The sequence below is a fragment of the Zalophus californianus genome, chromosome 1 (assembly GCF_009762305.2).
Source record: "Zalophus californianus isolate mZalCal1 chromosome 1, mZalCal1.pri.v2, whole genome shotgun sequence".
In the NCBI taxonomy this organism is placed as follows: domain Eukaryota; kingdom Metazoa; phylum Chordata; class Mammalia; order Carnivora; family Otariidae; genus Zalophus; species Zalophus californianus.
In genome coordinates, this window is record NC_045595.1 from 189,831,247 (window position 1) to 190,119,604 (window position 288,358).

General features: G+C 39.0%; 3 protein-coding genes and 1 long non-coding RNA gene across 6 annotated transcripts; 2 read left to right on the forward strand and 2 right to left on the reverse strand.

Moving 5' to 3' along the window:
* The first annotated feature begins 590 nt into the window (after positions 1-590).
* On the forward strand, positions 591-5,085 carry LOC113915860 (acylpyruvase FAHD1, mitochondrial-like). Its single transcript, XM_027581782.1, has 3 exons — positions 591-638; positions 3,116-3,238; positions 4,615-5,085. The coding sequence occupies exons 1-3, from the start codon at positions 591-593 to the stop codon at positions 5,083-5,085; spliced, it is 642 nt and encodes a 213-aa protein (XP_027437583.1).
* A 76,047-nt stretch (positions 5,086-81,132) lies between these two features.
* Positions 81,133-179,300, reverse strand: LOC113916504. 2 transcript variants are annotated; one of them, XR_003517958.1, is made up of 6 exons: positions 179,208-179,300; positions 178,187-178,278; positions 93,255-93,400; positions 90,929-91,006; positions 81,815-81,936; positions 81,133-81,192 (listed from the first exon to the last, which is right to left on the reverse strand). It is a non-coding gene; the product is annotated as an uncharacterized LOC113916504 (long non-coding RNA). The 2 variants fall into 2 exon arrangements; XR_003517959.1 differs by lacking the exons at positions 81,133-81,192; positions 81,815-81,936 and adding an exon at positions 90,416-90,461.
* CXADR (CXADR Ig-like cell adhesion molecule) lies at positions 179,217-219,325 on the forward strand. The gene is given in 10 exon segments (XM_027582941.1): positions 179,217-179,539; positions 200,380-200,546; positions 205,158-205,362; positions 211,551-211,706; positions 213,211-213,333; positions 213,849-213,987; positions 215,064-215,085; positions 215,087-215,110; positions 215,112-215,249; positions 218,059-219,325. Coding segments are annotated over 10 exon segments (1,389 nt in total). The 5' UTR covers positions 179,217-179,280; the 3' UTR covers positions 218,215-219,325.
* Positions 219,326-233,580: 14,255 nt separating this feature from the next.
* Positions 233,581-253,719, reverse strand: BTG3 (BTG anti-proliferation factor 3). 2 transcript variants are annotated; one of them, XM_027582959.2, is made up of 5 exons: positions 253,447-253,719; positions 249,350-249,528; positions 245,326-245,463; positions 239,470-239,677; positions 233,581-234,259 (listed from the first exon to the last, which is right to left on the reverse strand). In XM_027582959.2, exons 1-5 carry the CDS (start codon positions 253,459-253,461, stop codon positions 234,020-234,022), a joined length of 780 nt encoding a protein of 259 aa, XP_027438760.1. In that variant the 5' UTR covers positions 253,462-253,719; the 3' UTR covers positions 233,581-234,019. The 2 variants fall into 2 exon arrangements, with proteins under 2 accessions (XP_027438760.1, XP_027438761.1); XM_027582960.2 differs by lacking the exon at positions 253,447-253,719 and adding an exon at positions 252,947-253,173.
* Positions 253,720-288,358: the final 34,639 nt, after the last annotated feature.

Genomic DNA, 288,358 nt, shown 5'->3' on the forward strand with positions numbered 1-288,358 from the left:
AACAGGCTGACATGGAAAATGTGAAGAGGGTTCCCAGGATGGCCGCCAAGATCAGCAGAGGTTAGAAGACAAAGCCTGATCATGGAGATTATCTCCAAGGATGACTAGAGAATCACATCATGTGGCTGTTTCTAAAGACAGAAAAGGATGAGCAGAAGCAGTGTCACTGTTCATTTAAGTTAGCTGGGCAGAGCTCTGGAAACAGGAGGGGAAGAAAAATTTTAAAACAATTTTTTTGTTTGTAAAAAAAAAGTTGTAAATAGACAAATTCTGCTAAAGAAAGAACAAAGAAAAGGCACATTTTAGGCAACAATCTGAAGACACTCTTCTTTGACTAAATAAGCAATCAGGTTATTTGAGCAAGAATAATCACTGCCAAAAGAGGAATTCCAATAGCCATCAGTCCAATTTAGAGAACACTCAACTAACTAAACTGTGCATTGGACTTCTCCACAGAAATAGTACCAATAGGATACAAAGAGATAGACACAGGAGAAGATTTATTACAGCAATTAACAGGGACAATTATGAAAGTCTAGAAGTCCCATGATCTGCCATCCTTAAGCTGGAGAAGCAAGAAAGTCAATATAATGCAGTCCAAGGACAAAGGCCTGAGGGGCAGGAGAAGAGATGCTGGTGTAAGTCCCATTGTCAGAAGGCCTAAGAACCAGGAGCTCCCATGACAGTGGGCAGGAGAAGATGGAAGTCTCAGCTCAAGAAGAGAGAGATTTCACCCTTCTGCCTCTCTCTGCCCTCAACAGAATGGGTCCTGACCATTAGTGCGTGAGGGCAAATCTTTACTCAATCTACTGATTCAAATGCTAATCTCTTCCAAAAACACAGACACAGCTAGAAATGTTTTGCCAGGTATTTGGACATCCTTTAGCCAATCAGGATGACACATAAAATTAACGATCACACTGTGTAAACACATCCTGACTTCGGATTTGTTTCCCTACTACAAAAAGACATTAATAAATACTTACTGAATATTTCCTCTGTGCTAGCTACCAGAACTGGTGGTGAGCAAAAGAACTACAAAGGACAAGCTATAGTCCCACACTGCTATATGATCCTGTGTAACGGCCTCAGACTTTTCTTTCTTACAACGTATAACTTACATGTAAAACAACTGCTCCATCAGTAACATTTCTTTACAGTCAATAATTTCTGTGAGCATTCCTCTACTCTCTCTCTCTCTCTCTCTCTCTCTCTCACACACACACACACACACACACACACACACACATACAGAATTTTCTCTGTACCTCCAGGAAGCTGAGTCAGCTGGGTATATTCCACTTGCCCTTTCAGATCCATTCTCCACCTGCTCCATGGCCCAGGAGACTGGCTGAATTCTATCAAGGGATGGGCTGCATTAACAGGCTCCCCTCCCTCTGGCTTCTTACTGAATTCAGCCAATGAGGAGCATCTAGAAAAGATGAGAAGAAGAAAAGGGAGTTAGGATACTTACTATTCCTTCCATGTGGGATTGACACAGGCTGTCTGCATCCACCAAGGATCCCCAACTTCTGCCTGGCCATCCTTCTATTTCTAGCCTGAGTCCTGTACTGTCTGTGGTTTCCTCACACCCTAGTAAATAGTCCCTCTATTAAACTCTTCTGAAATTGCCCAACTTCAGTATGCCATCTCTAGATCTTCCAATACCCTGACTGACACACGGAGACTGAAGTGTCCTGGAATTAAGACCTCCAGGGGGAACAGACCTGATAGAAACACACTTGGGTACATTGGAGGGAGGGAAAAGATAGATCTAAAAATTTTTTAACGATTTTATTTATTTATTTGAGAGAGAGAGAATGAGAGATAGAGAGCACAAGAGGGAAGAGGGTCAGAGGGAGAAGCAGACTCCCTGCGGAGCAGGGAGCCCGATGTGGGACTCGATCCTGGGACTCCAGGATCATGACCTGAGCTGAAGGCAGTCGCTTAACCAACTGAGCCACCCAGGCGCCCATAGATCTAAAATTCTTGAAGCTGATTCTTCCCTGGGCCTAGTCTGGGGAATCATCAGTCAGTTAAAGAAACTCAATAGAGAGAGTAGTACACTATCCAGCATGGCCTGAGTATTGCAAAGCAGCAATTAGTGAGGGAGATGCCTAAGCAGAAAAGCCTCTGAAGGCAACCATACAAGGCGACTATGCCTCTGTATGACAGGTACAGAAAGGGTGGGCTACAGAAGAGGCCAGGAATTTTGCCACGAGCAACCCCACGTTAGAGGTAGTGGTGAGGAAAGAAATCATCAAGAGAACACACCTCAAAACCACAGTGGGGGGCGCCTGGCTGGCTCAGTCATTAAGCGTCTGCCTTCGGCTCAGGTCATGATCCCAGGGTCCTGGGATCGAGCCCCACATCAGGCTCCCTGCTCTGTGGGAAGCCTGCTTCTCCCTCTCCCTCTCCCCCTGCTTGTGTTCCCTCTTTTGCTGTCTCTCTCTATCAAATAAATAAATAAAATCTTTAAAAAAAAAACAAAAAAAAAAAAACAGTGGGACAATTCAATTCACACCTCAGTGGAGACCGGCTCAGGACAGTTGATAAACCAGGTGAGCCAGTCTACCTGCAAAGACAGAGACTGGCAGGGCGCCTGGGTGGCCCAGATGGTTAAGCTTCTGCCTTCCGCTCAGGTCATGATCTCCAAGGTCCTGGGTTCGAGCCCCACATCAGGCTCCCCGCTCAGGGGGGAGTCTGCTTCTCCCTCTCCCCCTGCTTGTGCTCTGTCTCTCTCTCTCAAATGAATAAACAAAATCATAAAAAAAAAAAAGAAAAAAGAAAAGGACAGAGACTGGCACCACAGATGTGGTAGCAAGCGAGACATCAATGAGAGTGAGTGGAGAAGAGCTATAGTCCGGATGCCCCTTCCCCACTACTCCCAGGATGTAAAGGCTTCCTTCTGCACCCAAGTGCACTCTTGGGAAGGAGTAGAGGGAAAAGAGAATCCTTAAGAGTAGGAGGAAAATTTGAGAGATTGAGAAATTACCAGAAAAAAAAAAAAAATGAGACTGATACTTATATTTAAAAAGCATGAGAACATAACACCCATCCTCCAACCTGAGAACAAACAGAGATATTATAGAACTGCACCCCTCCCTCTCTCCAGGGACCAGGCCGGAGTGCTGAGGCCGCTGCAGCGTGGCTCCCAGAAGGCCGAGCACCACGACGCTACTCGCCCGCGAAACGCCACGTGAGACGTCCTAAGGTAGTTCCTCCTCTCCTGGTAGCCGTAGGCGTTCGTGTCACGTGACCCGGCCTGGCAAAATCCGCTGACTTCAGGGGCAACGGCCAGAGCACTGGCAGCCTATGGGCCGCAGTCCGGCTTCCAGGAGTTGGGGAAGAATACAGCGTCTGTGGGCAGGAACTACGTGAACCAGACCTTGGAGCTGCAGGGAGCAGTTCAGAGCCGGGCGGGTGCTCTTTTTTTTTTTATTATTGTTATGTTAATCACCATATATTACATCATTAGTTCTTGATGTAGTGTTCCATGATTCATTGTTTGTGCATAACACCCAGTGCTCCACGCAGAATGTGCCCTCTTTAATACCCATCACCAGACTAACCCATCCCACCACCCCCTCCCCCTCTAGAACCCTCAGTTTGTTTTTTAGAGTCCATCGTCTCTCATGGTTCGTCTCCCCCTCCGACTTACTCCCCTTCATTCTTACCCTCCTGCTATCTTCTTTTTCTTTTTTTTTTCTTAACATATCTTGCATTATTTACAGATCTGTGATTCAACAGTCTTGCACAATTCACAGTGCTCACCATAGCACATACCCTCCCCAATGTCTATCACCCAGCCACCCCATCCCTCCCACCCCCCACCACTCCAGCAACCCAGTTTGTTTCCTGAGATTAAGAATTCCTCATATCAGTGAGGTCATATGATACATGTCTTTCTCTGATTGACTTATTTCACTCAGCATAATACCCTCCAGTTCCATCCACGTCGTTGCAAATGGCAAGATCTCATTCCTTTTGATGGCTGCATAATATTCCATTGTGTATATATACCACCTCTTCTTTATCCATTCATCTGTCGATGGACATCTTGGCTCTTTCCACAGTTTAGCTATTGTGGACATTGCTGCTATAAACATTGGGGTGCACGTACCCCTTCGGATCCCTACATTTGTATCTTTGTGGTAAATAGCCAGTAGTGCAATTGCTGGATCGTATGGTAGCTCTATTTTCAACTGTTTGAGGAACCTCCATACTGTTTTCCAGAGTGGCTGCACCAGCTTGCATTCCCACCAACAGTGTAGGAGGGTTCCCCTTTCTCCACATCCCCGCCAACATCTGTCATTTCCTGACTTGTTAATTTTAACCATTCTGACTGGTGTGAGGTGATCTCATTGAGGTTTTGATTTGGATTTCCCTGATGCCGAGCGATGTTGAGCACTTTTTCATGTGTCTGTTGGCCATTTGGATGTCTTCTTTGGAAAAATGTCTGTTTATGTCTTCTGCCCATTTCTTGATTGGATTATTTGTTCTTTGGGTGTTGAGTTTGATAAGTTCTTTATAGATTTTGGATACTAGCCCTTTATCTGATATGTCATTTGCAAATATTTTCTCCCATTCTGTCGGTTGTCTTTTGGTTTTCAGGCGGGTGCTCTTCCTGAAGCTGCGCACCACCTACGGCCCCGCGAGGGCTTGGCCATCCTCCAGCCTGCCTGTAGCCTCTGCATGCCCCTGGAGCTCGAGCTGGTGTGGTGGTGGGCAAGCGTGGCTGCATCTTCCCAGAGGCCACAGCCACAGACCATATGGCCAGCTTTGCCTGGATGTGACCACCAGCAAAGTGCAGGACGAGTGCAAGAAGGGGCTGACCTGGCTCTGGCCACGAGCTTCACGGTTTTCAGCCCCATCAGCACGTTTGTGCCCAAAGAGAAGATCCCTGGCCCTCACAACCTGAAGCTCTGGCCGAAGGTCAATGGCAAACTCAGGCAGGAGGTTATGAAATCCTCCATGATTTTTCCAATCCTCTACATCCAAGAAGGAGGCATTATCTGGACCAGGACGCCCAAGGAATGGGACCTGTTTAAAAAGAAAAAAAAATTGAAATTCAGGCCAACATAAACAGGGTTGGTAATATGAGATTTAAGGTGGAAAGGCCAAAATATTGAGTCCATACAAAGCACCCTAACTTCCCAAGTTTTAGGAGCGAAGGGAGAAGACAGAAGGAGGCAAAGGTTACTTGAGGTGACAGTCCTTTAATAAGAAACCAATTTTTAACAGCGATTTAATTGGATTGCTATGTCTCAACTCAAGGAAGATGGATCTCCAAGGAAAATGTGATCTAGAAGACACTGGGCTAGAAATGGAAATGAGAAACAGTATCTTCTAGGAAACAACCAGAATAAAGTATTTGTGATGCTTCCAAAGAGAATTTATCAAACCAAATGTTCGGAAAACTTGCTTTCCTTTCCTAAAGTGGACTGGATAAGACTTTTCCACGGGTCATTCAGGGATTTGTAGTTCAAGACTTAAAATCTAAAGGAAGCTGAAAAGCATGTTTCAAGTCAGCATTTCCCAAATTTTCTTGGATCATAATAATCATCTGGGGATATTTGTAAATATAAAAATTTCCAAGTTACTGGCACATACCAGGCCCTGTTTTAATTAGTGGAATTAATCTCCAGTTCTCTAAATGATTCTTATCACAAAAATGTGGGAAAACATTACATAATCAGTTAACTTAAAATTTATTTAATAAGTGAACAATTAATGAAGATCTCACTCATTTACTTAGGGTGTGTACCATGGCCCATAGATTCTGAGTTTGGGAGATAATTTTGAAACTACTGTCTTCCAAATAAATATGCTATAACCTGGGGGGGACATGAAATATTGTAGAACATAAAGTTACATTTCTGCTTCCCAGTTTGTGACTGTTCAAATTGAACTTCACCATGTGTGCAGTGATTCAATTTGGGGTAGAATATGAGAAGCCTGTAGGACATCTTTGTGAAGTTGGCCCTCTATGTCTGAAGAGAGATTTGGAAGTCATTGGCATGTAGGTCATGCTGGAGTAATGGACACAGATGAAGCAGAAAAGACAGAAAGTGGAGAATAACCTAGAAGGAAAAGGCAGAACCATGGGTAACATCCATATTTAAAGAATACAGGGGGAGAAATTACTAGAAGAAACAAAGAAGGAACAAGCAGATTGGAAAGTAATCCTGAGACCAGGAAAATTAAGAGAAGAGGAACTCATTCTAAAGAGAGAACAATCAACACTCCCAAATTCTTCAGAGGAAAACAGGATAAAGACAGAAAAGAGGCCATTAGAGTATTTTCCCTAAAGGGGAAGGAGGGAAGGAAGGGAGGGAGGGAGGGGGAAAGTCCTAAATCAACAAGTCTGTTGTGCTGTGAATGACTGGGACCTTGCTTAATACTGGCTAAGGAGATAATTGTGTCTAACATCCTAGGAACTTAATATAGAGCTTATTCTATGTTATGCATATTTTGAATAACATCAAATGTATTTATTCAGCTGTTTAAAAATATGGGACAGCTATATAGTATGTTAACATTAGCATTTTATGAACAGAACTATCTCTGAGTTTTTTGTTTTGTTTTGTTTTTTGAGAGAGAGAGAGAGAGAAAGAGCATGCGAGCAGGGGAGGGGCAGAGGGAGAGAGAGAGAATCCCAAGCAGGCTCCACATTCAGTGCAGAGCCCGATGCAGGGCTCAATCCCACGACCCTGAGATCATGACCCTGAAATCATGACCTAAGTGGAAATCAGAGTCAGACACTTAACCAACTGACCCACCCAGGCATCCCTCTATCTGGGTTTAAATGGATGGCTCTTCATTGTTTATTTCTTCACTTTTATGAAAAAGTTACAAATAGGACAGTGCCTGTTTGTGTCACAGTTGATTGTGCACAAGTCCATGCTCTCCAATATCTATTTGCTCTCAATAAATGAGACAGCAAGAAAGGAGAGAAGTAACTGATGTGGAAAAAAAAAATGAAACACTGTGGTACTGAGATTTTATATCAAATAATTACTTGTTTGTAATATTGAAATTTCTTACTGTCAGCAAAACTTCATCAGAAATTTCAAAACTTTATGGTTAATATGGCCTCATGCCTAAAAGAAATTGTGCTTAAGTTATATAAATGACTAAAATCTATGACAGACAATTACAGCTAAGTATATCACAAAATGAGAGAGCAATATTAATCATACAATAAATGGAATCATTTGGTCTCATATATGACCTAGCCCATCATCTAATTTTTCTTTGAACCTAAGGAATTAATCATTTGTATAGAGAGATAGTGTGTTTGCAGGGATAGTCTAATGGGCATGCAAGGTTATCTATTTCTGTAAATTCACTATGTGTTTGATTAAGTCCTTTATGTACAACTCTTAATGAATAGGATGCCTTGTCTAAGATTTCTATTTTCAGGGTGATGACCCCACTGTAAATTTTGCACATATGTTTGAATACTTAGTCTCCGCTGAGATATTTTCACCATTTATTTACAGAAATATGTCAGTGACTGCCCACATGCTCAGCATGAACTATGCCAGCCTTCAAGTATGGTAATGGGAAGAAAGGGCCTTCAGGTCATGAAAGTGCAAATTTGCAGAAACATAACTTCCCCTGTGATTAGAAGAGAATTTTAGTAATTATTAGGGAATTTCACTCTTAACATCCAGGTTGAGGAAAGGGGTGCAAGATGCAAAGTCTGGATCTTAACTTTACAGATGTTGCCTCCAATAGGAGTTCCTGCCCCCTACCTTGAGAACAAGGGCTGAGTATTGTTCTGGGCACTCTAATGTTTTATGTATTGGTGTTTTACATAGAAGCTGATCACCCTATGCCTAGGATCTAATGGAGTAGATGTGGGGTGTGCCACCCACAAGCAGCCTTCTGGACGAAGGCACCCACACCCCAGCTTCCAGGAGATAGACTACTAACAGCCCATAGCTGAGATCCTCTCCTGGAATCAGAGCCACATACCCCAAGATTGTGCCTCTCCCCAGGAGCAGTGCAGTGGACACCCAATGACTAGTTAACTGGGATGGGGGCGGGGAGGAGGGAGTAAAAGGGCCAGTCCCTCATGCCTTAATTAGGGACAATCCTAAGAGCCATATAAACTCCACAGTTGCTGTATTGCAACTACAAGACAGTGTCAATCTCTCCTGCTTAATCCTACCTCTTTCAAGGCCTTCAAATCCACTTCAGCAGTATTGGACTTGAGAGCATTCACCAGTGAAATTCTCACATGCAAATCTACATCTCAAAGTCTGTTTCCGGGAATATTGACCTGAAGCAGAAGTCAGGAGGGGTCCTAGAAGGATATTCTAAAATGGGACTTTGGGGTGCCTGGGTGGCTCAGTCGTTAAGCATCTGCCTTTGGCTCAGGTCATGATCCCGGGGTCCTGGGATCGAGCCCTGTGTTGGGCTCCCTGCTCAGCGGGAAGCCTGTTTCTCCCTCTCCCAGTCCTCCTGCTTGTGATCCCACTCTCCCTGTCTCTCTCTCTCTCCGAAAGAAAAAAGAAAGAAAGAAAGAAAGAAAGAAAGAAAGAAAGAAAGAAAGAAAGAAAGAAAGAAAGAAAGAAAGAAAGAAAGAAAGAAAGAAAGAAAGAAAGAAGGAAAGAAGGAAGGAAGGAAGGAAGGAAGGAAGGAAGGAAGGAAGGAAGGAAGGAAGGAAGAAAGAAAGAAAGAGAAAGAAAGAAAGAAAGAAAAAGAAAGAAAGAAAGAAAGAAAGAAAGAGAAAGAAAGAAAGAAAGAAAGAAAGAAAGAAAGAAAGAAAGAAAGAAAGAAAGAAAGAAAGAAAGAAAGAAAGAAAGAAAAGAAAGAAAGAAAGAAAGGAAGAAAGAAAAGAAAGAAAGAAAGGAAGAAAAAGAAAAGAGAGAGAGAAAACGGGACTTTGATGCTGTATCACCTGCAGATGGCTAGCAGTGAAGACTCCATCACTGGTGGTAGGTGGTGTACTAACAGCTCCAGGCATACTGTAGCAATGCAATTGTTAAGACTTTTCACCTGGGGTGAACCGAATGGAAGAGAAAGAACTGGCTGCAGGCAACATCTCAAGCATTTGAGAGATTTGGGGGAACTAGTAATTATAGGGACTGTGGAAGGAGTGGCTGTTGCTGAGGGCTATCAATTCACCTGAGAAAAACAATGAAAAACTAGGGATAATTAATCACCAATTTAAGGTAAAGTGTGAATGCCAGAGGGATTCCTTGGCAGCACATAAAGAATCTCCACTCTACTGTAGCTCAAAGGGAAAGAAAGCTGAGGGTTTTTTTCCCAGAACTGAATTATAAAGTTAGCAGAACTCCGGAGAAGGTTAAATTCTAAAATAGGCAATTCAACAATGCCAAGATCAGGACCTGGATTAGTAAACCTGGAATGGGAATATCTAGGTCTTTGCACCCAAAAATCCTGAATACTCAGATTCTCTTGACACTTTGGAGCCCATCAGAAGTGATCCATTCCTCCTTGCTAAAAAGAAGCATTCCTCCCACCCCCTTACTTAAAGACAATGCAGAGACTTCTCCCTTTCAAGACCATACATATCCCTCTCAAGATCTACCCCAAACGCCCTTTGGGCCTCCAGTAACTGAAGAGGAGGTCAAGAATCTATGAGAAATCACCATGCAATACAACGGCAAGAGTATATGGTAATAATTCAACCAGTTCTTCACAGAAACCGATGCCCATTTTCTCAGGTAATTATACATTGGAGAAAGAGAATTCCTGGAAATGTCAAGGTAATATTTATTATTCAGGAATGCAAATTCATCCAAGACTCCATGTTAGAGTGAGTGCACATGGTAATAAATAAATTCCCTAGGTGCAGTTTACAATGGGTACAACAGAACCCTCAAGCAACCCAATAACCATTTCCTCTATCCCTCATTTTATATTGGAATAGACATACTTGGTATTTAGCAAACACCTCTACCCCTACCCCAGGTTGGTGGCTTGGACTTTGGAGGTAAGAGTCAGTGGGAAAGACCAAGTGGATGCCTCTGTCCAGATTTCACAGTAGGGATTTAGGTTGCTGCATGTCCTAAGAAGGATGTGGTCAGGATCACCCATTAGGTAAACAATCTAGACTAGCAAAAAGTGTTTCACCAAGGGTGAAGAGAATCTATAATGGGTAGAAGAAGAGTAGAACAATAAGTACCAGTTGTAGTCTCAAGACCAGCTGCAGCATTGAGGCTGTTTTTGATTACATATTTAAATAATAATACTTTGGGGTACCTATCTGGCTCAGTCGGTAGAGCATGATCTCAGGATCGTGAGTTTGAGCCCCATCTTGAAAAAAAATGACAATACTTTGGATATATTTCATTAATTTTAAACTTTTTTAAGGTAGCTACTTGAAAATTTAAGATAACATGTGACTCATATTTGTGGCTTGCATTACATTTCTGTTTGACAGGTTTGCTTAGGCAACAAAAATTGCATCTAAAATATCTTACCAATGGGAAGCCATCAGTTGCTAAATACATGTAATTTAGCCAATAGAGTAAGAGTTAGTTAGGTAGCCATGGTGTTCAGGGGGAAAAGCATAATCTAATGCAAAACTGAAAAAGGAAAATATCCTTCCAGCTGACTCCTTCCTCCCTCTTTATAGGCATGGCATAAATACCACCCATGAAACTAGGATAGAATACTGCAGAGATCTGATTATTTCATAATTTTAAAACATCAAGGAAATCTTCCCAAAATGCTTTGTCTGAACTCAAAATCTATATCCATATCACTTCAACAAATATCTCCGCAGCAGTTTGACCTGTCTAGATTATAGAGGATCCTACAGATCTGCATGTAGGGAGGAAATGCATCTTAGAAATGAAAACTCTAAATAAGATATAGTCATTGCATTTTAGAAACAAAGTTTAAAATAAGGCAGTAACCACGATATTCATCATCCACCATAAAATTATATACTGTAATCTCCACTTCCGGATATGGATAGCTAAATAGCAATATATAAACAAACAACATCAAAGTGCCTTTTTGGCTAACTGCCACCCTGCCACTTCTGAACTATAGCCAATTATAATGACATCACTCTAGCTTTGTATCCTTTACTGACCTTCCTACTTATGTTGCCAAAATGTATTAAATTTCTCCTCTACAATCTGTCTTTTTCCCTTTGCCTTTGTTTCTTTAAATAATGACTTGACATCACTTGACCTCAACCTACAATTTTGGCTGATAATATCACTGAGCAATTCACTTACATAAATGGCCTTGCATAATCATCTGTTGTGGCACAGAAAAATCTGTGCAAGAAAAGATTGAATTTGTATGACATAAACTGAAGAAAACTCTTTTAAATATTCTAAAAAACTGTACCTCCATTAAGCAGTTAAAATGAGATCTTCTATCAAGCTGTAAAAATCCAGTTTCCATAGCACTATAGTTATAAAAATACATGTTTAGTAAACCCACCTGCACCTGTTTATTTTAGCATTCTTTAATAAAAGTCATTCTGGCCGCTAAATTAAAAATGAAAGTGATATTGCATTAGCTGAGGTCTTGAAATATGACTGAAGTCTTGAATGTATTTGAAAATCCACAAATACTAAGAAAGAAAACTAAAACAATTGTTTATCTATTTGAAATAAAATTAGCCTCTCTGGAATGTTAAGACAAAGATATTTTCTGAAAAAAACAATATGGTCTAGTTAATAAAGAATATTTACTAGTGGGAGGATTATGTTAAAAAGTGTGTGCTAGTCTATGTTGACTCATTATCTATTAATTTACACATACTAACTAAGTAAAGGACCATTATTATTGTTCCAAGAGGAGGGGTGTTTTTTATTTTAAAGAAAAACAATTCTTCACTTGGACAGATATTTAAAAAGCTATGACTGACCCTGCCTTTTCCTTACTGTACCCTCTGTGTTTAGCACAATGCCTGGCATACATTTTGTATCAATACATGTACTTTGAATATTTTAATAATGTCAACTTTACAGAGTACTCACAGAGCATAGTGGTTAAAAGCAGGGACTATATAGTCAAATTATCCTGGCTCTGTCATTTAGTGGGTGTGTGACCTTCAAGTTATTTAATCTCTCCTCCATTTTTTCATCTGAAGTAATAGTCCTTGCCTCACAAGAGTGTCATGAGGAATAAGTCGATCCATGTGCAACTTTAACAGTTATCTGAAGCAGAGTTAAGAGCTCAATCAACTATAGCTTTTATTAAATAGTAGCGCTTACATGTACTTTAGAGTTCACAAGTTCTTTTCACATATAACATACAGAATCTCACGAAGTCTTGTGACGTAGGTAAGACAAGTACCTATTATTAGTCTGGTTTACAGTCGAAGCAACAAAGGCCCAGGGTCACACTACGAGAAAGGAAAAAGCCAAAACTTGAATCCAAGGTCTCTGAATCTGAATTCCAAATCTTTTCCACTATATATATAGATGGAAGGTATTCTTTGGATTCTCTCCCTAATATTATCTGTGAATAATCACAGTAAAACTGTTGGCATTCAGTACTCTCAGTGACCACAAATTGTAGTATAAAAATAAACATAATGAATGATTGATTTCTTTTTTTTCAGTGATTTGATCATGCGATTGTGGGTAAGTCATAAGCACCAGTCTTGCTGAGCACTGTAATACAGGTTGACAGGTTCTACCTTCCCTCAGAGTCCATCATCTAAAAGAAGAAATAGAATACATAACACGCATACATACATGGAGAGGTGCTGCAGAGAAGTGTCAGACAAAAGAACATACAGAGCAGAGAAGAGAAATGCTGAGAAACACTGTGGTCTCTAATAGTTTACCATAACCTGGCAGATGCCTAGGGTTCCTTCCTAGGAAAGAAATATGTCATTTTGAACAAATGCATGTCAGATGAGTGGGTCTTGTTTTCATCTTATGTGAAACTGAATTGTGGATCTCTAAACAACGTCGAGCTTTACATTATTATAATACACTCTCACACACCATGTGAGGAGTGTAAATTAGTAAAAATCTTTTTGGGGAACTTGCAAAATGGAAAAAACCACATACACATTGACCCAGCAGTCTTGCTCCTATTAGCACTGATCAAAGCTGCCATCATGTCTTGCCCCAACTATTCCAGTAACCTTCTTACTGAGCCCCCTACTTCCACTCTGGCACTGCTACAACCCATTCTTCGTGAAGCAACCAGAGCAATCATCCTAAAACATACATCAGATTGCCCCACTACCCTCCTTAAAATCCCCCAGTGGCTTTTCATCCTACTTGGGAAAAAAGCTAAATTCCTTCCACAGCTTACAAAATGCTAGGCATTTGCCTGTATTTCTGATCTCAATCATACCACTTTCTTGCATACCACACTTCGACCACTCTGGTCTTCTTTCTGTTCCAAAGACGCAAGTTGTTTGCCAAAGTTGTTACATATGCCTCAAATACTCTTTCTCTGCTTATCCATTTAAATTTCAACTTAAGGGGCACCTGGGTGGCTCAGTTGGTTAAGCGACTGCCTTCAGCTCAGGTCATGATCCTGGAGTCCCAGGATCGAGTCCCGCATCAGGCTCCCTGCTCCGCGGGGAGTCTGCTTCTCCCTCCGACCCTCCCCCCTCTCATGTGCTTTCTCTCTCTCGTTCTCTCTCTCTCTCTCAAATAAATAAATAAAATCTTTAAAAAAAATAAAAATAAATTTCAACTTAAATGTCACCTCCAAATTGACATACCTAACAACCCAGGCTAAAGTGTCTGCCTAACCAATCTCTAGCACATCACTGTTATTTTAATTCTCTGCACAGCACTATGCTTTCTTATTTACTTATTCAATTATTTTTTCATACATCTATTTTTCAATATATGCATGCATGTTGGTACATATTTAGTATTTATTTATTTTCCCCTCCCTCTACTTACTCCAGAGAATTTAAGTTTATAAGAAAAGAGAGCTTGCCTATTCTATTCACCAGTGTATCTCCAGCTCCAATAACAATGCCTGGCATGTAATACGCACTTAGTCAATGAATATTTAATTCTAGTAATACAACCTATGAGCATTTTTCCATGCACTATGTTTCCAAATATGGACATAGAGTAAGTTTCCAGTTTAATTAACTCATTCATTAAGTTTCTACTAGTTCTGCTGTTTGAGGTACTAGGAATAAAATGGGGATGGGATGAATATCAGATGATCTAAAAGAAAATTTGAGTTCACGTTCAAGAACACAAAAGGTAAAAAAAAAAAATAGAGGGCGCCTGGGTGGCTCAGTTGGTTAAGCAACTGCCTTCGGCTCAGGTCATGATCCTGGAGTCCGGGGATTGAGTCCCACATCAGGCTCCCTGCTTGGCGGGGAGTCTGCTTCTCCCTCTGACACTCTTCCCTCTCGTGCTCTCTATCTCTCATTCTCTCTCTCTCGAATAAATAAATAAAATCTTTAAAAAAATAGATAAGAAAAGGACATTTAATAAGAAAAAAATGTAGGGGTGCCTAGCCGGCTCAGTTGGTAGAGCACGTGACATTTGATCTTGGAGTCATGAGTTCAAACCCCACATTAAAAAAAAAAAAAAAAAGAGGGACACCTGGGTGGCTCAGTGGGTCAAGCATCTGTCTTCAGCTCAGGTCCTGATACCAGGGTGCTGGGATAGAGCCCCATATCGGGCTCCTTGCTCGGTGGGAAGAGTCCCTTCCCCGCCCTGTTCCTTTCCCTGAGCATTCTCTCTCTCTCTGTCAAATAAATAAATAAAATCTTAAAAAAAAGAAAGAAAATTTAAATATTATATAGTTTTTGTCATTGCTATTTTAAGATGAGTGACACTTAAGCCCATTTAAATGTAGATGTGAAGGGTTAAGTAGAGATGGCAGGGTAAGCCAATTCTTTATAATAAATCCCCTTTTATGTATATATTCTGTTTCTCTGAAGAACTCTGACTAATACAAAAGGCTAGAAGGAATATGATTAGAAACTAAGAGGTGGAGGTCTGAACCTCAGCTAGGAAGGGACAATTCATCCTCTTATAGGAGACCATGAAGAGAGAATGAATACAGATGTGTCAGTGTATGGATAAGTACATAGATTCAATGATGAAAGGTGAGGAAATTCATCTACTGGTTTCTATATATTCTATGAAAAAATGTAACAAAGTTGCATCCAGAAGTTTAAGGAGAGTAGAAAAGTTTTGAAATCATTTCTGTCCTGAGTGAAAGAGAGTTGGCCAGTAAAATATAGCAGGCTTGCTGGGCAGTCTTAGAGTCCAAGTAAGGAACTGATGACTTTATGTGGGAAGCAATCTGCTGAATCCATGATACTCTTTAGTAGCGTTCATTTGTGCACTCACATGCTTAGAGAAAACCGATATTTGGGCTGATGCAGAGTTGGTGCATTGTCAGAAAGATGGAATGACAAAAGGAAGAACAAGGTAATTCTGCTCTCTTTAGAGAAGTATTAAAATTGGTATAGGTAGGTTATTTGTGAAAAGTGATATAACATTCTATTCTTCTCTAACCAAACTTGATTCTATTCTCCATCTTCATTTAGCCCAGAGGCAGAAAAAATATTTTAAACAATTATTAATACATTGAATCTAAGCTGGAGAGGAAGAAAAGTGAAGACTGGAGACAGATAATGATTAGGAAAGTGACACAAGACAGCTGGGCTTAAGTAATTCCCACCTATGGATGATTATGAGCCATAGATGTTCACCCAACCTAGTATAGAATTGGCTCCAAAACTGGATAACGCTGGACCTGAAGGTGTTGGAACCCACTCTGACTTTAGATGATCAATCCTGGGGAAGGGCTGCCAGATGCAAAAGCTGACCAGAATATTAAGAAGCCCATGTCTTGGCAGTTTGAATACCCACAGCCTTTCCATCCATTTTTTTTTCCATCCCAGTTTTGTCATATGATTTTTATTTAGATGGAGAGTAAAGATACTTGATCGCTGAACTAGTTTTATTGGCTGCTTTAAAGCTGATGCCATTTCCAATTATTGTTTAGAAGAAAAGTGAAATTATTTCTGACTGCATAAAAGCAAGGTGCTATTTAGTAGGCTAAATCCCTCTCCTGTATTTAAAATTATTCTCTGTCTCTAGCTTTAGTTATACAACTATCTACCCTTTGCATTTTAAGTGGATTGGAGCCACAAAAGCTTACTCAGCTGGGTTGTTTCTTAATCCTATCAATTCAAGTCAGAATCATCCTTTTCCACCCACATACACTTAGCTTTCAAGTCTAAAATCCAAAGAAACATTTAAATTATTAAAGTCAATCTTGTGAGACAGGATTTGTCACACTGTAGGCAAGTAATTTAAAGAAATTCCAATGTAAATTTGAACTTACATTGACCAGCCAAGGCTCATTCCCATATCAAATCCATAAACTAATATTTGTTCTTTGATGCTTTGTTTTCAGGACCAAGTTTGGGTGTTATTTTCATGTTTTATTATTTTTTTATTAATTCTATAATACAGAGTTCATAATAATAAAATAATTAATAAGATAAATATCTTAGTGAGTATCTACTAGGCTTAAGACTCTATCCTATTGTGCCCCAAGCTTAAAAAACAAGAAGTCAAAATTCTTACTGTGTAGTGCCAAAATTCTTAATTGGGAAACCCCCCCAAAATGGAGTCAGGACGTTTCAGGAGGAGGAGCTCTTGCAACTTACCACTTGTAGTCATTCGCAGACCCAACAGGAAGAGACAGACTGGACCTTACGCAGACTTGACCTTGCATGGATACTACTCTTCTACTCTGGGCAAGGGAAGAGACACCTTCTTCCTCTTCCCTCCACCCCCAAACAGCTCAGCCAATGAAAAGCCACCATACTTTGGACTCCCAGTTTACTCCAAAGCACTTTTAGATCATAACAGCCTTCCCAACGTACCCCTTTTCTCTTTAAAAAAAGTGTACCTCTCCTTTGTTCCCGGACCTGCCTACAGTTTTGCTCTAGTTTATTTGTCTCAGATTGCAATTTTCTTATTCCTGAATAAACCCACCTCTTGCTAGTAAAATCACCATCAGTTTTACTTTTTAACAATAGGTTCTAAATCTCCTGATGTGGGTAAATTAAGTGTACAAGTAGACCTTAACTCAAGTGGGGAAGGAATATGAAGCTGTAAACTAAAGCAATGATAGGCAGTGTAGAGGAGAAAAAATATATTTCATTCTACTCATCATTGTTCTTGGCTGAGACTTTTTGTAATAAAGATTAACAAGGGAAAAAAACAAACGGAAGTTTAATAACATGGATGCCTCCTGTATACAAGGGAGATAGCATCAAAATGTTCTAGGGTGCCTGGGGGACTCATTTGGTTGCTTCAGACTCTTGATTTTGGCTCAAGTCATGATCTCAGGGTTGTGAGATCAAGCCCCATGTCGGGCTCCATGCTGAGCTTAAGATTCTCACTCTCCCTCTCCCTCTGCCCCTCCCTCCACTCCACTAGCATATGTACCCTCTCTCTCTCAAAAAACAAAAACCAACCTCAAAATGGCCCAAGCCACCACCTTAAATACCATTTTCAGCTAAAGACAAAAAGGATGTTGGGGATTGAGGGGATAGAAGCCCCCTCAATGTGAAGTTACCAGGAGAAGCACAGTAACAAAGGTAACAAGGGTTAGGTTGTGCTGCAGATTTAAGCCAGTGCCTTCTCCATTGATGAAGAGTTTCTTGTGATTTAGTCATCCTTCTCTTCCTCGTACTGAGAGGGAGCTACCCTTACAAATGGAGATTTCTCTTAAAAATGTTAATTTCCCTTACAAACAGCTAAATTCTAATCTGTAGAACTTCTTCCTGTGTCTGCTTCTTCTCAAAAATAATCAATTCAAAATAATTCTTACATCAAAGAGCCATGTTTCGGAGTGGCACATTCTGCTACAATTCAGCCGAATTAAAAAATGGGAAGGAAGAAGGAGATGTCTGACTAGACAGAGATGAAGGACTCCAATGAAACTTCATATTTTTCTGGCTGAGTCAATGGGAGAAAAGTAGTATAATTGGCAGAAATTGGAAATTTAGTAACAATGAGTTGTTTTGTGGAGAAAGGTGATAAAGCTGGCCTGAGAAATTTTTAGTTTACAGAAACTGTAGAACATGCAAATAATGATGTCTAGCAGGCAGCTGGAAATGTGTAGCTAGAGTTTTGTAGCAAAGTCAGGGAGCAGGGTGGTAGGACTGGGAGTGATTTACATGAAGCAATAAAAAGCTGCTATGATCTTGAATGGTGAGAATTGGATAAAAACAAATTATGTATGGGGGATGGTGTGAGGAAAGAAATTTGGTACTGTAAGAAGAAGAAAAAGACCCAGCAAGGGCAGACAGCAAAACGGTAAACACAACATTAGTATTCAGAGATAGCCAGAGAGCCAAGATAATATCAAAAAAATCAGAAGAGAAAAAGTTCTCATTATGAAGAGTGTGATCAACTCTGTCAAATGCCACAGAGATTTTGGAAATAAATCATTTCCAAAATCACTCAGTATTGTTAATCTTGGGAATACAGAGCATGTTACTCCTAATAAGAACTACCAACATTAATTAATTTTCAAACTAACAATTATATTTTAATTCTCTCTTCAAATTTGAGAAGGAACATACCCCTAAGAATGACGTCTCTGAACTTGTCTGAGTTGAGTTTCTCCTTGTACTAAGCAAGGATTTGCAGGTATTTCCAGAGGTGATGCCTCCTTTTGCCATCAGAATTATACACCCTCTCCTAGCCATCATTTCCAAACAGATGTCACTGGTCTCAGAGCAGGAAGGCTCCTTCTCTGCCCTGTTCTTCAGCTTTAGCCACTTAATGCCCCGGAACAGTTGGAGAGATGGGTGAGAGCCAGAGTTGTGGGTCATAGCTGCTAATGTTCTGAGGAGCATTTTCACTGAACATTCCAACAAACCAGAAAAGAAAATAAGAATCAAAGGGAATATAAGTTTCGAAAAATCATGACATTTGAGGAGATATAGGGAGAAGCACCCCTTCAATGACATCACGTAGGCAACCTCTAATTTAACTTACCCTGAAACTGACATTATAAGCGGACAGGTTTGACTGAGATCACTCTGAGAATTTTTTAAAGCCATACCAGGCTACTATTAACTTCCGTGCCCGAATCACCTCTCTCAAGAGGGCATCAAAGATCCGGAAGGTGGGGGAGTAGTTTCTCCAAGTCTTTTTCCTTTGCATTTCAAAGAGCTTTTCATTTGAGACACACAAGGAAATTTCTGTGGCCACTGTTTTCTACTGGTCTACTTTCATTGATGGTGGCAGTCAAAAAGAAACCTTGCCATTGGGGCACCTGGGTGCCTCAGTCAGTTAAGTGTTTGCCTTTGGCTCAGGTCATGATCCCAGGGTCCTGGGATCAAGCCCCCTGCTCAGCAGGGAATTTGCTTCTCCCTCTCCCTCTGCCCCTCGCCCTGGCTCATGCTTTCTCTCTCCCTCTCTCTCCAATAAATAAAACCTAAAAAAAAAAAAAAAAAATTACCATCATGGACATAGCCAGCTAACTTACATTTGCTTTTATATATGCATTATATTTTCTTCTTTAAAAGTGCTCAACCATCATTTCTGTTCTCAGATGCTGGGTTTTTTTTTTTTTCTAAAATATAAAGACAGATGTTATTTAAATTGAGAAAATTCAAAGGTATATTTAAAAATAATAGTTAAATAACGAGGACCTGGGAAAGAAGCCAAGGCAGTCACGGACATAGGAAAGCAGGACTCAAAAGATGGACATTCAATAATGGAGAGAAGGGACGTATTTCAGTACTTTTTTTTTTTAACAACTAGTGTGGTCAAATGGGTTCCTACTACCTGAATTTCCACCCTGAGCAAACTTTTCCTTTAAAAATTATTTCTCTTGGAGGCACCTGGGTGGCTCAGTCATTGGGCTTCTGCCTTTGGCTCGGGTCATGGTCCCAGGGTCCTGGGATCAAGCCCCTGTCGGGCTCCCTGCTCAGCGGGAAGCCTGCTTCTCCCTCTCCCACTCCCCTGCTTGTGTCCCTCTCTCGCTGTGTCTCTCTCTGTCAAATAAATAAATAAACTCTTTAAAAAAATGATTTCTCTTGCATAGAATTGTTGAACTGCTATATTGTACACCTGAAACTAATACAACATTGTATGCTAACTATACTGGAATTAAAAGTAAAAATAAATAAATAAAATAAAGAATAAAAATTATTTCTCTTAAATCCCAATTCTTTTCTGTTAAAACACAAGAAAAGCTCTTCATATGCTCTTCTCTAGTTGTCAGGCTAAGCCTAAAGATGGAGTATCCATAGTCCATGGTTCAGCTCTGGCCAGTTAGAGACAGGAGACTGGAGTGAGCTGCATGGTGTTAATTTCCATTGCTGATTACTTTGCCTTCCCAAATGCTTTTCCCTCCCTCACTATTCACCCCGTGAATGCATCCACACAGAAAAAGCCAGAAAATTTGTCCTCAGAAGCTCTCGAGTTTAATAACTCAGAAATTTCTTGTAAACATAAGTTGAAGGTATAGAGATACACAGATACAGTATAGAGTTGGTATGGAAATGAAGAATAATTTATTTTTAGTTATGGTAAGCATGAACATACATCCTGGATATTATTATTTCAAATAGCTTGTGCCATTTTTTTATATGTTCACCACGTTTTTGTTTAGTCACTACAGTGCATATGACAAACCTTACATAAAGCATAAAAGTACTTAATGCTCTTGTTTAAGCCCAAATATAAGAAATAAAAACATGCGGAGTAGAGAAATCTGGTATCTAATGGGTTAAGATACTTCCTTTGTGCTTTGTAAATTAATCAGGGAAGATTAATTGAAATAAAGGGCTTGGAGACCATCTTTCAGCTTTTAGCAACTTTGTCCCTTAAGTAGGCCACACAAAGAGAATATATATTGTTTGTGAGGTAAGTCAGTTTAGACAAAGCCAGTATATGTGTGGTCACTCCTCAGAACTTTGGGGACTGAATCACTGAGACAGCACTGTCACTTAAAAATATAATTTTAATACTTTACCACCCAAATTGTTTCTCTTCATCTGCTGTGTACAAGCTCAACCTAGTGGTTTTTAAACCCAAATACAATTAATTACTTTTTATTAATAATATCCAGACCTAAATTTCATTTTTTTCAAGGAAAGGACCCCACCCTTGATTTATAAAATCACAAATCATCAAGCTGCAACTCATTCTTCTATTCCTACAGTAAATATCTTTGCATACCTGCTTGAGGCTCAGCCTCTTATCCCACACCTTCCTTTCACAGAGGAGAAAACTCAAACCCACAGATTTAAAATGTCTCAACCAAGTTCACAAATCAGGACAAATTTGTTTTAAAAGACAGAAGTAGGCTGAGTCTGTGAACACTAATTCAGTTTAAATCCAGTTATTAATAGAGTTGGTTTCCTTCTGCTGAGCCTTTCAGGAAATATTAATGTAGAAAAGAATCTGCTAGAGTAGTCATGCAGCGTGTATCTTGATGCAATAAAGAACCTCATAAAGCAAGCAGATCACCCCAAGAATCACTGCATTTAGAAAGACGTTTTAGATCCTTAAAACTCCAAGTGTGGTCCTTGGATTGGCCCTGGGGGCTTGTTAGAAATGCAGGATCTCAGGCCCCATACCAGAGTACTGAAACATTTCTGCATTTTAACAAGATCCCCAGATAATGTGTATATGCATTAAAGTTTGAAAAGGACTATTTTAGATGATCTTGGAAATAGCTTCTAATCTTAAAAATGTAGGAGTTAAAATGTGTGTGTTTAAATGACATCAAGAGTATCTTATTATTCAAAGTAATTCTGTTGTGAATATTTTCATAAAGTGAAGAATCTCTTCTAAAATAAATTATCTCCAATTTACCTTAGGTGTCAATGGGGAATTCTCATACATGGATTTCAGATTATATAAAATAAGGTCAATCTAGAAATCATAGAAGTAGAAGCATGAAGAAATAAAATGTTCTCAAAAGAAAATATTAGATAAGCAATACATAAGTTGCTCTTCTTTGAAAATGCACTTGCTCTATGGTTCATTAGTTCAAAACTGATTTATATAGAATTTATTGTAATTCAGTCTGAAGTTGGGTGAAATTACTTTTGTACTATAGACAAAGAAGTCTCATAAGTTAATTCCAAAAAAAATAATTTTCTTCTTGAAGAAAAACATTATTTTTCAAATTTACAAGTCTCTATTTTCATGTATGTAATTGCTATATAAGCAAGGGCACGTATTGTTTGTACACTCGACTAATTACAAATGATTCTTAGCTAGTAATTAAAGTAACTTTAAAAAGGCGACATTTGGTTTATTTGGTTTGCCTGGCTGTGCACATAAAAATAATAAAACTTTTAAAACCTGTAAACTATCCATGAGTTTAAACAAATCCAAATTAGGCAGCATTGCTGAATTTTAATGGATTACTCACTTAATATCTGAATCTTTTCTTCTCCTAAGATCCTTTGAAAGTGCTTAAGGACAATGTTACCATTTCTATTTTATGAGCTTCTAAATACCTAAACTAAAAGACAATATGATATTTCTTTCAAAACTAAATTAATCTGCGTGTAAGACCAATGTCTTAACCCATACTTTCAACGTTTTATGTTGTAAAGCAAAGATCTTCGTAGTTTTAAACATACAATTTTATTACTTTTAAGTACATGTTGCCCTGGAGGTGTTTTTCAATAATAACCCCATTTTTAGTGGCTGTTTGCTCTCTACAATGATGGGCTTTGGTGAATATTTTGAGGAATTTGCATAAAACAGAACTGTTGCTTATAAAGTAAATAATAAAAATAATTTTATAGAATTATTCATATAATAATAAATAATGACTGCACTAGTTTTTAAAATATGATACAGATCATTTGTGAGCATAAGAAAAGTGCTGGGTTACATGCCTACAACTTCCATTTATCTGTATCCAATATCTTTCTTTCCAAAAGACATTAATTTACAAAATGCATGTATTTTTATCGTTACTACTGTTGGATCACTGTGAAGCCTGTATTTTGCCGATTTCTATTGGCCTGTGTCATTTTATCATTTTAAAAATCTATAACCACCCTAGCAGCTATAATTTCACCTGACTTTTTATACTGCCTCTGAACTTTAAGGTTTTCAAACAGTGTGACACATAACTTTAGTGGAGCATACAGCACACGCTCTTATTGCATTTAAGCCTTTGGAATTTTTATATTTATTTCATGTATTTAAACTTTCACTAAATAGAGAGTCCTAAAGTCATTCATAACAAACATTCTGGCCATTTTCTTCCATCTGCCAGATAGCTAATAAAAAGTATAGAATATCATTTATTTAGTGGCCTTATGTAAAATCAACTTTCTAAGTTCCTGAAAGTTATGACCAGACTTACACACTAAAAAGAGTTAAAGAATGAATTACTCAATTCTATAAATATATTGTTTATAATAATCTAAATGAAAATAGAGCAAAATATTTTCTGACCTTCTCTGGAGTATAAGCAGCGTTAAGGAGTGAGTTAAGAAGGAAGAAAGTTAAAAGTAAACAGCACTTATACATGGTTTAATAGTTGTCTCTTAGCACACTATTTTATGATGATCCTACGGAAAAGAAATTTTCTCCTGACTGCCTGTCCTGGGTAAATATTACCTCAGATAAATGTCGTATTTTGACTAAATAAGTCTGTATAAACATAAGACTGTTTTATGTTGGTTTCCTTAGTTTTTCTGCATTAATTCAAAATTCAAGCCACGATTCCCCTTAAAACACTCTATAAAATAGTATTCATGACTTCATACAGTGAGGATGATATTTTCCTTTATAAATGCCACATAAAATCTGTGGTAAATTTTTAAATAGAAAAATTGTGAAAATTCAAACATAACCACAGATTGCCCTCCATCCCCTGTCCAATAAATTCTAACTTTAGGTTTTTACTATCTGACAGAAATCCTTTACAGTCTTGGGGGGAAAGAGCAGCCTTTTGTTTCTTGTGCTTTTGTCTGGGTGACTTTCTCTTTTCCAGTTGAGAATGAATTGAGGATAAACATTATAATTCGTATCTGCATAGGGAAAATTTGAGGAGTATATTTCCTCCAGAAATAAAACTCAGAAAACTTAAAAGAGAATTTTACCATTGAGGAAGAAAAGAAACAAATGAGAAAATGTTTTTTAAATATACATGTAGTTACCAAAAATATACTAAAGCCTAAAACAATTAATCTTCTACTAAAAAAAAATGTTTATTTTAAATTGACTTTGAATGTTATAGTCATGAGTGAGAGTTTATTAAACCTACCGGGTTAAAGCTTGACTTATATATGTTTTTCTGTTAGAATATAAGTTTAACTTTTTTCAGTCAATTACTAATATTAGCAGTTGCCAGATGTAGGAATTTATTTAAATGAGCTATAAAAATCTTACATTTAATTTCATATTAAAGTCTAGAAACAGCAGATATTCATGCTTGGGACTTTTTAATAAGAGGAAAATCCTGTTGTCATATATTACATAATTGACAACATATCAGTGGAAAATTTTCTGCCTAGAAAACAATACAAGGAATAGATAGCTAATACTGTGTTGTCTATTCTAAGTAAATACAGGTTAACTGACTTACATACTGAAATACATTCATCCGAGAGGGACCAGTCTCTCTGTTGCATATAAAATGAAATTTTGGTTTCTTCTTTATTAACTAAAGTGAATTATCATGTTGGCACCCCATGATATCATTTCTTCTCATGTAGGAGGCTTCTAGACCTTTCCATTCCATGTACTCAGTGCTCTCTCTCCCATTTTCTTATTTTTGCAATTATTTTGGAGAAAGATTTTTAGAGGCAGAAATATTTTATGCACATGCAGTATTTCCTATTCAAGTTTGAGAGATTAGTCTGGGGTTTTCAAGTTCCAAAGATGAGAGCTGGAAAAATTAATACAAATTAAATCAATGTCCTGTCCAGTAGACTATTAGAAGCTCCTTCTTACTGCTGTGTCCTAGATCAAACATATACTCCAGACTGTGAGGACAGAAAATACAGGAAAGCAAAATATTGTGTTCAATAGTGAAAGAGAAGATTTGTCACCTATCAGGTAGTTCCCCGTTGACCAAGTAAAATAAAAAACCCCGTCTTCTCTTCTTTAACTGGAGGATGGTCACAACAAAGCATTTTTGAGCTGAGGTTAAAATAGAGATACACTGGGGGGGGGTGGGAAGATGGGTTACCCAGGTGATGGGTATTAAAGAGGGCACGTTCTACATGGAGCACTGGGTGTTATACACAAATAATGAATCATGGAACACTAAATCAAAAACTAATGATGTAATGTATGGTGATTAACATAACATAATAATAATTTAAAAAAGTAAAATCTACTTAGAAAAAAAAAATAGAGATACACTGATGAGCATCTTCAAGGCTTCTCAGGGACATTAAATGGCCCCCTACCAAAGACCAGACAGAAGAAACACACTGATATGCTTTGGGTACTTTTGGAATATTTGGGCATCTTAGGGAGGAACTAGCAATTTGCCCTTTGAAGTCACAGTAAAAGCTATATATTCAACTATTTCAAACCCACTTCAGGAAAGAAAAAAAAAAAAGCCTATAAAATGTGTAGCCAATTAAAGCTGTCATTTCCCTTCCTTGATATATGTCACATGACCCCAATGTTAAAAATTAATTATGAAAGCAATATTTACAGCTAAAAATGAATATGGATTATATTTGGACTCATGATTTTGGTGTTTTCAGAGCTCACTGTCTCTCAGACTCACCCTTTAATTTACTGTTGAGTTATAGAGTTTATCTGGCTTTTCAGATGCAATTTATTCCTTCTTTATTTGCACATTAATTATTAAAAACCAAAAGAAAACCAACAGACATGAAGAAATATTCTGAGATACAATACTTTCTCTGCCCCAATGATTAAAATGTTAATAAAGTGGACAAGAAACATTTTCAAGAATATGAGACAATAAACATGAGGAAAGAAGGTAAAAAATATAGAATGGTGTGACCTGTCAATGTCAAATAGTGAGCACTCATTACCAAAACTAAAGATTATTCACTGCAGGTGTAGTATAGCACATACCTCAGATAAATGTCAATTACCCCCTCACCCTGAGTCAGCCTAAGGACAGATTGGAAACTGCTTTGAGGATACTTCTCTTAGAAAATGGTTTCCCTGAATCAGCTAATAGTTACCATGATCTAGTTAGTAGTTAGGAAGTATGTTCTCAAAAATTATCCACAATATTTGCTTGTTAAAAAAGTGAGGGTTTACTGACAACATGGATCCTATGGGGTAAGCCAGCAACCATAAAGATGCTGCAGGATGCCTAATACCAAAAATTGTCATCTATTTATCAATTAGTAGCTTCATTAAATAATTTTCTATACAGATCATCAAATGTTCCATTTCTTTTCTAATGTAGGTAAACTTGAACTCAGAGAATTGGAATAAAAAATCTGGGGAAGGGAAATTAAATTATAAGCCATTCTTTACTGATTCCATGAATCACCCTTGCCAAAGTTAAGCCCATCCTCCTACCACAGGACATAAGAAAATTATTTGTAATGTGCAGGTATTAGTGATTTTATACAGCATATATTCTCCTTGGGCGTTTGCATTTTAAAAGGACAAAAAAGTTAATGCAAAGTAATAAACTGTTAATAAGAAAATCCTATTCTGTACTCTTTTAGAACACAATAAGAGAAAATTATTTGCTTCTCCTGAGAAACTGGTATAATTTCTCTGTGGATAATGAAAACGACTTGCTTTGACTACCAAGAAATATAGAGCCAAATTTACAGACCACCTTTATTAATTTTTTCAGATTCTAGGCCTATGTATTTCCCATTCCTGATCTTCTATTACAACTTTTATTTTCTCTGGTCCTACATTTTTATAAACTGCCTTGCTCTCCAGGGAATAGCTATGTGCAGGATCGCTTGTGTCTTTCAAGATTGGTCCCCACCATCACCATCACCCAAGCCCACAGCTCGCATACCGTGTGAAAGCTTCCTCGTTTCTGCTCTCCACTTTCCATACTTAAGCTTCCAGATATGCAGTATTGTTCTTCTCCAACTTAAAGAAATATTAATTCAGAATTAATGAATTAATTTGACTCTCATAAAATTGTGAAGGAAGATCGGTCTTTGCCTCTATCTTCCTTAGAGTCTTCCTGGTGTCGGGCTTCCAGGACCCCCGCCATAAAGACCTCGAGCCTCTACTCAATCTCTGCCCTCCCTCAGCTCCACTGCCTTCATTTTACCCAACTTCTCCATTCCTGCTCCAAAACTTGTTTGGAATTGTTCATGTCAACAATAGCTTTGTAGCAAAGCCTGAAGTGGCTTTATGTAGTTAGTGTTGGTCTCTCAGTATGACCTTGACATTGAACGAAGCCCAATTTCTCTTCGAATGCAGATGGCTAGTGTTTTCTAATTTACATGGGATTTGCACCCTTATTTCATTAATTCAAGCAAATATATATATATGTACGCATATATATATTAAATTTACTTTAATACATGCACATATTTCTCAAAAAGCATTATGTATAGAATTCATATCAGTTGTGCTTATTTCTCAGAAAGCATGTTGAGGGAACATTCTAGTCTCATTTCTTGTCAAATAGGAAATATGGTGGTTTTAAGGAAATGTTTTTTCATATTAAATGTAGGGTATTAATTGGTCTAAATATTCCTGGCAGAATTTCTGCCCCCCTAATTAAATTCCAAACAGGCCTCACTTCTCAGAAAACACAGGTATTAATGCCCTAAATCTAAACCAAAGCAAATGAAATGCTGTATCTTAAGGAGTCAAGCACCATTAACACGCCTTCCTACATTTTGGATTGAGTCAATCCACCCTCAGGCTGCACCGTGCCTTCCATTCAGCCAGCAGTTACCACTATTCCACATGCTGAAGATTCTCATTTTGCCCTTTCTATCATTTTAACAAGTAATTAGTGTGTTCAGATACCTTTTCTGCACCATCCTAATTTTCTCTCATTAGCTTTTGGCTCTGTGGTATTCAAAGGTCATTCCTCTTTGTTTTTAGGAAGTATTTTTAAACAACTTGAAGTTAACATCAGCCTAAAGAGTTCTATTTGTTTTATATTTGTTACATTGAAGAATAATTTCTCTAAGTTTCTATGTTGGGAAACATACTACTCCTCTCTATCTCTAGATATATTCAAAATCGGCTCAATGAATCTTATTCCCTTATTTAAAGTTTTAGGAAATAGTAATTAATCACCATGATTTAGCAGTTAATAATTATGGAGACAATTATTTCAATAAATCAACACAAAAGATCTCACAGATGAAAGGGTTTTCTGGGTTAACGTTGTAAAAACTTTATAGTCCTGAATTGTTTCCTGATTATTCTACTATTAATTATTTAAACAATGTATCTCTGCTTAAGTACAGATGTCATTTTACATTTGTCCAACTCATTAACTTAATAACCAGATGAGAAAGCAGAATGACAAAACCAATGTCATTTTCTTTAATACTCACATGAAATTTTTTAGAAGTCCTCTATATACCTAAAAATTTACTTACTTGAGTCTGCATTTTACCATTATTTTGAAAATCCATCAAAACAAAAGGAGACTTACCATAGCCAGAAAGACTTTTTTTTTTATCAAAAAGATTTTTTAAATACTATGAAATTTGGTCTGGGTATAGAAGGCAACATTTTATGATAATATTAACTATGGAGTTAGAACCATAGTTTTTATCTATGAAGAGATATTATTTTGGTGCAAAGCTTTCAGTTCAGTCCAAAAAATGTTGTTATTTTTAAAACAACTTATAACTAAGCAGTTAGTTATCAATTGATTCCCAGCTGATTAACTGAATATAAAGTACTCTTTGCCTACACAAATAAACCATGCCAAATATTTAAGATTAATTGCTATAGTATGTGAAATTTTCTTTAAGGTTAAGTTAGAGCTGACATTCTAAAATTATTAAAATGGCCATTGATCACAATGATCAGTCAATATAATCTAAATTATAAAACTAAATGATGGAAGTCGATAAGCTGCTGAAGCTAACAATAACAACTGGTTTGGAGTTGAGAAAGTACAAATTGCCTTTTTAATGAAACCGCTGTAAGATAAAACAAAACAGCTCCAAAGCACATTCCAAACAGAATTATATGACCAAAAGAAGTTCTTTGCCTATATAAAAGTGCTTCCAGATTGAAGTGTAGAACCTTCCATGTAGAACCCATACATAATTGGTTTATGGGAAAAACTGGCATAGTCTCCTGACCAAACTCCAGAGACTACCATTAAATTAACAGCTATATGGAAGGCCTTAACAAGATAGCTAAATTTCTGATTAGCAATTTTAAGACTTGGAAAAAATTAAGCTCAGTACTGCAAATAAAAGGAATCATTTTTTTCTTTCTACCCAAAAAAAGTTTTTGCTATGCTTCCGACTCTGTGCCACTTCCTGCCTAAAATACTTATTTGGAACTGCTCTTTTGTGTTAATTTTTTTTTTCAAATTTCATTAGATGATCTCAGAAACCAATAGGGATTTAAATCATCATGAATAATAATAGAGTCAGATGGATATGCTATTAAAGCAAAAATAACTTACATTTATAACACTAGTTATAAATAATAATAGGATATTAAAGAGTTTTATTAGAAGAAAAATTGCCCAAAAAACTCCCTTCTCTTAAGTTAACCTTCTAGAATTTCTCAGACAAATCAAATTATTCTACAAAATCAAAGCCAATATCCAAGTCTGTTTATAAAAATCACCAACTCAAAATGCAACTATTTGTCCTTCTCATTTACAATTTAAAAACGGTTTCTTGGTCTCTTTGTGTTTTCCGCTGAATTCGTGCACAGCACATTGTTGTTCCAAGCTCAAAAACCTCCTGTGTGGCAGAGGGCTTGGCAGCCTGGAGAAAGGCAGTGAACACTGCTGAATTCAGTGTAGTGCATTTGCTAACACAAGGAGAGTATGAATAATATTTGGAGATCTAGCACACCTTAGTGGAAACAATTATAACTACAACTGCTTTGAAGACATTTAAATTTTAAATTCCATTGTTTTAGTGAAATTCCATTTTACCCAAATAGAGGGGCTGTGTTTAGACGTTTTTTCTTAAATTGATGTGTTTCTTCCCCAAACTCACCACAGATAAAAAAATAATAATAATTTTGGTAATAAACTTCTAAAATTAAAAATCATAATTTCTTTTCAGAATATCTGTACAACCCCCTTAAAGCTATTAAATTAGGGGCAACGCCATCATGGTTTAATGTAAACTGTCAGATTCTTCTTGTTAAATGATTGCTGTGGTTTGGACCTGCAAGAGCTTGTCAAGTCAGCTCTCCGGATACTTCAAAGACTTGGTTTCAAATAGGTTGTACATGTTCTACAATTAATGGCTGACTCCCCTTTACTTCATACTACTCATATGCCACCAAGAAAAAGAGTAGAGGGGCACCTGGGTGGCTCAGTTGGTTAAGCGACTGCCTGCAGCTCAGGTCATGATCCCAGGGTCCTGGGATCAAGTCCTGCATTGGGCTCCCTGCTCGGCGGGAAGCCTGCTTCTCCCTCTGACCCTCCCCCTGCTTGTGTTCCCTCTCTCGCTGTCTCTCTCTCTCTGTCAATTAAATAAGTAAATAAAACCTGAAAGAAAGAAAGAAAGAAAGAAAGAAAGAAAGAAAGAAAGAAAGAAAGAAAGAAAGAAAGAAAGAAAGAAAGAAAGAAAGAAAGAAAGAAAAGAAAGAAAGAAAAGACATCATAACTATCCATCCTAGACAATTTCAAAAGTTTCAATTTTATCTTCTGTTCCCTCGTCCTCCATCTTAGAGTTGAGATAGATAAAGCATTCAAAAATAAATAGAAAACATTCATTCTAAAACATGAAGAAAATTAGCCCCATTCACATATAGCTCCACTGACACATCTATTTCTAAAAATCAGGATATAATATTTATGGAGTCGTAAAATACACTTGCTTATTATCCAGGCATCACAACTATCTGCTACATGACTGAAAACTAGAAAGGAAGCAGATATGCTTTACAATCATTGAATATTTTAGAGCAAGTGACTTCCAAAATGGCAGAATAAGCAAATGTTCTCCCCCCAAAAAGACAGGGATATAACTAAAGAAAATTGTAAAAACAAACAAACCAACCAAGACAAAACAACTAATTTAGAACTATGGAAATTAGCCAAAGGCATTCAACACATTGAGATGCATTTATTCAGGGAAAACCTCCAGAAAGAACAGTGGGCGTCTATATCACTTTTGTCTGGGCTGCCCCTTTCCTCAATGTCCTCCAGCTTAGTTGTCATGGTAGACATACAAGGGCATGCAAGCTGTGAGAAACAGCTGCTTTGTTGTTGGAGGGGGCTCACTTGGTTTGGAGTAGAACACTGATCAATTCCATGCCTGTGGGAATTGTCCAAAATAGTAGCCATCTCTGTAGCAAACAAACAGGAAGGCCAATGACAAAGCTGTCCTGAGATTGTAGTCCTGGTCAGAGCAAGCAACAAAATAGCAAACTAGCTAAAATAATAATAATAATAACAACAAGAAGATTGAGGGATGAGACAACCATAGTCCCACAGTCTCATTCAAGTGAGATTGATAAATTCTGACAAGTCTCTGGAAATTTGGAAGCCTGTAGAGGCTGCGCTTCTACAGGTGAGACCAGAAAGGACCCGAGCTATCCACTCATTCCTGGCTGAACATGAGGCCTTGTGTATGCACCTAAGAGAACTGAGAGGGCCTGGAAGAAAGCAAAAGCTGGGAACAGACTTGTAAACTGCCTGAATTTTGATATGTTTCTGAACACACAGATTGATGTGAAGCAAGTTTGGGTCTTACTGGGTCAAGGTGTTTGAACACAATTTCTAAGCAATCACTGGCTGACCACTAAGCTATGTTATCACAGGGCCACCTAGGGAGGAGGCCAGGATTAAGAATATGAACAAGAATTTTTCTTAACTGTGCATACTGTAGAAGAAAACAGATTCCAGGATAGCTGGATGGCTCAGTCATTAAGCAGCTGCCTTCAGCTCAGATCATGATCTCAGGGTCCTGGGATCAAGCCCCATGTCGGGCTCCTTGCTCAGTGGGGAGTCTGCTTCTCCCTCTCCCTCTGCCTCTCCCTCCCCACCCCTACCCCTGCTCTCGCTCTCAAATAAATAAATAAAATCTTTAAGATAAAAAAAAGAAAAAGAAAATAGACTCCATATATTTAGTCCAGGCAAGTTGCTAAACAGACACACACACACAACACATACTCACATCACTACCACCACCACCAACAGCAATAGTCCACAGGGGAAAACCTCAGAATTCAGAGTTGCTACAATATGTTATCTAAAATGATTAGTTATCAGTAACAACAAAAATATCAAGATATGATATTTACATGTTTAAGGAACTATAGGAAAACATGCTAACAATGAAGTATCTAAAATAGAGTCTCGGGCACCTGGGTGGCTCAGTGGGTTGAGTGTCCGACTGTATTTCAGATTCTCTCTCTCTCCCTCCCCCTCTCCCTCTGCCCCTCCCCACCCCCACACGTGCATGGGACTGTGCACTCTCTCTCTCTCTCTCTCAAAAACAAAACAAAACAAAACAAAAAAAACAAAAAAAAAGTAGAGTCTCAATTTAAAAAACTGCAATTATAAAAACAAACCACATAGAAATTTTGGAGTTAAAAAGTACAATAACTAGAGTGAGAAATTCACTAAAGTGATTCAACAGTAGATTTGATATGACAGCAAAAATAATTAGAAAACTTGAAAATGGATCAATAGAAATGATCTAATCCAAAGAACTGAGGGTAAAAAAGATAAAGAAAATGAACAGAGCTTCAGAGACCTGTGGGACATCATCAAGACTCTAAACATATGCATGATTAGAGTCCCAGAAGGAGAGGAGAGAAAGGTTCAGAAAAATATTTGAAGAAATGATAGCCAAAAAATTCATGATTTTAATGAAAAATATTAGTATACAGATACAAGTTCAGTGCACTTCAAGTAAAATAAATAAAAAGTGATCCATAGTTAGGCACATCATAGTCAAAATGTTGAATGCCAAAAGACAAAAATGAAGTTTTGAAATCAGCAAGAAAAATTCAAATATTCATGTACAAATTTACAGCTAACATCTCATAAGAAACAGAAAAAGCCAAAAGAGAGTGGGATGCTATATTTAAACTACTGAAAGAAAGAGAAACAAACAAACAAGCAAGCAAAGATGGGCCTGTAACCAGAAAAATAATCCTTCAAAAATAAAGTTGAAATAAAGATAGTCCCAGACTTAAAAAAAAAAAAAAAAATTAAGCCAGTGTGCTACTAGCAGACCTAACACAGAACAAATAAGAAAGTCCTTCAAGCTGAAATACAATATTATTCAGTAACACCTGAATCCACATTAAAAAAATTAAAGAGTACCAAAAAAGATAAATGTGTGGAAATTATAAGAGACTATATATTTTCTTCATTTCTTCTCTCAAATGATCCAAAAAAGTAAGACTGCATAAAACAATCTTTATAAAACTGTCTTTCTTAGAATTCTGGGAAGATTGCAGAGTAGGAAACACCAGGAATCTATCTTGCCACCTACACAACACTAGCAGTGTTTGGGCAGAATCTCTCTCACGTAACTGTTTAGGAGCTCTGGAGAGTATTGGAGACTTCTAACTTCCAGGGAACGGGGTAAATCATAGTTAATTTCAGTCGATTTCAGCTCTTAACACAATAGCAGCTACCCATCTTCCACCCCTCAGCCCCATGGCAGTTTGGAGCAGCTTGCAAGCAGCTTGAGAGAACCAGGATGGACTATGGGATTTTGTCCTGCAAATATCAGGCATTGGTGCTTCGATCACTGATTGCTGCTTCTAATCCTAAGAGTGCAGAAGTGGGTCCCTCTTTTCAATAATTACTTTAAATATAAATGGATTAAACTCTCCAATCAAAAGAAAGAAATTGGAAGAGCAAATTAAAAACACATGATCCAACTACATGCTGTCCAGAAGACACTCACTTTAGATTAAAAGATAAAAATAGACTAAAATCAAAAGGATGGGAAAAGACAGTCCATGCAAATAGTAACCAAAAGACAGCAGGGGTGGCATACAAATATCAGACAAAATAGACTTTAAATTAAAAAAGTTTACAAAAAAGCAAAGGGAGCACATTACATATTAATAAAAGATTCAATATAGCAAGAAACAACAATTATATATATTTACACATATAATAACAGACCATCAAAATATATGAAGCAAACATTGGCCGAAATTAAGAAATTGACAGTTTTATAATGACAGTTGGAGACTTTAGTACCCCACTCCTTGATAAGAGTTAAAACGACCAGACAAAAGGTAAGTAAGGAATGGAGGACCTGAAGAACATAATAAACCAACCAGATCTGAAAGACATGAGCAGAACACTCTACCTAACAACAGAATACACATTCTTCTGAAGTATACATGGAGCATTCTTCAGGATAAGACATATGTTGGGTCACAAATCAAGTCTCAAAAGATTTGAAAAGTGGAGCCAGGGTGGCTCGGTTGGTTGAACATCTGCCTTCAGCTCAGGTCATGATCTCAGGGTCCTGGGATCTGCCCTCCTTGGGCTCCCTGCTCGGCAGGGAGCTCGCTTCTCCTTCTCCCCTTGCCTCCCTACCTCATGCTCTCTCTCTCTCTGTCTCAAATAACTAGATAAAATCTTTAAAAAAAAAAAAAAAGATTTAAAAAGATAGTTATCACACAAAGTATCTTCTCTAACCCCAAGAGGTGAAGTTAGAATGCAGAATAAACTTTACATTTATGGTCAATTGATTTTTTACGAAGATACCATGGTAATTCCATGGGTTAAAGACATTCTTTCTGGGTGTCTGGGTGGCTCAGCTGGTTAAACGACTGCCTTAGGTTCAGGTCATGATCCTGGAGTCCCGGGATCAAGTCCCACATCAGGCTCCCAGCTCAGCGAGGAGCCTGCTTCTCCCTCTGACCCTCTCCCCTCTCATGCTGTTTCTCACTCTCTCTCTCAAATAAATAAATAAATAAATAAATAATCTTTTTTAAAAAAAGTCTTTTCAAGAAATGATGCTGGGAAAATTGAATATCCATATGCAAAAAGATTAATTTAGATTCCTACCTCACACAATATTTTAAAAATGGAATACACACTTAAATGTAAGAGTGAAACCTATAAAACTTCTAGAAAAAAGCATATGAGAATATCTTTAGGATCTTGGATCAGGCAAAAGTTCTTAGATATAATTCCAAAAGCACAATCTACATAAGAGGAAAAAAGTAATAAATTGGACTACATCCAAGTTAAAAAATTTGTACTTCAAAGTCACCATTTTTAAAAACAATGAAAAAACAATCACAGACAGGGAGATAATATTTGCAAACACGTATCTGATACAGGAATATATCCAAAATATACAAAGAACATAACTCAGTAAGAAGACAAAAAAACATTTTTTTTGATGGGCAAAGGATTTGAACAAACACTACACCGAAGAAGATATATGAATGACAAATAGACAGATGAAAAGATGCTCAACATTATCTCCATTACAAAAGTACAAATTAAACCCAAAACAAGATATTACTTCACACCCACTGGACGATTTATAACAAAAAAGACAGACAATAACAAATATTGGTAAGAATATAGAGATATCAGAAACCTTATTTATTGCTGGTGGGAATATAAAATGGTACAGCCACTTTGAAAAGATTTTGGCCATTTTTTAAAAAATTTAAATATAAACATATTATACAATCCAGCAATTCTCTTTTAGGAAATTACTCAAGAAAGAGGAAAAACGTCCAAAGACTTATATGTGAAAGTCCACAGCAGCATTATTTGTAGTAGTCAAAAACTAGAAACAGTCTAATGACCATTTACTGGTGACTAAATAAAACAATACTATTCAGCAATCAAAAGAATAAACTATTAAAATAATGCTATAACAGGGGCGCCTGGGTGGCTCAGTCAGTTAAGCGGCTGCTTTTGGCTCAGGTCATGATCCCAAGGTCCTGGGATCGAGCCCCTGAGCAGGGAGCCTGCTTCTCCATCTCCCTCTGCCCCTCCTCCTGCTTGTGCTTATGCTTATGCTCTCTCTTTCTGTCAAATAAATAAAAATTAAAAAATAAAAACTTTAAAAAATATGCTCTAACAAGAATAAGCCTTACAAGTGTTATGCTAAATGAAAGAAGCCAGAGACAAAAGAATAAAGGATACTGTGTGGTTCAATTTATTTAAAATGCCCAGAAAAGGGGCACCCGGGTGGTTCAGTCGGTTAAGCACTGGACTCTTGATTTCAGCTCAGGTCATGATCTCAGGGTCGAGAGATGGAGCCTGTGTCAGGCTCTGCACTGGGCACGGTACCTACCTAAGATTCTCTCTCTCCCTCTGCAACTCCTCTCTCCCGCTCGTGCATGTGCATGCGTCCTCTCGATCTAAGAAAAATAAAATTAAAAAAAAAAAAGCCCAGAAAAAACAAATCAATAGAATAGAAGGAGAACAGTGATTTCCTGAGGTTGACAGTGAAGGTTGAGCTTGGCTCCAAAAGAACACAAGGACTTTTTTGAGGTAGTGCAAATGGTGTAAACCTGGATTGTGAATAATGTGGGAAATCTCTATAAATTTACTAAAAATCATTAAAGTTTACATTTATAATTGGTGAACTTTAGAGAGAGTAAGCTTCAATAAAGTTAAAAATACAGCACTGGAAAATCCGTATGCTATCATAAATTTTATTTAAAGGCCTGTATTGCATGGAGCACTGGGTGTTATACACAAGCAATGAATCACGGAACACTACATTAAAAACTAATGATGTACAGTATGGTGACTAACATAACAATAAAAATAATAAATAAATAATAAAATAATAAATAAATAAAGGACTCCATGGACTCTCATATAAAAATTGACTCATTTTTTTCTCTAGAATTCTAACAAATCTTAATTCCTAGCCATTTCTTGACTAAGAAGAAAACTGAATGATGATTACTATGGTATATGGGAACCCAGAGAACAAAAATGACAATTGATAAATGGAAGAGAAAATAAGGAAGCCTGTACATGATCTTTAAAAGTGCGATCCCAGGGCACCTGGGTGGCTCAGTCGGTTGAGTGTCTGCCTTCGGCTCAGGTCATGATCTTGGGGTCCTGGGATCGAGCCCTGGGATAGGGCTCCCTGCTCAATGGGGAGCCTGCTTCTCCCTCTCCCTCTGCCCCTCCCTGCCACTCATGCTTTCTCTCTGTGTCAAATAAATTAATAAAATCTTTTTTAAAATAAATAAATAAATAAAAATTAAAAATTAAAGTGCGATCCTCTGTGGTTATTTAGTTCAGGTATAAACAATACTATCTTCTTCAATTTATTTGTCCTTGGTGGTATCCTTGCATTTCAGAACAGTACAATAATTGGATTTCATAATGCATAAATCCCCCCAAAATCTAACAATTTTAAAAATTCAAATAATTAATATGTATTTATATGACAACTTTCTCACTTTTTTAAAGATTTTATTCATTTATTTGACAGAGAGAGCAAGAGAGCACAAGTAGGGGAAGCGGGAGGGAGAGAGGGAGAAGCCCCAACCTTTTCACTTCTAAATTACTTTTTAAAGTGGGCAGACAGGGGGCGCCTGGGTGGCTCAGTCGTTAAGCGTCTGCCTTTGGCTCAGGTCATGATCCCAGGGTCCTGGAATTGAGCCCCACATTGGGCTCCCTGCTCAACAGGAAGCCTGCTTCTCCCTCTCCCACTCCCCCTGCTTGTGTTCCTGCTCTCGCTATCTCTCTCTCTATCAAATAAATAAATAAAATCTTAAAAAAAAAAAATAGTGGACAGACAGGAAAAGAGATAAGCAGAGGCAAAGAACTGTGTCTTGGGTTTGGATCCAAAATTAAGTATGTCACCACCACTGCCTTCAATATTTCATATGGAAACTTTTTGCTTTGTTCTCCCTCAGGAGGCATACCTTCTCAAACAATTCCATTAATGGTGTTCAGAGGTAGGGGCGCCTAGGTGGCTCAGTGGGTTGAGCATCTGACTCTTGGTTTTAGCTCAGGTCATGATGATCTAGCAGTCTTGGGCTCGAGACCCACGTCGGGCTCTGTGCTCAGTGTGGAGTCTGCTTCAGATTCTCTCTCCTGCTCTCTCTCTCAAATAAATAGATAAAATCTTTTTTTAAAAATGGTGTCCAGAGGCTTCTGCAACTGTAATTCACTCTAATACAACTTTAAAAGAATGAGAGGTCTGTCATTCTGTTATAAGGTAAAAGAAAGAAGACCGTGAGAAGGAAGTAAGAAAGCAACTGGAAGACCACAGAGAGGCTCTCGGGCAGATTAATTGCATAAGAGTGTTTATGGAAGTTGTAGATACAACAATTAATTTCCTTACAATGATCCATGATGACAGATCCTCTAGAAAACCTTCACAGACTCCAGGAATGTGCATACTTCAGTTTAAATTATGGCATTTGAAAACTCTAGATATAAAGATTGGTATTTTATTTTACTAGATATATATTTAGTTCAAATTGATATTTCTCCATTCTTACTCTAGAGACAAATTGCTAAATGGTGGCAAATATTAAATTCATATTTAAAAATGCTTAACTGATGCAAAAAAAAAAGGTATTGGGGAACTGCTATGTAATACATTATAAAACCAGTAACTACTCAGCTTTTGTTTAAATCTATGGCAGTTTCTCAACCTTGGCACTTGGAAGTTCTAGTCCAGAAAAACCTTTGTTGTGGGGCACTGGCTTGTGCACTGTAAGATGTGTGGAAGCATCCCGGACCTCTACCCACTAGATGCCATTAGCAACCCACTCACACTCTATCCCACCTCACCCTCACCCCCCAATTGTGACAACCAAAAATATCTCCAAACATTGCCAAATGTTCCTGTCAGGCAAAATAACCTCCAGATGAGAACCACTGGACTAGACTATCTTGCATAGTCTTTTTTTTTTTTTTTTTTTTTGAGAGAGAGAGAGAGAATGCAAGCTGGGGGAGGGGCAGAGGGAGAAGGAGAGAGAGAATCTTAAGCAGGCTCCCTGCCTAGCATGGAGCCCCATGCGGGGCTCGATCTCTCTCTAACTCTATCTTCTCTGAAACCTACGTAACTACTTGAACATTCTGTACCTCTGGATGAAAGTTCTCTTCATTTCTGTGATTTGAATGAAAGTCCCAACTTTCTTAAGACCATACTTCTATAAGCCTCTTAAACCAAGGTTGCTTATTCAGTATTGGGAGGTGAAGCCAACAAGCTCCTCACTTTTCCCTCCTGTTTTTACACCATTCCTTTTCCATCTCTTTTGTTTTTAACAGAATAAAAACACTACTGCCTTGAGGTTCATGCAATTTGGCCATTACATTGGTTACAGCCCACCATTTGGCTATAAAATCAATTCCCCATCCTCTTTATCATCACCTATGACCTCATATTCTCTTACCCTGCATGAATCCTTGACCTTCTTTCCAGGCTGAGTTTTATCATCCATCCAATCCATCCTTCCCAATAAAGCCAAAACAATCCATGCACAAATGGAGGTCTCTCCAGTCCTCTGCCCACAATTCATCAGCAACTCCTCATTGACCTTAAGATAATATTAAAATCTCTTCATGTGGTTTACAAATCCCTTTATAGTCTGGCTCATTCTAATTTCTTCTACCATGATCTCATAAACACACACACATACAAATGCAATGCTCAGCTCCAGGTATGCCGAAATTCCTTCAGTTCCCTAAATGCACCGCATTCTTTCTTGCATCTAGACTATTGCATGCAGCATTCTTATCACTTGAATACTTCTCCCTTTCATCATCTAGCCAATGTCTATTCATCCTTAAGGTCTCAGCTCTGAACTCACTCTCACCCAGCTTCCCCCAATCATCCTGCCATCCCAAATCATATATCCACCAAAGTACTTTCGTATCCCCTAGCACTTCTCCACAAACGAGTAAGGGCTCATTTACTTCTCTTTACCATTAAAATGTAAACAAAGAAATTTGGGACTCTGTTCATCACTAAATTCCCAGGGCTTATTGAGAATCTATCCCATAGTCAAAACTAAAAATATATTTGTTGAGTGAATGAAAGGATGTTATTGTGCTATCATCTGAATAATTTATGGCAAGCTCAAATTTAATTTGGATTCATTTGGAGGTTATAAAATGTTTTAAATATATTTATTTTCCTATCTATTCTTCCATTGCCTCCAGTGTATGGAAACTTCAGAGAGCACTTCATACTTGTGAAAACTCTCTAGGCCATTACTCTCCTATCCAGGAGTTCCTGGTATACAATATAATGACTTCACAATTCTATACATTACTCAGTGCTCATTAAGATAAATGTACTCTTGGGGCACTGGGGTGGCTCAAGAGGTTAAATGTCTGCCTTCGGCTCAGGTCGGGATCCAGATCGTGCCCCACGTCGGGCTCCCTGCTCAGCGGGGAGTCTGCTTATCCCTCTCCCTCTCCCTCTGTGTGTGCTCTCTCTCTCTAGCTCTCACTCTCTCTCAAATAAATAAATAAAATCTTAAAAAAAAAGATAAATGTACTCTTGATCCACTTTATTTATTCCCCACCCACCCACCACCCCTCTGACAACTACCTGCTTGTTCTCTATATTTAAGAATCTGTTTTTTGTTGTTGTTTTGGTCTTTTTTTTCCTTTGTTCATTTGTTTTGTTTCTTAAATTCCATGTATGAGTGAAATCATATGGTATTTGTCTTTCTTTGATTTATTTCACATAGCATTATACTCTCTAGGTCCATCCATGTTGTTGCAAATGACAAGATCTCATTCTTTTCTATGGCTGAGTAATATTCCATTATATATATATATATATATATATATATATATATATATATATACCACTTCTTCTTTATCCATTCATCAGTTGATAGACACTTGAGTTGCTTCCTTACCTTGACGATTGTAAATAATGCTTCAATAAACATAGGGGTGCATATATCTTTTCAAATTGATGTTTTCTATTTTCTTTGGATATATACCCAGTAGTGGAATTACTGGATCATACAGTAATTCTATTTTTAATTTTTTGAGGAACCTCCATATTGTTTTCCACAGTGGCTGAACCAGTTTGCATTCCCACCAGCAGTGCACAAGAGTTCCTTTTTCTCCACATCCTTGCCAACACTTGTTATTTCTTGTGTTTTTTATCTTGGCCATTCTGACAAGTGTAAGGTGATATCTCATTGGGGTTTTGATTTGCATTTCCCTGATGATGAGTGATGCTGAGCATCTTTTCATGTGTCTTTTGGCCATCTGAATGTCTTCTTTGGAAAAATGTCTATTCAGGTCCTCTGCCCATTTGTCAATCAGATTATTGGCTTTTGGGTGCTGAACTGTACAAGTTCTTTATATATATATTAGATATTAACCTCTTATCAGATATATCATTTGCAAATATCTTCTCCCATTCATTATGTTGTCTTTTTGTTTTGTTGATGGTTTTCTTTGCTGTGCAAAAGCTTTTTATTTTGGTATAGTCCCAATAGTTTAACTTTGCTTTTGTTTCCCTTGCTTGAGGAAACATATGTAGAAAAATGTTTCTATGGCCAATATCAAAGAATTTACTGCCTATGTTTTCTTGTAGGAGTTTTATGGTTTTAGGTCTCACATTTAGGTCTTTAATCCATTTTAAATTTATTTTCATGTATGGTGTAAGAAAGTGGTCCAGTTTCATTCTTTTACATGTAGTTGTCCATTTTTCCCAGCACCATTTGTTGAAGAGACTGTCTCTACACCATTATATATTCTTCCTCCTTTGCCATAGATTATTTGACCATATAATTTTGACTATTTCTAGGCTCTTTTTTCTGTTCACATTGATCTCTGTGTCATCTTTGTGCCAGTATCATACTGTTTTGATTACTACAGCTTTGTAGTATATCTTGAAATCTGGGACTGTGATACTAGAAGTTCTTTTAAAGGCTATATTGTTTACTATGGATGGATACCATATAGCCAAATTATTCCTGCTAGTTTGCCTATTGTATGATAGGTTCCTTCAAATTAACATAACAAGTGGATCATTGATCAAAATTGTCTTGTTTAGAACAATGTCTTGCAGGAAGTTCTATAAAAGAGGAAAATGAAAATTCTTCTATTTCTTTTTAAAAATTATGTTACTATAATCAGTTATAGCAGCTCTTTGTAGTATAGAGCTATCTATCTATCCCATTATAATATTTTATTCTTTCCTTTTATTGAATGATGGACACATTCATCCTCTTGTTCTTTTTCCTCCAATGAAAAAAGTAACTGTTTTTACTGCTAGAAACACGAAAAGCAGCAAAGTCCCCCATACCTGCAATTTGTCGAAAGAAGAATTCTATCCTGCTCCATGAGATTCTGTTCTCATACAATAACTACAGGAGTGTTGCTATTTACATCTTCCTCATTAAGTTAGTCAGCTTCAAGTTGTAAATAGAGGATATCCAAAACTGTCTTTTTATACAATGAAAGACACTTCAAATAGCTAATCCTGTTTTCTTTTCCTATTTGCATGCTATGCTTTCCTCTGAATTTAGGGAAAGAAAAAAATGGTTAATATATACACATAAAATATTTATATCAAAATTAAGGAAAAAATTAACTATTACAGTCTTTGTTTTTGAAACTGTTAATGTGGTCAAAGTTAGTATTCATAACTAACTGCCTTCTTCTACTACCCATTCCATAGCCCCTTTGCCTTCGGTAAGCTCCTCAACTGGTAGTGGTTCTTTGCCTGGAAGGGTGACCCAAATCCTAAGGGATCTGGATCATTTTAGGTTGTAGTTTCCCACTGACTTAAATCAGAGGATAAGAGAGTGATAAGTGGCACCTCTAGAGATCTCCTGCATTCCAGAGATACTCATCCTTACCCCATTAGATAGAAACAACCTAATTACCTCTTTTTAGTCAGGATCAATCACCCCAGCCAGTAGAGTGATGCTTTTCTTTGTTTATTGATTTACTGGTCTGAAGAGTAGCCAAGTGGCAGACTCAACTTCCAATTTAGTGGAACCATTCCTGTATTCACTGGTGAAGGTGTTCTTCCCCTGGTAACTAAAACTTGTAGACCAGTAGAGCTTCAAATTGTGGGAAAGAGAAACAAAAAATATTGCTAGTCCATCTCTACAGTTAACAGTGTGAGGTTCTAGTCCCATTTCTACCCTTTGATTCCCAGAACTCTGAATATTGGCTGTGGGAGAAATAACACCCTATATTGGTCTGATTTAGAACATATACTGCATCCTAGAGAAAATTATCATAGACCTGCAAGGTATTGCCACCTAGCTGGTACCATAACAGAGCTTGAAAAAGCCATTCCACTATTCTATCAAGCTAACTGCTTCAGGATAAGGGGAATTTGGTAAGAATAATGAATTACATGAGCATGAGCCCATCACTGAATTTCATTTGCTGTAAAGTAAGTTTAAAATGGTTAATATATACACATAGCATATTCATATAAAAATTAAGAAAAAAATAACTTAATTATTACAATCTTAATTGTAACGTCCAGGAGCAATATTGTATGGAATGCCATGACTATTAACAAGATATTCAGTAAGTTCATAGATGGTAGTTTTGGCAAAAGTATTGCAGGAAAAAGTTAAATTGATGTCCACCGTAAAGGTCTATTCCAATGAGAACAACCCCACCTCTTCGATGATACAAATGGTTCTATGTAATCCAACCTGCAGCCAGGTAACTGTTATTGGCAAGTTGGATACTCAATGGTGTCTGAAGCCAGATGCGCCTTCGTGAGTGGAAATCAGTGTTGCTGAGCCCATGAATAATCTCTAGTCATGTCACCATAGTAACTTTTTCCATGAGCTCATTGAATAAGAGCAGGGTGTTTGGTTTAAGAGGCTGACTTATATCCAGAGAGCAGGTCATCTTGTCCACCTATTATTATTGTTTTTCTCTGCAAAAATTGCTCTTTGGTGATCATTCACATGGGACATAAATATAAACATTTTTGTCCATTCTAAGAGATCTGTTGATATACTTTTTTCCCCTAATCTTTGTGTTACTGATTTTCCAATCATGTGCCTTCCAAGCCTCTAACCCCATCAAGCCAAGTTATTAGCTTTCCATGAAAGGAAATGGACTTGTACCTCCAATAATCTCTCTAGGTACAATGAACAAGGTCCACAGAACTGCTTGAAGATCTGCCAGCTGGGAATATTTTCCAACTCCACTGACATTCAAGGCCACCCCAAAGTTGGTTATAGTCTGTAGCCTTCCACTTTTGGGTGGTGTCAGCATAACATGAAAAACTGTTTTCATCAGTTAACCGGTCATGGGAAAATTCCCATTAGATCATCAACACAGACTGAGAAGAAGGAAGCAATGTAGGAGGAATTTGGGCCATGGCCATCTGATCCATTTGCATATGCAGTTTACCTTTGTCTTTACTACCTGCTTAAGCCTAATCTCAATATACACAACTTCACTGACAGTGAGTATCACAAACTTAATGAGGTGGTGATTTCAGTTGCTGCTACTGTTCTAAATATGGTTTCTGGAACAAATCAACCCATATCCTGACACCATAATGGCAAAGGATTATTTCTCTACACCTATTATTAAAGACCATCAGAACCAGTTTGCTTTTGGCTGACAGAGTAGCAATGCACCTTCACTGTCTTTTTTTGAAGTCTATTTCAGCTCTCCAGCCTTATGTCATAATCTAGTCTGCAGGGACTTGATCACCTCTCCATTCCATGGAGAATCACACTGAATCATTACATGATAGTATGCTGATTGGATAAGGTGATGATCCTTACCAGGATACCTGCCGGAGGGTGGGAGAAATATCCCACAAAATTCAGTGAGTTGAACAGTGAAATTTCTAGAGGTCCAGTGTGTGAGGTACCTCCAGATAGCATCTCTTGCCTAAGGTCAAGTTTCTGCATTTTTCCCCTTCTACCGTGAAGAAAGAGGTACAAAGCCTAATAAGCCTCTTTAGGACTTCAGAAGTGACATATACTGTTTTCAGGTGGGTGATTCTTATCCATTTACCAAGTGACTTGAAAAACTCCCAGTATTGAAAGATGCCAAGAATAAAAGAAAGCCCTATCACAAGTCCAGACTTGTCTGCAAGCTGTTGTGCCACTTGGGCAAATCTAGGACATGTGATGGTACTGCAAGTGTCAGCAGTGGATAAGGCTGCTATATGGGGACTTTGGCAAATCCTATAGGTAAACCATAGCGCAGTGACACTTAGGATTTTTGGAGCAAAGCTATGCTATCCTCTGTACATAACTGTTTCATTTAAAATTGGGGATCACTATATTGTACACCTGAAACTAATATAACACTGTATGTTGACTATACTGGAATGAAAATTTAAAAACTTAAAGAAATAAGGGGCACTTGGCTGGCTCAGTTGGTGGAGCATGCAACTTTTGTTCTCAGGGTCCTGAGTTTGAGCCCTGCATTGGGCATAGAGCCTATTTAAAAAAATAAAGATAAAATAATAATAATAAAATAAAATTGGGGAGATTTTAATAAAGACCCAGATATCTTGCCCATCTTGTAAAATGTGGCAATGGTGGGCATGTATTTCCCTAGCTACAATCAGATAGGCAGCATACGCATTTTTTTCCAATTTTTTCCTTGTACCCATTATGCTTTATTTATTCATCCTTAATTTATTTATAGGATGAGTAATATTCATAGTAATTTTAGAATAGGTGTTTAGATCTCCACATATATAGAGAAGGATCTAAGTTTATCCAGATCCTGAGCGGCAGGGAGGCTTCATGTGACATCTGGGTTATAACACAAAGGAGACATTTATTGGGAGGATAGAGTTGTTCTGTGGACTCCAAGAGAGGTGGGCCAGTGGGTTCTGTAAGAACCTTAAAACAAGAGAGAAGTCAGGCAGCAAAGCAGACCCCACCCTACCACAGTATGACCTCATCTTCACTAATTACATCTACAACAGCCTTATTTCCAAATAAACTCACAGTATGAGGTACTGGGGGTTAGGTTCAACATAGCTTTTAGGGGGACACAAATCTACCCATAACAAATGGGTGAACCCCTGACAAAAACAAATCTGCTTCGGCATGGCTTCCCCAAAAAGCAGAGCCTGGGACAAGATTTGTGAGCAGGCTGGATTAAGTACATCAGAAGGGATGGCTTTTTTTCAGGAAGTGAGCCCAGTGAGCAGGACTAAGGAGACAAGAAGAGTGAGACAGGGAAGGAGGAAAAGCCAATCTAAGTATACATTACCGAGGTTGCCACTGTAGACACAAGCAGCTTGATTCTGCTTGAACTTCCAGAAAAGGGTACAGAACGCTTCCCAGAATCATGTGCCAGAAGGATGGAAAGCAAGAGCATTTATGCATCACCTCTGATTCCTCCTAATTTGAGGGGATGTTAACTCCCAGAGATGTTGACTTCCTCACACTTAACAAGCCAATGTATATAGACAAAGTGAGCTCTCAGGGGCATTACTAGCATCAGAGGAGTTCCAGGGCAAAAAGCAAAGATCCGTAACTGTCAACCTGAAGTGAGTGAAAGCCTGCCTGGAACTCTCTGCTCCAGTGACAGTTAAATCAGAGCTATGGCTGAGAGGACATGACTAGGCTACCAGATTCTCCCTCCAGGGGACATGGAATTGAGATGACATGGAATTGGGATTCAGGATCTATCATCAGTTGGTTGGTGACCAACCAACAGGCAGGAATTGTAGGCACCTACAAGAGCCAAATTAGGAACATGATTTTGTCCTGAAGAAACATAGCACACAGACAGTAACATGAATATGAATAAAGCAGAATAAAGCAGACATACAGAAGTTGCAAAGAACAGAGAGCATGCTTCCCCAGACAAATGGAGCTAGACAAGCGGCCTGCTTTGCAGCTGACTTCTCTCCAGTTTCAAGGTTCTGCTGATCTTCCTCCCTTGGGGTCCACAGGACAACTCTATATCCTCCCAATAAATGCCTCTTTTTGGTTTATAGCCCAGATGTCATAGGAAGTTTCCCTGCCACAAGATCTGGATAAACTTGGATCCATCTCTATACATATGGAGAGCCAAACACCTATTCCAAAATCGCTGTGAATACTCAGATTACTATGAATATTATTCATCCTGTGAATACATTAAGGATGAATTAAATAAAGCATTACGAGTATAAGGAAAAACTAGAGTATGCATACACTGCCTATCTGATTGTTAGCTAAGGAAATGAATGCCCATTATTGCCAAATTTTACAAGATGGGCAAGATACCTGGATCTCTATTAAAATCTCCCCAATTTTAAGTGATGTCATATAATTAAAATATTTTGAAGTCTCTGCAGACTATTCACAGTTTTGTGCCGATCCAGCCTTCGGGCTGTAGTTTCAACATCTGTCACAAACCTGAAGACACCTCTGCCTCCAGTCTCCTGTGCTTTCTTCAGAATGTTCTGACCCAACCATCTTGTCCTTCATGTGCAAGTCGCCCCTTTTACTGATTTCCACAGCACAAACAATCTCAAGAAGAATTACTCACAAAAGAACAAATATTGCATTATTCCACTTATTTGAGGTACCTGAGTAATCAAATTCATACCGGCAGAAAGTAGAATGGTGGTTGCCAAGGACTGGGGGGAAAAGGGAATGAGGATTTAGTGTTTAATGAGGACAGACTTTCAGTCTGGGATGATGAAAACATTCGGGGAGATGAACGAGGGTGACGGTTGCTCAACAATGTGAATGTACTTAATGCCACTGAACTATATGCTTTAAAATCGCTAAAATGGTAAATTTTATGTTATGTATATTTTACTGCAATTTTTAAAAATAAAGTTCTAAAAATTGTGAGTTTAGTGGTCTTCATTAAAGATTTGGGGAGGTTTGAAGGAGGATTTACATTATGCAAAAGTGGTCTTCTCCCCTCCGCCCTCTCCTCCCATTGCCCTGGGCATACCAAGTTCCACCTCCTCTAGCACAAAGATCATTACTTTTCTAAATAAAGATACTTCTATGCATAAATTATCCTGGTGATTGCTATTTGAAAAATAAAATTGTCACATTAAACATACGTTAGACTGATGGACTCTGATTTTGGGGGGAAAAAATTATCTCTGACTAAAGCACAAGTGCTTACATACATACTTTCCAGAAAGAGTGAGATGATCTTTCTGAAGACAGTCTTTAATCTACGCATGTGTGATATTATCCTAAGAAAGTTGTAGAATAATGAATAGGACCTATCACCCGTTAGTATTTCCATACCTCTGAACTATGTTACAGCAGAGATAGAAAAGAGGAGGTGTTGGAGAAATGTTAAAATCGAACCTTAATCCTCCGCCTTCTAAATTAGCAGTATATTAGAAAGCAATGCCTGGATATCTGAAAACAGCAGAAAGGAGAGTTGCCGTCTCTCTAATTTAATACCAAACTCCCGGGAGGAGTTTGCTGTCAGAGTTTTATCATGTATTATGGGGACAAGTATTGGCAGGCTTCCATGAGATACATATAAGCTTTTATCTCGTCCCTAGATCAGGTCATGTGACTGATAGCTGGATCCTTACATAGGCTTTTACCATCCTTTTAGTAATACACTTGGTAATTGAGTGGAGTCCCATAAATCTAGTCCAGAGTTACGACCCTACTGGGGTTTATCCTGTTGATCTTCATCCATCTACCACACATGTGCATTAACATTTCATAAAAGCTCTACTTACGGGGCTCCTAAAAAGCTTTCTCATACAGAGACTAGAGTCTTCAAAGCTTTTTCTGTTTCTCAGTAACTGAAAATAGTTGTTATACCTTAATGATAATGCAAAAACAGAAAATGACTAACTTCCATTCTGCACTAAAATTCCACAACATGTTATTCAGGCAGCAACAATATATAGTTATTGGTAGGTGGCTCTGACTTGCTATTCTTAATTCTTACCCAGTCCTTCCCTTCTACAGAATCAAAAAAATATCAGTAATTGAGGTTTGGTCAAAAGTCAGCTAATCCAAGGGTTACAAATTGCTCCTCTCTGGGGTGAATCTGGTTTACAGAGATGGGTTGTTTAGCAATGCAATCTTTTTAAACCTTTCTAATTATTTGCCACATTTTAAAAGGTAGAGACTGCACATCCATATTAAAGATCTAGCCACACTAGCCTGGCTGTTCCCATGTAGCCATGATGGGCTGGAGCCCAGATGCTGCTGACGTCTGTGGACAGGACATGCGTCCTCCACTTTGCCATAGGTCTCACCATGCTGGGTTGGCTGTCGCCACATGCTCTACTCAGCTAAGTATGCTGCCTGGATTTTGTAGGCATGTGAAATTTTAACTGGTGTCATTTTAGAAATCATAAAATATGAGATTAAACGATGCTGAAATAACTTACTCAAAAGTGAACAGACAAAAAATGACAAAGGTACCTGATGCCAAATCCTGTGTCTATACAAATTTCTTGTGAACCCTAGAATTTATTCTTTGGGAAATGATACAGTGTTCTAAGGGGGCCAGTTTGAGGAAATCTGCACTACACCATTTCTTTTTTTTTCCCACTATTTCTTCTTTTAAAGTTTAAAAAAAAGCAATTTCTCGTCTCTGTTCCTAACACAAGCTTTAATTTAAGCAATAAATGAAAAAATAATTAGTTCTGACTATTGAAAATAAAGACTGTCTAATTCTTATTCAATATTATATTGCAGCAGTCTTATAGGCTTTATTTATGGTTTCTATGGTTTCTAATTCTAAGTGACAATCTTGGTTAGAATTTTTTAGTCTGACAAACTTAACACTAAAAAAGAAAACAGGGCGCCTGGGTGGCTCAGTTGGTTAAGCAACTGCCTTCGGCTCAGGTCATGATCCTGGAGTCCCGGGATCGAGTCCCACATCGGGCTCCCTGCTCAGCAGGGAGTCTGCTTCTCCCTCCGACCCTCTTCCCTCTCGTGCTTTCTATCTCTCATTCTCTCTCTTTCTCAAATAAATAAAATCTTTAAAAAAAATAAAATAAAATAAAAAAGAAAACATTAATGAACAGATGAAATGCATTTTTTTCTGTATCTTGAACCACCTCAAATAATGACTATATTTTTATAATGTCGAATGTGTGTCTATTTGTTCCCTTATGTTAGAAACAAGCTTACCACTCAGACGAAAGAGAGGGAAGGAGGGAGGAAGGAGAAGGAGGGAGGGAGGAGAAGGAGGGAGGGAGAGAGGGAGGGAGGGAAGGAAGGGAGGGAGGGAAGGATTGCACTATACCAAAATCCTCCCTTTTCCCCTGTAGATCTATTCCCCCACTCCTCTCTCTCTGTCCCAGGGAGCTGATCTATATCAAGATTCCCATGCCTTCTCTCTTCTAGTTGGCTTCTACCAATGGAAAACCTTGATAGGAGAGTTTATGGAGGCAAGAGAATAAAACCTAGTATATTTATTCCTCAAAATATCTCCTTGCAAGGCCACCCTCAGCAGGCCGTATCCTCCATCAGAAAGTCAATACCCCATTTGTTGTGATACTCCATCCAACTTTTTCCTTCCAAGTTCTAAAACCCATTCTCTCTCCTTGTTGCTTTAGACCTAGGGGGGTGATGACATGTTGGTTGCTACTAAGCTCCGGGTCAATGAACCATTCCTTATGATTTCCCTTCCTGCACCTTTGTAAATAAACCCTCCTTGAATTTCCTATTGAATGTACTGTTCTTATTGCGACCCAGACTGATCACAAGGGGCACATTTCACTTGCATAATATTTTTAAAATTAAAATAAACAAAGTGAAATACTAGATGGATGTAAATAGTACGCACAATTACTAGAAGCCAAAAGGAACTTCAGCTGTAAGCAATTTATCAAGTTTTCTAAATAGTTTCCTCTCCCAGATGAATTATAGTAAGATCTATTAATATAATTCTTTCACCTCCACCAAATTTTTTTTTAAAGATTTTATTTATTTACTTGACAGAGAGAGACACAGCGAGAGAGAGAGAGAGCACAAGCAGGGGGAGTGGGAGAGGGAGAAGCAGGCTTCCTGCTGAGCAGGGAACCCAATGTGGGGCTCGATCCCAGGACCCTGGGATCATGACCTGAGCTGAAGGCAGACGCTTAAAGACTGAGCCACCCAGGCGCCCCTCCACCAAATATTTTTGCTATTTCATCATCTCTTTAAAGATGTTTCCCCTTTATTAATTTAATACACACACTGTTCCATCTTTTCCAATCTATAAGCCCCATTTCCTAGAAAAAATTATTCTACCCTTATATCATTTTTGCTTTTTCCTCCCATATCTTTTAATAATATACCTCTCATTCTATTTCCTGATTTATAAATTTTAGACATAATCTATTATAATAAATGAGGAATGAGCTGGCTTACCACCAACCCCCTTCCAAGCAGTTGTTATATTTCTATTTTTTGTTCCTCATGTAGCTACACTATATCTTTCGTAAAATTAGTAATATCTCCATTCCTTATTTCACCAGCTGTGAACAGTATATTTTATAGCAATAAACCAAATGCATACTTTGGCCAAATACCAAGGCAAACCCAAACATGCTGCATCCATAATTTTTCTGCCCAGTTTTTAAAATATATTGATGACCATAGTTTTCATTTCAGCATTACTCCGTTCTTTTCACCTGTGTCTTCTATCACCTGCACAACAACTTTTGCAATGTTAAGATTAATAGTATTTATATATGATTAATTCTTCCATGCTTTATCTGTAGGTGGATATAAAAGATGAAAGTCAATAAGAGTATTACGAATACAAATACGGTTTCCTACGGACCCAAGCAGTGTCGATTGATTATTGTGTTATGTTTTCAACAGCCTTTGTCTTCAATTTTCTAATTGTAGTGAATTTTTCTTGCCTTTATCTCAGCACCAATGTGTATAAAATTATAAATGTTCTGTTGAATCACCATCCCTCCCGCTGTCTTGGTTTGGACTGGCTGAACTCCAGGCCTGCTGCCTCTGCTGTGCTGGGGTTTCCCTTCCCTGCCCTTCTAGAGACAAATTGGCTCCACTATTTCAAAGGATGCCAAGACAGTTTTTGTCTTAATTTTCTTCCTTGTTTGGATATAATCCAAACTCAAACAACTTTCCTTTCAGGTATAGGAAGTATTTTATGAATCTTGTGACGTTATTCATTTGAACTTTAAAGCTATCTATTCACTGTCTGGTAACATTCAACATTGTCAGTGTGATACCAGACTTGTCATTTTTCTGTAGGTCATTTTTTTTTTCTCAAGAAAAATTTTAGAGTCTTCTCTTTATCCTTAGTAATTTGAATTTTCACAGTGATGTGTCTAGGGATGTGTCCTTATTCATGTGCCAAGAACTCAATGCAATCTTTATTTTTTTTTAAGTTTTCATTTAAATTCCAGTTAGTTACCATACAGTGTAATATTAGTTTCAGGTGTACAATATAGTGATTCAGCATTTCCATACATCACCCGGTGTTCATCACAAGTGCACTCCTTTACCCCCATCATCATGTCACCCACCCACTGCCACCCACCTCCCCTCCGGTAACCATCAGTTCTCCATAGATAAGAGTCTGTTTCTTGGCTTACCTCTCTCTTTTTTTTCCCCTTCGCTCATTTGTTTTGTTTCTTAAATTCCACATATGAATGAAATCATATGATATTTTTCTTTCTCTGACTGACTTCATTTAGCATAATACTCTCTACCTCCATCCATGTTACTGCAATGGCAAGATTTCATTCCCTTTATGATTGAGTGATATTCCATTGTATAAATATACCACTTCTTGGGGTGCCTGGGTGGCTCATTCGTTCAGCGTCTGCCTTCAGCTCAGGTCGTGATCCCAGGGTCCTGGGATGGAGCCCTGCCATCAGGCTCTCTGCTCGGCAGGAAGCCTGCTTCTCCCTCTCCCACTCCCCCTGCTTGTGTTCCCTCTCTTGCTGTGTCTCTCTCCGTCAAATAAAGAAAATTTTTTAAAAATAAAAATAAAAAATAAATATACCACTTCTTTATCCACTCATCAGTCGATGGACACTTAGGCTGTTTTCATGATCTAGCTATTGTAGATAACGCTGCTATAAACATCGAGATGCATATAACCCTTTCAATTAGTATTTTTGTATTCTTTGGGTAAATACCTAGTACTGCAGTTGCTGAATTGTAGGGTAGTTCTATTTTTAACTTTCTGAGGAATCTCCATACTGTTTTCCACAGTGACTGCACCAGTTTGCATTCCCACCAACAGTGCAAGAAGATTCCTTTTTCTCCACGGGCTTGCCAAAACCTGTTGTTTTTTGTGTTGTTGATTTTAGCCGTTCTGACAGGTGTGAGGTGATACCTCATTGTAGTTTGGATTTGCATTTCCCTGATAAATGATGTTGTTGTTCATGTGTCTGTTGGCCATCTGTATGTCTTCTTTCGAAAAACACCTATTCGTGTTTTCTGCCCATTTTTAATTGGATTATTCATTTTTTGGGTGTTGAGTTTTATTAGTTCTTTATATATCTTGGATACTTTATCAGATATGTTATTTGCAAATATCTTCTCCCATTTGCAGGTTGTCTTTTTGTTTTGTTGATTGTTTCCTTTGTTGTGCAGAGTGTTTTATTTTGATGCAGTCCCAATAGTTTATTTTTGCTTTTGTTTCCCTTGCCTCAGAAGACATATCTAGAAAGAAATTGCTATGGCTGATGTCAAAGAAGTTACTGTGTTCTTTGCTAGGATTTTTATGGTTTCAGGTTTCACATTTAGGTCTTTAATCCATTTTGAATTTATTTTCATATATGATATAAGAAAGTGATCCAGTTTCATTCTTCTGCTTGTTGCTGTCCTGTTTTCCCAGCACCATTTGTTGAAGAGATTGTCTTTTTCCCATTGCATATTCTTTCCTGCTTTGTTGAAGATTAATTGAGCTTACAGTTGTGGATTCATTTCTGAGTTTTCTTTTCTATTCCATGGATCTAAGTGTCTGTTTTTGGGCTAGAACCATACCATCTTGATCACTACAGCTTTGTAATATAAATTGAAGTCCAGAATTGTGATGCCTCCAGCTTTGTTTTTCTTTTTCAAGATTGCTTTGGCTATTCAGGGTCTTTTGTGGTTCCATACAAATTTTAGGATTATTTGTTCTAGCTCCGTGAAAAATGCTGTTGGTATTTTGATAGGGATTGCATTACATGTGTAGATTGCTTTGAGTAGTATAGACATTTTTTTTAGATTTTTTATTGTTATGTTAATCACCATATATTACATAATTTGTTTTGGTGTACTGTTCCATGATTCATTGTTTGTTCATAACACCCAGTGCTCCATGCAGAATGTGTAGTATAGACATTTTAACAATATTTGTTTTTCCAATCAATGTCTTTCCATTTCTTTGTGTCATCTTTAATTTCTTTCATTAGTATTTTATAGTTTTCAGAGTACAGGTCTTTCACCTCTTTGGTTAGGTTTATTCCTAGGTATCTTACTGTTCTGGGTGCAATTATAAATGGATTGACTCCTTGATTTCTTTTTCTGCTACTTCATTATTGGTGTATACAAATGCAAGAGATTTTTGTATGTTGATTTTGTATAATGCAACTTTACTGAATTTGTCTATCAGTTCTAACAGTTTTGGGGGGGAGTTCTTTCTATATAGAGTATTATATAATCTGCCAGTAGAGAATATTTTACTTCCTCATTGCCAATTTGGATGCCTTTTATTTCTTTTTGTTGTCTGATTGCTGTGGCTAGGACTTCCAGTACTATGTTAAAGTAAAAGTGGTGAGAGCGGACATCCTTGTCTTGTTCCTGATCTTAGAAGAAAATCTGTCAGTTTTTTACCTTTGAGTATGATGTTAGCTGTGGGTTTTTATATACGGCCTTTATTATGTTGAGGTATGTTCCCTCTAAACCTACTTTGTTGAGGATTTTTATCATGAATGGATGCTGTACTTTGTCAAATGCTTTTTCTGCACCTATCGAAATTATCATATGGTTCTTATCCTTTCTTTTATTAATGTGATGTATCACGTGGACTGATTTGAGAATACTGAACCATGCTTGCAACCAAGGAATAAATCCCACTTGATCGTGTTGAGTGATTTTTTTAAATGTATTATTGGATTCAGTTTGCTACTATTTTATCAAGGATTTTTGCATCTATGTTCATGAGAGATACTGGCCTGTAGTTCTCTTTTTTTTGTGGTGTCTTTAATTGGTTTTGGTATCAGGGTAATGTTAGCCTTGTAGAATAAATTTGGAAGCTTTCCTTCCTCTTCTATTTTTTGGAATAGTTTGAGAAGAATAGGTATTAACTTTTCTTTAAATGTTTGGTAGGGTTCTCCTGTGAAGCCACTTGGTTCTAGACTTTTGTTTTGGGGAGTTTTTTGATTATTGATTTAATTTCTTTGCTGGTAATCAGTCTGTTCAAGTTTTCTATTTCTTCCTGTTTCAGTTTTGGTAATTTTTGTTTCTAGAAATTTATCCATTTCTTCTAGATTGTCCAATTTTTTATCATATAATTTTTTATAATATTATAATTGCATTCCTGTGGTGTTGGTTGTTACTTTCCCTCTCTTATTTGTGATTTTATGTATTTGGGTCCTTTCTCTTTTTTTTTTTTTGTCCTTTTTTAAAATTTTTTTATTAACGTATAATGTATTATTTGTTTCAGGGGTACAGGTCTGTGATTCATCAGTCTTACACAATTCACAGCACTCACCATAGTACATACCCTCCCCAATGTCCATCACCCAGCTACCCCTTCCCTTCCACCCCCTCCACTCCAGCAACCCTCAGTTTGTTTCCTGAGATTAAGAGTCTCTTATGGTTTGTCTCCTTCTCTGGTTTCATCTTGTTTCCTTTTTCCCTCCATTCCCCTATGATCTTCTGTCTTGTTTCTCAAACTCCTCATATCAGTGAGATCCTATAATACTTATCTTTCTCTGATTGACTTATTTCGCTTAGCATAATACCCTCTAGTTCCATCCACGTTGTTGCAAATGGCAAGATTTCATTTTTTTGATGGCTGCGTGATATTTCATTGTATATATATACACCACATCTTCTTTATCCATTCATCTATTGATGGACACCTAGGTATTTTCTTTTTGATAAGTCTTGCTAGAGGTTTATCAATTTTACTAAATTTTTTCAAAGAACCAGCTACTAGTTTCATTGATCCATTCTTTTTTTTTTTTTTTTAGCTTCTATATCATTTATTTCTGCTATAATCTTTACTATGTCCTTTGTTCTTCTGGCCTTAGGCTTTGTTTGTTCTTTTCCTAGCTGTTGTAGGTGTAAGGTTAGGTTTTTATTTGAGATTTTTCTTTAGGTAGGCCTGTATTGCTACAGACTTCCCTCTTAGGACTGCTTTTGCTGCAACCCAAAGGTTTTGGACCATTGTATTTTCATTTTCATTTGTTTCCATGTGTTTTTCATTTCTTCTTTGATTTCCTTGTTGAATATTCATCGTTTAGCAGCATGTTGGTTAACCTCCATGTATTTGTGGTCTTTCCAGATTTTTTCTGGTGGCTGACTTTCTCTGTTTTTGTGTTATCTGCCTTTATACTGTCACTTTTGGTCTCTCCTTTCCGCTCAAAGAGTCCCCTTTAATATTTCTTGCAGGGTTGGCTTAGTGGTCATGAACTTTATTTTTTGTTTGTCTGGGAAACAAACTCTGCTTCTATGATCTCTGCTTCTATTCTGAATGGTAGCCTTTCTGGATAGAGTATTCTTGGTTGCAGATTTTTCCCATTCAGCACTTTGAAAATATCATGCCACTCTCTTGACTTGTCAAGTTTCTGTTGAAAAATCTCCAGCTAGCCTTATGGGTCTTTCCTTGTAAGTTAATGACTTCTTTTGTCTTCCTTCAAAATTTTTTTATTTCTCACTGTATTTTGCAAGTTTAATTACAGTATGTTATGGTGTTGGCCTACCTTTGTTGATTTTGTTGGGAGTTCTCCATGCCTCCCAGATCTGGTTATCTATTTCCTTCCCCAGATTAGGGAAGTGTTCAGCTATTATTTCTTCAAATAAATTTTTTGTCTCCTTTTCTCTTTCTTCCTCTTTTAGGACTCCTATAATGAAAATGTGTTAACTTTTGATGGAGTCACTGAGTTCCCGAAGTCTATTCATACTTTGCATAATAATTCTTTTTTCTCTCCTTGTTCAGCTTCATTGCTTGCCATTACTTTGTTTTCTAGGTCATTAATTCATTCTTCTGCTTCTTCCAGCCTGTTGTTCATTGTATCAAGTGTGTTTCTAATCTCATTTATTGTACTGTTCATCTCTGATTCTTTTTTAGCTCTTTTATCTCTGTGGTAAGGGTCTCACTGATGTCTTCTATTCTTTTCTCAAGCTCAGTGACTATCCTTATGATCATTGCTTTAAATTCTCCAGCAGGCATGTTACTTATATCTGTTTCACTTAGATCTCTGGCTGTAGCCTTATATTGTTCTTTCATTTGGGATAAATTCCTCCATCTTGGCTTTTTGTCTAAGTCTGTGCTTTCTTCTGTTTGTTAGAAAAGCTAGTTATGTCTCTTGCTCCTGAAAGTAGTGGTCTTATGAAGAAGAGGTCATGAAGTACCCAGGACCTGGTGCTTCAGGGAGTGTCTCCTGTTTGTGCCACATGTGCTCTGCTGTTGCATTGTGGCTGCTTATCCTTCAGGCCAGTCATCTGCAGAGGCTCTCCTTGCCTGCTGGGGGCAGTGTTTGAACCATGGCCCAAATGTGGCAAATTTTAACTAGGTGTGTTTTGGTCTGCTTGTGAAATGAGACCTGTCACCACTTCTACCAGAACTGAGGCCCTACAAAACTGTCTGGTTGGGAGACATGGTGTAGGCAGGGGTTTGTGAAGGTCTTCTGGGAGAAGGCCCACTACACTGGGACTGAGGCAAGTATAACTGAGAAAGGCAGTTCCAGCAGAGCACAGGGGGGTGGGCTTGGTGTAAGCAAGTTAGGTAGCCAGCGTTCACACTGAACTGTTTCCCTCAGGTGGCTCTGTGTTTATGCTGAGGGGTAGGGGAGGGAAATGGCAATGGCCAGCTCCCTTCTTCCCAGAGAGGCATCTCTGTGAAGGTTGTCTCTCAGGGATGCGCTTCAAAAAGAGCAAATAATCTCCCCTCTGTGTGCCCCAGGCATTTTTCAGATCACTGTTTCCATGCTGTCTGCCCCCAGGGTTGTTTGCTTGCCTTCTCTCCAGCAGCAGCACAGAACCCTCCTGGCTCTATCCCAGCCAAGCCCACTGACCTTTAAAACTCCAGGCATTAAGCGCCACTGGTTGCAAGGACTCATGAAATTCAGCCCTTCTTGTTTTCCAAGCCAAGGTCTTTGGGGAAACCTCCTTGTGTATTCCCCTGTGTATTCCTCTCTCTCTCATCCTTCTCCGTGACAATGGTTCCCTTCTCTTTGCAACACCCACAATCTGTTTCTCTCCTAAATCACATCTCCACACTTCCTGCCTTCTTAAATGTGGCCCCTTCTGTCCCTTTAGTTGTGGAGTTTGATCTGTCAGTCTTCAGGTCGATTTCTGGGGTATTTAGGATGATCCGATAGTTATCTACTTGTGTTCTTGGGATGAGGCAAGCCTAAGGTCCTTCTACTCCGTTGCCATCTTCCTGCCTCTCAGTGCAATCTTTAATTGCAAATTTTAGTACTGGGAAATCATTTTGTGTTTTTTATTTGACAATATTCTTTGTTCCATTTTCTTTGTTCTTTCTTTCTGGAATTTCAGGTCTCTTACCTTTTGTCTCTCAAATTATGCATCTTTTTTTAGCTTTGTTCTATTTTCTGTTTGATTTCTTATCTATCTTCCAAAGTTTCTATGAAGTTTTATTCTAGCAGTATTTTAGTACCCTTGGGGTCAGTGCCTTGGACAATTCCCTTGGCAGTGATATCATGGAGGGCACCAGGGACACTGGCATAGTAAGAACAACAGACATCAACCTAGTGTGGGAGAAAAGAGGGAGCTGGAATTGAAAATTAAACGACTATTTGTGAAATCATAAGAGATTCCTACAGACTTCCAAAATAATCAGGCAAAGTACAATGTGTAAGCAAGAATATCAAATTTATGGGATATCTATTAAATTATCTGCCCAGCATCACACACACACACACACACACACACACACACACACACACACACACACACACACTCATACACCTCAACTTGACTATGGCTACAATAAGTTGCCATGTTCTGGAGTTTGGCTTTCATCACTGTTAAGCATAGTTGACTGGTTCAAGTTGGATATCTGAGCCAAGATGAGTTCAGTCTCTTCTCCAGAACTTTTTTATTTTATTTTTTCCAAGGACTTTTTTAAACAAACTTTTTATTTTAGAAAAGTTTTATATTTACAGAAGAGTTCTGAAGATAGTGTACCCCACACCCACACCCTGTTTCCCCTATTGTTAATGCCTTACATTAGTATGGTACATTTTTTTACAAATAATAAACCAATATTGATATGTTACAATAAGGCTTACTTTATTTTTGATGACTTTGACAGTTTTGAGGACTACTGGTCAGGTATTTTGTAAAATGTCCCTCAATTGAAATTGATCTATTTTTTTCATGATATGATTTGGGTTGTGGGTTCTGAGAGAAAGACCACAGAGATAAATTGCCATTCCTATCATATCAAGTCAAGGGTGTCTATCTTACTATCAGCATTACTTATCACCACTGTTGATGTTAATCTTGATCACTGAAAAGTGATTTGTCAGTTTTCTCCACTGCTAAGTTACTCTTTCCCCCCCTTTCCATCCTGTAGTATTTAAAAAGAAATTGCTATGCAAAATCCACACTTAAGGAATAAGGAGTTATGTTCCAGCTACTTAAGTATCTACATAAATTATGTGAAATTTTTCTACAGAGGAGATCTTTCTTTCTTTCTTTCTTTCATCATTTATTTATATTAGTACTTTGAGTTATAATTCAACACTACATTCTTGGTTGCTCAAATTATTCTAGCTTTGGCTATCAGCAGCTCTTGCCCCAGGGATTTTTGAACTGGTAATAGGAGAATTTCTGAGAAGCCAAATTTTTCTGCCAGAATAGAGAAGTGATGGAATTAAGTGTGCAGAAAGGAAAGAATAAGAAACCACCTAAAAAGGCAAAAGCAGATACCTTTATGCCCTCACTCCATTGTTAGACCTTCATCCTGAGGCCCTATTATCCCATCCTGAGGTTTTGTGTGCCATTCCAGTTTCTGCAAACAAAATCCCTCTTTTTGCTTAAATTAGATCTATTTCTTCATCCTAAAGAGTTAAAGCTGCAGAAAGGTCCTGCATTATTCAGGTGAGGGCACAGGTAAAGAAATTCCACATAATGGCCCTTGATACATAGAGGTTGAGGGTTCATTTGTGTTTTCCTCAGTTACTGTCCCATTCTGCCCCCCTCAGTCCTGCCCTGGAGGCTCTGATGATAACTGCTACCAAAATGCTCAGCTCTCCCATCTCTGGAATCAATAAGATGCAGACCAGGTACGTCAGGAGTCCTTACCCTCTAAACTGAATTTAGATACCTTGGAGTCTGAATAAGCCCTTGACAGAAGCTTCCCAAGCTGACACTGAAAACCAGCACTGTCCAAAGGACTCAAATCATGAGTCCCTTTCCTCTAGTTATCTCAGGAAATTTGATGCTAGTCTGGTAGATCTTGAAATTCCCTTTTTATTTTGATCTTAATCTCCTGGCCCACCAGCATTTCTTCTGCTGCTCTGGTCAGTTTTCCAATTTAATGAGAAACATTCCTACTACCTCCACCATGCTTCTCTGACTCCACCTAACTTTTTTTTTTTTTCTATATTTTTGGTACCATTTTCTCCAGTCCCTGGTGGTAAGTCCCAAAATATCTCATCAGTACTCAGTGTTTGCATATAATACTATACATTATGATGACAGTACAAGATTTAAAGAGAAATTTCATTCTATTTCAAGAACAAACTTTTAAGGTAGATACTATTCCCATATCACAAATTAGGAAACTGTAATTCAGGGAGATTCATTGACTTGTCTGTCACATTATATGGTGAAGGTGGGATTCAACCAATGACTTCTGATTCCAAGAGCAATGCTCATTCTACAGTACCATACTGCATGCATTAAAAATTATTGAGTTAAGCTGAATTCCTATTCTCTGGTTGAAGGGAATATATAGTGATCTTATGTATCAGACTTCTTAGCACGGTCAAGAAAACTATCAGATATGCATATATTACCAACAGAGTGTCCATCTATATCATCATTTTACAGAAATTCTTACAGAGTGAATTTTTCCTTTCACAAATATATTGTAGTAGGTATGAGAAAGAGAAGAAAACTGATTTGTAATCATTAATGATTAGTAATAATAACTGAAAACATGATTTCAACATTATCTTCTTTCGTTAAACTATAATTCAAAACAATGATAGACATTTTAGGAAATGGATTGTATTTTGTTTTAATTGGAAGCTAAAAGTCAGCTCCACTAAAAGGTATATAGAGGGCTTTAGTACAACTTGTCTAGACTGGGTAATTTACTGAAGGACATTTGTTTAATAGTTATGCATATTTCCAATAAAGTTGTTGTGTTAGTTTTCCATTGCTGCTCTAACAAATTACTATATATCTAGTGGCTTAAAACACCACAAATGTACTATCTTACAGTCAGAAGTCTGACAAGGTTCTCACTGGCCTAAATTCAAATGCTATGTTTCTTTCTGGAGTCTTGAGGGCAGGACCCATTTCCTTGCTCATTCAGGTTGTTAGCAGAATTCAGTTCCCTATAGTTGTAGGACTGAAGTCTCCATGTCCTTACTGGCTGTCAGCTGAGGACTATTTCCAGCTTCTAGAAACCATTGTATTTCTTGGCTCTTGGTCCCCTTCCTCCATCTTCAAACCTGGCAATTGGGGGTCAAGTCCTTCCCTCACTTCAAATCTCTCCTCTTTCTTCTTTCTCTTCTCTTTGACCCAGCCAGGAAAATCTCTCTACTTTCATCTTTAGATAAAGTGCACACAAGTGATCCAGCATAATCTCCCCATTTGAAGGTCTGTTCCTTTAATCACATCCACAAAGTTCCTTTTGCCAAGTAACATATTCCAGGCATTAGAGCAGGGGCATATTTGGCGGGGGCGGGGGGGGGGGGGGGGCTATTATTCTACCTACCACAGCTGCCAAATCACTGTAATTTTTAACCTCATAGACCTTTACAGTAATTTAGCTCATATTCATTTGCTTCATTAGAATAAACAAAAATATTTTAAACATTTTTCTTCATTTTGATTTTTTAAGTTTTTCTTCCACCAAAAACCTTGTCCTCTGCCCACAAAATTTATCAAATGAATTTAGTGTTTTTTTTAATTTTACTTATTTATTTAGAGAAAGAGAAAGCACACAAGTGGGGGAAGGGGCAGAGGGAGAGGGAAAGAGAAAAATCTCAAGCATGGACCCCAAAGCAGCGCTCGATTGCACGATCCTGAGATTATGGCCTAAGCTGAAATCAAGAATCAGATGGTTAACCAATGGAGCTACCCAAGCGCCCCTCAAATGAATTTATTTATTTATTTATTTATTTTTAAAGATTTTATTTATTTATTTGACAGAGAGAGACACAGCGAGAGAGGGAACACAAGCAGGGGGAGTGGGAGAGGGAGAAGCAGGCTTCCCGCTGAGCAGGGAGCCCGATGCGGGGCTCGATCCCAGGACCCTGGGATCATGACCTGAGCCGAAGGCAGACGCTTAACGACTGAGCCACCCAGGCGCCCCCTTCTCAAATGAATTTATACAAAAATTTCATTTTATATTAATTTTTCTTTTTTTTTTTTTTTACTATTTTATTTATTTATTTGTCAGAGAGAGAGCACAAACAGGGGGAACAGCAAGCAGAGGGAGAAGCAGTCTTCCCGCAAAGCAGGGAGCCAGATGTGGGACTCGAACCCAGGATTTGGGGATCATGACCTGAGCTGAAGGCAGATGCTTAATGACTGAGCCACCCAGGCACCCCTGTATTAATTTTCTAAACCATTTTCATGAACAACACATTTGACAATTCTGTTGGCCTTGTTTTCATTTCATCATATAATCCACTCCCTGACTTAATTTAATCTGAAAGGGATTTAGGACTGCCTTGTCTCTTTTTTTTTTTTTTTTTTTTTAAGATTTTATTTATTTAACAGAGAGCGACACAGCGAGAGAGGGAACACAAGCAGGGGGAGTGGGAGAGGGAGAAGCAGGCTTCCCGCGGAGCAGGGAGCCCTGTGCGGGGCTCGATCCCAGGACCCTAGGATCGTGACCTGAGCCAAAGGCAGATGCTTACCGACTGAGCCACCCAGGCACCCCTGCCTTGTCTCTTCTTGAATGTTGAAATTATGCTTTCACAGCAGACAGATTTCCTGAGGAACAGGGATCACTTCTGCTTTTTTCTATATAAGGAAATTAAAATTTTCAGTTTTACCAGAGATTATTCCATCTTTGAACAATGGCTAGTTAGCTTTTAAATAAGGATCTAACTCCTACTCACCCATACTAAAACATTCAAAATACTGCTTAATTAACATAAACTGACATTTTTCCAATGACCAGTTGCCCAGCAAATACATTATACAAATCTCTAGTTCTCTTTTTCTCTGTCAATACTTAGCAACTTAGTTTCTATATTAGGAAGGTAAGAAGAAATAAGAAGTACAATTGAAAATCAACTGCAATTATTGTAATTATTTTTTAGTAGCTCTGGTAAAGGACAGATATTCGGTTATAATTATAATGAAATGAAACTTATCTATTTTTTCCTAGCTTTTTCTTCAACTCCCTGAAAAGGTGTGCTAAGTCTAATTCTCTGTGCCTTTTTTTCTTTCCATCCTCTTCCCCATGATCTTATATACAATCAGCTTCACATATCATGTCTATGCAGATAAATCTCAAGTCTGTATTGCCAGACTATCCAATGGCCCATTTTCCCATTCCTAACAAAGCTGTATTTGAACACCCCTTATTTTTTTCCAAAGATTTTTTCTAAAGAGAGCGTGTGCACAAGCATGGCGGAGAAGGGCAGAGGAAGAGGGAGAGAGAGTCCCAAGCATACTATACGCTGAGCACAGAGCCTGACATGGGGCTAGATCTCACAACCCTGAGATCACAACCTGAGCAAAAACCAAGAGTTGAATGCTTAACCGACTGCGCCCCTAACACTCCTTACTAACTCAAAATATCGAAAACATTAGTCATCAATTTTACTATGATTATAATTATTGTACTTAAAGAGTTGAAGACGGAGAACACAAAGAAGTCAGGACAAGAACTTGCTGGTGGAATGTCTCAGAAATCAACAGAGATGAGGAATTTGATCATGTGGTATTGGAAAGTGAACCAACTCATTCACCAGGGCTGAATTCTACACACAACTCAAGGTGAAAGAGAACTGAGACAAGGTCATTGGTAAATTGACTAATGGCTCTTCTAAAGGTAATGACAATTTAAGGTGCCAAAACAGTATATGAGGGAGTCTGTTTTCTGGACTATTTGGCAAAAGATGGAAAGAAATGGGGTGTGAGGAACAGATAATGCATCCATCAGTGGATGTTTTCAAGGCATAAAGATGATACCTCCACTTTCCTTCTCCTGAGATAGGACTTAGTTCACAAGGCAGTCTGCTTCCATTGAGGCTTCCATGTCCTGGGCAAATGCTCAATACCCTTAGCTTTACAAAAACATGGAACAATGCCTTTGTTCTTTTTTTCTTTTTCTTTTTTTGAGAGAGTGTAAAATCAGGCAAGAGGGGCAGAGGGAGAGAGAGAATCTTAAGCAGGCTCCATGTTTAGCATGGAGCCTGACATGGGGCTCCGTCTCATGACCCTGAGATCATGACCTCAGCTGAATTCAAGACTTGGATGCTTAACCAACTGAGCCACCCAGGCACCCCAACACCTTTGCTCTTGATGGTGTTTTAAGTTCCTTGTATACCACAAGCTCTATAGGCTTCCAGGCATGTAGTAGTGCCTGAGGGTCCAGCATATGCAATGTCAGAGTAGACTGCCTTGCTAGAGTGCAGCATACACAGCTGCTCTGCCTCTGAGCTCCCTAGGGAAGCATATACATAAAACCAACTTCATGGATTCTGCTTCCCTGGTGCTGGCATTGAATCCAGGCAGCAGAAAAGAGATATACCTAAGTAGTAAATCAGGCATCACATGAACTTGGGAATTCAGCCATTCTAGCAATCTTTTCAACCATGCCTCCTTAATTATCCTGGAATTTCTCATTTCATTATATCTGCTTGTATTTATTATCTGTTGCTGTAAAACAAATTACCTGAAAATTTAATTTCTTAAAACAACAAGCATTCATTATCTCAGTGTCTGTGGGTCAGGAATTTGGGAGCAGCTTAATCAGATGATTCTGGTACAGGATCACTCATGTGGTTTATAATCAAGATGTTGGCCAGACCTGCAGTCATTTGAAGGCTTGACTGGGGCTGGTGTATTCACTTCCAAGCTCATTCATCACTCATGTATCTGTTAGCCAGAAGCCTCAAATCTATGCCATGTGGTCCTTTCTGTACAATAACATGGCAGTTGGCCCAGTGTAAGTGATCTGAGAGAGAGCAAATACCAAAAAAAAAAAAAAAAGTGTAAAAATATATTATGTGGCTCCCATAATCTCTAGGAGGACCAGATGGTCAGTCTTGAGGATTCTGCAGGCAAAAACAGCACCCAAACTAGTAGGACTGTCTCCGGGGAGATATCTCCGATGACATTATTGGGAACACACACTGTAGTTCAAACCACTGATACTAAACATTAAAAAACACAATCTGCACCAGTGATTCCCCTAAAAGCCATATTTTCCTTGCCAGAAAAGAATGGATTCTGTATGGCACATGATCCTCAAGCTGACTCTTCCATATCAAAATCCTAAGCACTTCACTGGTAAAACCAATGTCTATGCCCTAAATACAAAAGGAGACTGACAAAATTGATTTCTGATTTCTATCTTGGGGAAGATAACTTCCCAATATGGAAAATTTCCCAAACTAAAGTATGGTATTCCAAAGATGCTGGACAATTACAAAGACTAAAAGGGTCCACTCCACAAAATCACAAAATCAACAAACATCCCCTTCTATATTTAAATTTGTAACAAACCATGATCTATAATATAATCTAACATATTATAATTTATATTATAACTTATTATAATATTTTATAATAATATAAACCATGACCTATCTATAATATCCATAACCTATAGATATTACCCTTAGATCTGTTTCATGAAAGTGTCACCATCATGCCATCTTATAATCTGTGGACTAAGTTGTAAAGTTAAACACTACCAGTACACTCTATATATAAGGACAGAATATTTGTTAAAATAAATAATTGAGAGAGCAAGGGTGAAAACAGAAATAGATAATACAGTGATGCCTGGGTGGCTCAGTTGGTTGAGTGTCTGCCTTCGGCTGAAGTCATGATCTCAGGGTCCTGGGATTGAGCCCTACATCAGGCTCCTTGCTCCAAGGGGAGCCTGCTTCTCCCTCTCCCTCTGCCTGCCACTCCTCCTGCTTGTGCTCTCTCTCTCTGACAAATAAATAAAATCTTAAAAAAAAAGAAATAGATAATACAGTTCTGCAAGTGGTCATAAGACCATAGTTGACAAGACTTACTTCTTCCACCACATCTTCCATGTTCCTTTGTTCTAAGTCAGCAGCTCAGCTATTTGGGGCTATCTACCTAGTAAAATGACCCAACTGTTATTCCTAATGGATCAGAGGGCTTAGTGCCTGAGTGTATGGAATTACAGCAGTCTACCATTAATTTTTTACCAATGTCAGTGATGATAAGAGAAAGTCTAATTTGTTGAAGCTGTACATAATCTGAGTGTTGGTTATAGTCATTATGCTACCTTGTTTATGAACCCATTAAGCAAGTACTACAGTAACTAGAAAAATAAACTAGAATGACAAGTCCTCTTGTCTACTTGATCTTTGACATCCTCTCTGCAGTGGGTCACCTCTCATGGGCATATACATAAGGCATATATATTCTCACATCCCAAAAGATGCATCTACCTACCTCAAGTGTCCTTGTTACCAAAACTCCCATATTATTCCATACAATTCTCTGAAAATATTCTGTGTATAGATCCATTTCCTCAGGCCATCTCTCTTTCCAGGCAAATTAGGTAATGAAATGTTCTGATCCAAGCTTTGCCAACAGAGAGGACTTCTCTTCCCCACTTTCCTTCAAGACCACCTATAAGTCTATAATTGGACCAGAATTCAGTTCTGGATGGTGCATAGCCATTAGTAAACAAGCTTATTCTTCTTCCCCCAATCAACTCATCTTAGGGAGATTCCCTGTACAATCAGAAGCAAGAATTAAGGGGAGATGTGGTCATGCAGCAAGAGGAAGCTTATTGGGAGCATAAATCACTTGCTTTTCAATTTAATTTGATCTTTTGGAACTGAAATCCAGCATTTTAACTTAATGTTAAAGGGCTGCTATGCAGGGGCACCTGGGTGGCTCAGTAGTTAAGCGTCTGCCTTCAGCTCAGGTCATGATCTCAGAGTCCTGGGATTGAGTCCTGCATCGGGCTCCCTGCTCCGCAAGAGGCCTGCTTCTTCCCTCTCCCACTCCCCCTGCATGTGTTCCCTCTCTCACTGTGTCTCTCTCTGTCACATAAATAAAATCTTTAAAAAAAAAACAGGGTGGGGGGCTGCTACGCAACCTAAATGTATGGCTTAGGTTCAGATATCATCTAGTCCTTGATGTACAGTGCAGGTCCTAGGAACACTTAGGGTGCCATGACCAAAAATTTAATCTCTATAAGGAGTGAGAAGAAAACTAAGAGCTGCTTCTCATAAAGAATAGTTATCTGTCAAAGAGAGCATTGCAATTTCCTTAGTAGGGACTGCCATAGCCTTCATTCATGCAGATCTGCCATGGATATTTGGATCCCTTGGGTCTTTGTTTTGAGAGAGTGTGAGTTGGGGGTGGGGGCAGAGGGAGAGAGAGGGAGAGAGAATCTTAAGCAGTCTCCACACCTGGTGCCTGACATGGGGTTCGATCTCATGACCCTGAGATTGTGACCTGAGCCAAAATCAAGAGTCAGATGCTTAACCAACTGAGCCACCCAGGCACCATTGGATCTCTTCAGTCTTAAAAGATATACAGCAGATCTGCTGGCCCAGCTTTAGAGACTTCTCTTGCTCTGAAACCCACTCCAAGCTGGAAGACAGCCTTTTAGGCCACTCAGTTAAGGTTTGGAGTAAATGTATATACCCCTTCCAAATTACAAAGAAGACCACCCAGCATTGTGCTGCTTTTTTTGGTAGTAAAGGAAACGAATCTCACAAATATTGAAAAACAGAACCAGATGTTTTGTTCATATCTATACTCCATCTAGGAAAGATTTCCATTTCACAGATCTGAGAAAAAAAAAATATCAAAAAGTACCCTAGGAGTGCCTGGGTGGTTCAGTTGGTTGAGCATCCAACTCTTGATTTCAGCTCGGGTCATGATCTCAGGGTCATGAGATTGAGCCTGGTGTCAGGCTCTGTGCTGAGCACAGGGTCTGCTTGAGAGCCTCTCCCTCTGCCCCTCCCCCTGCCTCACACGTGCTCGCTCTCTAAAATAAATAAATCTTTAAAAAAAAACAACAGGTTCCCTATCTGAAACTTTTACCTAGTGTTAATCTCTGGAAGATAGAAATAAGTAAAGAAATATTGTAATGTAAAAAAGTAGAGCTTAATAATACCTATTCTGAAAGGTATTTTATCTTATTTATTAATTACTTAAGTATATTAATCTTTAATCTCTTGAACTTTTGAAAACTACAGAGATTAATAAAACACCTGCACAAAGATGATTCTCACTTATAAAGCATTTCGTATTTTTCCAGTACCTACCACAGGCACTGTATGGCTCTTCTTACAATCTCAGTCAATGTTTCTTTGAATGGCTGATGGGATCATCACTAATGTGGTAGAGCAGAAATAGTGTGAACTTTGGAGCCTAAAAACATCTAGATTCAATTTTAATCTCTAATACATACCAACTCTGTAACCTGGGGGAAATTAGTTAGGCTGAATCATGGTCCCTCTAAAGATATCCATGTCCTAGCCAAGGGGACCTGTGAATATGTCACCTTACATGGCAAAAGGGACAGATGTGATTACATTAAGGATCTTGAGATGGAGAGATTATCTAGGATTATCCTGGTGGGCCCAGTGTAATTACAAAGGCCCTTATAAGAGGAAGGTAGGAAGGTCAGAGTCAGAGCTGTGATGATGGAAGCAGAGACTTGAGGAACACAGACCTGCTGCAACCTTGACTGACTTCTGACCTCCAGAACTGTAACTATATGTTTGTGTTGTTTTTAATGACTAAAATTGTGGGAATTTGTACAACGGAAAACCAATCCGTTTCTGAGCCTTAGCTTCCTTGTGGGAAAATTGAAGTAATATATTTATACCATGAGGATTAAAAATAATTTTAAAGCACTCAGCACATAGTAAGGACTCAGTGAGTGGCAACTATTATGATAGATGCTGTATTGTTAGAGGTGAAGCTCAGTGTAGTGATTAAAAGCTTAAATGCTAAAGTCAGTCTGAGGGTATTTCTTTCCAGGCTCTACCACTGGCCAATTCCAGGTTCATTTGTAAAATGAAATTAAGGATAGGTCATCTCATAAGACTGTTGTGAGGATTAATTAAAATATTTCATGTAAAATACTGAGCCCCATGTCTGACGCAAGGTTAGCACATAATAAGTATTGGCTCCAACTACTACTGCTATTCCAACTCCTGCTGTTTGTTTTTGCAGTTTCACCACTGAATCATCCAAAAACTATCTCTGTAATTTAAAAAGATGTCCCTGTAATTTCCTGCCACCAGATGACTGCATTTTGCTGTGGCCACTCACTCTGAACTTCAAAGAATGAAGTTGGCCTGGGGCTGAAAATGGTAGCTCTATCCTGGACTCACCCAGATTTAACCTTAACTACTAATTCCCCCCAATTCCATTCCAAAAAGAAGAAAAAAAAAATCTCTTTATTAAAATAACTAAACGAGGCTTCAGTAAACTATAATAAATACTAAAACCAATAATGTTTTTGCTTTAGTAAACCAAATCCTTAAGATACAATTACATTTCTTCTTTCTTGTCCTAAGTATGTCTTTAACCAGCTTATTCTCAGCTGGTGTTTACACACAAGCATTTCTTCCTGACCATTACATAATTAAAAATATATATTCTAGTATTCACATTTTGATAAATTATGACGGGTGTTTTAAACAGTCCCTGTTTCAGTACCTTTCTTACACTTAATGAATTTTGTTACAAATTAGAGATAAAATATAATAGGGAATATAAATCAAAATGTTGAACATGCATAGACATGACTTATTCCCAGTCTAAAAGCACTTAGGAGGCACCTGGCTGACTCATTCGGTAGAGCATACAACTCTCAAACTCAGGGTCATAAGTTCAAGCCCCACGTTGGGCATGGAGCCTACTTTAAAGAAAAAGGCACTTACAAAGTGAGAAACTGAGAAAAATAGAGGGATTTAATTTCTAATTTTCATGAGGTTTTCTTCTTTTTTTTTAAGATTTTATTTATTCATTTGAGAGAGAGCACAAGCAGGGGGAGAGGCAGAGGGAGAGGGAGAAGCAGACTCCCTGCTAAACAGGGAGCCCGATGTGGGGCTCAATCCCGGGACTCTGACATCATGACCTGAGCTGAAGGGAGATGCCTAACCATCAGAGCCACCCAGGCACCCCTTTCAGGTTTCCTTCTGACAGTACGTTCCTTAACATCACCGTCATTGTCACCATGAAAAACCACAAAGAGAAAAAGAACATTCAGCTTACACGGAAACAATTCATTTTCTATTTTAGGTGGAAGGCTAATGTATGTGTATTCACAATATTTGTATTTGTACTCATTCACATCAAATGAGTCAGTCAACATAAGAAATTTCTTGTCAATGGACTAAATTTGAATTAGAGTGCATATATAATTTGTCCCCAAAACTAAGACACTTTTGAGAGTAAAAGGGGGGCACTGTTAGTAATTATGTCAGAAAATAGATGTAAACTGGGACTGTCCTGGAGAACCTGGGCACGTGGTCAACGCGGTTGTCGTTGTTTGAATGGATTGACATCACCCTGGGGGGAGGCATCTAGAGGGAAAAGCAGAGATGTACTAGCACTACCCCACCTGTTTTTTTTTGTGTGTTTTTTTTTTTTTTAAGATTTATTTACTTTAGAGAGAGAGAGAGAGAGAGCAGGAGGAAGGGCAGAGAGAGAGAGAAAATCTCCAGCGAACTTCCCACTGAGCAAGGAGCCCCACGCGGGGTTTCAATTCCACAACACTGAGATGGCAGCCTGAGCCAAAATCAAGAGTCAGGTGCTTAACCAACTGAGCCAGCCAGGCACCCTTGTACTACACCATCTTAAAGCTGACTCCACCTGTATGTTTACCATTCCCCTTAGCTGGTTTCAAAGTATCCTTTATGTCAACTGAAAGAAAACCAACTTCAAAATAGGTTAGTAAATGCTTTATTCATTGTCTTACTGAGAACTACAGCCCAGGAAACAGTATTTCAGATTGCTCTGAAGAACTCCAAAGCTTGTCAGCTACAGGAGGTTATATATACAAGGGGAAGGAGTATAAGTGATTCTAAGCAAGTCTCCAAATTTTTGCATGTCACAAGGTATAATTTGTTACAGTTGTAAAAATTAAGGATTATTGATTTCCACATAGACATGAGAAAGACCCTTAGGCCATCTTAGTACATTATGTATCTATCATCTGATTGTTTAAAAACATTGTTTGCATGCCTCTGCCGAACTGGTTTTCCAGTTCTTGTTTTTGATTTTTTTTTTTTTTTTAAAGATTTTATTTATTTATTTGGCAGAGAGAGACACAGTGAGAGAGGGAACACAAGCAGGGGGAGTGGGAGAGGGAGAAGCAGGCTTCCCGCCGAGCAGGGAGCCCGATGCGGGGCTTGATCCCAGGACCCTGGGATCATGACCTGAGCCGAAGGCAGACGCTTAACCGACTGAGCCACCCAGGTGTTTTTGATTCCTCCTTGAGGTCACTTGAGATAGTCACTGAAGTCTTACATCATTCGCCTAGTGTAGCTTTAGCACACATTTACAGCTCTGCTTGGCTGAGGTTCACGCTTAGAATAGTGAACCAAAGAAACGAGAAGCTCTGGATACTCACTCTCGTCCTCCCCATTCCCATAATTATCTTCTTTCACGCTCTATTTCTGATGTAATTCTATGCACATTTATTATTAAAAAAAACTTGAGTATCCTTATGTGTGTGGTACATTTAGAGATGAATAAGAATTCTTAAGGAGCAGCAAATCATATAGAAAGGCAGATTAGAACAGGAGCATTCATCAGTTCTCATCAGTGTTGACCTTGCTATGCAATGTAAGCAGAGGTTTGGAAATGTATGTACAAAGAAGTGATAGCATGAGGGGAGGAGTGCCTAAGAAAATCTGAGGGAATAAGAGATGCATTTATAGAGGGTGTAACTCCTAAAATAAGAACCAACACTCTGGACATTCCAAGCAGAGGAAACAAAATAAAAAGGACTAGAAACTTGAAACCTTGGTGCTGAGGGAAACTAGAGCATTTTGAAGCAACAGTATACTGAGCTATTGATGGAGTAGTGAGGGTGGCTTTGAGAGCATCATGAAGGATTCTGTTTGCCAACCTAAGGAGCTCAGAGTTTAATTCATCTGTCGGGGTGAGCCCAGAAATCTTTATGTATTTTTAGGTTCAGAAAGATTCTAATGTACTTCTGAAGTTGAGAGCCACTGAGATAGGAAAGTTTTTAAACTAGAATTAGGAGAAGGGGGTAGGTGCTACAGCTGAGAGGTAAAAACCATGTGGTGATAGAACGGATGATAAAGAGGCGATGTTCAGGGATGCATGTAGAATGTAGGTATGCTCCAGCTCTCTGGCTTGGGCTACTGGACCAAGTTTGATCACATTAAACTGTACCAGACAATGTTCCAGAAGATTTCACCCAGGGAACAAGATGTTACTCAAAAATAAATAAATAAATAAGTACTAATTTCACAACATATCCAATGCATCTGAACTTTATTTGCTGGTGGAACAGGAATTTGGAAGATGCTGGCATTTTCAAATTTTGATGCTAAAAATTCATTACCTTCATAGTCTCTTTTTTGGGAAGGCAAGAGGACAGAGATATCCCTTCGGTGATACACAGATAAAGCAATTCCCAAACACCTGAAGAAGATGCTCCAGACTGATAGGTTAAGCCTTTAACAGAATGTTTTGGTTTTCATTTAGTAATAAGCTGTAGGAGGAGGACGCAGGATGCTAAGTGCTATCTTTCCTGTTTCCCAGAGTTGACAACTCAAGGCCACAGCTGAACACAATAGGTCCGATATTGAAAGGACACACACACCCGTCTCTTCTACTTATTCCCAAATGGCTAACCATTTCTTTGACAAGCTGAACAGTACTCTGACACGTCCCTCATGTGAAGGAAGAGGAAGGAGAGAGAGTGGAGCTGGGGGAGGACAGGGTAATAATTAGAGACACTCAGATAGTGCTTACTGTAGGCCACAAACCATGCTACACATATTTAATTTTCTTTCCTCCCAGCCCTTTGAAGTAGGTACTATTATTATCTTAGGATAAGAAATTATTATCATAAGAAAACAGTGGCCTAGAGAAGTTAAGAAACTTGCTCCCGGCCACACAGCAGGTAAACAGCAGAGCTGGAATCAGGAAAAACCATCTGGGGCCAGGGTCAACACTCAACCAGAGCTGAGGAGTAGCTGCATCCACACTCTTGGGCCCAGCAAGGACTTGTTTCCATGGGATGGATGGACACTGTGGAAGTTGTCTGGGAGTTAAACACATTTACCAGTGCCAGGGGAGAGGGCTGTTCACAAAGCATATGTTCATAGGTTTTGGAAGAGGAACCAATGAAGAGAGAAAGGCTAAAGACCTAGGGGAGAATTAGAATTGCCGGGATGGACTCTGGAAAACAGTATGGCGGTTCCTCAAAAAGTTGAAAATAGAGCTACCCTATAACCCAGCAACTGCACTACTCGGTATTGACCCCAAAAACACAAATGAAGTGATCCGAAGGGGTACGTTGTGCCCCAATGTTTATAGCAGCAATGTCCACAATAGCCAAACTATGGAAAGAGCCTAGACGTCCATCAACAGATGAATGGATAAAACAGATGTGGTATACATATATACAATGGAATATTATGCAGCCATCAAAAGGAATGAAATCTTGCCATTTGCAATGATGTGGATGGAACTAGAGGGATTTTGCTAAGTGAAATAAGTCAATCAGAGAAAGATAAGTATCATATGATCTCACTGATATGAGGAATTTGAGAAACAAGACAGAGGATCATAGGGGAAGGGAGGGAAAAATGAAACAAGACAAAACCAGAGAGGGAGACAAACCATAAGAGACTCTTAATCTCAGGAAACAAACTGAGGGTTGCTGGAGTGGTGGGGGGTGGGAGGGATGGGGTGGCTGGGTGATGGACATTGGGGAGGGTAAGTGCCATGGTGAGCGCTGTGAATTGTGTAAGACTGATGAATCACAGACCTGTACCCCTGAAACAAATAATACATTATATGTTAATTAAAAAAAAGAATTGCCAGAACGGGTTCTGGAGGAGCGGGGACAGATTGGGACTTCCACAGACCAGAGGACTACCTTTCACCAGGAGAAAGGACAAGTAAAGATGCAGGTGACTTTTTAGCAACATGTTGGAAACTGAGGCATTTCACAGCTCATGAAGCAGGAAGAAAACCGGTGCTGGGTGTGAAAAGCCGGGAGTGTTTGGGGAGCTGACAGTTTGGAGTTCGCACTGAGAGGCTGCTGGACAGGTTTAGCAGCTTCTGAGGCAGGACCAGCCCCGTGGCTCGTGGCTCCATGGGGTAGGGCCCCATGTGAAATGAAAAGCAGGGTTCCCTGTCCAAAACTTGTTAAGAATCTCAAGACAACAATAGCATAGCGCTGAAACAAGCACAAGCACGAGGTTCTCCTGAGTCTGGGGCCTTAGGAGACTCAAAGGTCACATGCCTTGGGCCACGGCTGAGGGAGGAATGATTCTATAGACCTGTGTTGCCATCAGCCTGACTGCCCACAAACCGGATTTCCAATTCACTCTGCTGTTTCTAACCAAAACCTCTCTCCATGAGGAAGAAGAAAATCAGGTGGTGAGTCAGTTCCCTGTGATCACAGGCAGCTTTCCACCTCTTGATTTTGTAGCTGAGTGAGACCATTACTCTTTCCTTTCTGTAACAGAGGGTGTTGATTTTTATTTGTGAGCAAGTCTTGCTTATTATCCCTAAGTCTTTGGCCAGATTGTTCCATAGGACAGATAAATTACAAGCTTAAAACATGATTGTATTTCTTAAAACAGAGATCACATCTTTAACAACACAAAATTATTTCATTTTAAGAGATTAGAGAACATCTTCATGGGGCTCTGGCGGGGGGGGAGCGTGGGGGAGGGAGGTGTTTCTATGAAACAATTTTGAGACTAGCCAATTTCCTATACCCATGTAGAGGTTAAATGAGTTACAAGTCCTATTCTATAAACATTACATAGCAGGTTTCAAATTATATTTAATTTCAGAAAATTGACATTTTATCAGGGTATTTTCTTCCAACATAAATCTCACCTTCTCACCAAAAAAAAAAAAAAAGTGTTTTTCCAAATAGAAAATCTTTTAAATTATTAGTTGGAAATACTTGCTTTAGAGCTAATGAGATAATCAAATATTTGTTTAAATACTTGAATAACCTGGCTTGTGTATATAACTCCTATAATAATTTTCGTTGCCATGAACTCTCAAAGATACTGAGCATTCCTGGTGGTTATGTTTTCAAAAATATTTATATTATCAGATTAGCTGAAACTATTTTAACTATGTTTGTAGAGATTTTGTAGCAGCCAAAATGCACATGAAGAAACATTTTCAAAATAAATAAAGTGATAAAGATAAAATGAAGCAGGTAGTATTTTCTAGTCCTCCCTCCTGTCTTAAGAACATTTGTTAGGGGATACCTGGGTGGCTCAGCCCTTAAGTGTCTGCCTTCGGCTCAGGTCATGATCCCAGGGTCCTGGGATCAAGCCCCGCATTGGGCTTCCTGCTCTGTGGGAAGCCTGCTTCTCCCTCTCCCTCTGCCCCTGCTTGTGTTCCCTCTTTCGCTGTGTCTCTCTCTGTCAAATAAATAAATAAAATCTTTAAAAAAAGAACATTTATTAGTTTAAATATGCCATTTTTGAAAACCTGTAGGAATGTAAACTACAACCATTTGATTATATATGTAGCTCAATTTTTTTTCATTTTTTACTACCACTACAGCCACATTCATGCAGTCAGGCTCACATCAAACTTTGAACCTGCTAATTATTATGTCTATACTTTGAGTGGTCTGTCAAAATCTGTTTTTTCATCTGTGTAATGGAAGTTTTCATTCTTGAAATGATTATGGAAGCACCTTAGAAAATGTAATGCATATATAGGGAGGAAATATTCACATCACCCCTGGGTTTCAACCCTAACGTCATTACAGTGAAAGACTTGGACATGAGATGCCTTCGAAACCACAGTCCTTCAGCAATAATAAGTATATAACAACAACAACAGCAACAATAATAATAAACAGCGGCAGCAAAAGCAGCAATACTTACAGGCTTAGATGAGGATTAAATGAGACTATGTTATTAAAAACATGCTGCTCAACTATAAATAGGTAGATACCTAGATAGATGACGGACAGATAGATGAAAACATACATACACAGATGACAGAGGATATCATGCTGCAGGAACACGATTTGTACTCCAGAAATTCCCAACGTAATATAAGACATAATATGGATTCACAAATAATTACAGCACTTTGGATGATTATAACTGCCACAAAAGTAGTATACAGGAACAATGCTGACTGACACTTCTCTTTCTAGAAGACAAGTTAGTCAGATCAAGATGCCTACACGGGCTAAGAAGATATTAGGAGCAAAGTGATCCGACTAACTTGTGTTTTAGAAAAAGCAGCATTATTAGTCAGCATTATTAGGTCCAAGAAGGATCAGCCACACAATTTGTGAGACCCATGACAAAAGAAAAACGCAGGTCTCTTTGTTAAACTTTTCCTGGGAATTTCAGAACAGTAGCGGCTGAACAATAAGCAGAGGGCAGGACAGTTCTAAGTTCAGAACCGCCTGAGTGGCATCTCCCTCATACAGCAGAAGGTGACCCCTGCCTCCCAGAAGGTCACATAAAATAGGGAATTCCTAAAACATAAGGAGGGGTCATGTGCTAGGCAGCCAATAAAGATGACAGAAGTCCATTATAGAAATAAGATATTTTTCTCAGGCAGATAATCAAAGTTATAAAGTTTGGCTTACTTGTTTTCCTCTGAGACTCATAAGTTTATCTCATAAAGAAGACTCTGATACTAACACATATGTACAACATATAAAACATATACACAGCCACTCTCTTCTTTCCAGCTTCTTTCCATCAGAAACCATCTTAGAAGTCCCCAACTTTTTTTCAAAATTAAGATTGATCTTAAACCATTCTCTTCTTCCGGCCAAAATCATCACTTTTCTGTTGCACTGATAATGCACTATTTTTCACTGTCCATCCATACATTTCTGGATTACATTCTCTCAGTCCAGTCATGTGATTCTGGGGGAGCTGAGCTGCCCTCCCACACCCCTATTCTTTTTTTTTTTTTTTAAGAGTGACAGAGAGAGAGAAGAGCTCACTAGAGAGCATCAGGGGGAGGGCGGTGGAGGGGGTGGAGGGGGTCCTCAATCTCACCCTGAGATCATAACCTGAGCCTAAATCAAGAGGAGGATACTTAAGCGACTGAGCCACCCCGGTACCCCACCCCTATTCCTTTTAATGCTAATAGGACCCAGGCCCAGCCAGGTTTAAAAACCCCTTTTTCTAGCCACAGTGGTCTGATATGGACACTCTCAAACTTCAATATGCACACCAATCAACTAGGGATCTTTTAATATGCAGATTCTGATTCAGCAGGATGAGGGCCTGAGAATCTGCTTTTCTAAGAAGCTCCCAGAAGAAGCCTCTGCTGGTGATCTGTGGACAACACTGGGAGTAGCAAGGACCTAGATGTGTCCACAGGACCTAGGGTTGTGCACTCTAACCAAACCAGATCAGTCAACACATAGAAAGCCCAGGGGTGGCTGAGCAGAGATGGAAAGAGAAGGAATGACCATTTTGTTTCTTCTTCCAGCTAGTTGTACCTGATGCCAGTTCCTCCTCACTTGTCACACAGGCCAATAAATCTACCTTTTGTTTAAATAAGGCTGGATCAGATTTCTTCACTTGCAACCAAAAGAATACTTAGAATATAAACTTTCTTTAGATCTGACAGTGCCCACACTGTCCCGAACACAAGGCTATTCCTTATTTGCTACCTTTGCAATCCACCTACCTTAAAGAATTTTGAATTCTGACTCAAGATTAAAAGAAATAACTAGGAACAAATATATAATTGCCAAATTACTTGTTACATGTTTGAAATTCACTTATTTTTCTGTTATATTAAATTAAGTAAAACTAACAATACTTTTAAGGCTTCTCTTCGGTCAACTGAGTAAAAATATGGTATTCATTAAAAATTTTTATTTCTAATCTGCTAGCTTCCTGTGTTTCCTATTAACTTCTCTATGGGTAACTATAACCTCTGGAACCAGGACAAGGGGTAAAATACAGATCCAGTCTGTTGCAGGGAGCAGACATTTGTAGAACTAGATTGGTATTCTAAATAGGATGCTGTTGGGTCCTAAAATTACACCAAGTTCATATGTGTCTACAAACTATACTTACCTATAAAAGTGTAAACTAATTGTTATTAATTCTTGTTAAAAATACACTGAGATGATTTTGCATTTTTAAAATTAGGCTCTCTGTTAAAGGCATTGTGGACTAAATTAATCATCATCTATTCACATGGCATAAATGATTAATCACCCTTGGAGAACAGATGGGTGGCAATTCTGAAGACAAGGTTAAGTAAACACTTGGAGAAGTCTTCCTAGTGAAAATGACTCTTGGTTCTGAGAGGTGATAATGTCATCGTTCTCAGAACAAATAGAACAGATATTCCCATTACAAGTACAAATAGAAGGAATTAGCAAATTCACAACGCATGGTTGTTATCCTTTTGTTAGAGCAATTTATACTGAGTCCAAGTAACAGTTTATTAAAACTGTCATTTTGTAAAACTACGATAAATCAAAAAGCAAAACAACTTTACCAGGTCAGTTCTTGCTCACAGCCTTTATATGCTTCTTTCTTTAGAGGCCTTGTCTGTTTCCTTGGGCCAGGTGAGGTGCTTTGCGTGGGCTCCTATGGCATCCGCAGAACTCCCGTCATCTGCAGAACCACACTACACCTGTTTGCTTTTCTGAATAGCTCGCTTCCTCTTCCCACAACCCTCTGCATAGTTAAACATTTAGCACAAAGTGTTTTAAATATCTGTTTACTACATGGACAAGAAAGTTGGCAGATGCTATATTACAACCGATTCAATTCAAATGTGAAGAGTACCTTATGCTTGTAAGTTGCTTGCATAATGCTGATGTAATCTGCTTTGAAAAAAATTCATACAGCATCAAGTTTGAATTTTGCTTTACAGTGTATTAGCATGAAAAGATTTTGTTTTTCTTATATAAAATAAAGCTACCCGATGCTGTTGAGTTTGGCTAAAAAAAAAATGGGTGCTCTGCTTGCCTTTAAAAACCTTCAAATGCAAAGTCATAACCAAGGATTTAATACTGTTAATGAAATAAAACAAAACAAAACAAAAAAACAGGTAAGTACCTTACAACTGTCCCAAGGTAAAGGAAGGAACTTATGTTTTTTCTGCCATGAATTATATCAACAAGTACCACTAGGGGGAGCTTCATATCTTCTTATTCACAGTAAACAGACCGCTACACTGGAAGCATATATTGCTATATCCATAAGCCAGTATTTTACATGCTTCATTGTATGTGCAAGTTAATTTATCCCTAAATTTTATCTTAGCCCAAATATAGATATATTGATATCTATAAAATAATTTCATTTATATTCATTGAATAGTAATCAATTTACTCTCAAATGATCACTTTTCTTGAGGGACATTAACACCACATGTAATTTTTTCTCCATTTTCATGGCTCTACAGACATGATAAGTAAAAAACGTATTCAGAATCAAAAATACTAAACTTTTCCATTCCAAAAATAGGTAACAATTATGTATTTGCCTAAAGAAATTAAAGGAAAAAAAAGATTTAGCAACTATCTTTAATTTAATGATGAGTTTCTCAAACTTTCTCAGTGAATAGCACACTTAGTGTCTCGGCAATTTTTTCATGCTGTTCCAGGACAAAATAACACCCAAAGTTCTGTTCATTAAGTAGTTAGATTTATCAACTTAAGAAGTATTGAGCTTCTAAAAAAAAGTAGTTTCTAACAACTTCACAGCTATTTGAAAGAAAATACACATAAACAGAAAGAAAAAATAGTATTTTATTTCATCATTCCACACTAACCTATTATCAATTGTTGTTTAACAAATTACCCCCAAAATTTAATGGCTTAAAAAACAAATAGAATTGACCCTTGAACAATTAGTACTATTAGTACTATTAGTACTTAACTACTATTAGTAGTTAAGTTTTGGAGGAGTTAAAAGTTAATATGCGGTACCCCTGGCCCCTTCAAAACTTAACTACTAATAGCCTACTGCTGACCAGAAGCCTTACAGATAAAATAGTTTATTATATGTTATTTACTTATTTCCTTACTTACATATATTATATGAAATATATACTGTATTCTTACAGTGAAGTAAGCTAGAGAAAAGAAAACGTTATTAAGAAAGCCATAAGTAGGGGCGCCTGGGTGGCTCAGTCAGTTAAGCATCTGCCTTCAGCTCAGGTCATGATCCCAGGGTCCTGGGCTCGAGCCCCATGTCTGGCTCCCTGCTCAGAGGGGAATCTGCTTCTCCCTCTTCCTCTGCCCCGTCCCCTGCTTTTGCTCTCTTTCTCTGTGTGTCAGATAAATAAATAAAATCTCAAAAAAAAAAAAAAAAAGTCATAAGTAGGGGCGCCTGGGGTGGCTCAGTTGGTTAAGCATCCGACTCTTTATCTCAGTTCAAGTCTTGATCTCAAGGTTGTGAGTTCAAGCCCTGAATTGGGCTCCATGCTGGGCTGGCACCTATTTAAAAAAAAAAAAAGAAAGAAAGAAAAGAAAAGAAAGTCATAAGGAAAATACATTTATAGTGCTGTACTGTATCAAAAAAAAAAAAAAACCCGTGTACAAGTGGACCCATGCTGTTCAAATCTGAGTTGTTCAAGAGTCAGCTGTATTTATCATCTCTTCTGTGGATCAGGAATTTGGGAGGGGCTTAACTGGGTGTCTGTGTCTCGGAATCTCTCTTGAGGTTGCAGTCAGGACGTCAAGGAGGGCTGGAAGGCCCACTTCCAAGATGGCTCATTCATGTGACTATTGGCAGAAAGCTTCAGTTTCCTGTTGGCTGTTGGAAAACAGGCTCAGTTCCTTGTCACATGGTCACTTCCATAGGGCTGCCTGAGTGTCTTCACAACATGGCAGCTGGCTTGCTCAAAAATGAGCAATCCAAGGGGGAAAGCAAGGAATTGCTTCAATGCCTTTTATGAAACAGACTTGGAAGCTACACAATCACTTCTGCCATGTTTGACTTTTTAAGAAGCTAGTTACTGAGTTCAGCCCATACTCAAGATAAGAAAAATTAGGCTCTGTCTCTTAGAAGAAAAATTATCAAATAATTTTGGACACATTTTATAATCACTACACTTACCAGTGAGGTCCATGCACCTGTCGGGCACTGTACTGGTTAACTTCTGTGTCAACTTGACAGGGCTAAAGGATGCCAAGAGAGCTGGTAACACATTGTTTCTGGGTGTGTCTCTGACAGCATTTCTGGAAGAGATTAGCATTTGAATCTGTAGACTGAGTAAAGAAGACTGCCCTCTCCAATTCAGGTGGGCATCATCCAATCTGTTGAGGGCTTGAATAGAACAAAAAGGCAGAGGAAGGGCAAATGTGCTCTCTGTTCTCTGCCTGAGCTGGGATATCTATCTTCTCCTGCCTTCGGGTTCTTGGGTCTTCAGGCTCAAAGTGTGATTTACACCATCAGCTCCCCTCGTTCTCAGGCCTTCAGGTTTGGATTCAATCTACAACACCAGCTTTCCTGGGCTTCCAGCTAACAGACCGGCAGATCACAGAACTCCTCAGCCTCCATAATCACATGAGCCAATCCCTTGTTAATTATCTCTTTCTCTATATCCATGCATCTATGTATGTCTGTGTATATGTATGTATTTTTGAATATCCTACTGGATCTGTTTCTCTGGAGAACCTGACTAATATAGGCCCTATACACTCAAACTTTGGAATCAGATTAGAAACGGGACCCTCATTTTCTGTTCCACATTGATTTTCATGTGCTATCTGCTTTTTATCATAGCAACCACTGAACTCTCAGCTTCACAAAGATATGTCTGTTATAAAAGCAATGTAGCACAATCCAGGTTGAAATTGTAGGCTACCTGATGCTCGTAGTTCACTTAGCAGCCAACAGATGTATTTCCCTTTAAAGTTTTAAATATGTCATTTGGCCCCTGTGAGTTCATTGCAGCCCCGCCAGACTTCCCCAGTGCACAATTAGACTTAATGACCTTTTTCTCAGAGGTAAAAATTAAGGTTGAATGTATGTTTTAAAAAGCCCTTCTAAACATGTCAATAGTTTCTCTATTTGTATTTCTTTTTTTTTTTTTTTTTAAAGATTTTATTTATTTATTTGCCAGAGAGAGAGAGACAGCAAGAGAGGGAACACCAGCAGGGGGAGTGGGAGAGGGAGAAGCAGACTTCCCGCTGAGCAGGGAGCCTAATGCAGGGCTCCATCCCAGGACCCCGGGATCATGACCTGAGCCGAAGGCAGATGCTTAACCGATTGAGCCACCCAGGCGCCCCACTACTTGTATTTCAAACAAATTATAAGAGAAAACTGGGGAGGCTATTTCTAGCCATGGTCTTGAAATAGAATAAAAGTTTTATCTTGTTATGAATGCATGTGGAATGTAAAAGTATTCTATGAGCAGAACATTTTTCCTCTGCCCAGTTTTAGCCAAATGTCAGCTGGATATGAAGAAAAAGCAGTATAAGAATAGGAAACACAACATTAACAAAGTTCACTTATAAAAAAAAATCAATATCCAGAAAATAATTCCTTCCTTTTTATTAAACAAAAACAAACAAACAAACAAAAAAACCACCTTTTAAAAATTCTCCTTTCCAGGGGTGCCTGGGTGGCTCAGTCGTTAAGCGTCTGCCTTCGGCTCAGGTCATGATCCCAGGGTCCTGGGATCGAGCCCCGCATCGGGCTCCCTGCTCTGCGGGAAGCCTGCTTCTCCCTCTCCCGCTCCCCCTGTTTGTATTCCCTCTCTCGCTGTGTCTCTCTGTCAAATAAATAAAGAAAATCTTTAAAAAAAAATTCTCCTTTCCTAATATAATGGTATTTTAGTGTTGGCCGGGAGTCTGTGCCAAATGATTACACAGACCATCTCTTTCCTCACTTGTAGGAAGTTAGTCTTCAATAGAAAGAAAGTTCAGGTAATGAAAGAAAGGTCTTCCTGTTAATTATAGCAGGTAGAAAAACAAAACAAAAAAAATATTTCTCTTTGCTTTTTCCTGAAATCCCACTAAAATAACAAAAAAATTTTTGCAGGCATAATCCCACGAAAACAGAGAAGGAAGAGGTGATGACAGCAAATGATTATGGTCCACAAAACACTGGAAGATGGAAAGCTGATAACCTAGTTGTAAATGACATAGGTTTTAGCGTTCTCTGTTTGGCTAAGTACCTGAAGACGAAAATCCCAACGCTAAGCAAGTTGAGTCATGCCACAGAAACTCAGAACATATCCATCAATAAAGGAACCACGGGCTTCTGAAGGCACTAGGTTTGCAAGTAGGGCTGAAAACAGTGAGAATTTGTTAAAAGTCTTAATAAGGAGACTGGCATGGCTCTTTAGTCCATGCAGGCACATGACTACGTATCATAGAAGATGGTAGATTCCAGAGAGCCTAGGTGGCGCAGTCAATTAAGCATCGGACTCTTGGTTTCAGCTCAGGTCCTGATCTCAGGGTCGTGAGATCAAGCCCTACATCAGGCTCCATGCTCAGTGTGAAGTCAGCTTGAGACTCTCTCTCCCTCTCCCTCTGCCCCTCCTGCTTGTGCTCTCTCTCTCTAAAATAAATAAATCTTAAAAAAAAAAAAGTATATACCTACTGATAACTGAGATGTTGAATGAGTCTACTCTCAGGGAGCTCCCTATTCCCCTTCCACTCTGGGCCTTGAGAAGGCTGACTGTCAGGATTACACTCCGTCATGTGAAATAGCAGAGAAAGTCTTCTGGGGAAACTGTCTAGCCCTATAGATATGGATAGCCAGGAGTTCCACAGCAAGACTGCTAGCCCAGCTCCTTCCTGACCGCTCCACAATGAAACCATGACACTTGATAAGCTTTCTGTGAACACAGGGCTTCCAACCAGCATTTTAGCAATCCAATCTTTTATTATGAAGTAACTTATATAAAAATTTCCAGATCAAAACAAAGATCTCCTGCGGCTCCTGGCTGGCTCAGTCAGTGGAGCGTGCGACTCTTAATTTCATGGTTGTAGGTTCAAGCCCCATGTTGGGTACAGAGATTACTTAAAATTAGAAGAAAAAAAAAGAACAAAGATCTCCTGTAACCTTTTTGTTCAAATTTTCCAAACATCAGCATTTCCTGAATATATACGATCACCAATGTCCTCTTTCGTTCTCTCCCCTGCCCCGTGTGCCTGTCTGTGTGTGCACACATGCATGTGTGTGTAGGTGCTCATATACTCATTACCATCAGTTGTGTTTTGAACCTCAATTGAAAAGCAAGCTTTGGGGGTCCCTGGGTGGCTCAGTCAGTTAAGCATCTGCCTTCAGCTCAGGTCATGATCCCGGAGTCCTGGGATCAAGCTCCTCATCAGGCTCCCTGCTCAGCGGGGTTAAATAAATAAATAAATAAATAAATAAATAAATAAATAAAAAATAAAATAAAATAAAAAAGTATAAGCTTTACATTCTATTGGATGACCCTCACAGTGTATGTCAGGGCCAGATGCAGGTTATGCATCCCTGACAGGAATACCGTGGAAATCATGGCATGATTTTCTCAGTGCATCTCATCAGCGGTTTCAAAGTTAGCAAAAAAACAAAAAATAAACAAACAAAACAAAACAAAAAGCAAGTACTAAGTATGAGAAATTTCTAAGAAGTACAGGAAAAAAAATGAAGCCAGAGTTTACTATTGTAAAGAACGAGAAGGAGTCTGAGACTTTACCCTACTTACAAGCCAACAAATTGGCCTGGCAGAGTTCCATGGATGCTGGCAAATGACTGGAGACTCCTGGACCAGAAGCGAAGAATTTTATTACTCACAGAATAGCAAGCAGCATGAACCTCACGGTTGCTCTGACTCCCCTTGCCCTCCATGTCCAATGGGGGTGACAAAGAATGGCCCAGGTGGATACTTCACATGCTGTGGAACTGTATCACAGCTGAGGACCCCTGAGCTTAGGGAACCCCAGTCTTTTATGATGGGCTGAAAGCAAGCCTGCATGACCTTCACCTCAGAGGGAGACATCATCTTCAACATACTGGACAGTAAACAAACCTGTCCCCTGGCCTGGAGGGAGACACCATCACTGTCTTCCAAAGCTGCTGACTATACATATTCTTGAAATGGTAGTGTGGAACAAAGCTGTCACTGTCTCTAGTCATAAAATGTACAGAAATGCAAAAAAGCCATGGGGAATTGTATCCTATCCACTATGGGACCTACTTCCAAAAATAACTGCATAGCCATAATAGAGTAAACTCTAGATATTGACCAAAAATTATGACTTAACTATATTGGGAATGGGGAAGAATAGGAAGAGTGAGTTGAGAAAGGTGGGATCACATAAAAGACAGTAAATCCTAACATTCTATAGTAGGAAATGATTAGATAAAATCTAAACTAGCAAATCAAGAAAGAGAAGTAAAAGTAATTATTTTTTAAAAATGAGAATAAAGTGTTGTATGTGGTATTACCTCTAAGACATAGTTCTCCTGTTATCTATCAGGAGCCCATCTATGACAAAAAATATGGATGGGAGCAGGGGTAGGTGAAGGTAGAAAAAAGGTAGTGTTGGGATTTTATAAAAAGCCAAGTGTTGTCTCATTTAATCTCTTCTTCCATGTATAGGTTTACTGCACTTAAAAAAAAAAAAACAAAATCAGGGGCACCTGGGTGGCTCAGCTGATTAAGCGTCTGACTCCTGATTTTAGCTCAGGTCATGGTCTCAGGGTCTTGAGATCCAGCCCCCTGTTGGGCTCTGCACTGGGCATGGAGACTGCTTAAGATTCTCTCTGCCTCTTCCCCCCTCCCCCTACTGCTCACTTGCTCTCTCTCTCAAAAATAAATAAAAAGGAGAAGGAAGTTCCTATTTAAAAAAAAATAAAAAGTTATGAAAGTATATATAGCAGAAAGTAGGAGTGCCCATGCCCATTAATAGGAAGGAATGAATCAAGAAAGAGGAAGGCAGGGCACCTGGGTGGCTCAGTTGGCTGAGCGTCCAACTCTGGATTTTGGCTCAGGTCATGATCTCATGGTCATGAGACTGAATCCCACATTGGGGGGGGTGTCCCTGATCAGTGGGGAGTCTGCTTCTTTCCTTCCTCTCCCTCTTCCCCTCCTCCCACTTGCATGCACATTCTCTCTCTTTCAAATAAATAAATAAATCTTTAAAAAAAAGGAGAAAGGGGGCACCTGGGTGGCTCAGTTGGTTAAGCAACTGCCTTCGGCTCAGGTCATGATCCTGGAGTCCCAGGATGGAGTCCCGCATCGGGCTCCCTGCTCAGCGGGGAGTCTGTTTCTCCCTCTGATCCTCCTCCCTCTCATGCTCTCTGTCTCCCATTCTTTCTCTCTCAAATAAATAAATAAATCTTTTTTTTTTTAAGATTTTATTTATTTATTTGAGAGAGAGAATGAGATAGAGAGAGAGAGCATGAGAGGGGGGAGGGTCCAAGGGAGAAGCAGACACCCTGCTGAGCAGGGAGCCCGATGCGGGACTCAATCCCGGGACTCCAGGATCATGACCTGAGCCGAAGGCAGTCGCTTAACCAACTGAGCCACCCAGGCGCCCAAATAAATAAATAAATCTTAAAAAAAAAAGGAGAAAGAAAGAGGAAGGCATAATGCAGGGAAAAGAGATCAATATAGAAAGGGCTGAGGGGCTCCACCAGATGACATAGATAGGGATCCCAGAATGACAGCTATGCAATGGGCATAGACAACCAGGTCCAACTAGAGTAGTGAAAAGAACTGGGAAGAAATTTCCCTAGGTACAATAAAATGGCTAGAAAATGCCCTAATAGCTGGCAAAGACATTGTGTTGAATCGGTGTTTCTGAGGGGGAGTACGATTATTTATTACCTCAGACCAGCAGGCATAAACAGGCTGATGGTCATGCAGTACGAACAAAAGAACATACATGAAAGAAAAAGTAATCATAATTTACTACACGGCAAACCTGTGGATATTCCTTATAATAATGTGAACACTGAATACCAACCCAAACAAAATGATAAAATAACCGGAGTAGAAAGATGCACGTGAATGAGGGCACACAGGTGTGGTGGGAATGGGGGAGAAAGACAACTACACCCTCACTTCCTACGGTGAGAACCTGACAGATAATGCATAAAACTGAAAAATCAGGAAGTAGCCAAGTAAACATGTCATCTAGAGCTGTAAAGGTAAACATAAAATTCAGTGTCTAAATAATTGGTGAATGTAGTTTCCTTGGGGAAAAGAAAATGGGCAGAAATGACAAAGAATTAGTGTTTTTCGTTATTTGCCTCCTGAAGTTTTATACATTTATGTCTTTGATGTAAGTACAAAGTTGCGTTTTTTTGTTGTTTTTTTTTAAGAAATAAGGGAAAGTTGAGGGACGCCTGGGTGGCTCAGTCGGTTAAGCAGCTGCCTTTGGCCTAGGTCATGATCCCAGGGTCCTGGGATCAAGTCCTGAATCGGGCTCCTTGCTCAGCAGGGAGCTTGCTTCTCCCTCTGCCTGCCGCCCCCCCTGCTTGTGCTCGCTCTCTCTCTCTGACAAATAATAAATAAAATCTTTAAAAAAAAAAAAAAAGAAGGGAAAGTTGGAAGGGAGGAAGAAGGGAGAGAGCAACATGTCTACTTTTCATCTGGTATAACTGGAAATATTAATAGAAATGTCAAATCCAAACTGATAGGATTTCCCAAGGTACACTTATTTTGTCTTGGTAGGTTGCAGGTAAAGGGACAGGCGACACCTAAAAAAGAAAGAATACTCCTTAATATTTACAGGAATAGGGAAATGAAAGCAAACTCAGGAGGATGTTCTGACATGCCTTGGAAATACATGTTCAGGAAGGAGTTATTCACAGTATGTTTCCAAAGCCATGGGTTCTTTATTTTCTTAGCAGAGTTTTCAGTTACCAGCAGATGTTATTGAGCAATCTGGAAACAGAAATTGTGAAAATAAAGGGGGGCAAAAAGAAAGTCTACCCACACCTTTTCTTCCATTACTATGTTCCTGTGGTTGCTACTACTTCACTTTAACAAATATTGTTTTTTATCAAGACAACAACTGCCCGATTATAATTTGAATTTCAGGAATATTAACCAACGTGTTCTGATTCGAACCAAAGAAAATGTGACGTAGATGACACTTTGTCATCACTGACTTAGCTCCCTCAGGAGTTCAGGGATAGGCCATGTTTTCATTTCTACCAATGATGCATTTTTATGCCCTGTATGGAGGCTATTATCAGAGGCTGCTTCCTGGTGGATACATATTCCTGCGGCCCCCAAACCTTCTTGTTATAGATACACACTTTCTCAACTTCTCCGAGTACATTTAACTTATAAAGCCATGAAAAATTGATAGGTACAATGAAACGCAACGGGCACCAATTCCTAATAAGGATGTCCATAGCACTATTTTTTAATAGGATTTCATTATAAAACTCCTAACTAATTCAACTCAAATCCTTGAACTCGAAACTAGGAAAGCAACCTAACTTATAATGTTAACAACTGCTGTAGGCTATGAGCCCCTCCGAGAACCAACCCCTGCTTCTATTAGCACAGTGGAAACAACACAGTAGGACAGGAAAAGGGTATACTAGAACTGACTCATTCCATAAGTAGCTATTTTTGAGATATTTAACCACTTTGAACCCAGTCTCTTTATAGGGAAAATAAAGAAGATAAGGCCTTCTTTACAAATGCTCTACCATACGAAGTACCTTTCTTAAGGAAGACATTCATCAAATACAAGTGTTCCCTTCCTCTAATTGCTTGAAGAATGGGAAGAGAATATGCAGGCTTCATTCCTACATTTCCTTTTACATGAGAAGGTTCCACACTCCCTCCTCTTATTTGGGATTCAAGAAGGAAATGAAGAAATTAGCCTATGAAAGACCTCCTTGTGAGCTTGTATTCAATTCTTGTTAGAGGATTTGGAAAATCAGATCAACCCCCTGGGTTCTGCTCTTTCACTCTTGAGTCTGGACTTCCTTAAATCATTGACAGAGAGTTTTTTTTTTCTAGTGACATTGTCAAATCAAAGGCTAGCCAGGGCCAGCTGGATTGCCCTCTTGAGAAAGGGTCTCTTAATAAAGATGGCTTGATAACATAACTCACTGTCATCCCTTTTCAGGAAGTTAGGAGGAAACATAGTGGAGAAAAAGCCCAAACCATAAGAAACACAGAAAGAGGTGGTGATAAAAAGTTTTCGTAAGTTAGCAGTTTATAATGAGGAATTCCTCATCTTTTCTCCTTGGGTATCATCTGTAATATGATCTTATGTTTGTGTGGAATACACAAAAATCTTAGGAAGTGGAAAAATATTAGAGATCCTTAAAATAGATAACCGCAATGTGCAGATGTAGAAGTTGTTCACAGAGGCCAGAGCCTTGACCATTAATTAGTAATGGATCCCATTTCTATCCATGCACTTCTTTAGTTCATGTATACAAGTGCATATAAAAACTGTTTTTTTGTGTGTTGTACAGTTACATCACTGCATTGTTCTGCTATTTAGAAATTAGCTAATAGGCTTTAGATTTATTTTAAGGAACTCTCAGCAAAATCATACTTTCTATTTAGGTGAGACAGTATTTTGTTTTGTTTTTTTAAAGATTTATTTATTTGTCAGAGAGAGAAAGAGAGAGAGAGAACACAAGCAGGGGGAGCAGCAGAGGGAGAGGGAGAAGCAGGCTCCCTGCTGAGCAAGGAGCCTGATGCAGGGCTCGATCCCAGCACCCTGTAATCATGACCGGAACTGAAGACAGATGCCCAACCGACTGAGCCATCCAGGCGTCCCTAGGTGAGACAGTTTAAGGGGTCAGTATAAAATGAAAAGCTAGGTATTTTGAGAATCCAGTTAGAAAATAAGGAAATTGTCTGCTACCTTGTTGCTAACTCTAGAAATAAAAATGAGACTGTTTCCTCCCTCCTTTGTATTGTTCTTGGGTTCTTCTCTGAATGCAAAAATGTCAAAGATATCTTGCTAAAGCCCAGGAAGTTGCTATGCAACCTACATATGAAATTATTTCTACCTTTAATCCTGAGGATCCATAATTCTGCTATTTAAGAAACAAACATGTTGTATCAGAAGGAAGGAGACTATAATGGTAGATATCTGAATCAACTGTCAATCTAGTTTTCTAGCTTGTCATTGCTCCTCAGACACTGTGTGAAGAAATCTCAGAAACAAAACTGACTTACCATAAAATGTGCCTATTTTCCATTAAATCTTGCTTGTGGCTTCACTGAAGCACTGAACTTACCCACATTTCAGGGCTTGACCCTGCAGGGCCACCTCTTGGTCTTGTTAGTCCAGAAAATGAACCGTGCATAAGAGAGGCCTTGGGGGAAGAGATTTTATTCGCATCAGTTATTTTGCACATTGCTGAAACTAGAGATGTTAGCAGTTCCTTGAAGATAGTAGCATTAGTCAGACCCTTGGGGGCAACAGTGGGATGTGGAACTTTCCCTGGCACATGCTTGACAGAAACATGTCAGTTGAGACAGGCATAGGGCCGGACATAAGAAATCTGTTTTTGGAGCTTTAGTGGAATGGGTGAAGGCATTAGAAACGTTCTTTCATATCCCAGTTAAAATTCCAGAGCTGCTACGTACCCACTGTATGACTTTGTTGGAGTCATTTAACCTTCAAAATTCACTTCCTTGGGGAGTCTGGGTGCCATGGTTGGTTAAGCAACTGACTCTTAGTTTCAGCTCAGGTCGAGATCTCAGGTTCAGGGGACTGAGCCCCGCGTTGGGCTCCATGCTGAGCGCAGTGTCTGCTTGAGACTCTCTACCTCTGCCCCACCCCTTGCCCCCCAACGCCCTCCCTCTCTCACAAATAAATAAATCTTTTTTTTTTAAATTCACTTTTGGGGTGCCTGGGTGGCTCAGTCATTAAGCGTCTGCTTTCAGCTCAGGTCATGATCCCAGGGTCCTGGGACTGAGCCCCACATTGGGCTCCCTGCTCGGCGGGAAGCCTGCTTCTCCTTCCCCCTCCCCCTGCTTGTGTTCCCTCTCTTGTTGTCTCTCTCTGTCAAATAAATAAATAAAATCTTAAAAAAAAAATTCACTTTCACCTTCTTCATATATAGAATGGGCATGATATGACTAACTCAAGGAGTTATTACTGGAATAAATAACATATGGAAGGTACTCATCCCAGATGTGATCATCAGTATGTACACATAAATGCCAGCAATCTTAATGACTATGATCCTGATGATTAGTATTTTAATCCAGGTACTGCCATTATCAGCTGTATATCCTTGGGAGAAGAATTCTGAGCTTCATTTTTTTCCACTGGAAAATAAGGAGAATAATATTTACCTTGCAAGGCTGTTCTGAGGACTAGAAATGGTGTGTGGAAAGTACCCAGTCACAGTACCTAGATCAGCACAAGTAGATTCTTGATAATTTGCTATTCTCATTGTTTTCACTGCCACCTAGTATTTACATAACAATCTGTTTATGCTTGGAAGAAGTCATGTTTGATATTAAGGTTGGCTCTTCCTGATACGATAAATGTATACAGCAGTCCATCTGATAAATATTTACTTAAGAGATAGACAAGATTTCTGTTTCATAAGTGCCTGTTCAACCTGCCTTAGGCATAACTCCTCAAAAGGTTGTGGCTGAAAGTCAAACCAGTATCCTCTACTATGAGTAAGGCTTATCAGAGCCACGGGAAAGGGACACACAAAAAACTCCTCAACTTATGGAGATAATGCACTTTTGGCAATTTTGTCAAGGCAGAGAACACAACCAGGATTAAAGTGTGTAGGGAACATGTTATTCCTTCTGGCCTCGACTTCCTGAGTGTCTACTGTCACATGCTGGTTTATCTGTCGAAGAAAAATGGGCTTTATTGAAGTAGCATTCTGGACTTCTTAGTCATCTATCCTGCACACCAGATACCAGAATCTTGAGTCAATTATTAACTGGATCCACATAGTGATAGCGTATCTTTTAAACCATGCCAAAATGCATTCTTTTCAATTAAAAAAAAAAAGAAGAGGGCAGTTGAGAATATAGAGCTCAAAATATGGAAGAATAACATGTAGCTTCTTTTGAAGTCCTAAGTTCCCTTTCTTTTTGGCTCTGGGGCGCCATTCCACCTCCCTACCTCTTCCTATTAATTTAACCCTCCTTGGCAGCTGTTACTTAATGATTCCTCCACAAGAATTGAAGTTGTTCTTCTGGAGATCTCCTCAAGGAGCCTAAATGCCCTATTTCTGAATTGGGTGATTTTTTTCCTCACAGACATGTTTCTAAATAAGATTTGTGAATCAGCTGATAAAGTTGAAACTCTCCTTCAGGGAAGTTAGGCCTCTTTTACCAACTGTTCTAAGATATGTTGGTGGTTGTCTTAGCCTGTGTTTCCTCCCAAAAAAGAAGAGCCTGTGACAAGGTGAAAGTAATCTGGGGGCAGCAATCCTAAGGAATAAGAGTAAGGGTCTTGGTAGAGTACAACCAGGAAGAGAAAGATAAAACAAGGGTCTATTATCCCGCCGGTCATTACTGGGCAAGTGGACCATGATCCTACTGGAGACTGAGATGCTGTGTAGAATATGATTCAGAGTTGTTCACCTGGAGATGAAAGAGTAGATGATTTGTCCAGTCGTCCATCCTCCACTGGTCAAGGGTTGCCCATTGAGATGTTAGAATTTTCTCCCTTTTGGTTTCGTCCATGCAGCAGAATGGCTGAACAGGTTCCCATAGGCATCTCCCCAGAGCTGTGACAAAGAGGCCAGGACAGAAAGCAACAGCTTCACGGTGCAGCTAAGATGAGGCACAGTCTAGTTTCACCTGCCACTGCTGGTGGCCATAGTAATGACTGAAGTAAAAACATCTACTTGATGGTAATATAAATCAGGGCACAGAGGTGACCTAATTGCTTATGTGACTACAATGGCGTGATTCACATTAGTAAGATTCTCTTCAATATTTTATCAACTCTCACAAACTATAAACAAAACCTCATCACTGCCATTCCAAAGCCCGAACCCTGTTTTGATGAGAGATACCGTTCTTTCAGTAGTTAATGTATATTTTTAAAACTTCCTGTGGATCCACCTTATTTTCAAATTATACATTTTAAAAATGAATATTTAAAAACATTCATTGAGCAGTTATTAAGCTAGATCTTTTTGAAGACAGGCAGAATACAAAAAGAACAAAACACAGTATCTTCCCCCAGGGAGTTTATAAACTACTCAGGGAAGACAGGATAAGACAGATAATTTTAAAAGTTGAGTGAAGCTAATAGAGGGGAGTAGGAGCAACATTGAATATATGCTAAATTTGTAGCAATTACTCAGCAGATACTAATCAATGCTACAGATTTCTACCCAGACATTTAGAAACACGATAGACTGATCTGACAGGGAAGGAAACAAACATGGATACAAACGCATAGAAATGATGGGCAGGGGTGCCTAGGTGGCTCAGTTGGTTAAGAGTCCAACTCATGATTTCACCTCAGGTCATGATCTCATGGGTCATGAGATGGAGCCCCAGGTCGGGCTCCACACTCAGCAGAGAGTCTGCTTAAGATTCTCTCTCTCTCCCTCTTTCTCTGCCCCTCCCCCACTTGTATTCACATTCTCTCTCTCAAATATATAAATAAATCTTAAAAAAAAAATGATGGACAAAATAAAATTAATTTGGTTTAAATAGTTCTGCTCCAAAGAAGAAAAGAACTATTTCCAGAAGCCAAAATTAAAAACTGCCCTTGGAATCTAGAGTTGAGGTTTTAATACCACTGAGATAATAAAGGCTGTGGCTTCATGGGGGTTAGAGGTAGAGGAGCTAGAAGCGAGTCTCAAAATAATAGAACCACAAAGAGCTTCCTCGTTTATGAAAAAAATGAATCTAGAAAGATTATCCAAGTAACCAAAGTAACTGGAAAAATCCTGCCATATAGATGCAAATTTAAACCACTTGCATGGAGCAAAATTTACAGCCAAGAAATTAATATTATAACTCGTACAGACCATTGTAATAGCTTGGGTTCTTTCAGTGGAAAACTCAAAACTGATCTTTTACATTTACAACCTAGGAATCACAGAGGCCCTCCACAAAATTCTTCACTGCAAATTGGTCTCCATAAAAAATTACAATGTTCGGGGCGCCTGGGTGGCTCAGTTGTTAAGCGTCTGCCTTCGGCTCAGGTCGTGATCCCAGGGTCCTGGGATCGAGCCCCACATCGGGCTCCCTGCTCTGTGGGAAGCCTGCTTCTCCCTCTCCCACTCCCCCTGCTTGTGTTCCCTCTCTCACTATGTCTCTCTCTGTCAAATAAATAAATAAAATCTTTAAAAAAAAAAAAAAATTACAATGTTCATGAAGAAATGAACTACCATGATGAGAATTAGCAGATGCAGTATACAGAAAAATTGGTCACTCTGAAAAATATAAGTGATTAAACAATTTGAAAGCAACTCTGAAGTAAGTTTGTTTGTATCTGTGAGCTTTTACTGCAAAGTAAACAAAGCTCCCAACTGAAATGGCTTAAAACAACCATCTCAATTTTTTTGATATTATTTTTTTATTCAATTTATTTAAACTATTAAAAAAAAAACTAAAACAGTTCACCCATTTCTCCCACCCCTCCCCCACTCCCTCACCTTTGGCAACGACCAATCTGTTCTCTGTATCTATGAATTTGATTGATTTCCTTTATTTATTTCTTAATTTTTTGATTCTACATATAAGAGAGCTTACACAGCATTTGTTTTTCTTTGGCATATGATCCTTTTAATGTATTGTTCAATTTGGTTTGGTAATATTGTGTTGAAAATCTTTGCAGCTATGTTCATTAGGAATATTGGCCTGTAGTTTTCTTTCTTTCTTTTTTTTTTTTAAGATTTTTATTTATTTGAGAGAGAGAGAGAGCATGCAAGGCAGGGAAGGGCAGAGGAAGAGAGAAACTTAACTAGACTCCACACTGACTGCAGAGCCCCACATGGGGCTCAATCTCATGACCCTAAGACCACCACCTGAGCCAAAACCAAGAGTCAGACACTTAACTGACTGCACCACCCAGGCACCCCATTGGCCTGTAATTTTCTTGTCTTGAGGCACCCTTGTCTGGTCTTGGTATCAGGATAATGCTGGCCACATAAAATAAGTTTGGAAGAGTTCTCCCCTCTTCTATTTTTTGAAAGAGTTTGAGAAAAATTGATACTAATTCTTCTTTAAATGTTTGGTAGAATTCACCAGTAAAGCTGTATGGTCCTGAACTTTTGTTTGTTGAGAGGTTTTGGATTATGGACTCAATCTCCTTATTAGTAATTGGACTGTTCAGATTTTCTATTTCATGATGACTCTTTTTTGGAAAGTTGTATGTTCCTAGGAATTTGTTCATTTCTTCCAGATTGTCCAATTTGTAAGTATATAATTGTTTATAGTAGTATCTTATGATTCTTTGTATTTCTGTGGTATCAGTTGTAACATCTCCTTTTTCATTTCTGATTTTATTTATTTTAGTTCTCTTTTTTTTTTTTATGAAACTGTAGAGCAATGTAGAGCAATACTCATGCAGTGATGGTGGGGGTGTAAATTGGTATAACCACTCTGGAAACTAGTTCATTATTCTCCTTAAAGTGAAGGTATATATTCCCTATGAATAGAAATTCAAATACTAGATAATACCAAACAAATGCATGCCACATACACAAAGAAATAAATCTAAGAATGTCCACAGCATTATTTTTAATAACCCCAATCTTGAAATAATTCATATTTCAATCAATGGAGAAAGAATAAATAAATTCATATATAAGATGGAGAACCATATAGCAACAAAATTTTTAAAGCTACAAATACAATAATAGAGCCTGGATGAATGTCAAGAACATAATGAGTAGAAGATGACAGACATGAAATATATAGTGAACAATTCCATTTATACTGAGTTAACAAAAAAAGTCAAAATTAAAGTACATTGTTTGGGGATGCATGCATGCATGCATGCATGCTTTGGTGGGAAAATTATAAACAACCTGAGGAAAATGTTACCATAAGCTAGTAGTTTCCTTCATTGAACGAGAAAGTACTATTTAGGAGGAAACATTAGCAGACCTTCTGGGTTCTAGAAACGTTTTATTTCATGACCTTGCTGGTGGTTTCATGAGCATTTACTTAATGATAATTACACCGTACAATTTTACTTTCTGCATATCCCCATGTGCATGTTACAACTCACAATAAAAATGTTTTTAAAAAAATAACAAAGGGATTTCATTATCTCATATGACAAGAAAGCCATAGGTGAGCAGTGTACCACTCAACATTATGATACCACTGCTTTATTGGATCAGTGTCACATGCATTACTTCAGGCCCTCCAAAAGTAGACGCCAAGGTGGGACTGAACATGCAAGAGATGTATTGGAGACACCTATCAGAGAAGAAATGGTAGGGAGATAAAGGAGTTGGAGCAAGCCCTCAGACCACGATGCAACTCTGTGTGAAAGAGAAAGGAAATGAAGAACTGGGTAAGTAAAGTCTCAGGACTGCAGGACCATTCTGAGAAGCTTTGGCTAGGCCAATGGGGAGTCCTCAAACCAAAGTTTCCCTGCAGGGGAAACGTGCTTCTTGCAGGAATTGACGAGCTTTCGTGTCCTTGCCATGCTCAGTCATGTGCTGAGAGCAGCTGGTGGGAAGTGTGGCCTTTGGGGAAATATAACAATAGATTGAGGGGCCGGTATCTGGGGCTATCCACCAATTACACATCTCACAGCAGGAGATCTGAGCAGCACGTTTCCATGGCTGTTGCATCTACTAAAGGGGATATAAACTGAAAATTCCAATATGGCAGTGCAAATAAATAAGACCTAAAATAATTTGAATTGCAAAATCACTAACTTATGATGTTCATATAAATAATTAATATACTAATAAAGTTTTATAATCACTCTAATCAGTAAATCCTCGAATATTTATGAAATGCTATAGAGCGCTATTATTCTACGTTAAAGACTAGGGAAACAAGATTTCATATCCACTGAGGTCTACCTGAGAGTAACACCTAATAAACTAGGCAATTTCAATTCCTAAAGCTCTAGGAAGCCTGTTGAGCACTTCTGATAAAGTATTTGGCTTTATGAAACTAATACTACACTGTATGTTAACTAATTGGAATTTAAATAAAAACTAAAAAAACTAAAAACAAACAAACAAAAAGTACCTGGCTTTATCTTTTAACACTGATTACCAAGATGATAGAGAAAATTCTAGGAAGTGGGGATGTGTTAGTCTTTATTGGTGCCCTGGCCTAGAGTCTCAACCGTCTACAGAAATGCGAGTATTAATTAAAGGCATTTAGTTTGAGTATGCCAGACTGTAACAGAAGGTAAACAAGCTACCAACCCAATTCCATGTGATTTAATGGTGATGATCTTAGAATGTGAAGAAAATAAGTAGTTCTAACAATGCTTCCAGGTGTTCCTATCCCCTTTACTAGAAGCAAAGGAGAAAAAGGCAGGCATTCACATCTACCACTTAGAAGGTTTCTCTGAAATATTTTATCCTCTCATCGTGTTTTTAATACCATAATTGTGCTGTTTAGGATTCACATTTAAGAGTAGATTAAAAGCTGTCAACACTTAAAGGAAGTCAGTAGTGAAGGAAATTGGGAGAACTGGTATGTGTTTGCCGATGGCCTGATGCTTCCCTATTCATATTCACAGAAATTTACTAATCCTTGGGTTATTGCATGGTTTAACAGAGGAAATGTTCTTCTCTGAACACTGAACTCCCCAAATGCTTGGTGAAATAAAAAGATGAAGATTAATTGGAAATTAGGTCAGAGGTACTTTATCATATTATTAAGTAAATATGCTGCCACCGCTTACTTACTGTAATGGTTCTAAATCCCTTAAGCTCATTTTCTGAGGTAATGGAGATGTTAACCATTTTAAGATGTAAAATGTTACCTGTGTTGTAAACAAAATGGTAGCACTTCCCTTTCCAAGTAAATGAAGTGAAAAATCAAACCACTGAATTTGTAACCAAATGAAGCAAGTCAGGATTCTTGTCCCATTAGGGAGAGGATGAGTTAATTTTCAGGTATTTTATTAGCAGGAACTGCTTTTTCATAACTCTAAGTATGGGAAGAAGGACGTGCATAGATGTTGGAAACCTGAAAGGGCAGCTATTGATTGGATGAGGTATCCCACCTCCCACTGTGGAACATGAAGGAAACTGATCCATCTCTCTGTGCCATCATTTTCACTCCCACCCGGGGCAGTCATGACGCAAGCAAGTGACTCAGTCAGGTTCAGGCAAACTGATACTCTTGCTCAAGACTTTGAATTTTGAATAACACAAAGAAAACAGGACAGTCCGAATCTGTTCTCAGTTATAGTAGTTGTGACAGTGTTTATAGCAAAGCCACAGCTTCCTAACCTAATGTCTGTTGTGCTGCTTTCCTCTGACCCTATAGAACTGCTTATTGCCCTGCTTCTGGTCATTTTGCCAAACTTTTCCTACAGTTTCTCATGGATTGTTGGAGCACTCAACATCCTTCTAACAAGATTTCTTTTTGCTCAGGATTACTACAAAAGGAGTTTGGCAATAAAAGGCAACCTAACTGATAACACCAGCCAAGCAGGCAAAATTCTGCAAAAATTCTAATCCTAGCAGGGATCAGGGAGCTAAGGAATGTGAGGTAAAAGTTCAGTCACAGAGAGGTAAGGGAAAATAAAGGTCAGTGGGCAAATTGCTGGGGGCTCTCCTCAGGCAGCTAAAGACTAACCCTTCAACAGCTCTGCTCAGTCCCTTGCCTTCAGTTGGTGAGAATGGGGACCTCTGTGTACCCCCTGCTCTGGTAAAGTACATCTCAGGAGATGGCTGCTACTGAATATGCTAGGACTAAGCTGGCATGCGCCAGTCTCCCTGAGAACAGAACCAGAGCAAGCAGGGACTGAGAGGTTGTAAATGCAGGGAACACACGTGGATCTGACTAATGAATGGTTAAAAACTCTAGAACAGGCAAAATTTAATAACATCAAGAGTATCCACGGAAGGGTCCTTCTACACTAAGTGGGGCAGTGCTCCTTCCTTAGTGACAGAGGCAGATCTTGGAAAGATAAGGGGAAAGGGAAGCAAAGTTGGAGATAAGAAGGTGAGGCAAGTTATACTGGTGGCTTTTATTTTCTATTTTCTGTATGAAACAGGAAGCTAGGATATCTGCCAAGAATGAGAGAAAGAATGGCTAGAGGTTTGAAGAGTAGGTAAAAGTTCTGAATGATCAATATCAGGGAAAAGTAGGAATAAAAAAACATTGAATGGTACTTAGGTCCAGATGAATTGAAAATGACACACTTAAATGGGTTCAGGCTAATGATGTGCTTTTTCTCTAGTAACACCTCACCCAGAAGTACTAGCTGTAAAGATAAAGGTCAGATCACTCAATAAGGACTATTGAAAGTTATTAAAAGGCCAAAGGAGAAGAGAAGGGAGGTGTTGATAATAGGAATGGGATTAACATAACATAATAATAATAATAAAAAAAGAGGATAATAGGAATGTGGTAACATAGGTTCTGGGCTAGTTCAGGGAGGGAAGTGAAACTAGGAAGGCACTGAACAAATGAGAGACAAGAAAGAAAACCAGAGCTGGAAGGGTGTGATAAGGTTCAACAAAAAAAACAACAAGCAAGCAAACAAACAGGTTTAGCATAGGTGGGAAAAGTGACAGGGATAGGGCTTTGTGCCCATAAAACGGAATAGCAGATTTTAAAGATAATGTGACTTTGGAAATGAGGGCTGAGGAGAAATGGACGTAAAGGTCATTAAGGTAGGAGCTCACTGTCCTTGACATAAGGACACTGGACATGACATTCCAAGGATATTGAAGTTACCAAGGAAAATGGCGGGATTTGAGTAGAGAAGACATGCATCAGTCAGGTGTCAGTCTTCTAAGTGGGTATAGGCAATGACCTAAGACTCAAGGGGATGACTGAGAAGAAAGCAGCAGAGCTGACATGGATGATTCTAAAAGGAGGGGGGTGACCTAACACAATGAAGTAGATATGTATATATATTTAAACCCTTTTAGTTTAAAGAAATGTTTTAATGATCTTAACTGGAAAGCCAGAGGTCGAATGGGTTTCAAGGTTGAATGGGTTTCAAAGGCTCACTCATGACATCCAGACCTTGGTTCTTTCTGTTTTTATTCTCAGCCTAGAGCTTTAACCTAACTTAACTTTGAAGTCTGAAGATGGTTTCCAGTACCAATCAGAGCTAAGTGCTTTCTGCTCACATTCAGGAGATAGAGAGACTGGTGACTTATCAGCACTTTCAAAAAGAGGCCAGAACTTTCCAAAAATGCCTCCAGGGAACCCCTTCTTGACTTTACCAATTTTTAAACCAATCACCAGAGCAAGAGAAGAAAGAACTTCCTTTAGATAAGACATGCCCAACTCCCCTTATTGCACTGTTACCTCTCAGAGTAAGAGCAGTTCTTGTTTTTTTAAGATTTTATTTATTCATTTGAGACAGAGAGAGAGAGCATGAGCAGGGGGAGAGGCAGAGGGAGAGGGAGAAGCAGACTCCCCGCTGAGCCGGGAGCCTGACTCGGGACTCCATCCCAGGACCCAGAGATCATGACCCGAGCTGAAGGCAGACACTTAACCATCTGAGCCACCCAGGCGCCCCAAGTAAGGGCAGTTCTTGAGGAGCCCTCCCTAATCTCCATTACTCACATACATCTGTGACAACAGGTTTCCTCAGCTTCTTCCCTTAATGTGGTAGGTCTAGAAGGGGTAACGGATAACTTCAATTCTCTGAATAAACCAAACTTCGACTTTCTATTAAATAATCAAGGTTATGTTGGTATCAGCTGACACACTGTTCAATTCATAACATTTGCATGGGCACACATCTCCCTCAACGGCAAATGAAGGTAAGTGCCACAAGCACACCTCGCTCTGACAGCTGTAGCAACAAGCTACAGTGCAGTGCGGCCAACTCATGGTCTCGTGCTGTGACGCCAGGACTCCTTCTTATTCTCTTTCCACTAAGACTACGGAGATTACCAGCTCTGCATCCTAAAGGTCATGTTGCTCCAGAGTTTGGCCTCTATGTCCCACATGCTGATCCTGGAGACCATGAATGGGGGAAGTGGTAGAAAGTCCTACAGACACCTGCAGCAGGCACGAGGCCCTGTTGGGGGAGAGACAGGTTGGGCGGGCCATGCCATGACAATGCAAAGGCAAGACTTAGAGCATCCTGCCTGAAAACACTCAGTGGCTCCCACACAGAACACTGTCCCACCTTTCACAACTGCACAAAGACTTTGCCTGCAGGCACAGCCAATCGTCCGGCTTCATTGCCCACCTTGACATTGCTGAACACGCCCTTTCATCTCTATGCTTTTGAAGATTCTTTGTCCTCTATCAAGAATTCCTTTCTCTACTTTGATAGTTAATTGTCCATCGTTTATTACTGATATAGTTCACTATATTAACATACCTAGCTAAACCCCACAACAGCCAAATTGCTGATGTTTGGAAGGAAAAGTCCAGTCAGTATTTTCTGACTTTCTTATCTTGGTATTTTATTTTATTCTTTTAAGGATTTTATTTATTTATTTATTTATTTATTTATTTATTTATGAGAGGTGGGGAGGGGAAGAAGGAGAGGGACAGGGTCTCAAGCAGATTCTCCACTGAGTGCAGAGCCTGATAGGGACTCAGGGCTTGATCTCACGACCCTGAGATCATGACCTGAGCCCAAATCAAGAGTCAGTGGCTTAACCGACTGAGCTACCCAGGTGCCCCTCTTATCCTGGTAGTTAAAAAATTGTTGAATTGTTAAGCACATCTTTGTGAATAAATTGTTGGATTGTTCACTTTCAGCCAGGGGTTTCGTGTCTGCAGACACAGCTTTAGCTCTATGTAGATGCCTGGCACAGAGACGTGGCTCTAAATGAGGTGAAGTAAGGCAAACCAGTAGGGCATGATGAAGTGTCAAAATTGATGGCCAGGATACATTTTAAAAAATGTGTAGGCAGTTTTCCTGGAGGGCAAACCCACTGGGTGGCTTGTTTTGAAAATAACAGCATACCCTTCTTACTCAATTATTTTTGCTGTACGTAAAACATACATAAAACCACTGCATTAGGAAAAGTAGTCACTGTGTTTACTCTGTTCTGCTAATTAAACAGAAATGATTTTTTTTTCCTTTATAAGATAAGGAATCTTAAATGCTGTTCCCAGGCTGAAAGAACATTGGACTAGTTACTCCCACAACATACTTCTGAGAGCACACAGCTCCCATCTGATCTAGGACTGTTCTTGTCTGGCCTTGTTATTGCCAAATTATGTCATTCCTTTTACTAGTAAAGAATGACATGAGCTTTAACTTTAGCTCTCAAAGTAAGGTTTGTCTCTGGATGTAAATATCATTTGAGAAATAAACATAAAATTTAAAGCTGTCTCCCCTATTCCATTCCAAATTCCAGCAATGAATTACTGATAGGCCAGAAAGAGAAAGGAAGAAGGAAATGAACAGTTACTGAGTTCATATTATGTACCAGGCAAGGTTTCTAGATTGTAACTTCCCCCTGAGCAGATGGTGTCTGGGTCATCCCAGTACCAGCACAGTTCCTGGCACCTAGGCAGATGCTCAATGAACATGCATTTGCTGAACCAATCTAAATCCATTCCAGATGTTGTCTCATTGAATCCTCAGAACCACCATCTGAATTTGGAAGTGTTTTCTTCATTTAACAAAGAGATTAATTAAGTAACCCAGAGGTCACACTGAAAGGCCTGCATTACAAATTTAGGATGTAAGATGCCCTTAGGATGTAAGAATGTAAGGCATCTTAGAAGCCACCTAGAAAAATGCAACTTTTAATAAATGAGACAAAACATCCAGCATATTTAAGTGACTATCTCACACAAAACATTGCTATAGAAGTGAAAACCAAGATAAATATCTGCATTCAAGCTTAAAACATTCTAGATAATGAGTTTGAGCATACACACACACAAATGAATAGAATGCAAATGGACATTCTGAGAGCATTTTGAGTTTCCCCACAATGTGGCAGGAACAGAGATGACTAAGCAATAGTCCCTGCCCTTAAGAATCTCAGCAAAGAGTAAAGGTAAAGACAGAAACAGAAATAGTATGATAAAAACAGACCCTATGCTTACAGAGCTATGAACAAAGTGCTGTGGGGGCACAAATGACAGAACAAATAACTCTGCACTCAAGAGGAAGAGGACTAAGGATATTTAAGGAAACAAAGCAGGAGCAAAGGACAAAGTCACAAAAGGTTCCACTGTGGAAAGAGAATCATGAAGGGGCAGGGGTTTGTTTAGAGTCTGTGGAAGAAACAGTAGAATATAATATTGGAAATGCAAGTTGTTATCAGATGTGAAGGGATATGCTCACATCCATTTGCAAAAGGGATAAGGATGATTCTCTTAAACATTTTACGCCAAGTACCTGGAAGAAGACTCATGTGTGTTGGCTGACCCATGGCATCAGTATACATCTCTTATCAGGTAACTTCCTTTAACATCTAGGGGCTCTTTTCCAAACTTCTGGCTTCCTTCTCTGTCTTCGACTATTATGGAAGGAAAAACAAGTCTAATAATTGAATCTTGATCCAAACTCACAAGCAATAATTTCAACAGTATTACATCCCCTTAGTATTGCAACAAGGTAAGACTTTTCTCTTCTGGTTGATGAAACTATCTTCTTCCCATGATAGAAAAAGTTAGTGCACAAGAACTTGATTTAAGGGCAGCTGGGTGGCTCAGCCGTTCAGTGTCTGCCTTCGGCTCAGGTCATGATCCCAGCATCCTGGGATCGAGTCCCACATCGGGCTCCCTGCTCAACGGGAAGCCTGCTTCTCCCTTGCCCATTCCCCCTGCTTGTGTTCCTGTTCTCGCTATCTCTGTCTCTGTCAAATAAATAAATAAAATCTTAAAAAAAAAAAAAAAAGAACTTGATTTAAAAAACACACCCAGTACAGCTGACCTGGAGCACATAGGTCAACAAGATGGGTGGATAGGTTAGAACACTGAAGCATAATTAAAACAACTTAGGCAATTGTTTTTTTTTTTTTTTTTTTTTTTTTTTTTTAAAGTATTCTTTTTTTTTTTTTAAGACTTTAGTTATTTATTCATGAGAGACAGAGGAGCAGAGAGAGAGAGAAGCAGAGGGAGAAGCAGGCTCCCAAGGAGCAGGGAGCCCGATGCGGGACTCGATCCCAGGACCCTGGGATCATGACCTGAGCCGAAGGCAGACGCTTAACCATCTGAGCCACCCAGGCGCCCGGCAATTGTTTTTAAATTGAGTTTTGAGAAATGATATGAGATTTCACATTAAGGATATTCATGTGCCTTTAAGAATACTGCTATAAACAGAAATTATTTTTGAATAAGTAATATAAATTATAGCGTTACCTAATATTTGAGAGGCTCTTGTGCCAAATACTCCCATGACATAGCTTTCCTAAGAGCATGGAAGTCCACTGAGCCTGTGTGTACCTAACACTGGCAAGTGTACATGACATCATGATTTCACTTACCAAGTGATAAAATGAGTCACACTTGACATTGCTTCATCTCATGAAAGTCAAACAACTTGTCAATTAAAAAAAAAAAAGAATGAATTCAGTTTATTTTACAGAGAGTTCATAGGCTAAAAATGCATATCCTATTGTGTTCTCCTGAGGCAAGAAAAGTCTTCTGCTTGGTGCACCTCCTAAACTGTTTTTTTGTTTTTGTTTTTGTTTATCTTAAAGAACTTGTGTTACTTCAAAACAGCAGAACAATTATTTCTGCTACAACTTTTCTTCAGTCATGGATATGCTTCTAGGATTCTATTTCCTGATATTATTTCTTTCCTCTTTCAGGCAGACATACCTGAATTTCAAACATTACATGCAGGTAGACTCTGCATTCCTTTCCCTTTGCTTTCTGAGCCAGATATTTAGCTTCCTAATTCACTCCTCTAGATTTGACTTTATGGAGTGTCTGCCAGTGAGAAGTATAAATTTAATGACTTTTGAGCTTGCCAAAAGCAGTCACCATCATCCAAGTAAATCTTGTCCATCCTGCTTGGATAATTCTACCTAAAATTCATCCTCTCATCAGCCCAACATGTATCACAGAGTTGATTTCTATTTTTTGTTGCCCTGGCTAGCTCCCAGTCGTGTGTATCATCCTACCGTTTCTGGGTATAATGTCTAATGACATGGACTTCACAAACTCTCTTACCACAAGTGGGTCACTTTAAAACTCAACTAATAAAAAAACAAAAAACTCACCTCATAGGCCCTGATGCATTCTGTGCTAAGTTTGCAAGTCTTCCCCTCTCTCAAATCTGTCCAAATTATCTATGCCCTCCTGTATATAGCTTTTTTAGCCATTAAGGGATGAAGGCTAAATAATAACCAACAGTTATTATATACTATCCAGAGCTTTCAGAAGGCACACCTCAATAGTTTTCTTAGATCTTTGTTCCAACTGGTGAAGTCAATGCAATATGCTCTCTATAATCTTGCCTCTCCTCTGGTAATGGAAATTTTTGGTCACACTCATTTTTATTTGTAGTAGTTGGGATGATTTAAACAGAGAAAGAAATTTATTGAAAGGATATCTGGTTGTCCATATCTTCAGGAAGTCTAGAGAACTACGTTCAGAATGAGTGAATTAAAAGGGAGGTTACCCCACCAAAACCAACCGGAATCATGCCGCAAAACCAGTCCAGCGAGAACACACTCACATTTCAGGGCCACTGCCAAGAACAACCACACTGTCAGCACTAACACTGGCCCCAGCACTACCTTCGTTCCCAGTGTGCACACTAATACCACACGGCCAGAAAGATTTCCCTAGTGTTCCTCACCCTTCGTTTGCATCAGTAGCTTCTGACTCAAAATCCAGGATACGCAGGTCTGATTGCTGAGCCTAAAAACCAAGGCCTTCACTCAGGTTGGTTGGAAAGGAGGTTTCGGGTCTATTCAGATTCTGTAGAGGAAGATGAGCTCTGCCACCTAAGAACTATATAGTATAGATTGTGTGTGTGTGTGTGTGTGTGTGTGTGTGTGTTAACGTAGGAAGGGGATTCAGATACTAAACAGACAAAAACACCTGCATCTTCATTGCAGTACTCTGTCTTATGGAATAAATTGACCACATATCTATATGCTCTACTACAGTTAGGCTCCTGACATGCAATATGTTTTTCGTCTTCCTTCCCTTAGCACTGTAGGTCCTAAACTGTACCCTAAGGTGCCAGAGAGAACTCAGAGAGTTTTAAGTAAATTTTCAAGGACAGCACAGAAGCATCTGTTGGACACCACGACTACCTCGAGGTGATTTGCAATTTCATTAGATCACGCTACATTCTTTTTGGTGACATTTCTTTTTTGGCAAAGCTGGGCTTTCAGCGGTTGCTGTAATAAAAAGCAAATACCACATGAAAATCAATGTAGAACAGGAAATGAGAGTGGCAGTGTCCAGACTGATTCCAAGATTGGTGAAGGGAGGCAGTGCCTAACAGGCCTATGCATTGATAATCTTTTTAGTTCAAGAATGAAACTAAGTATTGCTTTTTCTTTGTGGATATGTACTGGCTTTACAAATAGCTACTTGGCTGTTAAAACACAAATATTTATTAAGGTGTTTGAATCTGATAACTTAATAATGGAACTATTAGGTATTTCTTTTGGCCCAGGGGTGTTGTAGAAAAATTATCAAGATACTAAGGATGGTATCATAAACCAAAACAGTTTAGGAAACTCTGAACTAGCACAATCTCTATTGACTTAAAACATAAATACTTTATCCTTCAAAGTCCTGCATTGTTCACGAGAAGCCGGAACTATCATCCCTCAAAGAGGAATAACTTAGGAGTAAAGTCAAGGGCTAATGGAAAGGCCACAGCACCTCACTCATATGATAGGGATCAAGTGGTTGCCTAGAATTTCCATAAGCAAATGACACAGCTGGGAGAGACCAGGAGATGAAGGTACAGAGGAAATACCAGCAAATGCCGAAAGCCCTAAGGGGCAAGGACAGATTTCAGGAACCTCCCAATCTTCTAGAAAAGCACTCCTGTGCTGTTACCTAGCATGTTTATACATTATTGCTGCTAGCAAACATAAGGATGCATATATATATAGAGAGAGAGAGAGCATGAGCTTGAAAAATTATTCTGACAGGTGGAGAAAATATGAGTATGATTCAGAAAACTTCCAAGTTTGGAAGAATGTTACTTGGTCTATTTTAATTATCTTGCTTATCGATGTTTCCAAAGATAGTATCATGTTTATGGATGAATTTCAAAGTGTAGTGCAGATAATGACAGAAAAACTACATAGTCATTAAGCCGGGCTTTCTCTTCCACAGACTGAATATATTCACCTAGCAACCAGCCTTCCAGAACTCTTCCTCTGTGTTGATTTCAGGCTTTCGGTATCCTCAAGAGTGATTTTTGCACATTAAAAAAAAAAAAAAAGTCTAAATCGTTGTTTCCTGAAATTAGTTCAATCTCTTAAAGCCATAAATTTAGAAAGTCCCCTTCCTTATTAGGCTTTTAAGTTCAACTTGCAAATAGTTTTCTCATTTTTAAGTGTAGTAAGTTTTAACAGAAACTTTTAAGAGTTTTTGAATTATGAAATACATATACTCTCGAATAAATAAAGAGCTTCAAACACGGTAAACTGCATTAATTAATATATTCTCTATGCTTTTTGGGCACCTGGCTGGCTCAGTCAGAGAAGCATGAGACTCTTAACCTCGGGGTTGTGAGTTCGAGCTCCATGTTAGGTGTAGAGATTACTCAAATAAATAAAACTTTAAAAAATTTAAAATATATATATAGTCTCTATGCTTTTTAAATATCTCAATAGTCTGACTTAACACACAAAATCTTCCTATTTATTGGTATACTTATTCACCGAATAAGCTTATTAATAGGGTGAGTCTCAAGTTCTCTTAAATGTTACAAATACACAATTAAAAAAAAACAGATGTTAGATTCCTTTTTAATACAAAATATTAATACAATGGTTTTCAATCCCTTAAATGTTTCCATAAGTCATTTCAAGGCTTCCCAAGACTAAAGCTTCCCAGTTAACTGAAGTTTCCTGCCTACTAGGGAAGGATACTAACCCAATTAACCAAGGTTACTTGTGATTACAAGATTACAGCAATCTCAGCTAATCAGTAGACTTGAAGCTGCATGCAAACAGAGCAATTCTTCTTACCACATCAGTGACATACCAAATTTCTTTTTATACAACAATGTCATGGGCCTCAGAACTTGAAGGATTAGTCTTAAATAACAGGTGCAAATAAGTGTCTGTTATAACTTCCATATACCTGCCATGAAGGTATAATAATTAATAATTTTACCACAAAGCCCTCAGGTATAAGATTGTAGCATAACTATTTTTTTTTTCTAATCTAGTAAAATCTAATCCCTTATCTTGTGTTCAAAAGTCTCTATTATCCTTTGGGTTCTGTAAAAATCCCAAGCGTCTTGTGTATTCCAGAACATTCAGAAAACATTTTTCTCATCTTTAGATTTCTGTAGTCACAGTTGATGTGGCCATTGTCTAAGTCCACCCAGTCCCTTGGAGGTGAGCAACCCTGTAGTATAAGCCTGAGAGCCTCACATAAGGGCCAGCCTCCCTGAAGCACCAGCCCACTACTATCGGTGGTCTTGCCACCACCTAGGAGCACCAAATGGGAGCTCACAGAATCATAGAATCAGAATTAGCCAAATTTCCAAATACCTCCCTAGATCAGCTCATCTCCACGTCTTCTAACCCTAGAAACAGCTCCACCACTGGCACGATCCAGCCCCAAACTCAATTTTCAAGAAACAAACCTCGAAGGGAATTGTTCTTCTAGATAGCAGAGAACTTTGACTACTGACCTAGCAATGCAAATACCAGTTGGATTACCATCTTAGAAGGCTGGGGGATAAAATAACTGCAGCAACAGGAACAAATCATAAGTTACTATCTCAAAAACTGTCTTGTCACAGAAGCTATATATTTGTCCTAATAATGAGCTTCCTTAAAACATTTTCTAAGATTGCTTCTATAAATACTTTAGTAGCTATATAAGAGAAAAGGCTCCTTTCTTTAAATCACACCCAAATATGTGTGTGCATGACTACAGAATTGAATTGTGATCCTTTTAGGAAAATATCTTAGAAACTACACAGTTTGTGGTTTATAAATCATGTATGATGTGATCAATATTAGTAAATGCTACTTTGAAAACAGTAGTTTATAATTACTTTTGCCAAAGACCATTTTAGTGAGTATATACAATAAAAAACTAGAAAAACCACATGATTCTCTTACTATATATTATCTTACTGTTCAACATTAAGATCATCAACTCTCAGAATAAATTCTTTAAGAATTCAAATTTTATTTTATTTTATTTTTTTGTAAAGATTTTATTTATTTATTTGACAGAGAAAGAGAGAGCGAGAGAGGGAACACAAGCAGGGTGAGTGGGAGAGGGAGAAGCAGGTTTCCTGCCAAGCAGGGAGCCTGATGTGGGGCTCGATCCCAGGATGCTGAGATCATGACCTGAGCTGAAGGCAGACGCTTAATGACTGAGCCACCCGGGCGCCCAAGAATTTTAAATTTTAAATTTAATTACTCAATTGAGAGAGAGAGTGAGAGAGCATGAGCAGGGGGAGGGGCAAAAGGAGAGGGAGACAGAGAAGCAGACTCCCCACTGAGTGTGGAGCCCAAGGTGGGGCCTCATCCCAGGACCCTGGGATCATGACCTGAGCCAAAGTCAGACACAACTGACTGAGCCACCCAGGCGCCCCTCAGAATAAATTCTTAATTCAAAAGCACAACTGTTACAGATAAAATTTGCTCAGTAACATCATGACTCAATAGAAAAGTCATGAGAATTTATTTTTATTTTGTGGGGACTGCCAATCATTAAATAACAAATGCAGAGAATAAGAAAAAATTTTTTAAAAATTTAAACATTGATTTTTATTGTTATAACATTAAGAAACTTAGATTACATAATTAATTCTTTCACCTCTGAAAAATCATTTCAGAGAGATTACAAAACTAAATAAATTCAATGAAGATGTCAAAATTACAGAACAAGATAGTTTAATGAACAAAATCACTCAACATACAGTTGAATCCATGAAATCTGATTGATAATAAACACAGATAAATAAATGGGGGGTGAAGCTTTGGGAAGCCCTTCCTTAACCTGAAGGAGAACTAATAAATACTGAAGAAATAATAAAGATGGAAAATCACTCTATTGTGATCATCACAGTAATTGATTCACACAAGAATCATCAATGGAGACTAAGAGATTATCAATGGGTAAGAATTTTGAGTAGAATTTGAAAAGAGATTATCTACGTCATCTCAAATTACCTACCCACAGATGGTATTTCTGGCCTGTAGATCCAAGAGTGAAGGCCAGGGTAACTGGAGCCCACAGAGTGTGAGAGGGAATTCACAGAAGGGAGAGAACCAGGGATGTGGCACCCTGATTCTGTTTATGACCTTATTCAAATTTATGGCTGACCTCAAAACCATCTATACATAGCTAAGACTCCAAAAAGCTTGCGGCTCAAGCTAAAAATAAAAATAATAATAATAATAATAATAAAAACAATAAGAAGAAAAATTTTTTACTGTCAAGATTTTAACTTCCAATCTCCACAGGTGAGGCAGAATTTGCACTTTAAGTCTAATCAAATTAAAATTCCATAAAATAAAAACATCAGCAGTCTTCAAATGAATAAAACCAGGTCTAAAATCTTTACAATATAACCATCACAATGTCCACATGTATTTCAGAATTACTTGGCATATGAAAAACCAGGAAAATGTAATGAGGGAAATTCTCAAGGGGAAAATAATCAACAGACTCAATGCTAAAATGACCCAGATGTGGGAATTATCAGTCAAAGACTTTAAGGACTATTAGAACTACATTCAATAAAGTAAAGAAGACTTTAAAGAGCTATTTTAACTATGCTCAGTGAACAAAAGGAAATCACAGCAGAGAGATAGTATTTTTTAAATCCAAGTGAAAATTATACAACTGAAAAACACAGTATCTGAAATTACAAAGAGAAAAAAAATGGTTAACTTGCTGTTGAGATACTTGATGTCCAACATTTGAATCAAGTAATCAAATGTGACATCACCAATAATGGGGCAAACTGGTATCATGTGACTTCTGATAAGACACACTGAGGGCACACAGTAATTTCATAATATTTCTGCCAAAAATGCATAACCTAAATTTAAATTGTGAGGAAACACAAGACAAACCCATATTTGTATTCTATAAAATAACTGATCTGTACTCTCCAACAAAATGAAAGACAAAGAAAAATTATTTCAGATTAAAGACGACCATGGTAGGGCGCTGAGTGGCTCAGTTGGTTAAGTGACTGCCTTCTGCTCGGGTCATGATCCTGGAGTCCCGGGATTGAGTCCCACATCGGGCTCCCTGCTTAGCAGGGAGTCTGCTTCTCCCTCTGACCCTCTTCCCTCTCGTGCTCTCTCTCATTCTCTCTCTCAAATAAATAAAATCTTTAAAAAAAAAAAAAAAGACGACCATGGTAGACAGTCTCTAAAATGATCCCTGCCTTTTGATATTCATACCCTTTTGTACTCCCCTCCCCTGGAGGGTGGGCTAGACCTACTGATTCAATTCTACTGAACTGAATACAGCAAAAATGATGGATGCCACTTCCAATATTAGTTTACAAGAAGACTATTGGTGTCTTGCTCATCTCTTACTGTCTCAGTTGGTCTGGTGGAAGCCAACAGCCATGAGCCAGCTGCTCACAACACAAGCTACTCTACGAAGAGGTCCATACAGCAAGGAACAGAGAGAGACCTTCAGCCCACAGCCAGTGAAAAACTGAGACTCTCAGTCCAACAAGCCAGGAACAACTGCATGCTCCAAAAGATCATATGAGTGATCCTGGAAGTCCTTGGATCTTGGAATCCTTTCCCAGTCAAGCTTTCAAATGAGACTGTAGTCCTGCCTGGCACCTTGATTACAGTCTTGTGAAGGATCTTAAGGCAGAAACACCCAAGTAAACTGCACCTGGATTCCTGTCCAGCAGAAACTATAAGACAATAAATGTTCGTTATTTTAAGATAAAGTTTTGGAGTAATTCTTATGCAGCAATAGGTAACTAATACAAAGACTAAAAGAGACATGACAACTAAATGCAATGTGTGGCCCTGCATTGGATATTAGAGAATGGGGGTTGGGTGGGTAATAGAGGACATTACTGAAAAAATGGCAGAATTTGAATGACAGTATATTAGATCATAATATTAAACTTCCTGAGTGTGATCACTGTGCTGTAACTATGTAAGAGAATGTCCTTTTTCTTAGGAAATAACATTTAAGTATTTAAGGGATATAGTAGATGCAACTAGCTCTTAAATAATTAATAATAATACATATTATAAATAAAGGGAGTGATAAGGTAAATGTGGCAAATTGTTAATTTGTAAATCTGGATAAAAGGTACACTGATTTTCCTGTAACGCATTTGAGTTGGAAATTATTTAAGTTTTTTATCTTAATTCCAGTATAGTTAACATACAGTGTTATATTAGTTTCAGGTGTACAACATAGTGATTCAACAATTCTCTACATTACTCAAAGCTCATCACAGTAAGTGTACTCTATAATCCCCATCACCTACTTGACCCATCCCCCACCCATCTCCCCTCAGGTAAACATCAGTTTATTCTTTAGAGTTAAGAGTCTGTTTCTTGATTTGTCTCTCTCTTCTTCTTTTGCTCATTTGTTTTCTTTCTTAAATTCCACATTTGAGTGAAAACACATGGTATTTATCTTTTTCTGACTGACTTATTTCACTTAACATTATACTCTAGCTCCATCCATGTTGCTGCAAATGGCAAGATTTCATTCTTTTTTATGGCTGAAATAATATTCCACTGTATATGAAAGTTTTTCTAAAGTGATTACAAGGAATAATTATTTATATATGACTCAACCTAAAATGGATTGTTTCAGTATCTTAAAATAGAACGAAGAGATTAAATTTTTTTCATTTAATAATGAAAATTATTAACCTTTCCTTCTGGGTGCTTTTAAAACCAAATACTAGCATAAATATGTGGTGCATATTATATTTTCAGGAAGGAACTGGATTTGACTAATTTAGGTTAAAACACTACTAACAGTTTTCTGTATTTAAGTCCTATACTTATTGTCAAGTAGAGTGATTTTGGTCAAATAAAGAGATTCAAGAGAACAAATCAAAAGGCTAATAACCAACTCTAAAGCGTATTGTGGGCAAAATGTCAAAATTTGATTTTGGTACCTTCCTGACATTCTATCTTGTCTTCATGATGATCTGAATTGCCATCATTCTCACTCTCTTTCCTAGTTTATCCAAGGATGTTTTTTGGTTAAAAATTTTGTATTACTTGATTTTTTTTACATTTTAATTTTTTATACTTTAAAGCAGATGTCATGGAAACAAATGTCAGCAGCAGTTGTCTCTCACACCAATCTCCATTCCTCTCCCCCCCAACCCCCCCCACCCCCCGCCGCCCCTTTGTCATTCTGCTTCCTCCTTTTAACTTCTCTGGCCTCCTACTTCCCTTTCTGCCCCATATCCTTCTCTATCTCTTTTTGACCCTTTCTTTCCTGCCTTCTCCACACTAATGCCACCTCAGTGCCAGCTTTCATCATTTCATGCTTAGATCACTACAATCACCTCAAAACTGGTGTTCTGCCTCTAGGTTCTCCCAATCACCCTATACATACACATTACAAATTCAGCACCTTACACTTATCATATTTGGTATAAATTTCTCAGGGGGGCACTCAAGGTTCTTCAGGACTGGCCCCAAATAACTCATACCAGCACTTTCGCCCCCACAATTTCCCAGCACAAAATCTCCTCCCTAGTCATCAAAGTCTCTTCTGTCATTTCCTTACCTCCAGGAGACCAAAGCAGGTTTTCTATTCCCCGAGTAACCTGAGCCAGTGTTTCTCTCCTCATTTAGGATCACCTATTGCTAAACAATCTAGGACAAGGGCTAGGAGGGCGAGTTCCACACAGGAACAGATGCCTAAGATGTCCTGTGCTGCATCTCCTCTGCTCATCTGACATTAGTGTCACTAATGGACAGTTGCGTGCACGTTGCAAGTGCTCTGCCTCCAGTGGGTAATGTAGGGTCCCCTGGGGCATCCTCCAACACCATGGAAACTTACATAGTCAGAGCAGGGCCACAGCATGGAAGTGCAGAGGTGTTAATAAATGATGGGGGTGGGAGTGGATAAGTTTCCCAGCTTCCTTGTCCTTCACTGGGATAATTCTGAGGCATGTTCTACATGGTTCTACAGATGAGCTCCAGAGTGAATGGGCCTTTGTTTTCATCTGGGTAGCATACACTTTATTGGCTTTCTCCTTTCCTTGTCTCACTCTTTTCACTCCCTCACCTCTGCTTCCTAGGGTCCTAACATCAGCCATTAGGTAAATGCAGATGAACTACCTACATCCAAGTCCCTGCCTTGGGCTCTGCGTTTGCAGAAACCCAAACTAAGGCATAAAAGAGTAGTTATCCTTTCTTCCTTTAATAATTGAATCCCATATTTTAGCTGTGCCCATGGGCACTTAGTTATAGATTACATTCCCTACCATCCTTGCAACTAGGTATGTCTGATTTTTTCTCAATGCGATATATGTGATCTTATATGCCAAGCCAGGCCTCAACAAGAAATAGGATTGCATTTTTCTTGTTCCTTTTTCTGTTCCTATGGATGAGATGCAGATGTGATGGCAAGAGATAGAACCCAGATCATGAACCCAGAGATAGAAGCTGTATTTTGAGGATGAACTGAGCTTCCATCCACCCTGTACTACTTCACTGTGGGCTGTTACAGAACAGAAAAACAAACTTCTCCCTTCTTAAGAAATGATATTGTTGGGATCTCTGCTAAAGTAGAGACAGTATCCTTAGGGAAGATAAGACTTTGAGCAAGTCATACAGCTCTTGAATAAGAGCTTCAACAGCTTAAGCTCTTAGTAAGCCATTCATTAGTTGTGGATGTGTGATATCTGTCTTATGTGTTCAGACAGTGAAAAGGCTGAGAAATATTGCATTATCTATGATGCCTTGCAAGAGAAGACTTGTCTCCCTTTTTCCCATGATGGAGGGAAAGACTGGTTCCCACTTCCAACAAAATACAAATGAAAACAGAAGTCATGAAGCTAAAGAGAAAACCTGAATCTTTTGAGGTCAGTTTTGTCTTTTTTATAAGACCCAAGGCAGAATAGTTAACCATTGGTATGGACTGAACTGTGTCTCCCAAAATTCATACGTTAAAGCCCTAACTCCCAGTGCCTCAGAATGGGACAGTGTCTGGAGATAAGATCTTTAAAGCGATGACTAAGTTATACTGAGGCCATTAGTGTGGGCCCTAGTCCAATCTGACGGGTGTTCTTATAAGGAGACAAAATTTGGACACATCAAGAGACACCAGAGAGGTGAACTCACAGAGAAAAAAACACATGAAGAAGCGGCAAGGGGGCAGCCATCTGCAAGACAAGGAGAGAGGCCTCAGAGGAAACAAAACCTTCACTTTGATCCAAGACACTTTGATCTCAGACCACAAACTTTCAGAACTGTAAGAAATGAATTTCTGCTTTTTTGGCTACCCAGTTCGTGGTACTTTGTTAGGGCAGCTCTAGTAAATTAACACAATAATTTATCTTCAAAATCACGGAAGAACCTAGCATCTATTTCCACCAGAGGAATAACTAAGTAAATGAATAAATGGATGGTGATGGTATGACAGTGCTGAGAAATATTAAGAACATTTTCCTCTATAACAAGCCATTCACTAAATAAGTACATTTTAAGTCAGCTTGACTGAGGGAAAAGAGTGGTAGCATGACCTAGCTGCAATATGTGTTGCAATCAGAAAGGACACAAGAATCTCTGTGAACTATTCCAACTTTGCTAAATATAAAATGACATTGGTCTGACTGAATCTGTAGCCAAGTCAAAGAATCCGAAATGATGAAGCAGCAGAATTCTGAACCACAAGCTAAGCAGCTGTATGAATTTACAAAAGTGAAGAGTTTCTTAAATGAACCCCATTAAAATTTTATCAAAAGCAGTCCAGAGGAGGTCAGAGAAAAATGAGGTTACATAACTCTGAAATAATATATTGCTTATGTTCAATTTCTGATGAACCAATAATTTCCATGTTTATTTTTTTTTAAAGATTCTATTTATTTATTTGACAGAGAGAGACACAGCGAGAGAAGGAACACAAGCAGCAGGGGTGGGAGAGGGAGAAGCAGGCTTCCTGCCAACCAGGGAGCCAGATGCAGGGCTCGATCCCAGGACCCTGGGATCATGACCTGAGCCGAAGGCAGACGCTTAATGACTGAGCCACCCAGGCGCCCCTAATTTCCATGTTTATAAAAAGCTTCCTGTTTTTTGATAAAAAATCCTTAAACACAAAATGTCAAAAAGTGAACTCATTTTTTTTCCCTGAAAATTACCCTCTGGCATATTCAGTTTTAGTTGTTGGTATCATAATCCTCATAGTGACCCAAACAAGAATTTCAGTTTTGTGTAGACCTAAGAGCCAAACCTTCTCTTCCATCTCTTTATATAGAACAGTATCCTGAGATTCCCAGATAACATTTTAAAACTGTCACCACTTGCAACTGTTTATCTCTGTGAATCAAAATTATCTTGCCACGGTACAACAAACAAAACTCTGACATAAAAGAATTACAAAGCTGAGGCTGATATAAGACATAACTGTCATCTATAATCTCCATCAATTTTGTATTCAAACAAATGTCCATATCTTTATTGTTTTAATTTGTAAAATAAATGCATATTAATTGTCTTCTTAACCTAATTTTTATATTGGCATACCATACAAGATTTAACTAAAAAAATTCTGCTGCTAAAATCACTTGAAAAAAATTAAAAAAAAAAAATCACTGATCTGTAGAATAAAAAGGAAGGTCCCCAGTAAGGGATGCAATAGCATGACCCCACTTATCCCTTCAGCCCTATCTCTTGCTACTCAGTCACACACAGATCCTTGGAAAACCATCTGTTTCTCATCCAGTCTCCTTCTGTCATCTTCTGTCTACAATGCCCTTGCTCTTTGACTTGATGTAAGGCTCATCCTTTAAGACTCACTTCATACCCCCCTGAAAAGTCTGTTCTGGCCCACCAAAGCCGTTTTGAAAGGACCTCTTTCATATATCCCTTTAATAATATATGTTTTAAATTTTTACATTTATATAACTACCTTGCTCACTAAACTCTTGAGTTTCTAGAGGAGGAATTGTGCTGCCTAGCACATGGTAGACATTCAGAAATATTTGATGAAGAGGAAAGGCAGATGCAGGATACAAGGTTAATATACAAAACCCAACAAGATACAAATGGAATTTGAAATTAAAAACATAATACTACTTACATTAGCACTCCCAAAATTGAAATACATAGGTATAACAAACTATGTACAAGATCTATATGAGGAAAACTGCAAAGCTCTGATAAACAAAATCAAAGGGCTAAATAAATGGAGAGATATCCCATGTTCATGAATAGGAAGACTAAACATTGTTGTCAGTTCTTCCCAACTTCATCTATAGATTCAAAGCAATCCAAATCAAAATCCCAGCAAGTTACTGTATAGATATTGACAAAATGATTCTAAAGTTTATGTGCAGAGGCAAAAGACCAGAATAACCAACACAATATTTAAGGAGAACAAAGTTGGAGGACTGACACTACCTGCTACCAAAATTTATTTTAAAGCTATAGGAATCATGACAGTGTACTATTGGTGAAAGAATACACAAATAGATCAATTGAACAGAATACAGAACCCAGTAGTACAACCTCATAAATATAGTCAACTGATCTTTGACAAATGAGCAAAGGAAATACAATGGAGCAAAGATAGTCTTTTTAACAAATGGTGCTGGAACAACTAGATATCCACATGCAAAAAATAAATAACTCTAGACACAGACCTTACACCCTCCACAAAAATTAACTCAAAATAGATAATAGACCTAGATGTAAAACACAAAACTATAAAACTTCTGGAATATAACATAGGAGGAAACCTAAATGACCTTCAGTATGGTAATGACTTTAGATATAACACCGAAGACACAAACCATAAAAGAAGTAATTGATTAACTGGACTTCATTAAAATTAAAAACTGCTGCTGCTCTGCAAAAGACAACATCAAGAGAATTAAAAGACAAACCATAGACTGGGAGAAAATATTTGCAAAAGACATATAGGCATATCTCATTTTACTGTGCTTTGCTTTATTGTGTTTCACAGATAATCCATTATTATAAACCTTGCACTGAGCAAATCTATTGGTGTCATTTTCCCAACAGCATTTGCTTACTTCGTGTCTCTGCAACCCATTTTGGTAATTCTCACAGTACTTCAAGCCTTTTTATTATTATTAATTTTGTTACGGTGATCTGTGATCAGTGATCTTTCATGTTACTATTGTAACTGTTTTGGGGTGCAACAAACTGCACCTATATAAAATGACAAACTTAATTTATAAATGTGTGTGTTCTGACTGCTCTACTGACCACCCGTTCCTCCATCTCTGTCCCTCTCCTCAGGCCCTCCTATTCTCTGAGACACAACAATAATAAAATTGGGCCAATTACTAACCTATAATGGCCTCTAAGTGTTCAAATGAAAGAAAGAGCCACACATCTCTCATTTTAAATGATTAAGCTTAGTGAGGAAGGCATGTCAAAAGTTGAGATACGCCAAAAGCTAAGCCTCCTGCACCAAATATTAGCCAAGTTGAGAATGCAAAAGGAAAGTTCTTGAAGGAAATGAAAAGTGCTACTCCATGAACACACAAATGATATGAAACTGGAATAGACTTATTGCTGATATGGAGAAAGTTTGGGTCTGTATAGATCAGTCCAGCCACAACATTCCCTTAAGCCAAAGCCTAATCTAGAGCAAGGCCCTCCCTCTCTTCAATTCTGTGAAGTCTGAAAGAGGTAAGGGTGCTACAGAATAAAAGTTGGAAGCTAGCAGAGGTTGATTCATGAGGTTTAAGGAAAGAAGTTGTCTCCATAACATCAAAGTGCCAGGAGAAGCAGCAGATGCTGATGCAGAAGCTGTAGCAAGTCATCCAGAACATCTAGCTAAGGTAATTCATGAAGGTGGCTACAGTAAATAACAGAGTTGCAATGTAGACAAAACAACCTTCTATTGGAAGAAGATACCATCTAGGATTTTCCTTTTATAGCTAGAAAGTCAATCCCTGGCTTCAAAGCTTCAAAGGATAGGATGAGTCTTATTAGGGGCTAAGATAGCTAGCTGGTGACTTCAAGTTGAAGCCAGTGATCACTTACAATTACAAAAATCCTGCCGTAAGAATTGTGCTAAATCTACTCTGCCTGTCCTCTGCAAATGGAACAATAAAGCCTGAATGACAGCGCATCTGTTTACTGAGTATTTTAAGCCCACTGTTGAGAACTACTGCTAAGAAATTCCTTTCAAAATATTACTGCTCAATGACAATGCATCTGGCCACCCAAGAGTTCTGATGGAGATGTACAATGAAATGAATGTTGCTATACACCTGCTAACACACTATCCATTCTGTAGCCCATGGGTTGAGGAGCAATTTTGACTTTCAAGCCTTGTAATTGAAGAAATAAATTTCATAAGGCAATATCTGCCATAAATAGTGATTTCTTCTGATGGACCTGGGCAAAGTGAATTGAAAACTTTCTGAAAAGGATTTACCATTTTAGAAGCCATTAAGAATATTTGTGATTCATGGGAAGAGATCAAGATATCACCATTGACAAGAGTTTAGAAGAAGGTGATTCCAACTCTCATGGATGACTTTGAGGGGTTCATGAGTTACCTGGACGAAGTAACTGCAGATGTGGTGGAAATAGCAAGAGAACTAGAATGAGAACTAGAATGAGCCTGAAGATGGGACTGAATTGCTGCCATCTCATGATCAAACTTCAACGGACGAAGAGTTGCTTCTTGTGGATGAGTAAAGTTGTTTTTTGAGATAGAATTTACTTCTGGTGAAGATGCTATAAACATGGTTGAAATGACAAAAAAGAATATTACATAAACGTAGTTGATAAATTAGCAGCAGCAGGGTTTGAGAGGATTGACTCCAATTTTAAAAGAAGTTCGACTCTTGGTTAAGTGCTATCAAACAGCATTACCTGTACAGAGAAATCACTTGTGAAGGGGAGTCAATGGATGCAGCAAGCTTCAATTTTATCTTACTTAAATAAATTGCCACAACTACCCCAACTTTCAGCAACCACCATCCTGATCAGTCAGCAGCCATCTGCATCAAAGAAAGACCCTCTGCCAGCAAAAAGATTATGACTTGGTGAAAACCCAGCTGATTTTTAGGGGTTTTTAGCAATAAAGTATTTTTTAATTAAGATATGCAAATTTTTGAGACAAAATGATATTGCACACTTAGTAGACCCCAGTATAGTATAAACAAATTTTATATGCACTGGGAAACCAAAAAATTCATTTGACTTGTTTTATTGTGGTACTTTATTTCAGTGGTCTTGAACAGAACCCACAATATCTCCAAGTATGCCGTATCTGATAAAGGACCATTATCCAAAATATACAAAAAACTCTTAAAACTCTTAAACTCAACTCAAACTTCAACATGACTAAAAATGGGTTGAAGATCTTAACAAATACTGCACCAATAAAAATATACAGATGGCAAATAAGCATATGCAAAGGTTCTCCAGGGGCTCCTGGGTGGCTCAGTTGGTTAAGTATCAGACTCTTGGTTTCAGCTCAAGTCATGATCTCAGGGTCGTCAGATCAAGCCTGGCATCAAGCCTGCTTAAGATTCTCTCCCTCTCCCTTAGCCCTTCCCCTCTGTTCTCACGAAAGAAAGAAAGAAAGAAAGAAGGAAAGAAAGAAAGAAGGAAGGAAGGAAGGAAGGAAGGAAGGAAGGAAGGAAGGAAGGAAGGAAGAAAGAAAGAAAGAAAGAAAGAAAGAAAGAAAGAAAGAAAGAAAGAAAGAAAGAAAGAAAGAAAGAAAGAAAGAAAAAGAAAAGATGCTCCACATCATATGTCATCAGGGAAATGCAAATTAAAACAAAATACCACTACACATCTCTTAGAATGGCACAAATACAGAATACTGACAGCACCAAATTCTGGCTAGAATATGGAGCAAGAGGAACTCTCATTCACTGCTGGTGGGAATGCAAAATGGTACAGCCACTTTGGAAGAATGATAGTTTTTTTATAAAACTAAACCTACTCTTACCATATGATCCAGCAATCATGGTATTTATTTTAAGGAGTTGAAAACTTATGTCCCCACAAAATCTACACACAAATGTTTATAGCAGCTTTATTCATAATTGCCAAAACTTAGAATCAACCAGGATATCCTCAGTAGGTGAATGGATAAACTGTGGTACATCCAGACAATGATATATTACTCAGTGCTAAAAAGAAATGAGCTATCAAGCCATGAAAAGAAATGGAGGAAACTTTAATACATATTACTAAGTGAGGGGCGCCTGGGTTGCTCAGCCAGTTAAGCATCTGACTTTTGATTTTGGCTCAGGTCATGATCTCAGGGTCGTGAGATTGAGTCCCACGTGAGCTCCGTGCTCAATGGGGAGTCTGTTTGGGATTGTCTCTCTCCCTCTCCCTCTGCCCCTCCCCCCACTCACACTAGTGTGCGTGCTCTCTCTTTCAGATAAATAAATAAAATCTTAAAAAAGAATGAAAGAAGCCAATCTGGAAAGCTTCCATACTGTATGATTCCAATTATATAGAGGATTTTTAGAGCAGTGAAAATACTCTGTATATTATATGATGGATGGATATCATTACACATTTATCAAACCGCCAGAATATACAACACCAAGAGTGAACCCTAAGGTAAACTGTAGACTTTGGGTGATTATGATGTGTAAATGCAGGTTCATCCTTGGTAAAACACACACACATACACAAACCATTCTGGTGAGTGATACTGGTAGTGCGGGAGGCTATGCCTGTGTGGGGCAAGGGGTATTTGAGAAATCTCTCTACCTCCCTCAATTTTGTTGTAAACCTAAAACTGCTCTAAAAAATCTAAAAAATAGATTTGGTTTTGTTTTTTTAAAGGAAGGAAGGAAGAAGATAAGTGCATATTAAGAGGCTAATAAATGAAAGTGTCGCTATTACAGTGTGATTTGAAGGAAACACTGGCTGAGCTCTTTGCTCAAAATTATTTCTAATACTGGCCTTCAGCTAACTTGAAATTCCTACCATGAGAGGTTCAGTATTAGGAGAAAGTAACCATTTAACCTGAAATACTCCTCTGCATCTGAAATATGACAGCACATCCCCAAGGCTTCAGACTAGGTAAACTGAGAGGAGGGAAGGGCCTGGGAAGAAAGGATGGGAAAACAGAGAATGAGACCCATTCTGTACCAGTTTCCAGGGTGGGTGGGAGAGAGAGGCTGGACTGATGCAGACTCACCCATGGCAATTCAGTGCCCAGTTATGACATGTTTAAATACTGCCTTTTGGTGTTTTTTTTTTTCAGCAACTCTGTGAGATGGGAGGGTGGCACATATTTTTTCATCTAGAGAAACTAGAAGAAACTAGAACTTCACTTTGGGCTCTTAAAAGGTTAGATAAGAATCAAAGTTGGCAATAATAGCCTTCACTCCCTGACCAATACCCTGTGCAAGAGAGAAGCTAGATTGCCGCCCTAATGATAATGTGCTGATTCTGTTTGTTTAACTAAGGCTACACCAGATTAGCAGACCATAATTACAGCTAAAATCCATGTCTCTGATACAGTTGAGAGAATGTCTGTTTCACTGAACTGAGCACCAAGAAAGGTTTCGCTGGAGGTTAAGCCAGGCAGCCTCCTGCTCTCTGAAAGTGATAGTGCTCGCTGTTTCAGGGTCTCATTGGGTCCTTTATCTGAGCAGCGGGATTTCCTACAGCTGGGGTTTCAGATGGTTTACTTTGATTTCTTGGGGTGATAAAGAAGTTTGCCCATCTTTAAATGGTATTTTTAGTGGCCACACCATTGTAAAACCTTCAGTACTTTCCTTTGTGTCTGGGTGGGAAGAGATCTGCCCTCTTATTGTTACACAACTTTACTCAGACTTCTTTTAGGGATCCCCCCCAAATTCTCTTCTTGTCTTTTAGGCTTTGCAGAAGATACTGAAGTCTGCTGTTAATGGTCCTTCCTTCATTTAGTTGGCCTTGAATTTGTTGCTTAGTTCCTGGAGAGTTAGAAATCGATCACTTCACTTGGTCACTGGTGGTCTCAAGTGGATCAGGGAGCGCCTTCACATTTTGCCAGAATCTTTTATACAGTTTCTGCTCTCTTCTCTGCCTGGTCCTTTCTCTATTTATTCTGGTCTGCCTTTAAATCATAAAGCAGATTGTAAACCAAATCTGACTAAAATTTCAAGAAGTCAGTCAAGGAGAGATAAGTAAGCCGAGAGCAGAATTGGACTAAAGAGAAACATTTGAGGGATTGTTTTATTTTTTCCTCAAACCATCCCAGATCTTCCTTAAATAGAGCCCACAGTTTGTGGCCTCTCTAATGAATAGGAGCCAAGTGGCAGCTTCACATTTGAGACATGCTATTACCATTTTTTTTCCCATTCCCACTCCTTAATTAGGGGCTTTAAAGGAAGGTTGCCCACAGTTTCTGACAAACATCATTAGCTTCATCAGAATGAAATGCCTGATCCTGGACCTCTTTTCTGAAGAACTGACTGTTTTTGTTAAGGGCTGCGCTGAGTCTGTGACATTTTCTACATTTGTAGAATACAGGAAGAATACCTCAAGTGAGGATTAGTTTTAGAGTTTATGAAATCATTATTCCTAAAGACCAAATTTTCTAGAATTGATTTTGTATACCTCAATAAGACAGGGGATAGACAACATCAGTTTTCACTGAGTCTCACAGTTTGCTTGACTGAGACCCATAATAAGAAATGTTTTATCTGTACAAATACACACATGCCCCAAAATTTTCACGAACAATATTTATCCCTAGTATGTGCAAATCCTTATTTTATTTCATTTTTTTAAATGCAAATCTCCACGCACGTAATTGATTTCCCACACTAAAGAGTTGCAACACACGGTTGAAAAAACACTCAACAGGATGCCCTTTTATTTTTTTCTAACCCTGTAATTCAGTATGGTGTGATTTTGAATTGAGGACAAGCCTGATGAGTTTGAGGTATGGAATAAAGGAATCAGATCAGCTCTGGGTTTGTTGTGTTTTTAAATCTCTCTGTGTGTTCATTCTCTTCACCCTGAGAGAATTCCATTATCTTTGCTCAAAGAGCAGATACTGCTCTGGCTGTTTCCCCTGCTTCTCTTTGATCCCTGCAGCCGAGCTGGGCCCTTCCCCCAAGCCCTCCCTTCGAGACGACTGGTTGGGGCTGTTCAGACCCTGGGGGTTTGCCGGGTTCAGAGCCCGCTGAGTGTTCACTGTGCTGTTTGACTGTTCCCACTTCCAACCTGCTCCATTCCCCTGCTGAATTTTCATTCCAGATCTGCCAGGTTAATGGGATTATTGTTCTTCTCTTACTGTTGTTTTGTTTTGTTTTGTTTTGTATTTCATACAGGCTTTATCAGTTTGTTCCTGGGACAATGTTTAGTTTGTTGCTGAGATGATCAAAGTGGGTGGGGATTGCATTTTAGGAATAAATGTTTTCTCATCAGCCAGGACTTAATCTAGGAAGTATTTATCCACTCTCAAATAAAATACTTCTGTAGGTGATTTAAAAATCAGACTTTTTTTTTTAAAACAGATAAAAGGCAACACAATGTATCTTGCACTACAAGCCACATTTAAAAAACTCTGTATATCACCAACATCAAATCAATTACATGGCATTTGAGGTTCAAATTTTACTTTTGGTCAGAAAGATAAATTAATAAACTGATTATTTCTTTTACCCATAAAATTCTATGACATTTACTGAGCACCTGTTAGGTACAAAGCAAGATAATGTAAAATGCTTTCCCTGACTTCAAAGCATCTAGATCTTCAGAAGGGAGATAAAAAATGCATGCAAATAACCATCTTATGGAATAAGATTATAATAAGTGCTTTGAACACATACAGTATAAAGCTCAATCAGAGTATTTCTTCCTTTTCAGAACTCCTAAGAATGAAAAGAGTGAAAAGAGAGAAATCATTTCTTTTTGTTCTGTCCCTTCAGGATATGACACTGCCAAATGTCTCCATTCTCACTGACTGCGTGAATGGATGAATGAAGAAATGAATGAAACTGACTGCTTACTTTGTGCCATGTGCTGTAAGGGTGATGGAATGGCCTCCCTATTCACCTTTCTTTGGTTTCTTCATGTACTTCTCAAATGAACTGGCTGCCTGAGAACTGGTCTGATAATGAAAACGAGCTCTGTACTAGGGTGGACAGAGATTGAAAAATGCAAGAGGCATGTAAATAAGGCCATTAGGAAATACATCTCTCCTTCCCTCTGATTGTCTAGAGTGATATTATCCAATAGAAATAGAAAAATGAGCCATATATGTAACTATAAATTTTATAGTAGCCACACTTTACAATCAAAAGAGATAAAATTTATGTTAACACATTTTATTTAGCCCAATAATTGAAAATATTATTATAATAACATGTAATCAGTGTAAAAAATATAAACAAGATATTTTACTTTTTTCTTTCTTTTTGTACTATTGTCTTCAAACTCTGGCATGAGTTCAGTAATCACAAGTCACTAGTGGCTACTGTGTTGGACAGGACAACACAGGGCTAAATAAAGAAGCAGAACAAAGGAAAAGCCTAAACACTTGATGAGTTTTTTTCAACATTTTGAGGAAAGGACTTTTTTTTTTTTAAAGATTTTATTTATTTGAGAGAGAGAGAATGAGAGATAGAGAGCACGAGAGGGGGGAGGGTCAGAGGGAGAAGCCGACTCCCTGCTGAGCAGGGAGCCCGATGCGGGACTCGATCCTGGGACCCCAGGATCATGACCTGAGCCGAAGGCAGTTGCTTAACCAACTGAGCTACCCAGGCACCCGGAAAGGACTCTTATTTCATTGGTGGGGAAAGCCTGAAAATTATTTTTCTCTGAATGTTAATGAAGAAATGGGAGTTGCCAACTCAGGAGCCACTCCCTTTTCTTCTTCTAGCCTTTCAGGCCTAGAGAAATGAAGATAGAACTGGGATAGTCTCCTCTACTTCCCCAGTGAGTCAGGGCCAGCATCTGTTGCAAGGACAACAAAGAGGACCCCTATGATCCCCACATTAGTATCACACCTTGCAGGTGATAACTGCTTTCATGTATGATATCTCATTGAATCATTTTAATCATACTGTGTAGTAGTCAGTGGAAGCATTACTATCCCCATTTTACAAACGAATGAACTGAAGTTCAAGGAGATTAAATGACTTACTCAAAGTAGCACAGTTAGCATCTAAGTGTTTTGAAATTTAATCTAGTATGTGTCCCACTAAATCAGAGCTGCCTGATGAAAAGAAAATTAGATTCTATAAATATATATTTTTTACAGAAATATGGATATTTTTTCTTCTTTGACAACACCCCAAAAAAGCATGCCCCCCAAAAACAAAACCAGTGATCACTTTACAAATGTAATATATAAATAACCTCTTGGCCAACTGAGCTTTTAGCTAGATTTTCATATTTTTTTTAAGTTGGATATTGTCGTTTAGTTTAGCAATTTTGAACATCTGAAGGTTGAGAGCAAGTTAATACATTACAAAGGCAAAGTTTCTGTGTTGGCCCTGAAGTGTGTTGCAATCATTTTTGTCTGGGAAAATAAACAGAAGTGGATCAGCAGCATGTTTGTTATATGAGATGCTGGCAGAGCCCCAGCCCCTAGGATGTTGGCTTACCTACCAACAGTGCCTCCCTTTCAGGCAATGTCAGCTGTTTTAGGAGAGTATCTGAGTCCCCTGGAAGGGAACTGCTCTAGTCAGCAGGACTGAACTTTACTACCGCCATGTAGGGAATTACGGCACTTCTATCAACTTTTGATGCATTCTTCTTCTGACATTGTAAAAAAGACTGTGACAGACTTTAAAGACAGTTCACTCCTTGAGAATCAGAATTCTGTCTTTTGAAAAAAGGTCCCTAGAATATACAACATTCAATATGTTTATTGCTCTCAATTTTAGAAACATAATGGTCTCAAGAGCCATATTCACATTGATCCGTTTTAACTGTGCATGTTTTTTTCTACTCTACCCAACTGTGTTCCTATTTTTATTCTTTTCTATTCCACTCTGGAGCCATTTTGCCTGCTACTTAGGCCACCAATTATACTCATTCAAAATATATGATTTTTTTTCCTCTTTCATTTTATACCTACTCTCTTAGTTCCCAGCTACTCTTCCTAGTTAACCTTTGACAAATCATAATGAAATAAATTTAGCTAGTTGTAGAGAACAAGAGTCATTATGAAAACAGGGATGGTCTGGGAGCATCTTAAAAAATCATTTGGCTCGTTCTCAGAATGTGGACAAACTGGTAAAATCCAGCTAGGAGACAGTGCATCCAGCTCGTCTTATTCACAATAAATCCTCTGGAGTTTCCTAACAGCCACCGCAGAGATGCCAGTAATGATGATTTGTTGACTGAAGTGCTGAGTAATGAATCCTGTGCCCTATTTATACACAGTGTACTGTGATTTCCTTAGCAGTAGGCAAATGCTGGAAACACAAAGTGAAGACACTATGGCCCACTAAACCACTCCCTTTGTCTAGTTTATCACTCAGTTCTAACCCTTCCTTCCTCTTTAGGAAATGGGGGTACATAAGTGATAAGTAATATAAAACTTGCAGAAAAATATTAAAATATCCAGACACTTTTGTAGCAACCATCATTTCTTCTCAGTGGAGGTAGAAAGCATTCCTACCTCCTTAATAAGCCCCTCTCTAGAATTCCTAGTCTGAACCTAGTAACCAGTCAATGTGGCAAATTATTTGATCTGCTGGGTCTACTCAAATAGTTTATTAGCTAACTTTCTTTAGATTTTTTTTAAAAATTTTATTTATTTGAGAGAGAGAGTGAGCGGGGGGGGAGCGAGGGAGAGGAAGAGAGAATCTCAAGCAGACTCCCCACTGAGTAGGGTGCCCTGAGATCGTGACCTGAGCCAAAATCAAGAATCGGACGCTTAACCTAATGAGCCACCCAGGCACCCCCTAGACTTTTTTAAAAAATAAATTTTTGCCCAATAATTTACTAGCAAATTTGGAAAATGGTGAGGCTTATTAGCAGTTTAGGGTTAATGTTACCAAAAACAGTCTGCTTGAAAGGAACACATATTGGAGCAAACATACCCTTATTCCATCATCATCTGCACAAGTTTGCATTCATGGGAGAACAATTTATTGCAAGTTACATCCTTTTATAGTGTGAATTCTACTACATACTAATAGTTCCTCAAAAGACAAAGATGCCACTAAGATATTTCACTGATGAGATTCTTTCCTCCTCTCTGTCTCCTACATTTAAGGTTTGAGTGATTCCTCCTTCTAGGCTACCCCATAATTTCTTTGTTGATTAAAAAATGCATTAACATTTAAAGCATCAAATTAGATGACTGGAGAACTGGCCTAACTGACCCAAGTGCTCTGCCTTTCTCAATCCTTGTATTCCAAACAGCATTTCTTTTCAACAGGCACCTTAAAAGGTATCTTAAAGGGAGAGGAACCATGAGAGACGATGGACTTTGAAAAACAAACTGAGGGTTCTAGAGGGGAGGAGGGTGGGGGGATGGGTTAGCCTTGTGATGGGTATTAAGGAGGGCACATTCTGCGTAGAGCACTGGGTGTTATGCACAAACAATGAATCATGGAACACTACATCAAGAACTAATGATGTAATGTATGGTGATTAACAATAAAAAATTTTTTAAAAAAGGTATCTTAAAAGTATCTTACTTGGGGGGATGCCTCGGTGGCATCCAACTCTTGATTTCAGCTCAGGTCATGATCTCGAGGTCATGGGGTTAGATCCCCCGCCCCAATGGACTCCCCGCTCAGTGGGGAGTCTGTTCAAGATTCTCTCTCCCTCTCCCTCTGCCCCTCCCCGACTCTCTAAAATAAATAAATAAACTTTTTTAAAAAGTATCGTATGTGGGTTTAAATGCAAGAGTATCTACAAACACTGGTATGGCTTATAAATTACATAGAAGAATAGCAAGAAAAATGGTCTCATTGTCCATGTAGTCTGTGCACTGGCTTGGTTTCAGATATTCTGTCTGAAAGTGCATAAACACATATTCCCAGAAGCTGTCATCTACCACTTCTTTTATTCCAAGCTCACTTCTTGGAATCTTAAACACAGGCACACATTGGCAAAGTTCTTGGTTCAGTAGAGTTGCTTAGGGCGACTGTATTGGAACAGATGCCAAAATAGTAATGTTCTTACCTATAAACACCAGGAGACACTGACACACCCTCCTGCCAGCTATTCTCTGCCAAAAAGTACAGGGAGGGACGAAGCTCCCTGAGGGAGATGGAAAGAAGCTATTGCTTCATTTTATTTTTTTTTAAGATTTTATTTATTTATTTCAGATAGAGAGAAAGAGAGCACAAGCTGGGAGGCAGAGGGAGAGGGAGAAGCAGGCTCCCTACTGAGCAGGGAGCCCAATGCAGGGCTCCATCCTAGGACCCTGGGATCATGACCTGAGCCAAAGGCAGATGCCCAACCAACTGAGCCACCCAGGCACCCCTATTGCTTCATTTTGAAAGAATAGGGTTTAAAGTTATGAACTAGAGTGAAGTAAGAACATAAAAAATATTTTTCAGGGAATAGTAAAATATTAAAAGATCTGATGGGGCCATGAATCTTTCTTTGTCATCATCATACAAGTTAATTATGTTTACTTCACATAAAAATCGGAAACATAGAGAAGCATAGAAATCATTAAGAAGCCTCACAATTTCACTTCCTAAAAAGGTAAACATTTAGACTACGTTTGTGCATTTGTAGACACATACATACATATGGATTCTGGTACAGACATATAGAGAAATCTTCCTTAGCCAAATGATATCATAAATTATATTTTGTTGTACCAATTGCCTTTATTACTTAACAAAAAATTATAAATATCTCACTGGTCAGTAAATAAATATCTACTATAGCATTGTAATGGGTGCATAGTATTCTTTAATGTGGTTATACCATAAGTTATTTAGCAAATACCCTATGGTTGACTGAATTTTTTTCTGACTTTTATAATCATAAGCAATTCTACATGAACATCCTTACACATGTATTTTTCTGTATGTGTCGGATTAAATTTTAGGGTAAATTTTCATAATTTTTTTTAAGATTTTATTTATTTGTCAGAAAGAGCAAGCACAAGCAGGGGGAGTGGCAGGCAGAGGGAGAAGCAGGCTTCTTGCTGAGCAAGGAGACCAATGAGGGACTCAGACCCAGGACCCTGGGATCATGACCTGAGCCAAAGGCACTTAACCGACTGAGCCACCCAGGTGTCCCTAAATTCTCAGAATGATTGACAGGTCAAAAGTAATGTTTGTCTATCTATCTATCTATCTATCTATCTATCTATCTATCTATCTATCTTTCATCTACCTACCTATCCTTATTAGTTTTTAAATAAATAAAATTCCAAATTACCCCGTAGAAGAGGAGTGCCAATTCATATCCCACCATCAGTAGATGATATCTCTTTTTCTCACAAGTTTGCTATCATATGGAAATCATTTTCAGAAAAATGAAAAATACATATAGGTGTTTCCAATCTGATAGGTGATAATTTGCATTTCCATTATTCTCAATGTGCTTTACTTTATGAGTAAAGTTGTATGCTTTCTATATGCTTATTGACCACTTGTATCTTTTATTTGAATTGCCTTTACCCTTTTTTGATTTGTCTCTTCCTAACTGAATTGGAAGACCACTCTTATTATATAGGTTATTAGAACGTTGCCAAAAATATTGCAAATATTTTCCCAAGGTAACCCAGATTTCAGATGTCCCCTAATTTGGCAGGGGAGGGGGGCAGGGGGAATGAGACACAGTGTCCAAATAGCTGTCTTTGTATTTGTTCGATGCCTCAGACTGCCAGGATACATGAGCTCAGCATGTCTCTTCTACTTTTAAAAAAGTCTTTTGATGCAAAGACCTTACTGAACATAACTATAGGTTAGATGGAAAACAGGTTCTGCAAAACACACCTTAGAGGAAAATCCCTAGTGGACATGTCTGTTCTTATTCATTATCAGCTCTATTTGGGGCTGTAATAGGGAAGGGCTTGCAAACAACCCAGTTCATCTCAACTTGCTTCCTCAACTTGTCTTGATGCTCAGTCAAACAAAGGGCCCTCCAGTTACCAAAAATCTCCCTCCTTAGAAGACAGTTGAGCAAACGTCTCATTCTGAAAATGCCTGGGGATATCACATCTTGCCCAACTCCAGCAGTTTATCAGAGTATTTTTTCCAATCTTTTTCTGCTGAATCTCTCAAGAGTATTAACTTTTCATCAACTAGTTTCTGCAAATTTTTTGTCAGTTTCATTTCTAAGTGTCTTCTTTGGTTGCTACAATTGGTAATTTCCCACCACCACATTATCTAACCAACTATTCTTTATATATAGGAAAATGATTGATTTGGATACATTTTTGTGTGTGAAATCAACCACCTTACTAATCTATCTCATTGTTTGTAATAATACTCTCTTACTTATCTGTTTCTCTTAATATATTATCATCTTCCAGTAATGATTATTGTGTCACCTTCTTTCAAATATCCATACCTCTCAGTACTTTCTCATGTCTAATTATATTAGTCAGTACTTCTACACAGGGAGTACTAGTAGTGATGATAGGGTTCTTCATCTGTCATGACAAAAACTTATAAAGCTTCCATTAAAAATGATGCTGGCTTATTTGCAATGACGTGGATGGAACTAGAGGGTATTATGCTAAGCAAAATAAGTCAATCAGAGAAAGACAATTATCATATGACCTCGCTGATATGTGGAATTTGCTCAGTGGAGAGCCTGTTTCTCTCTCTCCTTCTGTCTCTCCTCCAGCTTGTGCTCCCTCTCTTGCTCACTCTCTCTCTCAAAGAATAAAATCTTAAAAAAAAAAAGGGGGGGGACACCTGGGTGGCTTACTCAGTTAAGCATCTGCATTCAGCTCAGGTCATGATCCCAGGGAAATGGAATCGAGTCCTGCATTGGGCTCCTTGCTCAGAAGGGAGCCTGCTTCTCTCTCTGCCTGCCACTCCCCCTGCTCCTGCTCAGTCTCTGTCTCTCTCTCTTGCTCTCTCTCTGACAAATAAATAAATAAAATCTTAAAAAAGAAAAAGAATGTTAGATTTGTCAGAATTTTTAAGATAGGAGTACAGGATTTGTCAAAGGCCTTTTAGATACCAGTTCATTGATCCACACTAAATTGGAATTATCATTAAATATGTTTAGCCAGCCATTTGCAATGACATGGATGGAACTAGAGGGTATTATGCTAAGTGAAATAAGTCAATCAGAGAAAGCATTTATCATATGATCTCACTGATATGTGGAATTTAAGAAACAAAACAGAGGATCATAGCTGAAGAGAGGAAAAAATACAAGACGAAACCAGAAGGGGAGACAAACCATAAGAGAGTCTTAATCATAGGAAACAAACTGAGGGTTGCTGGAAGGGAGGAGGGTGGAGGGATGAAGTAACTGGGTGATGGACATTAAGGAGGGCACGTGATGTAATGAGCACCGGGTGTTACAAGCAACTGATGAATCACAGACCTGTACCTCTGAAATCAATAGTACATTATATTTTAACTAATTGAATTTAAATTTAAAAATGTTTAAAAATGGGGAAAAATATGCTTAGACATGTTCATGGGTTGTTACTTCTATTTTACTGATCTATACATCATTTCTAATACCAGTACCATACAAGTTTATTTATTGAGCATTTTGATACATTATAATAGCTAGTGACCTGAGTCTCTTTATTTCTCTAAGGTTTTTCTTGGCTAATGTGGCTCAATATTCTAATCATTATTTATATTGCTATCACATAGATAGTAAAAATTAATAAAATAGAAAATAATACAAAATCATTCGGGGTGCTTTGATTTAAAAAATTTTTAAAAATCAAGTACCACAAATTCTAGGGGAAACAGAAATCAATATGAGCTTAAAAAGTGATGGAGAGGGGTGCCTGGGTGGCTCAGTCATTAAGCATCTGCCTTTGGCTCAGGTCAGGATCCTAGGGTCCTGGGATCAAGCCCAGAGTCGGGCTCCCTGCTCAGCGGGAAGCCTGTTTCTCCCTCTCCCACTCCCCCTGCTTGTGTTCCCTCTCTCGCTGTCTCTCTCTCTCTGTCAAATAAATAAATAAAATCTTTTTTTTAAGATTTTATTTATTTATTTGAGAGAGAGAATGAGATAGAGAGAGAGAGCATGAGAGGGGGGAGAGTCCGAGGGAGAAGCAGACTCACTGCCGAGCAGGGAGCCCGATGCAGGACTCGATCCCGGGACTCCAGGATCATGACCTGAGCTGAAGGCAGTCGCTTAACCAACTGAGCCACCCAGGCGCCCCAATAAATAAAATCTTAAAAACAAATGATGGACAGCTTCGTAAAAGATTTTTTTCTAGTTAAAGAAGAGGATAGAAGAAGGGGGAGAGAATTAATTTACAGGGTGATCAAAGAAAGCAGACATGGTAATTAAGGGTTATTCAGTTGAGGCTGAAATATATTTGTGTAGGAAATCACCCTTGTTCCACTATAAGAAGGATGTCTGTGAAGAAAAACAATTTGTTATTAAGCCAAATAGTTACTAGAATAAGAACTGAGAAATTATAGTAAGCTAAGGAAATAAAATCTAATACAATAATGATATTGGGTCAAGGAAGAATGAATAAGAATTTTAAAAATCTTACAAAGTGAATAAAAGTATTACCAAACCAGAAATTTCCTATAAACCTGTTTCAAATTATTTTCTTTTCCAAGGAGTTTATTGTTTTAATTTATTTAAATATAATAGTATAAATCTCTGAAAACATCTAACTAATGTCATAGTGGTGGAGAGAGGTTGAGTGATTCCATTAAGCTCTAGGGAAGTGAGCACAGATAATTAATTATATGGATAAAGTTCAAATAAGGTCTTCACAATACGCTCCCCCATAACCTTTACATCTTTCTCATCCCAAGCTGTCCACATCATATTGAACTCCCTGCACTTCTCAGAAGACACAACATCTTCCCCATTACCCCATCCTCCAGCATCCACCCCCTTTTCCTCTAAATACCTGTGCCCACAGTGCAGACACGGGATTCAAACAAATTCTTCCCTGTCCTGTACCTCAGTCTGGGCTGGGCAGCGTTCTCTTGGCGCCCACTGTGCCTCACGGATACCTCTCTAAATCCCTGGTTTTCTTGACTGTCCCCCTCAGGAGAGATACCATGGAAGGCATCTTAATTGTTCATTTAGCATTTAGTATATAGAGGGCATTTTTTTTAAATTATGGAAATAAAAATTAACTCTTTTTAGAAAATCTTAAGAGATTCAGGACACAAACTCTCTACTGCACTTACTTTTCACAACTCAGTGAGGTTAAAATGTCACACAGTGGCTGCAGAGTTCATATCCATAACTGTTAACCAAATCAACAAGTTCTCCTCTTCCTGTACTGTCTATGAAGATTAGGTAGGAGAAGGAGTCCAAGTCAGTCAGCATCAGAATAAGGGAATCATAAAGTTGGAATGACCCATGAAAATCATTCATCCAGTGGTTTCTAACCCAGGTTGAGCTTTTAATAAAATGCCAATGCCTAGGTCTTACCTCAAGGGAATCTAACTTAGCTGGTCTAGGGTGGCCAAGCAGTAGTATTTTTGGAGTTCCCCAGATGCTTCCAATATGCACCCAGAATTGAGAACAACGGATATAATCCTACACCTTCATTTTGCTGATGAGGCAAACATGACAGGTAAAGTCACTTGGTTGGGTAGAAAGGAGACACAATGAAAATAACCAAGGTGCCTCAACATACAATATAGTTCTCTTTCTATCAAATCATACTTCATAACAAATTATTTCTGTAAAGGTGAGGAAATAAACCCTGTAAAGTCTAACGACACTTCATGACTCATTACAGAAAGAATGATTAGGAAATCAACAGATTTGTAAGAACCTGCTTACTTAAGATGAGCACTATGGGTAAGATTAACTGGACTGAAAGTAAATCAAGCACAAGCTGCGTGTGGTGGCACTTCAAAATAAATGTAATGAGAAGCAATTTGAGGCAAAAAAAAAAAAAAAAAAAAGATTCCAACTGCCAGGCAAAGGCAGATTCTGTGCAGGAAATAACTTGGCTGAATAAACAGAACTAGCTAAGACTAGATTATACAAACAGGATTTATTTCTAATTCAGACATAGCTGAACTATACAGCAACCCTATCTACTTATAATTTCCTATCTGTGTAAATCTGATGCTGGTAATAAGCATGTATCTACAGCCTTCTGCAAGCCTTATCCCTGACAGAGAGAAATAAAAGAGGGCTCTCAGGTTCACAGGAACGGAGAATGGAAATCATACTGGTGCAAGAGGTCAAACTTTTCTTGGATTTATCTTCCAGATTTAGAATATTTAAAAAGTTAAATTGAGAATGACAATGAGGAAGGTCAATGGAGAAGACAAATGAATATTTATTCGCAGAGGCGCAAGGGACAGAGAGAGCATGTGGTGCCGTTTTGTTTCCCCACCGCAGCTCCAATCTCCATCCTCAAGTCAACTCTATTTCCAGATGGTCCTTCAGTTCCAAGACTCAAAGAAATAGTCCTATCCATGATAAAAACTGCTTGCCTTATTACTTGACTTTTATTTTCATAATCATTTTATGCTATTTCTCAACTTTTTAAACATATAATCTTTCTTTTTAATTTTAAAATTTATTTATTTGAGAGAGAGTGAGAACAAGAGAGACCACAGAGGGAGAGGGAGAAGTCGACTCGTCAATGAGCAGGGAGCCTCCTGAGATCATGACCTGAGCCGAAGGCAGATGCGTAACTGACGGAGCCACCCAGGAACCCAAAACATATAATATTTTAATACATGGTCATCCTATCTCAGTTTGTGATCCTGATCATATAGCAAGGAATATAATTTTCTGACTCATACAAACTTTCAGAATATTTGCCTTAGCTTCCTGTTTTTATATACACACATACACATAAATTTCCATTTTTCATTTCAAGTTGAATTTTTAGGCTAAGGATATGTGATACATGGCCCAAATTAGTGAAACTCAGGAAACCAAAAAATGTGGCTATAGTCCAGGAAGGATAATGCCATTTGGGTTCTTATCATGCTCTAAATTAGTGTTAAAATCAATTATTTAGGTATCACAAACAGAAAAATAAAACACTCTAATTAGCAAATAGATTATATATATCACAGAGAAGTTGTAACCTTTATTTTCACCATATTAAAGTAACTTCTAGTTATTTCAAAGGCTGGCTGGTCAATATGTAGGTTGTGAAGACCCTTTCCATATCTGTCTCCTTCCAGTTACTTCTTCATGAGACAAACAGGAGTGATCTGGAAGGGAAGAAGTAAATCTTTTTTTTTTTTAAGATTTTATTTATGAGAATGAGAGAGAGAGAGTGAGCATGAAAGGGGGGGAGGGTCAGAGGGAGACGCAGACTCCCTGCTGAGCAGGGAGCCCGATGCGGGACTCCATCCCAGGACCTCAGGATAATGACCTGAGCAGAAGGTAATAGCTTAACCAACTGAGCCAGCCACCCAGGCACCCGAAGAAGTAAATCTTTAACCCATCTCAAATGTTTCCTTTGAGTAGCTTTCATAGATATTGGGGCAATTTGGATGAAGGATAACTAATGCTTGAGACTTAGAAATTATCCGTAGATGTTACTCATCCAGGTTCTCATAATGGAAAACTGCCAACTGGATGAACTATTCAAATCAATATATTTTGTCATTGAACCATGTGTTTCACAAACTCAGATCTCAAAGCTACAATTCCATTTTAGATCCAATTCAAATGTCAGCCACACAGAAACACCCCCACCCAACGTGACATCCCAGAACCTTCATGGTAAACCCGTGAAAAAATAAAGGCATAAAAGATTTTCAGCCCCCTATCTACCATCCACTTACCAGTTTGTTTTAAAAAATTCAAATGGTTCCAACTTCAAAGTAAATCTGACTCAGTGTTAGCCAGGGAAACTCACCCCCAAAATGCATTCCTTCACTTTTACACCCCAATCCATAACGTTTCCATTTTTTCCTAACAGAATCCATGGAAAGCTCTTGGATTCCCCCCTCCCCCCGTAATCTCCCTCTTCCATTCTCCCCATGAGATACAATGGTACCTAATAATGAGTTGCAAACTTTTTTGTTATTTCCCCTTTTAGGTATTTGATACTTGTAGGACCTTCTCAGTTACTAATCTTCTCTCAGCCAAGTTTATACCTTTAAAATAAGTTTATCCACCTCTGCCTTATAAAATTGTGAAGATTTGTGATAAAGTAGGTAAAAAGGCCCTACATATATGAAGCACTCATCAATTGTTAGCTATTATTTTTACTGTTTTCACCCATGTTCTCTATTCAGTGTCTCACATGAAGAGGCTCAAAGGGGGGACATAACAAAGAACTAAGTAATAAATGAAAGCTTGAAAAGAGTAGTAAAAAAAAAAAACTGAACCAAGCAGGTGTTCATTTCAGAACTTCCTTCCTAATTAAGCAGGGTCCTCAAGCCATCTTCTCTGAACCTTGATTCCACTGCACTTTTAGTTTGTGAAGAAGTGGCTTAAATGAGTCCATGTGAACTATTAAACTTACACCATTTGAGAAAATTCGTAACCCTAGAGAGAGTTCTTACAAGCATGAGCTAACATAGCAAGCATGTCCTCAAACTCCAGGGGTGTGAAGTCTTGTTTGGAAGAAAGCAAGGAGTGTCTCCTGCCTGTGTTGGAAATACCACATGGGAGGAAAATTAAAGCCTGTGTGATTATTAAAAAAAAAAAAAAAAAAGTCAATTTGTAAGAGGGTCTTGAAATCCACTATTCCAAATCTTCATGTAGTTTCTAAAACATTTGGGAGCCACCGAAGACTCTGGAGAACAGTAATGTGATCAGAATACTACCATGAATACTACAAGAAGGCAAGCCTGTCGCTTGGAAGAGAATTGATGGTGGAGAAGGTAAATGATAATGTTCGTCACTTGAACAACTGCTAAAGCTGTTCACCCGTAGCTATTACATATTTCAAATTGTTGTCGAAAGTGTAGCATCTAATAGGAGATGGAAAACCAAGTGTTTCATTGATAAGTCAACTAAAGAATAAAGAAGAATTTGTGGAGACAACACCCAATTGAGTATGCACCAATCTTTTGTTCTCATACACACTATCTCCCGAATGCACAACTCTTTAGATGTGAAATATTTTTTTAAAGATTTTATTTATTTGAGAGAGAGTGAGTGAGAGAGAGAGAGAGCACAAATGGGGAGGGAGAGGGAGAGGGAGGAACAGACCCCCAGCTTAGCAGGGAGTCCTACTTGGGGCTCGATCCCAGAACCCTGGGATCATTACCCGAGCTGAAGGCAGATGCTTGTTTAACCGACTGAACCACCCAGGTGCCCCTAGATGTAAAATATTTAAAATTCATTTTATTTTGGGGATTTCAGACCCTGACCTAGGACTTGGGACTGTGTCACTGACTTTTTGAGTGACTGTTTTTATTCTAAATCTTAGGTATTTCAAAAACAAGCTTTGAAATCACTGGCACACATACACTATCTAATCTTTAGGATTCTTGCTAGGCTCTAAAAAGGTTTCTCTTGATTCATTCTGATTCATGGTACAATTAAATGTTGTTTTCCCAGATCTTTGGGGGATTTTTTTTTTTTTTTTTTTTGGTAGAGTGTAGTGCTCCAGATAATTGTGTGACTATTTAAGAAACACCTTTTTTTAAAAAAAAAAAAAATTTATCTATTTTATATAAAAATATAGGTTGCATTCACTGTTTCTCTGCTTTTTTTTTTTTTAAAGATTTATTTATTTGAGAAAGAGAGCAGGAGATGTTTAGGGTGGGGGGCGCAGAACAGAGGGAGAGGGAGAGAGAGTCCTAAGCAAACTCAGCGCTGAGCACGGAGCCCTATGTGGGGCTCAGCCAGATCTCACAATTCTTGAGATCTTGAATGGAGCCAAAAACCAAGAGTTGGATGCTTAACTGACTGTGCCACCCAGGTGCCCTGCTTCCCTACTTTCTTAAGCAGAGTGTGCTGAATATGATTTAATGCTTTATTGATGACTCAGAACCATAGTAAACACCTTCTTTATCATGGTGCTCTGTGATTCAATGATGTGTGACCCAACCGCCAAAGGAAGAAAATGCAAGGAAAGCCTACATACACATACAAAGTTCAGAAAAAAAAAGAAGTAAAAGATTGTTTGCTTTCTAAAAACTACTCATTTTACCCCTGAACTGACACCATACTGCATGCCCCACTTTAGAAAGGATATCAGCTAAGTAGAGCATTGTAGGGCAGCCAGGATGGTGAGTGGTCTTGAAAAAAGGTCTAGTCAGGGAAATGACTGAAAGAAGAATTAGAGGCTTCACTTACAAAGAGAAAACTTAGAAAAGATATATATTTAAATGTTGGTAGTGTTATCTTGTGAAGATGCCTTAGCTATAAATTGCAAATACCTAAATCAGAGAACCAAGACCAATGGGTAAAAATTATTACAGGAGAGCATATTTTGGTTCAATATTAAAGGAACTCATCTTTGTAATTTGCTTTGGTTCACAATTTATATATAAGATCCTATTTAGGGGCGCCTCGGTGGCTCAGTCGTTAAAGAGTCTGCCTTCGGCTCAGATCATGATCTCAGGGTCCTGGGATTGAGCCCCGCATTGGGCTCCCTTTTCCACGGGAAGCCTGCTTCTCCCTCTCCCACTCTCCCTGCTTGTGTTCCTCTCTCACTGTGTCTCTCTCTGTCAAATAAATAAATAAAATCCTAAAAAAAAGGACCCTATTTAGTTTCACAGGTAATAGAAAGATGAGCTACCTAAGTACAGGCTTCCCACATGAGGCAATAGCCTACTGCAGCTAAAACACAGAATATGTGATGTGGGAAGCAGAGAGAACTGAAAAAGTAAATGGAACCAGACATGGAGGAACCTGGAAAGCTAAGTTGAGGATACTAGGTTGTCTTAAATAGGCAATCTGCAGGGGTCGCCTGGATGACTCAGCCAGTTAAGCATCAGACTCCTGATTTAGGCTCAAGTCGTGATCTCAGGTTTGTGAAATTGAGTCCTGCGTTGGGCTCCACACTCAGTGAGAAGTCTGCTTCTCTCCCTCTCTCTCTCCCTTTCCTTCTGCCCCCTCCCCCCATGTGAACGCTCTCTCTTTCTCACATTAGCAAATAAATCTTCAAATAAATAAATAAACAAATAGGCAATTGGGAGTGATAAAGCATTTTAAAATCCTTTTTAACTCAAATTTTATTTAGAAAAATAATTATAAAACAAGTTCATTATTAAAAATTCAAAGATAGCAAAATATGGTACGTACAGAGTGAAAGCTGACCATCAAACCCAGTTCCTAGAGGTACACATAAACAATTTAGCTTGTATCTTTACTTAACCTTTTTGTGGCTCAGGTTCTTCATCTACAATAACACATAATGATAGCACCTGCTCCTAGAGGTGTTATGGGGATTAAATGAGTAATTCCTAACTCCATGAAGGCAAGGATTTTGTCCAGTTCAGGAATTCTCAACCTTTGCACTACTGGCATTTTAGGTTGACTCATTCTTTCATGTGAGGAGCTGTCTTGTGCATTGTAGGATAAGTAGCGGCAGCCCTGGCTTCTACCCACTAGATGCCAGTAGCAATCCCCCTATACATACATTCTCGTGACAACAAAAAATGTTTCCAGACATAGTCAAATATCCCCTGGGGGGCAAAAATCACCCCAAGTCAAGAACCACTGGTTTCATTTACTGCTGAATGCCTATCACTTAGCACAGTATGTAATACATATCTGTTGAATAGAATGAATAAATACATGTAAAGATCCTTGAACAGTGCAGGCACATAGGAAGCCCTCAGTTAACTGCTAGCAATGTTAGCTATTTTTATTATATTATTTTCCTACAAGACTATGCCACATATAACTATTTCAGCATAAATGAGGTCATATTATGTATACTTCACAGCAATTTGCAACTTTTAGCTAATGATATGTATTAGACACTATGTTATGTCACCACGTATAGATATAGCTCTATCTCAATCATTTCCTTTTTCATTTGAATTCCAGTGTAGTTAACATAGTGTTATATTAGTTTCAGGGGTACATTATAGTGATTCAGCAGTTCCATATATTACTCAGTGCTCACCAAGATAAGTGTACTCTTAATCCTCTTCACCTACTTATCTCAATCACCTTCAATGAAATCATAGCATTCTACTGTACAGGATATATCCTATCATATCAATTCACTTATTCAATTCACTATTGATGGATATTTAGGTTAATTCCAACTTACTGCTAAGCTGCAAAGAACATTTTCCATCAAGAATTTTTAGCAATGCAATGACACAATCTGAGCTATGCAATATATTATGTCCTAATTTTAAAAGAGGTTCTGTATTTAAGATTCTCCAAAGAAAGAGAAACAATGAGTGAGAGAGGGAGAGGGAAAGAGAGAGAGAGAGAGAGAGTTGAACAAATTGGCTCATGTCATTATGGAGACTGGCAAATCCAAAATCAGCAGGGTGGGCCAGTAGGCTACAGATTCTAAGAGCCAATGCTGCAGTTCAAGTCTGAAAGTCATCTGCTGTGGACTCCCTCTTGCTCAGAGGAGGTCAGTCTTTTGTTCTAGTCTAGGCCTTCAGCAGATTAGATGAGGCTCACCCACATTAATAGAGAGCAATCCCCTTTACTCAAAGTCCATTTAAATGTTAATTCACCCACAGGGTGCCTGGGTGGCTCAGTCAGTTAAGCATCTGACTATTGGTTTTGGCTCAGGTCATGATCTCAGGGTCATGTGATCAAGCCCCACACAGGGCTCTGCGCTCAAGGGGGAGTCTGCTTGGGATTCTCTCTTTCCTTCTCTCTCTGCCCCTCCCCCTGCTTGTGCTATCTCTTTCTCTCTCTAAATAAATATATTTTTTTTAAAGATTTTTATTTATTCATTTATGAGAAAGACAGAGAGAGCACAAGCAGGGGGAGAGGCAGAGGGAGAGGGAGAAGCAGACTCCCTGCCGAGCAGGGAGCCCGATGCAGGACTCGATCCCAGGACCCTGGGATCATGACCTGAGCCGAAGGCAGACGCTCAACCATCTGAGCCACCCAGGCGCCCTTAAATAAATATTTTTTAAAAAATAAAATGTTAAAATAAAATAAAATAAAACATTAATTCATCCAAAAGCACGCTCACAGAAACATCCAAAATATTTGACCATATATCTAGGCACCATGGCCCAGCCAAGCTGACACATAAAATTAATCAACAGATTCAGAAAGAATCTCATAAGTGACAACACATAAGGAGAGGCTACCTAAGAGAAAAACGGTAGAGATGAACCATGAGCTGACTGGGACGCTGGACTGGACAACCTGTATATTCATCCAGGGTTCTGAGTCTGGACTGTGGAGATACCTTCTAGGAAGAATAATGCATGCTGTTCTCTTTCCCCTTCATCGTGGCTGTAGACTAGTGTATTCTTGCAGTTTATGCACCTATTATTTAGAATTTTTCTATCGGGAGCCTTGAGTGTCTGCCTTCAGCTCAGATCATGATCCCTGACCTGGGGGCCTAGGACTGAGTCCTGCATCGGGCTCCCTGCTCAGTGGGGAGTCTGTTTCTCCTTCTCCCTCTGCCCCTCCCTCCTGCTTGTGCTCTCTCACTCTCAAATAAGTAAAATCTTTTTAAAAAATAAAAAAAAAAATAGAATTCTTCTATCTTCTTGGGGCTGTCAGGCAGTCAACTGCCACTTCTTGATGTTATTGCTGTGTCTGCCTTGAACAACTAATAATGGATGCAAAAGCCCTTTGTATAATTGTTAATGCCAAGGAAATGTGCAGCAATATACTACTGTTTTGATCTCCTGTGGACTAGATAAACCCAGATAACCAAGCTTATTATGTCTAAAATTAAAGTAAATAAATAATGGGTGAGGGCCTGAGTATGTGTGTGTGTTAATGATTGAAAAATACTGACTTAATGCATGAATCTTCTAACATCTATTTATATGCAGTGAGACTTGGTGGTTTATTCTATTTTCCTATCTGGGTTCTAGATATGTGAGATGGCTGGGTGGAGAGTTTTGTCTTGATTCGGTATTGTCCTATGTTACCTATCATTTCTGCCTAAATTATCTGTGGAACAAGGCACCAAATATACAAATAAATTCCATGAATAAGCACACGAATAATAATTCCCCAGTCTCAATAAATACTTCTCTACTCATAAAATGAAGAATTAATACGGTCTCTCTGCTTTGCTGCTTAGTATGAGGCTACTTTACTTTAAAATTAGGTTCAGATTCATGAAGTAAGGTTAGAAGTTCAGGGAGAGAAAGACATCCCCTATTTAAAAATGTACCACTATTTATTTTTAGCTACCACTTTTTAGCACCTAGGCATTAAATTACATAATGCTTAGGAGTTAAGAAGTATTCCATAACCTGTCATCATTCTATCATTGCAGGAGGCCCATCATTAACCTTTCCATTAATTCTATATCTTTCAGATCTTCCTAAATCAACACCTACTCTAAATTACTACTCAAATTAAACCCTAGTTTTACATATACATTCTCTCTGTTTTAGTCTGAAAAGCCTACAAGCTTTTCTGTCTAGTCCCCATTTCTGCCTCACTCCAGAATCTGGCTTGAAGCCTGGACTTTCTCAAATCCAATTGCTTGCAAGCAAATCCTCTATCAAACAGCTCTCTCACATGTCTGTGTATTAAAAATAGCTAATATGACTCACCAATGCTTCTTACTTACTCAAACGAAAGGGCAGCTCTTGTGCCCCAGGGATGGAAGAGTGGAGGAGGGAAATGTGTGAAAAAGAGCACCCAATACACAGAAACAATTTTCTAAATTTCATATTGATGTTGAATTTGGCCCTGGTATTTCCATCAGGAAACATCTACAAGTAATTTTATGTGGAATTGTTCTTTTTTTAGCTGATCTTCCTGGAGAGTTATATTTTCCTAAATGTCTGGTATGGCTAATACAGCATTGTCATGTTTATTCATGTATCACCCTGTTTAGACTAATATTAGAATAATACTGGCTTTGGGCGCCTGGGTGGCTCAGTTGGTTAAGCGACTGCCTTCGGCTCAAGTCATGATCCTGGAGTCCCGAGATCGAGTCCCACATCGGGCTCCCTGCTCAGCGGGGAGTCTGCTTCTCCCTCTGACCCTCTTCCCTCTCATGCTCTCTCTCATGCTCGCTCTCTCAAATAAATAAATAAAATCTTAAAAAAAAAAAAAAGAATAATACTGGCTTCAAAAATGGCTTTTGTCAAACTCTCTTCTGCCTTAGCATTCTGATAACCCTGTAATCTGTTCATTCCTTCATTCAAGAATCATTATCAAATACTTTCTATGGTGTGCCAGACTGCTGTGTTCCCCAACTCCAGACAGCACTATTCTCATATTCTCTGGAGTTGAGTTTGCGGAGGGGGACACTCCCTGCAGTTGTATGTTTATTTACTGACGGGGATAAAAAAGGTATACATCACATAGTCACCTAGCCTAGGCCCTCCAGGAGTGATTAATAAACCTTTTTAAAACAAGTAGATTATTGTGCATTCATTGCATTATGTATTCATATAGGCTGGTCATTTGTTAAGTCTAAGTTTAGATTTTCTTGGTTCAGACACTCTATCTATCCCTGACATGAAAGTACACACAGTATCAATGTAAGCACAAAAGAGGCAGAGATTTGAAAGTAACTATACACTAGGCAATAAAAATGCTGACTTTCACATAAAGTTTCTAACTTGTAAAGTGTTGATAACTCTTATCAACCAATGGAATAAAGTCCAGCCCTGTATCCAACACAGCTGATGACATGACCTTCATAAATGACAAAAAGTCAAGTTTAATTGTCATTTCTATTCCTTCTTTTTTTAATCAAGCTATAACAACAGAAAAATTGCTTCTCTTTAATACAAACAAGCCAGGAAGGTCACACAATCTAGTCATGAGAGGTTTATTTGTTATCATTTGTAAAAAAAAAAAAAAAAAAGAAAATTCTTTCAGTAAGAAAACTTTTTTCCTTATAGTAACTGACCTTTGTCATAATTCTTTTTCACCCCTGTCAAACATTTCTAAGACTTAATGTAACTACTTAGGTTAGTTGGATCAAAAATACCTTGTGACTCAGGTAGAAATAATTCTTCAAGCAGAGCAATTTATATGACTTGCCTTTTTTTCTTAAAGATTTTATTTATTTATTTGAGAGAGAGAGAGGGAGAGAGAGCACGAGAGGGGAGAGGGTCAGAGGGAGAAGCAGACTCCCCGCCAAGCAGGGAGCCTGATGTGGGACTCGATCCTGGGACTCCAGGATCATGACCTTAGCTGAAGGCAGTTGCTTAACCAACTGAGCCACCCAGGCACCCCTATATGATTTGCCTTTTACAATCCATTAAGCAGTTTTTTATTTTGGGCCTACTTGTAATGTGTATTAATATTGGCTTGTAAGAGGAAATGACATTCAGCATTTTCACTGGTTTATAATAAGAAATCACTATTTTAAATAACCTTCACTCAATATTGGTCTATACTGAGTACTGGAAGGAGGTGAATACAAAGTTGAACAAGACATTATTTGTTCTCTCTATATGCATACTCCGGTGTCTGAAACCCATGTCTACTCAAAATGCAATCTAACAGGGGCCATAACCATGAATTAAACAGAGAGCTTTGAGAATATGGGAAGATTAACTCCAAATGGGGGATTTTAAAGTGTGTATAGCAACCACGTGGGGATGTCAGAGAAAGGAGAAAAACAAGGAGATAAAAGAATGAAAAAAAACTGAAGAGAAAGTTTTGAGAAATTTAAGAATGGATGTCTGGTGGGGCGCCTGGGTGGCTCAGTCGTTAAGCGTCTGCCTTCCGCTCAGGTCATGGTCCCAGGGTCCTGGCATCGAGCCCTGCATCGGGCTCCCTGCTCAGCGGGAAGCTGCTTCTCCCTCTCCCACTCCCCCTGCTTATGTTCCTGCTCTCACTGTCTCTCTGTCAAATAAATAAATAAAATCTTTAAAAAAAAAAAAATGGAAGTCTGGTTGAGGCAGTCAGACTTAACCTGTGTAAATCTTGGGACTTGGAAATAACACGCTCAGATCTGTGTTCCCTTAGTACAGTTTTATGCGTTCTTCCTGTTCCATACAGGGTACAATGTAAACTGTATGACTTAAGGTCTACAAAAACCTCGCCTGGCATATCTTCTGTTGCTGGTCCTCTTCCCCATTCCATTCCTGCCTGAGGACTTCACTTCCACCAAATAGACTTTCACTCTGACCTCCCAACATGTCTGGATCTCTACCACCTTGGTTGTTTCCCATAAATTCTACCACAAAGCTGGAATCCTTCCCCATTCTCCTCCAGATACTCAATTTATATACTCAGCATTTATTTAAATTATGTGTGTGTGTTTGCATGAACTACTTTTTTTTTTTTTAAACTAAAGGCCTAGCATATATTAAGCAGTGTGTAAGATACAAAGTTATACCAGATCAGGTCACTACTAATTAGGGAATTTATAACTCATCTAAATCCTATCCATCCTTTGAGAGAATTTCTCCAGACCAGCCTGGCTCCTGAAATTCTATGGTATGTTCAGAAATGTCAGTACTGGGAGCCTGAGTGGCTCAGTCGGTTAAACGTCTGCCTTCTGCTCGGGTTCTGATCCCAGGGCCTAGGATAGAGTCTGACATTCAGCTCCCTGCTCAGCAGAGAGCTTACTTCTCCCTCTGCTTGTGATCTCTCTCTGTCAAATAAATAAATAAAATCTTAAAAAAAAAGAAAAAAAAATGTCAGTACCAATTACATGAAAGATTTAAACTGTTTCCAACAGGCCTCCTTTTTCTTGAAATGTTATTTGAAATATTTATTATTATTTTTCATCAGTTAAATAATTTTGAGCTCCTTCAGAATAGGGATCCCATTTCATGTTTTTCTAGTAGCAATAATTAAAATGTTTTCTATATTATAGATGCTATAGGTGCTCAACAAATAATTGGCACACACAAAATTGACCATATATTCTATATTATAAATATTGTAAGTAAAAATCTATATATCATAAATACATAGAATATATATTAGCATAATGAATCAGTGTTAAGATGTAGTAATTATATCTGCATTTTTAATTTCAAGAACCAATAATTTCTTTAATTAACACATGTATGTGTATATATGACAAAAGTTTATTTTCCTAATTAAGATTCCTTCAAAAATCCATTATTACATAAGTTATACCACCATAAAGTTGTGTGAAAAATCTGTTACTCTGAAATAAGTCAATCAGAGAAAGACATGTATCACATGACCTCACTGATATGAGGAATTCTTAATCTCAGGAAACAAACTGAGTGTTACTGGAGTGGTTGGGGGTGGGAGGGATGGGGTGGCTGGGTGATAGACATTGGGGAGGGTATGTGCTATGGTGAGCGCTGTGAATTGTGCAAGACTGTTGAATCACAGATCTGTACTTCTGAAACAAATAACGCAACATATTTTAAGAAAAAAGAAAAAGAAGAAGATAACAGGAGAGGAAGAAAAGGGGAGTATGTCAGAGGGGGAGACGAACCATGAGAGATGATGGACTCTGAAAAACAAACTGAGGGCTCTAGAGGGGAGGGGGTAGGGGGATGGGTTAGCCTGGTGATGGGTATTGAGGAGGGCACGTTCTGCATGGAGCACTGGGTGTTATGAACAAACAATGAATCATGGAACACTGCACCAAAAACTAATGATGTAATATATGGTGATTAACATAACAATAAAAAAATTAATAAAAAAAAAGAAAAAAGAAAAAGAAGAAGATAACAGGAGAGGAAGAAAAGGGGAGTATGTCAGAGGGGGAGACGAACCATGAGAGATGATGGACTCTGAAAAACAAACTGAGGGTTCTAGAGGGGAGGGGGTAGGGGGATGGGTTAGCCTGGTGATGGGTATTGAGGAGGGCACGTTCTGCATGGAGCACTGGGTGTTATGAACAAACAATGAATCATGGAACACTGCATCAAAAACTAATGATGTAATATATGGTGATTAACATAACAATAAAAAATAAAAAAAAATCTGTTACTCTGCCATCAGATTTTCATAATGAAAATCAATTTTTCATAAAGTAGAAACATCTCAGAATAAAGAATAAACTTTTAAATTGAATAAACATGATAAAATCACTACAGCTTCTTAATTATGTTTATTTTGCCATTTATTTTTAATTTTTTTTATTTTGTCATTTAAATAAGTAAATGAAATTTGGAAGAAAGTAAATTTGGAAGAAATTTGGAAGAAAGTAAAAGCTAGAACAAAAAAGGCATTGTATCATGGGTTGAGTGATTATTTCAACATTCCTTTTTTTTTTAAGATTTTATTTATTTATTTGACAGAGAGAGAGAGAGAGAGAGCACAAGCAGGAGGAGCAGCAGGCAGAGCAGGCAGAGGGAGAAGCGGACTCCCCGCCGAGCAGGGAGCCCGATGCAGGACTCCATCCCAGGACCCTGGGATCATGACCTGAGCTGAAGATGGACACTTAATGACTGAGCCACCCAAGCGCCCCTATTTCAATATTCCTTGTAAAAATCCTTAGAGTAGGTCTCAATAAGCTCCAGTCAGACTCAGAGAAGTTAAATAACTTGCCCAATCAAGTCCCCTAAAATATAATACTTAAACCCAGGTGTTCATGACATCAAAGTCCCTGCTTTTTTTTTTCTTCTTTTCTTTTTTTCCCTAAGTAGGCTCCATGCCCAGCATGGAGCCCAACACGGGGCTTGAACTCACAACCCTGAGATCAAGACCTGAGCTGAGATAAAGACCTGAGCTGAGATCAAGAGTCAGAACTTAACCAACTGAGCCACACAAGTGCTCCAGAGTCTCGGCTTTTTGTGCCGTGTCCCCTGGTACTACTCCTAGCAGAGCAGTACACAGAAACTTTGAGGAAGTGGTGGTATTTTAAATTGAGTCACCAGGGAGGGCTTGGTTTCTGAGGACAGACAGGGTCAAATATTCCTGTGTAAGGAAGAACTGTGCTAAGACATGCTACAGGGAACATGGTGGTTGCTGTGTTAAGCATCCCCTCTTGGAACTGGAGACATTCATTCCCCCCAACAGCCGGCAGGTCGGTGGGTGATGGCTGTGGGGGATTTGCTATCAGAACCACCTCACCCAGGGGCAGCTCACATAGATAACGACTTAATGCAGGATGAAGGCCTAAGGACCTTGCCTCAAGGTGGGGCAATTCTGAAGGGTCACCCAGCTCCAGGACTCTCATAACTTCATCTCCTCCATCCTCTGCTCAATCCTATTTCCTGGACTCCTCGATAAACTTTCTACATGCAAGTTTCCATCTCAGGGTCTGTTTCCCAAGAAAGTAGCCTAAGACAGTAAGAAATATAACAATAAACAAACACGGTATGGTATATAACAATGATAAGAGGGAGATCAAATTCTGTTTAGAGAAACCCTTGAATTCCATGCAAAGGAATCTGGACTTTAGCCTGTGGGACACTGGTTTCCAGAGCGGCTACAAGAATACTAGGGGTACAGGAAGAAGATATTCATTCATTCATTTGCTTACTTATTTGAGAGAGAGAGAGAGAGCATGAGACAGCACGAGCAGGGTGAGGGCAGAGGGAGAAGCAGGCTCTCAACTGAGAAGGGAGCCCGATGCGGGGTTCAATTCTGGGACTCCGGGACCAAGACCTGAGCCAAAGGCAGATGCTCAACTGACTGAGCCATCCAGGCACCCCGAAGATATTTATTTACTACTAATCCTATTTTTATAAATGTCTAGTCTTCTGTTTTATGATACAGATAATATGTTAGTAAAGTAGTACAAACACACAGAGATACTTTGGAATGTGTTCAATTTTTTTTAAATAGATGTGTGCAATCAAAAACTGAGACCACCTATTGACATTGGGAATGTCAACGAAGTTTTTTGTTTTCTGAGTTTTTTTCTGAATAAAGATATGTTCAATAAAAATTAGAATAGTGGTTCTCAACCTTCAACCCAGGAGAATCACCGGGGAATTACTAAATGATAACAATGACCAGGCCCCACCCCAAACCAATCATGTCATTCTCTGGGGTGCGAACAAACATCAGTATTTTTCTTTGCCCTTGATGATTCTTGAAAAAGGACTTCAACTACCTCCATATTGACTTCAAACTTCCTAATTGATTAAGTTTTTCTTTCTAGCTTATCTTTCAACTCAGGTGAAAGACCCAATGGGCAAGGCGTCCTCTGATGGGAACCAAAGCTACCACCTCAAGCAGTAAGAACTGCCCTGGGCCAGGAAGACCCATGTGGATTGACCCCAAGAAAGTGATGGATTTGGCCTTTACTGCCCACCTGCATGTACCCACCCACCTTTGCCACACATTTTCTTTATATAAACCTGGAAGTGTTATCAGCACTTTGGAGACAATCTTTGAGATTCTAATCCACTGTCTTCCTGGTGTTGGCCTCACTGAAATAAATCCCTTTCTTGCTTCACCACCACTTGTTTCTCTGCCTTTGAATTTGTCAGAGGCAAGTGATGGAACCAGGTCTGCCCAGAGACAGGTACTCTTGCACCCCTGCATCCCAGCTACAGTTCTAATGTTCTGGGGTTAAGAACCACTAAATCAGACTTACAATCAAGTTTGATTTGAATTAGCCAATAAAACATTATAATTATAAATTCAAACTATTAAAGATTCTAAAAAGTAACCATCTAGTTACAGAGGAATACAAGCTAAAGATTTAAGAAATGCTTTCACCTTAAGTATAAGGTCTGTACTGGAAATAAACGTGGTTCTTCTCTCCACATTTTATGTTTACTTCCTTACCAAGCCTAGCAGTCATACGAGTGGAAAGAAATGAGTAACACATCCATTAAGGGACCTTTCACGTTAAACCACTTTCTTATCTGCTAGAATATGAGTGAGCTCTCTGCCTCTCAGCCTGCTTTCTGAGTTTACACAATAATAAAATACAACAATGACCCTCTTACTCTTCCTCATCAGCTGATTATTTAATACTGATTAGCTTTGAAATGCAAATAGCCCTATCAAATAGCAAGCTACTAGCCCTTGCCTGGGCTAAAGCTCTATTAGAGTGAAAGCCAAAACCATCTTATGCAAAGACAATATAGTCCAGCCAAAGGCTCCTCAGAGATCTCCAATTTTTTCAGGATTATATTCAGGATATGAAATTCTTTGTACTGACCAACAGATTATCTTTTCTCCTAAATGCATTAAGCCTTTGCTAGCCATTAGCTGAACTTTCAAAAGCAAACATAATGCTTTCAGTTTACATAAAAAATGACCGATCCCCGTATGAGAGAGAGTTTGTCAGTAAGAATCTTATCTAGGCTATTACATTAGGACCACTACTTGTTTGTCTTAAACAGAGAGTAACAACTTTAAAGGCTGCACTGTACCTTTGAGATTACCTAATTCACCCTCTTCAGTTTACAGATAAGCACCAAGGTCTAGCATGCCTTTACTAGGTCGGTATTTGGGCAGGAGGAAACAGGGTTGGGTTGCTGAATGGTAAATTCCTGGTGGGGTAGAAATTGAGCTGGCATCGGCAGGCGGGTCTCAAACCAGCTGGAGTCCCTGGCCTGAAATGCAGGGCTCCAAAGGAAGAATGAGAGGCTGAGCAGGGCCTAGAACAGGATATCAAGACTAGGGCTGATTGCTCAAAGCATCAGGAAGGGACTAGGCTGCTGTCAGGTCCCCTGCGCAGCACACAATGAGCCCTGGCTATCCCCACCCCACCCTCCATAGAGGCAGGTGCTCAGGTCAGACTGGACATTCCTCTGGGGCCACAGATGCCAAGAAGCCAGATCAACATCTCAGTGGGATAGTTTAGAAATGACATAGGCTTGCAGTAGAAATGCAGTGCCTGCCACACACTAGGGAAGCCCCATCCTGTTCCTTTCTCCTTAAAAATATCTACTATTACAGATATCTGCCTGGTGGTTGCCAGGGGCTGCGGGGAGGGGGGAATGGGGAGTTACTGTTTAATCAGTGCAGTTTCGGTTGGGAAAGATGAATAAGGTACAAACGGATGGTAATAATGGTTGCATGACACTGTGACGGTACTTGCTGCCACCAAACTGTACACATAAAAATGGTTAAAATGGTAAATGTTATATTTTACCACAATAAAAAAAAAACCTGCCATTAGTTCTTCATTCGCCAACATCTGCTTTTGAATAAATTTCTCATTATTGTTTGTTTAAATAAAAAAACCTCCAAGAAATTCAGGAATTCTATCTTTGAGGAAATCATTAGCAAACTGAAAATCACTTGATATAGACAGTGAAATCTCTGAGAAAATCTATTTTTTTAAGCATTTTGTTAGAAGCAGTTAGTAAACAAAGAACTGTGAATTTCGGAGAGCTAAAGTTTTCTCACAATCCCAAACAAAAATATTAGTTCCTAACATTACTTCCCCACCCCCCCAAAAAGATCTTTAAAAATAAGTAAATAAATAGCAAGGAACTGTCTCCTTGTAAGTATTTAAAACTTGCCAAAGAAAGGGGAGGGCCTGCTTTTTGTATCTGTTGCTGGCTGTCATTTAATTGTCATTTTACAGCCAAGGAAACTGAGGATTAGAGAGGTTAGTATTTTGCCCAAGGTCACACAGTTAGGAAGAACAAGGTCTAGACTCTAAGCAATTAAACTCCAAATCTGCATTGTTAACAATTTGCTCTTCATATGCAAATGTATTTCTTGCTTCAAGCTATGTAATAATTATAAATAATGCGGTAGGGATGGGGGTAAGGCAACGACATTGAGTAATGCCCCAGACAACTGAAGTAAATTGCTTCTAAATAGTGGGAGAGTTCTCATAAATCACTCCATCTGGAACTTGCCTCTAAAAGCAGGCCATCAAGAAAACCCTCCCACTATAGCAGTGGAAGCAAAGGGAAACCATTTGCAGAGAGCAAGAGAATCAAACTATGTACACAGAGCTGATTGTAGCAAATAGAAACAAATATCTAGAACAATTAGCATGTCGTAGATGTAAACTCTGAGTGTTTCAGTTTGAACCTTGAACAGCTGTACACAGACTGAGGATTTATACAGTTTCTATTCCCTGCCCCTGGCCCCATTCCAGGAAGTTCCCAGCCTGGCATGAAACTGTATGATACAACCCAGGGGAAAGACTGGTATGAGAGTTTCAAAAGGATCAGCAGGTGGATCAGAGCCAGAACAAGAGAACAAGTAGAGAGCTGCTTATCTTACTTTCAGCTAAAGGTTTTTCCAACACCCTACTGAGAAGTGTTGTCAACCCCTTTGTGATCATACATAGTCTAAGTAACTTCATTCTACACATTTCTGTACATGTATGTTTACATTTAGGTGAGCCAGGCCTAAGGTAAAACTATGGGCAAAAGCAGCCATAAATTTGTATTTCCCCAGATCTGCTTTTATTCTTTGCGAAGTCCAGTTTTCTCATATCCTCCAGAATTGGTCTAAGGGGAACGAGAGACAGTTTTTCCATAAGCAACTTGGTCAAGTTCTTGGAACCATGTTTCTCCTCTCCTACTCCATCTCACTACAGTTATTAGATAGGAGTCCGGTCACTTCTGATCTGCTGAATGGCAACTGTGATGCCGACGTTTGTTGAAGGTGCTGCCACGGCTGCTGAACACGCAGACATGTGCCGCTGAGGGGCCAATATCTGGATGTAGAAGGCAACGTTTCTCCTTGTCTGGTCTATGAAGTCAGACGACCTGGCTTCAAATTCAATTCTGCCATTCACTAAGTATATTAATATGAACGTGTGTTTGTGTATTTATCAAATGGGAATTTTATGAGCCCTTACCTGATTGAATTGTGACATGGTGCATATAAAGCACTGAGTTAACATTACTGAGTGCTTATTATAAACGGTCTTAATCTATTCAGGCTGCTATAACAGAACACCATAGATGCGGTGGCTTATAAACAACACAAAATTATGTCTCACAGTTCTTGGGGCTGTGCAGTCCAAGATCAAGGTGCTGGCAGATTCAATGTCTGGGAGAGCCTGCTTTCTGGCTCATAGATGGCCATTTTCTCTCTGTGTCCTCACAGGGGGGAAGGGCAAGGGAGCTCTCTGGGGTCTCTTTTAGGAGAGAAATAGGATTAGCCCTATTTCATGAGAGGCTCCACTCTGATGATCTCATCTCCTCCAAAACGACCCACCTTCTAGTACCATCACATTGGGATGTAGGATGTCAACAAAGGAAATTTGAGAGGACATAAGCATTTGGTCTATAGCATGAGCTAAGCAATGTAGTAATACTGTTTTTACTGATAAGAAGCAAGGGGAAGACGCATCTCTCTGCATCCCATATAGTAAATAGCTCTGCCCCTTTTTAACTTGATGATCTTGAAGAAGAGAACCCAAAAATGAAAGAAAAAATTTATTCAAAGATCTGATTTAAGAAATATCCCTGAAATGAAACAAAAACTGAATCTGCAGAAAGAAATCACCTCCAAGAAAATCCGATATGGAACATTCAACTCCCAAACTAAAGAGCTTCAAAAATAAAGGTGTTTTGCCAGGCATCTAGGTTTTATAGGTAAGCTACTGGCAAGGGAAGGAATTTAGGCTGGTTTCTAACTTCTCTATGGTAATACTCAACACCAGAAGGAAAAGAGCAGTATTAGCCTGCTTAAAAGGTGATCTTCCATGATCCCCATGTCCTGGTGTGCAAACTCTTGTGTAGTCCATTCCCTCACTTTAACAGGGTTGGACTGTGTGGTCCAACAGAATCCTGAAGAAGTAATGGTATGTCACTTCCAAGATTGGGTTATAACAAGGCACTGCAGCTTCAGTCCTGGTTGTGCTCTCATCCCCTCTTGGGTAGCACATTGTGGGGTAGGTCAGCTGCTGTGCAAAGGTCAAGGCAATGAGGAAATGAAGTCTTTTGCCACCAGTCAGGGAGGAAGAGCCTCCCAAGAACAACCGTATGAGTGAGCCACCTTGGAAGTAGATCTTCTAGGCCCTGTCAACCCTTGAGATGACTACAGTCCCAACACACAGCTTGCACACATTATCAGATCTGAGCCATAACCACACAGCTAAGCCACTCTCAGATCCCTGACCCTCAGGAACTGCATACCATAACAAAGGGGTGTTGTAAATGGCTAAAATTTTGAGTGATATGTTACATAGCCTTAGATAATTAAAACAATCCTCAAAAAGAGAAATAGGAGCGCCTGGGTGGCTCAGTCATTAAGCGTCCGCCTTTGGCTCAGGTCATGACCCCGGGGTCCTGGGATTGAGTCCTGCATCGGGCTCCCTGCTCAGCGGAGAGCCTGCTTCTCCCTCTCCCACTCCCCCTGCTTGTGTTCCGGCTCTCACTATCTCTCTGTCAAATAAATAAATAAAAATCTTAAAAAAAAAAAAAAAGAGAAATAAAGTGTGACCCAAGAATAATCTATTCAGAGAAGACAGTATTCAAGAATAAAGTAACAGAGGGACGCCTGGCTGACTTAGCCCATGGAGCATGGGGGACAGGCAGAGGGAGAGGGAGAGGGAGAAGTAGACTCCCAGCTGAGCAGGAAGCCTGATGCGAAGCTCAGTCCCAGGACCCTGGGATCAAGACCTGAGCTAAGGGCAGATGCTTAACCAACTGAGCCACCCAGGCGCCCCAAGAGGTAATATTTTCTGAAAGATTCGTCGGTTAACAAAGGACTTATGAAAAATATAACGAGGTTGGAGTTGTGTTTATTTCTTAAAATCTCTACATTTTAACTGATAGCAGTTAACATCTTGCTAAGAAAAGATCAAGGACCTTAGCACTCCTGCGATTCCTCCCAACGTTGTTTATTTAGGCTCTTATTATTATAGTTATATATTTCATGATTTTTAACATTTATTTTCCAGTCTGTAGCAAAATTCCCATAGTAACTTAGTGTCATTTTTCCATTTTAACAGAGCCAGTATTCACTGTCATTTTCTTCACCAGTTTCTCATTTCTGAGCTCTTTGCTTCAGTCTCTTAATTGGCTAATTTTTCTTAACAAGTAGTTCTTTTAATGGGTCTTGTGTTGTCTAATGTTTTTCACTTTTGAAAATATCTACCTGTTACTTTATTCCTTGTTTTTAATTTTTTTTTTTAAATTTTAAGACTTCATTTTTCAGTAATCTCTACACCCAACGTGGGGCTCAAACTCACAACCCCGAGATCAAGAGTCGCATGCTCAAATCAATAAATAAAATCTTAAAAAAAAAAAAAAAAGATTACCTCTTGTTGTGTAGAGCTCTGTCCTGATACCCAATTTCAATAATTCCTTTAGTTTCACTTGTTTCTTTTTTTATATTGCATACCTGAAGTAAATTGTGCTTAGAAACAGGATTTATATTATCTCTCTTCTTTCACTGAAAAACAGCATAAGTGAGGTTCACTAATGTGGACTTCTGGTTCAGGACAGACTTGCAAGGCCAACTTCTCCCAGCCCTACTTCCCCTCTTGACTTAGGGTCAAGCCAGAGTTTAGTTCCCACAGTCTCATTTCAGGGGCCCCACTGCATAACTGACACCTGGGCCTCGGATGGCACTACCTAGTCCAAATCTGTGAATCTACCTGAAACCAAACCTCAGGTAGAAAACTTGGGGGTCAAGGATCGGAGCGATTTGTTTCCCTTTCCAGAAGACTTTTGGGCCCCTGAAGTAAATGTTTTCCTTCAACTTCTCAGTTCAGGAGCCGGCTTTAAACTAAATGCCTCTTTTTGCCTTTCTCCTATAGTCCACACCTTCTAGGATGCACAAGGTATAATGATCTGCTCAAAGATGGTCTTCCATCTTTATCTATACAAGGATGAATGGCAACATCTTTTGCATAAGAAAAGAAAGGAAATATTCATGTAATCCCCCATAGGGCATACATTTGGCAGATTGTCCTATTAGACAAGGCAATAAGAGCTTATTATTTATATACTTGTAATTCAGCAGAATGCAGTGAAACACTTCAAACAGTGCTGAGAATTATCATAGTAATTTGATATGCTAGAATTCTAACACTTTTTATCTATTGGTGTTTCAGGAGAATGTGTATCTCTATTGCTTGTCAAGAGTATTACCCTGGGGGGCCTGGGTGGCTCAGTTGGTTAAGCGACTGCCTTCCGCTCAGGTCATGATCCTGGAGTCCCAGGATCGAGTCCCACATCGGGCTCCCTGCTCGGCAGGGAGTCTGCTTCTCCCTCTGACACTCTTCCCTCTCGTGCTCTCTATCTCTCATTCTCTCTCTCTCGAATAAATAAATAAAACCTTTAAAAAAAAAAAAAGAGTATTACCTTGGTAGTTTATTAGTGGTAATTCTTGATTAATCCTGGTGTTACACGTTGAATGCTTGTCAAAATGTCACCACAGAAAGGCAACCATAATGTGTACATCTTTCAAGAGAAGTATAAAATTTCTTCATGCTTTTTTTTAAATTTTTTTCATAACTTTCATTTTTTTTTCAGTTTTATTTATTTATTCATGAGAGACAGAGTGAGAGAGAGAGGCAGAGGGAGAAGCAGGCTCCCAAGGAGCAGGGAGCCCGATGCGGGACTCGATCCCAGGACCCTGGGATCATGACCTGAGCTGAAGGCAGATGCTTAATCATCTAAGCCACCCAGGTGCCCTCTTCATGCTTTTTTTAAAAAAAAAATTATTATTATTATTTTTTAAGATTTTATTTATTTATTTGAGAGAGACAGAGTGTTTTCTTCCTTTGGCTTTATGTAATTACACAGGAGTGTTCACTCAGTGAAAATTCATTCAGCACACTTAATGATTTGCATACTTTTTCTGTATGTATATTTCAATAAAATTTACCAAAGATAAATCAAAAGTAAAGATCTTTGAATTAAATTACATTTCTAACCTCTAAATATGTATATGTACATACACACACACACATATATCCTTTTGGTTATTTTATTCATTTTTTTAAATTTTTTAATCCAGTTGGGTATGTTGTTATAAGGTGAACTAAATGTATTTTTCCAAACTGTCAACTGGTTTTAGTAAAATAATTTTCCTTTGACTATGGATAGATTAATACCTTTTCCCCCCTGAACCTCAGCATTAACACTTGCAAAATGAGTAAGATGGATTGATCTCTTGGTCTCTCTTTGTGTCTACCTATGATGAACTTACATAAATGTTAAATAATAATTAATAGTGATTTAAAACCATAAGAGGGAGAAACACTGAATCTAAATATACCAACTAGGCACTTCATCTAACAAGTCCAAGCAGACATGAATAACCATCTATGAATGGCAATTGTGTTCATACAAGCAAAGTTCAACATATAAAAAAAAAAAAGAAGGTAGAAAAGCTGTTTCTTCCAGACTTATAAATAGTCCAGAGAAGAAATTACCAGAAGCAGCAAATCTAGCCACATCAGCAGCTGAGTACCTTCTTCTACCTTCTGTAATGGGAGATCCATTTGGCCCCATGGTTCCTGCACAACCATATATCCCTGCATCACCTCCTGATATTAATCTTGGAAGCTTTGCAGACATTGACCTAGTTAGGTACAGACTCAAAATTGAATTACCATTTTCATGTTCACAGAAGTCAATTATCATTTGCCCTTGAGCTCTTCAGGAATTGACACACTGAGTAAATTCTGGTAGTGAAGCTTTTTTTTTTAAGGTTTTAATCCCAGAAACTGGAACTAATTAGGTTTAGCACAGGAACAGATAGAAGGTAATTCTATTCATTATTACTGAAACACTATTCTTTCTAATGTTTCTCATGGTCTCCTCATTGGAGAAGCGTATGTTGCCATCACCTAGCCTAGTACCTGTATACTAGAAACTTTAGCTCCTGCTGTCACTGTCATGACCACCTACTGCCAATTAGAGTAGTAAATTCACGGAGGCACCTATGTTTCCTCATGATTATGAGGAACACCTCACACCACAGTAACCTGAGGTACTCCCTTAATTCTTTGGTCTTTAGAACACATGGATTCATGAAATCAGTATATATCCCCTTTGACCCAACACCCAAGTGCTCCTGGAATTCTGGATACCAATGTTCACTAAAGGCTCATAATAGCTATTAACATTATTGACAAGACAACCCATGTTCATTGCTAAGGGCAGGGGTCAGTAATGAATTGTACTTTGTATTTACTATTGGGAACAGACTGCCATTATCAACTAATATTTGTTTTCTGTCTCTTTGATCTCAGGACATTTGCCTGGGGGAACCTGGGTGGCTCAATTGGTTAAGTGCCAACTCTTGATTTCAGTTCAGGTCATGATCTCAGGGTCATGAGATTGAGTCCCATGTCAGGCTCCATGCTCAGCAAGGAGTTGGCTTGAGATTCTCTCCCTTCCCTCTGTCACTTTCCCTGCTCACATTCACTCTCTCTCTCTCAAATAAATTAAAAAAAATTCTAGCATGCCTGGTTTATACATCTGCTGGTATCTCATTTTGAGTAAGGAAAGTCAGGAGTGAAAAAATGAAAACTGCCTTCCACATCAATACTGATCATTCAAACACAGTCATGCCATTTTGACTGTGTTACACTCCAGAGATCTTATAATCAAATTTTATTTTCTACTAAGTCAAGGCCTGATTTACTCTAAGGCTAAATCTACTCCAGGAGCACAGAAACTTCTCTTATTCCCTAATTTGTCCCTGATAACTATAATAGTATCTACCACACATTCACTGCAAAAAAAGAGATTCAAAAAATCTACCAATTTTTTGAATAGGTAATACATGCATATAGTATTCAACTTTCAGAAGACATAAAAGGATACACAGTAAAAACTTAGTTTTCCTCCTGTGTTCTCTTAGCCACCCAAATATCCTCCTCAGAAGCAATAACTATTATTAGCTTTTTCCTTTATCTTTCCAGAAATAATAATCATATGCATACACATACATATTTCACACAAATGGTGGTATATGCTAGGTACAGTTTTACATCTTGCTTTCTTCAATTAATAAAATATCCTTGATACAGCTATTCCATGAAGAAAGATATATTAATATTTCATAAAAAGCTATCTCAATGACAGACATTTTGGTTTTCTTACCTAATCAATAGAAGTTAGTTACAACTGTTTTTGCCTTCCAATGAGAATTTTGTAAATTATAAATGATTTTTAAGAAAAGAAGACTGATTTTCCAAGAAGAAGGTAATACAAATTAATCCAGAAATTAAAATGTCTTCCTGGATTAGAGTGTATCCTATAATTTAAAATTCTTCCAGAATGCCCAAGGTTTTAGATGACTTTAATTAGAGTCCTTTCAAAGACTCAAGAACATACAGGAGAGAAAAGGTCTCCTTCCCTCTAAAACTGTGAGTGCTAAAAGCCACACATAGAAAGCGCCTACCAAAATTAAAGAAGCAGACCCAAAGGAGCTGACTCATGCTGTGGTCATTTGAACTTCTGGATCCAGTTATGGGTCAGAACTAAGGAGAGGCAAGTGAGGCACTCATCTCAGGAGCAAAATTTAAAGGGATGTAAAAAAAAAAAAAAAAAAACTGTCATCAAAAAAAAAAGTATTTTAAACCACACTTTTTAAAAATCAAAATTAATGTAAAAAAATCCATGATTGAAAAAAAATATTGACTTTTAAAATAAAAACAGGATCCTATTGTGCACTTCCATGACCTACCTCACTTGCCCCCCTTTAATCCCAACTCTGAGACATCTTGGTTATGAGAACAGTTAAATTCTATAAATTCTTTTTTTTTCACCCAGGTTAATTTTAGGCTTGTCATTTCCAACTGAAAGAGTTCTATATACTACACCACTTCACAACGTTATCACAGCATTGCATGATTTAATGCATGTATAGCACTTAGTAAGTACTTGACGCACATTTAAATGCTGGTTGTTTAGGCTGTTATTATTTTCACTAAAGTGTCACCTCCCCTCCCCTACAACCTTGAAATACTCCAAACTCCCACACAAATTTTGCAGATATCTTGAAAATTACAAAAACAGTCCTGTCTACATGAGTCCTGGGGAACAACCCCAGGTGTTGGGCTCTGAATCTACCACATGGGTTCCCAGGTCAAGCTGCCCACTAGCTGCTCCCAGCAGATGACCAAGTATGGCAGGGAAACAAAGGCAGGCTCATTTCCTCACTAGTGACGTTGGCTTGAAAACTCCCCATTGGCCTTGCTGAAACTTTTAAACTGCTCTGCTTTCTAAGCTTCTTCTCACCCTGCGTAGCTTCCTCCCCTCTCTCCTTCACAGATATCAGAAGGGTGCTGTGGCCTGAGGTTCTCTCAGTCTCCTCTATTCCCTCTCTCTCCATCTTCCCTAAAAGGTATTTTCCCCAAGAAATTTCATGCATGTCTAATCCTGTCTCAACATGTTTCTTGAAGGACAAACTAACCCAGGTCACAATCATCTTTTCATTCCTGTGTGCACATTTCTCCCTAAATGACTCAGACCATGCAGAACTATCAGATCTGTTAAAAAATACAGACACATACAGACACACACACACACACACACACAGAACCAAAGACCAAAACTTGTTGGCCACCAAGTCAGTGTTAGAGACTTGGCAGTATGACTTAGGGGAAGCTGGGCAGTAGTAAAATCACCAGGAAAATCACCAGGAACAAGCACTGGCAGATAAGCAAGAACCTGAATCATGGACAATAGTTCCTCCTCTTCTCCCCACTCCCCACCTTTTTTGGGGGTCATCATTTATTTATTTAAATTAGTTAAGAAATGGGAATGATCCCAGTATTTTCTCGCTTCATTTTCTGAAACACCTATATTCTTGCCACCCCAAAACTGGAGTTTCTAGCACAAACACCATAGTTCCCAGTCCCCACTATTCATTTCCAGTTATTTAGGCACCACAGGGGAACCATGTAGGTCAAAAGTGTTGCCACCACTTACTCTCTTTTATATCAAGAGGTCCTCTTGGAAAACAAAGGAAAAGAATTCTTAGGCCTTTACGAGTTGTTTTATATCTACACTGACCACCTTCTGTTTAAGAGAAAGGCTCTATCTCAGCAACAGACCAGACCGCTGCCTGTCTTGCCCCACAACATGGGCCAGAACCCAAGACTTTCACACTACATACCCACCAGTGGGTTATCAGGCATTTTTAAAGACATAACCCAGTCATAAGAGATATCCAGTGACTCCTAATCCACCACAATGAAAGTATGCAGGTCACAACATACAAGGTCTATGCCATGCCAGAAAACTCAGTAAGCCAAAACCAGTACGCCAAAAAGCCTCCTTCTGAAAGTGGAGCAGGCATGGGGGACTGTCTTTACTGGTTTAATGATATTGCCTTTGTCCCAAGGTCGTGATGACATCATAGCAATCATGCTGTTTCAATACTGGTTAATTTTCCTAGGTACTGAGAATCTCTTTCCCACAACCATCAACACTACTGTGCTAGAAACTGGTAACAGTTACTGCTTCTGGAAGAACTCTAGATGACTGGCAGGCCGTAAGGAAAAAAAATATTTTTATATCTTTTACTAAAACTGAAACCATACAATTACATTACCCACTCAACAAACAAAATATAAAATAAAATAGACTGTTTTGAATTTTAGATGGCCTTACCAGAAAATTGGATCAAGGTTCATAATTCACCCAATTAGGGAAGATACTTATCTTAGTCTATTCAAGCTGCTGTAACAAAAATACCATAGATTGGATGGCTTAAACAACAAACATTTCTCATAGTTCTGGAGATTGGAAAGTCCAAGATCCAGGCACTGGAAAATTCAGTTTCTGGTGAGAACCTGCTTCAACGACAGCCTTCTTCCCACTGTGTACTCACATGGTGGAAGACACTAAGGAACTCTAGGGTGGGGTGCTTGGGTGGCTCAGTCAGTTAAGTATCTGCCTTTGGCTCAGGTCATGATCCCAGGGTCCTGGGATCGAGCCCCGCATCAGGCTCCCTGCTCCAGGGAGGCTGCTTCTTCCTCTTATATACCACCTGCTGCAAGAACATCTGGACCTCTCTCCTTCACATCCCTGAATCCTTCTAATAATGTCATCCATTCCTTCATTAAGAACATTGTATTTCAATATAACTATGGAATCTATTTCATAATACTTTCTTCCACAAGGCTGTCTAAGACTGGTAATTCCCTAACTGGCCTCAACCACCCTGTATTCATTTTCCAGCAAAATGGGACAAGGTAAAAATTTTCCATAGATCAGCATAGAACCCGAAAAATAGTGACTCTTTGGCACTTCAGGTGTAACTTTTAAATTCCAATAAATTGAATACAAAATCATATACATATGTGCACTTATTGTTTTTTCTAGTGTGATGATCTATAACTTTAATCAAATTGTCAAAGTAGTTAGTTGATAACCAAAAAACTTAAGAACCATGTAGCAGATGTTTTGGTGCCAGGCCTATATTTATTCAGCATTTACTGTTCCCATATTTCCTATGGGAAAAATCAATGACTGACTGTCTGAGGGCCTTCTCCAACTGCATGAGTGTGCTAGACCCCTAAAGGACAGATAGAGAATGCTGGGGAGTTAATATCCCAGGCACAGTCTCCAGCCATCAACAGATGGGAGTTGGTAAATAAACACCCCAGCTCCTCATTCCTCAGGTGGGACAACTACAAGACTTACTCTATATAATCTACCAGGATCTCCCACTGGGATTGATCCATTATCCACAGAGTCATTCTGCTCATCAACATACCTTCTGTTGGCTTTTTTCCATGGTTGTCTCACTTCCCCATTTCCTTACTTGTGTTTCCTGGAATCATATTCTAAATAAAAACTTGCACTCACACCTGTACCTCGGGGTCAGCCCGGGTCAAACCGCTACCCTACGTTCCCATAGAGATCATCCATTTTGGCTATCACTTGATTCATCTATACTCTAACCAAACAATACTAAAATCAGAATGTTTGCTAAATGGGTCAAGTTCTATATTCCTCTTTGGAAACCAGCTGTGTTTCACTGGTCCCCCTGTAATGATTACATTAGACCCTTGTCAACAAAAAACATCCTGGAATGCCAGGATTTTGTTAGAGACAAGGAAAAGCTTTTTTGCCATGCAGCTTGCAAACCAGGGAAATACAGCCTCTGGCTGCAAACTGAAAGTACACTCCAAAGGGGAAGGATTAGGCACAGGGTTAAATGGACAAAAACTGCAAATTCTGTGCCCTTTATGGGGACTGGTCAGACTTAAGTCCCAAACTGCAAGTATCATGAGTGGAGTGGCAAGGAGGATAGACCTCGCTATTTCTGGTAGCACTTTCAGGATGTGGCAGCCATTTGAGAGCATGACAGGATGTGTTGCAGGGGTCTTTTTGCAAATTTTGCTGAATTTTGTGCAAGCTTGCCACCTTAGGTTGTGCTGACTGGTTTTGTTCCACATGGTCATTTAACCTGTTTAAAAATTTTAGTTTTTACTCCTTTGACATGAGGGACCCATTTTGTCTATCAGTTGTATTGTCTAATTATTGGGGTCTTTTGTTCTAACCCGAGTTTGTATTTAACCTCACTACATTCCATATCACACTACAAGCAGCTGATGGAGAAAATACAATATTCTTCCTAGTATCTTAGGCTTCTGTGCCCAGCATCACACCACATATGATCATCTCAACAGATGCAGAAAAAGCATTTGACAAAATCCAACACACTTTCATGATAAAAACTCTTCACAAAACTTAGGATAGAAGGAAACATCCTCATCTGATAAAGAACATCTATGGAAAACTCATAGCTAACATTATATTTAATGGTAAGAGACTGAATACTTTCCCCCTAGCACCAGAAATAAGAGAATAATTTCCACTCACAACTTCTATTGTACTAGAGGTTCTAGCCATGACAATTAGAGAAGAAAAAGGAGTAAAAAACACCTAGATTGTAAAGGAAGAAATGAAACTATCTCTATTTCCAGATGACATGACCTTGTATATATAAAATCCTAAGGAATCCACTAAACAAACAAACAAAAAACAGCAACTACTAGAATAAATGAGTTCAACAAGGTTGCAGGATATAAAATCAACACACAAAAATCAGTTGTATTTCTATATACTAGCATCTTTGACCTTTGGGCAACTTAACATTTCTGAGCCATTGGTTCCTCAATCAGAAAATGAAATTAAGAAATCAGTTCTATTTATAACAACATCAAATATAATAAATTTAACAAAGAAATTTAAGACTTTTATTACCCTGAGAACTATACCTAAATAAGTGGAAAGACACCCCATGTTTATGGGCCAAAAGGCTTAATAATAAGATGGCAACATTTCCCAAATTGATTTACAGGTTCAGTGTAATCCCTGTCAGAATTCCAGCTAGTTTTTTAGAAGAAAATGAGAAGCTGAATTTTTAAAATGCATATGGAAATGCAAGGAACATAGAATACCCAACCCAATCTTGAATAAAAGAACAATGTTAGAAGACTCAGACTTCCTGATTTCAAAGCTTATTAGAGCGACAGTATATAAGATAGTATGATACTGGCATAGATATACCTATATTAAAAAAATTAAAAAGATAGACTTATAGATCAATGGATTAGAAAAGAGAGTCCAGAAATAAACCTTTACATTTTATGGTCAATTGATTTTTTAAAAATTTTTAAAGATTTTATTTATTTATTTGACAGAGAGAGAGCGCATAAGCAGGGGGAACAGCAGAGGGAGAGGGACAAGAACACTGCCGGCGGAGCAGGGAGCCGGACGTGGGGCTCCATCCCAGGACCCTGGGATCATGACCTGAGCTGAAGGCAGACACTTAATCGACTGAGCCACCAGGCATCCATGGTCAACTGATTTTCAACAAGGGTGCCGAAAAAATTATATGACGGACAAATTGACTTTTCAATAAATGGTGCTAACACACTGGATATCCATATGCAAAATAAGAAGGTTGGCTCATAAATCTAAATGAAAGAGTTAAAAAAAACTTAAAACTCTTAGAAGAAAATGTAGGAATAAATCTCCACAAGCTTGGATTAGGCATAGGCTTCTAAAACATAGCACTATAAACAGGAGAAAAGAAAATTCTCAGCAGCCCTTTGAGGCCTGAGGGGAAAGATAAAAGGGTGTGAAAAGGAGCTGACCTAGGATATCAGGAGGCTAAATGTTTATTTCCTTATTCTGTTGAAGATTATAATCTACTTTGGTTTATCTGTTTTTCGACTTGAATTGAGACCCTTCTTCTTGCTGTCTTTACTGGGCTCTCAACCTTGAGAGAGTAACTGGAATCTTAGTACCACTCTAAGAAGTCAGCCCCTGGAATCTGCAGGCATGTCTTTTGGCAGATGGCTTTTTGCAGTTCTGCAGACCAAACCTAATTATCCATTTTGAATTGTCATCTGAGTTTCTATTTGACTTGCCAATGTTTGTCCATTTGATTCTTCTCCTGTCCATTAAGCAATTTTAGTGCATGAAAGAGCATCTAAAAGAATGTCAGGAAACCAGCAGCTGTTTGTTGAGAGCCATATGGGATATCCTGGCACGATTCACCAGAAGTCCATTTCTTTCCTTAATCAACCAAGTAGGAAATGTATACTATTGTAATAAAAAACTCAAAAAAGATATGGCCTAACACATCAGCAGAACAGTCTGCAAAATTCCTATCATGTTAACAGAATCCAACATACGCACTGAATGCAATTCTACTTGGTCATGAAGGAATGCACTTAATCTCTAGCAGATTACAAAAAACTAAAATACCGTGAATTGGAGCCACCTAATAGCTTTTTAATAAATACATATTAAATATGTTTAAATATTCTTTCCTCAGTTTTAAGTTTCTACAAAGGTTAAAATTCCTCCCTAACCCCCATCCCCATATAGCATCTCTTGTCATATCTGAAGTTTGTCTGATTCAACAACACAACAGAAATTAATCTCCTTTCAGTGATACTCCCTATATTCCCTTCTTGTTTAGCAATAGCAACAGAAGGGAAATCAAATAAATACATCAGCCAAAGTTTATTTTTATATGCAATAAATTGTTCATAAAAGTGAAATCATAATGCTCAGTGGTGACAAGAATGCTTTTTAATGACAAGGGGGCTTCTTCAATCTTTCAGGTGCTTTTGAATAAGGAACGTATAATGGACTTTTAAACATATAAAAGTAGGGGCAGGTAAGATCACCTTGATAGCAAGTCCATCTATACAGTAGTAAAATTTTTCCTTTAATGGAAATTTACAAGTTTCCTAGTCCTTTAGAGCTTGAGTTTTGAACTGGGATATGTTCTCACTACTAGCAATCTGAAATTAGAAACATCCAATGTACCTATGAAAGGCTGTCCTAGCCAGGGAGTCACCTGGCAGTCCAAAGAATAGCCTTTCTTTGCCCACTGCCATTTCCCCTGGGCACCCCCTCAATTTCATCCTCCTCTTCTTCACCACTGACTAGCAGAATGCATGGCTGATAAAGGTTCTGCTTCCCAATTTTTTTAAAGATGATTTCTTTACTTTTTAGTTTAAAATTTTTTTATGTAATCTCTACTCCCAATATGGGGCTTGAACTCACGATCCTGAGATCATGTTCTGACTGAGCCAGCCAGGCACCCCTTCTATTCCCCAATTTAAATGTGTGTATGGGGGGCGCGGTTCTACACCACCAAGCAATTCTCCAACCACCAGCCAGGTGTCCTACAATTCAACTCAATTCTAACACTATCTACCCAGAGATTGCATCAGATTCCATAGGTTGAGGGCTCAGTTCTACATTTGGACCCTCCCCCACCTTATCACCGATGCTTCTGACCAACTAGCTATATATATGCCCACTCCTTGGGCATAATTTGCTAGCGCGGACCTCCGACGCCAGGTGTCAAGTCTGGGTTGTCATCTGTGCTTCTGACTGAACAACTATAGATCAGAGGTTCCCACAACTCCCTCCTTAGGTTTGATTAATTTGCTAGAGCTGCTCACAGAACTCAGGAAACCCATGTATCTACTCGAGTACAAGTATATTACAAAAGATATTAAAGGATACAGATCAATAGCCAGATGAAGAGATACATGGGGGCAAGGGCGCCAACAAAGGGGTTTCTGTCATTGTGGAATTGGGGGCCCGGCATGGTGGCACATGGAAGCGTTCTGGTTCACCAACAGAGAAGCTCTCTGAACCCCCACCTTTTGGATTTTTAGGAAGGCTTCATTACCGTAGGCATGACTGATTGAATCACTGGCCACTGGTGATTGATTCAACATCCAGCTCTTCTCCCCTCCCCAGAAATCAGAGGGTGGGACTGAAAGATCTACCCCTCTATTTCAGGTTGGTCCTCTTGGCAACCAGCCTCCAAAAGTTAGGGAATTTCCAAAAATCACCTCATTAACAAACCTGGTGGTGGTGGAAAGGGGCTGGTTATGAATAACAAAACATCCATTTCATCTTTATGGCTCTGAAGCATTTTCAGGAACTGAAGATAAGAAACCAAAGATTATAACAAAAGAAGTTCCCATTGCTCTTACCACTCTAGAAATTCCAAGAGTTTTGGCAGCTATGGGCCAGGAACTGTATGTGAAGATCAATTATATATGAGAAGTACTTCTCATATATATTTGGTTATTCAGATGAACAAAATATATATTTTTTAAAGCTTTTATTTATTTGATAGAGAGAGAGAAAGAGCAGGCACAAGCAGGGTGGGGTGCAGGCAGAGGGAGAGGGAGAAGCAGGCTTCCCACTGAGCAGGGAGCCCGATGCAATGCAGGGCTTGATCCCATGCAGGGCTTGATCCTAGGACCGTGGGATCATGACCTGAGCCAAAGGCAGACGCTTAACTGCTTAACCGGCTGAGCCACCCAGGCGCCCCCAATTTTTTTTTCTAAATGACCAAATATATATCACAGTATCTTATAAACCACAATATCACAGCTGATACCTTCCCAAACTTATTAATAAGGTTGCCAAAGTTGCCTGGGATCTGTGGTCCCAAGCTTGCTTTCTTGTTGATTCAGCACTCCTGCTACTCACTCACTCTTTCAACTCTAACCAGGGTCCTTTACTCCAATTTTCCACTGTATCCCCACCAGCTTCTATCCATGCTCGATCACTGAATAATCTAGCAATTCTCTCCTTCACTTATTTAAATGCAAATATAGTCCCTTCTCCCTAAAACCATAAACAATATTAGTCCCGTACCCTAAATATATACAACTTGCCCTCAAACATTCTATGCTCCATTGTTCCTGGGAAAAGAGTAAGGTTTGGCAAAGAAGTGTTGGCTCCCAATTCCATGTCTGATGGAGAGAAGTTGCTTTACTAGAGTGCAGAGTTGGTCTTGTGAATGCAAGTCCCCAGAGAAACATTCTCAGGAAGGACCATGCTCTGTCAGGAAGACCACAGGCTAAATAGGTGTTTGTCAGCTTCCTTGGGAAATTCACATTTACAGCATGGCTGCTATGAGCAATACAAAAAACAAACTAATTCCTCAAAGGAGTGTAATCTAGGTTCCAAAATCTGGCTCTCCAGCCAGGTCGTCTCTCTTTCTGGCATCTTCACTTGGATGTCCCCCAGGTGCCAAAAACCTAACATTTATACTCCACTAAACCTGCTTGTCCTCTATTCCCTGTTTAGTTAATAGCACCCTTATGCACTGATGACCCAAACCTAGAAACCTGAGCTGGCTTTGTTTCCTGTTCCTCACAGCCCACATCCAACTGGGCTCAAATCCTGCTAGTCCTGTCTCCGAAATGTCTCCTATTCCTTCACCACAACTGGAGTTCAGACCCCACCAGCTTTTATTTTAACTATGACAATAATTTCTTCAATGATCTCCTCCCTTGTTTCTTCCTACTCTCTTCAGATCTATCCTTGTACTGCCTCTAGAGTTTCTTTCCAAAACAAAGATAGAATTATGAAAGGCCCTCTTTAAAACAAAATAACGACACACACACACACCCCTTGGATTGCTCTTCCTGCCAAATTAAAAAAATCTAACTTCAGAGGAAGAGAGATTATTGCCTACTCCGTGTTATACTCAAGCAACTGGTTAGTACATCTCAGGCTTTTGCTGGCAGGAATTCTCCATGAGTCTCACATGTGAGCCCTTCAGTAAGGCCAGGGAATAGACAGTTTGAATGCAGCTAGTCTTCTATCAGTCTTCTTCCTCAGGTGTCCTAGAAAAATCTATAGTAAGCCCCTCCTGACCACCCAGATTAGGATGTGAAGATGACTGGAAGCCAAAGAAAAATAGAGAAGTCCATTTTCTTGGGTTCAAGTGGGGACTCCTGCTATAGAAAAATTCCACTGACTCTCTGTCTAATCTCAGACTTCCCCTTAATCACCTTTTTAATGAGCGCCTGCCTGTTCACCATTTTCCTAACTGGTCACTTGCCATCATACTAGTTTAATGGTTTTAGTTTGAATTAAGTTGTTGAGGCATTCTATATATTTTCCTATTCAAATATTAGAATAATAGTTTAGAATGCCAACTATTTTCTTACTGATTATAATTATAAACTGAAGTTTCAGGATTTGGGTTCAAATTCTGAAAGAACACTTCTCCTAAAATCTAAATTAATTCAGTGACCAAATATATTTTGAGCCCATATTTAGCACCAAGCACTAAACTAGATGTTGGGGCTAAAATAGTAAGAAAAAACAGACATGTTCCTTGCACTCTAAAGTGCAAGGCAAGTGCTCTAAAGGGGAGGTGCCTGGTACTTTGGGAAACTATTATTCTGGAATTTGATTTAATCAGGGGGTCTTTTTAGGAGGAGACACTTCCTCTGATATGGGAATGATGATAGGAGCCACTTTATAGGTCAGATGTTCTGGTCACAGTGACAGTATCTGCAGAGTGGGTGCAGCTATGGGAGAGGACCTAGGGAGGGCAGGGATAAGGAGATGAGCTTGGAGAAATAAGAGCTAACATCTTCATAGTTGAGAAGTATTATCTTTATCATAAATACAACTGAAGTCCTTGTAGAGCTTCCCTTTATGGGGATGGAATGTTAAGGTCTAATCAAAGAAAGGGGGACTTACCTGAATTCTGACTCCTGAAATGCCTTGTTAACACTTTAATGCCTCCATGACTCTAGTTTCCTTACCTCAATAATCAGTTTACCTCAATGCATGTCATCTCAAGTTTTGTAGAGATATTTTAAGGAACAATGAGTCATAATTGCTGAGTTCTTTGAACTCCTTGGATGAAAGATTTTATATGGTCTATAAATGTAAAGCATTGCTATTATCTATCAGACAGAAAGCTGTCTCCAGCCAAAAAGAAACTGGCAAAATACAAAGTATATAAGTCTCCATCCACTTCTGTCAGAGTTAAATATATAATCTGGGTATAAATTAAATGGGCTTAATGCTGGGTAAGCTCAGCATCTTTGATCTAAAATGCCCAGAGCACTGTGCAAACATTAAGTCATCTGTTCTCAAAATGCCCTATGTACATGTCATAAACACCAGCCATTATAATTCTTCCTGAGGATTACAATAGAGTTCACAAAGTTTAATTTTCTTTCCAAAGGTCACTAGCAAAGTTAGTGTAAAATCCCAGAAAGAGGATATAAGCTCCTGGTTTATTCTGCCAGTCCTATTTTTTTTCACCTAAACAAGAAAACAAACATAAACACCTCAAAGCCAAAATATAAACTACAGAACATGGAGATGAAGGAAGAGCTTAAATAAAACAAACAACATGCTTTTATCCTTAGGTAAATGTTGTATTTCTTTCTTATCTTTAATATAGGACAAATTTAGTACTTGGTGGATTGTTTTGGCATAGAAAAAGAAAAGGGACTGAAGGTGAAGACACCATAAGGGACTTTCGGCAAAAGAGGTGAAACAGAGACAGAGATGAAAGGAAAATGTCTAAGTTCACCCTTTTCCTATTAAACCTTTAATATTGGTACAAAACAACTTCTAAAAGGGGAATTGAGAGTGAGGGAGAGACAAGCAATGCTCAGAGTCAGTTTATCCAGGGCCTTTGAAAATGTTTTCATTTCTTTTAAAATCAGAAGAAATAATGTCATAATCCAGCCTGGATTAAATTTGTCTTTATACCAGCACAGTTGTAAAAGACAGTTTTAATTTTTAAGATTTTCTTTTTATTTCAAGTTTTTATTTAAATTCTAGTTAACATATACGGTAAAATTGGTTTCAGGTGTAGTAGAAAAGACAATTTTAATGATCTTTTGCGGTGGAAGGGGCCCACAAAGACAGAAGTACCTAGGGCCCCTGATGATCAGAATGTGGCCCTGGAAACTTGGATATTTTGAGGAAAACCTGCTGAGGAAATCCTTGATGAGGATTTATTTATTCCACCCGGACACTAGAGAATCTTGCAGAAGCAACTAAATATAATATTTTTCAAGTGATTCAATAAACTGACTGGAGCAAGCTAAATGAAAAAACCTGGAGGGCTGTCAACAAAGGAAGATGTGATTTCTCCATATAGCCAGCCAATCTACAGAGCACAGGAATGTTGTTTTATTTAAAAGGACTAATGAAGATTTGAGAATGGTGAGCCTCCATCTGAGAATTTATAATGACCAGTCTCCTCTCATGCTGGTTTCTGATCCAAATTTGTATTAACTGTGTCATTTGGGAACTTAATCCCAAAAATTATTTTTAAAGTTCTCCTGGATTGGTAGTGCCCCTGGGTCCATACAAATCATCTCTCAAGGAAAATACTTAAAACCCTCAAATACTTCACAAAGAAAAAGTTCCACAAAATCCATCTGCAATAAAAAATAATCATAAAACATGAAAAAAGAAACCTAATGTTAAGTAAGAACCTGTATAAACGTCAAAACACAAAACATGAGGGGTGCCTGGGTGGCTTCGTCGATTGAATGGCCAATCATTGGTTTCAGCTCAGGTCATGATCTCAGGGTCCTGGGATCAAACCCCAGACTGCACACTCAGCCAGAAGTCTGCTTGGAATTCTCTCCTTCTGCCTCTGCCCCTCCCCTGGCTCGCATTCCCACTCACTCTCTCTCTCAAATAAATAAATCTTTAAAAAAACACACACACACACACAAAATAAGACACCCAAAGACTTTCACCTCAAATGAAGACAGATTTTTGAAAAAATATGGGGAATTACACACAAAAATTTGTGTGCCTACATAAATAAATAAAATCTTAAAAAGAAAAAAAAAAAGAAAGAAAGCTGAAGTCTAAGCCAGCAGTGGTCTAAGTGAACCTTCAGAGAGCTTCAGGATTTGATAGCATCAGGCTCATTTGAGAATGGGATGAGGTGAACCAAAACAGGGTGACTGGTTCAAAGTTAGTTTAAAAAAAAGTTAGAAACTGAGATTCCCACCTTCACCCCTTCTGCTAGCTGGCCTAAGACTGGGTGGGTAAAAGTGGGTCTTTGGACAGGAGGTATCAAAAAGATATACTATATACAGAGATTTATACACGAAAGTTGATGCCCTCCGTGCTATTCCAGCCATCCTTCCAGAAAGCTGGCCCAGGGGTGCCTGGCTGGCTCAGTCAGTAGAGCATGTGACTCTGGATCTCAAGGTTGTGAGTTCAAGCCCCACACTGTAATCTGCTTTAATTAAAGAAAAAAAAAGGCTGGCCCACCATGTGTTTACACTCAAGTGCTAGATAGCAGGGTTTTTCTTGTTTGTTTGTTTCTAAAAGTAGGGGCATCTGGGTGGTTCAGTCAGTTAAGTGTCTGACTTTGGCTCAGGTCATGATCTCAGCGTCCTAGGATCAAACCCTGCAAAGGGAATCCCTGCTCAGCGGGGAGTCTGCTTCTCCCTCTCCTTCTGCCTTTCAACCACGAGTGTGCACTCATGTCCTCTCTCTCTCAAATAAATAAAATCTTTAAAAAGAAAAGCAATTTCACTGGTGATCTCCCCAAATCGACCCAGTCACCAACAAACCCAGAACTTTCAATATGCTTTTTTTCTGCCCTTTTTTAACCTTTGAGCAGAAAGCAACAAATTAGCCGAAATTGGAGGAAAGCAACTAGTATGAAGTGAGAGAGACCAAAACAAAGAAAGCAACTGGAACAAATAGAGACTGTTCTTGGATAAGAAAGTTAAAATGCCATCAATAAAATCTTCAATTTTGGTCTGTATAAACTTCTCATTTTTTTAAAGATTTTATTTTTAAGTAATTTCTACACCCAATGTGGGGATTGAACCCACAACGCTGAGATCAAGAGTTGCAAACTCCACCGACTGAGCCAGACAGGAACACCTAAACTTACCACTTTTGTGTGTTCATTCTGGAATCACATTATTAGGGATTAAGGATAATTAGAACAAAAGCAGACAGGGACAAAGCCGCCCCCTCCCCAAGAGGAAACCACCCTTAAAAACATTTTACATCCACCCTGGAAGGAGCCCTCTACCCTTTTCTATGTGATAGATAGATGACAAAAACCTGATTGGATGACAGGCACAGGGAGGGTTAATCAGATTAAATAGCCTTCCAACAAACCCATAAAAACCCCTAGACTTAGAAACCCCGATGGCAACCTTCTCAGTTCCCCTCCCTCCTCTGGAGCCTTGTACTGTTACTTTGCTATCACTCAATAAGCCTTGCTTTGCTGCCCACCACTCTGTCTGGTCTACCTCTTCATTCTTCGAATCAGCATGACCAAGAACCATGGGCACTGATGGAGAAAAAATCCTGTAACATTAGGAATCTAAAAAAATTCCAGGTCACTGGCTAAGGGTTGATTTCTAAATATTATATACATGGCATAAAATTAAATATGTATTTATAAATTCATTGGCACAGGGGTAAATAGATGACTTGGATGGTATTAACCCATGAAGCCCATGCTTTTGGTATTGTAAGTAGAATACACTGTGAAAAACCTTCATTTTTTTTTTCCTTTTTTAAACTTAAGTAGGCTCCACATCCAACATGGGGCTTGAACTCATGACCCTGAGATCAAGAGTCACATGCTCTACCGACTGAGCCAGGCAGGCACCCCAGAAACCTTCATTTCTTAAGAAAAGCATTATCATTTTCCAGAAAGTAAAAATAGCAGTGTCACCTATGAAAGAAAGTTTCTTGCTTTACATGCCTTTATATTCCAGGCTCTGAAGAGGTGAAAATCCTTTAATTAAGAATAAGTCAATCTCTGGGACACCTGGGTGGCTCAATTGGTTAAGCATTTGCCTTTGGCTCAGGTCATGATCCTGGGGTCCTGGGATTGAGCCCCAGAGCCCCACATGGGGCTCCCTGCTCAGTGGGGAACTTGTTTCTCCCTCTCTCACTCCCCTTGCTTTGTGCTCTCTCTGTCAAATAAATGAATAAAATCCTAAAAAAAAAGAATAAGTTAATCTCTGAATGTGATCATAAGATTTTAATCATCTCTTGGAGTGTTGACAAATCCATTACTGCTGAGATATCTTTGTAAGAACAAATGCTATATTAACCATAGTTGTTTGTCTCCACAATTATCTTCTTGACAGACCAAGAATCACCTGTCTGCTGGTTTAGAAGCTATACAATGTGGAGTGCTTGGTGCTTTACTAAAATAGGACAATTCATTTAATGGCTGTGTACTACTGTTAGCTTGGTTTGAAAATATCAATCAACTTGCATGATCCAAAATTAATGAGATTATCTCATTACAGCTTTCAGGAGACATAATTTCCAAGCTAACTAAGTCACAAAGGCTTTTTTAAGGTGTCATTAATAAGTTTCAGATATTTGCATAATTTTAGCTGCTGTTTATATGAAATAATGTAGTTACAAACCAAAGTCCAAAGATGACTCCATTTAAAATTTTTCCTATTTTTCCCCAGCTTTAATATAATTGTATAAAGAATTAGTTTCCCAAATAAGATAAATTGCTCCTTTCAAAGTTAGTTAAATCTTGGAGATGATACACTTGGAAAAATTTGTGTTCAGTAATCTAATGAAGTATAAAACATTAATTTTGTAAAATTTATATTTTTAAAAGTATATTCTAAAAAGATATATCAAGATATAATTTGAGTTATTGTATGCATAATACTTTTATTAATATATGTCAATATATCAATATATGAATTGAATATATTCAGTTCAACAAATACTAGAGAACCTAGTATAAGTTGGTTTCCAAGAGTGACAAAGATGAGTAATGTGCCTTTTTGGCCTTCCATAAATATTCAGAGTAAGATAAGTGATTAATAGGTATGAAGATGTGTGCCACAGAAGAAAGCAAAAGGTAGGGATTGCCAAAAAAAAAAAAAGTACTAGAAGCGAAGGGATTAAGATAAAAATCCTTTTGGATAATTTCAAAAGATTTCCTCTAGTAAGTGGTTGAGATAACCCATGAAGGATGAATTTAATTTCTACTAGAGGAGACACTTATAATAAATCTGTGCTTTTAAGTAACTAATAGTAGAAAAATTTTATCTAACAGTCTGAGATAGATATGAAATAGATTATATAACTTTAATACTCTTGTCTAATTTCTTTTTTTTTTTAGATTTTATTTATTTATTGAGAGAGAGAGACAGCCTGAGAGGGAGGAGAGTCAGAGGGAGAAGCAGACCCCCCGCTGAGCAGGGAGCCCCATGCGGACTCGATCCTGGGACTCCAGGATCATGACCTGAGCGGAAGGCAGCTGCCCAACCAACTGAGCCACCTAGGTGCCCCTTGTCTAATTTCATTAAGTATAATGTATGAGTAAAAATTTAAGTTCCAAATATTTTATACCTTCAATTATATCCAGGAGAATTTTTGTTTCCTTAATAGGAAATCCCTAGCAGTTACTCTGGACTCTTCTTAGATCAGTCACAATTCCATTAGAGACAAGTTTAATCAGAATCAGTGGAGTGGGGGTTCAGATATTGGTATTTTGTAGAAGTTCTCTAGATAATTTTATTTTAATATTTTAAAAGATTTTATTTTTAAGTAATCTCTACACCCAAGGTGGGGCTCGAACTCAAACCCAGAGATCAACACTCCCACCCTCCACTGACTAAGCCAGCCAGGCACCCCTCTAGATAATTTTAATGTGCAGTCAGGATAACAGACCACCAGGCTAAATTTCAGTTGAGCAACTTTGGTCTTACTGATTTACTTTCCTTTGCTGGTTCAATAAATAATAAGAATTTTTCCAATAATATTTTTTATTAGCTACCATTTGACTGAGTATTTACTATGTGCCAGGCACAGGACCAAACATTCTTTTATGCATTATCTTATCTAATTTTCATAGCTAGGTGTATTTAAATTACTTGCCCAGTTAACTGTCCCATTCCCGGACCCAAGAACTTACCCACTGCACCACACTGCTTTTCTCCTCTAATTCAATGCTGATACTGGAACTGTCGAGACCACAGTCTATCAGCAGTTATAAATAAACGTTATCTGCAAAGAGCAAATAAGAACACAAATGACACAAGAATGAGTATGGAGGATACCAGGAGGTGACACTGTAGGTTGACCAGGCGTTCAAAATCTCTAATTCCCCGGGCCCCCCAAGACCTCCTCCAGCCTTTAACCACCCCTACCTAACCCCACTTTTTTTTTTTTTAAAGATTTTTTTATTTATTTGAGAGAGAGAGAGAATGAGAGATAGAAAGCACGAGAGGGAAGAGGGTCAGAGGGTCAGAGGGAGAGACAGGCTCCCTGCCGAGCAGGGAGCCCGACGCGGGACTCGATCCCGGGACTCCAGGATCATGACCTGAGCCGAAGGCAGTCGCTTAACCAACTGAGCCACTCAGGCGCCCCCTAACCCCACTTTTAAAGCTCACTGGTCCTTGATGGCCAATTTTAGGGAGAGAATAATCTTTGAATACAAAGGGTCAAAAAACCAGCCCAGGTATTTCCCAAATCCGAAGCCGCAGTCTAGGGGTTCAGTTATTAGGGGAGATGGGGAAACACCTTCTCGAGCCTTCCACAGCAGCCCACCGACTCAATGAAATGGGAGGAAATGCTGAGGGGGGTTGGGGGAGGCGCTGCTCAGTTGGCTTTCCCTAGAGTCTTAGGTGGGAGACCTCGCAGCAAACCTCCAGAGGTGGGACACACGGCTGGAAACCCACCCCCCCATTCCCTACTACCCTGAGGGGAGGGCGGGGTGAGTGCCCGCAGGGCCAGCCATATTTGCCGCCCTTCAGGATCTCGGGGCAGGCGGGCGAGTATTGTCCGGTGCCGCACCCTGAAGCAAGGGCGCGACCGCAGTTTCAGTTGTCTGGGGAGAGGGGCTGGGCCGACCCTAGTGCACAAATCCCGATTTAACTGAAGGCACTGAAGCAGGGACCCCGGCTCGTGCTTAGGGCGAAGTGCTGCCAGCTCACCCCAACGCAGAACGCAGCTGGCGCGGGAGCTTACTACTCCCGAGGATTCCTAGGGCAGCCCGCGCTGGTTGCCATGGCAACCCCACGCTCCTGGCGGAGCCGGCGCGCGCCGCGGGGTGCAGTCACTGCCGGAAGTGACGTGTTTCACCTGCCAAGCGAGGGTGGGGTGGGACGGGGGTGCGGAGGTGCCGCTGCCGCCAGCCAGTCGGGAGCGCGCAGGCACCGGGCGACTGATTCCCCGGGTGAGAGCCGCCTACCTTCAGTTACCGCCCACGGCCGGGCCGCCACCATGGCGCTTCTGCTGCGCTTCGTTCTCTTGTGCGGAGTCGCGGGTGAGTGGGGGGCAATTTGATTCCTAGGGTTCCTATTGCCGGCACCGCCCTGGGGCGCTCGCTGCCTGCGGCCACCCGGGAACAATGAGGCATGGGGGAGGGGACGGGTGCGATTTGGGGACGCTGCGGCAGTGGTGGCCGTGCGGGCGGTATTGCACTGGTGTGGTTTTGCGGAGCCAGGCGTGCGAGCTGGGAAGGTGGAACGGCTCCGAAGGGAGCCATGCGGGGGCGTGAGATGTCGGGGGGGGGGTGGGAGTTGGCGGTAGTAGGGACCCAGCCCCGAGATGAGGGGCGGCAGTGGAGGGGCTCCCCGGGCGCGGGTGGGTGGGCGCGGCATGCCGGGTGCGCCTGGCGTCTTTCCCAGACCATTCTTTGCTGCGGGTGCGAGCTTTGCTTTATTTGCTCTTGCCCTTTCCCTTGTTAGCCGCTGTGTCGTGTCCGTCTGGGGTTACTAGATTTCAAAAGTCTTGGGCTGCGAGTTTCCAGGTGTTGAGCAGTCCAGGCGGGGAGGCTGAATTACAAACGCCATGATTAAATAAGACACTGAGCTTTTCAGTGCCTTCGATCGTCCAAGCCACCTCTAGGAAAGAGGCGCTGAACGAACAGTAGCTTGAGCATATTCTTGGTCTCATAGAAGAGGCGAGTCCAAGCACGAGACGAACAGTAGCTTGAGCATTCTTGATCTCGTAGAAGAGGCGAGCCTAAGCACGAGCTGTTAACTAGAAGGTAGCTCGAGGAAGTAGACGGTTGGAAATCCAAACTAGGTTCCTGGAAAAATACAGTCATGATTTCTGCAGCCTCCGAGCAAAGTGCAAAGAAGAAATTCGTAACCTCGGTTTGCGTTTATGATGAGTTAATTCATTTTGAAGATAAGAGGGGATGACTCGTACAGGGCAGTTCCTAAAGGATTCGCTAAGTGCGTTTTTCGACTGCGCCTTTCTCGGGAGGGAAAAAAAGGCATTTAAAAAATGCGTGGACCATTAGAAAGCCTAATCATTTGACGCTTTAAAAAACTGATCTGTTTTCATGGTAGTGTTTTAACTAACTGATCTCGTTTGTCAAGGTAAGCACATGTCACGTTTAGAACCAGATGGTTAATTTAAAAAAAAAATCCATAGGTGCGACCCTCAGGAGGCACACTTTGTGCACCCTCTGGAAGGATTTTTTTTTTTTTTAAGTGTTCGGAAGGATTGGATGGCCCTTTTTGTTGGGATGGCTCTCTACTTCCTGTTGAAATGTTAATTCCATTGTTGGACGCCACATCTGTGAGCATTACTCATGGGATCAACATTCTATTAACAGGTCTAATCTTCGATGTATAGCACCACCTCCACCTTTTTGATACATATCCTTTAGACTTGGGTGAAATTTCCAAAGTAAAGCTTCCGGAAAAGATGAAGGGTCAGTAACCAGTTTCCATGGTACATTCCCATCTTTGTTTTGTCAAGGACTGAACTGAAGTTGAAGTGGAAACGCATGTTCTTTCTGGGAAAATTATTTTAGTCTACATCTAGAGCAGAAAAGTGGAATAACAAACCATGTAGAGGATTTTTTTTCCTCTGGGGATGTCCAGATAATTGTCTGGAGTTCATTTTTTCTGGACACCTCACTTTGTTAGGAACAATCTCAACTGAAGATATTTTTGATAAATACAGGGAGGGTCCTTCTACTCATAAACTGTATACTAGGATAGTGAACTTCTCATGAAAAGACTTGAGCTTAGCTTTAGCTTAACAAGACAACTATTTTTAGGTACAGTTTTCCTGCTTAGGGAACAACTCAAAAAGCTATGTAATTGATGTATGGCTTTGAGTATTTCTTCAGATAACTCTTGCCATTTTAGGCATTCATTGCTATGAATTCGATTTGAGTGGTAACATGATTGGCTTCTACATTTGGCAAAACAAAGTGGAGGAGGCTTACATATTAAAAAATTGCAGTGCTATTTTTCCTCTAGATCTGTTTCCATATGGGTTGTAAAGAGTTTTGTTATATATTGTGGTTGCTAGTGGACGTCCTCTTGATGCATTTTATTACCTACCCAGTAGCAGGTCGTACTACCAGTAGTAATGGTAGCAGTAGTAGAGCTGTAGCAAAAGTAGTAAAATTAAAGCCTTGATCGAACAGTTACTAAATGTCAGGGTACTGTTAAGGGCTTTACATATACTCCCTCTACCTAGCAACCCTGGAGGGTATGTATTATAATGATCTCTGTTGTACATGTGAGGAAACTGAGGCACAGAATAGTTATATAACTTAATTTGCCAAGGTCACAAATTTCCTTCTTAATCCTTGCTTTTACCACTATGCTATTTTTGCCTCTAAAGCAGCCACTTTCCTCTTCAGTTACCTCTAATTGACCTCCTTAAATTTCTATCACTGGTTATCTGTCATGTAGTAAGAACTTGCTGTTGGTTTGACTATGTGCCAAATACTGAAGACTTTTATTATTAGCCCTTTCATTTCTTGATCTTAGTTGAATCCTTTCAGACACTATTAGGAAAACAAGAGGAACCACGCACGGCTTAGGCGGGTGTTGTAAACTCATGTGTCCCATGTACCACCATCAGCATCACCTGGGGATCTTGTTAAAGTTTGAGGTGCTGCTGTTTCTCACATTGTCAACATGAGTGAAGCTAAAAAGTACTTGTCTCCCCACCACTTGTTAGCCCTTTGATGGCTGCAGGCCTCTGTCCTTTCCGTGCGCCTCAGTGCTTTGTGTGTCAGGAATAGGGATCCGGGCGCCTGGGTGGCTCAGTCGTTGGGCGTCTGCCTTCGGCTCGGGTCATGCTCCCAGGGTCCTGGGATCGAGTCCCACATCGGGCTCCCTGCCCCGCGGGAAGCCTGCTTCTCCCTCTCCCGCTCCCCCTGCTTGTGTTCCTGTTCTCCCTGTCTCTCTCTGTCAAATAAATAAATAAAATCTTTAAAAAAAAAAAAATAGGGATCCTACCATCTCAGAGTCATTATGGAGCAAAGTGAAATGTTTTATCATTTTGCTTTCCTGGAGTCTTCCTTTGCGTAAAAAATATGAAGATTAAATGTGAACTTTATCCCCTCCATATACCTCTCTTACTGTTTACATTTTGGCCATTATACCAACTACCTAAAAAATGTTGCCCCTCCTCCGAGGCAAGCCACTTTACATTGGCTCCTTACCCTATTTGTTGTGGGGTCCATCAGTTACTCAGTTTATTTCATTGCACTCACAGATCACAAGGCAGGGGCATTACTTGTGTTCTTGTTACAGTCCCAGTGTTAGCTTATGGTATGTGGCAAATAGCAAATGTTCAGTAAATGTCGTGTGACTGAAAGTTTGCAGCCTTTTTATCAATAGGTCTGTGTATATGAGGTGGCTCTCATCAGTTCCAGCTCTCTCCCCCTTCTCATCAAATAAAGATGGTCTTTGTAGTGGTCATTCCAATAGCCTTGTCTCATTCAGTTGTTAGTCTATAAAGAAGTGCTAAGCTCTTGCCTTATCTTTGATTTCATTGTTCTATTCCACTTCAATTGACAGAGGTAACAATAACCCTGCACCAAGTCCATTTATCTTTTTGGAGCTCCTTGATGCCTACTTTGGTTCTTTCCCACCCTGCTAACCTGCTCTTCACCGACTTCATTGTAGGTCCCTTACATCCCAGCCTTCCCAATGATTTAGCCCATAATCCTCTTCTCTTCATCTTAAGTGTGGATGACCTCATCTATCCATTACTATAACCTCCAAATAGTTGCTAGTGACTTAAAAATAGTGCCAGCTCAGTCCACCTCTCCTCTGAATTCTGGGCCACTGTGTCCAACTGCCTAACATTCACATTCCACCTGAGTGCACTTGAGTGTCTCAGATTCTGCAAGTCTGGAGCCACTCTCATCCATTAATTAATTGATTACATGATCCAGTCATTCAAATATTTATTGGCTGCTATGTTCTGTGCCTGTGCTAGGTGCCCTTACAGTAGTATAGAACTTTGCAAGGTGCAGAGTTTTGATAGGACATTCCCAGCAGATGGTACAGCTTTTGCAAAGGCATGGAGATCTGAAAGGGTATGATGTGTCTTGGGAGGTGAGAAATTCAGTTCATTAACGCATCTAACCAGCACTTCTTGAACTTTGGATGTGTATCTGAGTCGTTCTTATAAGAAAGTCCGGTGAGGCCTGAGATTTTGCTTTTTAACAAGTCTTTCGTGATGTCACTGCTGACCACACTCTGGGTGGGTGAAGCTCTAAGGCTGTGCCAAGAGCTTAGTAGGAGATGAAAGATGATTGACATTTGTCAAGTTATACCACCCTCCGTGGTGGCACTAAGAAGCTTGTGGAGGCATTCAAGAAGTGAGATTATTCTCTTGAATGACAAACTCGGCAGCAGTCTGGAGGCAGGTAGAACCAATGGGTCTAACACTAACACAGGAAGCTATCTGGGATGATGCACACATAAGCAGTACCTGTTGAAAAACAGAGTGGTGTTGGGCTTCCTCTCAGATCTGAAAAGTTGTTTGAGGGAAATGCACCAAAGCCTGATACCTGGTTGGTTGCAAGAAGTAGTTGGACAGAAGCAGTAAGATTCCTGGCTTTGAGTGAATGGTGAAGTCACTGACTACAGAGGAAGAAAAAAGGAACACGTTTTAGGGGAAGCGACTAACGAGCTTAAGTTTGAACAGGTGGTATTAGAGGCACCTGAGGGGAATGGAGGTAAAAAAAAATACCTAGTAGGATTGAAACAAAGGACTGGATCTTGGGAAAGGGACAAAGATCGGTGGTAGAGAATTGATAATCGCTGCTGGTAAGTGCCATCTGTGTAAGGTTAACCAGGAAAAGCTGGTAGGACTAGGAGAGATGGTGAAATGTGACACTGGAGCACATCAGCATCTAATAAGTACACAGAAGGTGAACAACGAGGAGTGATGCTCGGGATGCGCAGGATGTAGGAGAACTGTGGGATGAGGGTGTCCCAGAAACTGGTGCAGAAACGAGGTCAATGGGTCTTACCATTAGGAAATTATTGGGAACATTCAGGAAGTTCTTGATTCCACAGGGAGGACAGTTTCTGTAGTGGGTAAAGCTCGATTTTCATAGATTAAGGAGTGGGCATCAGGTAAGTGAAGAAAGGGAAACAGCATTTGCAGTTGGCTTGACAGTGAAGCGTTGCACATATGACCTTTATCCCAAGGGACAGTAGCAGACCCAGGGGATAAGGTAGAAGCCAACAGATGGGAACTCATTTTCCTTTGTGCACCCAGTTTCCTCCTTGTACCTTAAATGTTGGGGTTCCTCAGTTTATGGCTTCAGTTAGCATTTATGTCTTGACAGCTTCCAGTGTCTAGTGTCTCCCAAGCTTTTTCCCATCATTTGAAACCCCCACTTGACATCCCCTGTGTAGACTTTCCACAGGCATCTCCAGTTGAACCTGTCTACATAACCACTGTTCCCTCTCCCATTAAGTGGCAGATATCTGGGTACTCTACCTTCTTATTCTCTCATCTGCTTACATCCAGTCAGTTTCTGAGTCACTTGTATCCCTCCAGCCGCCGGAGTCCAGGTTATGCCAGCATCTCTTAAGATGGTTGAAATTGCATCGTTGATGTCCGATAAGTGAATTTTCCCCTGCCCCGAGCACATTGCATTACTAACGTTTATCTATTGTTCTAACGTTTATCAAGTGGGCCTTTATTATAATTGTTTTTCCTCAACAAACTGTACATTTCATGATGTCAGGGATTATCTCTTCCTAATTCATTCCCAGTGTGTGCACAGTGCCTGTTAATGAAATAAATGAGGAAAGTGTTCCAGACAGGAATTGATGAATATTGACTTGAGAAAAAGACCTAGAGGGAAAGATCATTTGAAGGTCACGAATAGGTACATCATAACAACAACAAAAAAGAATAGGTACATCATGGAAGAGGTGAGCAGGGCTGGGCTCAATATCCTGCACAGGCCAGCTTGGTGTTTGTCAGCTTTGCTCTGCCTTCAGTAATGGAGTGAATTTGTGTGAACGCTCTCGGTCTCATTTTAATCTCCTGTTGCAGCCTGTTCTCCCAATCCTGGTGTTTCCATCTTCCCTCTGTTACATACAAAGCATTCTCAAGAGTAATTAAGTAGAGGCAAGAATTGTTACTGGGAACTTTCAATTTGGTTCGTTTGGTGGCCAGAAAGGCATGGATGTGGACTTTAAAATGATAAAGGAGACCAGACAAATTAAAAATTACCTTAGTAAAATGAACTTTTTTTTAAAGAAAAATCTAGTATTCTAGAATAATTGTTAGATTGGTATTGGAATTAGACTGGTTTCGGTAGAGTGTGGTGCTATGTATCAGTAAAAAGTAGCAAGCTTTTCTGGTGCTGGTTCCCTACCTTATTTTCTACTCAACTTTTTTGGGGGGCTGAAATGACAAATGGTGGAATGGGAGGGAGTTGGGAAAACGTCACCCTGGCATGATGAAGTGATCTGTTGAGGAAGCTGGTTCCGAGTTCATAGTTTGGTTTGGTGATCTCTTGGGGCCTTACCATTAGTATTGCTTTGTAGTTTGTTCACTCTGTTGAATTCATTACTGTCTGTAAAAATGCAAAGGAAGCTGAAAATGTTTCTATATTCAGTGGTGAAATGGCGACTTAAAGAGACAGTTTCTCCTTTTTGCTTTCCCACAGGCCTTTTTTGTCACCTTTCTTCCCTCACCTCATTGACTCACTCTTCCAGGTTTCTAATAGTTAGCCAATTAGAGTTTAAGCATTAAAGGCTTTAACTTGACTCAGCAGTATTTGCAATTTATTTTATTTATTTATTTGAGAGAGAGAAAGAAGGAGCAGAGGGAACACAAGCAGGGGGAGTGGGAGAGGGAGAAGCAGGCTTCCCGCTGAGCAGGGAGCCCGATGTGGGACTCGATCCCAGGACCCTGGGATCCTGACCTGAGCCGAAGGCAGACGCTTAACAACTGAGCCACCCGGGCGCCTCTGCAATTAATTTTAATTAGCAGTGTGCTATAGAAGAGAAAGACTATGGCCTGTCCTGTTGACAAAGGGAAGGTAGGCTAAGGGAGGGAGATAATAACAGTCTAGTTTTAGGGTAGGTGTGAGATCAATGGCATGGTTTAGTTTGTCTTTTGATAGTTGGTGAGAAAAAGGATTTACAGTCAAATTAACCAGTATTAATTGGTTAACTGAGACAATGCAAATTGCCTTTGAAACTATTAAATCACCTTTATTATTTCAAAGCTATTTTACAAGTTGGAATGGGAATGACTTTGATTTCATTTACTTCCAAGAAATAAAAATGTATTTAGATTTCAAGTAACTAAATGTGGTTACTTTTTCACCATCCCATAGTGTAAATGTATGTTCTCAGTGAGTTTTATAGGTTTCTCCAGAGGAGGAGTAGTTTGGCTGCACAGATCCCATGCTCTCAAGGAATCTCAGGACACATTCAGATAGAGTGAACAAATTCAGCCACATCTCTGTTGAATTGTTAGAGTGACTGTAGCTAACCCTTTCAGTCTCACTTGGATTCCCCAGTGAAGAGAGCTTTGGACTCTTGAATACCAGCGATTCCCATGGGGGTTTTCCCTAATGGGCCAGACAAAACCTTTTTGAGTGTGTTGTGCCCTGGGTTGTTGTACAGTAAGAATTGAGAAGAATCTCTAACTACTTGGTTGTACAATGTGAGATCTGATACTTTTAATGAACTGGTAACTTTGGGCTAGAAAAGTGATTGTGCCTTCCCTCCCCCCCTCCCGTAAATAGACACATATATTTTGTTTCAAAAAACACAAGAACATTATACAAGTTTTAAATTTATATTTTGCAATAAAAGGTATCAGTATATGCATTATTTATATAACTTCATCAGGGATGGAATTTGAACCAGTGCTATTATAAACATGTTGCAGTCACTAAATCTAGATCATCGCAGTGAACCAAAATGCATAGTTGTTAGGATGTAACTTACATCCAGAGAGAGAGAGGTGTGGGTAGGGACAAGCTGACTCCTCTGCTGAGATCATGACCTGAACTGAAACCAACAACAGTCTGATGCTTAACTGATTGCCCCCCAGGTGTCCTGATGTAACTTATTTTTTAAGACAATTTTATAAGTGCCTCATTTGAATCTGCTCTCCTGACAACCTCCCGATAGGAAGAACATTTTGTATTATTCTCATTTATAGGAATTAAGTCCAATAAATTGTGACATTGGTCTAAACAGTGCTGTCCAGCAGAAATGTAATAGAAGTCACATATGTAATTTAGTTTTCTGGTAGTCACATTTAAAAGTAAAAAGAAATAAAGGTGAAATTAATTTGAATATATATAATTTTGTTTTTTTTTTTCTGGCTTGCCTGAAGCATATCTGCAGATGTTATAGTGGTGGTGGGATTTAGATGGAATTGGAGCTCTTGGGCTCCTCAGCCCCAGCAGGTTGTGCCTTGTAGAAATATTTGAGTCTAGAGTTGTGAGACATTACAGTTCTTCAAAAAGAATATATTTTGTTTAGCCCAGTATATACAAAATATCATTATGTGATCAAATTAAACATTAATAAGATTAAATTTTTCCCCCCTGTACTAAGTCTGAAGTCTCATACTACATCTCAAATCGCAGTAGCCATGTTTGAAGTGCTCAGTAGTCATATGTGGCTAGCATCTACCTGTTGGTCAGCACAAGTCTAGAAATTAGAGCTTTAGTTCCAGTCACCTTCTAACATCTAGTCTCTGAACATCCTACTAACTAAAAAATCATGGGTGTGATGTGCTCATGAGATAATTATAATTATTTGTATCACACAGTATTCCTGTTGGTAACAAGCTAACTAAAGTCTCTCGTTTCTTACTTAGTTTCTTGGAATTACCAGAACATTTGTTACTTAGGCACAAAATTGTATTGGCTGCCCTTATTCGATGCATTTACGTTTTAGGTATGAGGGAGAAAAAAGAAATACATGCACAAAAAATCGCATTTTTTAACTTGCCTGTGAGGGAAATAAATGCATTTATGGGAAGGTAGAAAATAAGGATAGACTGGCCCCTGATGATGGTTGCTAGGGAAATTTGAATTCACTTTGGGATATTAGGAAGGAATTAATGTGAGTTGAGGCAATCAAGTTAGACATGCTTACAGCAGGGGTGATTTTCTTATTGTAATTAACCCTTTATTACCTTCAGGATTTTCCATAAGGAGATAATATTTACTCATTTTGATCTTATATCAGTTTCTTTGCTTTCTAATTTTCTGTGATCTCATCTTTATAAGACACTTTACCTGAGTTTTGTGTGTGCATTTGCTTTGTTTTTTGCCAAGTACTCAGTTACTTTTACTGTTTCATGTTAATTAAAGGAAGAGAGCCTGAGGTTTTTATGAGCAAGGAAGAAAAGGCATGTTTTTAAAAATAGAGCAATACATATTATACTGTAAAGGTGATGAAAATATTCACCATGGCAATGGATCTGCTTTACCCATAATGCAAAATACGCTATTTGCATTTGTTTTGCCAGAGAATTCTGAAATTAGCATCTGTGTATTAAGGAACGTGGGGAAGGTAATATACTGCATGGATTGACAAAAGGCTAAGACTTAATTCTGATTGCATTTGAAATTCTTGAGATGAGTATTTGTGTGTGTGTGTGTGTGTGAGAGAGAGAGACAGGAGGGTGGGGAAAGGGTGTGTCACAATCCAGTTCAACAAATACTGATAGAAAAAATGTCTGCATGTTTACATTCTTAGGTACCCCTGGCTTTCCACTATAATTTACATTTTCCCTGGTCCTGATTTATAACATATATTAAATATTTCTAATTTAGAACTTGAATTCCTATGGAAGACATTTGGGGGTAAATAAATCATATAATATGTATATACGGGTGAGGTGTTGTGATAAATGCTTCAGAAGATAATGAGGAAGACACCATTCTGATACTGTCAGCCAGCTTGGGGCCAGAGAAGCAGAGCAGGCTGGGGATCAGAGCAGAAATGTTACGTGATGTAAAGATGTATGGTTTTCTGATTATTCTCTTGGTGCCCCACTGGGTTCTCCTGACCACTTTCCGCTCCCTCCACTTTATGTACCAACCCTTCAACCTGTGAGTCTCCTGCCCTCTGTTTACACCAAACTTTTGGTTGCTTCTCCACAATGACCAGGAAATGCCTTGCCTCATACTCCTGTCCCACCCCCTCCCATCATAGCGTCATCTTCGTCTGTTAGGATTTACATTTATTTATTTATTGTTTGTTTGTTTATTTGAGAGAGAGACAGAGCACGAGCTGGGGCCAGGGGCAGAGGGAGGACAAACGGACTCCACCAGGAGCCGGTCAGAGGGTTCCATCCCAGGACCCTGGGATCATGACCTGAACCTGTGTCAGTCACTTAACTGACTGAGCCACCCACTCACCCCTTTTATAACATTCTTACACAGCAGTTACTTGACCTCTCAAATACAGTGATTTTTCTCCAGTTTACTGAGGCAACCTTCTCTTTATACTTCTTTCCCTGAAGAAATCTTGAACGCTGTTGACACTGTCGCCTAGCTTCCTGAACTTCATCAGACCTCTGTCCCTAAGATCTTTGGGCCCTACCACCTTCTACCCCACTTCTGGTTACTTTAAAACCAGAATTTTTGGGGCGCCTGGGTGGCTCAGTTGGTTAAGCAACTGCCTTCGGCTCAGGTCATGATCCTGGAGTCCTGGGATCGAGTCCCGCATCGGGCTCCCTGCTCGGCAGGGAGTCTGCTTCTCCCTCTGACCCTCCCCCCTCTCATGTGCGCGCGCGCTCTCTCTCTCTCTCTCTCTCTCTCTCTCTCTCTCTCTCTCTCTCTCTCGCATTCTCTCTGTCTCAAATAAATAAATAAAATCTTTAAAAAAAAAATAAAACCAGAATTTTTTCAGTAATCCAGGGTCCCCTGGTCAGAGCTCAGTTCTGTCTCTGATACGGATTGATCTTACAGGCCAGTTTCTTTGCTCCTGCTCATGGACTGTGGTGCACAGCTGTGTACATTGGGAAGACTTTATTGTCCCAATGTGGCTAGACTTTTTTTTTTGTAAAGTCCATTTATAAAGCATAGGGACACTATATTTTTAACAAAAACAAGCATTTTCACAAAGCAGAAACATGTTTAATCTCACCCCGATTAGGAAATAGAATATATCCCACATTTCTCATTTCAAAACAACCCTTCAGGGGCACCTGGGTGGCTCAGTTGGTTAAGCATCTGCCTCAGGCTCAGGTCCTGATCCCAGGACCCTGGGATTGAGCCCTGCATCCCCGCATCCAGCTCCCTGCTCCCTCCCTCTGCCTGCCTGCTCCCCCTGCTTGTGCACACTTTCTCTGTGTCAAATAAAATCTTTGTAAACAAACAAAACAATCCTTCCTTGACCACACATCACACTTAACCACTTTCCTTCTACCCTTGAGAGCCAAGTTCCTCCAAACAGTAGTCACTTCTGTTTCCCCTCACATATCCCAAGTTCGCAAGCTTTTCTAGTCAATTCTTCACTCTCTTCTGATTTCTAATGATGTAGATTAGTGTTACCACTTTATATAAATGGAATTATACAGTCTGTTTTTTGTCTAACTTTCACTTACCACGTTAGAAAGATTATTGGTTTTGTGTAGCTGTAGTTTATTCACTTGCATTGCTATGTGGTATTCTGTTGTGTGACTATATCACAATTGATTTACCCATTTTATTGCTGATGGGCTTTTTTCCCCCATTTTTTTGCTGTTGTGAAAAATGCTGCTGCGTCATTCTCCTTCATGTGTTTCAGTGCTCATGCGTACACATTTCCCTACCTGTGAATGGTGTTTCTGGGGTCCCATAGGTAATACCTATGTTTAGCTTTAGTTGAAATTGCCAAGCAGGTTTCCACAATTAATCGTGCCAGGTGGTACTCCCACCAATAGAGTATGAGAGTTTTAGTTGTTCCACATCCTCGTCGTGGCTTTTTTTCATTTTGGCTATTCTGGTGGGTGTATAGTGCCATATCATTTCTAAAACATCCTAATTATGGAAGTTTTCAAATATATAAAACGAAAAATGTTATGATAAAGCTCAGCTTCATCAACTATGAACTTGTATCATTTGGATTCAATCAGTTACAAATTCCCTTAATTTCTTATACCTCAGTGTGTAAGCTTATCCATAGTTGTACCAGTCCTCTTATGTCCTTTCCTCCATTCTTATCTATAAATTAATTGATTGATTTTAAGGTTTATTTATTGTAGAGAGAGCACGTGAGCCGGGGTGGGGGGGGAGGGGCAGAGGGAGAAGGAGAGAGAATCTCAAGCGGACTCCCCACTGAGCATGGAGTCCCACGCGGGGCTCCATCTCAAAACCCTGAGATCATGCATGACCTGAGCCCAAATCACGAGTCAGACCTTAAGTAGCTGGCTGAGCCACCCAGGCACCGCCCCCCCCATTCTTACTTAAAGGTGTTTTGTTTCCTATTTTCTAGGCATCATTCTTTTGTGGGGTGTTGATCCTTCAGTCTCTGAGTTTTCTGCTTTGTGTATTTTTAAACCTCTTTCATTCTATTTGCTCTTTCCTTTTGACTCATATAAACATGCTCTACATTTCTCATTTCAAAATAACCCTTCCTTGACCCCACACCACACTCTACCACTTTGTTCCTACCAACACATTCCAACCTCTGTAGATAGACATATCCCGTTAACAACTCCCGAAAACCATTACTAAATCAGATTTGGCCTAGGTCACTAGTTGTGCTCTTTTTTCAAACATAGTAGAAACATTTCAGAGTCCTTTATTTACATAACATTTTGATGAATTCTTCCTGTATGGAAGGCACTGCTAAGTGTAAGGGATAAAAGGTTATTATATAATGTATTCATACATTATTTAATTCTTACAATGGAGTAGGCATTATTACTATTAATTCCCATTTTAAAGGAGAAGAACACTAACTTAAAAAGGCTGGAAATTTGCCTGTAGCCAAGCATTTAGTAAACTCAATATGAATTTGAACCCAGATCTTTGGAGCCCATGCTATTAATGGACAGAACAGCTTCCATAATTCAATATGCTCGTGTGTCAGAAATGTCTGCATGTTTAAGTGAGCTCTTGAGAACTGCTGCTCACTACCTTTGAGTTGCAGAAGAAGGGGAGGAGGTGGATGTCCGGGAAGATTCCTTGGTTGGTTGATTGTCTAAAATTAGGACATGTTTAGATCTGAAATAGATATTTTAGTTCAACACCCTTAATTTATGTTTAAGCCCTAAAGAAGCAACATGTCCATAATGATAGTGGGTTTTGTTCTTTTGTGACAAATGACAACAGATTCCTAGTCTGGTATTTATTTCCCTGTTAAAAAAAAAAAGTTCACCCAAGGGCACTTGTCTGGCTCTTGATCTTGGAGTTGTAAATTCAAGCCCCACATTGGATGTAGAGATTACTTAAAAATAAAATTAAACAAAAAAACAAAAACTGACAAAGATTCACCCAAACTCCTGAACCATGTGCTACCTAAAATTCTGTCTCCTTAGAAGTTCAGTACAGCAGAGGAGAAGTGAATTCCCAAACGCTCCTGCACCTGTGGTGATTGGAGTGGGGTCTAAAACCTGCTCCTGGTGATTCATAGTGATATTTATGTATTTATTTATTTAAAAGATTTTTATTTATTTGTCAGAGAGAGAGTGCACAAGCTGGGGGAGCGGCAGGCAGAGGGAGAAGCAGGCTCTCCGCTGAACAAGGAGCCCGATGCAGGACTATATCCCAGGACCCTGGGATCATGACCTGAGCCGCAGGCAGCCACTTAACCAACTGAGGCACCCCTGCATCCCCATAGTAATTTTTGAAACAAGATCTCTGTGTTCAAGGGTGTTTACTGGTGGACTTCTACTTACAGAATAAATGTGGTTTGGCAGCCAATCTGCCTAGGTTTGTATCTTGCTCCCCTTAGTAGCTTAGATAACTTTCAGTATCTCTATTTCTTCACTGTAAAATGGGGTAATGGTCGTACCTCCTTCAGAGTTATGAGAATTTAGAGTTAATATATGTACACTTTTGAAAAGTGCCTGACACATAATAAGCACCCAGTCGCTGTTAGTTACTGTTTGTTGTTAAGATAATGATTTCTCCATTTCCATTTCAATTTATTTCCTGGACACCTGCTTGTTTATTTCTCGATGGGGGCGGGGAGCTGGAAATTTGTATTTTATTTATTTTTTTTAAAGATTTTATTTATTTATTTGACAGAGCGTGAGAGCACAAGCAGAGGTAGCAGTAGAGGGAGAGGGAGATGCGGGGCTCCATCCCAGGACCCTGGGATTATGACTTGAGCTGAAGGCAGACGCTTAACCGCTGAGCCACCCAGGCGCCCCTGGAAATTTGTATTTTAAAAACTGCATAGAAAAGCATATAAGTCCACTTAATGTCATTTCTCATTCTTACTGACTTATCTAACTGTAAGTATTACTTTCTTAGCTCTGAGTACATACTAACATACTGTACTGGGTAGCCCACATGGGAATTAAACAAGCAAAACCCCTAGACAGCAAAGAGCATAATTTCTACCTTCCTCTTAAGTGTTTTTCTTCTCTCCCCCAGCAATATTGAAAAGGCCTAGTTGGAGTAGATAACTATAATAGTAACATATTTAAAATGTTTTTTTCTTTTTCCTTTCAGGAAATACTATTTAGGTGGCTTTTATAAATTGCTAATACCAAAGCAACTTCCCGGTGAAAAGGAAAGTTGCCACAGGTTAGAGGGAGGGTCAAGGAAATGATCCAAATAGCGTGGCACTTGCATTTTTTTTTTTTTTTAAGATTTTATTATTTGACACAGAAAGAGATAGCGACAGCAGGAGCACAAGCAGGAGGAGTGGGAGAGGGAGAAGCAGGCTTCCCGCGGAGCAGGGAGCCTGATGCAGGGCTCGATCCCAGGACCCTGGGATCATGACCTGAGCCGAAGGCAGACGCTTAAGGACTGAGCCACCCAGGCGCCCCAGTAGTAGTTGCATTTTTAAAAGAATTTCTATTTATTTTATTTTTTTAAGTAAACTCTGCCCCCAATATGAGGCTCAAAATCAGACTCTGAGATCAAGAGTCAAATGCTCTACTGACTGAGCCAGACAGGTGTTCCGGGAATTGCATTTTTGCAGATATTGGAATATCCTAGTGATTGATTGCTGACACAGGCATCTGTAGTATTTGTTATTAGATACACACAATAGAATTATACTTGTCCTGATCAACGTGTCCCTTAAACATATCAGTTCCTGATTTACCCAGTTTATTTCTTAACATTAAAATAGTAACTCTTAAGACATTCTTTGACATTTCTCAAAAAATTAATATCGAGTAAATTATAACCATCGATGTTAAGGTCATCATAATGTACCCCTTCCCAAGAAATCAAAGAAATATGCAAGACTTTTGGAATGTAAATTTAAATTCTTTTTTTCTAGTCTCTTTTCCCCTTTTTTGTTAATATCTTTGGAATGACTCCAGGTATTTTGAGAAACCATGTATCAGTATGTAGTATTTTTTATTTTTGCTTTGTTTTCTAAGGATAGTTGAAAAATAGGACAAGTAACTTTTCTTCAGCTACAGTTGTGATTTTAGCATATTTACAAATAGAAGGGTTTTTTTTTTAAGTTTTTCTTAATGTCCAGTTTCTCTCATGTTAATGGAACTATAAAGTTGTATATTGTTAATTTCTTATCCGATTTGCTAATATTTCTTGTTCTATGAGTATTAAATTAATAAGCATCAGCACATAACCAGGTTTGTTCAGCTTTTTCTGAGCTGTATCTCCTGTCTAGGGATCATTGTTCTATTCCTTTGCTTTCCTGGATTCATGGTCTCACATAGCCCTCCTTATGCTTTTCCCACAAGGACTGATGGTTTTATGTCTCATTAATCACCTCCTCTTTCCTTTTTTTTTTTAAGATTTTACTTATTTGTCAGAGCGGGAGAGAGCACAAGCAGGGGGAGTGGCAGGCAGAGGGAGAAGCAGGCTTCCCGCGGAGCAAGGAGCCCGATATGGGACTCGATCCCAGGACCCTGGGATCATGACCTGAGCCGAAGGGAGACGCTTAACTGACTTAGTCACCCAGGCGTCCCCACCTCCTCTTTCAGACAGTAAATAGTTCCTTCACCTTCCCTCTACTCTGAGCTCCTGCTCTATACTTAAAAGTTCAGCAGTTTCGGCCAACACCAGGTCTGGGGGGTTATTTTTGTTTTATTTTTGATTTTTTTATAGATTTTATGAATTTCTTAGAGAGAGAGAGTGGAAGAGAGTGTGAGCAGGGGGAGGGAGAAAAATCTCCAGCAGACTCCCCACTGAGCCCAGAGGCTGCCACGGAGCTCCATCTTAGGACCTGCTCTAGGACCTGAGCTGCAATCAGGAGTCGGACAATTAACCAACTGAGCCAACCAGGCGCCCCTCCGGGGATTTATTAAATGAGGCTTGGGACATACCCTTCAGAGATGAAGCCCTGAGACACTGTCAACTGAGTGAAAGTGTATGTGCTTAAGGTGGGGCCCTGTAAACAGTTCCCAACAATAAAGGAACACGTTGTGTAATACAGAGGAGGCAGTTAAACACTGCCCGTGAAGAACGGGGCAAACTTCAGAGAGGAGGTGACAGGTAAGAGGTACTTTGATAAGTGGCTAGAGATGCTCTCAGTGGGAGAGGGTGGGCCAGGGGAGAAAGTGGGCAGCATGCACAAACACAAGTGCTCCACAAATAGGACTAACTTTTCTCCTCAGTGCTTCCTCTCGTTGCTTTGATTTCCTATGTTTGGCCCCAGAGAAAGCTCTTAACTGATTTTCACCTACTTTTAACTGCATTACAACTTGTTAATTTTTCTCCACTGTTTTGAAATGGACCGTCTTTCATCTGTTTTCCTTTTCTTATATGAAGGTACTTCTGTGAATTGTGTTTTTTCTTTTCTTTCTCTCCTTGCTTCATCCTTTTCTAGCTGAGTCTTTGACTTCAAAATCAGATGTGAAATGCTCACTGGGGGTACAGAGTAGGAAGGACACACAGTAAAGTAGCAACTTCAGTAAAGCAGGAAAAGTGCTTATGATGGAGGCCTTATCCGTTGCCCAAGGTGTACATAGAGGACATCTAAGTCAGTCCATGTTTGGGCAGAAGGAATGCCTCCTAGAAGATGTGCCTGGACTCAGACGTGATCTTTAAAATCCCTGTGCATGTACCATCACTGGTCAGACTTCACATTTAGGATCTTGTTGATAGAGGTAAAAACATGAAAAATATGTTGGAAACTATTGTTTCCCAAGTGATAGAACAATTTAAAAAAAACTTCCTTTTTTCAGCAAATTTATTAAAAGCTAGCTTCTGGTTCTCTGACCTAATACAGTTAAATTTGTGTTTTTTTCCTCCATAGCTTTGGTGTTCTCTAATTTTAAGACTTATTCAAAACATAGTTGAAAATTCTCACATTTACTTCTTTCTCTTTTTAAATCAGCCATAAAGTTTCATGAGCACTTTCCATTTTCTAATGATTTTAAGATTGCGAGAAGAAAAAGATAACTGAAGACCATCCAGGTCAATGGGTAGCTTAAACTTGAAGAAGTCTGTTAGAGAAATCAAAGCAGGTCCTTGGTTCAAAATGTTGCCTTCCTGCTAGAGGAATAGAGTCTTCATTATCTTCGTTTCTCCTCCATTCTTAGGGCAGAAACAGATCTTCTAATGTTTGCCAGGAGATGACAACATCAAGGCTAAAAAATACTTCGATGAGCTGGTGTCATTTTGATGCTCCAGTAGAAGTCAGACTGGGCAGAAGAGAAGCTCTGAAGATCCAAGTGTTTGAAATTTGGAGATTTAAAAAAAGCAAGCAGAAAACTGGGAGATGTTATTTCAGTCACTGCCAAAATGGGATGTGATTCAGTTTGTTTACTTATATAATCCAGTGTTGAGCACTTATTAACTGGATTCTGCAAATACTTGCAGTTCATAATGTTCTACATATTTCATCACACTGAATATAAGTTTAAATAAAATTATAAGATTTGTTATTTAGGTTTCAGGCCGTGTTTGAACCTGCAAGTAGTTTGCAGTTTAAATTATTACTTAATTTGCTACATAAATAGAATTGGGCAGCACCTGTTCGAAAGAGTCTTCAGACAATGCATGGGACCTAGTGTCAGCCTTTTGTCTCCTACAATTTGTGACTGTTGCATACTTCAGCGCTTGATAAACTATGCCTCTGTGCAGAGAGCCCCTTCAGTGTTGCTAGGAAACCCAGTAACTGTTTTGTACAATCTTGAGATTTTAATTCATTTCTAGTGCAACACATTGAAGAGCAGTTGAATGTTTTAAACATTTTTTTAGAAAGAAATGCTGAAAGCCATTTAAAAATCTGTTTAATATTTTTTTAGCAGCACACACATTAAGAAAATACCAGTATAAAGCAGAAACGGGCAATCACCTTAAAATCTCAGTTCTCAAAAAGTAACTGCTCTTAACAGTTTAAGATATATCTTTGCGGATCATTTTTATACATATGTAACTGTTCCCTAAGGTAGTGTTTTAAGGTAAAAGTAATTTTTATGTGTCAAACAACAAAGAATGAAAGATACTATCATGAAAACTGAGTTGCATTTTATTCTAATGACTGCAATAGAAGTACAGAGAGCATGGTTAAAATTTGAATATGTACATATTTAGATGTTTGGTGTCATTTAACTTTTATTTATTTATTTATTTATTTATTTTAAAGATTTTATTTATTTGAGAGAGAGCACATGAGAGGGGGGAGGGTCAGGGAGAAGCAGACTCCCTGCTGAGCGGGGAGCCTGATCCCAGGACTCCAGGATCATGACCTGAGCCGAAGGCAGTCGCTTAACCAACTGAGCCACTCAGGCGCCCTAACTTTTTTTATTTTTATAAAATAAAAACTCGAAAAGCACCGAGGAACCAGAAAGTTCTAATTTTTTTTTTTTAAACAAAAGTTCATTTTCTTTTATATTCTGGCTTTGATATTTTGGGGCTATGTCTTGATTCATTTTGGAATGGAATTTTCATTCTGGAGCGTACTCAGATTGTTTTTACCTTAATACGTAAAGTATCAATACCCAGACAAATGGAGATAACAAATTGTAGTAGCTATAGAAAGGAGATCCTCATATAGCAGGAACAACTTCTGGTAGGTTAATACTCTCTTTCAACCTTTATAAAATTGATCAGATTTATGATCTAGTCACCAGTTCTTTTCTGCTAATGTGCAAGGAGCTACAACAAGAGATAGAGGCATCCACAAAAATGTTTAAACCCTTTTGGGGCTAATGATTTAAATCAGGACATGGAATTTTAAAATTTACTTAAAAATGCAAATTATTATGGGAAGAAGACAAGCTCATCAACATCTAGAACACATGACAAAACCTTGGAGGCTACCTAAGTCAACTTCACAATAAAGCTTATGGAGGAAAATACCCCAAGATAGTATAAATACTAAGTAAGTGCCAAAAGGGTAATCATAGCAGAAAGTAAAGTACTGTGAATATTTGTAGAAAGACGGATAAATCACTGTAGGCTAGAGAGGTAGAAGAGCGCCTGAGTGAATGAGGGAGGGATTGGAACTGAGTTTATTAGAAACGATAGAAAGTATTTATTAGAGGATTGAATATTAATTCAGGAGAAACACTTGAGATTATACACATAAATACCAAATCATAATTTTAAATAAAAATGTGGACATGAAATGGAGATTGGAATAGTAATGGACCTTTTTTAGGATATTAAACAGTCCATTTGGGCTGAATCACTGGGTTTGGATGATATATCATCAGTTTTTGCTGTGTAACAAAGCAACCCAAACTCTAGAGGCTTAAAACAAAAAATTATGTGTTGCTTTGTGATCCTGTGGGTTGTCAGTTTAGGCCAGGCTGAGATGGGAAGTTCTGGTCTCCCATGGGGCTGCAGGCAGCTGGTCTGGAACGGGGGCTGGAAATTCTAAGGTGGCCGCATATTGAGCACTTGCAGCTGCTGAACACCTCTGTTCTCTCCTGCGTGGCTTGGTCACTCGGTGCCAGGGGTCTGAGAGGGCAAGGGTGGGGGCAGCGGGGTCTCTTGAGGTCTTGCCTCGGAACTCACAGCTGCGCTCAGACTGCTCTGTTGGTCAGAGTTAGGCCAGCCTCTGATTGAAGGGAGCAGAGAGTCTTAGTTTTTGTCCAGTTTGGGTCTGCTATTTGAGGAGTGCCCTTAAATGTGATTAAAAGCTTATGATGGTGCTTGAATATAAACGGTTTGAATGTAACATCTTTCATTCTCAATCTCTTGGCTTCAACTTTATTAACATTTTATTACAAGTGACAGTTGATATGTATTAAGCTTCCTTGGGGATAATGGAAAGGATTGTGGGATGGCTGATAATTTAATTCTTCATTTTGGTTTGGTCTGTTGGGGTTTATTATATGAAAAACAACATCAAAATCATCATTATAGAGAATTAGTACTGTCAAAATTCATGAGCATGTGTCCCAGCAGCAAGAGTTACCAGTGTTGTGTATGGCACTGTGGCAAGTAGGAATAAATGTAGCCCTGAGTTAGTATGATATAACTGACCTTTTAGAGACTAGCTAAATTCACTTTTAAAGATCTGCTTGGACATAGAATACCCTCTACTAATAGAAACTTGTATCTCATATGATGCTGGGAGATTCTCAATGCTCTTAAAGGAAATTGTATCAGATAAGATGATATTAATATTGGCATTCCATTTCTACAAAGGCACAAACTGAAAACTGGGGACCACTGAGTTTGAACCTCATCGCTCTGGTCACAAATCGCATCCTGTTCTCCTGCACAGCTGGTGTGTGCTGAGTGTGCTGCCAGTCTAACAGCAGATGCTTAGTCCATGTGCATGTTTCTTTCTCCAGATTTTACCAGAAGTTTGAGTATCACTACTCCTGATCAGATGATTGAAAAGGCCAAAGGGGAAACTGCTTATTTGCCATGCAAATTTACCCTTAGTCCAGAAGACCAGGGACCACTGGATATCGAATGGCTGCTATCACCAGCTGATAATCAGAAAGTGGATCAAGTGGTAAGTTTGCTGAGTGCTTGCTCACTTAGTAGATGTCTGTGGAACTTCTTAGGTGTCCATCACTATGCTGATCACAGAGGCAGGGGTGGGAATGGGGGAGCTATGTAGAAAGCCCCAGACTTCTCTGGCTTGTGGTCTGGGTGAGGAAGACAGTCACTGGATGGAAAGTGAGGACACGTGTAATGGAATGAAATGGGTAAGTGGCCTGAGATTTCTTAGTGAAGGCTTTAAGGAAGAAGAGGAACTTAAGAACGTTCTGAAAACCTGGAGTTGGAAATGGGCGTGAGGGAGTGGTGGGAGGGGTACATGGAGCAGGCATGATAGAAAGCATGGTAGGAACATGCATAATGTGTTAGGGGACAGCAAGTAAACTAGACTTTGTGAAGAATTAGAAAGAATTCAGCTTTTTTGTTTTTTGTTTTATTTCTTAATTTTTTTTTTTTTTTTTTGAGAATTCAGTTTTTAACACAAGAATTCTGTTATCGCTATAAGGGTCATTGAGTGTAACAGTGCAATGCAAGTACATATTACAACAGTCTGTCTTCCATATTCTTCAAGTTAAATATCCTGAATAATGAATTTCTTAAAAAGCAAAACAAAATCTTCGTGGCAAAACAGTTTATAAAATATTTAATCTAAAAAAATGAAATAGCAAAATACTGTTATAGACATTTTTCTAATTATAAAGTATTAAGAGCCTAAGGTTGAAAACCTGGAAAGCCAAAAGTGGCACAAGGGAGGAAAATTGCCTACTAATCTCCTCTCCAAATATATATATCACACAATTAGTACTAAAATATTTCACTTAACTTAGAATATTTCATATTAGCTTTATCTGACACGTTTAGTTCTAAAAAACACATTGTATTAGATCAGGGAGAGAAAAGTAAGTCCAAATATTTACAGGAATATATTAGTAATATACACATTTGGAAGAGAAAATTTATTTTTATTTATGGTCCATAGAAAAGAAGAGGTTATTAAGCCATTTAATGACTGAAACAGTGCAGTTAGGTAATTACTGTTTTTGCAAATTCAGACAGTTTACCCCTGATGTATTTGTGAAGGAAAAAATTAATGTCTTTCCCAGGTTGTGAATGACCAGGGCCACCTCCTCCAAAGACTTACCTCTGTCCCAATTGTGCTACCGGAAGGAACTTCCTTCTGTCTTCCCTAAGCAAAATAGAGCCTGACTCATTCTGTCTACTCAGCCCAGATACCCTGTGCCTCCCTGCTTGCTCTTCTTTCCCCTTAGTGTCTTTCTTTGGCAGCGCCAACACCTTGAACATAGGCTTCTATTCTACCTCCGGTTCTGCATACCCCTCCTCTGGCAGTGCCAGGGCTGTAGAGCCTGTGACCGCTCCCGTGGTTCAGATGAATGAATGGAGAGCATGGGTCTTAAATGCTTCTGGCTTAGGACTCCTGAGTGAAGCCCTCTGAAAAGATACGTCTAGAGACCAAGAAGCACAGTGTGCCCTGTAGCCTGGCATGTCCGTTCATGGCAGGAGGACCCAGAGTCTTCTGTGCTGAGTGGGAGGCAGAGCTTTATTGCCTACGGGACTTAGGAGACAAGTATCAAACTAGGAACTGGGTTTTAGTGTCCATTTCTGGGTTAAAACCTAGCCTCTAACCTAAAATATGGTAAAATCAAACCAAAAAGAAAGGTAAAAGGGATAGGGAGAGATGATACAGAAGAGGATGCTTATATAGAATTTCAGCTATGTTATCTGTTAGCTGAGCCATTATTTTAATTCAGTTAAACTAGTAGTGACTGTAGCAGGGGACTGGGCTGGAGAAGTTAGCCATCCTTGTTCCCCATGTGATCTCTTTAGTCAGCAGTTACCATGTACTATGCACTTTCTGTGTGCTGGGCAGTGTTTTATAGATTTTAATTATATATAGTTATTTAAGCCTTAGAACAACCTAAAATGAGAATTTTTATGCATGTGAAGAAGAGGAAATGGAGGCCCACTGTCACACAGCTGGCAACAGATGCAGTTGGGGCTTGGACTCAGGTCTCTCTCGCTCCCCTGCCACGCTTTGTGATCCCTTGCACTGCCCCCATACTGCCTCCCGTGTTTCATAAGCCTCTGTCCTCCTGTAAAATAGGAAAAAGACAGGGTTGTAATGAGAATTCACTGAAATACTGTATGCATAAGGATTTTAGAAGCTTAAAAGTCCTGTAGAAATTAACGAAGTCAGTACCAAGTCAATAAGCATACCAAGTTAAATGGATCTGGTTTGCATCTTAGCTGTGGGACTTTGCAAAAGTTCATCTGTGAGAGTCACTGCCCTCCTCAGCTTCAAGGGTGACTGTGGATGGTGCCACTGTCTTTGTAGGGTTGTGAAGAGGAGTCAGAATTTTCTGGTAAATGTTAGTTCTCCGCCACGTAACCACCATTTGTAGTATCGTTTTCCTGGGGAAATACTAAGAGAGTTTACAAAATAACTAACAGTGAGGACACATGTCAGACTCCTTAATAAACTGCTAAGGTGTGTTTATAGCAAAATGAGGGATTGAGTACCGTAGATTGAATAAGGGAGTCAGTAGTTAAATACAGAGGAAGCTAGGATGGCCTCATTTGAATGTCAGCTGTGGACCTTTCAGCTGCTTTTTTTTAATCTACTTAGCGAACTGGTATTGAGTGCAGACATTAAATATATAAATTTTAAAAATCTCGTGGACAAGGAGTGGGGTTAGCATGGCAGGGGAGGTGATGATACCGAAAAGAACCCAAGTCCCTGTCATCAAGAAATTCCTGCTGAGGACACTGATTCTGATTATACTGCCCATAATTACATCTCAGATAAAAATTACTTGCAGGATACAGACTGTAGTCATGTTCTCTGATTATTACTTGAGTTTGGTGCCACTGCTCTTTGAACCTTTTGTCTCAGATGATCCAGTAGGATTTCATTAGAAAATGTGAAAAAATTATAAAGTATGTTAATTTGGGTGATAGAGATGACCATTGTAATTCTCTTCCAAGCCAAGTTTAACACAGAATTTATTTTCCCTCGGGCGCCTGGGTGGCTCAGATGGTTAAGCGTCTGCCTTCGGCTCAGGTCATGATCCCAGAGTCCTGGGATCAGGTCCCGCATCGGGCTCCCTGCTCCTTGGGAGCCTGCTTCTCCCTCTGCCTCTCTCTCTCTCTCTCTGTCTGTCTCTCATGAATAAATAAATCAAATCTTTAAAAAAAAAAAATTATTTTCTCTCTAAATCTAGCCTTTAGTTATCTCCATTAAAGCTTGTAACAGTGGCTCAGAAAACTCAGCAGAATTAGAAAGGGGTCTTTGCTCTTAGTCTCAGAAGACTAGTTGAAAGGTCCTGTTAACCCGGGCACATGTATCTCAAGAGGTTTATTTTGTGACTTTATCTTTTAGAGTCTAGAACCCTCAAGTGCCTCTGACTTTGTATTAAGACAAAAAAATGTTGTCTTTTTTGTTGTTGTTAGATTCCACAGGTAAATTTTCACCAGCCTTTTTTGGGGAATAGGGGTGGTGGTATTTACCTGAGTTTACACATGTGATTGACATACAGTAAGCTCCGAGACAGCTGAAAAATAACATGTGTAGGATTCGCACATCTTCTAACTAAGCCACTCTTACGTCGGGCTATCTTAACTTATGTTGGGTCTTGGCTTTCCTATTTATTTATTAACATTTTCTTGTGAATTTGTTTTTATTGGGATATAAGGGATAGTTTGGAAAATGTCGTGTGGGTTATGCCCTACCAGGTAAATGCCCATTTTGATCTTCCTGGGATCACTTCTGGAGCCTTTTCTTTTTCCTGGAGCCGCTACTGTTGCTGCCAGCAGCCTCTTCAGGTCCACTGGTGGGTGGCGCCTGGTTTTCCATTTAAAATGAGTGTGTGACCATACCCAAGGATCCCGTTGCTCTCTCTCTCTCTCTTTTTTTAAGATTTCATTATTTTTAAATTGAGTACTGTGGAGAGAGAGCGAGTGGGTTGAGGGGCAGAGCGGGAGAGAGAGAATCTCAAGCAGGTTTCACACTCAGTGCAGAGCCTGACTTGAGGCTCAGTCTCACGACCCTGAGATCATGACCTGAGCTGAAATCAAGAGTCAGACGTTTAACTGACTTGAGCAACCCAGGTGCCCCAAGATTTTATTTTACTTTATTTTTTTAAAAGATTTATTTATTTGAGAGAGAGAGCACAAGTGTGGGGTGGGGACAGAAGCAGAGGGAGAAGCAGGCTCCCCGCTGAGCAGAGAGCCTGACACAGGACTCGATCCCAGGGCTCTGGGATTATGACCTGATCCGAAGGCAGACACTTAACTGACTGAGCCACCCAGGTGCACCACCCTCCTCCAAGATTTTATCTTTAAGTAATCTTTACACCCAACATGGGGTTCAAACTTACAACCCTGAGATCAAGAGTCATATGCTCTACCTACTGAGCCAGCCAGGCACCCTGTGATGTCCTGTTTTCTTAATCTGTGATTTGAATAATTGTAGTTTTCCTGATAATACTGTGTTTTTATATTTATTTTGGATCCTACAGAAAGTACCATGGTGTATCCAGAGCTCCTTTAATGAGACAGAGGGTTTGCTTATTTGTTTTTTCCCTGTCTTATTTTGGTTTTATTTCAGATTATTTTATATTCTGGAGACAAAATTTATGATGACTACTATCAAGATCTGAAAGGACGGGTACATTTTACAAGTAGTGACCTCAAATCTGGTGACGCATCAATAAATGTAACAAATTTACGGTTGTCGGATATTGGGACATATCAGTGCAAAGTGAAAAAAGCTCCTGGTGTTGGAAATAAGAAGATTCAGCTGACAGTTCTTGGTAAATTGTTTGTATTAATGTTACTTGTTACAAAGTAATACAACACGGTTCTGTAATAGCAGCATTTGAAGTAATTCTAATGTCCTCATAAAACATAAAACTAGCATACTTTTTGGATTAAAAATATAAGAAGTGACTGACTTCTTTATGAAATTCATAAAAGAGTTTAAAGGCAAATGACAGAGTTTTGTGATAAAAAAGAGCCCTAAACAGGGCATTAGGAGATCCAGGGTATTTTTTTGGTATTATGCTCAGATTTGCTTTGAAAAAGAAATAGAATCTCTTCATTTCTTGGGCCTCAGCCTACCTTTTTGAAACATAAAAAATTTAATTATCCTTAAATCTCTACCCTGTTCGATTCATTTCAGAAGTGTTTGTTATGGGCATTTTGAGCTTTTTGCAAACTATATAACTTCAATAAATGAGATTTCTATGATGAATAATTGGAATATTTAGAACCGAGAAGATGGAATGTAGTAGAAGGAATATTAAAGGGATAAGGCCATTAGACGTCAGATGATCATTTATTTTTTTTATTTTTTTTTAAAGATTTTATTTATTTATTCATGACAGAGAGAGAGAGAGAAGTAGAGGGAGAAGCAGGCTCCCAAGGAGCAGGGAGCCCGATGCGGGACTCGATCCCAAGACCCTGGGATCATGACCTGAGCCGAAGGCAGACGCTTAACCATCTGAGCCACCCAGGCACCCTCAGATGATCATTTAATCTCCCTGAGCATCACTGTTTCTCATCCTTAAAATAAAGGGATTAGACAGATGATCACTAGGATATCTTGTCTCTCTTGACAGTTAAGAAGGGGATCAGTAAACTGTCAAAGACTTCCATGTTTATTTTTCTAGATTCTGTGCTTGTCACAAGCACTCTTAACTCCTTCAGACTGAGAAACTGAAAGGTTATTGTTCATAAATATACATGTAAAGTCTTAGCGTGGTAGACTTTACCCAGCAGTACAATGGCTGCCATGTAGAAAAACACAATTGTCTAGCTCTGTTTTATGACAGGGAATTCCCGTTTTGTGACCTAAGGTGTCCTATTTTGGGTTACACTTGGAGACCCACTTTGTGTAGGAAATTTGGATCGCTAGAACTGCCTAGCATACCCCTGGAGATAACTAATCAGGGCATTCCCCCCCCCCCCCCCAGCAACTCTACCTCATTCCTTTTCTTTTCGAGAACTGATTGGTTGCGGGGGGGGGGGGTGGAAAACTTTAGAGGTGCCGGATTCCAGACTCATTTAAAACATCACTCTTTTCTAAAGAATGAATATCAATATCAGAGCAGGTAGAGACTGGGAACAAGAATGTGGATTTTTGTGCACTCCAGTGGCAACTTCAGGTGTTGTCTTGGTTAGACTGCCTTGCACTGGCCGCATTGTTGAGTGGGCACACAAGGGAGTCCTGGTAAAAGGCGCTTCATCCTAAATGGCCCTAGTTCAAAATGTTTCGGCTATGGTATGAAAGCCAGTGAACTAAACAGGGAACCAGGAGAAGGAATATGGTAACATTGGGAATTCTAGCTTTCTGTGTCTACATTTAGTAAATGTGGAGTTACCTTTCTTTTTCGTAAATGTGAAAGCTGGTATAACTTGTCTGAACTCTTATCCCAGGCCCAGGCATACCTGGGATTATAACTCTGATTGCGTATCTTCTTTGAACACATTCTCCAGGAAGCATTGAGTTAAGATAGAGATGAAATTTTAACTGGTCCATAATGTACCAGACTCTACCTGTTATCAGAATTATTTGTTGTGGACCCTGAGTGGGCAGGTACACTGGGAATAATGCGGTTGACACACATTTCCAGAAATGGTGTGAACAAGCACAGTGTGTGTGGGCATGTGTATATTCCCATGGGACCAGGTTCTGGATTGAATTTGCAGGTCCTGACTGAAGGGACCCCTACGGCACGAGGCAGCTCATATACTACTAGAAGGAACCCGAGTCAGTAATAATGGTTGGCATGTCATGTGGCTAAGCACGCTCATGACAGCAGCCAGGACTGCCACTCAGGAGAAATGTCCCGTTTTCATTAAACCTTACAGCCCAGCTTCTCATACCTCAGGATGGGTGAGAAGCACTGACACAGTAACTCCTTTTGTCACATCTGTAGGTGATCACCATGGCCTAGCAAGCTGTGAATCCAAAGCAGGGAGAGAGGAGGGGTTAAGTGGAGGGTAAGAGAAGAAAAGGAGTGACTGCTGAGGGGAGTGGGGATGAGTAATACTCTGATTTGAGAAGCTGTGTCAGAGCTGGAGGAGAATGTCCTGTAGTGCTCTTCCATGTTTTCAGATGAGTCATGGCTGCTGCTGGGAGAAACTACCAGAATTTGCTCTTGAAAGTGACTGTTGGGTGGAAGCTTATCTGTTAGCTTTATCTGAGGAATCTGCTTGGATAGTTGGGAGGAAAGATAAAATGAAGTGCCCTCTAGGGACCAGACTGAGCGTTAGTCCAGTGGAGCTCAGTTCACTTGAAGTCCCTGCCTAATACCTTGCTTGATTCGCTTATGGGGAATCAGGAGGAGATGCCACCAAAGTGTTCACAGAGTAACGACGTTTGTTCATTGTGCCCTGTGTGCTGTGTGGACATGAACTGGGATGACTTAGTTGCCTGGGTGTGAGAGGTGAAGTGTTACTAGAGTTTGCCCCATTGCCTGAGCCTGCCCTACTCTTTCAGATACGCCAGAAGTTCATGTAGATGCAGCTCAGTGACAGAGGGAATTGATTGAGGGTTAATAGGTGGCCACCACACATCACTAGCACCTTCTGCCCTTGGACCTCTGAAAGGACATATTATTGAGACCTTTTGATATAAACAGATTGGCTGGTCTTGAAGAATAGAACAACAATTAATCATTTCCCGGTTGTATACAGTGCAATTGCATGTGGGGTAGCTCGGTGAACGCTGACCCTGGGGGATTTGTAAGCCACTGGTAAAGGGCAGGGCATTTTTTTTCCCATTTTTTATTTTGAAATACAAAATAAAATAGAAAAGTTTCTTTACTAGAACATGACGATTTTCCTCTCTGTAAATTAAAAAAAATAGGTATCTTTGGACCCACTTTGAGACTATGCAAATATCTTGTTTCTCCTCAAAATTTGCCCATGGTGTTCTGTGCATGGTTTCACTTGGTGACACGGTATTTTGTTGTTATTCCATAACTTAACCCATTTATTATAGACTAGCAGTGTTTCCAGTGGTGGAGCTTCTCCTGGTCTTTCAACTCCTTCAGTCTTCTAATGGCCGGCTTTACTGTGATGGCAGAGGTGGTGCTGTAGGTCCAGGCACCGTTGGCTACCGTTTTTCTTGCAGGAACCACAAGGCCAGATCCCCCACAGCTTGTTTTTTTCATCTTGGTTTTGCCACAGAAGGAGCACGTGTACTTGGCGTGCTGGCTTCTTTCAGTCTTCCACCATTTTCCTGAGGGAGGCACCATAACAGGTCCCACACTTAGCCATGATTTGGACCTTCTTGATGCCTTTAGCTATGTGTGGCAAACTAGGTCTGAGCCCAGAGAGCAGGGTATTTTCAACCAAGCAAAAATATCATTCCTGGATAGATGATGTGATGATAAAAGTATATCCTGCCCCATGTAGGAATTTAGAGTGTTTCTCCCGTAGACTGGTGCAGGCCATTAACTTGGAGGGGTGATCGTGGAATACAGCATTACTACACTGGTGAGACGGTGCCCAAGTACAAATTGATGGACATGCAGCTTCTCTTGAGAAGGACTGTTGGCTGTGCAAATGATCGTGGAAGCAAATGTTCTGGGGACAATGGCCAGGTATCCTGGAACCGCAGGCCAAAGAAACATAAGAGACAAGACTTTTATCTGTGTTCCTTTGTGGGTTTTTATCTTTCTTTCAAAATAGGCAAGTGCCATGCATTAAGAGTTATCTTCCCTGTGGTATAATGGTTGGGGTTGGCATGTGAAAGACTTGCACTTTCTCCTCCCAGTGGAAAGCAGGTGGGCGCCCCCAGAGTGACACCCAGAAGCCAGTGTTGGTAACATTTTGTTCTGTTGTAGATGGTGTGTATCTCAAGCTCAGTGGGTCCTTGAATTTCCTCAGCAGTCCACTTTAAGTAACTGCCCATTATTGGATATGTTTGGTTTATGGGAAAGGGATATTTTTGTTAGAAAAGATGAAGGTTAGGGTTAGAACGCTGTATTACCAATAGATTTTTGATGTATGAAACATTGCTTTAATATCTCACAATATCTGCTAATTCATGTAATGAAGGATTTATTTAGTAGTTTGAAGAAATGGAGAATAAAGCTCACTTCATTGAAGATTCACAGGATGAAATAATTTGCAAAACTGATTTAGAAGTGTTTAATTGATGTAGTCCCCAGGGTAACTGATCAAGCTGAAAAAGAAACACATTTGCTTAGGAAAGTCATCAGTGTAATTAAATGCATGTGTTCATCCTTGTTAAAAGGTACAGGCAGTAAGAGAGTGGAGAAATAAAGTCAAATTTAAGTATTATCAAGAAAAGTGTGAAGAAGTGAGATCATGATTGACAACCTTTGTTAAAGATGCTCCCCAATAATCCTTTTGGTCAACTTTGGAAAACAGTTTGAAAGTTTCTTACTGAGTTAACATGAACTTTCCAAATACGATCCAGGAATTACCAAGAAAAAGGAAAACATGTATCAATATTTACAAAGTGTTCAAGCAGCATTTGTAATAGCACAAAACCCATTTACATTTTCACAGCAGTGAAAGAATAAGCCCATCCAAGACTTGAAAGAATAAAAATTAGCTCCGACTGAAAAAGAACAAAGCAGTCCTGCTGTTTCTCAGAATGGAAGACGTGCAGTAAAAGCCAGCAGGATGGCGGGAGCACTATTCGTCCCAAGGTTGTGGAGCAGGAGTAAACTAGAGACTACTGTTGCTTCCCCCGTGGTGCCCCTGCTCTGCACTACTCATCTTTTTCCTGGGGTACTCCGTTGCTAAATGGCCCCCATCTCCAATTTAATCCCTGCTTCTCCTAATCCTCCTAAGCCTCGGAAACAGCATATGCTTTAGGACGGGTCCACGCTGCTCTTAGACCGTACTCCGAATCCTTCAGAATCCTTCCTCTGATGGTGACAGACGACACACCTGTTCCTGTTGAGTTTAGCTGATTGAGTTTTAACACAAGCCCTAAAACTGGAAACCGTGTTCATCGGTGGATGAGTGGAGAGGCAAATTTGTGTTCTAGTCCCTTGATAGAATACAGCTGAGCATTAAAGAATGAACTACTGACTGCATGGATGAGTCTCAAAAGCCTTACAGTGAATAAAAGGAGCAAGACAAAAAGCCAAACTAAATGGGTATTATTCCATTTATATGACTCTAGAAGCAGCAGAACAAATCTAGCGTGTGACAGAAATTTGATCAGTGGCTGCCTGGGACCAGGGTTGTGGCATCGGCTCTCAACAAGAGGGAAATTGCTTGGAAGAGGAGGCGAGCCATGCTTCACGGTGGTGCTTATACATTTGTTAAAAATGATCATCCCACAAGATTCAATTGTGTTGATTTTATTGTACGTTCACTGTGCCTTAATAAAGTCCAACAGAAGAGTATGGAATGCCAAGGTGTTATTCCAGTGTTTGGAGTGAGTGACAAGGGATGGATTTAGCAGCTGCTCGAAACAGTTTCCCAGAGAGACCTGGAGTATAACCTCAGGTTTACCTTTTTATAACCCTGCTCTCTGGATGGTTTGGGGTTAATGTAATGCAGAGTGTTAATTGTTCCTGTTATCAACATTATTTATTATAAATCCCCCAAATAGTGAGATAACAGCACTCAGAGGGATATGACATGGCACAGACTCCCAGAGCGCTACCTACATGTCAAGCATTGAGTAGAAGAGGTAAGGATTAGAGGGAGATGGAAGCTTCCTTGAGTCTAAAGTGGGACCCGCCTGCACCATCCTTCTCTTTTTTCAGATGTGCCCCCTTGGAATGAAGGAGCCCAGAGCTCCCACCTGAAGATACCTGAGCTCATCCGTGCCTGCTTTGTGTTGCATAAAGTTGAGTAAACTGGTGCTGATAACTTACTATAGTCTTTTAGTCTTGTCAACGACCACATGGGAATGAGTCAGTGGTTATGCGATGTACTGTGTGTTTAATCACTTGCAAACATAAATTCTGTTCTCGTATAAAGTTACAATTTATTCTTTTCTCAGTTAAGCCTTCAGGTATAAGATGTTATGTCGATGGATCAGAAGAAATTGGAAATGACTTTAAACTAAAATGTGAACCAAAAGAAGGTTCACTTCCATTACAATATGAATGGCAGAAATTGTCCAACTCCCAGAAACTGCCCGCCTTATGGTTACCAGGTACTGGTGATAATTACAAGTTGTACTATATGCCATTGTTTTGGACTTAGATCTAGTAGTAGGGGTGTGTGTGTGTGTGTGTAGAGAGAGAGAGATTCTCAGATACCTTCCCATTTCTGTACAGAACAATCAAGAGTCCATGAGAATTATTCAATGTTTTACAATGTCAACTTAGTGTCATATGTTAATGAAAATATTTTTATAATCTCACTGCTTAGGATATTATAGTTTCTTTGTTGTGTATATATATATTTTAAAGATTTTACTTATTTATTTGACAGAGACACAGCGAGAGAGGGAACACAAGCAGGGGGAGAGGGAGAAGCAGGCACCCTGCGGAGCAGGACCCTGGGATCATGACCCGAGCCGAAGGCAGACGCCTAACGATTGAGCCACCCAGGCGCCCCTCTTGTGTATTTTCTAATTGATAGTAATACTGATGGAAAATAATGATCATAATGTAGATAATGGCTTGGTTATAATAAGAGTAGGATCTTGAATGTTTTGTTTAGATTCATGTTGAAGTAGGATTTCTCTCCACCTTTCTTTTCTCAAACTAAGAGGTCAAACTATATGACCCCTTCTGACTTTTGTATGTTTCTTCCATCTGCGGGGATAAAATAGGTTTGAAATCTTCCTGCTTCCCCAAAGAGCCTTTGTGGGATGGAATTTTTTGTTTTTGTCTTTTTACGTAATCTCTATGCCCAGTGTGGGCCTCAAACTCCTCACCACCCTGAGATCAAGAGTTGGCATGTTCTACCAGTTGAGTCAGCTGAAACTGTACCTGGCTAAGGCAGTCGTGGGTACTCTTACTTGTGATACAAATGACCTGGAGGACAATTATAGTTGGTCCTTGAACAACACAGGTTTGAACTATGTAGGTCCGTTGATATGTGGATTTTTTTACGGAGAGTACTGTAAATAATATTTCCTAGTGATTTTCTTAATAACATACACAACATACAAAACGTGTGTTAATTGGCTGTTTATATTATTGTACATACGTTTCGGGGGCATGTGGGTGGCTCAGTCTGTTGAGCATCAGACTCCTGATTTCAGTTCAGGTGGAGATTGCAGGGTCATGCGATGGAGCCCCACTTCAGGCTCCAGGCTCAGTGCAGAGTCAGCTGGAGATTGTCTCTCCCTGTCTCCCTCTGCCCTCCCCACTCACATGTGCACACTGTCTCTCTCAAAATAAATAATAAGATCTTTAAAAAATTACAGTTACATTTCAGGGGGAGTCAGAAGTTATACCCTAATCTTTGTGCAGGAGATCAGAATCCTTACACACCTGCCACCCCCTGCCATTATTTAAGAGTCAACCGTGTCTGCATTCTGGAGACATGCGCATGTTTCCCTGGAAATTTGTTCTGTACCCAGCTTCAGTTTGTCTGACTTTTACCTGGATTGTCAAGTTTAATAGGGTTTGCCTTTACTAAAAACTGAGCAATGCAATTTTATAAAGATAGGTTTTGCCAAATACTCCCCCTTTTCTTCCCCATAGACATGAATTCACCTGTTATATCTGTAAAAAATGCCTCTACTGAGTACTCTGGGACCTACAGTTGTACAGTCACAAACAGAGTAGGCTCTGATCAATGCCAGCTACACCTGAATGTTGTTCCACGTAAGTACCTTCTTTCGGTCTGTTGTGATAACGTCTTTCTGTTGTCTTCATACAGCTTCCTTTGGTTCAGTCAGCAAGTATGTATTGAGGGCAAAGGGATGCTAACTTTGGCAAAGCACTCTGCCTTGGTTATTAGCTATTCTAAGTCCTGGAAAGGGGGGAAAATACTATATTAATAAAGACTTCATTATTGTAATGATATTAAGAAGGTAAGAGTTGTCAAATCGACTCATGTATCATTAGAACATTCTTATGTGCCAGCCAAGAATGCTTTGAATATTAAAATGTTTTTAGTCTGGTTTCATGATTTTATGCTTGAAATAGTATTATACAGTTCAGAAGAAAGTTCTTTCCAGTGGATTTTCCCACTGGACCAAAAACTAATTAAAATGTCTCTTAAAGTTAATATATACAGTGAAAATCAGTCCATCAGGTTGTATCCTTAACCTTCAATATGACTAGATACAGATTTTTTTTTTACTATTAATTATTTTCTTATTAACATCTTATTCTAGCTTCAAATAGAGCTGGAACAATTGCAGGAGCTATTGTAGGAATTTTGCTTGCTCTAGTGCTCATTGGTCTTACCGTCTTTTGCTGTCGTAAAAAGCGCAGAGAAGAAAAATATGAAAAGGAAGTTCATCACGATATCAGGTAAGTAAGTGACACAAGAGTTGCCGAAAATAAACTAAATGTATTATTTCTCTAAAGCGTTAGTTCTCTTAATCATGTGGAGCATTAACCCCATTAGAACTGGATAAAGCTGTGGCTCTTCCCCTCAGTACATTTGAAAGCTTTACTTTCAATTGCAGGTGTGCGGAATCAACCAACCTCCGTTGTGCCCCGCCTCCAGCCTCAATTTTGAATCCTATTTTAAGAGCTACTGCAAAATGCTTATCTTAAGACTGTCTACCTTCTCCCAATAAAGTATAGGCATGAAGTTTTCAAAAAAAAAAAGGAGCAGATGTTGAGGTTTAGAAGACCTGATCGTATCAAGTGACATCAGTAATTATATAGAACTGTTAGTAATGTGATTTTATTTTTTAATATTCTAAACTAGTAGATCTTAACTAGAAGTGTGTGTTTGCATTATAGAACTTTAAAAAATAACATGACTGAAATAACATCCAGGAAATAAATGGACACTTGGTAGGTGTGGCTTGGGGTCTGTGCACTTGTCTTTTAAACTGTACCAGAGGTAACTCAGGTGTATATTCTTTGTCAGTGCTTGGTGTGAAAAATCTTAGGCCTAAATTCTCAGCTTTTGCGAATTTAAATCTGCTAAGCTTTCAGTTAATGTCTTAGAGAAGTAATTTTCATAACGAAAAAGTTTTTCTTGCTTTTTTTTTTTGGTAGAAATATTTCTATAGGTGTTAGTGCCTTATCAACTATAATGTGTTGGCTGACTATAGATTATCTTGATCAGTGATAGCACAGTATGAAGAAATTTAAGTTTGTTCCTTGTAAGAACATTATAGAATCAGATTTTTGTAAAAATTACATTTTATTATGTATGAAGGTGTACATTGTGTAAATGATAGATTTGGGATGATACACAGTTCATGACATTGTAGCTTATTGCAGTTGCTTTATTGTGTGTCGCACACACTTTTATATACATATTTAAATAGAGGATCTTTCCTCACCCGTATCCATTTTTCATAGCTTACATAATTGTAGGTTATTAGAAGCTTGTTCTTTGAATTTGTATTGGGATCTTTGCTGTCTAGGGAAGACGTGCCTCCTCCAAAGGAGCCGTACATCCACTGCCAGGAGCTTACATGGGCAGCAATCACTCATCCCTGGGCTCCATGTCTCCTTCCAACATGGAAGGATATTCCAAGACTCAATATAACCAAGTACCAAGTGAAGACTTTGAACGCGCTCCTCAGAGTCCGACTCTCCCACCTGCTAAGGTAGCTGCCCCTAATCTGAGTAGGATGGAGCGGTGCCTGTGATGATTCCAGCACAGAGCAAGGACGGGTCTATAGTATAGAGCCTGCGTGCTTTCACCTCTGCTTTCCGTGGTTCTTTTCTCCTCTTCAAATAGGAAGACTGTTCCGTTCTAAATTCTGCTACCAGCCTCAAAATATATCAAGAAGTTAACCAGAAACTAAAAGTTATACTTTAGAAAGTTTTGTTTGGTTACTGAAAGAGTAAAGGTATTGAAGTTACTAAAGACAGATTCACCAACTGAAAAAGGATTTCCTTTAAGATATTGATATGATAGATTTCTGAATATCAATACTTAAGATAGAGCACTTTGAATATGAAATCCTAGGGAAGAATTGGTGAACTTACATGCACCCTAAGTTGATGCTTGAATCATGTGAAAGTGGTACTCCCTGTTTTCTACCATTATTTTTAGGTTGCCTTTCTCAATTTATGATCCGGTGTCCCCTCCAAATTGGTAAAGAAACATTCATGGCAAAAATACTTAATGCCACATCTATGTTCTTTTTATAGCTTCTTTGGAAGCTTATTTATATATGAGTTTGAAATATCTCTAATAACATAGAAAACACTACAGTGTTCTAGAAATTACTAGTTTTACTTCTGAATCATTCATAAACCTTGTCTATGAAATGATTTCTAACTATTTAATTGATAGACTGCTATAGGCAACAGGGACATAGTAATCTCTTTTATACCCTAAAATAAAGGAGCATCTCTCTGATTCATATAGAAAATTTGCTGCCAGCTACATACAGCAGTGATACTAGTTAGCGGTGCAGTAGTGAATATGGGTTTTGTTCATGAGTGATCTGATGCCTTGAGGCCCATGGCCATCTTCAGAACAATGACCAGTCAGAACAGGATGGAATATTTTGCAGTTCCCAACTAAATAGTAGCCCTTGAGGTAATATTTTTCTAATAAGAAAAATTATAATTCACTTATTATTTGACAATTACAGTTTGAAATTCCCCGATTATTGGTTCCAAATTGAAAAACTTTTTCCCTAGTTGGTTCAGTGTTTTGGTTCGGGGAGGGGAGGGTGGGTGGTTGTGTTGGTGTTGCATAATATATGTTCTAGAAACACGTAATCCTAAATTTACCCACTTGAATGCAGTTCCTGGAGGATATTTTCTTCATAGACTCAGAATGATGAAATACATTTTCTGTTAGTAGGTGTCCTCCATCGATTCTGTATTTCAGACTTGGGAAGGATGTATAGCTGCTATTGTATGGCCAACATGTCTTCGTATAGTTGCAGAAAATCAAGATGAGCTTTGAAAAGAGTGAGTCTTAGTTTTGTGAAAGTGATTTTATTCTTTAAAAAAAAAAAAGAAGAAATGAAAGGAAAAGGAGTAAAAGGTATACTCTTAACTGCCAAATGTGTTAAATACTGTTGTAGTAGAAGAAAGTGAGTTTATTGTATTTCCCTTAAGATTGTGAGGGAGTGTGGATATAGTAAAATGAGCCAACAGTTTCTTTATAGTAAATAAGGTTTGCAATAAATTATTTCACTAGCTCTAAAACCTTTTCCCTAGATTTTGGTAGGGAGTTGGTTTCTGTTGATCTCTTTGGGTGCTGTGGTGGTAAATGCTACATTATAAATTAATGTTCGTATGAATTTGAGATTAGACAGAGTATTGTGTATACTTTTTAATGCTGAACTTAAGCTGAATGTCTGTGTAATGGATTAGTGTATAGTTTTATATATTTGGAAGCATTTTTTAGTAGGTTTTTAACCCTATATAATATTGCTTTTATACTTGTGTTAACATTTTCATCTGTGCCTTTGGGTAATTTTAATTTTTATTATGAATTTCTGGTGCCTATGAGCTAGCTATCACCTGAAAGGTGCTTAGAGGTGAAGGTACTGTTCCTAAAAACACATCACTGTGACACCTTTTCTTTTCATACTTTGACTCTTGCCTCCTCTTCCCTGTTCTTTTTGGTTGCAACTTAACTGATTGTGTTATTCATAAAGATTTTAAAATTTCCACATCCCCAGCACTCTTTGACTGTGTTTATGATTTTATATCAGTAGCTATTTTTGGGTGGCCAGATGTTTGGCCTGTTTTATATGAAAATTTATAAGATAGTATAAGAATAAATAACATCACAAACTTGAATAATGAAAGCATTTGGTCCTTCCCACCCCCAGTTTTCGTACAGTGAAGATTACGCTGCAGTCTAAGTAGGAACTACGGTAAAGGTGGACATGTCCTCCTCCCTAGTCTAGGATCTGGCTCTTGAGTAATCAGACTCTCTCCCAGAAGCTCTTCCAGCTCCATACCACTTACCACCTGAGAACGCAGCTCGTAAAACAGCATTTGTGTGACCTGAGAAGACCGGGTGGGTGGGAGTAAGTTTTGAGGACAGAGTTAAGTTTTAGATTTACTTCTCCAGCTGTTCCCATTGTAAATTTCAGCTGATCCTACAGTCAGGTCAGTCAGGTACTGATAACTTCCCAAGTAATTCTTCATGATAATTCAGTTGAACTAGAAATATTTGTTCTAGAATGACTGTTAGTAATCATCAGGTGATTCAACCAAAACTGGTTATTCAGTCCTTAATCATGAGAAAGCCAAACCAGGCCACTCCAGAACGGCCCTGCATCTTTGAGGAGAATCCATTTGATTCTACTTGACACCTGAGAGACTTGACACCATCTTGTTTTGAGTTACACAGGATCGTTTGAAAAGAAATGATACTGGAGAGTATGAGTTCTGTGCTTGGAATATGTAGTTCACTGGTGTTCTTTTTCTTATTGGCAGTCTTACCAGTATTCCCCTCTTCGAGAACCCCCAAAATTTCTTATCACGGTTACACTGACCAGTTTATTCAGGCAAATAACTATGCCATGGAGTGGTTACAATGGAAACACAGCCTGTGTGTGTCTTGGGAGGAGTTCATTGAAGAAATGCAATTAGATTATGGATATGAAGAAATACCTGATTTTGTTAAAATAATTTTTAAAGATTGAGTTCTGGAAATTTGGAGCAAATGAAGGGCAAGTAAACATTTTGATTAAATATAGAAAGAACTCATTGCATGAAGTTGGATATCCAATTCTGTAATGTATGGCTTCTTAAAATAACTGTTCTGTCTTTTTGTGTGCGTGCGGCATGTAAATTTGAAGTTTTCTGAATGTTTAAGGTTTATTTCTAATCATCTCCACAGTGTTTCGGGCTGTTGGATGCCTTATTCCAGTGTGAATAGAAAAAACAAACATTTTATGTGGTTAATGCTTTTGATGTGTCACGTTAAGGAGTAGTTTGTAGAAAGTGTTGGCACAACTTTAACTTTTTAGTGGCTTGTGACATTATATATATATATGTACATATACCTTTGTAATATTCTTGTGTTTGGTAGTATAAATGTTCTGGGCAAGTTTTAATATTTCCAATGCCTTTAGATAGTCTTGCAATAGAGGCAACACATTCTGCAGATGGAGTTTTTACTCGTTTGCCTATTTTGACACTAAAAAAGGTCCATAACTGAGCACAAATTCTACAATGTTACAGAAGTAAGGAAAAATAATAAATAAACTTGTGACTTGTGGTTCTGTTTATCTTATAGATGGTAACATCAAAAAATTTCTTCATCTAGTCTCTTACTATTATTTAAAATCAAGTTTTAAAAAAATACCCCGTTTTGTAATTTTAAAAGTATGGTGTATATCGGTTAGATTTGGTCCTGAACACTAAAAGCTCCAATCAAGGAAGAACTCTGTGTTTTCTGCTAATTTAATGACATAAGTGTTAAGAGAACCACAATTTATTCACTTAATTCTCATTCCTAACTGTGAACTTTTGTGATAAACTTGTACTACTGAGAAAAAATATTTTGACACTTCACATATGCAAGTAGAGAATTGATAAGTGTCAGTTTCAAAAATGATTTTGTATTTAAAGTTTCTGGCTTACGTATCCAATGGTGCAGATTTTGAAATTTGTAAGAACAAATTTGTTTTTAAAAAAACCAAAAACTTGCTCTAGTTTTGTGACCTTGTGTACTTTTGAAATAAAATCAAGAAAGCAGTTTTCTGCCTCATGGTGTGGCTTCATTGTGCCTTTTTAAAAATGACTACTTCATAAAACTTCAGTATGCTATTCCTCAGGGCTTCCTCCCCCCCCCCTTGCATCCCTTGTTAAACAGAATAAAGATCAAACTATCACACATCAATGAAAACATGTCAGACATACATATATTTCCCCACACCTGTGCATTTATTATGAGACCAAATAACATATTTGGGGTTGAAGCCTCCCACAGTTTTGTGATCAGTTCACAATTTAGAGCATAAACTCAAATCTGAGTTCTTGAAGAGTAGCATTGAATACCTAAACATCTAGTTATGGTTTAAAGCTGTTTTCGTTGATTCTAAACAATGATTTCAGAAAAGAAGAGAGGTCGTAATACTTTTGTAAGAAGACATTTTTAGGAATGTTTTGTTAGAATCGAGTTTTTCAGTCTTAGCATTTTTAGCAGCATTGGGGCTGGATAATGCTTTGTTGTGAGGGACTGCCCTCTGCACTGTAGCATGTTGAGCAGCGTCCCTGGCCTCTTTCTTCCTCCCCAAGATGCGACAATCAAAAATGTCTCCAAATGTTGGCCACAGGTCCACCTGGGTGGAGGGCAAAATTACTCCAGTTGAGAACCACTAGTTTATACTAAGGTGAAATTTTCTACTCAGAGATTAAGAGGGATAGGCCTTATAATCAAACGTGTCTAAATTCTGCTCATTACTAATTGCTTTCCTTAGCTTCACTTTCCTGGTGTTTAAAATGGGGAGAAAAATTATACATCCTGGGGGATGCTGGATGGCTCTAAAGAGAGAATTGATATAATGAAAATTCTGTGCATGTGTCCCTGAGAGCTGGGATGCTGATCGTGATACCCAGATTTTCAAAGAATCAAGATTACAATAAAACATGCTGAGTGAAACTGCTGAGTATAATTTAATGCCTTTAATTTAGACCATATTTTAACCTTGTAGCTCTCAAGGCCAGGTCCTATTTGTGGTTAGTTAAGTACCAAATGGCAAAACTGATGAAACACAGGTAAAATTGAATATAAAGTAATTTGTTTTTAAATAAAAATGGTCTAGCTTTTAAGCCTAAGGCATAATCAAATGTAATTTCTAAATGTAATAAAGACATCAGTGAAAAGATCATGAAGCCAGTCCTAGGAACCCAGATCAGTTTTTCATGCTGGTATTTCTGAAATCTAAATCAAGTGTGATGTGTTGTTTTGTTACTTAAGTGATTTTTCTAAATTTGATAACTATTTATAGAAAAAGTTGTTGCAGGAGAAAATTCTAGAGTTAAGAACCAAGAAATAAATTTCAGGATAAGGTCCTTGATCTATCAGTTTGCTTCTCATTTCACTACAGAGCTGTGAAAATTCTAACTAATGGAGATTGAGAAAGGGGGGAGAAGATGCAGGAAATTAGAAGTAAAATCATTGCCGGTCTCCGACAAAGTATTTGAAACCGACATGATCTTGACTCTTCCCCTGCGTCCTTGTCTCCTAATCCACTGAGTCATAGTGGACTGGTTGTCTTAAGATGTAAAAATGATCATATTAAAAACCAGATCATCTTAACCTGATATACAAGAGCTTTCCAGGCCTATCCCACATCCCTCCGGTTTATTTCCCACACCCCCAGGTGCACCTTTATGTGCAGTAGCCATGCTCAACAGCTAAGGGCCATGGTTTCATACCTTTGTGAGTGTGCAGTTTCTTAAGCCAGAGAACAGTCCCGCCTTGCTCACCTGGCCTGCAAGTGTATGTTGAGTCATTTTTCCTGATTTGCACCCCTCCCCTCGCTTAAAAGATAAATTAGGGGTGCATCTGGGCCCTCAACATTGCCCGTACAGGTATTTTAGGGCCCCAATCCTTTGCTTTCCAATTGTTTAACCTGCTTAATATGCCCTTTTACAAGTTTGAAGTGGATTTACTCACCTCTATCCTCGGTGCCTAACTCTGACTTGCATATTGCTCAGCAAATGCTGAGTGAGTTTTTAGAAAGGAGACTATGAGCACTGGGGGCAAGTGTGCCTCGATTTGGTGTGTGTCCTATGTTCTCCAAGACAGCTGCCCTGGTGGCTTCCAAAAAGACTGTCCGGAGAAAAAGGGTGAGTGAGTATGTGTGGGGAGAGGAAAGTGCACGTGGCTTCTTAAAAAGTTAACTTGCACAGGGGCGCCTGGGTGGCTCAGTCGGTTAAGCGTCAGACTCTTAGTTTCAGCTCAGGTCATGATCTCACAGCCGTCACGGGATTGAGCCCTGTGTCCGGCTCTACGCTCAGTGCGGAGTCTGCTTCAGATTCTCCTCCCACCTGCACACGCTAAGAAATAAAAATCTTAAAAAAAAAAAGTTGCACAAATACAGGAGGGGGTGTGACCTGATCGAATAGGAACAAACACAAGAATAAACCTAATTTATTATAAAAAACTGGAGAAGTGGAGAAGCATTTTAGAAGTAAACTTGTAAAACCCTCCTGAGAGATGCTGAGTGGTCTGGAGTGAAGTTAGTGACTGTTTTCGCTCCAGGGTTATTTTGATAACTACCTATGGGAACCTCTGAATTGTTCAGGAAACCCTTTGCAGATGACTGGTTTCCATGCTAAGTCATTAATGGTGGTATATTTTTTTCTTGGACTTCACAAACTTCCAGAAATATTTAGAGAGGCCAAAAAGTGTACATGCTTAAATATCATTGCCTGCTTGTGGTATACTAATATTCTTATCAGAATTTAGGGAGCTCTACTTAGATAACTAAAATACCATTTCTTAGAAGATTTTAATTTCCGGAAAAAAAAAAAAAAACTGTTTTCAGGTCTTTTAAAATAGTCTTCTGAAATGACTAGTCATTTATTATTAATTTCTATGTATAATTGTATTAGCTAGGGCTGCCGTGACAAAGTACCACAAACTGGGTGGCTTGAACAGATTCACTGTCTCACGCCCTGGATGCTCGATGTCTGAGATTTAGGTGTTGGCAAAATTGGCCCCTTCAGATTGCTGTCAGGGGAGGATCTGCCCAGGTGGCTCTCCTTGGTTTGTAGGTGGCTGTCCTCTCTTTGTGTCTCTTTAGATCCCCGTTCCTTGATGGGTATCTCTCTGTGCCCTAACTTCGCTTTTTTATAAGGGCACCAGTGCCACTAGATTCAGGCCCACCCTGATGACCGGGTTTTAACTAATTGTAATGACAAGGATCTATTTGCCGATCAAGTTATACTCTGGGGAACTGGGGATGAGGACTGCAGCCTAGTTTTGGGGGCACACAACTCAACCCATGTCAGTAATGGTGATTGGGAATTACGAAGAAGAACTAATAAAATAGTGAAAGTTGGCATGGAACACATGCCCAGAGGGTTTCTTTGCTTAATTTTGGTGGAAATAAAAAATATCAGCCCCTAAATAACTATGCCAACAGACTTATTTAATGGTGTCCGTCGCCCCCATCACCTCCCCCAGAAGTGTACTGTTTATTTCAAATATGGAGTGACCATATGTGCTGTTAACCTCCTATCTTTTTGTCAAGTGAAAAAGGAGTTGATGACGTGGTTACGGATTTGTCTTGTCTTAACGAATCTTGCTAACAAGATGAAGCTATTTTTCCGGGGAAACAGTTTTTAACCCCAGGAAGACATGAAGAGGTGATACGGACCACTTTAGGAAGAAAAAAAAAAAAATCCACCTGATTGTGGAAGCAGGCAGATGGCCATTGCTCTACCGTCACCTACGATCTAGACAAGAACTGATTAAAACTCATTTCTAGGTTAATTTTCTTAAAGCATTTAGGCTCACTCTCTTGCTGAAAAGCTTTCCAGGACAACCTCTAACTTAAAAGGTCAAACTCTAGCCTGATTTTAGACTTTCACAACTGGCCTTCCGCTACCACACTGCTTCTGTGCTTACACTTGCATATACATGTTTTGTTTTTTAAATAAAGTTTTATATGACATTTTTAATTTAACAAATCCTCTCAGATTATTCTGTATCTCTTCTGTTTTATGTTATCTACCTACCTAAAACCTTTGTCTTCAAAACTATATATTGCATCATAGTGATACACTAACTTAACCAGTCTCCAACTGAGGACCATTTAAATTGATACCATCCTCTTGATATAATGAGTAAAATTACAAGCAGATTTGCATGTATCTTGTTTTGCATATGTATAACTATATCCTTAAGGTAAATGTCTAGAGAAGGAGGTGCTGAGTAAAGAATATTCTGATCGCTATCATTAAAATAGCTTCTTGTTAACAGCAGCTCATGCTTGCAATGGATCTGAGTGCTTACCTCGCCCCAAATCCTCACCCGTACTCTTAATCCAACTTTTTGATCTTTCTTGATTTCTGAGAAGAGAATTATCTCATGGGTTAAAATTCTATTTCTCTTGATTCGCTTGATTATCTTCCTGTGTTTAAAAGCCCTTTGTACTTTTTGAGAACTGCGTTCATACACTTGCTCATTTTTCTTTTGTATTACTATTTTGCTAATTCGGAGGAGCTCTTACATATTAATAAAATTAGCCCTTTGTGATATGAAATGATTTTTTTTTTCCAGGTTACCCTTTCTCTTTCACTCTGTTTATGGTCTTACCCTTTTCTGATCATGTAATCCTAACCCTTCCTAAACCATCCTCCTGGTTCAACCCGTCTTCTCCCTAAGCTGAGCGTCACTTGTCTTTCCACGTTTGTCTCCTCTCCTTAAGCAGATGTCAGGCCTTTCAAAGGTGGAACATCTTTACGTCCAAATGATCAACACATAGATTCTCAGTAATCTGTTGATGATGATAATTGCAGCACTCTGGCTGTGTGCACGTCAAGTCATAGCCACACATACCCCATCACAGTGTGTTTTTTCTCAAGTTATCTGTGGTTTCTTCAGGTTGCTGGTGTTTGGGCTCATAGCAGTTGCATGGAGTCAGCACAGAACTACGTTAATGAATAAAATGAGTTAGCTTGCCCTTGGAAAGAAGAGTTGTCTAGGTCCCCTGTTAGGTCAACTGTCACACACTATTCCAGTTGAATGTTGGCTACTGGCACCGTGCTCTTTTAATGTTGCTAGGTAGGACATTTTCCCTCTCACATAGTCCCGGAACTGTCAACAGCGAGAACATTTCTAGGGAACAGTAGAATGACCTTGCAATTTTTTTTTTTTGTTTTAAGATTTATTCATTTGAGAGAGAGAGAGAGATGAGCGGAGATGAGGGCGGGGAGAGTAGAGGGAGCAGGAAGCCCGATGCAGGGCTCGAGCTCACAACCCTGAGCTCGCGACCTGAGCTGAAATCCGGAGTCGGACCCTTAACCGACTGAGGCACCCAGGCGCCCCTGACCTTGCAATTCTAAGAGGAGAGTGTGATACAGAAGATACCAATGACTGAATTGGAGCCTGTTGGAAAGTCACAGTCCTTTGACATTTAGCTTCCACTGGTTTTGATGTAACAAGGAGAGGACCTTTTATATGTTCACAGAAACAACAGAACACGAAGTAAAATAATTACATGGAAAATAATCTGTTGAGCCAACTTAAAGATACTATATGTTATGCCCAGGACAAGGTAAAGATACACTCGATAGTAGCCAACAGGGCTGTTACCAAGTTTATGTAGGTTTGATTTAAACTTTTTGCAATATGGGCAAAAGATTTGTGATTTAGTTAAGAAAATTGACATGGCAGTTTAAGTTTTATAAAAACAAAACAGCCCACAATATCCATAGGCTAGTTCCGTACCATTTTATGAAAAAAATCAGGATTCAGAAAGGTTTCAATCCCCTCCAGGCCACATAGTTAGGAACAAAATTCAGGTTTCCTGACTCCTGAACTGGTATTTTTCTAAGAACTTCCAGTTCTTGGCAGTCTGGGCCCCGTGAGAACCATACGAAAGGAAAGAAAAATGGACGTTAGAGTGTGTGGCTCTGTCTCATCTGTCACTGCTCGCAGCAACACCAACCAGGCAGAAGGCCGGGGGAAAAGAGCCGATTCTGGCCTAACGAGGGCTCTCTGTCCCTTCCTAAACACGGTCACCAGTGCCCAGGGCACCCTGAGCATTGACAGCTCACTCTTCTCCCAGGTGGAGTGATGTTTCCACTGGGGGTTATGACTAGAGTGCGTGTTGTTTGGTACCAAGCCCATTTATGCTGTTAACATTGCTGATTACATAGTTTAAGTAAATTGTACATATCAGCTGTACTACGTACGGTGAAGACAACTTATTTAAGGAAATGATTCTGCTGGCACATAGCTCCAAAATATGTTTTCATTCAGCTACAAAGAAACTAGACTTTAAATTAGGATCAATATATTATGGATGTAGGTTATGGGAAAAAGAAAACACAACTCCTAGCAATAGACCCATATATTTTTTTAAGATTTTATTTATTTGAGAGAGGGGAGAGAGAGCATGAGTGGGGGGGGGGCGGGGGGGCAGCGGGAGAGGACCCCACTCAGCAGGGAGCCCGAGGGGGGGCCTTAATCCCTAGGACTCTGGGATCATGACCTGATTGGAAGGCAGATGCTTAACTGCCCCGCAGTGGACCCATATTCTAAGAAAAATTCCTAACTACATAAATTTGGTGACTGAAGGTATATTGATACATTTTAAACATTTATAATGTTTAAATTATATAAGCGATACATCATTTTAAATGGTTTTCCACTTAAAACTTTTTTGATTGGCACTCCTATTTATGTCAGGGGAGAGGGACTTTTTTTTTTTTTAAGATTTTATTTACTTATTTGTTAGAGCGTGGGCGAGAGAGAGAGTGAGCGAGAGCACAAGCAAGGGGAGCTGCAGGCAGAGGGAGAAGCAGGCTCCCCGCTGAGCAAGAAGCCCAATGCAGGACTCGATCCCAGGACCCTGGGATCATGACCTGAGCTGAAGACAGCCGCTCAACAGACTGAGCCACCCAGGCGTCCCCAGGGGAGAGGGACTTTGTTGTAAATCTGTGTGCCAAATCCCTGTTAGATCCTGTATTTTAACTTTTTGTGTATTCCCTCCCAGATTTCACAGTATTAAGCATCACAAATGGTATTTTCAAAACTATTTACCAAAGGATCTTACTAGCTATCAGTAACAGATTTTACATATAGTCTGTCCTATCATTGGGAAACATGAAATAGATTCACTTAGGTGACAAAACTAAATTTCACATTTTTCATGTTCCAGTCATTTTAGACAAATTTCAAAATTTTAAATACTTTCATTTTAATCAGTAAATTTAATTTCACTTCTTTAGAAGAAGTGTTTGATTCATGATTTATGAGATGCAAAAACATTTTTTCTATTGAATTTAGTGAAACAATCACATTGGCTTATTACTTATTAATTTAACTCTAAAAAATTATCATTTACACATTTCTTATATGAATTCAAAAAGTTGACAGTTCTGGTACATGATCAACTTGTCCCCCGCCCCCCCTAAATTAAGCTCTAGGCCCAAGGTGGGTTGAACTCAGCACCTGGAGATCAGGAGTCACGGGATCCAACTGAGCCAGCCAGGCGCTCTTCAACTTGTCCATTTATTTCTAAACTTGAAAGGAATCCTTCCCTACACCCAACCCCACTCCAACAAAGGTGGTATATATTTAGATACATGACTGAAGACATTTCCAAAAGAGATTTGTAGCTTAATATCTAATGATAAAGATCGGTTGAGTCACATACATATGAATACCATAAAACTGCTAAAAATCATGTTTTAGAAAAAAATAGACATAAGAAAATGTTTCACATTTTCAAATTGTGTGACCATAACATGAATATATTTCATAATACAACAGTATAGGAGCATATAAAGTAAAAGCTTTTTTTTTTTTAAGATTTTATATATTTATATGACAGACACAGCGAGAGAGGGAACACAAGCAGGGGGAGTGGGAGAGGGAGAAGCAGGCTTCCCGCTGAGCAGGGAGCCCGATGTGGGGCTCGATCCCAGGACCCTGGGATCATGACCTGAGCCAAAGGCAGTCGCTTAACGACTGAGCCACCCAGGCGCCCCCAAACCTCCCTTCTTTTAAACATCCCCATCTAATAAAATATTAACAGTGACAAAGTTATCTCTGCTGGAGTGATTATAGGAGATTAATGATCTTTCTCTGTGCTTTTAGGTATTTTTTTTTCCTAAATGTATATTACTTTTGTTAACAGAAATGTGTCTCTAATAAAGAAATGTGTAAGTAAGTACGGCATATTTAGAATTCCCCATTACCAATGACAATTCTACATGTAGATCCATAGGAAAAGCAATGGTTTAACTTAGAAAAAAAAACAAAAACTTTAAAAACTTAAAAAAAAATTTTAATAAAAACTGTAGCCACTAATGCTTTTCATGGAAAGGGGAGATTAACTACAAATACAGCCTTCCACTTCTAAATTGGAAAAAGAATATCTGATGCCCTCTTGTGGCCAATAATTTTAATAAGGTAGTTTATTCTTTTTCATCCAAATCCGTCTACATCAAGAGAGTAAAACCAAAATATCTGTTCTATTCTTTTCTAAATGACAAAAAATGCTCACCGACTATTCCTAACACTTTAGTCTATCTTCCCAACATGTGTCCTGGAGTTAAACTACCAGGATTTGAAGCCCTGATAATTTAGGTCACCTGGGGCAACTTGAATATTCTCAAGTTTCCTTATGTAAGATGAGAATAGTAAAACATACATAGGTTTATCTTAGAATGGAAGGGACTTACTGGTAGTACCTGTCCCACAATATGGTGAACATCTTCTCACATGAGTAGACTCAAATCATTCTTTTACTGGTCTCACGTTCTTACATAGTATGAATGAGTTTTTTATTATGGCAAATAATGCTGCATCAATTGTACATTTTTATACATTTGCAAAAGTAGTTCCATAGGTTATCTTCTAGGTATACAGAATTTGAATTGTGGGGTTAAGAGAATATATGCATTAAAAAACATTGTCAAAGTGTCTTTCACAAAGAATGCAAACTATCTTTCCAATGTTTGTGAATTTGTTAGGTGAAAAATGGTTATTTCATGGCTTCAACTTATATTTCCCTTGTCATTAATGTGCCATTAGCACACTTCTGCTTTTAGCCATTTGCATCTCTTTATTTAGCTCTTCTAAATAATTATATGTAGAAGCTTTTCATATTCTCAGAATAGTAATTCATTTTCTTTTAAACATGGCGTGGAAATTTTCTCTCTGGAGTTTCTTTTAACTTTATGATGCCTTTGATATGCAGCTTACTTTTTAATTCCAAACCACCAACGTTCCTGTTAAAATTGGGAAAAGTTTCCTAAGCTAAAGTTAGTAAATATCTCCCTTCATATTTTCTATCAGTACTTTTACAGTTTCATAATTAACATTTTATCTTTAATCTTTCTGGAATATATTTTTATAGCTTAGGGTAGGAATTTAATTTTTAAAAAAATGCATACAGGAGTGCCTGTCTGGCTGTTGGAGAAGCACGTGACTCTTGATCCTGGGGTCGTGAGTTTGAGCGCCATAATGGGTGTAGAGATTATTTAAAAAAATAAACTTTGGGACGCCTTGGGTGGCTAAAGTGGGTTAATTGTCTGCCGTTAGCTCAGGTCATGATCCCAGGATCCTAAGATCAAGCCCCGCATTGGGCTCCCTGCCCCGCCAGGAGTCTGCTTGTCCCTCTCCCTCTGCCCTGCTCACGTTCTCTCTCTCTCAAATAAAAAAATAAACTAACTTCAGAAAAAATTTAAAAATGCATACCCAAATAGTTCACTATTTTTTTATTAGTGAATTATTTTCAATTTGAAAAGTCACATTCACCATTACATTAAACTTTTGTTTCTGGTTGTGCACTTGTAATTCTGTTTCATTGTTTATTGTTCAGTCCTATTTTATACTTTTGAGTATATATTGAGAAATCATGTAAAAGGAAGAATACTCCCTTGTCCTTTGTTCTTTAAAAAATAATTCTTGGTTATTTTTGAGAATTACTCTACCATGTAAACTTTTTAAAATCAGGGTTTCATGTTCCATTACAATTTTATCAGAATTTTAATTATGATTTGTATTGACTTTACATATTAACTTGAAAAGTGAAGTTTGCATAGTGTTGAGTCAATTTAGAAATACAGCATATTCTTCTAGTTGGTTCTTTTTCTTTTTGTAAATTTTTATAAATTTTTCTCCATTTGACTCACTCCCTTCTGTTGTTAATTTCCAGGTATTTAGTACTCTTTCTTAATATTAGGGGTTCTCTCCCATAAAGCACTATTTAAATTTCTTATGAAATTAATATTTACATGTAACTGGGAACAGTGGTGTAAAAGCACATAATACTACCACTCTATTACAAGCATTTATTATTTTGGAATATTTTCTTCTAGACACAGTATGATCAACAAAGTTTTTAACCACATTGCAAAATCCTTTAATTCAGATATGTAATAGACTGCCCATGAAACATACATGCAATTTGGCTATCAATGATATTTGTATTTGCTAAAAATAAGTCCACCAAACTTGATCTTTTTTTTTTTTTTTAAAGATTTTATTTGACAGAGACACAGCGAGAGAGGGAACACAGCAGGGGGAGTGGGAGAGGGAGAAGCAGACTCCCGCCGAGCAGGGAGCCCGATGTAGGGCTCGATTCCAGGACCCTGGGATCACGACCTGAGCCGAAGGCAGACGCTTAATGACTGAGCCACCCAGGCGCCCCCAAACTTGTCTTGAGTGCTCATAAAAAATGTTTTGTCTCTCTGCCCCACTAGTTACAAAGTAATAATGCTCCGTATAACTAAAGAATGAAATGTACAATCTAGAAAAATAAAGTTCTCTGTATCTGACCCCTTCCCCTGCCTCTGAGAACACTAGCTACTGTCAGTTTGGTATTTATTTTTCTAGACAGTTTTTGGCACCATCACAGAAATATTTTTCATCTCCCACTTGCAGTATTTCCCCAATTTGCAACATTTTATTCCCCGTTATTACCTTTTTTTTTTTTTGCAGGTACATGGTATTTTCCATAGTATTCTCTTTAAGAGTAGAAGTTCAGATTTTACTTTACTGCTTACTTGTTGGCTACTTGGATTTTTGTTTTTGCCACTCACAGTTTTGCAATAAATACTTTTACATAGATAATGGCCCCCTTGTTTGAGTATTTCTGAAGACAAATTCCTAGAAGTAGTTTCTTGGTCAAAAGATAGGCATTTACAATTTTAATTACCCTTCAAAAATGGTGGTGTTTTTAAAAAGCCAAGTTATGGATGTCTACATCATAATACTTGGTATTTTCAAGACCTATTAAATTTAACCAAGGCGCCAATTATGTAACTTATGGGAGTCGTTTCTGTAGCAAGTTACCCCTTCGAGGGTAAAAACAAAGTTTAGCACTTTTATTTGTGCTGATCACGTGCTTTAAGGAATAAAACCACCCTAACTGCAGTGGTGTATCTGCTACAAGTACTAATGGTGAATTTGCTTCTGACAAGGATTAGATGGGGTTTCCATGTCATTCTTTATGTTATCCTTTAAATTACATGAAAGAACAAAGGAATCTGGAAGGTGCCTAATGCTATAAATTGGGAGACAGACCATACACTCTGTGGTGAATGAAGTGGGTACATTTTAAACAGGAATTTCATAAGCCTTCTCTTGAATTAACGCTTGCATGACAACATCCCAGTATAAGCCTATGCTCCATTAGTAATTTAGTGATATTGTTTCCCTTCAAATCTCAGTATTACTGCCTTTCACAACTGGAATACAAACTCCAGAGAGTATTATGAGAACACTGAGTACCATGTTAACTCACCAAATATTTGATAACTAAAAGAAGTTAAACTTCTTTTGATGATAAACTTGGGCCTTAATAATACCACTACCTCTCCATGTGATCTTTCCCCTGACCTATCATTGGTACAGTTTGCTTTGTCATCTCAATCCTGTCAAGTGTGCTGTATTTCCTATTGCGATGATTTAGAGTTCAAGCAAATACGGTACTTTGTCAAGGCTCTATTGTTAATCAACAGATATTTTAATGTCTTGTATCCTCACTTGCTTCATCTGTTACTTTTTTTCAAATCTTGGCTAGATTCTGAAACTTCTCACAGTATTATAAATAATGAACTAAACCAAGGTATCACCATCAACTATGGGCTTTACAAAAGCCAGGTTGGTTTGAGTCAGGGCTTCATTTCTTAGCTATTATCTTGGGCATTTTTTAACTTCTCTGAGAGTCATTACCTAAACTGGGATAATAATGGTACTTACCTTATGGGGTTATGAGGATTAAATAAGTTATTGGCACAAAGATATGAAAAATTTTAAAACTTAATGTTATCTATAAAATATGGATAGAACAGCTACTCTGGCAAGGTAAATGCACACGATAGTGTTTAAGTTTTGCTTCTTCCCAATCATTAAATACGAAATCACTTTAACAGTGATAGTTGAGTAGAAGACAACATAAAGCTTTATTAATCTTAGACTGAATCGTAAGTTTGCTTAAAAGAAATATATTAACACTAAAAAACCAGAAATAAGCACTTTAGTATTGACACAATAGAACTCACCAGAAGAATTTGTATTGTTTAACTATTAAAATTCTCATGTCCAAGTTTAATATCTGAATTTAGAGCTTTGCAGTTACACCTACAAATATAAGGTGGAAAATTAAATTATCGTGTCACAATCCCATTTGAAACAGCCTGAAAAGGCTTTCAAGCTGAAATTATGAAGCAATATAGTCATTAGAGCAGTCCTAAATTGTCTAAGGGAGACAGACTTAGAGATGTTACAACTCCTAGAGTCCTAAATACCATTAAGAGTTTGACAAACTTGTACCTCATGCTTACTAGACTGAATTTAAGACCCAACCACTGAAAGATTTTTTCACTAGGAATGGATTGGAAAAGCTATATTGATGAGTTTTCTTTTGCTTTAGTAACTTTTCTAACAAGGTGGGAGGCTGGATAGTCAATCAAAGGGCAAAATCTACAGGTAGTATGTCTAATACACAGTCAAATGCAAAATTAGTCTTTTTCAAGGCGCTCAGCCATTTAGCTGTCAGCACTAATGAATAAGAGATTTAGGTTTTATAGTAATCTATTGTGGAAAGAAAAATCTGGTTACTAGATGTGTGCCAAAAATACTTCCCTTCTTGACAGTATGGCTATTATGCTTCTAATTTTTCCAACAAGCTTATAACTACAACATGGGCAAACTAAAAGAACAAATGCTATCTAACTCCATGATAAACATACTTGAAACCTGCCACCTTTACAACTGCCATTATCACATAAAACTGAAACATTTTCAAACTTAAATAAAACCAATCTCCCTATGATGCCAGTTACCCCTAAAAAATATGCCTGTTTGAAGAGGAATTCGTATTTCAGGAAAAAAAGGATTATCATGGTTTAGAAATATATTAAAAGATATATGTAGTTTATCAAAGATAATATTAAAACTAGAAAAGTCTCTAAGGTTTAAAAACAAGTTTCCTGTTGAGGATGCAGAATTTAAATTCCCCATATTTTCAAACGTTTGGGCTATATGCATCCTTATGATTTGTGCACTTCTCTGGTACTCTATACTTAAAAAAAATTTATCAGACAAAAATGACAACAGGAATATTTGGAATAGCCAAGGCCTTCTAATGATTAGCAAGCTGTGATATTTCTGATAAGTTAAATAATTTATGACTATAAATTTAAAGATGTGGGTAACAGGAAAACATATTTATCTTCTTTTTTAAAAAAATTAATTTTGGGGAAAAAAAATCCGAATTCTTACATCTCTTTCTGTTTTTGTAGTTCAAGTACGCTTACAAGACTGATGGCATTACGGTGGTATAAATATGAAGAAATACTGAAGAATCTGAATGAAGTACTGTACTATTTGGCTTTACTTCAGACATCTATTAAAGACTGTCATGTGTTGACAAAAAGGACAATAGAGATATAAGAACATTTCTGCTTTATATGCAGTGGCACTAGGCATGTAAGTCAGATGCCATATCAAAATAAAAACAGGCTAAATTCTTGGTTAGGAAAGTCCTATCTATAGCAACTTTGATGGCTGAAAGATGTTTTACTGTATTTATATTTTCAATTAGTACTACTAATAAACTGTAGACTTTTATGTGCACATTTTGATACGGCTGCCTTGGGGCAAGTTATGCTTAATAAAAAGATGATTTTTTTAAAGAAAAACCTAAATTCTTACATTGTTTTTTCTTTGCTAAATATTTAAACACATTAAAGTGAAATAATCCCCTTTGCTATTTCTCCCTTTTTTTATGCACAGAAAGGCAGCACACATTGTCATGCCTCAAACTACTTTTTATTTGCAACTACATGATTTCACGCAATTCTTCTAAACAATGACATAAAATAGATTTCCTTGTGTATAAATAACTTACATACTCTCCATAAAGTAAATGCTCAAAGGTGCTAGAACAGATCGTCTGCTGCTACAGTGTTCTCGTATCCAACAGAGTTGATGCACAATATATAAATACTCAAGTCCAATATTAAAAACTCAGGCACTTGACTAACTTTAATAAAGTTTCTCAAACTATATCAATATATCTAAAGTGCATATATATTTTTTAAGAAAGATTATTATCAATAACTTTTCTATAAAAATAAGTTTGATGGTTTGGCCCATCTAACTTTACTACTATGAGTATGAACTTTTAACTTTTAATGTGGTCAGGCTTATTCTACCTTCTCTCAACACTGACACCAACAGAATCAAAAGCAGCTAGTGAGGTGCTAACATGTGAGGATTAATCCAGTGATTCCGGTCACAATGCATTCCAGGAGGAGGTACCCATGTTACTGGAATTGGGCGATACGGTTTATTCTTTCTTCCCTGATTTGGGTAACCAAATGGAATAGGAGGAGGGTAGTGATTCTGATGACCATTCCCTCGGTACATTCCTGGCTTTTTTCTGGGCAAAGGGTGCCACACTGGAAGAGGAGGGAATATCAATTCTGAAATCTGCATGAAAGAGAAAACAGTAAGTTAATTCAAAGGAAAAATTAGTCACATGTAAAAACAAGGTGAATTTCCAGGTTACCCACCAAAGAAAAAATCACTCACCCATACCCTTAAGAGTAGGTCTAAGTGACATTTCTATGGTCAGATCTAAATATATTAAAAACTTCATATGTAATAGGTGACTGATTAGTTTTCTGAATGAAAATGAATAAACGCAAAACAGCACTCTAATAACCAAAAATAAATAAAACAACCAGAAAAGATCAAAACAGAAATCAATGGAAGGTTGAAAGGACCTATCATGTTTTAGACCAGTGGTTTCCACCGCTGGCTGGTTAATAAGGAGTCACCTAAAAAAGCTTTTAAAAACACAGAATATTCATGCCCTAGCCCTGGTCTACTGAACAGTAAGAATAACAAAATTTTAGAAACAGAGACCAGGTATTCTGACCACAGTGTAGGTGATTCTGATATAGCCAGTTTGTGTTTAGGAACAATAGTCTTAGATTATCCACTAAGTCAAATGGGACATCAAGTTCACATTACTCAAAAAGTTATCAACAGTTTTGGAACCCCTGCTCAGAATGCTATACCTTGTGACTATGAGTTTCTGAATTCTCTGATTTCTAATCTCTTTTTAGTACAAGTATTTTAAAATTTATGTTCAGGTATTTTAAAATTTATGTTCTGTATAAGATTGTATTCATATGATAGAAAATACAAAAGGTATAAAAGCATATACAGGACAAAGTCCCCCTTTATCTGGTTACCAGCTACCCAGTTACCCTCTCAGAGGCAACTGACACGAAATTATTTTTTTGTGTGTGTATACCCTTAGAAATATTTCATGCAGGGGCGCCTGGGTGGCTCAGTTGGTTAAGCGACTGCCTTCGGCTCAGGTCATGATCCTGGAGTCCCGGGATCGAGTCCCACATCGGGCTCCCTGCTCAGCAGGGAGTCTGCTTCTCCCTCTGACCCTCCCCCCTCTCATGCTCTCTCTCTCTCTCTCATTCTCTCTCTCAAATAAATAAATAAATAAAATCTTTAAAAAAAAAGAAATATTTCATGCATATACTTGGGGGGGGTACATCTATACACATATTTAAAAAAAATGCACATACAATTTTGTTTACTCCTTTTTGCACTTGACAAATACATCTCAGAGACATTCATATCAATACATAAATTCCTTTTTCATTATTCTACAGCTAGATGTAATGCAATGACTATGCTGCAACTAAATTAACTGGTGTCCCAATGATGGAACATTTAGGCTGTTTCAATGTTTTACTATTAAAAAACAATGCACAGGGGCGCCTGGGTGGCTCAATCATTAAGCGTCCGCCTTCGGCTCAGGTCATGATCCCAGGGTGCTGGGATCGAGCCCCGCATCGGGCTCCCTGCTCTGCAGGAAGCCTGCTTCTCCCTCTCCCACTCCCCCTGCTTGTGTTCCCTCTCTCGCTGTGTCTCTCTCTGTCAAATAAATAAATAAAGTCTTTAAAAAACAAAACAAAACCATGCACAACAAATAAAATAATGCTTCAATGAATAACCTTAGTATAGTTAATTCTTGATTATATAAAATAATGAAGAAATAAGAAAGAGGGCGCCTGGGTGGCTCAGTTGGTTAAGCGACTGCCTTCGGCTCAGGTCATGATCCTGGAGTCCCGGGATCGAGTCCCGCATCGGGCTCCCTGCTCAGCAGTGAGTCTGCTTCTCCCTCGGACCCTCCCCCCTTCTCATGCTGTCTCTATCTCATTCTCTCTCTCAAATAAATAAATAAATAAAATCGTTAAAAAAAGAAATATAGAATTTAGAGTTCCAACTAATAATTGACCAAACTACAAACAGGTAGCAAAATGAAATGTTTTCATTTCTTTTTATATTGGGATGCTGAAAAGGTTTTAAAACTGTCAGAAAGAAGGGTGCCTGCCTGGCTCAGTGAGAGGAGTATGAGACTTTTATCTCGGGTTGTGAGTTCAAGCCTCACCCCGGGTGTACAGATTACTTAAAAATAAGATCTTTGTTAAAAAAAAAAAAAAACCCTATCAGAAAGAAGACAAAATTCTGGAACTTACATTACCCTTTCCAGTTAATCCTCACACCCCACAAACAGGCACTGCTCTGATTTCTATCACCAGACTGAGTTTTCCCTATCTGTGAACTTCATGTAAATAGAATCATCTAGCATGTGTTCTTTTGTGTATGGCAAAATTCTTTGCTCAGTCAGATGTTTTTGAGGTCTTTCCATCTTGTGTCTCTTATTAGTTCATCCTGTTTTATTGCTATTATTCTACTGTGTGAATACCTCACAATTTTTCTCCCATTTACCTGTTAATGGACATTTTGGTTGTTTTCCATTTCACTATTATGAAAAAAGCTGCTATAAACAAAATATTCTAATACATGACTTTGTAAATATTTATTTTCATTTCTCTCATTAAATACTTAAGAGTGTAATTGTTGGGTAATAGGGTAGATGCATTATTTAACAAATGCCAGAGTTTTCCAAAGCGGTTATACCATTTTACACTCCCACCAACAGTTTATGAATTCAGCTACTTCATATCCTCGCCAACAATTGGTGGTGTCAGACTTTAATCTTAGACATTCTGGAAGAAGTAGTGTTTCATTGTGGTTTTAATTTGCATTTCCCAGATGACAAATAAGGTTAGGCACCTTTTCATGTGTTTACTGGACATTTATATAACTTCTTTTGTACAGTGTTTATTCACATCTTCTGCCCATTATTTTTAATTGGGTCGTTTGTCTTTTATTATTGATTTATAGGAATGATTTATAAAGTATATTCCAGAAACAAGTCCTTTGATGTATGTATTGAGAATATTTTGTTCCAGTCTGTGCTCTGCCCATTCCATTCATTTTCTTAATGGTTTGTTTTGATGAGCAAAGATTTTAAATTTTGATGAAGTCAAATTTATCAAGTTCTTTTCTTGTGTTTTTTGTATCCCCTGGAAGAAATCTTTGTTTATCTCAAATAATAAAGATATCTCTTAATATTTTCTTCTGAAAGTGTCAGAGTTAGCTTTTATGTTTAGGTCTATGACCCATCTCAAATTAAATTTTTTGTGTATGCTGTCAGGAAGCAGTTAGGTTTGGTTTTTTTTCCTATATAGAGTATCCAATTGTTTAGTACTAGTTCTTGAAGACTTTCCCTACTGAACTGCTTTGACACTTTCCTTAAAAAAAAAAAAAAAAAAAAAAAAAAGACTGTACATATGCAAGTCTGTGTCTGGGCTCTCTATTTTGTTCCATTAATATATTTGTGTCTTTAAATCTTTACCACCCTGTCTTGATAAACATAATAGCTTTATATAAGTGTAAGGCCTCTAACTTGATTCTCCTTTTTATAAATTTTAGAATCAGTTTATCACTTTAGAGAAAAATCTTGTTGGGATTTTGATTGATACTGAGTTGAATCTATGGATCAATTTGGGGAGAAATGACAATCTTCACTTCTTAATCAATAGAGTAATCTCTGGGGGTACCTTTAAAAAACAGACTCCTAAGAGAACAAAGATCCCAAGCTAGGAATTTGTATCCTTACTTTGATAAGCCCCCTTTTAAACCTTTCAGCAGGTTCAAGATGAAAACGTGGATAGGAAGAAAAGATTAAAGTGGGCCACTTGCATCAGCTTTCTACACAATAGCTTTTAACAGCCATGCTTCTCTGTCATGAAATGTTTTGTTAGTGAATATAATGTCAAGGAAAAATGTTTTAATTTAAAAGCATACAAAAGACATTTCAATTTCCATGCCATTGTTATAATTTTATCCTAACAGTTTCTCAACATGGGGGAAAATAAATACAATTTAAAAGGAAAATCTAAAAATTAAAGGTCAATTTACTTGTAAAATATCAGCAGTAATCAATTTGAGACTGACTTTCTTGCTTTGTTGAGTAACAATAGAATTCTGAAATAAAATTGCTACATGTGAATGAATTCCAGGCAATTTAACAACAGTAATTTAGAGTATGTAATACATCACGCAGAGAAAAAAAAGCCCAAAATTTATGACAAAAGTCTTAAAAATGATCCCTGAAATACAAATATTATGTTTACTTATCTATATAGGGAATCTCTCTGGAAGAATACAAAAACAACTGGTAATGAATACTTCCACAGAAAGGTACAGGACTGGTGGTTGGTGGTGGTGAGGGAGGACTTGGTAACTATTATACTCTTTTACACAGTTTGAAATTGTTTAAAGCAAGTGCATGTTATCTTACAATATGCATATATACATATATCCCTAAAAATGATAATCCTCAGAACTAATCTTCCTCATAAGCCTAGAAGGATAATTCAACAAATGAAAAAAAGAGAGAAATGAAAAATTAAGTTATACTGAAAGCATGTTCATTACATAAATGTATGGTGAATTGAAAGATTTAGTTTCTCATACTCAAAACTCTTACTCACTAAGGTCTAAATTCTTATTGAAACTCAATCCAACCCTACCATGAACCTGTTATGTTTCATTATGTCTAATTAAGGCCAAGTTAATAAAAATAGGTATATTTTAAAATATACTCAAAATTAGAAAAAAGTACATGTACATAATAAAGCTCAACTCAAAAGATTTCTTTACATTTTTTTGACTTATCTTTTCTGTCAAAGAGTATTATTGTATTGAGAATTTTTTAAAGTATATTAAATATTCTTTGGTATGTGGGGTATAAATAAGTGGACGAATTTATAAGTGCATGCATGGTTGCTATATAACTCTTCAACTGTTGAAGTAAAGGAGGTACTGTTCTGACTTGAGTGAAAAATTAACTCATATAACTTCAGTGAAGTTTCCCTTTAATCATGGAGAAAAGAAAGCTAAACCCAACGGTATGAATCAGAAGTGTTGAAGATGACAAAAACTGAATACCTACTTTTTAATACGATAAAGATTTTAAAAATAGAAATGTTTTATCACCATGATTTTTTCTAGTCTTTCCCACACCTTTTAAAATATATTTCTCATAAATAAATAATAAATAAATAATTAAAAAAAAGTAGACCCTTGATAAGTGACTCAGGATGCTCCTTTTACATCTCAAAGGAACAACTTCCTTTTACGTGGAAAAGAACTGGCATTCAAAATCTCAAATCAGAAACCCTGGGCAACATGAATAGGACTACCTGGAATGTCCTGGCAAGGTCACAACCTTTACTAGAGAATCATTCCACGGTTACCTGGTACACAGGGCTTGGGGTCGCAGTCACCGAACTGGGCTTCACTTCTACTTCCTTACTTGTTTCTTCATCTGAAGAAGAGGATCCTGAATGATAATCAGAGGTAACCTTATCAAGGGCCCTGGTAACTTTCTTGGAGATTTCATCCTTGTTCTCATCCTCATTTTCAAAGCTGGCAACAATGAATGCATTGTTTTTCTCTCCATACCTAAGGATTAAAAAAACAAACAAACTCATAAACCTTGAAGTACCATTAACAAAAGCAAGAAATTGTCCATAAAAACAGTCAAACAGGCTTGGACATGCCATTGTTCCAAAGCAAAGAAGGAACCCTCCCAGAACATAACCCTACATAATACAATATCTTAACCCAGGGCGCCTGGGTGGCTCAGTCGTTAAGCTCTGCCTTCGGCTCAGGTCATGGTCCCAGGGTCCTGGGATCGAGCCCCACATCGGGCTCCCTGCTCCGCGGGAAGCCTGCTTCTCCCTCTCCCACTCCCCCTGCTTGTGTTCCCTCTCTCACTGTCTCTCTGTCAAATAAATAGATAAAATCTTAAAAAAAAAAAAAAAAATCTTAACCCAATTCCATGCCAATAGGCAGACCATCATTTTCTACCTCTGGCTTATTTAAGTACAAATAAAAATGATTCCATTCTCTTCCCAATTTTCTTTCCTACTGCCACTAACAAAAATAATTGTTTAAAACACTAAAGAGAAATTCACTATTTTGATTAATTTTTGTATATACCATTAAACTGGCTGTACATTAAAATTTTCTAATGTGTTTTTAACCACTGTAATGTAGGTACTAGTAATTCAAGTCACAAATCAACTAGACATTTCCTTTGAGATTTACTTTTACCATGATTACATAAAAAAGGGGCCTGGGTTGCTTGTATCCACACTGACAAAAATGAGAACTGAGGCAACTGAAAAACAAATAACCTCTGAAAATAAAGGGGTTTTGCTTGAATTATATTGCTTACCTCATGGAGACTCCTAGGAAAACTGCTCACTTCTCATCTTAATTTTTTTTTAAAAAGCAAAATGAGCCTTTTAATCCTGCCAAAATATTTTTAGAGCCTTGAGCTAGAAAATTAATTGTTAGAACATGTAACTTTGGCTGTTGGCTACTAAAAAAAAAAAAAGGAAAATAAATTCTGCAATGAGGTAAGATAGCATAAATGAATAGTAAAAGTAGTATTTTTTTTTTTCCCCCGAGAGAGCGAGCAAGCATGTGGCCAAGTGGGGAAGGGGTGTAGGGGAGGATGGGGAGAGGGAGAGAGAGAATCTTAAGCAGGATCCATGCCTAGCGTTGAGCCCAATGCAGGCTTGATCTCATGCCCCTGAGATCACCACCTGAGCTGAAATCAAGAGTTGGATGCTTAACCAACTGAGCCACCCAGGTGCCCCATAAAACTGAGACTAGGAGAAACCCACAAATCTATTTGAATAAGACTGCACAACATAAACACTAATGAAACAATTTCTAGTAAGTGTTAGGACAAAGGAAATGAATTGTTAAGCAGTTCTCATACAATATTTAATTAAAGTTAGGGAGACAAGGTAATTTTAAGCTTAAAAAAACAAAAACCTTGATAGAAAAACAGTGTTGGGGTACCTGGGTGGCTCAGTTGGTTAAGCGTCTGCCTTTGGCTCGGGTCATGATCCCGGGATCCTGGGATCAAGCCCCGCATCGGGCTCCCTGCTCAGCGGGGAGCCTGCTTCTCCCTCTCCCTCTGCCTGTCTGCCTGCCTACTTGTGATCTCTTTCTCTCTGTCAAATAAATAAATAATATCTTAAAAAAAAAAACAGGGTTAATAATAACTGTCAATTTCATTTTGAGGTAAGTCTTGTCTCAAATTATTTCTGAATCAGGATATATATAATAAAGTAAAAGGCCAAACTGCAATAATGCCTTTGAAAGTTTTACGGAAATCATGTAGCCTCACAGATGAGTTCTACTTCTTTATATAGCTGTGCTGTCTTCCATTCTCACACAGTCTGAATGGGGCCATAAATGCTACCTAAATATGGGACATAACTCCCTTGTCTATTCTTTTTCAGTTTATCTCATAAAAGGAGTTGCTACAGATGGTGGAAAGAGCACTGAACATGTTTCTGGTTCCGGCTCTCCCACTAACTAGCTCTGTGACAAGGGGCAAGTCATTTAATGTCTCCAGGCCACAGTTTCCTATCTGCTGGGCAAGAAAGCTGGAACTGGCTGGACACTGGTTGGTCTTCAGCTAGTGATTCTTCCTAGTATAAGATGCCTGAGCAGTTAGGCAAGTTCTTCACAACACAGAACTCTTGTACTATAATTTCCAGTTTACTCAGCGTTAAGTTTTAGCAATGGAAATTTACCTCTCCATCCTGCCCTGGGTTTAAAGACTCAACAAATTTCAATACAAAGGTTAATTCATATGTTAATAATATCAGCAATATTAACAATGGGTTTAGGCCTACCTTCAGTTTTGCCCATTAATGGAGTCAAAATTCAAGTAAAACAGAAAGGCAGGCAATTTGAGAAAAATTCCTTACCTTTGAAGAAACAGAAACCTAAATCAAGGGCAGACATCTAGCTTTATTAACTCAGATTTCTTTGACATGCAAGTTCAATTAGGTACCGCATCTTTCCCTTTCTAGTATTTTGGTACGAGAATTCTCTTCATGGTAAGTGAAGCAGTTTACTATATTATTGTAACATTAGTGTGTACAGTTAATGTCTTAGAATTAGTAATGGACAACTTTTAAACTTTCCGTTTTTCAACCACACACTGCTAAAACATTAAGTCCAATTTAGTTAATTTGAAACAAATCAATAGTATCTAATGCTCTGTATCGGGAAAAGGATTACAGGAATTATAAAAAAAAAGGTATACAATATGTTGGATAGATAAGAAAGCTGTGAGCCATTCTCAGGCATTCTCTTTATAGGAAGGATCTGTTATCTATTCTGTATCTCCTCACATAGTTCACTAAATGATAACCTTTTTTTTTTTTTAAGATTTTATTTATTTATTTGACAGAGACAGCAAGAGAGGGAACACAAGCAGGGGGAGAGGGAGAAGCAGGCTTCCCGCTGAGCAGGGAGCCCGATGTGGTGCTGGATCCCAGGACCATGGGATCATGACTTGAGCCAAAGGCAGATGCTTAACGACTGAGCAACCCAGGCACCCCATAAATGATAACCTTTCTAACTACATAACACTTTGTATACTTCCAATATTTTATCCTGATGGAATAATTCAGTCATACTATGAAGAATGTTCCCTTGAGTGCATTTCAATTTTTTTATAAGTTTAGTCTCTAGTGTACCAATGAGTTATTATTATTAGCAACTCTTAGATATTTGTTCAATTATGTAACTGCTAGATTAGCTTTATTTTAATTTTCAGAATAATTTATCTTTACAGTTTTGGTCCCAAAGCACTAATCAATATTGCAATCTCCTCTATTAACTTACAACAATCACCTCTACTCAATCGCTAGCATGTCTTTCTATGGAGTTTTATTATCATGGAATGAGTACCCCACATTCTGAAGGTGTTTTTTTTTAAAGATTTTATTTGTTTATTTGACACAGAGAGAGAGAGACAGCGAGAGGGAACACAAGCAGGGGGAAAGGGAGAAGCAGGCTTTCAGCTGAGCAGTGAGCCCGATGTGGGGCTCGATCCTAGGACCCTGGGATCATGACCTGCACCGAAGGCAGAGGCTTAACGACTGAGCCACCCAGGCGCCCCTCTGAAGGTGATTTCTATTAGCTGTGAAAAAATATCACATCACAGCCAATTTTTGGCAAAATTTTAATTGTGTGTAAAATTATTAAAAGGCTACTGAATGCAAATATTTTCATATATTAATAGGATGAAAGCACAATAATTTTTCATTATCTGGAATCATTAAGTAATGAAGTATCCACTTAAGTAGAAGGTCTATTTATATAAAGCTTTTATCTTCAGGTGCCAAGATTTAGTTTAAGCCATTTCGAATAAATATGTCCAAAATGTTTATATAATTACCCAACTTCTTAAGCTTCTCTGAACATAGAAACATTTCCCTAATGATGTAAAATCATATTAAATACTCATTATTTGACTGGGTGATAATACATTTTGCCAACTCTTTAGCTTTTTTGCTCCTGCCTCCACATAAGACTAGATAATATTCTTTTGGTAGCTTTTTTAACTACATGAAAAAGCCCCTTTCAAACACTGCTTATAATTTTTTATGCCTGAAAAACTGTGTGTTAAATAAAAGTGAGTCAGGATCTAAGTGCAGGCCTAATAAAAAAGTAAGCAATTCAATATAGTAACTTGGTGATAGCTAGTTCTTATATACTGAGGTCTTCAGCAGGGGTTCAGTGGCCAAACTCTATAAAGTCTGACCTTAGCCTAAGATGAGTCCTAAATTAGTCCCAGAATCTAAAAATGTTTCACTTTCTTGGACCAAAATTGAGATGTCTTGCTCTTCTTTTTTCTAACTGAGAAAGAAGTGCTGGATAATCTAGTACCTAAGTTTCCCAAAGCAAGAAGCTACACAAACAGCTTATACCAAGTAGCGCCACGGTGGTCCAGAATAATTCAGTGGAAGAATTACCATGTATTTTTGTCATGACAGGTCATCACCTCTACTTTTATTGTTGGAGATCAGGTCAAAGGCTATGACCACCTTTGGAATATATTAGGATTGCATCAAAAAGCATCTCTACTGTAGTCAACAGGTAAAATGCACTTAAAACCAAAAAGAAATACCCTAAAGGAACAGCTGTAGGAAATCACTTGGGGATTCCATGCATCTGTTCATTCTATTCTTCCTGCCTGGAAACGTCCTTCCCACCCTGTCATCTAGTCACCTGCATCCTTCCCCACCCAGCTCTAGCATCCCCCACTTGGTAGTTTTTTCTAATTCCCAGCAGAGGCAGTAACTTTCTTCTTTGTGCCACCAACTACTGCATTTTGTACATATTTCTATTACAGCATAAATCACACTGTTGTAATATGCTTATTCTTTCTTCTCCCTTATTATACATTGAACAACCTGACAGCAGAATGTCCTTTCGTTTTTTAAAACCCCACAACTGGGGCGCCTGGGTGGCTCAGTCGTGAAGCGTCTGCCTTTGGCTCAGGTCATGATCCCAAGGTCCTGGGATCGAGCTCCACAGAGGACTCCCTGCTCCACGGGAGGCCTGCTTCTCCCTCTCCCACTCCACCCACTCCTGTTCCCTCTCTGTCAAATAAATAAATAAAATCTTAAAAAAAAAACACAACTAAGAATGCCTGGTACATAATTAATGTTTTTTAGAATGAATGGAATTCAATTACATATCATACCTAACACTCATCTTTTACAATTCTGCTCATTAGATGAGAAATAATCTCCACTATAAAAACAAAACCATGAAAATAATACTAGGTCACTTAAAAATTCAAAAAAGGAGAGGGTGGCAAGAGTAGAAACAAACAGAAACAGAAACCAAGCAAAAGTTATTATTACCCACTACTATTTGGGCTTAACTTCTTTCCTAATTTGAAGAGGGGAAAGACAGGTATACCACCAATGAAAGATAATAACTGACCTACAGAAGTCTAGGTGTCTAAATTCTGCTTCTTGGTATATAATAAACTTCTTGGCAGAGTCCTAGAAAAACCCTACCCAATCAAGTTTTTAAGTTTCTTTAGCTGTAAAAAAGGAATGTAACTAGTCTTTCACCTTCAGATTACAAAATTCACAACTAAGAAAGCCCAAACAACAGCTTTCAGCCAAAAAGACACACAAGCAGGCAGTACCTGAGAAAAGTTCATAAAATCAGTTCCAGCATGGTAATCAGTTCAGCTGGCACACTCAAGAACTCACCGACAGCACACCTCACACGGATCCACCCACAGAGTGAGTTCCTTTGGTAAGCCTAGATCACTGTACAAGATGCAGCTGTTCTCACAGGCTTTCAGGACATCAGGATCAACTCTCTGAAACTTATTGACACGAATGCATCTATAACAAAGTAGAGTAATGTTAATACTTTGAGTATTAATCACAAACCTTGTTGTAGTATTAGTATTTGCCAATGTGAATTTAAAACAAACAAACCCTGATGGAGAAACCAGGAGCATATCTATCCTAAATGGATCATAAATGTGAACTGAAGGCAAAGAGGCAGCATCATCAGTAAGACTACTCAGCCTGGTGAAAAGAGGAGGGCATCTGTCCGAGCCCAGGGAAATCGTAAGAACTGGCTTTACATCATTTTAGCCAGAAACTACTCAATCTCACATGTACATTAAAAGACCAAGGAGCATTAAAGCTCCATGAAATTACTTAGAGCTCTAAAGGTAGAAGTATTAATAGGTCAAGTTACTATATAACAAAATCTCCAACTAACAATAGACCTTAACCAATGTTTCAAATATTTTGAAATTCTTGTGATGTTTTGGTCTTTCCTTGCTTATAAATCCCAGACAGTGTTAAGAAAGGTATCCTTTTCTTCACCTATAATTGTTCTATAAATATATCATCAGTCCAAGACACAGAACCATTCATATCACAGTTATGATTAAAATATAATCCAAAGTGTTACTGGCTTATCTCATTTATTTGTTACCAAAGGGTTTTCATTAAAAAAAAAAAGTCAAAATAACTGAAAAAACAAAACAAAACAAAACAAAAAAACAAACCTAAATCAATAGAGCCTCTATTCCATTTTTTAAACCTAAGAAATATCACATCTACCTAATGGAATGCTCAAAGATAGCTCCCAGGATGAAAGCAAAAATACATGTTAAAGTAAGCATTTTGCTTACGTACAGAAATAGTGGCTACAATAAAAGTATTTACTGCTTCTACAACTAAGAAATCAATCAAGAGAAGCCAGGTTTTAGTACTAGTCCTAGTACTTATTTCTTAGGTGAATTTAAAGTCATTTCACCTCTTCCTCAGATGCAAAGCTCTCAAATATGGAAAATACAAGTTTATTGACAAATAGTAATTATATCACAAAATACAATGACATTAACAGAACATGCTGTTTAAAGTTTTTAAAAAATTATAATTTGATTTCAATTTTCACTTACAACAGTGAAAAAGTTCTCATTAAGTAACAGCTAATACAGACTTCTAAATAGTAATAACTCTTTCTGAAGCTTTACTACACAATGGACAGTTTCCTAAGTGCTTTACATGTATTAACTCTTTTTATTTTCATAATTATCCTGTAAGTTAGATACCATTTCCCCATTTTAAGAAAGAAAGGAGGCAGAGTTGAATAACTTGCCCAACTTCACAACTAGGAAGTGGTGAATCCAGGAGGTATTATCTGGACAACTTGACTCCAAAGTCGATTTTATTAAATATCCTATTCTGTCTGTGCTAAACTTAACATGACCATTAACAAGTAAGCAATTCAGAGTAAAAAAAATTATTTTACAGCATGTAAGATGCTATTTGTTCCTTTCTTTAAGATGGTCTATGTTTACAAATTCTAGTGTTAATGTAGGTTGATTCAAAAGTCCCATGTGCCCCAGGATCAAAAGCAGTTATAGGTAAGGGGATAGATCTTAGAAGTATGTGTTTTTGTTATCTAAAATAAGGGTGATGTAGGCTCTAAGCTTAAAAAACATATATGTAAATAAAGATGCTTAGAGACTCTGCTTCATTTGCATATCTTACAGATTTTTGTGCTGTTTTTTTAACTCTATACTGTGACTACTTATCTATTAAGCAGTCTTCAAAAACAGGATTTTAAAAGCTGCATAAAAATACTCTATCATTTACTTAATGTTGACAGTTCTTCCCAATTTTTTGCAATTATACAGTGTAAGAAACATCCATATTCATACATATTTATCTGCATTTCTGATTATACTTCTAGAATAGATTTTTAGGAGACTTACTGTTCAAAGAGTAGGAGTATTTTTACAGATCTTGATAATATTGCCAAATTGCCCTCCAAAAGCCTCTTAGTTGTAGATATTGTGGAGAAACAATTTTAATTTATAAACACTTTAGAAGAAAAAGAACACTTCCAAACTACTCTATGGATTCAAGAGTCTCACTCTGGCTAATCCTATATTCCATTCATTTTTATTAATAGTAACAACCCACCATTAAGTCTAATAGTTTTCTACTTCAAAGACAGCTTCAAAATGACTCAATAATGATACTTCTGATCATATGCCAATTTAATCCTGTTTAGCTAATTTCTTTCCTGAAGTTTTTAGAATTAATGGAAATGAAACTGTATACTGTCTGACCTTTAAGCATTTACTTGACAGTGTCTTCTTTTCTCAGTAATAGTAAAAAGTTGGTTTGGCACTTCCAAAAGCCTTTGTCCAATGTCAATTACATCAGTGTAAAAAGCCTCAACAGCTCTAACTCACAAAAGCTGTTCACCCTATCAGAAATGAAGATGTGCAGGAAAAAAATTAAGAGAATCAAGTGAGAAGATAAAAAATGACTCGAGTCTGCTTTATATGGAACATCCATGTTTCTACTTTATCACATTTCCAATTTACTAGGAAACCTCCTGGGATAAAAATGAAGAGGAAAATATATCAATAACTGACTCTTCTTTTCAATAGAAAACACGTTCACCTGTGGCTTTCAGCAAATGAGAACTAAACAAATCTTATTTCCACTTCCTTTGCAGACTCCCTGAATAGTCTTGCACTTATAAGAGCTAAGTGACTGAAAGGAAGTCCTTTTTTACATCAAAGCACAGAAGTGCTGATTTGAGAAGGAAACTTTGGGGTCAGCAATATGCATAAATAAAAGAATTTCTGTAGTCACAACTGTTCTACTTTTATTTTTTTGTGGCCACCTCCACAAATGGGGCATGGTTTGACAGTTGAATTATTTAGCAGAACCCAGGTTCTCAACACAGTGATCACATAAATACTAGGGAATGAGCATGCCAGAACATGTTTTGCAGGAGCTTGCCCTTCTTTACTCTAAGCTATAAATGTAACTTATAAACCAGAGTACAAAAAGACAGCTGCAAGTGAGAGTTACTTTCCTTCTCAGAGACAGGGCAGTGGTCAAATTGTTGTGCAGAAGCCCATAAGAATTTAGTCAGTTAGACCTGAGTTCAAATCATAGAGTTAGTATTTACCAGTTGTAGGTTGTAATAAGTTACCCTCATCAATAAACAGTTACAGTGGCTTCTACCATAAAGAATTATGCATAGTATAAATGAAATTTTTTTTTTAAGATTTTATTTATTTATTTGACAGAGAGAGACAGCGAGAGAAGGAACACAAGCAGGGGGGATGGGAGGAGAAGCAGGCTTCCCGCCGAGCAGGGAGCCCCATGCAGGGCCCAATCCCAGGACCCTGGAGATCATGACCTGAGCCGAAGGCAGATGCTTAACGACTGAGCCAGCCAGGTGCCCAGTGAAATTATTTCTGTGTCAACAATGCATTAGGAGTTTAATTTTCTTAGTTCTTGTTTGCCATAAAACTTTTACTTTTTCCAAAAACATGTAACATGTAATTTATTTGTAGAAACAAAGAGACTTGTTTCTCTCAACTCTTACCATGCCCATTTATGGGTGAGTTTTAGGGGTCCTCTAGAATTGTGAAAACCCTCAAGTACCTGTGATACATAAAGAAATGCATTCAGTCAGAAGCCAAACTACAACCGCAAGACTAACTCCCATGAGCTGACAGTATTGGCCTCCCAAGTCCAGGTAGTGGGACTCCATCAACAAATACTTGTATTTTAAAATGCGTAAGGAAAGAAAATACCAAAAGACACCCCAGAGTTTTGTATTTTGCAGTTAAACTGAAAGAAATGAACGAGACACCTTTTAGTCCTCTGGCCTTGTACTCATTTCAGGAGCTATCAGCCTTTTAGTCCAATCCAACTGTCCAGTCTAATCCTTTACCTGTAGGCCTGTCCTTTTGAAGGTTTTTCTGGATACCAGTGATTTTTATATTTTTCTTGAAGTATAAGAGTCAATTTCTCAGCAAACCTCTCAACTGCCTCTTTTTTCAACTTGTCATGTTTTCGAACTAGCCTTGTGAAAAAGAAGACAACAGCAGCAATTTCGTTCTTCATCTTTCCCTGCAAAGAAAGATAAAAGTTTTTCTCAAAAAAAAAAACACAAAAACTGGAAGATAAAGCTCTGCAAAATATCCCTCCTTCACAGCTCCCTTCTTTCAATTTTATCTTGTGTTTCATGGGCTCATATCCGGAAAAAGGAACAAATAATCACTAAGTTAGACCATAAAGGCCTTATTATAATACTAAGAATCTTATCACTGAGCTTTGTGAAGTTCAGTAAAGAAAGCACACCAAATTGCTCCTGTTGGCCAAAATAAAATCAGAAATATCACTCAAAGAGAAGCACTACAATGATACCATTATATACTTTTTACTAAACATGTCAAGGTTTAGCTACAACAATTTAAGTTTTAAAATTCTGTGAAATAATTTGAACTTTAAAACACTATATTGTATAGCTACTATAGAAAACAGTGGTAATTCCTAAAAAAAGTTAGACAGAGTTACCATAAGACCCATCAATTCTATCCTCATAGCTATATACCCAAAAGAAATGAAAACATATTTTTACACAAAAACTCGTACACAAGTGTCCATAGCATTATTCTTAACAGTCAAAAAATAGAAGCACCTAAATGTCCAACTGATGGACACTGACATTTGTCAACTGATGGACAGATAAATGTGGTATATACATGCAACGGAATATTCTTCAACAACAAAAAGAGGAATGATGTACTGATACATGCTACAACAGAGGTGAACCCTGAACACAGTGTGTTAAGGGAAAGAAACCAGTTACAAAAGACCAAATATCGTATGACTGCATTTATATGAGTTTTCCAGAATAGGCATATCCATACAGACAGGAAGTAGATTAGTGGCCTAGGGGCAGGAGTGATGGGAGGAAAGGAGAGACATCAATGAATGAATATAGGGTTTCCTTTCAAGGTGAGGAAAATATCCTAAAATTAACTGTGGTGATGGCTACACAACTTTGTGAATATAATAAAACTAATGAACTGTAGATTTTAAATATGTAAATTGTATGCTATGTGAATCCTATTTGAATAAAAAAGCTGTTACATATAAAGAAAAAAAAAATCCAGCATTGAGTTTCTATAAGTATTCTTTCAGGAACAGAGATATAGTTACCTAAAAGATATGACCAAAAACAGTGGTTCTATCAAAACATTTAAGAGAAAAGAAATTCAGGGACATCCACAGAAAAATTAAACTAAAAGAAATAATCAGAGATTCAGCTGCATTGTGGAATTGCCTCATGAAAGACTCTCTTTAAATGGCAGATCTGATTTATCATTGATTAATCCATAAAGGGCAAAAACCTTATCCTGGTATTGTTTCGATGTATATTCTGTCTTTATGTGATGAGCTCATTCATTTGGCTGCTTTAAGTAACTCTGAGTTATTTCGATGCTGCATTTACTAAGCAATATCACCCCTTTCAGAGCCAATTATCAAAGACATACAGCTTCTGCTATGTTTAGTATAAAAACCAACTAACCTAGCTGATAGTTTGTGTTCTCACACATTTGTTTTCTCAAACCTCTTAAAGTCTCTCAGAATGATTCCTTTACTCCTTGTGCAAATTCAAACAAGGGATCTCACTGTCAAATAAATTCTAGTTATCTGAGAGGTGTGCTGGCAGCCATACCCACCCTGATCTCAGATGGGAAGACACCCAAACCTTCCTACTGGAACCCTAGAATGCCAAATCCACCTTCTCTGGCCAGCTACCAGACAAGAGGAACTGGGTTGCAGGTAAGAGTTGCGGAGGTACATACAACCCCAGTCTTCCACAACTGCCGAGGCAGCCTCCTAAGAAAAATGTTGAGCCATTTCCACTTTATAAAAAGTTGTATTTATATCCTACCACGTTATAATGGAAAAGAAAACCCACTGCAATTTAATATACGGTTTGGGATTAAAGTTGCTTGCTGATGGAACTACATTAGCTTCCATCTACCAAAGAAAACAAGGAACCACACTAAAGAAAAGTACTGAATCCTTTAACTGTATCATTCTCCCCATTCATTAAATTTGTCTACTGTGCTCTACATATCTGAGTTTAGGGTTTTGTTTTCCTTTTTGTTTTGTTCTGTTTCATATCAAAACATAAAAGAAAGGAAGGAAGGAAAGAACCACTTAGTGGTTGCTATTGCTTGTAACACAAGATGAGTCATATGGAACTACTTTTTTTTTTCCGGTTTGAAGGAAAGATGCCTGGAATAGCAGAAAAATTAACCCACTCCCACCAGTTAGAATTCTGGGAGTACCAAAAGGTAAAAGAGAGAGTTATAAAGTCAGAGAGGGCGAAACTAGAAGCAAGCTGGGCCAATAAGACCTCAAGCGTCTCGAGTAAAGTAGCCGCAATTCCTCCACCCACACTCCGAGCGAAAAGCTCCCATTTTAAATATCGCACGGTGACGTCATCCTGGGACGTAGTCACCGCCGCGGCGGCTCCTCAAGTTCTACTTTGTTCCACAGGCTCCTCCGCTCCCAGTGGCGTGCGTAAAACCCAAAGGAAAACCAAGCCCAACCTTCCAGGAGTTTATAACTTTGTACTTTTCCCTGTGTTGTAACGAAAGGCTAATCGCAACCGTTTCTAGACACAAGTATTTCTGATAGACGTTCCCAAGGTTGAGGAAGCGGGATCCTGGCCGTGGGGGTGAGGCGCCCCTGACCAGCCTCGGCGGCGTTACAAGGCGGGCTCCCCGGACGCTGAGGAGACGGCGTTTCCCACGGGGCCGGGACTTGGACTTTTTAAGCCATCAAAACCTGCTGCTAAGCACTCACGCTTGGGTTTTAAAGAGCGCTAGGTGAGTAGGCATCAAACATCTCCACCCACTCTGGAAAGAACGGCCTGCAAGCGCGTCCAACTTCTGCAATCGCGGTTTTCCGCGAGTTAAGGGGGAAGGGCCGTGGAGCCCCATCCCCCTCCGCCCCCCAAACAGCCTCCCTCGCAGGGTGCGCCTTCCCGTTCGCCCGCCGGTCCTCTGCCACCGGGCCGACTCCAGGCTCCGGGTGGCCCCGGGTTCCAGGACGGGGCTCCCCTCGGGCTCGAACCTTACCCCCCCAGACAGCAAGCCCGGTCCCCGACTCCAGGAAACGTACGGACGTGGAAGGGGGGTGGGCAGGCGCAGGGCTGTCGCCCACCCCGAACGGAGGGTAACGCGCGGTGGAAACGTGGCAGGAGCCTCGAGGCGGCGTCTCCTCCGTCCCCATCCCGCCGAGGGTCCCGCGGAAACCCTCTCGGGCCACCCCCGCCTCGGTCCACAGTCTTTTCTTCGCGCCGGGCCGGGGCCGATGCAACCCGATTCGATCCCACACTCCTCCCCCTTCCCCGGCGCGCCGCCTGCCGCGAGCCTTCGACGTGGCCTCAGGGGCGTCGGGACCACCCTCCTCCCGGTGCCCTCAGCTCCACCATGCCCGCCTCCTCCCGGCCCGGTCTCCTCACCGCCGCCGCCGCCGCCCTGGGGCCGCAGATTTGGCGGCCCCGACCGTCTCCGGGCCGGGAACCGAGGGCGCCGCCTCAGCGGGCCGGCGCTCGGCGGCAGCGAGCGCGGCAAGCCTAGTCCGGAGCGTGTGGCTCCCGCGTCGTCGGGCGACCGAGCGCGCGCTGAGAGGGCGGGCGGGGAGAGCGCGCGCGCGCGCGCGCGCGAGCGAGCACAGCCCTGAGGCAACGCGCGGGGGGCTCGCGGCCCGGAAGAGAGGAGGGGCGATGACCCGGGAAAGGGTTGGCGCCGCGCGGGACCGGCTAGCGCGCCTTTGGGGGCGGGGGGTAGGGTTAGGAGCCGGAGGGGCGGGGCTTCGCCGCGAGCCCGCCCCCGAGACCCGGGCCGCGCGGCGCGTAGACCCTTCCAGTCCGACGGCTAGGCCTAGAGCACCTAGGCCTTCGCTCCTCCGTGGGGATCCACGCGGAGGGCCTAGCTGACCCACGCCAGCCTCCCGCCCTACCGGCTGCATCGCCATCCGGGGGTCGCGCGTGGGTCTCCGCTTTCCCCTCTGGTCTCTCCTTGCCAACCTGCTCCCTGACAACCTCCGGCCACGAGTTCGAGACCCAGCTCTGCTCCAGCTCTTGAGAGGTGGGGTGGCGACCCGTATCAGATGGAGGGGAGACTTTGCATTTATGGACGGATCCTCGTCCTTGTTGTGGTAATTTCAGGCACGTCCACTGTGTAGCTGCTCTGTGATATTTTAGGTTGTTTGTTTACAACTCCCAGTTGAGCCGTTCCCTGGCCAGGCCGGAGGCTTCCTCGGAGCGGGGGCTACCTCCTGTTGACTGATGTTCCGGCCGGGCGCTGAGTACGGCGTCCGGCACAAAGGAGGGGCTCCAGGGATGTTGGCCCAATGAATGAAACCTTGAGAGTCCAAGCTTTCTAGTACTGAGACGTTTCTACTCCAGGGCTTCCGCGATACAAAGCTTAATCTTTGAGCAAATACAGATGTGGAAAAGGTACATTTTAACATTCTGAAAAATGGAGCATCGCTCGCCAATCTTTTACATTGAATTGGCACCATGTTATTCGTTTTGCGAAAGCACTTTAATACATCAGACCAGGAAAATACAAGATATTTCTTTTAAAAATCTGTTTGCGAAAGAGTGCCAGTTTTCACTGTTTTACAGCTAAAACATGTAAATTGCTCAAGCACTGATTGTTCACATTGTAGATTGACGAGATTCTTCACTGCCTTCTAGGCCTAGAAGCATGTTTTCAGCCCTGTTCTATGAATATTTTAATTTTTTAAAATTACAGTATTATTTTTATTACTGATTCTGGGGATGATAGCTTACTCACAATTGCAAGTGATGTTTTTTAGCATTAATAAATAGGAAATTCCAAAACCAGTACAGTAAGTTTTATTGGTTAAGAAAAAAAATTATACTGTTCAACCTATGGCTACTTATTGGTTGATTTAAAGAGGATATTGATATTTACACCCTGGACTGTTCTAGGAGATGGGAGGGTGTTTTCATCATTCCAAACTCCTAACAATCTGATTGAGGTTATTTTACTGATAAAGGCGTTTATCTCTACAATTTCATAAAATAGCTAAGTAGCCACAAACATTACTAAGAATTTGTCCAGAAATTTCTATAGCTTGAGATTAGTATTTTGTGTGATGTTTGTAAATCTGTGACCCACAAAGTCCCGTCTTGGAGCGAGACCATATTCAAAATACACAGGCAAACACCTGAAACCTAATTTTGAAATAACTCTTAAAAAATTCTCATAGCCCAAACACCGTGAAGCAGATACGTAACAACATATCTTAAAACATCTCTCTTTTTTTCTCTCATCCACTGTTCTCACATAAGAGCTGCTTGTATGCATCTATCTTTCAAAAACGTGCCCTACTCTTCTCCAGCCCTGGACGTGTGCTTCAGATCTCTTCCCCCATCTCTTTTTTTCCTGTTTCTGAATGACAAAAGCCCAGACAATTGGTCTACAAGGCAGGACCCTCTTTAGGAGGCTGGAAGAGGGAAGCAGAGCTGATACAATTACCCATTACAATGTATTTTTCCTTTCACAGTTGCTTCCTTTCCACAGATAATTCCAGTGTTCAGTAATACTGTGTGTTAATGGGTATGGTAGTTTTAGAACAAGTTTTAAGGCGAGTGTGTGTGTGTATGTGTGTGTTTTGAAAATGAGCCGCCATAATAGGCCAGTGTTTATAATCACACACCTCTTGTGGTGGTATCCCAAAGACTCACACTCACTCAATCACCAAAATCTATGAATTGCTTTCATAATCAGTACTTATTTTCCACTAAATAACTGTGTAACTCTTTAAAATCTGTTATTCCTTAGGGGCGCCTGGGTGGCTCAGTCATTAAGCGTCTGCCTTCGGCTCAGGTCATGATCCCAGGGTCCTGGGATCGAGCCCCACATCAGGCCCCCTGCTCGGCGGGAAGCCTGCTTCTCCCTCTCCCACTCCCCCTGCTTGTGTTCCCTCTCTCACTGTGTCTCTCTGTCAAATAAATAAACAAAATCTTTAAAAAAAAATAAATAAAATCTGTTATTCCTTTGAGCTCAGAGAAGTTCAGCATTGTAAACAGAACAGTTTCAAATACCATCTTCTCAATCCACATGTCAAGTTTAAATTGGAATACAAAACCATCGCTTTTATAGTGGACAGAGTTCTGTTATGTAACATCAGGGGAAAGTGTGCAGCCTCTGAGGACCATTGGAGGTCTACCAAGTGGGATCTCAGATTTTAATTCTAAAAACACTTTAATATATTTCTTCAGAAATTTCTAGGACCTAACCATTTGGCTAAATTAAAAGAAACTAAATCTACTTTTTTTGCTTCAACTTCTTAAATATCCATAAACTGGCAGTGGTTAAAAACACATAAGCGTAAAGAAAATTTGTAATCTTCATTATTTTCTCCATTACATCATGCAATAAAACTGACTTCCAAGAGTCACAACACAAACTCTTGATGAATGAGGCAATGGAAACTGGGCACACCAACCTCCTATTCTGAGTTGCATTAATTGTTGAAACCTTCCTCCCTGCCCCAGCCATGCCCCAAATATGGCATATTTTTTTTTAGAAGAAAATGTTTTGATCAAACTACCCAGACTCTTTATTGGTAATTGCTTAAGATTTGTTAATTTGTATAAACCAGCTTAGGAAAATGTTCCTAACTTAGGGGATAGGGTATACTATTTAGATAGGCTGCACACTCTCGGCTCAAATAGAGCTTCATATTTGAAACCTCTGGTATAAAATTTCCATGCTTGGCAGGACATGTGCCATTGTTGTGGCGTTCCTTTGACAACTCTCTTGTTCTTTGTACCAACAGAGAAACTGACTTCTATTAGTAAGTAGTATATAAACCCCTACTCCAACTCCATGTAACAAAATTAAGAATATGGTATATCCACTTAGCAAAAGGTTCAGAAGTATTATAAAAGAAAGCACTACTTCGAAGTGCAGCGTTAGGGTTCTCCAGAGAAGCAGAACCAATAGGATGCGTAAATGGAGAGAGAGATTTATTTTAAGGAATTGGTTCATGCTATAGTGGGTGCTGGCAAGTATGAATTCTGCAGGGCAGCTAGTTGGCAGGCTGAAAATTCAGGCAAGAGTTGAAGGTGCAGTCTTGAGTCCAAACTCTATTGGTAGAGTTTCTGTTATGATATTGAGGAAGTAGTATTTATTCTACACCCGGAAACCACATTTTTTGTTCATAAGGCCTTCAACTGATTGAGGCCCACCCACATTATTGAGGGTAATCTCCTTTACTTAAAGTCCACCGATTGTAAATGTTAATCACATCTACAAAATACCCCTCACAGCAACATCTAGTCTAGTGTTTGACCAAACAACTGGCACCATGCTCTAGCCAAGTTGACACCTAAGATTAACCATCACAGTGACCTCCATTCAATAGTATTTCCTCAAAGACACAATGATAATTAAGTTTAAAAATACAAATCCCTTAGTGAACAATATAAGGCATGTTTTCATTAAGAAAACAAATCCCCTTGTTTTATTTTTCTTTGTTCTTTTCATTCAATTGTTTGATGGTGGGGTTGGGGAAGAGTAGGGGAGGGAGGAGTGGATGTGTTCACATGCCCTCTTCTGCATAACCTTGTCAAATATTTGTGCGAGAGCATTGAGAATACTGTGTCTGTCTATTAGAGAGGATCAAAATAGGACAAATAAGTTACTCACAACCTAGTGGAAGATAGAGATATGTAAACAATCTACCTTACATATTACAAGTTGTATTATAAATTCAGTGTCACAAAAAGGTATAAAGGCAAAGTATTACAGGCATATAAAAGGGTTTGGATATGCTTGGGCTCCCAGCTGAAAGGAAGTTTCACAGACTTGTAAGGGCAGCATTGCAAACTTTCCTTACTACTTTTTGGTACAGACAGGTAGATGGGGGAAAGGCCATAGCATAAGGAAATTGTTTCCAGTGGAGGGTCACTTCTCAGTTGTACCACAGAGATGGCTAGAATTAATCAAATTCACACAGCAAGTCCTGACATTTGATGGCCTAATTAGAGTGATTATGGGTACGCTTTAAAAATGTGCTTTGTTAGCAGATGATCCAAAGAGATGTTTCCATAAAGAACATGTTCCCACTCCACACCTGGCCCAGGAGAAGCTCAAAAGATGGAACTAAAGTTAGTACATTAATAATTGTTTGTGATGTGGTTGGCAAAAATACTTTGTAATTGTGCTCCCAGGAGTGCTTTAGGGAGATAATTGCAGCAGGTCAGGTTTTTCTCTACTTTGTAGGAATGTTTCAGTAACTTTTTTTGTGATAAAAAAAAACTTTATATGTTTGAGATACATATGTAAATATTTATATCTCATATATATAAATAAAAGCTTTATCTCTGAGTGAAAGAGTGAGAGAATGAGAGATTCATGACAGAGATTTGTGACAAATTATTATATATATAATATATATAGGTAGCATGTAATATATATATGTGTATATATATATATATATGTATATTTTAGTGTTTTTATACTAGTCTAAAGAGCCCACAAATACTTTTTTTTTTTCTCAGAAGGAAAGTTGGTGAGAACAATAAACTAGCTGTGACCTGTGTATATCATGAGCAACAACCAAAACACAATGGGGGCAATAGGTGTGGAAGGAAGCAAACAGTAGAACAAAGTTGTTAGGTTGGTAATTTTGTTTTGCTTTTGCTTTTAATTGCAGACATGTAAATACTGAATTCTCATAGTGTTGAGGAACTGAAATGAATTGAAAGAATAATACTCCTCACCAGATGTTCAGTGTAAATGTTATATAAAAATGTAAATAATTTAGGATGTGAAAATGTCTCAGAGCAACAGCTATTGAGGGAATATAATTCATTTGTCTTTTGATATGGGTGTATAGTTTATGCTAATTTCACTAGGGTTTTTCAACTATATGATCTGTGTTTAATTTGGAATACCTGAAATTAAGTGATGGCTCTTTAATTTTCTGCAATAGTATAGATATTACTCAATTTTATTATTTTTAAAGCAGTGTTGGAAAGGGAAAAATTAACTTTACCCTTCAAGGTTCGTCTAGCTGGTCTAAGAATTAAATTAACATGAGACAGATTAATAGGAGAAAAAAAAAAGTTTAATAATGTGTGCACAGAGGCCAAATAAAAAATTGAGACCTAAAGAAATGACCAAGGCATGTAGTTTCTATATTTTTTGGACAAAGAAACATAAATCTGTGAGGGGTTGACAGGACAAAGTAAACTTATGTTCAGAAGCTTCAATTAGTAAGGAATTCTAAACAGAATTTGGTCTGGGTAGTACATTAGTAAAAGTAACAAGGTTTGTTTATGTAGGCTTCTTTGCCCTGAATTCCCTATCTTTGGTGATAATGATGTCCTCTCCTGGTAGAGGGAAGATACCTTTCACTTGGGAGATATATTTCCTGCTTTCAGGAGACAAACGGAGGGTCAGAGTGTTCTTGCACTGGTTATTTCTTAAGTAACTTAAACTCAAAATAATCAATATGCCATCGAGGCACATTTTGGGGCAGCCTGGGGCCCTTCAGCAGGTAATTCATTAAAAATACATAACTACATATTTAAAAAATATTTCAGATTGTGAGATTATTCATTTATTTGTATTTACAAGTCAGGAAAAAAAATGATCTAGGAAACACTTTCAGAAAGGAGTAAGCCAGGAAGCACCGCTCTTCTTTCTTTACACTCATTTCCTGCGTATTTGAACTCTTGATCTCATGGCTTTGAACACCGTTTGTTGTGAGAGGACTCACTAATTAATAGTTCCAGCTCAGATGACACCCTTGTATAACTAACAGCTTAATGAACATTTCTACTTGGATGTCTGATAGGCGTTTCATACATAGCATGTCCCAAGGTGAATCCTTGCTTGCCCTTGCCCCTCAACCCTCACTAAACTTGCCTCTCTCCTGCACTGTTTATCTCAGTACAACTCTTGTACCCTTGGCTCAGGCCAATGATTTTGGAGTCAACAATGACTCCTTTATTTCCGCAACACCCCTTAGGCCATCTGTGAGCAAATCCTCTTGACTCATCCTTTGATTTTTTTGACTGTTTTTGAGCCACTCAAATGGCACGTTTATATGCTTCAGCCTAACATACCCAGAATCTGAGTATTCTTATCTCCCTTATGATTTCCCTAGTTTGTACTGTTGTGTGAATTATGGCAATATTCATTCAGCTGGGTTCTATGCAAGGTAGTTCAAAGTGGTCCTTTTATAATGTAATGTTATGCCTACCCCCAAACCCCACTTGCTCCCATTTCATCCTTGATTAAAGACAAAGACCTTAAAGTGGTCTAGAAGTCCCCACAATAGCTACCCTCTTGCTTACCTTCTTCTTGCAATCCATCCTTTCTACCTCTCTTGTTTCATCTCCTATTATACTCCCCTGTTTTTTTCTTTCTTTTTTTTTTCCTTTTAAGTAGGCTCTAGGTCCAGCATGGGGCCCATTGTGGGGCCTAAACTCACAACCCCAGAGATCGTGACCTTAGCCAGGATCAAGAGTTGGATATTCAACCAACTGAGCCACGCGGGCGCCCTTCCCTACCTGTTTCAATCCAGTGTAGTCTCTATTAGTTTTCTATTGCTGTCAAAGCAAATGACCACAAATTGCTACAAATTTAGCACTTTAAAACAATACAAATTTCTTATCTCACAGTTCTGCAGGTCAGAATTAAGGTTGGTTTAACTGTTTTCTCTGGTTGTTGGCAGAATTTTGTGCTATGTTTGTAGGACTGAGGTCCCTTTTTCCTTGCAGGCTGTTAGCTAGGGCTTGCCCTTAGCTTCCAGAGGTCTCTTTCTGATTCTTGCTCAGGGACCTTACATCTCAGAGCCAGCAACAATGTATAGTATTCTTTTCATATTTGGAATCTTTCTGGTTTACTCTTCTGCCAAATTTCCCTTGCTATAGCCAGAAAGTTCTCTGCCTCTCAGGTTCATGAGATTATGTGAGACCCACCTTGATAATCCAAGATAAGCTCTTTATTTTAAGGTCTGGAACTTTAATTCCATCTGCAAAGTTATTTTGCCTGAAATATAGCAGTGTCATAAACTCTGGTAATTGGGACATGGACAGCTTTGGGGTACTATTATTCTGCCTACCGTTGGGCCTCTTGACCAAGCATGCTTCCATCTTAAGACCTGTATGCTTGCTGTCCTGCTATGTGGAGTATTCTTCCCCTGGATAATTACACAGCTCATTCCATCACTTCTTTCAGGTTTCTGCTTAGTTATCACCAGATTCTATCAGCCTCTTTGACCAGCCTTTAAAAGAAATACCCACTTGCCATTGCTTTTTTTTTTCCTTTAACCCTTTTTTTTTTCATTTCTCTGACCATTGGCTGACATAAAATATATTTGTTTACTTGTTTATTATGTCTCCCTCTACTAAAATCCCTGGAGATCAGGGACTTTGATTTATTCACCATTGGATTCCCACTACCTACAGCAGTTCCTGGCATATGGTAAAATGTTCAATAAATATTTGTTGAATGAATGCAAATCACCAAAAAGCCCTAGAGCCCTCACTCCATTAATCATGTCTGAGAAAAATGAGTCAACTAAGACTAAATTGACCTAATAGAACAACAAAAAAAAAACTGTTATTCATAAGAATATTATTAGTTTGTCAAATACCTTGTTGAAGTCATCAGTGGCAACTTCTATAGCATCCTTGCCCAATCTATCATAAAAGAAAACAGTTTGGCATTTTTTTTAAGACTTATTTATTTATTTTAGAAAGGGAGGGAGGGGCAGAGGGAGAGAGAATCTTGAGCAGACTCCCTGCTGAGTGAGGAGCCCAATGTGGGGCTCAATCTCACGACCCTGAGATCATGACCTGAGCCAAAAATCAAGAGTTGGATGCTTAACTGACTGAGCCAATCTGGTGCCCCCCAGAGTTTGGCATTTCTATCCTTGGCATACATAAACTAGTTCAAAGTTTTCATCTCTTCCATCTCTAAGTGCTGACAAGCTTTTTAATAATCTATTCTAAAACTTGAAAGAGCTCAAGTCTGTAATTTTCAGAATCCATTTTTTCCATTTTTCAAAATAAGGATATATCTCATTTGCAAATTCTTGGTATTTCTCTTATTTAAAATATTTCCTCAAAAATTATTGACAGTGAGCCCTTAATCTATAAATGACTCTAGAATTAGAAATATTAATCCCCTCGGGACACCTGGGTGGCTCAGTCGTTAAGCGTCTGCCTTCGGCTCAGGTCATGATCCCAGGGTCCTGGGATCGAGTCCCACATCGGGCTCCTTGCTCAGTGAGGAGCCTGCTTCTCCCTCTCCCTCTACTGCTCCCCCTGCTTGTGCTCTCTCTCTCTCTGACAAATAAATAAAAATCTTAAAAAAAAAGAATATTTAAAAAAAAAGAAATATTAATCCCCTCAAAGTTACCATTCCTTCTTTTTTTTAACTCCCCTCTCTATGATGTTTGTTTTGTTCTTTCTTGTTTAAAATTGCTTTGCTTAGAGCAAGGAATGAGCACAAAATGAGATTTTTGAAGATTTTGCTTTCTATCTCCATCTACACTACAAAAAGATCTGAACACTTTTCTCTGAAGTTAGCTCAACAGCCCCTCGTGGGACTATCAGCTCATCCTGACATTTAGCCTTCCCTTCATCATTGTTAAGGGTTTCAACCCGGGTCTTTGTTAATCTGTAGCTGATCCATCCAGCAGCACCTTATGCAGTCTCTTTAGTTCCCTATGCATGTTTCTCTTTACTTTCCTCCTGGGTAATATCTTTGATAACGTTGGCAGAATATTTTAGAGTTACCCATCCCTCCTGAGCTATTTCCTATTTAAGAATTTTCGCAATTCAGAGTACCTGGGTGGCTCAGTTGGTTGGGGTCATGATCTCAGGGTCCTGGCATTGAGCCCTGTGTTGGGCTCGCGGTTCAGCGGGGAGTCTGTTCAAGGATTCCCCTCTTCCTTTATCCCTCCCCCGCTAGCACACATGCGTGCTCTCTCTCTCTCTTAAATAAATAAATCTTTAAAAAAAGAATTTTCTCAATGCAAGCATACCTATCTTCTGAATTAAAACACATTTCTTAAAAATAAAGTTTTTGAACCCATGCTAAGTGCAGGCAAGAAAAAACATCAGAACAGTTTTTTCTCAAAGTCTGGTCACTGGACCACCTGAATTAGAATCACGGGACAGGGAGGAATACTTATTATAATGTCGATTACAAATTACGGAATCAGAATTGGAAGGAGATAGATGAGAGGCTTGGGAATCAACATTGTTAGTAAGTTCCTCAAGTATACGTTTTATAAAGTTTGAGAACTTTATCTGTCAAGGATATATGCAGAAGCATAAGCCGCTGCTCCTAAGGAGACAATACTGTATTTAAGATGATAAGGCCTAAAAATAATACGTGGCAAATTAATGGCATAGAAAATAAGTGCACTTGAGTCAGCAAGTCCAGCTGTTAGGGGTGGGGTGAGGGCTATTCAGGTTTCACAGAGCAGGTGTGCATTGGTCATAAGAGATACTCAAGAACTATTGAATTAATGACAGAGCTGTGCTGGTAGATGAAGAAAACATAACTTTTTTTTTAATTGAAAAAGAACTTAGAATCCTCTTGTCTTTCCTCATTATCATACAGATAAGGAAATTGAGTTCCAGAGAAGTGATTTGACTCAGTTGCCCCCTGTCACACAACATGGTGCTTTTGGAAAAGACTAGACCCGAAGTTTCCTAAATCCAGACTTGATGCTTTCTCCACTATTTCTTGAGAGATTTGGACTTGCTAAGAGTAAGGGGGAAGGCATTTTAAGAACTGGACTAAATTTAGTTGAATGTATATAAAAGAAGTGTGTATTAACCAACAAAGCAGGAAGAGTGGAGGATTTGCTTGAGAGTCTGATGAAAAGGTAAGCTGTGATCAGATTGTGAGCAGTTTTGAATACTAGGGTGAAGGATGTAGATAGTGGAGAGCTGCTAAAAATTTTGGGGTAAGATAAAAGCAATGTATTTGGAAAATTAACCTATAGTTGGCACTGGGAAAGATAAGAGGGATGAAATGCCAGAACCAGGGAGAAATGGGAGGAGTTAGCTTCATGGTCCATGAGGAGAAAATTCAGACCCAAACTGATAAAAGAATGGGTGTTGACCAAATTTAAAGAATGGATCAATAAAACATGGAAAGGAGTTTAATTCTAGTCTAGTTTAGGACTTTCCTTCTTTTTCAATTTTTTTAAATTTTTTTTAAGATTTATTTATTTTATATTTTTATTTTTATTTTTTTAAATAATTTATTCATTTGTCAGAGACAGAGAGCACAAGCAGGGGGAAAGGCAGGCAGAGGGAGAAGCAGGCTCCCCGCTGAGCATGGAGCCCAACGTGGGACTCGATCCCAGGACGCTGGGATCATGACCTGAGCCAAAAGCAGGCACTTAACCGAGCCACCCAGGTGTCCCAAGATTTATTTATTTATTTTAGAGCAAGAGAGAGCAGGGAAGGGGGTACAGGGTAACAGAGAAACTTAAGCGGACTCCACCCTGAGATCACCACCTGAGCTGAAATCAAGAGTTGGACGCTCAACCAACTGCACTACCCAGGTGCCCCAGTTTCCTTCTTTTCTTAGTTGACTAACATTTTAGCTGAAATTTTTAAAAAAGCAAGGAATTCACTCTTTCTCATACCATTGTAGGGCCTAACATTTTCTATTTTCAAAACTAACTAGCTAACTAACTAACTAATCAAATATAAGTCTTACATTTGGGAGACCATTAAAGCACTATACTAAAATACTAGTTAATTCAACAAACCATTAAAAGAAGCATCTACATGTTGTTTGGCACTGTGCCAAGTTCTGGGGCCATTAGAAATGCATAAGATATGGTTTCTGTATTAGGGTTCTCCAAAATAACCGAACCAATAGAATGTGTACATATTAAAAAGGTTTATTACAAGGAATCGGCTCATGTTATTATGGAGGCTAAGAAGTCTCAAGATCTGTGGGATGAATTTGTAAGCTGGAGACCCAGGAGAGTCGATTTCTAATCCAGTGGTCAGTAGGTTCAAAACTCAGGAGACTGATGTTAGGTACAGTGAGTCTGAAGGCAGGGAAAAGATAGTGTCCCAGTTTGAAGGCAGTCTGGCAGGAAGAATTCTCTCGTGCTTGGGGAAGTGTCAGCTTTTTTGTTCTACTCAGGCCTTCAACTAATTAGGTGAAGCCCACCCACATGCTAGAAGGCAATCTGCTTTATTCTGTCTACTGATTTAAATATTAATCTCATACAGAACCCCAGAATAATGTTTGACCAAATATTTGCTCAGCATGTGGCCCAGCCAAGTTGACACAAAATTAGCCATCACAGTTGCTTTTCTAGAGGAGCTGACAGTTTACTGGGGAAGACAGACACGTAAAATAATCATAGCTTTAATGTTTCAATATAGATATTTTTTAAAGTGCTATGCAAACAAAAAGGGGAGAATGATGAATTATGTCTGTGGAGAGAGGGGAAGTCAATGAAGTTACAGGAAAAATAACTTGTTTAGAAAAACACCTGGGCGGGTTGTTTTATTTATATATATCAGGCTCTCTGAGTGGTGTGAGAATAACCCAGGATATCTCCACATCAGTCTGGGTGGGAAATAAATGTGCATTTGAGGATTGGATATAGCCAGGAGATTAAGAGCTAGAATCTAAGAAGAAAACAAAGCAACCCAAAATATATTGCTTTCCAAGAGGGTGGTGGATTGGATGGCATAGATCAAGAAGACAAAGGTAGCAGAAATGGATAGAGAGAAAGTTGACGTAGAGAAGCAGACCTCTCCCTGGCTCCCTCACACCCACCAAAGGAAGTGAACCAAACTGGAGAAAATGGAGACATCAAGTGTAGACTTCAAGGTAATTGTAGAAAGACCATTATTATATTAGGGTGATGGAAATCTGAATAGTAAAATGTATTAAATCCTCAGAATAAGTTTTTGTTAACATTGGCATTGTAGGTTCTTTAGCTTAAATATAGAACTGGCAATTTTTTCTTGAGGAAAGGATAGATTATGACACTTACTGTAGAACTATGTAGAATTCAGTGGTAAATGGTTTAGTCAAGTTTTACAGTTTGTTGCTTTTATAGTCTTAGACTATAAAATAAAACAGTTGAACTGAAAATGTCTTTCTCTTACCCAATTTCATCTCCCCACTTCTTTTCATGCTCTGTTGCTTTTTGTTGGCCAGCACATTGCTTCGTTTTAAGCCAAGCATTTGAAAGTGTCAAGTAAAAGTACTGTTGCCGTGAGGCAACAGCTGACATTGTTTTTACTCAAGTGTGAGATAGCGCCTACAGATGTCAACTTGGATTCTTTTTTAATGAAATAATTTCTATGAATTCCAAATACACTAAAACATTGCCAGAATTACCTTTGAAAATGTAGTGTACAGTAACCAGTTTAGATTCCAGCAACAACTCAAATATATCAAATAGTCATTCTCATAGAGACCTGGTGAGATTGATACAATGGTATTAACAATTTTACCTTCTTAAAAAAATTCACTCTCGATACCCTTTTCATTTTATACATTTTTCTACGATTGTCATTTTATATGTTTCTCCATGTTACTGCCATCTAAGACAGACTGAAGCCAAAGGCACATTTGTGTTGCCTAACCACCCCCAAGTACAGTAGACTCGACACCACTTGATTATGGGGACAATGAAAGGAAGGTGGGAGTTATTTCTCACTATTTAAAAAATGTCTGAATTTGGGAAATTTCAACAGGAAGCAAACATGATTGAAAATTTGGGTATAAATAACTTACTTATTTCCAGTTTCAGTACCACACAGTAAAAGCTACAGAGTGAACCATTCGAAGTCAACAAAATTCGCACATTTTTTTCAAGAGTGAAGGGTTTTATAGTCTGTAGGTTAAAATTGGGGGCTGAGTTTAAAAAGTCTGTGAGATACAAAGTTTAAGCATTCAAAAAAAAAGTTTAAGGGTTCAGAGGGAAACTTAAGAGAATACATGTGAGTTAACAGCCTTAGGAAAGATCAAGGATGGGAAAAAACTATAAAAAGAACAGATAAAGCATGCAGAATAACAGAGTTGCATATTGTTATGGAAGCTCAGTTAGAAAATTAGGACAAACTGGTAAAGATTTCCAAAGGGCAACATTTAGGAGACACAAGCCAGGTTGGCAACTCAGGTGGTCATTAGTGGTAAACTTATAATTAAAACTAAAGGGAATAGACTTGAGTCAAAGGCTGTGTTGATAGGTATGAAAGGTTTAAAGGAGCAAACTTAGATTCTGGTAAACCTATGCTAAGGTAATTGTATAACATGAGACCACACTTGGAATGTTCTTCAACTATATGGAGCTTATATCTCAGAATGGCCTCACATACACTACTAAAGATTAGCAAGTCTTTTGGACCAATGGTAAGTTCTAGAATAAAGTTGAACAGAAGAAGAAAGAAAATCTCAAAAGATCATGAACCCAGGAGTATGATCTCTAGAAAAGAGATTTCATCTGGAACTCTCTACATAATAGTGGTGCTTTATATGGGAGGATCTGCCAATTGGGACCTGCCTGGGGCAGAATAAGGTAGCAGTACCTCATTCTATCCATTGAAAGACAAAATGCTTTTTAAGACTGCAAAATTTCATTCATGTTCCTTATCTTTTTGAATTCTGTCTTTATGCACTAAAAAGAGATAGCCTAAACAGAGCTCTTTTTGGACTACAATCCTTCTGGCACAATAGCTCTTCTAGTAAGTCAGGAATCAGACTTACAAAAATATCGAAGGGAGCTTTTCAAATGTAGATAGAGAAAGATCAGTTGGTGCACTTAAACTATTTCCATTTAGAACATGGAACCTCTTAGTTTACTTATCTATCCTCCAATACTATAACTTGCCTCTGGAAAGCAATAGAAAAAGTAATGGTCCCATTTCATGCATGTGATGTGTCAAAGACTACATTGTGGAGGACTGCAGAAAGAATTAAAAATAGAAATATCCATAATCATTGGTACAGACATGCTAAATGCCTTCTTTACTGGTCCTGGATGAAAAAGAAAACCATTTTATAGCCCCTGAGTCCTTCAACACAACCACAATCCCATAATAATGTTCTCTAATAAAGATATGTAAATTACAAGGAGTTGGATTCTATAGAGAAGAAATAAATAGAAGTCATCTCAAGGTGTAGTAATGCTGAAACACACACACACACACACACACACACACACCACACACAGGTCTAAATAAAATTTTTAGTATAGATCTGGGAGGAACCCTTAGAAATTATGTCCCTCAATAACCTCCTTTTGAAAATGTCAAGACTAAGACCTTGAGAGGTAAACTTACCTGCCCAAAGGTTGGGTAGTGACAGATCCAGTACTAAAATTTTAGGTCACAGATTCTCGGTTTAGTACATATTCTCGAGCTTCTAAAAATTGATGTTACTATTCTTTATTCTATTAAGGCATAATTATAAGCAGCAAATATTTGTAGAATATCTTTTGTATAATAGAATATCTTTTTATTTATTGGTAATTTTATAACTATTTTAACTTATTTAGTAAATTAGATTTTTTTCTTCCAGTGCATCACCTGGTGATGATTACCTGCACTAGCAGGTAATCCCATGCCACATCCTTCACCCTATCCCATTTCACTCTCACCTGGTGTCTGAAGGATAGAGTTATTCAGGCATTTCTTAAGCTCATGACAACTACTAATATACTTTTAAAATATTTCAAACATAAAAGGGTTTTGAGCTGCAAAATATTGTTTTTTTTTTTAAGATTTTATTTATTTATTTGACAGAGACACAGCGAGAGAGGGAACACAAGTGAGGGAGAGGGAGAAGCCGGCTTCCCGCTGAGCAGGGAGCCCGATGTGGGGCTTGATCCCGGGACCCCGGGATCGCTACCTGAGCCGAAGGCAGATGCTTAACGACTGAGCTACCCAGGCACCCCAAAAGATTCATTTTTCTTAGAGGTATTTCCAGCGTTTTATCCAGAACTATACTCCTAGAAACAGCTCCCTAGGAAAAGCTCAAAATGTTCTCTGTGTTCTTTTTTCCCAAAGTTGTTTTGGCTATTCTGGATCTTCTGCATTTTCATATAAGTTTTAAAATCAGCTTGCCACTTCTACAAAGTAGTCTACTGAGATTTTGGCAGGATGTCTTCAATCTATAGATCATTTTGGAGAGAAGTGATTTCTTAACAATATTGAGTCTTCTAATCTATGAACATAGTATATCTCTCCATTTACTTAGGTCTTTAATTTTTCTCAGCAGTGTTTATAGTTTTTAGTGAATAAGTCATAAACATCTTTTATCAAATTTATTCTTAATTATTTCATGATTTAATGCTATTATAAATGGTAAATTTTAATTTCAATTTCTGATTGCTCATACAAATTTATAGAAATATAATTGGTTTTTGTATATTGACTTTGCCATCTTACTAAACTCAGTTTTAGTTCTTATAGTTTATTTGCAGTTTCTTTTTTTTAATATATTTATTTATTTATTAGAGAGAGAGCATGATCGGGGGGAGGCACAGAGAGAGGGGCAAATGCAGGGCAGAGGGAGAGGCAGAGGGAGGAGGAGAGAATCTCAAGCAGACTTCCTGCTGAGCACAGAGTCTGATGTGGGACTCAAACCAATGATCCTGAGATCATGACCTGAGCTGAAGTCAGATGCTTATCTGACTGAGCCACCCAGGTGCCCCTTATTTGCAGTTTCTTTAGGATTTTTACATAGATGATCACATCATTTGTGAATAAACAAAGATTTGTATCTTCCTTTCTAATCTGTTTGCTTTTATTTCTTTCTTCACCTTATTATGGTGTTAGAACCTCCAGTACAGTGTTGAATAGAAGTGATGGGAGTGGACATTCTTACCTTATTTCCCATTTTAGTAGTGATGTGTTTAGTTTCTCACCATTAATATAATACTAGCTATAGGATTTTCAAATATGTCTCTTATTAGGTTGAGAAAGTTCCCTTCTGTTCCTATTTTTCTGAGGTAATATGCAAACTGAAAAAGGAATTGTCAGCTTGGCATAATTTTGAGTAATTAAAATATTGCATCTCAGTTATGTTTCTCAATCTTGATGTATATCATCTTTTCAATAAAATTTTCACCCATAATAATAATAGCTGAGTCAGTTAGAACTCTTTCTTTGCTTTGGGCAAAAAACCCCCACATGGGCTGAAGTAAAAAAGGGAGGTTATTTGTGTAACTGCAAGTCACGCACACTGACCTATGATGCTGTCAGGGCCATTTCTCTCTCCCAGCATCTCTGTTCTTCTCCTTCTTTCTGGCACTATTCTTAAACAGCCTTTCTTCCTGTGATGGCTAAATGGCTACAGCAGTTCCAGACCTTACATCTCCTAAGTTTTTTTGTTTGTTTGTTTTAAAATCTTTCTTTTTATTTATTTATTTTTCTTTCTTCTTTTTATTAAAATTTTTTATTGTTATATTAATCACCATACATTACATCATTAGTTTTGGATATAGTGTTCCACATCTCCTAAGTCTTAAGGCCCCTAGAAGAGAGTGTCTGCCTCTGTTTTGGAAGTCTCAGCAAAAGTCTTGCTGCATTTTTGCCCTAGATTGGGTCACTTGTCTATCCTTAAATAAATTAGCCTGGCCTGGGAAGTGTGATGAGTTGAACAGCTCAAACCTGTGTCCAGTGCACCACCTGGAGTTGGGATGAGGCCCGAGCCAAAAAAACCACACAGCCTAAGAGTGACAGAGGTCCTGCCCTGAAGGGAAATAAGAATACTCTTACCAACTTGGAATAGATTATTACGACAAGCCAGAGTCATTAACAGTCCACTGTGCTAATATTTATTCAGCACACAATATGTATAAAACCCCTTAAATCTCATTTATTTCTCCTCAAAACAACGCTATAATGCAGGGACTGTTATTCCAATTTTCCAAATGAGGAAGCTGAGGTTGAGATGTCACGCAGACTCAAACTCAGGTGGTCTGACTTCAGTGGGCAAGCGATTAAATCAAGTGGCCCTAGATATTATGTTTAAATTCTGGGCAATAAGATGGGAAGGGTGGAGGTGTAGGATACCTACTAACTGAATCAGTCCCTTTTTGTTAGGAATACAGTAGCTTTCCTGAAGCCTTAAATAGTAAATGTCCACTTACATTCCATTAGCCAGAGACAAATCATATGTCAACCACTAGCTGAAAGACATCTAGGGAAATAGGTTTTTTTTTTTTTTTCTAAGATTTTATTTATTTATTCATGAGCGACAGAGGTGGGGAGAGAGAGAGAGAGAGAGAGAGAGAGAGAGAGAAGCAGAGGGAGAAGCAGGCTCCCAAGAAGCAGGGAGCCCGATGCGGGACTCAATCCCAGGACCCTAGGATCATGACCTGAGCCGAAGGCAGATGCTTAACCATCTGAGCCACCCAGGCGCCCCTAGGGAAATAGGTTTTTATAACTGGTTATTTTTCGGCTCCAAAGAAAATTGAGGTTCTGCTTTTAAGAAGTAAGGAGAGGCTAGTGGATAGGCAGTTATCAGAGATAATATTAACACCAACTGTTCCATTTATCCAATACTATGCAACCAACCACCCCAAAATCTAGTTACTTAAAACAATGATGACATTTAATTTGCTCACAAATATGCATTTTGGCAGGGCTCAGCAGGGATAGGTTCTCTCTTCTCTACTCTGCATCATTTGGAGTGGCTCAAGGCTGAAGCCTAGAATCATGTGAAGGCTCACTCATTCAGTCCCACATGCGAAGGATTATGGCTGTTACCTTGTACCTCCACTGGGCAGTGATGGAAAGCCTTCATGTGACTCTTCTATGTATGTAACTGCTTGACTTACTCACAGCATGGTGGCTGAGTCCTAATGATAAAGGCAAAGTTCTATTGCCTTTTATGACTTAGCCTGGAAGTCATATGGTTTCACTACTGCTGTAGGCATAGGCCTTCCCTCAATTCAAAGGAAGGGGATGGGACCTAGCATCTTCATATTGTAAGAAGAACATGGGGGATGGGATATATTGGTGCTACCTTTAGTAAATATAATCCGCCAGTAAGTGCTTATATGTCATCATGCTAATGTCTGAACATGAATATTTCTTTTTTTTTTAGTTTGAATCATCAATTAAATATTTATTGCAAACATTTTAAAAGGGAAATTGCAAACTAGAAAAAGAAATTCCCCTGAAAATATTTAATGTAAATAACTCCTTGAGATGGTGCTTTTTACAAAAGTTTTGTCAGAATATCTCATTTCTGCAAACACCAACCAAAGCATTCTTTTTCCTTCCTTCCCTTCTTTCTCTTCTAGAGTATTCTTTTTAAAAACAAAAGCTGGACCATGTTGTTTGTCCTCTTAAAATGCTTCAATTCTTCTCATTATAACTTAAATACAATAAAATCTTTTTACCAGGGTTTATAAGCCTGGTTTCTTTCTCCAATTTTCTTCTCCCTTCGTTGGCTGTACTTCCGTTATAGGACATGTCAGCTGGCAAACATTTCAGCTTCTTTTATTCTTCTAGTCCTTTATACATGCTGTTTGCTTCACCAGGGGCTCTCTTCCTCCTGTGCATTGAATGGACCCCTGATCATTCTTTACCTTCTTAGAAGGCCTTTAAGTAGGTGATCAGCTAAAACATTATATATCAACATTTATTTTTACTCATTTATTATTTATTTCCCCCTCTGAAATGAAGCTTCATAGCTGTAGAAACCTTATCGGTTTGGTCACTGCTATGTATCTGTGTATACTACTGTGCGTGACATTTCATTGTAATCCAATGAGCTAGGTACTATTGTCATTGCCATTTTACTGATAGTAACTGAAGCCAAAGGCCCTGTTGAGGAACAAGAATGTCCTGTCCCCTTCAAGGCCCTTTTAGCTGGACTAAGAATCAAATTGACATGAGACAGATTAGCAGGAGAAAATCAGCACAGACATGGAACTTGCAAAGATAAGCAGCAAGGCATCTTGAATTAAGGAGAAAGGGTTAGGGGTCTGGGACTTCAAAGGGAAAGAATGCCATCCTCAAGAAGAATGAAAAAGAGTAAATGTTTGGTAAACAAATGTTTGTTGGGCCACTCAGAAGCAGTGGGATGAAGAAAGGACTTTGATCGAACAGACCTTGCAAGGTGCCTCCATGTCTACCGTACCTAGTTTATATTGAACAGACCTTGCAAGGTGCCTCCATGTCTACCGTACCTAGTTTATATTGAACAGACCTTGCAAGGTGCCTCCATGTCTACCGTACCTAGTTCATATCATAATATAGTTATCTATGGTGATAGCTCTCTTTCTGGAGCAGTTTCTCTACCTAAATTCTTTTCTAGCAGTAATAGGGGAGGTAAAGAGCTTTTCCTGAACCTGCTGGATCTTGATTACTTTTAACTCCAAGTAATTTTTATGCCAAAGTGGCATATTTTGGGGGACCTGTCCCAAACTTCTTCAGCCTGTAGGTAGTAAGTAGATGACAAAATTAGGCCTGGAACCCAGGCACTTGGATTGCAGAAGCAATGCTCTGATTCACCATGCTCTAAATGATTTGGTAAAAAGAGAGAAAGCATGCAATAATTTGGCTTGTCATCGCTGATCAAGAAAGGAGGTGAGGCCATTTGAGCATGAGATGGATATAGCTTTGCTGGACGGTGATGGGAAGATAGATGATATATAGATGGATACATAGATCATAGATAGATCATAGATAGGTAATAGATGATAGATAGCAAACATCATAGATAACATAGATGATAGATAGATAGATAATAGACAGATAGATAGGTAGATAGATAGATAGATAAACTTACTATGAGTTATGAGCCAGGTATTCTTCTAAGAGCTTTACAAATATAAAACTCATTTAAACTTGCCTTGCTGGGTAGTAGTATCTTATTAAGAAAGAAAGAAGGATGGTGGTTAGTAACTTAAAAGGGCAGTAATTGTAAAGGAAGATTGCCTTCAGGATGGGAAAAAACTCCTAAATTTGTTTAAGCTGAGAGGGAAGAGGCAGTAGAAATGACTGACTGGAGACAGAAGAGTTGGGGGGACAGATGGGGCATGTTCTAGAGAAAAACAAGAGGGATTAAATCTAATTACAAAAGTTAGATTTGGTAAGAGGGTAAGTTTATTTTTTTATTTTATTTATTTATTTTTTTAAGATTTTATTATTTATTTGACAGAGAGAGACACGGCGAGAGAGGGAACACAAGCAAGGGGAGTGGGAGAGGGAGAAGCAGGCTTCCCGCCGAGTAGGGGGCCCGATGCGGGGATCAATCCCAGGAGCTGGTATCATGACCTGAGCCGAAGGCAGACGCTTTTAACGACTGAGCCACCCAGGCGCCCCAGAGGGTAAGTTTAAGTACAGAGATGATTTCAGGCAGAGGAGATGCTAGGGAAATAGATGGCATTAATGTCAGTTGGATTAGTTTGCTGAGGGTGTACATAGCTAAGGCAGATGACTGAAGGGACATAGAAAAAAGTTTGGAGCAGCTTCTCTGGGCAATGTGACAAGGAACAAAGAAAGGTGAAATAAGGATGGCTGGGTAGAATGAGGATTCATTGAGGTTAGAGAGCATGAATATATGGTGATGCCAAGTGGTACCATTAAGTGACTTTTCAAGCAATGCCCAGCGGTCTACAATAGAACAGAAGTCTGGTTGTTGATGGCTGGACATGTGGATTCATGTGAAGGTCATTCTGGTCACATTTTTTAAAAAAGATTTTATTTATTTATTTGAGAGAGAGAGAGGAGCGCACAAGCAGGGAGAAGGGGCAGAGGGAGAGAGAGAAGCAGATTCCTGGTGAGCAGGGAGCCGGACTCGGGGCTCAATCCCAGGACCCTGAGATCATGACCTGAGCTGAAGACAGGTGCTTACCAACTGAGCGACCCAGGCACCCTGCATTTTGGCATTTTTGATTATTGCCTTAAGGTTGGGTAAAGAGCCAAGTGAAGCTAGGGGAAAGGATAAAATCATGGGTCAAAGCAATATAAATCGAGGATATGAATACTAGCCCAAGAGCAAGGAGACCTGAGTTCCAGCCTTCCCTCCACTTTCTAGAGGGTTGACTTTGGGTCATTACTCTTAGTTCCTTCATCTTTATAACAAAAGTGTTGAAGCAAATCAGCTCTCAAATTTGGCTATACATAGAATTACCTGATGAAGTTTAAAAAAATATTATTCTTGGTCCCTACCTTAGAACAATTAAATCAGATTGAGAGGTGCAACCTAGATATCTGTTTTTTGTTTTGTTTTTGTTTTTTTTTAGAGCATGTCAGGTGATTTCTTTTTTACTCCAGCTTTTTTTTTTTTGAGATTTAATTGGCATATAAATTTAAGGTATACAACATGATGATTTGATATATGTATAATATTGTGAAATGGTAACTGCAGTAGGGTTTGTTAACACGTTTATCATCTTGGTTACCTTTTATGGTACTGAGAACTTTTAAGATTTACTCTTAGCCACTCTTAAGTATGCACTATATAACTATAATCATCATGCTGTACGTTAAATTCCCCAGTCATCTTATAACCAGAAGTTTGTACCCTTTTTTTAATGTTATGTTAGTCACCCATCATTAGTTTTTTGTTTTTTTTTTAAAGATTTTATTTATTTGACAGAGAGAGATAGTGAGAGCAGGAACACAAGCAGGGGGAGTGGGAGAGGGGAGAAGCAGGCCTCCCACCGAGCAGGGAGCCCGATGTGGGGCTCGATCCCAGGACCCTGAGATCATGACCTGAGCCGAAGGCAGACGCTTAACGACTGAGCCACCCAGGCGCCCCATCATCATTAGTTTTTGATGTAGTGTTCCATGATTCATTGTTTGCATATCACACCCAGTGCTCCATGCAACATGTGCCCTCCTTAATACCTATCACTGGGCCCACCCATCCCCCCACCCCCTCCCCTCTGAAACCCTCAGTTTGTTTCCCCTAGTCCATTAGTCCCTCATGGTTTGTCAAGTTTGTACCCTTTAAACCACCTTCACCCATTCTCTCCACTTCCCACCCCTGTCAACCACTGATCTAGTCTCTGTTTCTATGAGTTTTGCTTTTTGCTTTGTTTGTTTTATTTGTTTTGTTTTTAGGTTCTACATACAAGTGAGATCATACAGTATTTCTTTCTTTGTCTGACTTATTTCATTTAGCATAATGCTCTCAATGTCCATCCATGTTATTAGAATGCCAAGTGATTTCTGTTGAGGCAGCCAGAGTTGAGAACCACTAGGGTAAGATGATCTCTAACATTCTTCTCTGTTCTGTTTGACTAGAGGTCTCAGTGAAGGCAAAAGCAAGTTCAGTTATAGTGAGTAAAAGAGTCTGTGGGAAAAATAGGTCAGAAAGTGAAATTTCAAGTTGATGATGAGGTTTGGAGACAGGCCCTCCTTGTGGGTGGTCCACACTACCTAGTGTTGAATTTTGTGGTGGCAGAAAAAGAATTTTTTTTACTGAATTTCTATTAGGACCACTGTACGAAGAGTCCATAGAATAAATGCCATAGTCAAACAGTTGATAACACATGGGTTCTAGCCTGTACCAGTCTTAGCACTTACAGACCAGGCTAACACCATTGGGTCACCTGGGGCCTGAGCTCAAGTGACACTGATAAAACCACGGAACTTTGTTAGCTATTAATTCCTTTCATGCTTTTCATGGCTGTCACCCTTTATTCTAGAATGCGGGCTCTTCAGGCATTTATTTCTTATTTTCTTCTCTAACCTGCTCTGTGCTTTTCCTCTCTGAGTCATCCTTTCATTGCTTCCCACTGCTGACCTCTCTCACAACCCTTTCTACTGCTTTTTGGAAATATTTTATTCTCTACATTTAGGATGTTTCCTAAATCTCTTCATGGAACTCACTGTATTCTTGTTCTAATGTAAACTGGGCTTTTCCTTGACATCATCACTTCTCAGGCAGCTTTCTTTAAAGATGCTAGCCATTATTTCTTCATTTGTATCTCTGGGCCAGGAATGATATTCATTTAGACTTTCGTTGTTACTTCCAAACCTGGACTCTCCAAACATGTCCTCTTTTTTTGAGTTGTATGATACTCAATTCTAACACCTACTACCCTACCTCAACTAATCTGGTTACTTGCAGGATTACTGAGGACTGTGACAAGTGGTTCCTCATCAAAAAGAATGTGAAATGAAAATTGTCTTACCCCCATGTCTTCCAGTTCCCCGCTACCTCTGTCTGGAAGGAACTATCATCACCAATTTTTGGATATGCTTCCAGAGATATCTTATGAAAATAGAATCATATATATTATGTATATGTATGCATATTTATGTATAAATTATTTCTTAGAAATATACAGGTGATAAGATATTATAGATACTGTTCTGAAAACTTTTTTTTGCTTAACAAAATATTTTAAATAATTTTTTCCTATTAGTACATGCAAATTTTCCTTCTTAAAAAAAAGTCTTGGGGCACCTGGGTGGCTCAGCTGGTTAAGCGACTGCCTTCAGCTCAGGTCATGATCCTGGAGCCCCAGGATCAAGTCCCGCATCGGGCTCCCTGCTCAGCGGGGAGTCTGCTTCTCCCTCTGACCCTCTTCCCTCTCATGCTCTCTATCTCTCATTCTCTCTCTCTCAAATAAATAAATAAAAAAATCTTAAAAAAAAAAATCTTCTGCCATTGCAAACGAAACTACTATACATAACATTTTACCTATGTCTTCTTTTATATTTGCAAGTTATTTGTGATATCAGTTCGTAGAAGTGAGATTACTGGGTCAAAAGTTATTTGCTTTTTTAAAGTTGTGGTAGAGGGGCACCTGGGTGGTTCAGTCATTAAGCGTCTGCCTTCGGCTCAGGTCATGGTCCCCAGGGTCCTGGGATCGAGCCCCGCATTGGGCTCTCTGCTCCGTGGAAGCCTGCTTCTCCCTCTCCCACTCTCCCTGCTTGTGTTCCCTCTCTCGCTGTGTCTCTCTCTGTCAAGTAAATAAATAAAATCTTAAAAAAAAAAAAAAGTTGTGGTAGATATTGACAGAATTGCTCTCCATGGGCTGTGTGCTGATTTACACACCCATCAGTGATCTTTCAGAATCAGTGTCTCATTATCCTTGCCAACACAATATTTCTTTTTTTTTCCTTTGCCAGTTTGATAATTGAAAAATATTTCATTGAAGTTTCAATTTGCGATTCTCCTACTTAGAGAGAGGATGAACATCTTTTCAAATGTGTAGCCCTGTACTTCCCTTTCTGTGACTTGTTGGCCATCTCCTTTGCCTGTATTTTGATACTGTGATTCATAATAAGAAATACATATTTTGGTCTTCATCCCTATTTCTGGCACAGAGCTATTTATTTATTTATTTATTTATAAGATTTTATTTATTTATTTGAGAGAGAGAGCGAGAACACAAGTGGGGAGGAGGGGCAGAGGGAAAGGGACAAGCAGACTTCCTATTGATCAGGGAGCTTGACTCGGGGGTGGGCCGATCCCAGGACCCCAGGACCCCAGGGCTATGACCCTAGCCAGACCCCAGCCGAAGGCAGACGCTTAACTGACTGAGCCATCCAGGTGCCCCTGGCACAGAGCTTTTTAAACCTATGGAATTTAGGAGTTTTCTAAGTAATGAGAGCGGTGAAGGGGCAGTCTTTTGTTATGTCAATGAGGTGATTTTGGACCCCACCTAAGGTTGGGGGTTCATTGCTAGGAGAACCAACCATGTGATTAGAGGGTTGGCACTTTCAGTCCCATCCTCCTGACCTCTGGGGAGGGGAGAGGGGGACAGAGGTTGAATCAATCACCAATAACCAATGATTTCATCAATCATGCCTATGTAATGAAGCCTCCGAAAAAATCCAGAAGGAGTTGGTTCGGAGAGCTTCTGGGTTGGTGAGACAGAACTCTTGCATGTGCCACCATGCTGGGCCCCAAACTTCACTAGGACAGAAGGTCCTTTGTTCAGGACCTCACCCTATGTATCTCTTCATCTCCTTGTTGATTGTATCCTTCAATATCTCTTGTAATAAACTAGTAATCATGTGGGTAAATGGGTTTCATGAGTTTTGTGAGCTGCTTTGGCAAATTAATTGACCCCAAGGAGGGCTTTGTGGGAACTTCTAATTTATAGCTGATCAGGCAGAAGCACTGTTAACCTGAACTTGTGATTGGTATCTGAAGTGGAGGGTAGTCTTGTGGAACTGAGCCCTTAACATGTGGAATCTGATGCAATCTCTGGGTGATGTTAGAATTGAGTTGAATTGTAGGACACCTAGCTAATGGAGTGGGAAAAAAACACCACACGTTAGAACAGGGTTCAGAACCCTTACCTATCTTCTTACTGTTGCAGGTTTTTTACATAATAAGGAAAATAGACCTCTACTGATATATGAATTGAAATATATTTTTTCCTAGTTTGTTGAATGGTTATTTGGGTTTTGATGTTTATTGTGCAGAACAAATTTATTTGCTTTGTTTACTAATCTCTCCATTTTGCTATCTGTCATGCCTATACTTTTCCTACTTCGAAATTAATTTTAAAAATTTCTGTACTACATGGTGACTATAGTTAATAATACTATATTGCATATTTTAGTATTATAAAAATTAAGGAGCCTCTCAAAATTCCACTTAGGGTGAATTTTATCAATAAATGTCAACTAAGAAAAAATGTCATTGTTTCTTCCAGTACTTCAATTTTTATATAAAAAGTTTTAGTCCATCTAAAATCCTAGTCTTTCTAACTCCTGCTACCATCTTGGATCACTTCAGTACAAATGACCTTTTCAACCTCCCACCCATCTTGGTCCTTGATCTCCTCCGCTCCAACAGTCACCTCTCTTCCCACATCTCACCACCATGTCCTGGAGCTTCTCATCCCCTGTGAGACCCTTCTCCTGTTCTGAAAACTTAAACCTCTCACATTCTACTCCCTCATCACAATCCCTTATCCTTTCATGTTTCTTGCTATCCTAATTTGACTACAAATTCATAATAGTTTCCTCAAGACCTCTAAACCTTAACTCTTCCTTTTTTTCTCATATTATCTGCCTTTCCTAGGCAGGCGCACATAATGACTTTCATGAGCCTTAGGCGTTTTTGCCTTCATAGGTCCCTTTCTCCATTAAAAAAAGAAGAAAAAATGATATATTTTACAATTGCACTTATAAAAAGTAAATATAACATTTTCTTTGGCCTGAAAGTTTTTCTTCTGATTCTGAAAGAAATTAAAACATTTTTGTGGACCCTAGACTCTGTGCCTAAGTTATCAGTCAGCCCTGCTCCTGGGCACTGATTTACTGCTTAACCATTTTCTCAGCACCACCCTCTGCTCTCTTGGCCCCTTGCTTTTCTGTTTATCCACACTGCTGAACCTCAAACCTATATGGATCTTTTGCATTTTACTAGAGAAAAATCATAAAGGGGATTGATGCCATCACAGATTTAGGTCTATCACATGAATTAGGTCCTTAACAGTGTTTAATAATTTTTCTACATGACCCTGATCAGTTATCCGTTTCATTCCTCATATTAGCTATTCCAAATCATTTAGCATTCTGCTCAACTAAGAGAAAATAAAGCTTGAACTCTCTTTTAACTTCCCATTCTTCTGTGTTCCAATTAGCCTTGACTGGGTAACAAAACACCCCAAGATTTAGTGGCTTAAAACAATTATTTTTTGGGTGCCTGGGTGGCTCAGTCGGTTAAACATCTACCTTTGGCTCAGGTCATGATTCCAGGGTCCTGGGATCGAGTCCCACGTTGGGCTCCCTGCTCGACGGGGAGTCTGCTTCTCCCTCTGCCTGCTGCTCCTCCTGCTTGTGCTCTCTCTCTCTCTGTGTGAAATAAATAAATAAAATCTTTAAAAAAAAATAAAAAAATAAAACAATTATTTTTCTCTTAAGGTTATGTGGGTTGGTGGGCACAGCTGGTCAGTTCTCATTTTGGGTGTCTTATGTGATTGCAGCTTGACCAAAGACAGTTTGAAGATTTGACTTGGCTGAATGCCCAAGATGTCTCTTACACAAGGCTGACAACTGTTGTTGGTTGTAAGCTAAGAGCTGGGCTGGGGCTGTTGACCAGAGCATCTATGTGGGGCTGGCTTCTCCAGTGGCTCTGTGTGGCTGCTCCCGGCATGGTGGCTAGGTCTGAAAGGGAGTGTCCGAAGATCCAGTGTTCCAAAATGTGGACATAAGCCTTGGAGGTCCTGGAATGTCAGGTTTATTGCATTCTACTGGTCCAGCAAGTTGCTAAAAACAGCCTAGATTCAAGGGTAAGAGAATGACCATCTTTTGATGTGGGAGTGACATGGTCACATTATTAAAGAGCATACAAATAGGAAATGGTAATCTGCCACATGCTAATACAAAACTAGTTGCCTCTTTACCCATTTTTATTGCTTCATTCCCATCTCAGAGGAAGCAGTGCCCTTATATCTTTTCATGCCTGATCTTTTAACATAGCCTGTTCTTAGCCTTCCCATTTCTTCAGAGACCTCCTTTTATCAAGTTTCTTTGCTCTTGTGTGTTCTGTCTTCTGCCTCTATTGGTTGCTTTCTTATGAATATCCTCAAGTCTCCCCCTTAAGAATAATTAACTTTGGGTTTATATTCTACTCCAGATAAATGTCTTATATATCTGTTTCTATGTGCAAACACAATGTTTGAAAATCACATCTATCCTTACTGATTTTGTCTTTTGAGTCCCTATTCACTGCTCAATCTACTGGATACTGGATATGGACTGCCATCCCTATCACCAAGTTGAAACTATTCTTCTTTTGTTACTGAAGATTTCCTAATTGCCTAATCTAACAGACAGTTTAAAATCTTTAAACTTTTGATAATATTGAAAGATATTGATCACTCTTTTTTTTTAAAGATTTTATTTATTTATTTGACAGAGAGAGACACAGTGAGAGAGGAAACACAAGTGAGGAAGAGGGAGAAGCAGGCTTCCCGCGGAGCAGGGAGCCTGATGCGGGGCTCGATCCCAGGACCCTGGGATCATGACCTGAGCCGAAGGCAGATGCTTAATGACTGAGCCACCCAGGCGCCCCTATTGATCGCTCTCTTGTTCTTGAGACTATTCATAGGCTTTTATGATTCCTCCTTTCTTGGTTTTCTATATGACTTCATGGTACAATATAAGTGGTAAAGTCTTAGAGAATGAAAATAAAGAATAGGATAATATGTTAAAATCCTATGGTTCTATAACAAAATGCTATACACTTGCTGGCTTAAAACAACAACAATTTATTCTCTTTCAGTTTTGGAGGCCAGAAGTCCAATATCAGTATCACTGGGCTGTTGATGTTGGCAGGGCTGTGCTCCCTCTGAAGGTTCTAACACACATTAGGTTCCTTTACTCTTCTAGCTTCTTCTTCTTCTTTTTTTTTTAAAGATTTTATTTATTTGAGAAAGAATGAAAGTATGAGCAGGGGGAGGGGCAGAAGGACAAGCAGACTCCCCACTGAGCACAGAGCCTGACATGGGGCTCGTTCCCAGGACCCCAAGATCATGACCTGAGCCAAAGTCAGATGCTTAACCAACTGAGCCACCCAGGTGCCCCTCTCTTCCAGCTTCTGATGGCTACTGTCATTCCTGGCTTGTGGCAGCATCACTCCAATCTTCAAGGCCAGCATCTTCAACTCTCTCCATTTCATCTTCACACTGCCTTCTTTGTGTCTGTGTCAAGTTTTCCCTCTGCCTCTCTCTTACTAAGACACATATGACAGCATTTAGGGCCCATACACATAATCCAGGACAATCTCATCTCAAGACTCTTAATTTAATCACATCAACTCCTTTTTCAAATAAGGTAGCATTTACAGGTTCCAGGGATGAGGGCATGTTGTATTTTGTGGTTCCATTTGTTAGCCTATCATAGATGGAAAAGAAAACTGACCTAGTAATTCAAAACCTTATGGAAGGTCATGGATAATTGACTAAGATGGGTCTCACTAGTGTAAGTAAATAACATGAATTTCAAAAGAATAATAGAAATTATTGAGGCTGTTGTTTTGTTTTGTTTTGTTTTCTTAAGCTGAAAACTACAGTCTGGAAGAAAAAAATGGCAACTCTGTTGTAGGTTTAGGACTAGTAGAAGGAAGCAGCCCTCACTGGAATCAGGAGAAAGCTAAATTTCAATTAAGACAAGAAGTGAAAGCTGCCTTAGATGAGAACCTGCCTGGACATAACAATTATAACATAGTGAAGTCATGTTAGTATGGGGGGAGAGCAGTATAAATGCATCTGAAATATAGTTTGTTTCAAACTAGCAGTGGTAGTACAAGCCATTTATCATGGTTTCCCTGTTACTGTCCTAAAAATAGATACTGTATAGTTAATGCATAATTAATTAATTACGGCTTGTCTAGAAAGACTAAAATTCCAGACAGTAGTGCTTGACTATGTTATTCAAGACCTTTAATTAAATGGAACTAATTCAATTAATGATCTAATGAACACAATGATCTTTAGAAGAATTTGCAGTCTGACCTCCCTAGCTGGAGAAGTTATCCCAGAAGACTCGTTTGAGTATTGACTTATCAAGGTAAGCGTACTTGCTTGTATAAGCAAGTAGTCAATCACATATACAGCTCCTTGAATCTAATTTATATACCATTTTCTTCTTTATTTCTTATCTAAATGGTAAGAATTTAAAAAGTTGTCAGTTGTTACAGTAAAATCATATTTCAAATTACCATGGATTTGCTCTAGAATGTAGGAAAAAGACTTTCAGTGTTGACCATGATAGACTGAAATTCAAAAGAATGAAGGCAAAAGCACACCATAATTGCTCCTGAAACAGAGGCTATTGATTTCTTCCCCATCATCTTATCAAACAGACAGTGATGGGAGAAAAATAAAGTTCAAAGGGACCAGCTACTCAGGTATTGGGCAGGAGCTTTGACTGAAATTTCAGCCTCATTAAAAACATTTAAAGGAAGCAGCTTGTCTTCATGTAGGAATCATTATTCTCAGTTGGAGTTCATCCTCTGGAGTTTTTCACCTCTTCAGAAGGGTGCATTCTGTGCCATTTCTAAGAAGTGCTTCTTTAATGGGAAGGATTTATGTTAAGTTGGTTCAGGAGAGGTAGACAATTGTGGAGCCTTTTTAATGGACTACAAAAGACTGTCGAGTAATTAAACAGATTTCTTTTCCCTTAGACCATTCCATGGTTTTTAAAAACACTCCGCTGAGCATGTAAAATCAATTTCCATTACTGGTCTTGACCTTTGCAGTTTTATAAACATGTTTTTTCCCTGGGTTGGAATGTGGTTCAAAGGCAATAGTAGAAGACTGGAGAATAAGACAGGTCATTGTAATAAAAGTTATTGCTTTCACAATGAAAATCTTTTCACCCAGGCAATCATTCAACTGTGTATATTATGAATATAATTAAATAAATATCTGTTGTATATGTATATATGTATTTATATTAGAGGCAGGATTTTTATTTTATTGGTCTATAATTAAAAAAAATACATCTTTGTTTTCACTGCTAAAGGTATTTTTCCCTTTCCCATTCCAAGAAAGTAGCCAAACCATTGTGTTCCTTTGCCCCAGGGGCTTTGGGTTGCTGAATGGAAAGCAGATGTTGCCAGAGAACAGCTTCATTCTTTTTTCTGTTTTGTTTTGTTTTCTTTTGAAAAACTAGATCCATTGTAGGGACCCATTCTCTTCTCTGGAAAAGAAGAAAGATAAGAGCTTTGGCAGGGCAGGGAGGTTTAGGGATGGAAATAGGATTGGATATAGGCAAGCAATTCCTTGAGTCCAGCAGGAGGAAGGGGGTTTAGGTGGTTTCCCAAAAAGGTAGCATAGGTCCTGCTTGTTAACTCCCAGTTGGGTTGATTGCTTTAGGATGCTAGAGAGGAGGGACTCTAGGAGCTGTGGCCTCAGGAATTGAGATGACAGAGACCCTCCTTCAAGTTGTGAATACAACTTTCCTCAGGGACAGATCATGTGACCCAAACAATGAGCATATCAGTGGGGACCAGTGGAGACCATAGCCTTTCTTTCAGTATTTTGGAGTGCAGAAGACATCCCCATTCCCAACCTTTGTATGACCTGGAAATGTGAATGGAGGAGGTCAATCCAGAAATGACTGAAATGGAATTTCCTGCCAGCTGATTGGTGCTCGAAGCAGCTCGATTGCATTTAAACAAAATAAAGAAATGTGATATCTTACACCCTAAGTTATGGCAAATTTTTCACTGCCCTTTATTTTCCCTCTATTTCATTTGTGAGATAGCAATTATTAAATTCACTTTGCAGAGTTGTTTTGGCATTAAATTAGATGACTGTACAAAGTGACTGTATCAAATCATCTATGTTCAATAAATTATCACCAGGAAATATTTATGTGTGTACTACTGTTGCAAGAATGGAATCAGGTGCTACGTTTTCAAAGAAGCACAAGATGTACTTCTGGTTTCCAGGGATTTTGTTAGAATTAGAGGTGCAGATTAAGTATATAGGACTATCAAGAAGTCCTAGGTTTATATCTCTAAGCAAACATGGGGAGAGGCATAGGGAAATTGAATGGAAGAATTTGGAAGCAGGAATCATGACATAGAACAGAAACCTACAGGAAACTTTGAAGAAAAGATGGCAACCTTAGCGGTGAGGGGAATTTGAGTCTGATGCTATCATTGGAAAATTTCACCAAGATACAAATAGTTATTCATACAATATTTGGAAATCAGGTTTGGATTTTTTTCCCTGTGGCTTTTTCCCCCTCAGTTTTTTAAAAATCAAAGTTATAAGTGCACAAAGTTTAAATAATAAGATAAGTCAACAGGATAATACAAACCACCATCGCCAACAAAACAACCCTTAGTCTTTCTCATCTATTTCTCTTTACCCAGAAGCAACCACTTTCAGCCACTTTATTTTTATTTTATTTTATTTTTTTCTTTGGTATATCACTGACCTTCCTGTTTGTAAATAATATTTTTATTCTTGATTTTTTAAAATTTCAGTTATTATCTATTAATATATCCCATTTTGGAAGATGATTTTTCTTTAGACCTCATGCCTGTACCCCACTCTATCACATGCCTTTTTTTTTTTTTGCTCCCCATCTATCTACTATAGTTATTTCATAATTTGGGTTAGATAAAAATTATTGCATTATTATGATGATAAATGCTATTCACAGCTATGCCTTGTAGAATGCAATGATTTATACAAGTATGATTATTCCTCCCACTCACAACTGTATTTTCCCTGGATTAAATAATTGTCCTCAAATTTAAAAAAATTTAGTTTTCTATGTATTTCTAATTGAAACTATCAGCCAGTTGCTTTGGGAGCCTGGTTGGCTCAGTTGGTTAAGCCTTCGACTCTTGATTTTTGGCTCAGGTCATGATCTCGGGGTTGTGGGACTGAGCCCTGCATGGGGCTCTGCCCCCAGCTCCCAGCACAGAGTCTGCTTGGGATTTTCTGTCTTCCTCTCCCTCTGCCTTGTCCCCCCCAACCCTACCCCCCGACCCTTGCTTATGCTCAATCTCTCCCTCTCTCTCTAAAATAAATAAATAAAATCTTAAGAAAAAGAAACTATCTGCCAGTTGCTTAAATCTCTTCTTGGTATGTTCAGACAAATGAGGTATTCTGGCATTGTATATCCCTGAAGCACCATAACCTGCCCTAATCTAGAAAGGCTATCCTTGGGGACTCCCCACACCTATGACCCTGGAATTGATCTTGACCAGGGTTCTATAATTTCTTCTACCTCTCTCCCCTATAGAACTCCTGTCTCCAGGTTTTTGGTTTACCCACTGTAAAGCATTGCCTTTTTTTTTATGATTATTTATTTATTTGTCAGAGAAAGAGAGAGAGGGAGAGAGCAGCAAGCAGAGGGAGAAGCAGGCTCCCCGCTGAGCAAGGAGCCTGTTGCAGGACTCAATCCCAGGACCGTGGGATCATGACCTGAGCCAAAGGCATACACTTAACTGACTGAGTCACCTGGGCATACCTGGTTTACCCACTGTGAAGCATAGCCTTTAAGTGGCTGTCTGAGAGAGGGTGCAGGTGATGTAAAATTTTTGATACCCTGAATGTCTGGAAATGTCCTTATTCTCCCTCACACTTAATTGATAGTTTGGCTAAAGAGAGACATCTTTGTGGAGAATTTTTCCCCCCAGAAATTGTAAGGTATTGCTCTTCTACTTCCAGTGTGCTGTTGAAAAATCCAAAGCTACTCACATTCTCCATCTTTTTAGGTGACCATCTGCCCCCCAACCCCCACCCAGAAGCTTGTCTTTGTCCCAGTGTTTCAAGATTTCACAATGACATGACTTTGGTGTGGTTTATTCTCAGCCATTGCCTGGGTACTCTGGGTTCTCTTTTAGTCTGGATACTTAGGTCACTCTGTTCTGGGAAATACACTTGAAATGTTTCATAAGTAACTTTCTCCCCTCATTTTCTCTGTCCTGTTTCTTGGGAACTCCTTTCATCTGAATGTTGAACTTGTGAACTTGTCCTCTAATTTTCTCATTTTTTTCTCCTCTTTTCCACTCTTTATCTTTTCTTCTCTTTTCCACTCTTTATCTTTTTGGGCTCTGCTTTCTGAGAGATTTCTCCAGTTTTATCTTCTAATACTTTTATTGAGTTTTTCAGTTATGCCATTGTATTTTTAAAACTGCTAGTATCTTATATGTATTTACTGATTTTTTTTTTAAAACAGGCTATACTGTTTCATTGAAACAGTATCTTCTCTTCCCTCCATGAAGATATTAGTAATAAAATATTTTCTTCTCTCTGCATTTTCTGGTTCTTCCAGTTTGCTTATACTGTGACTTTGTTTTTTGTATTAAAGATGTCTTAGGTGTCTGGTAGTCCTTTGTGTTTGCACATATTTAAGAGTATGGCACACTTAGAATGTGGTAGTGGAGATTGTTGGCTTTGCTGTAGGGAGATCTGTCTAGAAGAGTGCTATCTAATATAATTTTATTTGATGATAGACGTGTTCTGCATGTACACTGTCCCATATCCTAACCACTAACCATATGTGTCCATCACATGAAATGTGGCTAGTGCAACTGAGGAATTGATGCTTAAATTTTACTTAATTTAATTAATCAGAGTTTTAATGTAAATCATTACAAGTGGCTAGTGGTTACTATATTGGACAATTACAGGCCTATAGTTTCTCTTTCAATTTTTTTCTGAGTGAAATTGGTTTGGATTCATTACAGAAAGAGCTTTGAACTTTTTCCTGGAAGGTTCAGTTTTGATTGCTACTGTTCTGAGAGCCAGGCAGAGATAGAGGACTAGGGGCAGGGATGAATTTTCATTCCCAGTATGCCAACATCTACCTGTTCTTAATTTTTTTTTAAGATTTCTTTCTTTCTTTATTTGACACACAGAGAGAGAGAGCACAAGCAAGAAGAGAGGCAGACAGAGGGAGAGGGAGAGCAGACCTCCCGCTGAGCAGGGGGCCCGATGCAGGCCTCAATCCCAGGACCCTGGGATCATGACCTGAGCCGAAAGCAGATGCTTAACTGACTGAGCCACCCAGGCGTGCCCTGTTCTTAATTTTCTATTTAGTATTGCAACCCCCAACTCTCCCAGGATTCTCTGGCTTAGTTTTGCTAGAAAATAAACTTCTAGGCTTTGTGTTTGTTTTGGAGGTAAATAAGGGATTTAAAAAAAAAAAAAGATTTATTTGTTTATTTGAGAGGGAGAGCACATGTGCACAGGTTGGGGGAGGAGCAAAAGAAGAGAGAGAGAGAATCTCAAGTAGACCCCAAGCTGAGTACCGAGTCCGATGCAGGGCTCAATCTCACAACCCTGAGATCACGACCTGAGCTGAAACCAAGAGTCAGACATTTAACCAACTGTGCCACCCAGGAGCCCCCAAATAGGGGATTTGAGGCTCTGCATCTTATTTTTTGCTCTACCTCCAGTCCTA

Coding starts and splice junctions, on each gene's coding strand:
- BTG3 (XM_027582959.2), bottom strand. Junction 239,678..245,325: donor CCGTGTGAGGTGTGCTGTCG/GTGAGTTCTTGA, acceptor TTTAATCCTTAG/GTATGGAGAGAAAAACAATG. Junction 234,260..239,469: donor CCCCAAGCCCTGTGTACCAG/GTAACCGTGGAA, acceptor TCTTTCATGCAG/ATTTCAGAATTGATATTCCC.
- LOC113915860 (XM_027581782.1), top strand. CDS start 591: ATGCAGTCCAAGGACAAAGGCCTGAGGGGCAGGAGAAGAGATGCTGGT. Junction 639..3,115: donor GCAGGAGAAGAGATGCTGGT/GTAAGTCCCATT, acceptor CCCTCTCTCCAG/GGACCAGGCCGGAGTGCTGA. Junction 3,239..4,614: donor TTCCTCCTCTCCTGGTAGCC/GTAGGCGTTCGT, acceptor TTTGGTTTTCAG/GCGGGTGCTCTTCCTGAAGC.